The sequence below is a fragment of the Ambystoma mexicanum genome, chromosome 13 (assembly GCF_040938575.1).
Source record: "Ambystoma mexicanum isolate Mex_15411 chromosome 13, UKY_AmexF1_1, whole genome shotgun sequence".
NCBI lineage: Eukaryota > Metazoa > Chordata > Amphibia > Caudata > Ambystomatidae > Ambystoma > Ambystoma mexicanum.
Genome location: NC_090938.1, coordinates 185768631 through 186056988, shown reverse-complemented (window position 1 = coordinate 186056988; position 288358 = coordinate 185768631). Strand labels below are relative to the sequence as shown.

The 288358-nt window shown below is 46.2% G+C and overlaps 1 protein-coding gene across 2 annotated transcripts; it reads right to left on the bottom strand.

Annotated features, from left to right (window-relative positions):
• Positions 1-96692: 96692 nt before the first annotated feature.
• Positions 96693-280403, bottom strand: RNPEP (arginyl aminopeptidase). 2 transcript variants are annotated; one of them, XM_069633582.1, is made up of 11 exons: positions 279890-280403; positions 248806-248946; positions 245816-245967; positions 177647-177763; positions 177005-177240; positions 164484-164597; positions 163982-164094; positions 162440-162548; positions 134608-134832; positions 130258-130400; positions 96693-97141 (listed from the first exon to the last, which is right to left on the bottom strand). In XM_069633582.1, exons 1-11 carry the CDS (start codon positions 280265-280267, stop codon positions 96986-96988), a joined length of 1884 nt encoding a protein of 627 aa, XP_069489683.1. In that variant the 5' UTR covers positions 280268-280403; the 3' UTR covers positions 96693-96985. The 2 variants fall into 2 exon arrangements, with proteins under 2 accessions (XP_069489683.1, XP_069489684.1); XM_069633583.1 differs by lacking the exon at positions 248806-248946 and adding an exon at positions 248996-249136 and having other exon boundaries at positions 96843-97141; positions 279890-280365.
• Positions 280404-288358: the final 7955 nt, after the last annotated feature.

Sequence of the window (288358 nt, the reverse complement as noted above, 5' to 3'; positions counted from 1 at the left end):
GTAATTGGGGAAGCATCCGCATAGGTTCTCCAGATAATTTGGTGAAGCATTTGGGTACCTTAGCAACATCCTCCACCTTGAAAAAAGATTTGTCCACCACAGTTATGCTGGCCCCAGTGTCTCTAATGGCAGGGTTTCCTGACATTGACTAGGACACTGTCTTTATAATACTCTTTAGTATTAGGAGGGATAGAATTATACACATCTAAATTCTGTTGTTCCCACAACCCCAGAGATACTAAAGATGCAATAGCTGAGACTCCAATGGGATCTTCAGCTAGTAGTTGAAAGTTTCCACTGACCATAGGTACTTCCTCCTCTGGAGCGAAGGCTAAGGAGACAGTGTGGACCCCTGAAGGTTTACCCTTACACCTGGGATCCCCTTTCACATGATCAGTAGAGCGACGAACATAACATTTCCCAAATGTCTTTATGAATGGTGGCTTGTTCTGACCTCCTTCTGTCTGGGACGAGAAGGTACACTAGCCTGATTTGGTTTCCCTTGTGGCTTACCCTTAGAATTTTGTTTGGGGCCCTCTTTGGAATTGGAATTATTTGAATTCTCTTTGTTGTCCTTCTTTGGCGGCTTTCCCTCATCCTTTTTCTGAGTTACCCCTGAATCATTGTGAGTGGCCCTGTTGGCAACCCACAGGAAAGCAGCCTTAGCTAGTTTGTTTGATTCTAATTATTTTGAATCAGCCAAGTGCTGTCTTAGCTCAGGAGAGCAGGCATCATAGATAGACTCCATCATGACAAGATTTCTCATTCCTTCATAAGTGTTAACTCTATAACCCTTAATCCATCCCTCTAAGTTCTTCAAACACTCATTCACCCAACTAGCCCAAGGGGTACTATCATGCTTTTTGAGGGTCCTAAACCTCTTAAGGTACTGGGAAGGAGTCTTCCCAAATCTAGCTACCAAAGCTAGCTTTACACATTCATAATCCATCCTATCCACCTCCCCCAACTCCATTACCACATCAGATGCAACAGAGGGGAGCCTAGAGAACAACCAGGGGATCAACTGATTCCCTGTGATATCCTGGTGTCCTTGCTTATATTCAAACATAGCAAGCCAATCTAATACATCCAACTGAGGTTCATACATACCCACAATCTCTTTAGGCATCCGGGGTCTTTGTGGACAGGAAGATCTAGAAGATTCGGGAAAGAAGCATTTTCCAAAGAAAATTTCTTCATCTCAAGCTCATGGTTGAGCTCCATTTCTTTGAGCCTTAGTTCTTGATGTCTCTGTTCAGTTTGGGCACTAATTCTTTTGAATTCAAGTTCAAGTCTCATTTTTTCTAGTGAGATAAATTCAGGACTTAATGTGGGACCTGGTAAGGGTCCAGTAGCCACAGGCTGAGGCCTTTGAGCAGGCAGAGGACCAGAGGGGGTGACACTGTTATCCTCCTCTTCCTCATCTGTCTCAACAATAACATCTTCAACATTATCCTCATTACTGTTTGCTACATTTGCTTAGGAAGTGGGCTCTACAGCACCACTATCCAGACTTTGTTTCTCTAACAGTCTATCAATCATTTCTTGTTTCTTGCCTTTGACAGGAAGACCTTTCTGTCTACACAGATCCCTTAAATAAACAGCAGTATTACTAAGGAGGGTCTCCTGGCTGTAACTTCCATGATTTGTTTAAAATAAAGTGTTATGATAGTTAGCTAGTTATTTGAACCAAAGCACTAGCAGAACTCTAAAATGTAAATCCAATACTTGTATCCTTTTATCCTTTTATCCTCACCGGTGTACACCAGTGTTAGGCAGAATCCAGTGCAGTTCCCTTAGGGAGCACTACACCAGATTAGGACTACAGGTGAGAGCAATAAATCCCCTTTGGTATCCATCTGTACCACAAAGATTTATTTGGTAGCTGTGGCTGAGCAGTCAGACATATCTCAAGAGGGAGATGAGCAGTATTCAGGGTTTACACATTAGGCCCATTAGACTATGGAACAAGAAACCACTGACCAAAGTTTTGTAATTAAAAAGTATATATATATATTTATTTTATACACTTCTAATCAAACACATGTATCACAAGTATCAAGCAAGATAAATTAAGTCACGGAAAAATATACACACTCCCTATATGAATTGTAGACCAAGTGAACCAGAGTGAAAACTGAGCAAAACGGCACAGTGAAAACTACACACAAGGGGTCCTCTAACAATACCTCACAAGGGAGGGAAAGCACAAGTTATTGAGAAATAGGTTCTTACACACCCTAGCAACACTTCCCATCAGTTGTGAACCAGTTCAGCAAGACAGTGCATCAATATAAGCAATACTTAGAATGAAAACTGAGCAAATGGCATTTCACAATGATTATGCAGTGGGAAGAAAGAGTAGTTATAAGAAAGGGGTGCACCACACAATTCGAATGGAGAATCAATCTCGAGAAGGCAGATCTAACAAATGTGACCAGAGTCAGTAGGCCTGTGCCAGAGTTAGTGGTACAGGGCAAGGGCCTAGGAGCAAAATGTTCTCGTAGCTGCAGTCAAGTCTTTGGTTAACGATATTTGAAAGGGTGGTTGCAAAAGTTGAAAAGACAATGTTAAGAGAGAGGGGGCGGCCAACCCAACAGGTAGGTAAAGGATTTAAAACACCTTTAGCACTACCGCGAAGAAAGGGCGGCCTGGCGGAACAATGTACCTTAAATGAAGAAGTGGCTCCTATGATGGCGGTTGTTCCTGGTAGTTCCTGCAGTTCGGGTGATCCAGCAGAGGAAGAGATGCTCTGGTTGTGGAGGAAGGTTCGAGTTACTGCACTACCCAGGGATGAAACCAGCCGCGGTGCTGCCCGACGAATAAAAGGTACGCTCCTTTAAATCGCAGTCCGGGTGGACTGGTGCCTGGCTATCCAGCCTCCGAGTACAGGGTACGAGAGATTCGACCAAGGCAGGTCCGGTAAGGCGATTGGCAAATTGGTTTGCCTCACCAGCTCAAGGGAAGAAGGCTCTTGCAGGTGAAGATCTTCTCTCGTCGTGTGGAGAAAAGTGGTGAGACGCTGCAGCAGGGCTTCACCGGTGGTTCAGTCGTTGCAGATGTCTTTGGCTTCTCTCCTCTTCGGCTTCTTAGTTCCAGTGGCGATGTCTTGCTCTTCCGGTCCTCACGACCCTGCTTTTATGCAAAAAGATTCCCATTCATACAGCCTAGCTGTCACTCACACAGTGGAGTGGTCCTCTTGGCGGGAGACCCTGCAGCCTATCAGGATAGAGTGCGACATGGGTTGCGGAGGCAACCCTGTCCAGGGGTCCTACTCCCCCTCCCACACAATGGACCCACCCTAGACTCAGTGTCGCCGGAAGGAGGGCTTCTGGGCAGAAGCCCGCCAAACGGACAAACGAAGGATCCCCGACCTGGGTTAGGATTGTAGAGAAAGACACGAGAAAGAAGTTTTATTAAAGTTCTGACAATAAAAACCTACCGGAGCAAAGTTAATATTAAAATGCACTGGCGGTATGTTAGAGGCTGTCAGAAAATGTGGTAGCCTCGAACAATTGGAAAATCCCATGAGAAATATTTGCGGTCGAATATTTATGGTAGTAACCACTGCCACCAGCCAGAAACTTTTGAGAGAGGGACTTTAGGGTACCCTCTCGAAAATGAACATAGGGGGAAAACTATTAACCCCATCCAGTACCTCCATAGTAAGATGGGTTGTACTGGTTTAGTTCATAGGATTTGACTAGTAAAGTCAATGGGGACTTTACATGCCCTGGGAGACAGTAGTCAGTCCAGGGTATGGATTCTATGTTTGGGGGTCGCTACAACACCCCTGTGTCACTTCACTGAGGGTGCTGTGTAACACATGTGATTAAAGATGGTTCCTTTGGGGTTAAGAAAGATCCCATAGGCATTAAACACAAAAATAGCCTAGAAAACACATAGCAAAAATGCTTAAGAGTGGGAAAAAGAGTCTCACTCTTAGCAGGTAAAAAGAAACAAACCCTTCAAATCCAGCAAAGCTGCTGGGGGACTCTATAGGTAAGGGAAATTAGCCATAGAATGAGAATTCTCCCTAACACCGCCTGCAGTCTATTCACTACGTATTGCCAGCCTTCATGAATACTTAGTCTACTTGCGTTTCTGCATCTGTACAATTATAAAACGATTTTTCATTTTCTTCCATGCTCTTGACACGTGCAATCTTCATTCCACACACGTAAAGGGTCACTCGATTCTTTACTTCGTCATCAAATTCTATATGGTCTGTTCACTTTCGCTCTTGTCATCTCTTCTTGATGCGTCCCCTTTCTTCTTGTGACGTCACCAGTCTCTTCGACCAACAGTCTTTTCACGCTCTTCAGGGATCTTTCCCAAAAGACTATCAGCTTTTCGTGGATACATAAAGAATGGTTTTGTCAATGGATACTTTGCTTCAAAGGCTGCTCAGGTTATGGGAATCAGTACAGGTGTTGTGCTTGTCACTTTTTCCGGTTCCCACCATATCGGCAAGTTAAGGGTGGGACTTCCGGCAGAGGCCTTTGGCTCCTCCTCCACAATAGTGCTCCTTCTTTAATTTTTATGTGTACTGCCCCAGCCCCTTTTAGTATCCATTCATCATGGGGTCCTGTTGCCATAAGCTGTTTGGCACATTTCCAAACCTTCCTGAAAATATTTTGTATTCTTTTTTGTTATCTGAGTCATCTGGGAAACTGCCCTTTCTTTTATGTGTACTGGGCAAGGTATGCTCAATTCAAACACTACCTCTCCCTCTTCAGTGTCTTTTGTTGCCAACTACTCTGTGTCACTTGCTCCTTTTAATGTCAGTGTAGGCTCAATATGTAATATTGAACACCATTCCATGTTGTCTTCATCAGTGGCAAACAATATGATCATGTCCTTCCATACCACTACTTCCTCTAGGTCTAGGTACAGCAGTCTGTGTGTGTCTGAACTAACAGAGGAGGGACTCTGTGGCCTGAACAAAGATTTGTTTGGCCAGCCAAAACACCCTTCGTCCAATTCCTGGTATCCATCCCAACAGCACATGCACCCCATAAAACAACACCTTTGTGCGTCTGGGTATCCCTCTCATTGTGCTGTGTGCGAAGTATGCCTGAATCAATACTGCCACTCCAGACGGATAAATTCTGGGTGTGGAGCACACCATTGCTTTTTCTGAAAAATTAGATTGCGGCGTTCAATTTGTAAGTACCTTCCGAGAATGTTGATGAGAGTATCTTTTGAATACAATAATGGTGCTACAGTATTCTGTGTTCCTATTGTCAAGGGTAAAACCTTTGTCAGAGGAACTTTCAAAATCGTCCGCAAAAAAGCCTTGTGTGTCCAAACTTATGTTAGATAATGGAAATCCTTCTTCGTTTATGCATGATCTGGTTGCTCCAGTATCAATAAGAAAGGAAAATTCCCTCTGTCCTATCTGAAGTGCTACCTCCGGTTCCTCCTCTGGGTCCTCAGTTACGGCTAGAACAGGACACACTTGCACTCTCCGTGGGCACCCTTATTGGGAAAATGTATGAATGGATAATGTAAATGGATTACCGTCCACCACTGTCACTCCGGTGTATTGGGGCACAGCGTTCTGTCCCAGTAATGTTACCCCTTCTTGTACTTGTGTCTGTACTGGTGTCTGGAGAATGCCCACTGTGCCTGGGGTTCCTGCCATCTCCGCCACCCTGCACTTGTCCCTGGGTGGATGTACTTTGTGGTTGTGTGGGTTGTATCTGTAGTTGTTGCTGCTGTATCACCTATATTTGTTGAGGTGCATGCGCATAAGGTTGCTGTTGTTGCCCTGCTTGTGCGTTTAGTTGGCATGTCCATGCGAAGTGACTAAAATGTCCACATGTAAAACACTGTCCCCCAAACCATTGCTCCATGCCCCTGTACCACATTCTCCTTCTTCATGTGTAATATCCTCTCCCTGTCTGATACAAACCAATGTAACCGTTAACTCCACCTGTCTACACAACCCCTGGTTGTTGCTGCACATTTATAAATACAGGCTGTTGTTGCATCTGCACAGTTCCTCAGTACTGATTGGGTGGTACTTGAGTGTACCCTCCTGGTTGCATTACCAATTGCCACTGGGAGCCCCCTTGCTTAGCCTGTGTAGCGACTACTGGCCCTGTGAGCACTGCTCCTTCCATGTTGATTTAAGCCAGTTTTTGCTGAACTCATTTGTTTTCAGCTCTTGTTGCATTGTCAGCTGTCTCCTTATCCTTATCTTGCTTTCTTTTGCAATGATGTATGATTGTTGCCTGTATCTCAGGCCACCCTTTTGCCTCAATTCCCACTATCTTCTCTAGGGATGTCTGCACCTCTGTAGGGAGCCCCCTCACAAAAATGTGGAAAAACAAAGGTATTTTGTCATCCCAAGACTGTTTATTTTCCCAAGGTTCACATTTCTTGTATTGACCATATATATTCTGCAGGATCCTCATCAGGCTCATTTTACGAGCCAATATTGAACCCGTGTCTGATGTATCTGGATACAGCTCCATTAGAGCCTTCCAAACATGTGCTTGATAGTTAATAGAAGGTGTTCCACCATGTATATTCAAGCTTAATTACCCCCTGGCATATCTGGCCTGTTGCCATATTTTCTCACTTCTCTCCCCAACCAACACTCCCAATAAACTCTTTATATCTCCTACGTCCTATGGAATTCCTGCTGTCTCTTTCTCAAAAACATAAATCCATTTGCTCGCCCTCGCCATTAATGAAGGTAAACTGTAAACCAAATTGTCCCTATCTATTGTCTGCCATGGTATGTAGGCAACCTCACGCCTTGCTTTCTGTAAAAGGGGCATTTCTGTGTGAGCTCTGCATTTATTACCACGTTGTGTTCTTGTCACAACTGCTATTCTCGTTTTCCTACTCTGGATCCTATTTCCCCAATGACTCCTCTCTTTCCTCCTCTGCTCTCTCATTTTGTCTTCTTCCCCTGCTCATATCCGTCAAATTGCACGTGTCTAACTCGTCATCCAAATGATCAAATGTTGTCACCACTGTCCTCCCAATCTGATGCAGTGTGCACACCTTCTGTTGTGTCATCTTCCCTATTGACCAGGTCTTGTCCCCAGTTGTTGATTTTACATTTTATTCATCCTGCTGTCCACCCCTGTTCGTCAGCTGCCTTTCCTTGTGATTTTCTTTTTTTCTCGATCTGCTTTTCCATGGCTTTCTCGGCTTCCCAGAACACAGAGTTCAGTTGCTGCAGGGTGCTCTTTTTAATGTCTATTAACAGGTTAATTCATGGAATAAATGTGTGCTAGAATTTGTGGCGCAATCTGGCGCAAGCGTGAAACACGTGCGATTCATGCGTATTTTTCCCAGGATGTTCGCCAAATCTGCGCTTACCAGTCACTGCGACTTTCCAAAATGCGTGCGCGACAGGAACGGGGAAAGCGCACAACTTCTCGCGCACACACCTAAAAAGGGGGCGGAACACGGGGAATGGGGAACAACGCATGAAAATGTAGGCGCAACGTGGGAAGTACCACTGGGAAACACACGCAACACCCACACGCTAGTGAACAACACGTATTCATGGAATCGAAAAGGGAAATCCTGTGAATGTCAAAACACACCCCCCCGCACAAATACGTCCACCACACGAATGCAGGCAGAAGTGCCCCCGCGCAGCATAAAAGTGCATGCAAACAACAAACAAGCAGTGCCTGGAGGCACACACGAACCACAAGGTAGGCCTCCTGCCCCACCTTTGCTGCATTAATAGCCGTGCAGCCCACCAGCGCGAAATCTGAAATTTCATCCACGGACCCCTGCCATAATTCGTTTTATAGCGTGGCGCTCTAAAAAGGGTCTTTGTCTGCATTCGATCCGGCCTCCACAGCACTGGAGTGCAGCCAGTACCATTAGCGAACTCGAGGCCCTTAGCCTCTGCAAAATGGCCGCCCGCCATCTTCACACCGAGTCCTGTGTGTAAAAACACACCAGGACTACCATCCGCACCTGATTGGCCCATAGATCCGACATTTGGACCAATAGAGAGCCGGCAGGCTCAAGCCGGCCCACTTCCAAAGGCACACTGCACAAGGCGGTGCGTCCTGTCGTGAGCCTGTCTGGAGCCTTTCGAGCCTAGAGCCACGATTCTTGTCCCCTCCGCATCCGCCCCCCACATCGTCTGGTTTCTATAGCCAGGCCCCCACCGGCAGGAGGAAGCCGGCCCACCACCCGAGAAGGCCTTCACTGAAAAGGCCTGTTTATTTGCCTGTTTGGCGTCTGTGAGCGTTACATCTCCGACCGAACTGAATCGCTGTGCTGGAGCCCTCACACTCAGAAGAATCTCCGGCTACACCAGGGAGAAGCAGGAGCTCCTTCCACCTACCACAGAAGTAGCAGGCGATAGTACTGAGGCCTGTGTGCTATGCCAAATATAAGGTAGGCCAGATGTCTCTCCCAGCCGCACTCTAGATCTTTAGTAACATGATTGCTTTCACCACCATAGTCAATTGCACCTTAGCATTCCAACCTGCCAGCTCGTGCCTTTAGATCTGCGCCCTGGCACCCTGCTACCGTCCTCGCTCATGTCACTTTCAACTTTGCAGCCTAGGCACGACTTCGAACTTAGCAGTTGCTTTACGGCCCCATTGGCTCAAGGGTCCTACCCGAACCCAGGCGCTACCCAATCCAGCCTATGTTCTATTCTGGACTTATACCCTGCCACACTGTATTATGTGCTGCACCTAGGGTCGCCATCAGACCATTCTTGATTTGTGCCCTCTGATTTGTGTTGTGCCTTATGGTCGCCAATAGACCACACTTGATTTGTGTTATGCCTCTGATTTGTGTTGTGCCTTTGTGTTGTGCCTTATGGTCGCCATTAGACCACATCTGATCTGTGCTGTGCCTCATGGTCGTCAATAGACCACACTTGATTTGTGCTATGCCCCTGATTTGTGCTGTGCATTATGGTTGTCATTAGGTAAAACACCGCCCTAGTTACTTTATGCACCCCAATGTGTTTTTGGCTGCACTGTGACTCACGTACTTAGGTGATACAGTGCCCTAGTTAGCTCAGCTGTACCTGCCTAGTCTGCCACCATTTGCACTGGCCAGTTGCCTGCCTACCTAGGTCTCAGTCCATTTGTACTTGCCTAGATTACCCAACCACCATTATACAGTCTCTTAATAGATTGCCTAGACTTCCCTGTTACTGAAGTGCCATTAGCTACATAGTTACTTGCCTTCGCACGTAGCACTAGACTACACTTATAGCCCGAATTTGGACTTGCCTATCAGCAACTCCTCCCTGCCTACGACCATAATGAAATTCACCCAACACCAAACTTTACACCTTGCACTGAGCTTCCTCACTACCATGGCACTTGCATCCGTTGCCTCATACCCTCCTAAGGACAGAAACGTGAGACTGAGGGCAAGATTGTCCCGTCTTCATGAACCATCATCCCACCACAACTATAGAGGCTATATTGATCTAGCTAACAAACGCTCGCAATACCTCAAATCTGCCACTCTCCACCCTGCCCCCATAACTACTAACCAGTCACCTGCACAAAGAGTCACCCCTACTAAAAATAAACCACTTCCCTCGACTAAACCAACTAGCACCCTTTCTCTAACTGGATCTCTCATCAATGCCAGATCCATGGTAGCCCACGCTACAGAGATCTCGGACACTCTAACCAATGAGAATTTAGACCTACTAGTCATAACCGAAACATGGCTCGATGAGGCGGCTGGCCCTGCCATCATGCTAGCTATACCTGACGGCTACCAACTACTAAGAGTCGACAGACCCAACACCAAAGGAGGTGGCCTAGCTATCATCCATAAATCGTCCTTACCTATCAGATTAGCTACCACCTTGCTATTTCCATCATGTGAACTCCTTACTGCTAAACTTCACCTTTCTTGTAACCGCACCCTCACCATGTATGTCATCTACAGACCACCCAGACCACTAGGAACGTTTGAAGATGACCTAACAAGTATCCTAACTAATAATACTAAAGACCACGCTCAAATTCTATTACTAGGAGACTTCAACTTGGGCTTTAATTACTGTAATGACAAACACGCCCTATCCATTGCCTCACTTCTGAATGACTACGCTCTAACACAAAAAGTCTCCTCCCCTACTCATGCCAAAGGCAGAACCCTAGACTGAGTTGCTGATCGGAATTGCAACATTAGCATTACCAACATAGTGCCACAATCCTGGACTGACCATTATTTAATTATATTCAATGCCTCACTTGACCTTATCCGACCCAAACCTATACTTATGGCCCCGCCTCTCCCTACCAGAAGTAAAAAAAGCATCACAGCAGAACAACTCCTACCCCACCTCCTCCCTACTCTCGACAATCTAGATAACATCACAGACCCTACGTCGCTTGTGGAAGCCTATAACAGCACGATGATCACGGCACTTGACTTGATTGCCCCTACCAAAACACGCAAAAGCAAACAACTTTGTCTCCTAAACAACTGGATCACACCACACCTGAAAGACCTCAGAATTAAAAAAAGAAAGCTGCAGTCAATTTGGCAACACTCACCCACTGAGGAGAACAAAATTAAATTAGCCACTCTCGCCAAACAGTATAAAAAGGAAATCATAAGCACTAAAAGAAATACCTTTAATGATAGAATATCTAAGGCCAAATCAGATACCAAGGAGCTATTCTCCATCCTCCGCGAAATGGAATCACCCATACCCCCGACTGATAATATTCCTAAAAATAAGCTCTGGTGCACTAATATACAAAATGCCCTGGCGGGCAAAATTAGCTTGCTCCAAACCAAAATTGCCAACAAAAAAACTTCCCTGCTCCTGCCAACGGAGCCTACACCTCAGCCACAGCTCCTCCCACACCAGCCTAACACCCCTCACCCATTCAGCTTCAGACAAATATCTAAATTGGAGACAGAAAAAATCATACTATCTCTAAAGCCCTCCAACTGCAAAGGTGACAATTGCCCCGCCAAAATTATAAAAGATGCAGCTAGAGACCTAGCCCCCTTCATCTCTAAACTTATCAATGCATGCTTTAAGTCTAACCTAGTGCCCAATAACCTCAAGCAATCTTGGGTGCTTCCCTTGCTAAAAAAACAAACACTTGACCACGCAATACCGACAAATTACAGACCTATCACCACTGTCCCATTCCTGCTTAAAATTATTGACAGAGTAGCGTACCTGCAAATTCAGGACTACTTAGAAACTAACAATCTACTAGGCTCACGGCAATCCGGCTTCCGTCCCCTTCATGGTACTGAAACAGCCCTGATTGACCTCAAGACCCAAATTGACGAGTTGAAGGACAATGGCAAATCAGCTATGCTACTCCTCCTTGACCTATCCGCGGCCTTCGACTTGGTAGATCACGCAGTCTTATGCAATCACCTCAGCTCCGCCGCTCACTTTTCAAGTGATGCCATAACCTGGGTACAATCCTTCCTTGCAAACCGGACAATGAGAGTCTTCTCCCCCTTAGCAGCCGCTGATCCCACACAAGTTTCATGCGGTGTCCCTCAAGGATCATGTGTATCTCCGACGATGTATAACATCTTTACTAAGCCCTTGTTTGACAAGTTGGACAGATTGGGTATCATCTAAACTAATTACGCAGATGACACTCAAATCCTTATCCCCCTTTCAGGCACCTTCTTGGAAGACACGGCCTTAGTAAATAAGATATATCTCCTCATTCAGGCATGGATGGCATCTCACGGCCTCTGCTTGAATGACGACAAAACTGAGTTACTGATCCTCGGCTCAGAGCTGGCCATCAAAAAACTTGACCCAAATTATGCCTCATTCAACATCGACAATAATGTCATCAAAGTGATGCCTGCAGTAAAAACCTTCGGGGTCTATCTCGACTCAGCGCTCACCTTCAAGAAACAAACTAACTCACTAGCATCTTCCACTGCATATACTTGTAAATTGATCCGAGCATGCAGACCATTTCTAACTGAGACTAGTTGCATTACATAAACTAATGCACTCATCATATCCAAGTTGGATTACTGTAATGCCCTATATGCAGGATCTAACAAGTATATCCTTGATAAACTCCAAACTCTCCAAAACAACGCTATTAGAGTAGCTTTAAATATTCCTAATAGAGCACATATCTCCACCTCTGAGAAAAATATCCACTGGCTAAAAATCAAAGACAGGATTACCCTCAAAAAACTCTCCCTTACCTCCAAATGTCTTAACAATATAGCTCCCCCTTACCTGGTAAACAGAGTCAACAAGAGATCCTCTAACTGCCCTACTAGAATGACTAACGCCTATACGTTAGTGGTGCCTAGATATAAAAAGAGTACAGCTGGCGACTCCAGTTTTCCGGTCATAGCTGCGCAAACTTGGAACAAACTCCCTCTGGATCTTAGAATGGACCAACCTTACCATAGCTTCAGGCGGGAAGTCCTCACCTGGATACGTTCCAACGACACTTAGCTTACCGTTCCATTGCCACCTGCTCTAGAGACCCAGATGCCTGTAACTATATGATCTGATATCTGATTAACCAACCTGAACTGTTGTTTTTGCATTTTATTGTACATGCAACTTTGTTAGTAATATAAACTGTATAACTGTATTTTTCCTGTAACCAAGATCTCAAGTATATTTGTACTGTCTGCGCCCAGCTACCCCTTCGGGTTTGGTTTTGCGCTATACCAAATAAATAAACAAACAAACAAAAAAACAAACAAACAAACATATACAGCTACAATGAATGTCGCATTCCTCGCAGCAGTGATCGTGGGACACCGCAGGAGGAGAAGAATAGCCAGGCCCCGGACCAGCCTTTTTGGGATGCCTGATGACCAGGTCTATGGCAGGTATAGGTTTCCACCTCATATCATCCTAGACCTGGTCACTGAGTGGGAGGATGAACTCACATCACCCACCCTGTGCTCCCAAGCATTGAGCCCCTTGGAGAAGGTGCTCAATGTACTGCATTTTTTGGCCACTGGGTCATTTCAGCAGACAACTGCCATAGTGGGGGGTGTCTCACAGCCCACGCAGTCACGTTGCCTACACTAGGTGTTGGCAATCATCACTGCGCGCCCCTCCGTCCGTAGGCACATATACATGCCCAGAACACCTGCAGAAAGACAGGCCATGGTCCTGGTCTACAGGGTGGCACACTTCACCAAAGTGCTCGGTGCCATAGATTGCACCCATGTGGCCCTACGTCCGCCTAGGGCCACTGAAAACATCTACCACAACCACAAGCACTGGCATTCCATGAACGTGCAGGTTGTATGTGATGCCAAGGGAATCATCACCTCTGTCTATGCAAACTATCCAGGGTCCACCCATGACAGTTTCATATACAGAATGTCCGCCCTGAGCCAGGCCCTGGAAGCTAGGAAGCATGGCAACACATGTCTCATAGGCGAGTACAAATGCCTGTGCACATGCATGCATGTCACACACAGACAAATACACAGGCCCAACTAATGACAACCATTATCACCTTACCAGGGGACAGTGCCTACCCTCTGAGCACCTACATGATGACGCCAATACGGAACCCCACCACACCACCCCAGGTAAGATACAACACAGCCCATATTGCAACCAGGGCCATAGTGGAGCGCACATTCGGAGTGCTCAAGTCACGCTTCCGCTCCCTCGGCCGCTCTGGCGGACAGCTACTATATGCAACCCCAGTAGTGTGCAGGTTCATTGTGGCAGCATATGTCCTGCACAACGTTGCAACACAGCGGGGCATACCGGTGGACAAGGTGGTGCCCCCACATCCCCAACCACATGCACGGCCCCTTGCGCATGGGAGGGGAAAGGGCATGTGGCGAGGCAGCCCGTACCCAGCTTGTGGCCACATTTTTCACCGAAACTCCAACCCCTGCGGAGTGCACACAGGCCTGGCACATACCAGGTGACAATCGATGATGAGAAAGGGACAGTTAACTGTCACAACCTTACCACCCTGAGAATGTGTCCATGGAAGTGCCACATTGTGTGCATCCCTAGCTACTTAAACACAACCAATCCCATGTGACCAAAAGGAACACATGCAAGGTGCATATCCCACCCACCCCCCCGCAAAACAGGGCATGAAAGTACTGGTATGCCACCCAAACCCACCCAACCCCCATGAACCCCGTCTGCCACACCACACCATGGCATGCAATGGCAAAACATCAAACCATATGCACAACACATGACACAATAGTCATGAAGTGCCATGTGAGAAATGTAAATAGGTACCAGACAATTACACCTGACATGGAATCTGAAGAAATGACTGACCAAAACCTCACACCCTGAAAACTGTGGCACAAATGCATGTCACCAGTGGTGCAAGCAACAATAGTCAGAATACCTGTTGCCATGCACATTGGACAATAGCAAATTGGCATTAAAAACACTGTGTGCTGCGTGCGTGTCCCCTGCAACACACCGCTCACCGGACAGCACAGTGAGTGTGCATTGAGTTGGGGAAACCCCTTGAGCATCATGAAAAATAAGTACAATCAACAAAATAGTAGCCTGTGATGCATGTACACGATCAATTAATCGGAAGTGAACATGGATTGTAGGGACACAGCATGCCTGAGAAGGCAATCTGGGTGCACGTGTGTGCATGGTGTCCCCTAAGTGTATGTGTCAGTAGGGACATGCATCAAATACATGCATGTGAAATGAAGTGAGCCTCAGTGTCCTGTACACAGCACATGTGAACATTGCACTCAATGACCCCCGTGTGTGTTAAACCACAACAATCCACTGATACCTCAAAATCAAACCCAACATAGCCATTGACCAGCAGAACATATCATGTACAGAGTACCCCACATCGACAATACCAGACAGTGAGCAATCACTGATTCATTGAAAATCCTTATAGGACCTACACACAAAGTGCATCAAAGTGCCTCAAGGAGGGAGGGAACAAGGGAGAATAACAGTACCTTCCTACAAGTCCTTCAAACAGTCCAGAATGTGAAAATGAATAATCAAATCAAAGTACATAGTACAAGTGCTTGTAACAATAAGGGAGAGTCTAGGGAGGGGATGTGGGAAAACAAAACTAGCATCAACATTGTTATGCCTGATGGCAATAGTTGCAGTGCAGGAGTCACATAAGGAGGGGGGTGAGGGAAGAGGATGGAAGAGGTGAGGAGAGTAACAAAACAAGTGACAAACTATGCAAGGTCGATGAATAATCAAGATAGTGCTGGGGAGGGGGAGAAGAAACACAGAAGGGAAAGGGGGAACAGACGACCTGTAATCAGTGGTGGTGGGACTGATGATAAAAGTAAGTGCCAAAATAAAACTCAAAAAGGTGAAGGTGGGGGGTGGATGGACGGAGGCAGAGGGGGAAGTGTCTGCAAAGAACATGCGGCTACGTATCACCATGCCTGATGGCAATTGGGGTAGTGCCGGAAAAAGACAGACAGCGGACAACGAGGAGGGGAAAGGGTGGTGGAGAGGGAGAGGGAGAGAGAAGGGAGGAGGGGGCCAAGGTGTAAAGGCAGAAAGGGGAAGAGGGGGAAATAAAATACACACAGGGGGCAGAGGGAAATAAGACGGTGCAGAAGGGGAGGGGGTGTGATGGTGAAGGGGGAGAGACAGAGGGAGACTGGCAGAGGGCAGGTGGAGACTGGCAGGGGGCAAGGGAGACAGGGGGAGACTGGCAGGGGGCAGGTGGAGACAGGCGGGGGGCAGAGGAGACAGGGGGAGACTGGCAGGAGGCAGGTAGAGACAGGCAGGCGGCAGGGGAGACAGTGGGACAATCTAGGGACCCAGAAGGGTGGTGCACAGGGGTGGACAGGGGTAGACAGGGCCTCCATTGTGGACTTTTGGTACTGGTGGCAGGCTCCAGCCTCCTGGTTGGCCAGATTGTCACAAGGGCCAAGTGCAACCAATGGGAGGGGGGAGTAGGTCCAGGCCACAAACGTGACAGTCAAGTCAAAAGCAATGTGGCCATATTTCAAATGGCACAACAAAACACCAGGCAAGGCTGCAGGATGGCCAAAGCAGGGCAAGCAAGGAATTGGGGCATATCAAAATCACTATAGGCTAAGTGTCCCAATGCAACATTGTCAGCACACTGACCCCTCCCACCATCAGTGTGTGTTACACAGCCAAAGGGTGCATGGTACCGCCTACAGCAGGAAGTGCATGAATATAGACAGTCAATTCATAAAAGAATCATAATCAACATGATGAAATGCACAGTCAACAGAATGCTCACCAAAATGAAGTGCAGACATGTATTGGAGAAGCCATTTGGAATACCCACTAGGGTGTGCACACAAGTAGTTCTGCAGGCTGGCCACAGATATGACAGAAGCCCAATGCCCCTGTGTGAGATGCTGTCACACCGAGCCATCCTTGCGAGCCCATGGAAAGGGGAAGCAGGAGGATAATATGTGTCAGTACCCCAAGCAAAACACATACACGAGACACGCCTGAATGGGCCCTGCTGGAACTCACAGTGGATGCCTTCAAATGCCACAAAGCACCACACTGTCACATGAATGCACAATAGACAAAAAAAAATATCATTATTATTTGCAGGTAAAAGAAAATATATCAAATATGGCCACATATGACCCAAGGGGTCAGGGGGGCACCCAGGAGGGGGCAGGTACAGGGTGCACCTCAACATCCATATGTGTAGATGTTGAGATAAAAAAATAAAAAACCTCACTGGGCTCAGCGCCTGCACGGCCCGACCTATGTGGGAGATAGGTTGTCGTTGTCACCCTCTGGATGGAAATCAGAAGGTGGACGCAGCACAGTTGCCTCATCATGCCTATCTGCGCCTTGCCCCTCAGTAGCAGCAAGCATGTGGGTCTGGTAAGCCAGGTCATGCATGGCAATGACACGTAGGTCAGCATGCATGACCTCATGTATCACATGTGCTTCCTCCTGCAAGGACTCATGTGTAAGACGGAGTTCTGCCTGCATGGCCTCACACGACAAACGGTGCAACTACCGGCTTGCATGGAGTTCAGCTGAGATGGTTCTTTCAAGCTGCACCATCCTGTGTTCTGCCTGCCTACACTCGTTCCTCCAGAGCGCACCCAGAGTAGATTGGTGGGATTGGTGTTCCACCCTCAGGGCCTCACGGTGTGCCTCTGCTTGAGCATCAAGTGCTTTACGCAGTGCCACCATTTCAGCCCAGCGTGCCCTGTCAGACGCCGCCATGCCCAGCCTGAGTGAGTGGCATGAGGACCGCGTAGCCTGCTGCTGGAGCTGCACTTGCCTTTCAGGGGGGAGGATGGAACGGGCCACACTTTCCATACCTTGAGCCATCATCTCAACTGCTCCCCCCTGTTGCAGTGCTATGGCATACATGGCATGCTCCCACTCAGTTGACCCCGGTGGCGCATGGCCACCGCGTTGCTGGACACTACACCTGCCGGACCCAAGGAGCCGTGGTAATTGCTGGGTTGGTGCCACCTGCAGCTGCAGGACTGCATCCCTCCATCGACCATATGCACCAGGAGCATGGCCAACTGGTATGGAGTGTGACCCTGTACCTGTAACCACCATAGGCGGACATTCCAACCCGCCTGGCCCCCTACTGCAGGTGTCACAGACAGAAGATCATCCAACACAGGATCACTTACCGGCAACGACACGTCATGTTGCAGATCCGGCTCCATATAGTGGTTAGAGGATACATCAGAGCCCGACTCAGAGTCAGCTCTGGACACGATGGCCTGGAGCACCAGTGGGTTCTCGTGGGCTGCCACCCCACGACCTCCACTGGTGCCTAGTTGTTGATGTAAACTGACCACCGTGTCTGGGATGACATCTTCACCCTCTGCCTTCAGTGCGTCATCACCTGCAACATAAACAAAAGAAACATGAACACGCATGTCAGTAGCACATACGACACACATACAGATCACAACATTGACAGCCAACACATGAAGTAGCCATGTCACACGCAACTCAAACCCCAACATGCATCCAGTGGCATTGCAATGCAAGGGTATCCCAAAAGCAGAAAAGGATGTGTGCAAAATGTGAAGCCAACACATGTATTGCATGTTGCACATCACCTGCATCACACACAACCTCTAGCAGGCACATATCCAAAGCAGAAATGAGAGATGGCAGCAAAGAGATGGCACATAGCATAAGCATGGGGGAACACACAAATAGCCACAGCTGGTAATCAAACGAAACACATCATGACACATGTAACATGCATGTTCACATGCAGCACTCAACTACCATCGACTATGCAGAGTACATGTGTCACAGGAGGCACCTACGCTAGTGCGTTTCTATACAGTGAAAGAAGGGACATGGGTACATACATGGCAGGTCACTATCAAACAGCAGCATTGTGTTGGCATGTTGAAGGGCTGAACTTGGCACAGGAGTGGGTGTGTGCAGTGCAGTGCATGTGTAGCCCCTCAACTTCCAACATCAACATGTACGTAGTGATGTCAATCTCCAAACATGATGGCAGTGTAAGGGCAATTGCAGCCATGATGTGCAAATGGCATGCACTATGTCGCATGGATACCGTGAAACCCCCACCCTCTGGGGATTAGCAGGGAGGCACTGCATGGCAATGAAAGGTTCACCACACAACTGTGCATTGGCAGACAGTGTTGCCATGCGTCTATTGCATCTCGTAAGTCAAATGGCACTACAACCGATGAGAAGTGGACATGATGCAGGACAGATGAGGGATGTTCAGTAGTACACCCATGCATGCAGAAGACACAACACCAGTTTAACATAGGCAGGGGGCCTGTAACAGGGGGAGCCATGTGCACGTCACAGATGTGGAAACCCTGAAGTCGTGCGTGATGACACACAGACCCACAGTGAGCATGAAATGGCTGTCGAAATAACATGACACTTGGATCATCCTGGAGACGTGCTACAATGAGCAGGCTGTCAAAGACACCTAGGGGCATAAATGGAATGCACATGGAGCATGATTGTGCACACATGTGCATGGGGAGCGACTGCCATCAGCACAGTCAGAGTGAGACACACTGCACCAAGGACAAAGGATGTATATGACATGATATGACATCTCATCGAGATTGCCCTCGTACACAAGTGGCTCAGAGTGCAACCAAGCAAAGGGAGGGGAACAAGGGAGAAAAGAAAATGTAAAACAACAATCTTACTGGGCACAGTGACATTGAGAACACGCAAGTGCCTGGAGAAGGGAAAAAGGGGTAAAGTCCCTGTAGGGGCGAGAAAGGGAAAGTGCCGAACAGAGGAGAATAAACAATGAAAATGAAGTCTTATGATAGAATAGGAATTGAAAATGTGGTAGTGCAGCCAGCAAGTGGCAAGTGCAAGATCATTTGGATAGGGCAAATCTGATAAGTGCAGAAGAAGAGTGGGGGACTTTATGGGCACACGTACAGGACCCATTGCAATGGTATGCCTGGAGGCAGTGCAGCAGGGAGGCAGGGTGATCAGGAGCAGGGAGGCAGGGTGATCAGGTCCCTGGGCTCAAAGGACAGAGAGTGTCCAGGTGCACAGTGCCAAGAGAGAAAACAGTTCAGCTGGGGAGAATAGGGGCTAATGCAGGAGCAAATAGGAAGGTCTTGAGGTGCTTCCGGAAGCAGAGATGTTTATCCTCAAGTTTCAACGTGGCAGGTAGGCTGTTCTAAAGGGAGATCCCAGCCGTAGACACAGATCTGTCCCCAGATTTTTTCTTTGATAAACGACTGACCCGGAGGAAGTGTGAGGTAAAGGAGCAAAGGACTCGAGTGCGGAGGTATTGGCAGAGGGATAGTTGATGGTAATTTTGACCCAGGCCCCAGGAACCCTTGTGCACAATGCAGAGGGTCTAAATTTTAATCCTTGCATCCACTGGTAGCCAATGAAGGGATTTCAGAGCTGGAGAGATAGGATCCCAGGGTCTTGAGGCCAATGACAAGTCTTGCAGTCCTGTACTAGATTAGTGGTAGAGGGCAGAGTGGGGAGGCAGGTAGAATCTTGAAAGAGGCTTTCACAGTAGTCCAACCTTGAGACAACCAGAGCTTGAGAGACAGTGAGCTTGTAGGTGAACGAGAGGAAATGCACAGTACCCCTGAGGAGTTTAAGTAAGAACTTAATATATCTCAAGAGACGTCTGAAATGTGTGCAGGGAAGGAATGTGTGGAGTCAAAGGTGACCCCAAGGTTGTTGGCCTTGCAGGTGGGGGTAGGAGGAGGTCCAAGGGAGGCCGGCCAGAGAGTGAGGGGAAAGGATGGTGAAGGTGTACCGATGAGGAGGATGCCAGTCTTGCTGGCATTTAGACAGAGATTGTTGGCAGTACACCAATTTCAAATGGCAATTAGGCTATCAGAAATGAGGTAGGGAGAAGAGGTGGCCGAGGGCAGCCTGAAAATGAGTTGAGTGTCATCAGCATAGCACAGGAAGTTGTAGCAGAAAATGAAAATGCAGTAGGCGAGAGCTGCCAGGTGCTGTTTGGAAAGCCATGCCGAGAGTTAGGACCCCTGGTGAACACCACAGGTAGAGAGGGACATTCATGAAAGGAAGGACCCAAGTTGTAGCTGGGAGGGTCACACACGCCAAACACACATGTCATTGAGTAACACGCATCAATACTCACCGGACGATGCATCATCATCCATCCTCTCTCCCACTCCATGGATTTGTTCTTCCTAGATGAACTCTGCAGTGATCTCCTCATGCGAAGTGAGTTCATCCTCCGCTGGTGCTGGCCCACCACCAGTCACCTGAGAAATGGAATAATTGGAGGCACACTATTGTTTTGCACAGCGTCGGAGTTCATTCCAACGCTTGTAGCAGTCCGGAGCCGTGCGCACCGGGAATCCCAGGGCTGTCACACCATCCGAAACATGCTGCCAGTGGACCCAATGCTGGGGAGGCGTTGTATGGCACTGTGGGCCCATAAGCATATCGCGTTTGTGTGCTGACACGTAGTCCACAAGGAAGTCCAGTTCCTGCTTGCCAAAAGGCTTCTTCCTCGACGTGCCGGATGCTGGAGCCGTGTCTGGGGTCTCAGCCTCTTGCGCAGGAGCAGGCTTCCTCCTTTTGGGCAGTAGAACTGACCCTGATTGGTCAATGTGGCCCTGATCAGTGGAGGCAGTGGCGCTGGTGGACTAAACCAAGGGAGTGTGTGTTGGAATGAGGACAGAAGTTCTGGCTTGTGTCTGACTCACTGCCGGGGTGCTGTTGGCTGCATCTGCCCATGCAGTTACCACCACCCGGCTGCTTGGGGCAGCAGATGTCATAACTGCACCAGATATGTGTGCCCCGGTCACAGCTACACTGGAAACACGACCTGCACCTCCTGACAAGATGGAATTCATCCAGGGAGTCCACATCACACAATGCAACATGCACTGCCCGAGCCCGGGTGGTGGTCCCCACAGCTGCACCTGCAGTTACTACCACCGGTGTGCCCATGACAGCAGATGAAAGTAGCTGTTGGGTCATATGGGCGCCAGGTTGTGATGCAACAGCTGCATCTCCAGGAGCCACAGGGGTGGTGCCATGTCTGCACCAGCACGTGGCTGGGCATCCTGCCCCAGCGGGGCACCCCTGCCTCTTCCCCCTCTGTAGCCACCCTGGCCACCCTGGACTCTCTCTCACCCCTGGTCTCGGCACCCACATGCCCGACCACGCCCAGCACTGGGAGGACGCCCAGCTTTGCCGCCTTTACCCTTTGGTGGCCTCCCAACCATGGCACAGATGGTAAATAGCCGATGGGAGGTGCACTCAACAATTGTCCTGGGCAATTGGGTTGAAGGGGGCAGGGTACTGGATGGAATAGGTATCCCTGTGCTCCTGCAAGGCTGTCTGTGACCCCTGGGGAAAAATGACAGGTCACGCAATGTTCAGGCCCCCACCAAACAAATTGAAATAATTAATAACAATGAAAAATAAAATAAATAAACGACAAAAAAAGGAACAAAAAATAGTTACGTTTCAAAAGAAAAATGTGCACGTGACCCCGGTAGCCCACATGTGTGGATTTAACCTCCAGCAGTACGGTGTGGCAACCAGGGACACAAAAAACACATATGTGTGGAACACGCGGGCTACTACGACCTCGAAAACGGTACGCGCTGCACAGGGGGAACCACAGTGGGAAAAATAGTGTGCACGACTCACCGCCTGCCTTGCGTGGAAAAGAAAAAGAAAAACACACGCGCTTGTGCGCGTAGGCAACAACCCACCAAAAGAAGAGGTACGAACTTCAAACGCTGTGAAGTGATGCGTGTGAATCCAGAAGAGTAAACAGACGCATCGGTCTCCACGAACAGCACGTACAGTGGACTGCTTCCCCGCTGGACTTTTAACCTGTGCTGAAGGCAACGCCCACGCGCGTAACATCACTGGCGCGCTTACGCGCTAAGGCCCTTGCCTCGAATCACACGCGGACATGCTGATTTTGCACGTGTGGATTCACTATGCACCCGTACCGAGGGAAACGCCCGTGCACATCACGTCACTTACGCGCTTACATGCTAAGTCCCTTTCCTCGAATTAAACGCTGACGTGCTGTTTTTTCACATTCCAATTCACTCTGCATCAAGCTGCACACGCGACAACACACGGAAGACCATGCTCCTGCACAGAAGGCCATTTTCCTGCCCCCCCAGAGCCCTGGGGAGCCTCCTACGAGCCATCTGCTGCTGCCTGCCTGCCTGCCTACCTGCTGCCAACAGTGCCCTGCCATTTGATGCCAGCACATCAGCCATCTGCAGGGGTCCAGTTGCTGTGACAACCCCTGCTAGAACAGAAGACTCCCGACTGGTGTTCCATCGCTCCACAGCCCAGCCCCAGGACTCAGTTGCCCAACCACACCTGCCTCGGGGGTTGCCATGTCCGACGCAACACCATCCGGCACCAGTGGCAAACCCCCAGCAGAGAGGCAGAGGGCTGCCAGCTTCACTGCCAATGAAGTTGGCATCCTGGTGGAGCAAGCCCTGGTGCATTATGATGCCCTCTTCTCACCATTGCGCGCTGACAAGGAAGGACGGAAGAGGATCTGGACGGACATAGTGGGTGCCATCAACGCAGAGGGGGCGGCACCCCGCAACATCAAACACGTCCAGAAGCGCTGGGAGAACTACAAGTCTAGGACCCTCAAGAAGGCCCGGGGCCTCTTGGACGCAGCAGATGCAGTGGGACCACCTTACCACCAAGCTGATGAGGGTCCTGGAATGCATTCACCACCAGATCCTCAGGATGCAGGCCCGTGTGGAGTCAAGCGGTAAGTGCCCATGCATTCCCGTTTAAACAGTGCATGTTGCAGTGTGGTGGCAGTTAGTTACTTGGCTGTATGTGTGACATGGGTCATGTATGGATGTGTGTGTACAGGGACATGATGGTGCTGCATGTGAGTCCAGTTAGGCGTGACCCACATGGATGGTGTATGTGTTACAATGCATCATGTGGAGCAGCATGCAGAATGCACATATGTATGCATACCTGTGTCTGTACTTGGACATGTTTGAGGTGTGAGAGATGGGTGCTGCTGTCATGGACATACATGGTGTACATGTCCGTGTGTCTGAGTAGTGTGTGAGTGACTGGTAAACTCCATGGATGTATGACACATGTCTGTGACGATGTTTTGATTCACTGATACAGCCTAGTCATCCTTGTATCCACTGTGTCTGGGGGTATACAGGGCGATATGCATGACCCTCCGGTGTGCATGTGATCAGCATGTCCCATGATGCATGTGAGTTTCAGCCCACCATTGGATGTTTCTACGGAGCCTTGGACATGTATGCAAATGTTTGTTGCTTGTGCCATGCCTGTTACTGCATGTGTGTTGCCTGCGCTGACCCATGTGTTGTGGAGGGACATGATGGAAGTGACGTTTGACAGTTCCACTTAAGTGCTATTGCTTTGGGGACTATTGTACAGTACCCTGATGCTTGTGATCAATGTCTTCCTTTACACAGCGGCGAGTGAAGAAGAGGGCGGAGACGGCGCTGTGGAGGAAAGCAGCAGGGATGCCTCCACCGGCCAGCCACGCAAGGCCCAGTCACCCTCCCAGGTAATTCTATCATCCGGGAGCGAGGGGACTGGTGCCGCATCGACCACCACGGCTGCAGCGGAAGGGGCAGGTGAGCCCCCACAGGGGCTGGCGACGGCAGAAGACGGTGCAGAGCCATCCAGGTTGGTGGTGTGTATGGAGGAGGAGGAGGCCGCTTCAGAGCCGCACATGGGTCGGGTGGGGGTGGTTCCACTGGTGCAAGTGGTGCAGTCCAGGGGCAGGAGGTAGCACAGGTAGCACAGGTAACCACGCAGGGGCCTGTTCATGTCACTGTCCCTGACACTGTGACTGCATCACCATGCACCAGCAGGGATGCCCTGTCCCAGGCCCGTCTGCAAGTAGGGGGGAGGTCCACATCATCTGGCACTCCTCTACCTGTGGACGTGGGGACCCGTGACAGGATTGAGTCCATCCTGATTGGTGCCGCGTTACGCAAACGTGACATTCGTGATGACGTGCGTGCTTCCTGGAGCAACCATGCATGTCATCATGAACAGATGTGTGCCAACGTGGCCCAGCTGGGAGGGCTTTTGGTCGGGGGTTTCCTCCATGTGTCGCTCTGTCTTGTGGCCCTCTCCTCCTCTGTGCACACTATACGCCAGTCGTTCTCCATGCCGTCTTCCAGCCCAGATGCCACCAGGGCCCCCTGTGGACCTGCCCCAACCAACAAAGCCAGGCTGGTGGAGATCCCATCCCTGCCACAGTCGGGAGTCGGAGCTCCAGCACAGGTGGTCACCCCAGCAACTGGACCCCTGGCAACGGATGATGTGCAGGCACATACAAGCAGGGTACCTGCACGACAGCCCGGGTGTTGCCATCTACCCGGAGGCAGTCGTGGTAGTGGCGGCAAGCAGCAGAAAGACGCGGAGCGGCGGCGGGCGGAGAGGGCACTGCTCACAATGGTCAGGGCGGAGAACTCTATACACCGGGCTTTGAGGCGGGCTGAGTGCCTCGAGCCAACTTGCAGGGAGTTGGAGGAGTCCATGGCTGCATCCCTGCGAGACCTCAAGGCCAGTGAACAGGCCCGCCTCCGGAACATCGACATGGAGTTCAATTATGCCCTGGCCCGGGACATCAATAAGTGAGCCGTCGGACTAGCCCACCGCCTTTGTATATAGTTATTTAGGTTTAGGTTTCATTTGGTTTTTATTATGATTTGGAGTACACAGACTTTGCTCCACTTTTTGTATATAGTTGTATTTTAGATAGGGTTTTAGGTAGGTTTCCTTTTGTTTTGGGATAATGGACCCTTTCAGACTTTCATTTACAATTTTTCCGGACATGTACATACTTTCTTTTTCAGATGTTCACATGGATTAATGTTTTTTTATGCTTTTCAACTTATGATTTTTTTTCTATGGACTTTGGGTATGGACCACTTATATTTTTTCATGTTTTGGATTTGTTTTTTTTTGGATTTGACTTTCTCTTTCTTATTGCAATGATTATTTCTTCATTTGCATGTGTGGTTTTCATTGTGTCATTTGTTTTACTTTTTAATACATTTCATAATTCAACATTATTGGTGTGGTGTACTGTTATTTATTTTGTGCATGTCTCCATGAGCATTGGCTAAGTAATGTGTTGCCACTGTGTGGCTCTGTTGGACATTTGTTGATGTGCATGCTGGTTCTTTTCAGACTATCATGGAATGGGTAATTTACTAGGGAGTGGGTGCAGTGGATCGTTGGGTGTTTGTACTGGGGGGAGGGTGGTTGGGATTTGGGTTGGCATAAGGGCCATGGGTCTGTATAGTTACGACGTGGTGTTTGGGGGGACATGAGTCAGGGCCTGCTGGCAGGTGCCCGTCGATTGAGGGGGACATGAGTCGGGGCCTGCTGGCAGGTTCCTGTCAATTGTGGGGTGGGGTACATGAGTCAGGGCCTGCTGGCAGGTGCCTGTCAATGGGGGTGGGGGACATGAGTTGGGGCCTGCTGGCAGGTGCCTGTCCATTGGGGGGACATGAGTCGGGGCCTGCTGTCAGGTGCCTGTCAATTGGGGGGGAGATGAGTCAGGGCCTGTTGGCAGGTGCCCATCAAAGGGTGGGTGGTGGGGGGACATGAGCCGGGGCCTGCTGGAAGGTGCCCGTCAATGGGGGTGGGGTGGGTGGATATGAGTTGGGGCCTGCTGGCAGGTGCCCGTGAATGAGGGGGGCATGAGTCAGAGCTCCCAAGTGCATGGGGAGGGTGGATGGGCTGCCTGTGGGGCATGGTCAGGGTGAATGGGCTGCCTGCGGGGCATGGGGAGGGGTGATGGGCTGCCTGTGGGGCATGGTCAGGGTGGATGGGCTGCCTAAAGGGCATGGTCAGGCGTGATGGGCTGCCTGCGGGGAATGGTCAGGGTGGATGGGCTGCCTGCGGGGCATGCTCAGGGTGGATGGGCTGCCTGCGGGGCTTGAGGAGGGGTGATGGGCTGCCTGCGGGGCACGGTCAGGGGTGATGGGCTGCCTGCGGGGCATGGTCAGGGTGGATGGGCTGCCTGCGGGGCATGAGGAGGGGTGATGGGCTGCCTGCGGGGCATGGTCAGGGTGGATGGGCTGCCTGTGGGGCATGGGGAGGGGTGATGGGCTGCTTGCGGGCATGGGGAGTGGTGATGGACTGCCTGCGGGTAATGGGGATGGGTGATGGGCTGCCTGCGGGACATGAACAGGGGGGATGGGCTGCCTGCGGGGCATGGTCAGGGTGGATGGGCTGCCTGCAGGGCCTGGGGAGGTGTGATGGGCTGCCTGCGGGGCATGGTCAAGGGTGATGGGCTGCCTGCGGGGCATGGTCAGGGTGGATGGGCTGCCTGCAGGGCATGGTCAGGGTGGATGGGCTGCCTGCGGGGCATGGGGAGGGGTGTATGGTGGACCCCTGTGGCGTCGTCTGGCTGCAGGGGGTGCATGTGGCTCCTGAACACACTGCAGCATGAATCTGGGGGTACGGGAGTGAGAATTACACACGAGTTCACTGGCGCGAGCGAAGTACGCATATTCCAAGGGGTGCGCCGGGAGTTTTACACCGAATTGGGTTGTCGCGTGAAGGCTGAGTGGCATTTTAGCGTGTTTTTGTGGTTGGGGAGCTGTATGCTGGTCCACTGGCCTTTTCGCCATGTAGGATTTTTGCAATGTCTTTGGTGCACGGGGTGGGGCTGGGGAGTAACTGGTGCTGCTGCAGGGTCGCTGTGCCACGCTGCACCACTGCTGGTTATGGATGTTTAAATCCATGAATATGCGGTGCGTCAAAATGGGTTTTGGCGCACGCGGCTGGCGCAAGCTGAAGCACGCTCCCTCTCTGCGCCAGCAGCATGCGTTACTTCTGCGTGGGAATCTATGAATTACCCCCTTCATATTTCCGCCTCCCCTTCTCATCCTTACTAATGGCACTCGATTCACGCTCATCTTTCCTTTTATGTGTTCCTTCCTTATCTTGGGACACTCATTTAGGATTTGTATATCCTGCAGCTGGTTTTAGTAATGGGTATATATCGTATATGGAGGGGGTGGTGCACTACCCTGCTCCTCATCCTCTTTCCTCTTCCCCGTCTCTTTTTCTTTGTACAACTTCCAAAGTCCTAAAATGTCCTGCTACTTTTTAAGCTTTGCACCTTTGTAGGTAGCCGACAAATATGAATACATATTGTTGATGATATTTTTATCGAATGTTCCATCTGCAGGCCTTTCTTTATAGCATTTCCCCCCTGTGCCATGTACCCACTTTGTTATTTTGTCACGATATCGAGGCAGTTTCCTACACATGTGATTAAGTGGTGCATCCATCCAGTAGAACGTCACTATCCCACGTTAATCCTTATTGCCGCAATACTCTTCCCTCCTTTTTTCCTCTTTTATCTTTATAATTGAAACCTTTAAACTCTCAAAACATATTTGATCAATCTCACTCACTCACTTTTATACTTGCGACTTACTCGTTCACCCTATTTTCATTCACTCTGGCCCTCTCCACATGCCCCGCCCTTTCACACTGCGCACTCCACACTTACATACACTGGCCTTCTCCACAGGGACGTCTTGTCAGGTTGTATTGGTATGCAAATGGCCTTCTCCCCAGACCCACCACCTTAACAACAATGCCCTACATTAGTACGTTAAAAGACCAGTAAATCCTCCCTTCAATCGACTGCATCTTTAACTCGAGCTACGCAGCTCCGCAAATATTTACACGTTATTTCGGCTCTGGCCTTCTGTCATTTCCATTGCCACGTTTAACAAATACTACAACCACTTTCTACAACACTAAAAAATAAACTGCTAATACTCACAAAACACGTGCGCTTATGCCCTAAAAAAATTCTTCCCCCGGAATAAAAAAAAAAGACCAACTATACTACTAACTGCACTACGCGCAACTCTCGTCTAACAAGATCCACCACTTACTACGCAACCCTCTGCTCTAACGCAGATGTGCCACTGTCCACCTACTCCCCATCGGATCGGCAGAACTAAAATCTAAGACTACTATGGTCAATCGCACTCACCGCTCTCTGGGTGCATCGCTATACACCATAAAATAGTCCCTCCCACCCCTTGCGCTTTTAATGCACAAGTACACTCACGTATACTTTTAAGAGATTGTTCACTTCTCTCGACCGCGGAGTCTCCCTTTAAAGGTCTGTGCTTAATTCGGAGTGAAGGCAGCGCCGGACCAGGCGGACCTTTGAGAACTCAGTGTCCTCGGACCTCCTCGTTATTTGAGCTCTTAGTACTGACCAATGGACGCTGTCCTGCACTCCTCTTTGAGCACGACTGGAATCCCGACGCTCGGTCGGAAGGCTAAAATATCTCACTGAGGCATACAAAAATGTGCCGGGGAGTCGCCTCGGGACTCACCAATAAAAATGACAAAAGTGGTAAAAAAGGAGTGTACGCTGGCAAGAAGTAACTGAGGTTTATGCAGGGCCCAGATGTAGCTGGGACAGCTATATTCAAACAGATCGCAGAACAGAACTGTGTGAAAAGGCGCTGTCAAAGAAACACCCCCAAATATAAAACTTTTAGAACACTCAAGCTAATTAACATTAGTAACTTTGCAACATGAAAAAATCTCCCCAAACCAAGCTGATTGGTGCTCGCACATTATACCCTTATAGAAAAACATACATTATGTTCTGTAATTGGGTTCACAAACCTTCCCACACCGCCCTAAATTATGATATGTGACGTCACAATCCAACCCCCACTCACCACATTATAATGACAATTCATTGAAACATTTGAGATGACCAGCAGAACTTTATTAATATTAATCTGTCCCGGTCATCTCATTTAAGTACTCATGAGAAACACTCTCTACCATGGCACTGTTAGAGCATTGAACCACGGACATACTGCTTTACAAATGTTGCATATCAAAAAATCTTCTACCTTCTTCCTAGGCGAAACGTATTAAGGGACAATTTGAAACCACTGTGGTTCTCTCGACTCTATCTAATTGTGCTTTTCAAATCATTTTGAATTATAAAATGGTTATGCCCGCCTTGCCTGTCTGCGGGACCCATGGGTTTTAATCTGTGATCTCAAAAGATTAATAACTATTGTTTACTTCTTACCATACCAGTCTGGGATCGTAGGACCTGGGAAGTGTTACCAGCCACTGCGTCTCCATTGCATATTAATAAAAAGCTAACACACGTTTTCTGCAAAAGCACGCTGTAAGACCTATTTACCACGTTTCAGCCTACTCCCAAGTTTGGTTATACTTACCTGTGCCCTGCATTTCTTTTACAGGTGAGTTACTTTTATTTTGGGCTTGACTTGTATAATAATTAAAAGGAGCCCCCCTCCCCTTTTATAGTGCTACTCTCGCAATTGATAAGTGCACACCGTTTCACCACACAGAATTTGCATTTTTATGACAATATTGTGAACATTCACGTGTTTTGCCTGTAAGAAACAAAATCCCAAATTAGAGCGTGAGCGAATCCAGGATCACATGCTGTCATTCCTGAAACCATAAAACAGAGGAGGGGAATGGACAAGCCAAACTCATCAGGACTGGGCACCCTGAGTCCATACGCTAACATGCATTGTCAAAGCCAACAGGTTTGGCTTTTGTGAAGCCATGGAATAAGCATTTGCCAGGCACTGTCATTAGTACTACCTGGCCATAATTTGGGCAGCAGCTGGAAAATGGTGCTAGCACTTGGGCATATGATGGCAGTGCCTGACAAATACCTGCCTAATACCTATACACAAGCCACAACTGTTGGATTTGCCAAAACCTATTTTTTGTAGGGCTTCAGTGCAAGGAACAGATGTGAGGAAACAAACTGCTTATAAATAAATTGCCACTCCCATCAAGTCTTACACCACGCCCATCATGCAAGCCACGCCCCTAAATTAGCCCCCACCCCAGCTCTGGGTATGAGTGCCTCAGAGTTGACCACCTTGATGGTCTGCAGGGCCAGTTTAAGGCATAATCGAGCAGAGCCCCCGCACAGGGGCACACAAAATAAAGAGTGCATCGGGGCATGGCATACCGCATCACCCCTTAAGCCGGCCCTGCATGAGCACTTCGGTCCACTCTCTAAATGGATGCCAGTTTAACCTGACATTTAAAAAGCCTCTCTTTTGAAGATAAACAGAGAATAGCATGGCCGCCTGGGGCTCATGCCTCATTAGTGAAGGGAGGCGAAATGCAAAACGTGGCTGCATCGCCCTTTCCGTGTTGTGTTAGCGTTAATGTAGCACTCTTATATAAACCACCTGTACAAACAGCACACATGGTTGGCCAAACTTCAACTAGCCCAAAATAACGCTCTGAGTGATGCAACTGGCATCTCAAGAAGAGACCACATTTCAGAAGTCAGGAGGAAGGTCCACTGGCTGCCCGTCAAGTAACTTCTGCTGGGCCGCATTCCTGTAACCCTGAATCAAGCCTGCTTACGTCCTTCATAGCGCCTCAATGCCTTTGGGCTGTAGTGAGCTCTATAAATCCAAAAAAAATAAATAAATCATGGTATCTGCTTTGCAAGAGAAGTGGCGCAAGGCGAGATATCCAACATGCAAGAGACATTCTCAACGCTACAGCTCTCAAGTGGCATGGTCAATGCTGATGTCAAAAAGGTGTCGAATAAGTGCACTCTTCTCAATTGGATGACTTTGCAGCACTGGTATAATACCTAAACAGTGTTTGCCGCACAATGTCTTAAAGCACTACGAATAACCCACGTTACAATCCAAACTTCACATGACTCACTGTATTGGGTGGGCTTAAATGCCCATGCAATGATGTAACCTCTGATTTTAAGGCGACGCCCAGTTCATGGCAGGCGTTCACAGGCACTCCTGACGCCAGGGAGAGGGAGGGATTCGGGGGGGGTAGGTGGGTGGGGGGGCAAAGCAGGGGCCCTTCTCGTCCTGGCCTGGCTATTTTACAATGAAAACGCACATTAAAAGAGGGCAGGACTCAGGGACGGACTGGGCCAAAAAATTGTCTCGGGCAACAATGAAAAAGTGGCCCACCCATGTAAATGGCAATTCATTCCTTTTGTGACAATGTTTGAATCGTACTCAAGGGGGCTTTTTTTATAACATGTGATGCAAATTGTGCATTTTAAAGAATATTTATTCAGCAACACTGGACAAACCTATTAGCAGCAGAGTGAAGTAACTCATCAAACTGGCCCACATTGGCCAAAAAAGTGGCCCACTTTGATGAAAGAAACTGGTCCACAACAGCCTTTTGTGTTTTTGGTTCGGCCACAGGCTTATTGCCCTATAGGGCAGTCCGAGCCTGGCGGGACTTTCGTTCGCATGTGTGTTTGCATTCTGAATGAAGCTAGGGCGGGCAGAGAAGTGTCGCAATCTAAGCCATTGAAGTTTCAAAGCTCAGGCTGATATGCAAGGCCACACACAGCTCCCTGGACTGGCCTGTCCACAGCCTTTAAATTGCCCCTTTCTCTTATTACCATCAGACCCTTTATTTGTCACTGATGGGCTCACTACCTTAGCAAGGTGTTCACTTTAAAGGTTTGCCATGATGTCTGACATGTTAAAAAAAAAAGGGTTACTTCATATGGCTAGGCAAACGTTCTTTACATCTTGCACAACAGCCTGCTGGAGGTTTGTGACAAAAGTAACCTTTATCCAAGTAGTGGTCTAAAAAAAAAAGATCTTTTTTTCAGGCTTGAAATATTTTGTTTTGTGGGCCTTCTAGTTTTCCATTCAGGATGTGGAAAATAAAGCAACCACAATATGCTTTTGCTTTAACATGTGTCGCTAAGGCTCCATTTATTGAAATGTTGATATGATATGAGATATGTGTATTTTTTTAATTGATTTATGGTTTCAAATAAACCTTTATCAGACATTCATGCATTACATGCTATGGTCTGAAATAAACAGTAAAAATAAAAAACCAAACGGATTAGGTAATCGAGTCAAAAACATCTTTCAGAAACTGCAAGAGGGAAATGGTAGCCAACAAGCTCTCTCTTCTCAGAAAAAAAGATCTGCCTCTCATCCAACGTCCCATATTAATCAAAATGTGTTATCAAATGTGTATTTTATAAATAAACTATCTGAGCTCTGATGTTTCTCAGGGTCACGTGTCAGAATGCCATGAAGTTCCTGTTTTTGTTTTCCATTTGGATTCTGGGACCCATAGTTTTTTCTCCCATTTATAATGATGTGTTATTTATATAGCACCTTAATCCAAAGCGATTTACAGAGCATATATTTACATACAATATCACCCAACCGAAATTGGTACTTTGAAATTTAGGAAAACTTAAAGTCCTAGAATACCAAGGAAATCAGGACTGGATGGCATTCTCTGCATAGCCATGGGGAAGTCGAGAGCTTTGCTCTACATCCTTGTACGCCTTGAAATCCAATCTTTAAATATTTGTACCAAGTGGAGCTTGGAAGGTATGTGTTCAAGTGGTTAAGCTGTGCATGTTTAAATCCCAGCTTCACTGTTTAAACACAGTGTGTGATCCTGTGCATATAATGTAACCCCCTTTTAGTATAGAGGACTGGCCTCAGCAAAGCCATAATCCAGGTTAATGAACTGGAATCGAGTGGATAACTAACTAAATCTGCTACAATTTGTGACAGAAATAAGTAAAGCAGATACAACAAACAACAGAAGAGCAAATCAAATGAACATATAGCAATCAACTAAACATTGCTTGGATGAACATATAAAGTGATCGTCGACACAGGGTGTTTCGGCCAATAATGGGGGCTGTAAAATGTCACAAATTTTAGCAGATTTTGCTAGTTATCCACTCGAATCCAGTTCATTAACCTGGATTATACTTACCTGTATATTGTGTGTTTTTATTGTTCTCTGGGTTCTCTATCCCAATACTGTGTTATTACATATTTTGATATGCTAATTAAAATGTATTAAGCCAAGACATGAACAGCTTTTGACTTTCACTAGATTTCTAAGAAAAAAAGAAAAATTGGTTATGTTTTGGTGTGACCTCTCACCCTGAACATTTGTTCTGTTGATTTAAGTACGCACACCTGGGTTTTTCAGGGCCTAGCCAGGTGCCCTTTTTCACTTTTAATGAATTGTATTGTGCCCATTGTCACCTTTCTTTCAATTGTGGCATGGTATTTTATTCTGAGCCAACTATAGGCACGTGTATCAGAACAGTGTGGGTGGGGGGAGCACCCAAAAATCTCACACAGGGTGCTGGGAGACCTGGGGCCGGCACTGATGGTCTGGTGTATCCGCAGAGGTCATAGTGGGTGAGCCATGCCCCCTGCCTTAGTTCTGAGACCCAGTAGGGTTGGTCTGGTTAACCCTGTCTAACTCCTCCGGATCCCAGCATCCATTAGTTTGGGGGTGGCACTCGGCCCCTTTGACCACGCAACTTGGGTCACCAAGGTTAGGTAGAGAACAACTTCATCACAATGTATTCTAACCAATATCCACAATGCAACGGAAACAAAATGCAGCGTTAATTAAAATATGTTGCCCCTGAATCACATGTCAAAATAAGCTTGCCTATTTCTCCATGTACCTATTTCTTCAAAAATGCACATATTTTGTTCAATGTATACATGTACTGAGTTACGCACATATTTGTTCAATTTTCACAACGCACAGTAACAGTAATCTGCCCATGCAGACATATAGGCAGCACAAAATCATGCACACAGTTTAGTCTCTTCACACTGCAGCTTTGGGCACTTCATTCCTACATGTTGTGTTTTTGTGCGGTTACTGATGTAGAAAAGTATTAATAGCTTCACTTCGCATAAGCAACTTCCAAACACCTGTGTAGAGGACTACAGTATATCTGGTTTTTAAAGAAAGGTGACAATTCGAACCAGTTTCTGCAAGTGACTGTTTTTGTATTTCATGAAAAATACGAAAATGTAGTTAACTGCTGCAAGTAAACTGGGTGTTCTGCATTGCTTTTTTTTCCAAATGTCCTTTTTTATTCTAAACGATCATCTTAAATAATGACTATGGTCTGTCTTTAACTATGATTCGAAGATTGGACCCATCCGTAATTTGTCATTTCAGGCTACAAACATAGTTGCCTTGTAAAAAGTAGTAAGCCAGAGGCCTCTGTATGTCGGGCTGGGGGACTTTGTCTTTATTTTCTGCTATGTTGACCACCACCCTCCCCAATAAAGACTAATTTACACTCCTGTCTGTTTGTATTGGTATTCACTTCTAAGTAATCAAACGTGCATCAGCCTATCTAAAGGCTTTTGATGGTGGTACATGATTCATTTTTCTTTTTAACACTGGGAAACACCAAAACTGCACTTTCCCCCATATTGTGCACATTTAAGTGCCAGGTTTGTCCAGTGATTAGGAGTTGGGGCACTATTGTGTTGCTAATCATACATTGTCATACTATTTCCCCTATCCCCAAAGCCTTGTGAGCATGCTATGAACGCTGTAACAGCAGAAGTAACATGCAAATAACATTTCATTTTATAAACCATTACAAAAATAAAACAACATGCACACAGATGAACAAGCAGAGAGGGAGCTCGCTCTATGAACCAGCGAGGTAGGACATTACAAAGGAAAATGAGTACTGCCAGCACCTTCATTGCAGTGGGATTGCCTATGACATCATTTTTTACAAGGACTGCAGTTCGAATCTAGAAAGATGCATGAGTTTCAATTCACCTTGACAGTAAACATTTTTGTGGACCTATGAAACATCAACATGTTTTCATCATCCATTGATTCTGCTTTTTTTTATTGTAGAAGTGTCACTTAAAAAGTGTCTACACCATCCAAGCAGAGTCTTTGAATAACCCCCATTTTCACAATCGATTCAACAACGTCCCTTGCTTATAAATTACTAACAAAGAGTACACGTTTTCTGGAAGGGTTCTGTGGACAGACATGACAACATCAATTCTTGAAAAACAATTATCCTGTAGATCGCTGTTCTGCTTATTGCTTGATGTGCTCAGCACGCTGAAGTGAACTGCACTGAGAATGGGTGCGCGTGGCTGGCAGACATACCCCAGAGCAGACGTTGGGGGGGAGGCGAGAGTTGGTGTGCTGCTGCATACTGGGACCTTCTGTGCTCTCTTCTTTCCTCTCGCCACACAGTGGCGTGGTGCAGTTCGTTGCGGTGTGTTGCAGGACAAATATCTCAGAAACCGTTCATCCTAGGGCCTTGAAACGTAGGGAGTGCAAGTTTTGTTCCTCATGTCGAGACCAGTCCTTCTATGACCACATTGATGTTCTGACGATTTTAGGCAAACGTCTCATGTGTGAAGGTGCTGAAATCCTGGGAAAGGGGTGGGGTGTCCAAATGTTACGTAGCCATTCATTTCCAGAGGGTTCCAACAGGTAACAGCAAAAGTTGGTGCAGATTGTTGAAATGGTGTGGAAATGTATAAGGAGAAACGCTTTGCCACAAACCCAGCCACCCACAAATGTTCACTTTTTATAAATATGGATAATAATTAGCTGTATTTCTCATGCCATGATATGTGCTATAAAGTTCACTAGAGGGCGCTTCAACATCAATTTTTCCTTAAACCTCTCTCTTTCTACACTACACCCCATTTCGGGGCGGCTAGTTTAGCAGATATGTTTGGCCGCAGGACCCATTTTGTCACAGCCAATTCGGCGCATAGATCTTTTGGCGCCAGCATGTCTTTGTGGGACAATATCACTATTTAAAGTTAACAATTTATTGGTCACGAGCCCAGGCCTGCAGGACTGAGACACAGGAAAGTTAATCACAAGGCCATAGAGATCTTATCGTTTTTCGTCTGCACAAATAGACATATATTAACCCAAGTCATTCTGGATGCTTTGCTTTCCTTTTTCTGAAACTTGACCTGGGTTTATATATATATATATATCTTGTGCTTATGAACACAATACGATCTGTATGGCCTTGTCGCTATGTCTTTGGTCTTGCAGTCCAGCTGGCCCTAGCTCAAGACAGCAGCAATGCTTTATTTTTTACATTATTAACATAGAGAGGACGTCGCGCCCAACTGGTCATGCCAACCTGGGCCTGCCAAAATGGGTCTTGCGGCCAAACGTCGGCGCCAAATCGGTGCACGCCGAAATGGCTTGCTCCGCTCCCTGTTCTTTGTTTGCACCTGCAAATGTAGCATTACGCCATGTTTTGTGTGTATGTCATACGTGCATAAAAGAAGTTTGTTATCCATAGTTGTCCTTCAAGCTGCAGTCCACCTGCTTCTGAGGGCTTACGGAAGAGGAGGCCAGAGCAGAATTTCGTAGAGAGACAATAGCCCTCATGCGTGTTTGGCCTGGGGTAGGACATATTCTTGGAGGGAAAAAGGAAGTCCGTTCTGGAATTTGCTGAAGAGAGTGTAAATGCAAAACAGTGGTTAGACAGTTCTATCATGGTTGAGACTTAAGTACTGCGATGAATTCTGATCGCTGCCAGCATCGTTGTACCTCGAGACGTCTCTGCAACCCAGGTTAGCTGGCCTACAGGGCTAGAAGGCCAGAGTCACCTTCGTATATGGGTTACGCATCTCCACCAGGCCATCCATCACTAGGCTCGAGACAAAACCGGTAAGATAGGGTGGGGGTGGGGGAGCAAACGTGCCTTCTCTTGCTAGGCCCCTGTCTGCTGGAACACTATCTCGTTAGCAAAGCAGAACATGCAATGCTCGGGCAGCTCAGAAAGGAACTCAAGACATCACTCTTCAGACAGTGCCGAGCCAGTGAAAATCATCAGACTCACGTGACAAGTGTTAGGTAAGATTTCCACAGGGCTGGTAAATCTTCCTTGCCTGGTTCAACTCCAGAACTTTTTGCTTTTCTAGTGAGATATTTTCCATTAATACCACAGTGAGTGGGAACCTTTTTCCACACTCACCTGTCTTTAACTCTTTTTATGGGTGTCATTTTTAAGACTCTCCATAGTGTCTTTTTAAAGTTATCATGTCTAACAACTTATTGGCAATAAGTGCCTGTTGTTGCTGGATTGCCCTAGGGGCTCCCCATTTAACTTTCTTGTGCTAACCTTGAGTGAACTACAGTTCCCAAGGGTAGAAAGGATCTTTGGATCCCTTTTACATCTTATTCTGTGAAACCAGCACACCCCACCTTATGTGGAGTGCTGGGGAGATACAATGTATCCCCTTTCACATTTAAACTGTAACAATTCTGTTACAGTGACAAGCTTACCTTTAATGGCTGGTGGCAGTGATACCTTTTACTAATTTGGTGCACCTTTACCGCGTGCTGTAATCACAGCTGCAATAAAGGCACCTAAGGGTGCTCATTTTTACCAAAATGGCCCCTGTCTTCTTTTTCCGCCATTTTAGTGTTTCTTGTCGTTTCTTGTTCCTTCCCCTGACATCCAGGGCAGGAAAATCCTTTGTGTGAGTTTTGTCTTCGGCGGGAGTCCCCTGGACACCCCGCCCAGGCTCCAGTCAGTCTGTAAGCACAGGAAGTGGGGGAGGGGTCCCAAACTTCCCCCTCCTTTGTCTTAGGTCTTCCTTCAACTGGGCCAAATCCCAGTGGGGGGTTGGCTGTCCTGATTGGACAGCCAAACGCCCCTTTCTTGTAAAATGCGGGGAGAGAATGCAGAGGTTGTGTTGCAGCTCCTGATAAATACTGGAAACCTGGAAGCTGAAGTCATGTCGACCACTGGAACTGAAAACCGAAGAGGATGACGAAGGAAAAGCGGCGGGAATGATTTCCAGCGGCCAGAGAGCCTGCTTTGTAACCGGAGCCTGCTGCAGCCCTTCCTTCCGATCGACCTGGGGTCTCCGAAAACGACGACCCGAACCCAGAGCCTGGTGAGACCCACTAGACTCAAGACGACCTGCATTTTGAGCCATCCCACGGGTTCCTGCGACCTTGCGTTCTTGCAATACCCCAATACCCTGGGACCTCCTGCCACTGTGCGGTGCATGGTCTTCCGAATTCCGAATCTCGCTGAAACTTCGTGGGCATCTTGGTCTATCTCCAGAGACACGAATCGAGTCCAAAAAGTCCCCTCACAAGAGTGCTGGACCTTTTAAACGACAAGAATTCAACTGCGATTTTCTGTCTTCATCTGTGCTCCTTGAAAAGGCGCCAAACCCGCAGAACCGCATTTAGCCGTGAGAGAAATCTTGCCTAGAGCCTTCTTCATCGATCCCTGCTGCAAAGTCCCTTCTGAGGTCTTGTGTTCAGTCTCCAGGACAAGGAATCCAGTGACCGGGTATTTGGCTGCAGTCCCTGAAGTTCTCCTGCTGCAATCTCTTCTTCATTGCTGAGGTACTGTGTTGGCTTGGGTATATACTTACCTTAAGCCTGTTGGGATTTCTGTGTAGTCCTGCGGTGTTTTCTGTGATTGGGAGGTCCCTCGTCCAGTACACCCAGTCCCACTGCTAGAATCCTGCTGGGGTGTCTTCTGCGAAGCCCCTGGACCCTCTTCTAACCCTAGAAGTAAAGTACTCACTTGTTTGCCCAGTTTTCCTAAGGAAACTCTGGCTTTTGCTACTAAAGAACTTATTCTAACACTGCCTGTTGGTCACTAGTCCTAGTGACCCCCCTTCTGCCACTGAGAACACTCATGCTCTAAGGGAAAAGACTTTGAAGGGATTGGGACTTCTGCCTAGAAAAGAGATCAAGTGTTTTTACTTACTTGTAAAGAGTTGGTTGGTAACTGTAATTCTAAGAGTGAACAGTTACAAAAGTTCTTACTGATCTTGAATGTGTGTTGCACTGTTCTTAAAAGACTGGTTAACATCTTTTCTTCCTTAGCCACTGTTTTGCCAGTCTAAAAGAAAATAGATGTAAAGGTATTTTACTCTCCTGTGATTAGGTTGTGCCTCTTTACAAAAGTAATGTGTTGGTTTCACCAGATTATTCCAAAAGGGTAATTGTATGAGTGTCCTCCAACTGTTGGTATCACCAGGTTAGTCCTGTTAGGATAACTGTATGAGTGTCCCCCAACTGGGTCTTGCTTCCCCTGACTTGCTGCTAGCCTGTCTTTAATAAGTCTACATTAGGTTGATGCCTACCTTGAATATATATTCAGTAAAGTGTGACATTGGGTTTTACTTTCCCCCTTCATTGTGAAGTTAAAGTAAGTGGGTTTTACTTACCTTGTGTTAGCTGTGTGCCATCCAAAACAAGTTACAAGAGTTATTGCTTATCTCAATCTGGGGTTCCCTGATTTCCAAAGCATCTGTAATTGTATATTACATCCATTAGGTTTTGCTCACCTGGTATAACTGTGTGTTATGACAAAAGTAGTGATAGGTTTTTACTGCACCTAGAATAAGTGTTTCACTATTCATCAAAAGTATTGTGTCCAGTTGACTGTTTATGTGATTTGTTCCAAGAGTCACTGTACAACTGGAAGGGCCTACTGTCCTTGTATTACCAAAAGTAATCTAAAAGTAACCATTGGTCTTTTACTCCCAAGGAATAGGCTTGGCCTATACTAAATGTGTATAACAAGGTTTTGACTTCCCTAGAACTACTGTTAGGTGTTCCAAATAAGGTCTATACTTGGGTCTGTGTACTTTCAAGTATAGTGTTGTGTTTTATATTGTGATTTCATATAATGTTTCAGTATTTACTTAACCCCTAGATTTATCTGGGCCTACTTGTATTTAAATAAATCCTTTATTTTTATAATACATAGTGTTTCAGTGTTTCTTTGGATCATTTGTATTACAATTTTCACTTGTACTGTATCTACTGCCCTCTCTCCCTCCTAAGATAAGCCTGGCTGCTCTGTCTACGCTACCCCGAACTCAGGTGGTACAGCCTTGTTCTAAGAGTGGAGTCTTGTACTGCCTCAGTAGAATGGTTTTGCTAGGCCCTTAACTGGACTTCAGAAAAACTGTCCTAACACTGTTGGCATGCGCTGGGATCAAGGTGGATTGCATTACATTGATTATTGATATACTTTGTGTCCAAAGGAAACCATCCAGTAGGTTTGGTTTAGCCAAGGTAAAGAGTACTTATTGTATTTAACACAAGAACCAACACCATGGCCTGCTTTAGGCCTGAGGACTTCTCTTATGTTGCAATGGAAACTGTGGTCACAATGTGTATAGAGAAGGGCCTCAATTGTGAAGGAAGTAAGCTTGAATTATTACAAAGGTTATGGGACCATATGCATGGTTTCAGTGAACCTGTGTCCACTTCTTACAATATTGCTGGGAGTGAGGATGATGAGGGTTCAGACAGCTGTCCAAACTCCTCAGAGGAGGATGATGATGAGGGTTCTGATGAGGAGGATGTTAGTTCACCCCCCTCTCCTTCTCTTGCCTCTACCTTACTGCCTACCATGTGCTCTGAGATATCTAAGGAACTGAATATAAGAAAATTCCTGTGGGAAAACAATATGAAGATGTGGGACTATGAGAAAAAGTATAACAGGTCTGTAGAAGACCATTTTCTGCACCCCTCTTCTTTTTCCAGGTCTTCTGTGTCTGCAGCTTCCAGGTTCCCAGAATTGGTGAGTCAGTATGATATGAAGTGTGACATTGTTGTATGGCTGAACACTTTTGACCTCACTTGTAAAAAGTTTGGTCTGTGTGAGAGTGATAGAATACCCTGTGTTCTTTTTAGACTTCCCAAGAGGGACTACCATGTGCTCTTGGATTTACATGAAGTAGAAAGAGGTAACTGGGAAAGGGTAAAAACAGCTCTCATAGATAGATATAAGAAAACAACTTCTACCTATCTACACTCCTTAAGGGACTCTAAGAATAGAGGTAGGTCAACAAGTGCTGTCTCCTCATCCCTTAAGAGATCTGTCAATACTGAGTATAGCAGAAAAGCTGTGGTCTTAGACTCAGCTGAGCCCCCTTGTAAAAAGGCTGAGGCTCTTAACCTTGAAGTAAGAGAGGTCCCCTTAGGAGACCCCTCTTTAGAGATAAAAGGCATTAACTGCCACTCTGAAGGGCACTTGGGTGTAGCACCCATAACTTCAAATAGGGACAAAGCCCCTAGGCCCACAAAGCTAGAGGTCACTCCTGTGACCCCACCTTTAGCTGCTGCTAAGGTGATAGAGCCTCTTGAAAAACCACATGTAGTGGAAGTGGTTCAACTAGTTCCCAGAAACTTAAAAACTTCTGTCCTAGTACCCCTATGGTGTAATACCATTAACCAGGTCACTGCTGTGACCCCACCTTCAGTTAACACTGAGTTTATAGAACCTCTTGAAAACCCACCTAGAGTGGAAGTGGTTCAACCTGTGGATAGAAACTTATATATTCCTGTCCAATCTATAACACTGTGTAAAAACTTTGTTGAACCTGACAAGAACCTTAGTGTTCATGTCACACACCCTGTGTGGTGTATGTCCTTTAGAATAAAGGCCCCTTCAGTTAAACCTGTAGTGGCTGAAACATTTGAAAACCCACTTACAGTGGAAATGGTTCCTAAAACTCTAAACATGGATACGCCTGAAAACCCACTTACAGTGGAGGTGATCCAGATGGATGTACAAAGCTTAGGTGTTTTTAACAACCCTAAGAGGGCAAGGAGTTTCCTTGACCCCAAGGTAGGAATTGAGTTTTCTCCTTTAGTTCAGAGTGCCCAGAATGTAACTTCTAGGCCTGAAAAACTGAACACCAAAAAGAGTTATAAGAAACCTAAGAATAGCTTTCTTACTAGGCCTTCTAATAAAAAGCCTGTGACTCCAACTACTCCTACAGGAGAGATGGATAGGTGTTCTGACAAGGCTAGGGTCTCTGTTTCAAGAGACCACTCTAAACCAGTAGGATCCTCTATAGCGAATCTTACTGTAAGTCCTAATGTTAGCAGGGTAACCTCTAACAAAGGCAAATCAAAATCTAGACTATTAGGGAAATGGGAGCACAAACCATGCTCTACCATTTCAGTTCCAATTCTAAAGTCTTTGACCCACACTACTTCTGAGGAAGGGGTGGATAGACAAGATGGAAACCTAACTAGGCCTTTGAGGACTGGTAAACCTCAAAGCTGGTGGAAATCCAGGAAAGATATGTCTAAGGGTAAACCCCTTGACATTGTGGGCTCTTCTGCTGAAGACCCCCTTGTAAATCCTAGAGTTAGAAGGGAAAACCCTAACCAAGGTAAAAACAGATCTAAGAGGAAGTGGAAGGATGTACAATGCTTTGCCACAACCCCTCCAACTAGGATACCTGAGACCCAACCTGCTCATGTGAGAGAGGTGGTGAGGAATCATGGAGACCCCTCTAGGTCTAAGGGATTTCTTTATAAGAACCCTTTTAAAAAGCCTATTGTAGGTTCAGAGGTTGTCACAACTTCTGAGGGACTGTTTAAACAGATCCCCTATACCTTAGACAAGAGTAAAGTGCCCAACACTACTTGTAGGTCATATAGTTTGCAAATGATAACTAATATAAGAAAAAGTATCACAGCAAGGGTTACAAAAAGATTGCTAGTTGACTCAGCAACCAGTTTAACCGACTAGAAACAAGAGATCTATCCAGGTGAGGATTAGCTTCCCCTGTTCCTTAGTCTGGGGGGGACGAGTGTTAGGTAAGATTTCCACAGGGCTGGTAAATCTTCCTTGCCTGGTTCAACTCCAGAACTTTTTGCTTTTCTAGTGAGATATTTTCCATTAATACCTCAGTGAGTGGGAACCTTTTTCCACACTCACCTGTCTTTAACTCTTTTTATGGGTGTCATTTTTAAGACTCTCCATAGTGTCTTTTTAAAGTTATCATGTCTAACAACTTATTGGCAATAAGTGCCTGTTGTTGCTGGGTTGCCCTAGGGGCTCCCCATTTAACTTTCTTGTGCTAACCTTGAGTGAACTACAGTTCCCAAGGGTAGAAAGGATCTTTGGATCCCTTTTACATCTTATTCTGTGAAACCAGCACACCCCACCTTATGTGGAGTGCTGGGGAGATACAATGTATCCCCTTTCACATTTAAACTGTAACAATTCTGTTACAGTGACAAGCTTACCTTTAATGGCTGGTGGCAGTGATACCTTTTACTAATTTGGTGCACCTTTACCGCGTGCTGTAATCACAGCTGCAGTAAAGGCACCTAAGGGTGCTCATTTTTACCAAAATGGCCCCTGTCTTCTTTTTCCGCCATTTTAGTGTTTCTTGTCGTTTCTTGTTCCTTCCCCTGACATCCAGGGCAGGAAAATCCTTTGTGTGAGTTTTGTCTTTGGCGGGAGTCCCCTGGACACCCCGCCCAGGCTCCAGTCAGTCTGTAAGCACAGGAAGTGGGGGAGGGGTCCCAAACTTCCCCCTCCTTTGTCTTAGGTCTTCCTTCAACTGGGCCAAATCCCAGTGGGGGGTTGGCTGTCCTGATTGGACAGCCAAACGCCCCTTTCTTGTAAAATGCGGGGAGAGAATGCAGAGGTTGTGTTGCAGCTCCTGATAAATACTGGAAACCTGGAAGCTGAAGTCATGTCGACCACTGGAACTGAAAACCGAAGAGGATGACGAAGGAAAAGCGGCGGGAATGATTTCCAGCGGCCAGAGAGCCTGCTTTGTAACCGGAGCCTGCTGCAGCCCTTCCTTCCGATCGACCTGGGGTCTCCGAAAACGACGACCCGAACCCAGAGCCTGGTGAGACCCACTAGACTCAAGACGACCTGCATTTTGAGCCATCCCACGGGTTCCTGCGACCTTGCGTTCTTGCAATACCCCAATACCCTGGGACCTCCTGCCACTGTGCGGTGCATGGTCTTCCGAATTCCGAATCTCGCTGAAACTTCGTGGGCATCTTGGTCCATCTCCAGAGACACGAATCGAGTCCAAAAAGTCCCCTCACAAGAGTGCTGGACCTTTTAAACGACAAGAATTCAACTGCGATTTTCTGTCTTCATCTGTGCTCCTTGAAAAGGCGCCAAACCCGCAGAACCGCATTCAGCCGTGAGAGAAATCTTGCCTAGAGCCTTCTTCATCGATCCCTGCTGCAAAGTCCCTTCTGAGGTCTTGTGTTCAGTCTCCAGGACAAGGAATCCAGTGACCGGGTATTTGGCTGCAGTCCCTGAAGTTCTCCTGCTGCAATCTCTTCTTCATTGCTGAGGTACTGTGTTGGCTTGGGTATATACTTACCTTAAGCCTGTTGGGATTTCTATGTAGTCCTGCGGTGTTTTCTGTGATTGGGAGGTCCCTCGTCCAGTACACCCAGTCCCACTGCTAGAATCCTGCTGGGGTGTCTTCTGCGAAGCTCCTGGACCCTCTTCTAACCCTAGAAGTAAAGTACTCACTTGTTTGCCCAGTTTTCCTAAGGAAACTCTGGCTTTTGCTACTAAAGAACTTATTCTAACACTGCCTGTTGGTCACTAGTCCTAGTGACCCCCCTTCTGCCACTGAGAACACTCATGCTCTAAGGGAAAAGACTTTGAAGGGATTGGGACTTCTGCCTAGAAAAGAGATCAAGTGTTTTTACTTACTTGTAAAGAGTTGGTTGGTAACTGTAATTCTAAGAGTGAACAGTTACAAAAGTTCTTACTGATCTTGAATGTGTGTTGCACTGTTCTTAAAAGACTGGTTAACATCTTTTCTTCCTTAGCCACTGTTTTGCCAGTCTAAAAGAAAATAGATGTGAAGGTATTTTACTCTCCTGTGATTAGGTTGTGCCTCTTTACAAAAGTAATGTGTTGGTTTCACCAGATTATTCCAAAAGGGTAATTGTATGAGTGTCCTCCAACTGTTGGTATCACCAGGTTAGTCCTGTTAGGATAACTGTATGAGTGTCCCCCAACTGGGTCTTGCTTCCCCTGACTTGCTGCTAGCCTGTCTTTAATAAGTCTACATTAGGTTGTTGCCTACCTTGAATATATATTCAGTAAAGTGTGACATTGGGTTTTACTTTCCCCCTTCATTGTGAAGTTAAAGTAAGTGGGTTTTACTTACCTTGTGTTAGCTGTGTGCCATCCAAAACAAGTTACAAGAGTTATTGCTTATCTCAATCTGGGGTTCCCTGATTTCCAAAGCATCTGTAATTGTATATTACATCCATTAGGTTTTGCTCACCTGGTATAACTGTGTGTTATGACAAAAGTAGTGATAGGTTTTTACTGCACCTAGAATAAGTGTTTCACTATTCATCAAAAGTATTGTGTCCAGTTGACTGTTTATGTGATTTGTTCCAAGAGTCACTGTACAACTGGAAGGGCCTACTGTCCTTGTATTACCAAAAGTAATCTAAAAGTAACCATTGGTCTTTTACTCCCAAGGAATAGGCTTGGCCTATACTAAATGTGTATAACAAGGTTTTGACTTCCCTAGAACTACTGTTAGGTGTTCCAAATAAGGTCTATACTTGGGTCTGTGTACTTTCAAGTATAGTGTTGTGTTTTATATTGTGATTTCATATAATGTTTCAGTATTTACTTAACCCCTAGATTTATCTGGGCCTACTTGTATTTAAATAAATCCTTTATTTTTATAATACATAGTGTTTCAGTGTTTCTTTGGATCATTTGTATTACAATTTTCACTTGTACTGTATCTACTGCCCTCTCTCCCTCCTAAGATAAGCCTGGCTGCTCTGTCTACGCTACCCCGAACTCAGGTGGTACAGCCTTGTTCTAAGAGTGGAGTCTTGTACTGCCTCAGTAGAATGGTTTTGCTAGGCCCTTAACTGGACTTCAGAAAAACTGTCCTAACAACAAGTGAGCTCAGATCTCCGGCAGCAAGACTTGCAATGAGACAGAAGAATAATGCGCATAGTGTGTCCGCATAAGAGCTTCATTTTCTTTGATATTAATATCGCCTAAACATAATGCAATCCTAATAGTGTAATCCCAGCTTCTCTCCCCAGGGCTGACATATAGATTTTGCAAAGAGTTGCAGCAGTAAAGTCCATATGCCTCATTCTGACCCTGGCGGAATGGGTTTAACGGCGCTGGCAAAGGTGCCGGCGCCGTTAAACCCATTCCGCCTTATTACGAGGTTCCCTTGAGGGACCCGCTCTAGACCAGACGTCCTTTGCGGGTCCCGTGAGGTTGACCAGGATGCTAACAACGGGCCTGTTATTAACAGGCCCGTTGTTAGCTCCCTCCCCATTCCCATTGAGCCCTATGGGGGCTCGAATGGGAATGGGGATGTACCGGGGCCGGGTTCCTCGAATGAGGAATTACCGTGTCCTCCAAGGTTGGAATGGCCCGGTATTTCCCCATTCAGGGAACCATTCAGAGGCCCCATGTGTACAAGGCACAAGAGAACAGCATCAGCTCATGAAACAGTTGCACTGTGCAAATCACGGCCCGCTTCTATTGCATCTTGTGAAATCCATGTTCATGAAATCGAAGCTGGGGGCCAATTTCAATGGCAACAGGTGAGCAATGGCAGTGATTTCTTCTGGCTGCCCGCTGAGCTCCATCATGAGGCAGGGTGTGCGATGGCCTGCTCATGGGAGCTCAGCAATGAACCTTCATGAATGGGCCCTGTTGGTGCTATTGCGAGATAGGGCCCCTGCCAGGGCTATACCAACCTTTGGGCTACCACCAACCGTAGTCGTACCCAAGAGAGGACACATGGGTAGTAGAGCACATCTTGTAACTTTTTTTTTTTAACTGTGGCCAGAAAAGTTAACCCAGTGTTAAAGGTAACGTGCAGAATTCTGCCCTTTTTTTGAAGTAGTACCCGTAGAGGCGCCCATTTTAGTGAGTGAGCCAAACAGTGGCATGCTGGAACTCTCAAAAACACTTGGCAAGGTCTCTGCTTTTGATGTGTTGGGTTGAAGTTGAGTAACTTCAATCATTGGCTAATGGATGACACCGTCTGAGATCTGATTGCATTAAATCTGGCTGTTCTATGTTCATTTTTCGACAGTCATTTTTTCAATGGTTTTTTTGCCGATTTTGATTTCTTTGAGAGAAAAAACATCGAACATGTTTTTTTTTTGGGAGTACCCCCCAAACACCCCCTCCCATATTAATTGAACTCTATTTCAGATCCCCACCCCCGTATGTAGCCTTCCCCACAACCCCTAATGTTTTTCGATGGAATTTAGGAAATCAGCAAATAACCCATTGATTCAATGACTTGCACCAATCTGGCAATTCTGAAATACGGATGTAAAGACGAGTGATATCAGCATACATGTTGCCGCTACTATTATATGCAGCAAGAATATGTGAGTGGTGTTGTGTAGAAATTAAATAATATCAAAGGTAGGGGGAAACCCGAGGCAATCTGCAGCAAACCTCACTGGTTGCACGAGGAAAGGGCTCAGTATTTACCCATTAAAGTGTGTTTTTTTTACTGAACTGGGCAGTCCGTCGGGCATCCTGATAGCGCTAAGTTGCTAAGGAGCAGGAGTGTCTACTGTACTGTCAGCCAAAGGCAGGCATTGGAGGCTCAGAATGCAGGCATAGCCCTGCTCCCTCAGGCTAAGCTATTTCTCACTGGTGCACTGGCGGCCATTTTGATTTGCAATCTGATTCAAAGGCATATTTGGGGGCCGCTCTAGAAGGCCGTTTGTTTGAGTTGGGAAGAAAGGTGTGTGGCCATGCTGTGGAAATCAAACATTGCCCGACACTTTGTAAGTATTCCCTTGTCTGGTTTGAGCGTTTTTAAGAATCGGGTGATTACTTCATGTTTCAACTAATGCAGCACATCTCCAGGGTTGATAGAAAGCAATAGTGCATTTTTTGATAGGTGAACAAATAACTAGCGAGAAGGATTTGCTCACTCTTGTGTTACACACATGGAGAGATGGAGACAAGAGTTTCAGACTGTTGATGATTTTTCTTGACAGCTACCAGAACTGGTGTGAAGACCCAGACGGGTGGAGCACTGGTGGGCTTTTCTTTTCCAAGGTGATCAATTAATAGAGGAGCTTCTTTGTCACGGAAACAGGACAAAGGTTCATCATGTAGCTATTGGGAGTGACTCCTCCTCCTAGCTCCTATGTGGTTCAAAGAGTGCTTTACATCTTAACTAAAATGGTGTTTCCCTGGCACCATCTTGGAATGGTAGGACACCCAGGGCAAGGTTATTTTTCTTGCGCGTGTTAGTGTCAGCTATGTGAGAATTGTTCGATTCAGGAAGCCTTTTCCTTGTTTGTGACAACTTTCAGGTGCAGCATGTAATGATGCTTTATACTTAATGAATCACTGTTATATGTAATAGGATAACATTATTGCTGTGTGTGTCCTTAACATTTGGCTGTATATGTAAAAGAGCCTTATAGTGAATGGATAACTGCACTATATCAAAGGAGAAAGTGTTTTCTGTTGTTGCGAAATAGTGTCATTTCATGTGCGCAAAATATGACTTTGTGCCGATTGCTGCCAATACAGGTATGATATATGGGCCTTCAGGTCACTGGAGTTTCATAATGTAGTGTGGCCCGCTTTTGGTTATTTTATAACTAACATTTAGAGGGCTAACAATGCAAGGGGGAATTAATACAGGTTGATGCAGCTTCATACTCCACATGTCTGTGTACCTACAAGGAGTAACAAAACCATCAACTCAAATGATAAAGTTACACCACTATGCAGTACTCGATGGTACCAAAACACACAATCACAGTGCATACATGGGTATTTGAGGGGCGTAAACCACTTCTCGACATACACACATTATTCAGGGAAATTAGAAATGACTTTTGATGTTGTTGTTATGGAACTCCATAACACAAAGTGCAATGTAATCCATTCCCAGTTCATAAAACCTCCTGAAAATAGAAATAATCACTTATAGAGATAGTTGAATTGGTAGAACAGTACTCCTCAGATGTCGTCACTCATTTTGACAAGAAGTTATTTGTTATTGAATTCAAAGCACAGTATGACAGGTGCTACAATAAGATGGTGTCCGTGGATAGGTTATTAAAGGTAGCAAGTCTTATCCAGTGTTCCTGGGCAAGCCGTATTCAGAGCATTTGTACATATGGGGAGGAAAAGGGCTCAATCAGCACTTGGAGGAGGAGTGATTTATCCCAGTGCAGGCTTTTTATCCTGGGCAAACAACAGAGAAACTTAGCTGTTGTGTTTCATGATGAGGAAAGGAGCATAAAAAGCAGTGAGGTGGAGAGAGAACCTTTGCAGTGTATTTGTGTGATGTATTTCAAGGAGTCTATTGTAAGCTCTCATGGTCGATGGAAAGGATAGAAAAGCAATGAGCAAATGGAAGGGCTCAACGGTGAAGCCATCTGATCTTGGACAAGCAATAAGCACTGTTCGGGGATTTGTCACAGGTCAACTCTGTGTTCTTGGGAAACAGGGCAGCCAGAGGTCTTGCAAAGATGTCCCCTGGCCCACACACTCTTAACTTGTTCATTGAGGATTTGAAAAGAGACCAAGAGGAACAATCAACCTTTCCTCCGAAGATGAACGGATCGGCTGTCGGCTGGCTGCTATATGCAGACGATTCTGCCCTTTTGGAACTAACCATGATCAGCTTGCAAAGAAAACTGAAACTCTTAGAGAAATTTGTGGATAAAAATGGTTTGAAAAAAAATGCTGCCAAATCGGAAATAATGGTATTTGGCGAAGGGAAAAGAAATAAGAAGAAACAAGAAAGTTGGACAATACAGGGGAAACGCATAAGATCATCTGATGAAGTGAAATATCTTGGACCATGCTAGGTGTAGCTAAAGGAGACAACGCCTGTTCTGTCTGCCTGAAGAAGAAAGTCAAATATTTGACAGCACAGGGTATGGCCCTTCATAGAAAGTACCGAATATTTTCACTACAACCAATAATAACTTTCTATAATGTGTCACCAGTACTAATGTATAGTGCAGAGGCTTGTCTTGGACTGAGATGGGATCTGTGGGACTATCTTGAAGGTTTCCTTTGGAAACGCATATTACATCTACCAAAAGCTGTACCCATTGCAGTCCTTCATCATGAATTGGGGCTCTCCTCGCTATACGTAAAAGTGCCAGGGAATGCGTTGGCCTTGTTTAGGAAGGTTAATTTGGAAAATCCACGGCCGCAAAAAGTATTAAAGAACTCAAATGTAGACTCGCAGGATTGGACGTTAAATCCGTGAAAGACTCATTGTATCAGGATGCTTGACAATCTAGGAATAACAATTGAAAGCTTGTGTAAAAGACCTAGATTGGCAGATTGAAGAATTATATGGGCAGGACTGGAGAGAAACTGAAGAAAGGAGAGCTCTCTCTGCTACACGCACTCTATCAAAGGTAAATTATGGACATCTAAATGTCATTCCGGGATACTTATTTTTTTTCTCCAAATAACAAAAAACGGTATATGCTCTTAAGATTCAGACTAAACGTTCTGCATAACAGAACCACTTTGAAGAGATATGACAAGTAAGAAGCAAATGGCCAATGGTGGCTTTGCCGGCTAAAGAAGGAAACCCTAAAACATCTGGTTCTTTTCTGCCCAGAGTTAAAGGACTTAAGAACAATTCTCCTTTATGACCAACTAAGTGAAAGAGTGGGAGTGACGCAGAGCAATGGTGGGAGCTTCTGTATGGGGCAAAAACCAGAAAATTAACTTTGCATTGGTATAATTCCTGGAAGTAATTTTTAAAAAGCTACAGGAAAAGGGAACTGGTTGATTTTATGGACAAGATGTAATGTAATAGGGGATGAAAAGGATCTGGGAATGTATTGATTGTAGTGAAAAGGTATGTAATAAACTAAACACAGGAAAATAAATTTGCAACAAAGGGGAGGAATGGAAGAAATCTTCACTGAAAGATTAATATCTTGTTGCAGAACAGCCTTGTGCTAATGGCCAAACCGTATATACTGAGCTCTTAAATTCCCTTATGAATCATGAGGCACAACATTGCGCAAGAGTCTTTCTTCCTATATGGTGGTTCCTCCTCGACTTCACCCACAAATTCGACCAAGCCGTCCTGTAAAAAGTGAAAAGCTTCTCCTGCCATCTCCTGGATCACAACAGAGTTATTGGCTGTGCGCAGGCCGAGACCGCAGTGGCTTGAAAGGAGGCAGGTTGCAATCTCTTGATCTGCCCCCTGTGTCTCCTGAGTCTCTAACTTAAAATGCCCAAAATGGCCTCTCACAAAAGACTTAAACATGTCTCCGGGCAGAAAACTGGCAAAAGCTAAATTCAGAATTTGACGGTATCTACTTGCCAGCAGTAAATTCACTGCTTCAGGTTACTGTCAATTGCATTAATTTCTGTTGATCAAATTCATCAAGTACTCTTCTGTAACCTACATTAAGTGATGTTTTTCGCTATGTTTCTATGAAATATTAAAGACATGTCTGACTATGTTGCATTTTCATAACATGCAATAGTAATCTAAATGTTAAACTAGAGCAGGTCACATCAACCTTTGGCTCTCCAGGGGTTTTGGACTACAACTCCTATTAACTATAACCAGCATAGCGAATGCTGAGGGTTCATGGGAGTTGTAGCCCAAAACATCTGGCGAGCCACAGGATGCAGTCCCTTGCAGTAGAGCAAAGAAGATATTAACTCACAAGGTCTCTTTCTTTCTTTTTTTTTCTTTTTAAAAAAAAACCTTTCCAGTGCCTGCTTGACTTTTTCATCATTAGCTTGCAGAGAAATCAGTCCAGCTACAAAAAACCACTTGTGCATCCCGGTTGGCATTGCATAGTATAATCATGTTTATTCTCAGAACACTGTCCATCCACTCACTTTGTCCCACTCAGGGGTTAAAAGGTCGCAAATGAGACCCAGCGGATTCCTGGAGCACATACCGCAGGTTTTGGCCAGATATAAGGCTGCAGAGTAAACAGGGGGCAGCGCAGTGTGGCAGACATTATGAAGTGGAAGAATGGGGAATTCTCTTCAATATCAAATCCAGAAAAATACGCACTGTCGATTCCAAGAGACGTGCTTTGCAAAACGTAGAGGGTGACTTATTTGGTCCAGTGGAGGGATGGCCAGAAAGGTCATTTGCAGTGCTAACCCTATTTTATGTTTATTTTATTGTATTGTTTGAATCACGGACCTAACTCGAGAGCAGTGGAGTGCTGTACAGAGTGTGGGTAGCCGGCATTTGGGCTGGCATCTTTTAACAGTTACGCAGTACTGTGAGGTCCGTGGATCGTTACGTGCATAGTCCTGTTTTGAGAACTTTGCGAAATTGGAGAATTGTGGGGGAATTCGGAGCCAACACCGGGATTCAGTTTCAGAGGGTGGGTGCATGGCAAGAGAAGGATTGTTTGCGGGTCCTCTCTTTGCAGGCGAGTTTTGATTAAAGCGGGTTGGTCGATTTGCTGCGCTAGTAGCGGGTGGCACCCAATTGGCATAGCCTGTAATTGCGACCTTGTGTGCTGTTCCCTAGGAGAAGCAGGTCCTGGAAGACTGCTGTACATGTTTCTGTGTGGGCCAGTAGGTGGGTGTTATGGTTATCAGCCAAGCACGCTTAGAAATGGATATCCCAGTAAGAATCACACCGATAATTTACAACCGCAGATATGCAGGCACGTTCCTTTTCACAGGAGCTGATAAATTAAGGATTGATGGAAGAGCAGCGCCAACTGCTGGAATGTTTAGATTTTTATAGACCAGCCAATTCATATGAAAGGTCTACAAGTAGGTGCTCATCTCAGCATGATCACACTCCCCAAGTAAGTCACACAAATGTACAGCTCGGAAGGAGCAACATTACTTTGCTTAAATGCATTGTACAGAGTGCATTTTTTTTAGAAAGTTACATAGCTTCTCACTCCATTAAAAATGCTGTTTGAGTCACAAATATGAGAGCCCCGCTGAAGGACCCCAGAAGCTCTATGGTGGGTTGGACAGTGCGACATGGCTCGCAGGTTAGATATAAACATCCTGATTAAAGTGAAGCAGCCTTCAATGTTTCTGTCTTTCAGCAGGAGGCCCATTAATCTGACAGGCTACCTTCAGTCTGCATATTCTAGCGCTTGGCATTGAATGCTGGTGAAATGCCATGCAGCGCTGGATGCACATGGTGATCGACCGCTGACACCCTTACATTTACGCGCATTAGACTGAGTCAACGTGTTCCCCTAAATAGAACCTATTTAAGATTGAACCCCCTTCAATTCATGAGCATGTAAGCTACAGTTAGGGTGAATTAGGAACACCCAAAACACAGTGCAATGACTAATCCTTAATGCTACGTTTCAAAGCTAAGCACTTCTTCCTCTTCAGATAGTAGGCAGCCTACCACATGCCCTGGCCTAAGCACTATATCAGTCCATACCAACAGCATATATCGACCTACATTCACCATTACAATGCACATTACGGTCTCATACACCAGAGGTGCAGTGCAATGCTAAGCATTTAGCACTAACAAGCTACATTCTTTCAAGCCTCTTCAGACTGTGTAGGCAAAATGCTGCACGTTTGTCAAGAAAGTTGGGTGCATGCGATATTCAGTATATTGATAAAGTTTACTTTTATCCAGAGACCTCTTATTCCCAATGGGGAAAACACTATTTGCCAACACAGAAAAGTGGTCTATTTTTCTTGTGTGGTAACAGCATTTCTGCCCGCCTCTCCCTCACTCTAAACTGACCACGAAACAGGCCCTGATGAGTTGTAAACAGTACGGTGTACCAGGTGGTTTGCAGGCCAAAAGATATGCCCCAGACTCACATATAAGGGGACCTGCAGTCACTCATTGGTAGCTGCAGCGCTGGTCTGGTGCATACTCGGGAGGATGGCTCATAATGTTGATGCATCTAATCTGATGAGCACAATGTGCTCCCAGACGGCACCTTCACTATCTAATTCTGTCATAGGAAATCCTCACACCCAAATGTGGCCAACGGTTGTTGACCCTCTGTTGCGTCATTTCAAGGACACAGTCTAATTGATGCGCCACATGTATTGTCCAACCACAGGTTACCAAATGTTGGTATACCTATTCTGCCACATGGTGTACTTAACTGGCCTCATAATTCGCCATCTGGTGATTCCCCCATTGTGTCCCATAGACTAATTGCTGCTCCCTATGATTTGTTTAGCTCAATGCTACTAAATGTTGACCTGCCTGTGCCGAACACTGTGAATGTGGATCTGCCTTTCCCTAATACTGCAAATGTTCACCAGTCTGTGCCAAACATTGTGATTTCTGATCTGCCTGGGCCCAATACTAATATCTCTGTACCAAGTCTCACAAATAGGAATTTACCAAATGTTCCTCTTAATCGCGCCCTTATTAATGCCCGTTCTCTCCCTGCCCATGCATTGGACGTTCATAAGTTCATCACTAGTTATGAAATTGTCCTCTTGAATATTAGCGACCCCTAGCTTACTGTAGCATCCGGCCCAGCCCTGGCCCTTGCCATTCCTAAGGCTATGCTATTTTTAGGCAAGATCGTTCTCTTCAGAAAGATGGAGGGGTAGCTCTTATTGCTAAATAGACCATCCCTATCAGAAGGGTGGAAGGGGATGCCCCGGGGCCCATAATTATAGGCCCGAGCGAAGAAAGGGCCTTAACAAAGGCCCCGGGGCATTACCTGAGTCGGTAATGCCCCCGCTGTGAGGGGCATATTGCTATTAGTACCCTGGCCCTCAATATCTGCGTGACCGGGGCACTAAAAACATTTATTTCTGTCCCGAAACGCTGCAGCGTTTCGGGACAGAAAAAAAAAGAAACAACCAAGAAAATGGCCACCGGGAAAGGGAAAACGGAGTCCGTTTTCCCTTTCCATGGCGGCCCTTGGGAGCGGACGCGCTGGGAACAGAAGTGTTCCCAGCGCATCCGCTCCCGAAAAAAAGGAGCAGAAGGTAAGTGGGGTTGGGGGGCGGGAGGATAAGAAAAAAAGTTTTTTTTAAAAGTACATGCGTCCCCGGCGGGGGACGATGGAAGCCTCCAGCCACGTGGGTGTGCGGAGTGGGGATGGCCCCGCTCTGAGTCTCCACACAGCTGGAGGCTGCATGGTCCCCCACCGGGGACGAAGGAGCAAGAATCTAAGTGGGATGGGGTGGGGAAGGCTGGGAGGAGGGAGGAAGGAGGAAAGGGAAAAAAATTAAAAAATTAAAAGCCTTACCCGAGTACCCGGCGGGGGACGAAGGCAGCCTCTCAGCTGTGGGGAGGCTCGGAGCGGGGATGGCCGCGCTTCGAGCCTCCTCATTGGCTGAGGGGCTGCCATGCCTCCCGCCGAGGACAAGGAGGCTGGAATCCTGGCCGAGAATCAAAGGATTCTCGGCCAGGTAACGACCTGGTGAGACCCAATCAGAATGCGTGTTGAATTCTGCTTGACTCTCGCCGAGTACTTATAGTGATTATCTTCCTCTTAAAGTCAACCTCTCCCCCAACTGCACTATTGCCCAACATATTGTTTATCGTACAACCAGGGCCAGTCTCAGACTTCCAAGATGACCTGATTCACTCTTTGTCGGACAATCTGAAGAAAACCTCCCAATCAATTCTCCTGGGAGATCTTAACCTAGGCCTTAATAAAGCAATATGCCCCAAGCGGCGGGGGCATTACCGACTCAGGTAAAGCCCCAGGGCCCATAGTTATAGGCCGGAGCGAAGCGAGGGCCTTAACGAAGGCCCCGGTTCATTACCTGAGTCAGTACTGCCCCCGCCGCAAGGGGCATATTGCTATTAGTAACCCGGCCCGCAATATCTGCGTGACCGTGGCACTAAAGGCTATTTTTTCTGTCCTGAAATGCTGCAGCGTTTCGGGACAGAAAAAAAAAACGACCACGAAAATGGCAGCCGGGAAAGGGAAAACGGAGTTCGTTTTTCCTTTCCATGGTGGCCATCGGGAGCGGACGCGCTGGGAACAGAAGTATTCCCAGCGCATCCGCTCCTGAAAAAAAAGGAGCAAAAGGTAAGTGGGGTTGGGCTGCGCCAGGAGGGGAAGAAAAAAAGTAAAAAAATAAAATAACAAAATAAAAAAACGTACCTGCGTCCCCGGCGGGGGACGATGGAAGCCTCCAGCCGTGTGGAGCCGCGGAGCGGGGATGGCCCCGCTCCAAGTCTCCACACGGCTGGAGGATGCCATCATACCCCACCGGGGACGAAGGAGCAAGAAGGTAAGTGGGGTGGGGAGGGCAGAGGGGCGGGAGGAAATGGAAAAGAACAAAAATAAAAAGGCCTTAGCCGAGTCCCCTGCGGGGGGCGCAGGCAGCCTCTCAGCCATGGGGAGGCTTGGAGCGGGGATGGCCCCACTTCAAGCCTCCTCATTGGCTCAGGGGCTGCCACGCTCCCCACCGAGGACAAGGCGGCTGGAATACCAGCCGAGAATCGAAGGATTCTCGGCTGGGTAATGACCCAGCGAGAGCCAATCAGAATGCGTGTTGCATTCTGCTTGACTCTCGCCGGGTACTAATGATCCGAAGGACTCCTAAACTGCCTCCCTTAACAAAGCCCTATCCACCTTGTGGTTTGTCCAGGCTTTCACAGAGCCTACTCACACTAAAGGCCGTGCCCTTGACTGGGTTGCCCACCACAACTGTTCCATTATGGTTATGGACATCTCCCCTATTCCTTGGTCTGACCATCATGCCATTCGATTTGAACTCAATACTACTAAGGGCTCCTGTCAGCAACAGACTCTCCTCCCCCCCGGCACTCTCCATAGGTTTTCGTCAGTGCACTAAGGAAAAACTCACATCTTACCTCTTAGTGCCTGCCCTTCAGGCCCTCTTCTGTAGTGACCCAGAAACTTTTGCCAATGCCTTCAAATTTGTCATAACTCTAGCAGTTGACTCCATCGCCCCACTAACCCAAAGGAAAGCTAAGTGTATTAAGCATTCCAAAGCCTGGTTTCCCCAAGAGCTTCTTGATTTACATGCCAGGAAAAGGACAGCGCTCTTCCATTGGAAAGCTAACCCTAATGACGCCTCCAAGTTGGCTTTTAAGATCGTCTCTAAAGAATATAAAGTTGCCATAATTAAAGCAAAAGTCTCATCGTTTAACAGAAGGATACCAAATGCTAAATCTGGGTCCAAACAAATATTTGCTATCTTCAGGGAGTTAGAAACACCCACTCGCCCCCACGGCCTACCCTCTGCAAAGATGAAAACAGGTGTAATAATATCCAATCTGCTATGCTCAACGAACTTAACACTCTACAAAATAAAATCCTTGCCCATCAACAGGCACTCAGCCACCAAATTTCTAAATCACAAAGTAGCACTGCTGGTGACTCCCCCTCCATTCGCTTTCAAGGAAATGAGCTAAACAGAAGTCATCATCCTCCTTAAATCTATCAAATCCTCCTTTTGCAAAGGGGACGCATGTCTGGCTAAATTTATTAAAGATTGCGCCTTTACCCTTGCCCCATTCCTTACAGCCTTCATTAATGCCTCTTTCCAGTCAGGCCATGTCCCTACTGGTCTCAAGGAAGCATGAGTACGCCTTCTCCTCAAGAAACCAGCACTTGACCCAACTGTCCGAGGGAATTATAGACCCATTACTACAGTCCCATTCCTATTATAAATTCTTGACAAGGCAGCTTATCTGCAAGTCCAAAAATTCCTTGAGTCAAACAACCTGCACGGCCTCCAGCAGTCGGGATTCTGTCCAGGACATGGAACCGAAACGGCACTGTTGGACATACAAAATCAAATGGACGATTTCAGAGATGTGGGCAAACCCACTCTCCTTCTGCTCCTAGATTTGTCTGCAGCTTTTAACTTGGTGGACCATAATACCCTTTGTCACCATCTCTCTTCCGCTGCCAATGTCTCCCCTAAGGCCATTGCCTGGATCACCTAGTTTCTCCAAGAAAGGGTTATGAAAGTCTTTTCTGGCTCAGCCTGTGCCCACCCAAGCAACATAAAATGTGGAGTCCCACATGCAGGAGCATCTCACCTACCATCTATAACCTGTTTACAAGGCCACTGTTACACATTTTGGACGCCTTGGTCATCACATACACCAACATACTGATGACACGCATGTACTCATCCCCTTGACTGGTGACTATGAGGCTGACATGGCAATCGTTAAGTCCATACACCATCCAAACCTGGATGGTAGAAAACCGGCTATGCCTTAACAGTGAAAAAACCGAACTTCTGCTAATTGGATCACCTATCGCCCTCAGGAAACTGGCCAAACAATACACGATTGCGAGAGCAATTATTGGATCTCGGGTGGATTATTGCAATGCCCTCTTTGTAGGAACGTCCGCAAATAATATCACCAAACTCCAAACTGTCCAGAATAATGCTCTTGGGGCTGCCACTGGCATCTCCAAGTGGGAGCACACCTCCTAAACCAGGAAGCAAGTTCACTGGCTCCAAAGCAATAAAAACTATGCGGTTTGTGTAAATAGTATTTGGTTCTATGCCCCATGCAGACTGCACAGTTCTCTCTATTTATGATGTAACTCTCATTGTAATTGTATGGCAAACCAAAACTGTAACCACCATTGTATGTGCTCCTCTATTTAACATCTTTATTTCTACTTCACGCTCACTGTAACCATGAGCTAAGTAACCCTCCTGTAACTAAGACAAATTCATGCAACAGCGCCTCGATGCCCTTGGGCTGCTAGTGCGCTTTACAAATATAAATAAATAAATCTGGAGACTCAGGAAGATAGCTCAGGGGCAATGTGCTCTCCTCAAAAGCAAGACGTCACAGAGCACCACAGGTTCAATCCCTGGGTCCGCACTTTGAAACCTCTGGTATTAAGTGTTTTATAAATAACCTATCCTATCATGCAACAGGACATCCTGCATAGGCTCACCTGTAAACGAGCATGTGCCCTAGGGCAGGAAATAGGACACATCTGACGTATGTTACTGCATTGTTTTCTGCATAGAGTTGGTGGGGCTCTCAGAGCAGTAGGAGAAGGCGGCCATGTTGGAGAGGCAATCTCTAGCGGATCCAAGGAATATCATTTAAAAATAAGGTCTTGTGATGCAGGAAACATTCCCCATGGTATATACACAAGTTCTGTGCTTAAACTGCAATTATCTGCACACCCCACCCGGATGGAACATTTATTTCACCAAGAAGATCCTATATGTTTGGTAGGTGACCCCCAGACTGCCCCAGAAAATCCTGTTTTATAAACAAAGATTCTAACAAAATTACACTTTTGATGGCTAAAACTACTTCCAGTGCTCTTTATAGATGACTCTTAGTTATTCCTTCCCTTCCTCCGTCCCAGACCTGGCTCTTCCTACCTGCGTCCTGACTGACCGAATTCACCCCCGGACAGGTAGGCGAGGCCATCAATGATTCACCAGAGGAGACTCTAAGAAAGTACCGACCACGCACAGCAATGATTCGCATAGACCTGAATGACATGACCTGCAGTCCGCCAACAAAACAAGTGCTCAGCCATGACTCACGGTACGTATTGCACTCCAGCTCAATGGAATATAGCCTTCCAAGGCACGGCCGCACACATCTGCATTCATCTGCTACTTGATCCCATATCGCACATCACCTCTGCCATTAGAATGCAGCTAAGTCCCACAGTAAAAGTTAGGTCATATAATCAATCGCCTTGACTCACATACTCTCCAAACAACTTTCACAGCACCCATCCACAAGCCACTTCCACATGGGTCGCTAGCAGGGACTTAGCAACCTCTACTTACCTTTACACTGGCTAAAATCTCTCACACCCAGGACTTCGGTCCTCCAAGGGTGGTCACCTACAGCGCTTTGAGGCCCTGCCAATGGCACTAGGAGCTATACACATGGTTTGTGAGATAGGTGAGGGGCACTAGAATTAGCTGGTCACTGGGCTTGATCTTTAATTATAAGAGAAGTACCCTGCTGCTGGCAATGGGTTCTAATGAGAAAGTGCCCTTCTTTCTCTTTGTAGTATGCTTGCAAAAGAGAGAGTTTAGGCCCTGTTCACCTGAGCACTGGGTTGCTGATTAGGTCAGGTGTAGATATTTATGAAATGGATTCAATCCAATTTGTTAGTGCTATGTTTATTGATAGTTGTCAGCTGACACGTATTTCGAACCTCAGGGGTCTTTCTCAAGGTGTGTCGATTATAGAAGCAGTCATTGCTAGCATGTGGTTGATTCAGGTCCAGGATAGTGCAAGTGTTCTTACCCCCGGTGTAGTTTGAGATGCCCAATGTATCCTGCTTCAGAGGGCTGGACCATTGGTCCAAGTAGAAGCCTGAGTAGGCCTAATAGTCCATGGTTGTCTGTTTAGCCTGTAAGTCCCGATGGGCTTGAAGTGTTCCTATTGCGGTCACAGCGGTCTTTCTTTTGCAAGCTGTACAAATTGCATATTACATTACATTTTTTCAACATTTTGTCTTCAATTATTAAAACTTTCCGTAGTTAGTGCTTCTTTTCCTCGATCTTTAAAAATAGGTTATGTAGCCCCTCTTTTGAAGAAGCCTAATCTTCATGCAGATTGCTCCTCCAATTTTTTGTTACAAGTAGAGTCTGATCAATTCAATAGATGGACTACTGATCAATGACTATTTGCGGCCTTTCGATCTGGATTTCATAAGGGTTGTAGCATAGAGCCAGCCACTTTACATATTATTGACAAAGTTCCTAGGATCTTAGATGACGGAGGCGGTCTACTGGTATTACTCAATTTATCCACAGCATTCAATAAAATCGAATAAGGGGTGCTCACTAGTACTTTATCAAAGTGTATGGACATTTGGGTCTGATTCTGTATTGGGGCTGTTTTTGTCCAACCAGTGGAAATTGGTTGTTTCCAGAATGTCCCGCACCGCCCCACATGCCATCAGGGGTACCCCAGTTATACTTTTATAATCTGTACTTGGAACCATTAGGGACAAAGGGGCAAACCATGCAGACAATATCCATCAACGTGCTGACGATACTCGGCTATGCATTAAAGGCTATGCATTAAAATCTGTCCTGAAGGTGACTTGTATCATCTACGTTATTAGTTTGTGGATGTTGAAGCTTGGATGGCGTCCCACTTCATGAAATTAAATACATCTAAGCCAGAGTTACATGACCTGATCCACACCTTCCTATTTTGGATCTCGGATGCACATTTTTAGGTACCTCATTTGTACTTGCTTCTACAGCTAAGCCATTAGGATTCATATGTTATATGACTTGGACTTGTACCACAAACCGCCGCCATTTTTCATGGTCTCCAGGCACTCAGGCAGATCTGAAAAGGAAGGTGGTTGGGAAGGTTAGTGGGATTAAGAGGGGAAAAGCACAAGAGTAGCTTCAGTTCGGAAAAGCCAGCCGCTGTGTGTTTGCATGATTTGGTAGATTGCATTTGTGTGTTGTATGTGAGTATTCCTGTGTGTGTGTGTGTTCGGTGTTGTGGAGAGATGGAAGAGTGTTTGTAGTTTTGGCGTTTCGTGTCTGACGTTTGTGTCAAGTCGGTTACATATTGAGGTGAATATGCTGAAGAGGGTTAGATATGTATTAGTTGGGTTGGTTGGGGCTGTTTGGGTTTGTTCTGATGGGCTGGCACTTCACTTAGTTGTGTTCCTGGTATGTTCGTGGTTGGCATTTGAGAGGTCCAGTCTCATGGAGGTCTCTTGTGTTGTGGTAGGTGGATTCATCGTCAGCTCAGAATGTTCAATAATTTACGGAAAGTGGTGATCCTCTTTTCTTTGTATTTCCTTCGGGAGCAAGTTTCCCTGCGATAGAGGAATATTCCGATCCCTCAAATTTTTTTGGAGTATTGCTTGTGTTCAAGGCAGATGTCGTTACTGGATCTTAGTGTTCATGTTGGTCTGTAGACTGTTATTTTCTCATGTATGCATGCCGCTCCCTGGCTGTGGATTGCTCTGTGTTATGCAGAGCATTGTGACGAAGATTTGCTTTTTAACTGGCAGCCAATGCAACATTCTCAGTGCTGGTGTGATGTGTTCTATTCTTCTGATCATGAGTTTTAGCAGTAGTCTTGCAGCTGTGTTCCATATTCGTTTAAGCTTCCTTAACAGGGATTCTGGCATTTCAATGTAGTTGCTGTTGGCGTAGTCTATGCTTGAAATGACGAGATGATGGCGAGCATTCTGTGTGTGAAGGAGAAGAAGGGAAGTATTTTCTTTATTGTGTGTAGGTGGAAGAAGCCTTTCTAACTACTGTGTTTATATGTGGTTCTAGTGTTAGCTTGTTGTCCATTAGGATTCCAAGATTTTAGACCACCTTGGATGGTTCTGGCATGTTGCCTAGTTCAGCGGGCTATGGAATGTGCTGGTTGTTTGCCAGGTCATTGGGTGTAATCATGTATTCGGTTTTCAGGGGGAAGGAGGAGGCGACAGTCTTAGGCTGTTGGTGCTCATCATTCATTTAGTTCAATGAGGCTGTTGGTTAGTGTTGGGTTTTGCTCTTCATTGGCATTGGTTTTATGGATGATTTGGGTGTCGTCTGCGTAGATGTAGCAGGTCAAGCCAGGTTTTTTGATGAGGTTGGTCAGTGGAATCATATAGGTGTTAAAGTGTAACGGTGAAAGCAATGAGCCCTGTAGAACTCCACATGTTTTCTGAGGTGTTGATTTGACTCTAGTGAGATTGTTTCTGTTCTTTCTGTCAGGAAGGAGTTTAACCAGATGAGAGCAGTATTGCCGATCCCAATATTTTGTAGTCTTTCGAGGAGTGTTGTGGTTGACCGTGTTGAAGGCTGCTGAGAGATCGAGTAGGAGCTTGACCCATCAAAGAAACACTAGCTACAGTGCCAGTCTGCGCAACACCTCAAACAGGAAAGGCCACTCCACAGAGTCAAAGGACTTCTCTCCATCAAGAGAGGCCACAATAATCGGGATCTCCCATCGACATTATGCATCATAGAGAACAGGGGCCGTAAGTTATTCTGGGTCAATCTACAGGGATACACACATATGCGGCAACAGCCTGTCCACAAGCATTTGAGCCAATATAGTATTGTCTGTGTTTATTAAAACCCCATAAGGACACTATAAGAAGCACATTTTTTATTATCCTTCAGCAAAACCATTACCAGGGCAGTTCCGGGGGACTCCGACGCGAAGCCAGTGAAGTGTCATACATATTTCTTAAGTGAAGTATGAGCAGGTCTGTATATTCCTTGTACATCTCAGCCATAATGCCATCCATCACTGGTGCTTTGCCAATAGGGAGGGATGAACTCACACTCTGTAATTCTTCCTGCGAGGGTGGCTCATTTAGAATAGCTGCCCATTCAGAATCAAGCCACCCAAGATCCACCCTATCCAGAAAGTCCCCAATCTCCCGATGATCAGCTAGTGATTGAGTGGAGCAGAGTCTAAAATAATAGTCTTGAAAGATGGTATTGATCCCCAGAAAGTTTCTAACTATCATCCCTGCTGCATCTTCAACCTCGAGAATAGATACCGGCTGCTAGTCACGCTGAATAGCCCATGCAAAAGCCCATCTCTCTTCCAATATGCCACAGACGCCAGCGGATCACCCCAAAACCGTTCCCGCCTTTCTGCTATATCAACAAATTCTTCCCCTTGTTTTCGGTAGCTTAGCCTCAACACCGGGGTCAGCTCAATGCACATATTGTTGTTCCACGCACTTAATTTCACCCTCCAGAGGTGTGAAGGACCCCCCCCTGATTGCCTTCTGAACCACCCCCTTATGTAGCGATACAAGACCCTCTTATATAAACCTTAAAGGTTTCCGACAAAGTGCTCAAGTCAGCTACCAATCTGGAATTTGTGTGAAAAAAATGTCTGTCAATCTCAACGTCATCTCTAAATGGTTGTATACGAATTGTTCGTTTTACAACTGTTCGAATTACAATTGACCTTTTCACAATTGACCGAATTGTGAAGGTCAATTGTAACATATATGTGGGGGGAAACCCCCCACAACCCCCCACCTAATGCCAAACCCCCCAAAACCCCTATATATATATATATATAAATAAATATATATTACCAAACAGATATATATATATATATATATTTATACGGTCAATTGTGAAAAGGTCAATTGTGACCCTTTAAATTCGAACAATTGTAAACGAACAATTTGGGTAATACCCTCTAAATGCAGCATTTTACAAAGCCCGACCTCTAAATCTCCATCTATGTAACCTGGGAGCTTGTGCGGGTCTCAAAAAGGTGATCACAACAGGCAAGTGATCAGACATTGTTTGAGGAAGTATTCTGGTGTCTGTTAAGGACCTGGCTTTATCCGTTGATACCATCAAATAGTCTATGCTAGATGCACTGCTATGCACTCTGGAATAGAAGGTATATTCCCTCCCATCAGATTTGTAGGAAGCTCCAGGCATCCTCGAGCCCATGATATTCTGCAATATTACCCCATGTGGTGACAGAATTTGGTAGTGTATGCTGTACTGTTGTTGACCTATCTAATTCCAGTGACAGGAAAACGTTAAAATCACCAGCCCATATAATCTCATATCCAGAGAATTTATGGATAAAGTTTGTGCATGACTGGAAAAAATCAGGAAAATAAATATTCAGGGCATAGATATTTATTAGAAAAATCCACCACCCCGAGTAATCACCCACAAGAATGTCATGATGCCCATTTGCATCAGTAATTTGTTTGTGAAATCTGGTCCAGGAAGTTTACCATCTCTGCTTGGATGCGTCGCCTGAAAGAACAGGAGTTGCACCTTGTGTCTTTTTGCCTGGTTTATTATTAAGGTAAACTTTTTATTATTGGTGAGTCCATGAATATTCCATGAATATTCCATATCATCACCATTATTAGTTTACCTGATAATGCACATAACAAAAGGCATGCCTGTATACAACCCAGAGAAGTTCTCGCCTATACCCCAACCAAAAGTTCCAACTCATCACCATCTATTCCATATAATCTAGGGTGACATAGGAAGACTACAATTGTTATATGTGCTATTATTAGTACTGTGCTTAACCAAATCCAAACCACCCCTGAAACCCCCACCACGCCAGAAACACAAACATACTGGCTATCTCCCCTTCCCATCTCCCTTAACAACTAACAAACACTCCAACAGCCACAGTAACTGCAAAGTTGGGTGTAAAGACTGGGGGGCGGGGGGGTACCTGTACTCCTGCCCTCTATATGGCAGAGTAGAAGCACAGAGCACCCCAGCCAATATTCTCTATAGGGTAACGTTGGATGAGCAATCAAGGCTTAAGCTCTCAGGAGGTGATGCGGGCTGCTTCTTAAGTAGAGTGTAGTCCACAAGCCCCCAACAAAGGAATCTCCACACACAAGGTTAGTGGTAACAGAGTTCTTTAAATAAATATGGTTCAAAATATACACACAATCAATAACATACTTTGTGCTTTGGCAATACTAAAATGATCAATGTACAATGTCTATGTGGTACAGCATTTAACTCTTGATTCCATTAAAATGCACCAACTGCTGACAGTATCAATGGCATACAAATCAACTAGTATAGTGAATCAACAATAGACATAGGCAGAAGACAAGATGGGTTAAACAATTGGCAGACTACTGAGTCCCTACGAGTAGACAGTTCTATATGAGGATCCCCCCACCTGGGCATCCTGTAAATAAAGTGTATCAACAATCAACAAGCCCAGTCCATATATTGTTTAAAATAGTCTCGTTTCCATATGAAAAGGTTCTACTACCCCAATGGACCTGGTTTAGCAGAGTTCTTCGACGGGTCATCGACGGATCCCTCTTGAGTGAATTCCCTTTAAGGCAGGAGCCACGGGTCATCAAGATTCCTCAAAGAAATGGTAAACAATGACATCGAGGCAGCAGCTTCAGTCTTGCCGGTCTTCATCGACCATCGGTCGTGGACGTCCTGCAAAGAAGAGGCATGCGGTGCACCTCGATGATGATAGTTCTTTGCCGCAAATCAGAGTCAATTAAGAACGTAGGCCCAGCAAGGGCATTGGGTCGTCGGCACTCAACCACGGCTGGCTTTTGGATCTTCATCGGCATCTTTGAGGACTTCGGGTGGTGGTAAAACCCACCGGCGGATTCTCCTCGGTTCGTCAGCGACCTTCGCTTTCTCCGGCGGGACAAAGCAGTCGGCAGTGATGAGCAAGGGAGTCCTTGATTTCAAAGTGTCTTAGGCAATGGAGCGTTGCTGCTCCGGTCGATGAGGTTACAGAGGTCCTCCGAACCTTGGTCGATGGTGATGGTCATCCATGGCCTCAATGTCCTGGCGCTTTACTTCAGATTCCTCTGTGGTCCCAGTCTCCGGTCAGCAGCCTTTCAAGGACTGACTTCCAGGGAGCCTTGGTGAAGATAAAATGGTGCATGATGGTCCCTCGTAGCCCGGGAAGTGGTCTCCTAGCCATGTCCTCTCTTGGATCAGTTCTTGGAGACATGACAGCTTTCAGATTGCGTTGAAGGAAAGCAGCAGCAAAACCTTCTTCTAGCTGGGCTTCAAGGTTAAGCATCAAGTTTAGACTTCAGCTTCTAAAAGATTCTATTCAGTGAGAGGTCCCCAGATATACTGTTCTGTCTCTCTTACACACTGCTGAGCCAGGCTCAGACAGCCAATCATTCAGAAGGGCATTCATGGAAGCAGACAGCCAATCAGGCTCACAGTGCATTCAGGCCATTCACTTCCACCCAGACACTCACAACAAGGAATGTGGATTGGGCCAAGCACCCAGCCTTTTAGCACACCACACTGCATTCATACCAGTTTCGGGCAGAGCTATCTCATTGTGTCACACACTAGAAATCAGACGTCCATAACATGAAATATATATTGGTCACACACTCCATTAACCCAGGACTCACCCCAAGGGTGTACCCACAACATACATTCATTGGGAATGCTCTAGCCAGTCTGGCCTGGACTTCCCCCATAACACCATATATGGAACTTCCACCCAACAGCCAGTCAGGGAAGGGGCAGAGCCATGGCTTCCTAGGACTTTGGGAAAACAAGGTAACGGGTAATAGAAAGCAAGAGGCCACAGGGGACATCTTGTCCCCTATTAGGAATCAACTGATTCCAATGGTAGGGCCCGGGTATCCCAAATTGGAGGATACTCAGAGCACCTGTCAAATTCAGCATGGAGCTTCCACCAGCCAATACCCTGCTCTGTGGGCCACACACAAGTGCCCAAAAACATACACTAGGTGAATATGGTTGTACTCCTGCCCATGGGTGCCATAAGGGTATCCCAAGGGTCTGTTCACCACAACCAAAAAGAGGAAGAGCTGCATGGCCATGAGTCCCACATGGACTCCTGTGCAGAAAAGAACACAGAACACACATGAAAAAGGAGTACAGGACAAGGACATGAAGGCCCTGTCCCTCCAATGCATTTCCAGCATCACAGTGGGGACCTACCAACAGCATCTATAGCTCCCCATGACAGATGACCCCTCTGCAGTATTCGCTCTTCATAGAACTGTGTCCCCGTCAGTTACTGTGCAGCACAGAGCCCAGCGCTGCAAGCATAAAATAGACAGAATAAATGATTAGACCATTCAGGTTAGCACTGTGATCTGTGGTGAACCTCTTATATTGGGCAGGCTTTTTGCAAATTTTTCAGCTTTTTCTTCGTGAAATTATGGCTAGGATTTGTATTCTATTTACATCTGAAATGGATTGTGTTTCAAAGCATTCCCCAACGCATATGTATTCAGTCCTGCTTAACCGCATGGTTGTAAAGTACACCTGCTAATGGACTTGCTTACATTGAGCGACTTCCGCTGGGTAGAAGCAGCAGCTGCGCGTCCCCCTGGATTAGAGGCACTCAACGTATTTCATCACAATATTTCTCCTACTAATAGTTTCGAATCGCTGGACCTACATTTCAGAAATCAGCTACTGTCTCCAGCAGCACCAACACATTACAATCCCTTTCCGTAAGCAGAATCCTAGTGTAGACTTATATGATCTTTCACAGGTGTGAACAAGGTTCATACTGTTAAACCTTTACGGTGGAGTTATTCAGTGCAGTCGGATCCTTTTAAAATTAAAAAATACTGGATTGAAACTCTAGCACTGTTTAATATTGAACTAAATGAATGTAAATGAAAGCATCAAGAGGGTGAGGGATCTAGGCACATGGTGGCTTTATTTCTAATATGCTTGTTCCATCCCAAGATTACAATTTCTTTACATTTTATTTTTAAAAGAAGGACATTAGGTATGCAGTCTGGAGAACGCAGCCACGGTAGCCCAGGGCACACAAGGCTGTGCACAAAAGCTCAGCGTACTGTTCCCCAGGCTACTAGGGCCACACTATCAAGAGCACACAAGGAGCAGGGAAGCAGGCAGCCGGAGCCCTGAGCCTGCAGCAGGTAAGTGGGGGAGGTGGTGGGGACTTGTTAGGGAGAATTCTCTGTTTAGACTGAATTCCCTAACTTAGTAAGTCCCCCAGCAGCTTTGCTGGATTTCTGGAGTTTGTTTTTTTCCATCCTGCCAAGAGTGAGACTCTTTTTCTCCCACTCTTGGACATGAATGTGTGTAATTCCTTTTAATGTCCATGTGTTCTATGGGCTATGGGGTCTTTTACTCCATAGGGTCTCATATGTTTTTCTATATGTGTTACACCGCACCCTATGTGCCGTAACACTGGGGCGTCCTAGCGGACCTCCATCATAGACTCCATACCCAGGGACTGACTACTGTCTCCCTGGGCATGTAAAGTCACCATTGGCTTTACTAGACCTAAATTTACTAACAGAACTAGTACACACCATCTTATTGTGGACGTGCTAGTAGGGGTAATTCGATTACTCCTAGGTTTGTTATTCGAGGGGACACTGTCCCATCCCCAGTCGTCGAGTTTTGGCTGGCGGCAGTGGAAACTACTTGTTATGTTCGACCCCGAACATAACCCTAATGGATTCTTCCCATTGTTGGAGATTGATACTTTTCCTCGTTAATCTCTAACATACCACCGGTTTACTTATCTTAAATAAGTTTATCGGATGGTATTTTCTGCCAGAACTCGGTTTTTAAAATGGCGTCTGTGTTCGTCGCTGTGACTCCTAAACCAAAGGTTGAGCCCTTTGTTCCACTTTTGGCGGGCTTCTGTACAGAGACCCTCCAAAGTGGTGCCATTCTGTCTGGGTTACCACAGGGGTGTGGGAGGGGGTTTAGGCACCCTGGACCGAGTTGCCTTGCCAACTCCGGTCGCACTCTGGTGTGATTGGCCCAAGTGGTGAGCCTCCCCGCTCACCACTTAGCGTGTGTTGATTGACAGCTAGGCTGAATGAATGGGGGTTTTCTGCATAAAAGCAGGGCTTTTGGGACTGGATCTTCAGAGGTCGCCACAGGACCTAAGAATCCGACGAGGGTAACGCTGAGCCGACCTGCAGCGACGACACCTCCTTTGGAGCCCTGCGGAACCGACTCACCACTTCCCGACGACAGAGGAGATCTCCCTGCCGGAGAGTCTCTTCCCCTCACTGGTGGGAACAACCAGTCACCTTTGCTTTTTCTTCGCTCCATGACGCAGTGGTCGAATTGCCCGTGCAGAGCACCTCGGCAACCGGATAGCCACTACCCCTGTACCGCGACCAAAAGGTGGTGCCTTCTGACGGAGCACTCCGCGGCTGGTCTCTTCCCTGGTGGTGCAACGATCTTCACTTTTCTTCGACGACGAGATCATCTCTACTCTTGGCAAAGACCCGACGTGCATCCACCACCAGGAACAACTGCCCCCGCCGGCGCTGTCTCCCCACAAACAAGGTACCGTGTCCGCCTGGCTTCCCTTTCTGCTGGATCGAGTGAGGTGTCTTAATCCTTGCCTTTCCATTGGGTCACCTCCAAGCTTTCTTTAACGTGTTGTTCTGAACTGGTCCAAACTTTCCATAACAATTTTGCGATAAAGACTCGAAGCGCATTTCCACTGAGACACTTTTGGGACATATCGCCTTGCCTCTCTCCGAGTGGGCCTGGCCTCTGAACTTTGTGATCTACAGTAGACCCTGCCTTACTTGCCTTGCATTTGTCCGTAAAGTATTGGTACCGAGTTGATTTCATAACCTGCCTTATTTTTTCTCTCCCGACCTAATGAATACTAGAGTGCCATCTAGGTTAAAGCATACACCTCTGTCTGCAAATAAGTGATGCCGGTAAACCTAGACTTGTCAAACTATTGTTAGGGGGATTGATCTTTTTCTTCGTATAGTATTGTGATTGAAGTTGTTGCCGTATTAGTGCCAGAGTGTTTTCCATAGATGTGTTGTTATAAATAAATACCTTTATATCTTTACACCAAAGCCTTGTTCCGTGTTTGCTTGTTCTACTGTGTAGATTGCCCTATTTTGTATACTCCACATACTGCCTAACTCTTCTTGAGGGAAGTCTGACTGCTCCACCACAGCTACCAAGTGAATCTGTGTGGTACAGACTGCTACCAAGTGGGTTTACTGCCAAACAGCTGTAGTCCTAAATCTTTTGCAGTGGTCCCAGAGGGAACTGCACAGGTTTCCGCCTAACACTGGTGTACAGCGGTGGGATTTGTATCGAGTATACAGTTTAGAGTGCTTTTCGACACTTTAGGACAACTAACCACAAAGCTTAGCACTAAAAAGCAACTTTCAAAAACATGTCTACTATGGAAGCTTACAGTCAAGAATCCTTGTCAGGTGAAAATACTGAGAGTCTACGAGCTCTCTGTAGGCAAGAGAATCTTTCTGTAAGAGGCAAGAAGTTAGAACTGATAGCGAGATTGCTGGAAAACCAAAGTCTGGGTACTGGTTCAGAGGAACCAACTTCTCCAGCAGATGTAGATAACAGTGATGGTGTTGATCTAAATGGTAATTCTGACGATAATGATGAAGAGGCTGACGAGGAAGGAGAGGCTAACGAAACTGTCTCCCCTGCTCCTCTACCTGCCTTACCAGCTGTACCTACGGGGCTCATACCAGGTCCCACGTGTAACCCTGCTTATTTTGAACTTGAGAAAATGAAGCTCGAATTAGAATACAAACGGTTCTTGGCTCAATCTGAACGAAACCAAGAGCTCGAGTTCAGATGGATGAATGCCCAGGCTGAGCAGAAGCAAGCTGAGTTAAGACTCAGGGAAATAGAACTTAATCACGAGTTAGAGATGAAAAAGTTGTCTGTGGAAAATGCTTCTCTCTCCTCTGGTTCCTCTAGGAGCTCCAGTCCCAAAAGACCACGGATGCCGAAGGAATTAGTGGGTATGTATGAACCGAGATTGGATGTGTTGGATTGGTTAAAACTGTTTGAGTACAATCATGGGCTCCAGGACATCACCCGGAATGATTTACTTCCCTGGCTGTTCTCTAGGCTCCCCCCTGTTGCGACTGATGTGGTAATGGAGTTGGGGGAGGCGGATAAGACGGATTACGAAAGTGTGAAACTAGCTTTGATAGCTAGATTTGGGAAGACCCCTTCCCAGTATCTTAAGAGGTTTAGAACCCTCAAAAAGCATGATGGTACCCCTTGGGCTACCTGGGTGAGTGAAGGGTTGAAAAACTTAGAGGGATGGATTAAGGGTTACAAAGTGAACACTTATGAGGGTATGAAGAATCTTTTTATGTTGGAGTCGATTTATGATGCCTGCTCTCCTGAGCTCAGACAGCACTTGGCTGATTCGAAGGAATTGGCTTCCCGGAAGCTAGCTAAGGCTGCTGACTTATGGGTTGCCAACAGGGCTACTCATAAGGATTCTGGAGCAACTCAGAAGAAGGATGAGGGAAAACAGCCTAAAAAAGACTCAAAAGAGAATTTGAATAACCCAAATTCCAAAGAGGGCCTCAAACAAAACCAGAAGGGTAAGCCACAAGGAAAACCGCAGCAGAATAGTGTGTCTTCTGGTGTCAAACCGGAAGGAGGCCAGTACAAGCCACCATTCCAGAAAGCATTCGGTAAATGCTTTGTTTGTGGCTCGACTTACCACGTGAAAGGAGATCCCAGATGTAAGGGTAAACCTTCAGGGGTCCAGCTTGTCTCCTTAGCCTTAGCTCCAGAGGAGGAAGTCCAAATGGCAAGTGGAAACTTTCTACTGCTAGCTGACGAACCCATTGGAGTCTCAGCCAGCGTTTCTTTAGTATCTCTGGGGTTGTGGGAACAACAGAATTTAGATGTCTATACTTCTATCCCCGATAATACTAAAGAGTATTATAAGGACAGTGTCCAGGTGAATGGTCAGGAGACTCCCGCCATTAGGGACACTGGGGCCAGCATAACTGTGGTGGAAAAATCATTTTTTCAGGCTGAGGATGTTGCTAAGGCACCCAAACGCCTCACCAAGTTAGCTGGAGGGCCTGTGCAGATGCTTCCCCAATTACCAGTTCTCATCCAGTGTAATGACATGACTGTGAAGATACCTGTCAGCATACAGAGTGAGGTACCAGGACGCGTACTGTTGGGTAACGATTTGAAAACTCGCATACTCCCAGGGCCTCCTAGTAAACGGTTACAGGAGCTAACCAGACCAGCAAGAGAGAGGACCATGCGCGGTACTCTCGAGGAGATGATGAAGAAAGAGATCACTCCTGCTCCACTGGAATTGTCGGCAGCTGTCTCGAAGAAATCAGAAGCGAAAGGGAAACCTAAGACTTCTACCCCGAAACCGGCAGCCAGCATTTCAGTGCAGCCAACAAGGACTTCCCCGCGGTTGTCCAAAGTTACACCCGTAACTCCACCTCCAGCTGAGGCTGAGAGGGAGGTACAACCCCGTGTGGTAGAATTAGACTCTGAGGAAGAGCTAATGGAAGGCCAGGAACTCATTGGAGATCTGGATCCTGTTGACCATCCTGAGCGGCAGTCTTTACTGGCAGAAGGTGGACCCAGCAGGGCAGACTTCAGTAAGGGACAGAGAGAATGTCCAACTCTGGAAGGTCTTCGCCACCAGGCAGAAGCTCAGGCTGAAGGGCAAGAGCCTGGGAAATACAGGTTGCACTGGGAAGATGGCCTCTTCTACAGTGAACCGACCGAGTCTGCACCTGGAGACTACAAGCGGCTTGTAGTACCCCCAAGAGAACAGACCACAGTTCTTGCAGTTAGTCCACGAGATTCCTTTGGCTGGTCACTTGAGTTTCAAGAAGACTAAGGAAAGGCTCTCTCTCTACTTCTATTGGCCAAAGATGGGGGCCGAAGTAGAAAAACACTGCAGGAGCTGGCACACCTGCCAGACCTCGGGTAAAGGTTAGCTCCAAGAATGTGGCACCTTTAGGGCCTCTCCCAGTTGTGGGAGTCCTGTTTGAGAGAGTAGGGATTGACATTGTTGGTCCCCTTGATACTCCAACCTCCTCAGGCAACAGGTTTATACTTGTTGTAGTAGACCATGCTACTAGGTATCCTGAGGCAATTCCTTTGAGGACTGTTACAGCTCCGGCTGTGGCTAAGGCCCTCCTTGGTATTTTTACTAGGGTCGGGTTTCCTAAGGAAGTAATCTCTGACAGGGGGTCAAACTTTATGTCCCACTACATGAAAGCCATGTGGAAAACCTGTGGAGTTACTTACAAGTTCTCAACAATTTACCACCCACAAACCAATGGGTTGGTAGAAGGGTTCAACCGAACCATGAAGAGCATGATAGGTGCTTTAGAGGAACCCCTTAAGCGTAAGTGGGACCTTCTACTGCCATGCCTTCTCTTTGCTTATAGAGAAGTCCCTCAGGAGGGAGTAGGTTATTCTCCCTTCGAACTTCTCTATGGTCATCCCGTCAGAGGTCCATTGGCCCTGATTAAGGAGGGGTTGGAGAGTGCTCCTTCTCCCAAGCCAGTCAGAGTGACTGACTACGTGTTAGGTCTCCGGAGGAGAATGTCGCACATGATGACAGAAGCAAGCGATAACTTGAAAGCTGGACAAGCATTGGTCAAGCACTGGCACAATCAAAAGGCTAACATGGTTGAGTTCGCTCAAGACCAGCTCGTTCTCGTTATGATCCCAACAAGGCAGAGGGCCTTGCAAGACAAATGGATGGGACCCTTCAGAGTTGTGGGTAAACTCAAAGAGGTTAACTATCTGGTGGACTTGGGCAATCCCAAGGAGGCTCCGACAGTCTTCCACACCAACTGACTCAAAGCGTATGTCTCACGACCTAATGTAGGAGCGTTGCCTCTAGCATCATCCGAGGAAGAAGAAGAGAGTGAAGCTCTTCCAGATCTCCTCAGAGGCTTACCTTTAGACGACCAAATTGAAGGAGTAAATCTCTCCTCCAATCTGACACCCGAGGAACAAGAAGAGTGCAAATCCATGTTGAATCAGTTTGCCTCTCTGTTCTCGCTTTCACCAGGCTTGACCCCTTGGGGCCAGCATGACATACTCACTGGTGACTGTCTGCCAGTCAAAAGCAGAGGATACCGAATGTCAGAACACGTACAAACCCACATCAAAGGTGAGGTCAGCAAGATGCTTGATCTGTGGGTAATAGAGCCCTCTACTAGTCCATGGTCTAGCCCAGTTGTGTTAGTACGAAAGGCCGGATCTAAAGAGCTTAGATTCTGCGTGGATTATAGAGCTCTTAATGCAGTCACCAAGACTGATGCCCACCCTTTGCCAAGAACAGATGAGTTGGTGGATAAACTTGGCGCCGCCAAGTTCCACAGCACATTTGACTTGACATCAGGCTATTGGCAAATAGCCCTGACAGACCATGCCAAGGAGAAAACTGCATTTTCTACCCCCGTTGGCTTATACCAGTTTAAGGTAATGCCTTTCGGATTGAAGAATGCATCTGCTACTTTTCAATGGATGGTAAACCAGGTTCTGAATGGGATGGAGGACTTCTGCATGGCATACTTGGATGACATCGCGGTGTTCAGCAATTCCTGGGAAGAACATGTAACCCACCTGAGAGATGTTTTGCAGGCTCTTGGACGAGCCAATCTGACCATAAAGGCGAGTAAATGCCAAATTGGACAGATTAAGGTAGTCTATCTTGGACATGAGGTAGGAGGTGGAGAAATAAGGCCTTTGCTCAGTAAGATTGAAGCTGTGCAAAATTGGACAACACCTACTACTCAAACCCAAGTGAGAGCCTTCCTAGGCCTCACTGGGTATTACAGGAATTTCATAGAGAACTATGGGACCATAGCTTCTCCACTGAATGTCATCTCCTCGCCCAAATTTCCTAAAAAGGTTAGATGGAACGAGGAGTGCAATCAGGCTTTTGAAAACCTGAAAAAGGCTCTTTGCCAAGCCCCAGTACTCGGAGCTCCTGATTACCGCCAACACTTCATTGTGCAGACAGATGCTTCAAATGTAGGGATAGGTGCCGTACTCAGTCAACTGGATGGGAAAGGTAGGGAGCACCCCGTTTGCTTCATCAGCCGCAAGCTGAAGGATCCTGAAACAAGGTGGGCAGCAATCAAAAGAGAGTGCTTTGCTATCGTGTGGGCTCTGAAGAAGTTTAGGCCGTACTTGTATGGTTCTACTTTTGTCATTCAGACTGACCACCAACCCTTGAGATGGCTAATGCAAATGAAAGGGGAAAACCCAAAACTATTGAGATGGTCGATCTGCCTGCAAGGGTTTGATTTCACCATTGAGCACAGGTCAGGGTGTCACCACCAAAATGCTGATGGTCTCTCTAGGATGTATGTCCTCGACTCGAGGTATGAGATTCATCCAGGAGTGGATTAAATCCTCCTGTCCCTTAGTCTGGGGGGGGGCGAGAATTTCCTAACCTAGTGAGTCCCCCAGCAGCTTTGCTGGATTTCTGGAGTTTGTTTTTTTCCATCCTGCCAAGAGTGAGACTCTTTTTCTCCCACTCTTGGACATGAATGTGTGTAATTCCTTTGAATGTCCATGTGTTCTATGGGCTATGGGGTCTTTTACTCCATAGGGTCTCATATGTTTTTCTATGTGTGTTACACCGCACCCTACGTGCCGTAACACTGGGGCGTCCTAGCGGACCTCCATCATAGACTCCATACCCGGGGACTGACTACTGTCTCCCCGGGCATGTAAAGTCACCATTGGCTTTACTAGACCTAAATTTACTAACAGAACTAGTACACACCATCTTATTGTGGACGTGCTAGTAGGGGTAATTCGATTACTCCTAGGTCTGTTATTCGAGGGGACACTGTCCCGTCCCCCCTCGTTGAGTTTTGGCTGGTGGCAGTGGAAACTACTTGTTTTGTTCGACCCCGAACATAACCCTATGGGATTCTTCCCATTGTTGGAGATTGATACTTTTCCTCGTTAATCTCTAACATACCACCGGTTTACTTATCTTAAATAAGTTTATCGGATGGTATTTTCTGCCAGAACTTGGTTTTTAAAATGGCGTCTGTGTTCGTCGCTGTGACTCCTAAACCAAAGGTTGAGCCCTTTGTTCCACTTTTGGCGGGCTTCTGTACAGAGACCCTCCAAAGTGGTGCCATTCTGTCTGGGTTACCACAGGGGTGTGGGAGGGGGTTTAGGCACCCTGGACCGAGTTGCCTTGCCAACTCCGGTCGCACTCTAGTGTGATTGGCCCAAGTGGTGAGCCTCCCCGCTCACCACTTAGCGTGTGTTGATTGACAGCTAGGCTGAATGAATGGGAGTTTTCTGCATAAAAGCAGGGCTTTTGGGACTGGATCTTCAGAAGTCGCCACAGGACCTAAGAATCCGACGAGGGTAACGCTGAGCCGACCTGCAACGACGACACCTCCTTTGGAGCCCTGCGGAACCGACTCACCACTTCCCGACGACAGAGGAGATCTCCCTGCCGGAGAGTCTCTTCCCCTCACTGGTGGGAACAACCAGTCACCTTTGCTTTTTCTTCGCTCCATGACGCAGTGGTGGAATCGCCCGTGCAGAGCACCTCGGCAACCGGATAGCCACTACCCCTGTACCGCGACCAAAAGGTGGTGCCTTGTGACGGAGCACTCCGCGGCTGGTCTCTTCCCTGGTGGTGCAACGATCTTCACTTTTCTTCGACGACGAGATCATCTCTACTCTTGGCAAAGACCCGACGTGCATCCACCACCAGGAACAACTGCCCCCGCCGGAGCTGTCTCCCCACAAACAAGGTACCGTGTCCGCCTGGCTTCCCTTTCTGCCGGATCGAGTGAGGTGTCTTAATCCTTGCCTTTCCATTGGGTCGCCTCCAAGCGTTCTTTAACGTGTTGTTCTGAACTGGTCCAAACTTTCCATAACAATTTTGCGATAAAGACTCGAAGCGCATTTCCACTGAGACACTTTTTTGGACATATCGCCTTGCCTCTCTCCGAGTGGGCCTGGCCTCTGAAATTTGTGATCTACAGTAGACCCTGCCTTACTTGCCTTGCATTTGTCCGTAAAGTATTGGTACCGAGTTGATTTCATAACCTGCCTTATTTTTTCTCTCCCGACCCAACGAATACTAGAGTGCCATCTAGGTTAAAGCATACACCTCTGTCTGCAAATAAGTGATGCCGGTAAACCTAGACTTGTCAAACTATTGTTAGGGGCATTGCTCTTTTTCTTCGTATAGTATTGTGATTGAAGTTGTTTGCCGTATTAGTGCCAGAGTATTTTCCATAGATGTGTTGTTATAAATAAATACCTTTATATCTTTACACCGAAGCCTTGTTCCGTGTTTGCTTGTTCTACTGTGCAGATTGCCCTATTTTGTATACTCCACATACTGCCTAACTCTTCTTGAGGGAAGTCTGACTGCTCCGCCACAGCTACCAAGTGAATCTGTGTGGTACAGACTGCTACCAAGTGGGTTTACTGCCAAACACCTGTAGTCCTAAATCTTTTGCAGTGGTCCCAGAGGGAACTGCACAGGTTTCCGCCTAACAGGACTCACCCCCCCAACAGGGACCAGTAGAGGGCGGAGCACAAAAGGTGACACCTGCCGAATGCAGTCTTTTGTGTTGGAATCCGCAGGTGTGACCTTTTGTTTGTGGACCGTAGACATAAATCCGAAAAAATGTAGCTACTGAGTATCATTTAAACAAAACTAAAACTGAACTAGGCTCCATCTCTGGACTTATTTTATCAGGTGGGCTCTCTCAATGGTTTATTGGGTGTTCTGGCGTGGCTTTCACCTTTGCGCCACTTGATCGTCATGCACAATAGTGGGGCTGGCACCAGTCCTTGAGAGGACCAGCTAATCTCTACCCTTATCCACCATCTAGGGAGCGCCCACCTTTTTGCAAGCGGCCACTTTAAAGGCTCTGCGCCAGAGTGCCAAGTCCTTCCGCCTTTCTAAATTGATCACACCTTAGAATTAAGATTGTGAAATATTACATCAATATTATATGTAATTATTCTACAGGATCATCCGCTGAGATTCCCTATGATCCCTTCATATCAGAAGAATTATATCCATCCACTGCAAGGTAACTGAACTACCATATTGCTTGCTCCCTCCACTCCACTAAGGTGCAGAGTTATAATCCGTTATGCATGTTAATATTGCAGATAGCATACAGAAGTCTCGACCATGTATCCAGACTTCTCCTCCTGCGTGCATGATACTTCGTTGCACGGTAAGTGTCCAATTGGGGGGTAACAAAAGAACTTAAGAAGCATATATGCTTATTTTAAATACTATCCGGATAACACCCCATTAATACTCAATCTATATGGTCTTTATTTGTTAGACTCTGACCACAGGCCACCTCATTGAATGCGATACTGAAATCAGCTTCTGTCCTGATGAAGGCCGTTGAAACGAGAGCGTCCCTCAACCGCTCAAGAGTCTGAAACCAGTTGTGTCAACATCTCCAGGAAATTTCAGGGTTCACTTATAACTCTGTTTAATTGACTAACCAATGTGTCGGCTATATTCACACGACCCAAAGAAATTAGTAAGGGGTTGTTTCACATTTATATGAGTTTTACATGTGCCTTTTTGATATATGTGTTTTGATAATTGTTTTGTATACGACATGCACTATGATTGTTGTCCTTTGCAACATTTAGTAATGTATCATACGCAGTATTGTATTATATGTTTCGGCAATTTCACATACTAACTAGTTCTTTGTATACATGTGATATATACAATAAACAAGAGTGGGCCACTCTTAATTCTTAGAAGACAACTCGGGCCCTTGCAAGAAGGCTACACAAAATCACTCATGTACCAAAAACAGGGCCTTAAATGGGGCAAATGCAGGTAAGCGTCTACGGAGCGTTCAGCATGGAGCTGGTGTATTGGTTAAACAGGCACGCAAACCTGTCAGGTGCCCCGCCAACCCTTATTCACCTGGATAGGGCAAGTACCGCCTCTTGGCAAATTTCACCACTGTATAGGCTCAGCCATAAATAGAGACATGCGAAATGAGAATGCCTGGGGGGGAATGTCCATAGAGTCAGCAATAGCCCCAAAGTGTATTATGATTAGCCATGTTGAAAGCCATTGTTCACTTCATGAATGCTGGCTTAATGGGAGATGAATTCTCCACAGTATCTTTGAACACTAGTATATATTTGCAAGAAATATAGTGTTTTTACCAATGGAAAATTTAGGATGTGAAAGTGGTTGATGGGCTTAAACTGATGCAATATTAAGTTAGTATCCAATCTATTGTGCCCTTTCTGTTTGGCAATGACCATGTAATTTGCAAAAAGAATAGGTTTACCTAGTTGAAATTAAATGACAAAATGAAAACAGGCTAATAGTGTGAACAAGCCTCATTTGTATCATCAGTTATTGTTGTATTGTGAACGCACAGAAATGTCCCTTTGCGACACAATGTCAACAACAAAGAGGCTCTACTTGACATTGGGGGGCTGGTTGGGGGGAGGTTCGAAAAAAGGTGCAATTCATTTCTACTTTTCGTCCATTACTGGAGAAATGATCTGCCTTTGTATAATAGATACACCTTTAGCTGGGAATTTCAAGTAACTTGGTTTTCTTCTAAACCGAATATAATTTAAAAAATATATTACAGAAAAGGCACGAGTCTCTGAAAAGTGTATTCAGCTTTAGGATTTAAATTCACTCTTCCCCACTCAAGCCTTAAAAACGTGTAGAGGTTCTCTAGTTGAGAATGATTTGGCCTAGGCTAGCTTATTAGATACACAAACTTTTAAGACTTAATTGTGTACATCAAGGAGATTCAAAATAAAAAAAACATGCCTTTTCAATTGAGGGACTTCCAATTTTTTAACACCTCGTTTTTTTAACACTCTTGTGGGCTGTTAAAAGTTTGTTGACATTATGTGCAGAGTACGTTTTCCAAAAAACCATGTTATCCTATGCGAATCTCGAGGTGAGGGCATCTGATCAAATCTAGTGATTAACAAAGGTGCCCAGAAGTCAGGATAGGGTGACGAGGATAAGAGAAAACCACCACTACTCCGGATTGGCTTCCGTTTAAAGGTATGGCTATATTTGATAAGACTAGCTACACAGGACACATGGGCAGCTGGAGGAATGGCCCTAAACAAGCAAGACAACCAGAGCTGGATAGCCCAGCTGATTCACAAAGCTAGACTGCTTGGGAAAGAGAAATCAAGCAGATACTTTAATGTATGGTCCATGACAGTAGGTCTGTCTATGGATCTAGCATTGGTACTTTGCCAATTTTTCCACATTTTTATTTTTAGGCTTGCAACTATATTTTGATGCACAACTAAATTACACATCTGAACTGCTTTGTTAAAAGAAGCAAACTGCTTTGGAATGCCTTATCCATGAGTCAATACATCTACTCAGGGTCCTAAAGCTTGGCATTGTTAGACGTTTTGACATATTTTTGACTGTTTCGATATTTTGAGGCTGACATTAAGCCATTTTGTCCATTTACATGTTTGCAACATATTTTCTTTTTATTGTCTTCCTTTAGGAAACACACCATCACGGTGTCTTTTCATTAGGTAGCCTATCAACCCTTCCTGGCACACTGAGTTTATTGAGATACTGGGTTTCGGCACAGTGCATAATACCAGCCTGTACTGACAATTCTTTGGCCAAGGTAAGAGGATCCATCAAGACAGAGGAGAGGAATCCTTCGAAGGAGGATTTAAAATGTCACTCGATATATTTTTTAACACATGGCTTTAGATTACTTTTAGATTGTTTTTCGTCCTGTGTCCCTGGAAGCAATGGATGTTTGACAGTTTGTATCCCTTTCGGGTTAAAAGAGTTTTAAATGAATTGGCATGTATACACTCGTCTGTCCCTTTGCTCGACAATAGTGACCACACTCCTAGGAGTATGATTTGAAATTTCACTGTGCAGCAATGGCTCCAAACACATTGTTTCTTAGTTGTAGGTTGCTTTAACATTTTAGCAGTTAACAGGGGAGGATGCTTGGACTCTTTACCAATACTGAATTAATTGCTAATATTGGGTAATTTGCATTGTTTGACTACTATTTTAATGTTCCTATATTATTGTATCTCTATAAAAGAATACATAAATGCTAAACAAAAGTAAGGACACTTTTAATGTGTTTCTATTTATGAGTTTAAAAGACCTATATTGCAAGTGTGAATACTTGTGCTTTACTGAAACAACTGTGTAGAGAAGGCATTGGTAACTAATAATATGTATCATGCACACAAGTGTAGTAATAATGTGTTAGTTAATACATTAGAAGAAGACTAGTTAATACTTTAGAAGAAGACCGTTGACAATGTTGATGTGGAATAGTGAGCCTGCCAGGTGCTGAGGGGAGTGATTTGGCTAGCACTAAGCACAGAGAGAACATTTATCAGAGCCTTGAATCAGGTTTAGAACTATTCCCTGCTCCAAAATCTGCCACAGAACCAGTGGGGCATTTACATTGCTTTTGCAGTAAAGTGTAGGAGGGGCGGGCAGGCGAGGAAGTAAATCATGACAAGGCAAATTGTTATTTTCCTAAAAACCCTTCTTGAAGCATATCACACTAACACAGTTCATCAAATAGCTTCACTATTTTTCTATATCCATTCATACCCTTTATTACAATAAAATGAAAAATAGTAGATAATGACATTTAGCGGACACTGATTTTGGCAATAAACAGAATATGTGAAGCATACATGAGCATTACATGACTCTAAATGGCATTGTCGTTGTCTTCTGCTTTGCATAAGATGCATACAAATGTATTTTAAACATAACTGAGCTAACTGGTTATTTGAACACTTTGCATGTGTCATTGGTAACTGACTAACACTTCTTTTTTAACAACGTCAAATGCAACTGAAATGATTTAATAATGAGGTGTGTGTTAGCTGTGCTTGAAAGTAAATAGGTTTGAACTCGCATATGGACATGCATCGCTCTATGCATTTGCTAAACCTTGTCAAAGTAAACAGGTATGAACATTGTAGGTGTACACCTTGGCTAGGATTGTAGTCTGTTCGTAATAGGGTACATTTACACATTATGTGACCCCCTCCAACCTCTGGCATGAACCGTGAAAAACTAAGGAAAGGCAAATAGACAGAAACGTTTAAAGGAAAACATCCAATGCTTTGTAGCAATGTCACTTGGAGAGGTTGCATCAGCTAAAACAGAAACACATTAAGGTGTCTCTCTTAAGCCAGAAGGAAGATGTTTCTCTTTCAGATATTTGGTAGGAATGTCTCTCCTTGTCATCCATCATAAGCAGTATCTCTGTTCAATATCTTTGCACAGGAAGATGAACACACTTCCGGCTTTCAAGATGGTGGTGGATAGGCTCATGATTTGACCACAGCATCAGTCTCATTTCTACAGGATCCAGATTATTCCCTCGCCTCAGAATCTTCAGACAGTCAGAATAGCAAGTGATCTTGTTCTCCACGACAGTGCTGGTCCATGTACAAAATCATGTATGGTTCCAGGCACAGTCCGACCTGTAGAAATGTGGCTAGAAATATAAATTCATACCCATGGAACCAACTGATGAGGAGGTAGGGCTCGACATTTCTGGGAGTTATTTAGCTGCTACCTCTAGCCTTGGAGAGCCTGGGTAGCTTGAAAGCAAGAGCTACCAGGGGCTACTTTTGGATCCTCAGGCCAAATGGTGTCTTCAAACAAAAATGTATGACATTAACATTTTGTATTTGAGAATGATAATTAAGATTAAGTAGGACACATTTAGTACTCATTTAAACATAATGGATCATACAGAATGGGGAAAAAGGTTAAAGTGTGCACCTCATGTGGAAGTTAGATGTGCTGTGTAGTGTGTACTCACTCCTGGTTCCCCAGTGTTCGCTTCTGCCTACTGGTGATGCTGGATGACTAGTAGCTTGTTTTAGCTCCTGCTCATTCAATCAAGTTTGAACGCGGTGGACGACTGCGATGGTTCATCTTTAGTAATGCTGCATGTGAGCACGATGGACTGGTGCCATTTCCATGTAGAGATCTTCTTCCCCATTCTGTGCACCGACTTGTGCAAAAGTTCTTTGCAGCAGTTCAGGCCCCTGCAATCAGCAGCAAACACTATAGAAGTTGCATTCTACACAAGGCACAGAGGACAAACTGAAGACGTTGTGTAGGTGCAACAGATAAGTTGCCCTTGTGCCACCAGAGCCTCTTCCTACTCCGATTACCAATTGCTAATTTTTTTTAAAATGAGCTGGAAATAAGGAACAGGGAGTCAGTGGTCAATGTAGCTTAGAGTTGTGAATATACCAGAAAGGGGTTTTCCAGAGCCTTTAAGGATGTAGCGCAAGTTGTAGCAGAATTGCACTTTTGCTTGTCAGTTCTGTTTGCCTATGTGGATTGCAGTAGTCATGCTTTCAGTTGCTTTCCACTTCAGAAGACCAAGGACAATGCTAGCTGTAAACATGTAAAACAATGGTAACACAGTAATATCAAGTCTTGGCACACATTGAAGGATGTCTGCCTCTGAATTCCTCTGAATTCAAGACTGTGTGTTTGTGACCCAGTTGGTGGATGTTGATAGAACTCAAGTGACTACAGAGATGGGAAAGGTTTCAGAATTGTACACACATCATATTACCCAGTTCGACTGCCCTCCATTATGGTTTGGGCAGGTACTTTGCATGATCTGTGGTTTCTTTGAATGTCTCAGTGGTACTGACAATGGTTATCTTGAAACTTTTCAGGTGTGCAAATTTCATTTATAGCAGTGGAGTTTGACTTCAGGCTTTTGACTATGCATTGGTCTAGCATGTAGTGGCAGTTGGAGAATTATTCTACAGCAATTGAACACATGGGAATTGCCAGCATGATGCTGGCAAATCCCACAGACATGACATAAATAATGTTGCATTGCACCTGACAATTTAGGAACCATTTGGTATCAAGTAAGATCTGCTCACAAATGCTTCAACTATTACAGCCCACGTACTCGGAGGTTTAAACCATCGGCGGCATTCTCATGTCCGAAGAAATTGATTCATTCCTGCACCACTGGACCTTCTATAGCGTGTCCTTTTTACCTGCTTTTTGTAGTGGGTGATCACATGCCTGATCTCTGGAGATGTGCATTTAGGTCCAAGCTCTTAAGAAGTAGGTCAACAACGTATACTAAATGTCCACATTTGCCAGAATACGTCCGTGCCTTTTGCAAAAAGATCTTACATCCTCCCTAATCATTGATATAACTAAAAGCTGTACCATCCCAGACACATTGGCACCCCAGAAAGTTGAAAAGAAATGGCTGGATTCCTTGTCCTGAAAGGCACACAACAGTGCCATTTGGACATATCTAGTGTGGTAAAGACTTTTTACCCATTTTATCTGGTCAACGAAAGGTAAAGGCCTACTTTAATCAGGAACCCTCTTGTTGAACTCCCTCAGATCAGCACAGTCTCCACGGATCATTGGGTTTCAGCACCTCCAATACAGGGGTATTTCAGGTGCTGTGTAGGGGTCCGATGAGCCCCCCCACCTCCTGATTGAAGATTGTTAAAAAGCTAACAGGAGCCGCTATAGACTGTCAAAAACTGGCATTACCTCAATCCACAGGCAACTAGGAAAATGATCATGCCCCTACCTACCCAGCTGCACAGACAGCAAGCTCAGGGGTAGGGCTAAGGGACTAAAAAGAATCATTGGGAGCTGCAGGAAAGGGAGAGTGGAGGAGAGGTGGTGGAGCAGGAAATGTAGGAGAGACAAGGAGTGGAGTTAAGCAGGGGAGACCAGTTGGGGAAATAGCAGGAGGCGTGGAGTGGTCTCAAGTGGAACAAAGGAATAGGAGGAAAGGGAGGAGGGAGAAAATAACACCTGGACTAGATTGGTGAGCTGTGATATCAGAGGGATGGAAGGTGGATGAAAAAATCAGGTGGAGTTAGTTCCGAGGAGGATGGAACAGAGCTACACAAGGTTAGTTGAGGTGTCATTGAGAAGGTTGAGCAGATAACACTGGTGGAAGTTAGGAAGAGGTTACTAGAGGTGGGTGGATGTTCCACTGAAGAGGAGATAAGATTGGAGGTGGTTGAGGAGAAATCAACATTTAAGAGGCTGAACAGGCAAAAGGATAAAATGAGGATGGAACGAGGTCCAGAAGGAGATGCTAAGGAAGCAGAGTTAAAGAGATGATAAAAAGGAAGATCGGTGGAGAGGTAGCTGCGAGGTTAGCATGTCAGGATAAAAACAAGGTGATTAAACCTCAGGAACCATTAGCACTGGACGACTTTAATGGGGGAAGATGTGACGAAACTTGGCTAGAGGAGAGGAAGCCTGGCTAGAAAAATTCCAAAGATATCATAAGAAGCTCCAGGCTTAAAATGACAAGCCCTCACAAGCTCATCATCTCCCTCTACACGCCGATGACGTTGCACTGTTCATTCGAGACCCTGAAGACAATCTGAATCCAGTCATGAGGGAAGGCATCAAATTTGGAGCAGCTTCAGGATTAAAAATCAACCAGTCAAAATCCATTGTATTCCCACTGACCCCAGCCACCAAACAGTTTTCAGACGACTTCCAACTCACATGGAAATCCTCCAAGGTCTGGTACCTTGGGATACAACTATCTCTGAATTGTCAGGAGGTGTTTCTAGATAATTACGAAGAGGTGGTCAAATCTCTCCAAGACAAGGTTTCTCGATGGAAGTCTCTTCCGCTAACCCTCTGGGGAAGGGTCTCATTGGTGAAGATGGTGATCTTGCCAAAACTATTATACCTATTCAACAATATTCCTCTGCTGCTGCAACAACCCTTCTTGAAAAAACTGAAAAGCCTGGTCCTCGAGCTACTTGGGCGGGCAAGCCAGCCAGAGTGGCGCACACTACGCTGACACTCCCGGTTACCAGTGGGGGGCTGGCCCTGCCAGACCTAGAGAGATACTTTTGGGCAGCTCAAGCACATTTCCTCAGCCATTGGTATGCCTCTCGAGCAATCCAACCTCATGTACAAGTGGAGCGAGCCCTGGCAACACCTAACTTTCTAACCGCGGTCGTCTTTAGTCAGACGCCTGTACCCAGTTCCACGATGAATGTGATGCTCACGACGTACAAAGTCTGGAAGACTCTAGCCCAGAAGCTCGGGGTTCATTCACAGTACTCCTCACTCCTACCCGTCAAGTTTATCCCCGGAGTCCCACTGACCTCAGAGAAAGTGTTCCACCAATGGGTCGACAAACTGAACATACAAACCCTAGGGGATCTCTTCACAGAAGAGGGCTTTCTAACTCCAGAATAAGTAAAAATTAAAGGGGGCAACACTGCTCTGGATGTATTCCTCTACTTCAGGACTCGCTACACCATACAGGCCCTGCTGCCAGACTTCCCACGTCAACCACCAACTTGGCAATTGCTGCATAATGTCATTCAGGCACAAGGTGAAGGTAGGCTGGTGTCGCAGATCTATAAATCCCTCATTCCCACCACGACCCCCGCCATCACTGGTGTAAAAGCTAGATGGGAAAAGTCATTGCATGTTAACATATCAGACAAGGACTGGACCTATATCCTGAAACAGACTCAAAAAGTGGCGCTTAACTCATGCCTAAAACTTATCCACTTCAACTTTCTCCATCAAACATATTACATACCAGCAAAAGCCAACAAACACCACCCCGATGTAGAAGCGAAATGCAACAGATGCGGGACTATCTCAGCAAACTTTGTTCACCTAGCTTGGGAGTGCCCTGAGTTAACTCCTTTCTGGAAACAAGTCCTGGAGACGACAACTGCAATTGTGGGAGAACCGATACAGCCGAGCCAAACAGCAGCCCTGTTGGGCATGACCAGGCTGCTTTCAGCTCCAATAAGGAAACTGGCCGGGGTTCTGTTGGCTCTGGCTCGTAGGAGAGTTGCCATGGCATGAGGCCGAGGCCCCCCCCCCCCATCAGTCGTCGCCTGGCGCAGAGACATGCTTTACCACCAAGACGTTGAAACAGACTTCATTAAACTCCTTCCTTTGCACTCCCGTCCACCAGACATCTGGGGACCTCTGACACTGTTCCTGATGGGCGAAGCGGAGGAACACGCATCTGACACCTCAGACTCAGAGGATACCCCCCGGTGAGGGCTAATCCATGGTATTACCCCATCCTTGGAGTGAGGGTCAGGAGAGACACATATCCAGCTAAAGAGGACACTGTATCTGGGAGACGGTAATGAGGCAGGGGTGGGGGGGGGGGGGGACACAGGGTGGGTCCTGGGTTGCGGCGCAAAGTTGAAAGTCCACCCTAATGTGGGTGTGAAGTTGTATTGTGGTTTAAATACCTAAAAATAAAGTTTAAAAAAATAAAATCGCAAGCCCCAACAAGCTAAGAAGCTAGAGAAGGAGCTAAAAAAGGAAATAGTGGCATCTTGGGAAGTAAGTGTCCATAAAGGTGTACAAAAACCAGAGCAGCAAAGCAGGTACGAAGAGGAAATCAAAGAGGGCAGAAGAACATACTTGCACAATACAAGGAGAAATAAAGGGGCCCATTGGGGAAAAGACATAAGGAGACAGGGCCAAGACAGGCAAATAGGGCTATCAGGCAGAGACTAGGGACTATCTTCCAATCTCCACCAGCCCTGTCTTGACTGGCCAGGGTCCAGAGAAGAAACCGGAGAACCTAAGAGCTATTTGGGTCAGTGGTATAACATAATAGGTATATTTGTAGAGCGCACGTTCACCACAGAGAGGCATCTTGGCGCTATTGACAGATAATAGATGTTTATTGTTATCCAACGTAATGGCACTCATTTTATCGACCTCTGAAAGATGAAGGGCTGAATGGACCTACCGGGATTCAACCTGTGACCATGAGGTCCAACACAGGCCCCTGTAGCGGATGCATTAGTCTACTTGGCCACAGACCCGGTGGGTGGAACACTTGGGCCAAGTGGAATTTCAGCAGAAAGTGGGCAGCAGGATACCCAAAACCAGACACTGTTACCCCTGGAAGACCATACAGTGTTTGCTGGGGTAGGAACAAGTTACTTACCTGTAACTGTTGTTCTCCAGCATGGGTCTGGCATGGATTCACATGCTCATGAATATTCCCCGTCGTCAGGCTGGGAATCCTCAGTAAAGAAAAAACAGTTTCAGTTTCGTGTCTTTCTACTAGTAATCAATCACTGGTCTCTGGGTCATACTGCCCCCAGCCAATGACTGCCCTCTTCCTAAGCCCCTCCTCTGGCAGCCATCTTCAGATTTGGTAGCACGTAAAGTAGCAGTAGGTCCAAGTAAAGAGCTGCAGAGAGGTAGGACGGAGGGTTCACATGTGAATCCATACTAGACCCATGCTGGAGAACAACAGTTACAGGTAAGTAATTTGTTCCTTCTCCAGCATGGGGTCTGGCATGGATTCACATGCTCATGAATAAAGAATACATAGCAGTACACACATGCACAACCACAGGAGGTGGCAAGGCTCAACATTAAGCATTTCATCAACTCAACATTAAGCAACTCTTACCTCCTCACCAGGCCCACCTTCAGGTGTACAGGTTGCGCAGCACTGCCTGGCCGACCCTTGACTCCTCCCTGGAATCCCGGTCGACGCAGTAGAATCTCGTGAAGGTGTGCGTCGGCCTCCACGTAGCAGCCCTGCAGATCTCCAGCAGGGGTACGCCAGACAAGAACGCCGTGGTAGCAGCGATCGCTCTGGTCGAGTGGGCTCTTGGATGGCCGGGCAACGGTCGGTTTGCCAACAGGTGACAGTGCATGATGCAGCCAGAGAGCCATCTGGAAATGGAAGCCTTCGAGAGGGCCTTCCCTTGGTTCACAGGTCCAAAGTTCACAAACAGTTGTGAGGTCTTCCGAAAGCTCTTCGTGCGGTCCACGTAGAACTTCAGCGTTCTAGCTACATCCAGCGAGTGCAAAGTCCTCTCAGCCGGCGACAAAGGTGATGGGAAGAAAACAGGTAACACCAAGGGCTGTTTAAATGGAAGTCCGACGGCACCTTGGGCATGAAAGAGGGGTGCGTCCTCAGCACCACCCTCATCTTGTGGAAAGGTATGGAGGTTTACAGGAGAGGGCCTGGATCTCTCCCACTCATCGTGCGGAGGTGATGGCCACAAGAAACGCTGTCTTCCACGAGAGGAACTTCAACGGCGCTGAATGCAGCGGCACGAATGGCGGCCCCATGAGACTGCTCAGCACCATGTTGAGCTCCCACGCCGGGGCTGGAGCCTTCACCGGAGGGAATGATCGGAACAATCCTTTCATAAACTCCTTCACCAGGCGATGGGACCACAGAGATGATCTCCCCGGAGTTCTGGTGTAGCAGGAGATCGCCGCTAGATGTATCTTGATGGAGGCGTGTGCTAGCCCCGCCTTGGCCAGCGACAGTAGGTACGGCAGCACCTGGGGGGGCCGTAATCCGCAGAGGGTTAATCTTCTGTGCACGCCACCAGACAGAGAACCTCTTCCACTTATGTCCATAGCACTTGAGAGTCGAGGACGCCCTGGCCTTTGCAAGCACCTCCTTGCAGTCCGCCGGGATATCGTACCCTCCAAACTCTAGTGCTGCAGGAGCCAGGCCTGCAAGTTCAGCGACCCCGGGCCGTGGTACAGGATGGCACCTCCTTCTCTGGCAAGGCGATCCGTGTCCGTCGGCAGTTTGACGGGGGGGGGGTGGACGCTGACATGTCCAGAAGGTCCGGGAACCAGATCTGCCACAGCCACGCCGGTGCGACGAGGATCATCCTGCACCGGGACAGTCTGAGTTGGCTGATGAGTCGCAGTAGCAACGGCAATGCATACAGGAACAGGCCTTCCCAGGGGAATGAGAAGGCATCGCCCATGCTCCCCGGCTGGGGAAACCTGCTGGCGAACCTCTGACACTTGGTGTTTGTTGCCGTCGCAAATAGATCGATCTGAGGGTTGCCCCATTGTTGGAATAGCAGATACACTTGATCCTGTCGCAGTTCCCACTCGTGGCACGAGCGCAGCCCCCTGCTGAGTGAGTCGGCGATGGTGTTCTTTATTCCTGCCAGGTGGAAGGGTACTAGAAACATCTCTTGGGTGACGGCCCAGTGCCACAGATCCTGCGCTTCCTTGGATAGGGCTGGGGATCTGGTACCTCCCTGCTTCCGGATGTAGAACATCGTGGTGGTGTTGTCGGTGAAGATCCTCACCACCTTGCCCTTGAGGGACGAAAGGAACGTCATGAGGACCCAGAACACGGCCCAGAGCTCCAGTACGTTGATGAAGAGTGACCTCTCCTCCGGGAGCCAAAGGCCTCTTGCGTGGAGATCTCCGGTGTGCGCTCCCCATCCCTCAAGGGAGGCGTCCGTCGTCACTGTCTCCTGATGTGCCGGGGTCTGGAAGTCCATACGCCCCACCAGATGCGCGCGGGTGCCCCACCACCGGATCGCTTGGCAGAAGGTCTCATTGAGCAAGATCCTGTCTTCGAAGCTGCCCGACGCTTGCATCCAACTGGCGTCAAGGAACTCTTGCAGTGGCCGCATCCACAGTCTGTACAGGTGCACTAGGAAGATGCACAAGGACATCATGCCAAGAAGTGACTTGATGGAACTCACCCTGGCCATGTCCACGGTCAACAGCTGCTGCACCTTTCCCATGATGGCCTTCGTCCTTTCCTCCGATGGTGAGGCCAGTCGCGAAACTGTGTCGAGCTTGGCTCCCAGAAAGAGTGCGACCTGCGACTGAACCATTTGGTGAAGTTGATGGAGAATCCCAGATCCGTGAGCAGTTGGACGGTCTTTGCTGTGTGCCCGACGGTGAGTTCTCTTGTCTTAGCTCGGATGAGCCAATCGTTCAGGTAGGGGTAGACGTGGATCCCGTGCAGGCGCAGCCGCGCCGCCACCGGTGCTAGGCACTTGGTGAATACCCTGGGCGCCGACTTCAATCCGAAAGGAAGGGCCTTGAATTGGTAGTGCAGTCTTAGGACTATGAATCTGAGAAACTTTCGATGTCCTTTTAGAATGGGGATTTGAAAGTAGGCATCCTCCAAGTTCTGCGACGATAGGAAGTCGCCTTCCTCCAGCTTCCCCAGCACGTGCTGGAGGTTGACCATCCAGAGCTTCTGGGCCTAGATGTACTTGTTCAAATGACAAAGGTCCAGGATGGGTCGTCAACCTCCGGTCTTCTTTCTTACGAGGAAGTATCAAGAGTACACTTCAGAGACTCTTTGGGACGAGTTCGATGTCTCCTTTCTTTAGCATCGCCCTTACTTCTAGCAGCAGTTGAGGGACGTGGTTTTCCTTCCTGGCCACGGGTGGAATGCGGGGGCACTTATTTAAAAACTCGATAGTGTGCCCACAGGCCAGGGCATCCAGCACCCATCGGTTGGTGGAGATGGACTCCCACACGCTGATGAACTTCGCCAGCTGGCCTCGCACTGGGGTGCTCAGGTGGGGGCCCGACCATACAGCTGGTTCAGTCCTGCTTGGCGGCCTTGGCCTCCTTGCCGACGAGATCCTCCTGACTTGCCGCATCCTCTGTAGGCCTCCTGTGACGAGGAGCGGGCCGCCTGACGGTACGTCGAGGAGCCGCCGCTGAATCCTTTGGAGGCACCTTGATTGCCTCCGGAGTTCCGAAAGGGCAGCCATCTTTGCTGAAAAACCCCCAAGGCACAGGCCGTCTCCGTGTCAGCCTTGATGGCCTGCAGTGATTCATCCACTGTTTTGCCAAATAGGTTATTCCCGTCGAAGGGCATGTCCAAAACTCTGGTTTGCACGTCCTGGCGGAAATCGGTCGCCTTGAGCCAACCACGCCATCGAAGACAAACAATGTTGTCCAACTGGCAGAAACCGGTGTCAGCAATGTCCGTGGCCACCGTTATGGCGTGGTCCGACGCCACCTCACCTTCCTGCAGGATCTCCAGGGCCTCCGCCCTCTTGTCGTCCGGGAGGAAGTCCAGCAGAGGAGCTATCTTAAACCAAAGCTCCCTGTCTTAGCGGGCCACAATTGCTAGGGCGTTGGGCACTTTAATCGTCATCACCGCAGATGAGATGACCTGTCGCCCTATCGGGTCCAGTTTCTTCCCCTCGCTGTCCAGGGGGGGAGGTTGAAGCCACCTTCTTTTGGCTGCTGCCAAGACAACCGAATCTGGGGTCGGCTGCGCCCTAAGGCACAGAGGGGCGGAATCTGGGACCCGGTATTTCTTCTCATACCGGTCTCTCTTGGCAGGGGTCGTGGACGGGTTCTTCAGGAGCAACGACCCCTCGTCTTAGATGTCGTCAAGTAACGGGACCAAGAAGACCGTCGTCCTCTTGGCCTCACGCTGTTGATGGAGGAAACCTTCCTTCTTCTGTTCTTCGGGGCAGAGCTCGAAGAGATTGGGTGCCCTGGCAATCATGGCGTGAAAGGAGCCAATTTCGTCGGGCGGGGAGGCCTGAGGGGGTGGTGATGGAAGACCCATTCCGTCGTCTGCACCGTCGTCATCCGTCCCCGTCGTGGCCATCTCTGTTCCCGTGTCCTCCCTAGGATCGGGGGAAGGGGATGAAGGCTGTGAGGGCCGCGAAGGCTGGAAGGGCGGGGGGGATGAACTCTCCTCCGCTTGCTTGGAGGGCTCCCCAACGGGCCAGGCTCTGCTGGATCGTCCGTTGGGGGTAAGGGCAACCTTGTCCTTATCTCCGTACATAAGGCCTGGATTGCCATCAAGATGGCTGCCGAGTTGTCCCGTGGCTCGGGTACCGGTTGCGACGGGCGTGAAGGTTGGGAAGTGGAATCCTCTGCCTCCACGGGAACCTTGTCAGCACCGCCGTCGCTCTCTTCGTCCGCCTCGTCGGGATCCCTCCTTTGGGACCAGACCTCCTCGAACTTCTTGTTGAGGATCTTCAAAACTCGAGCCAGCTCCTCTTCAGAGGCTGTATCCGTGTCCGTGATGGCCACCGCCCCCCCCTCTTTTTCCACCTGGGTTCTCATGGGGGTCTTATCGATGGGCTGAAAAGAGGATTCCTTCCGTAGTGGCAGGGAAACTCTGGGCCCTGAGGTCGCCTCCACTGGGGAAGCCTCCACAGGCTTCACCAGGGCCACCACGACTCCCTCGATAGAGGACTTAGCCGGGTGAATCAAGGCCTTCACGACTTTAGGCACGCCTGAGGCCTTCACCTTGGGGGGAGGGTCACCGCCTGGCTCCCCCTCGGCTGCTTCCGTCGGGATCGACCGGGGCTTCTCCAGAAGCTTACCCGGGTTCTCTGATTTTTTTCTTCCCCGAGCCAGAGCGTTGGCTCGTGTTTGATGGCGTCAGTGAAAGCGCACCCTGCCTGGCAGCCGAGGAGCCCGACTGTTCGGCGCTCCCGGTGCCCGCAGACTCGCGGTGCTTAGCCTTTTGTTGGGCCCCCGTCGCCAGATCGCCCTCAAAGGACTTAGAAGACTGCTTGGACCTCTTCTTCTCACCTACTGCTGGGCTCTTCCCCTCCAGCCAGTTGGTGAGGTGGATCCGCCCATCCTTCATGGTCCGCTCCGACATGTTCTTGCAAAACGCACAGTCCTTCTCCACGTGCGTTTTGTCTTCATGAAGGCAGTAGAGGCATCTAGAATGCTTGTCCTCCTTGAACACATTCTGCAAACCGCATCCAGGGCAGTTCCTGAACAGCTTGGATCCAGGTGTCGAGCCTGGGCCATGTCCACGGGGTAGGCCTCAAGGTCTTCTGGAATCCTCCCAGAAGCGTAACTTTGCCCTTAAGGGGCGTAGAAAATTCTGAAACGGGTCCCCGTTGATCGGAAGTAGAAACGGTGGAGCTTGAGGCTCGATTGACTGAAACAAATGAGATAAAACTCTTTGGAGAAAAAAAAAAAAAAAAAAAAAAATCGCAAAACGCAGTAAAAGCTCGAGAGCTATAGCACGAGGACTCCCAACACTTGTGATGGCTGCCAGAGGAGGGGTTTAGGTAAAGCACAGTCATTGGCTGGGGGCAGTACGACCCAGAGACTAGTAATTGGTTATAAGTAGAAAGTTCAGAAACGAAACTGAAACAGTTTTTCTTTACCGAGGATTCCCAGCCTAATGACGGGGAATATTTATGAGCATGTGAATCCATGCCAGACCCCATGCTGGAGAACTGACTTACACTGAAGTGCCTCATTCCACGCAGTCAATATGTGTGAAATTGACATTGTTTTTGCTGAAATTAATGCATACAACAAAAGTGCTGCTTAGGGGACTGAGGGTAACATTGTGTCATTGCAGGATATGTATCACTGCCTAATCTCATATTACATGACACCCTTTATACTCAATGAAGGAATTATGCCAGCATTCCTCTCTTCTTTGGGCGATAAAATATAAATAAATCATAATTTCAATAAGAATATTCTACTATCAAAAGGGAATGACACTGTTCTGGTGTTTTTCCTCCCTGTAAAATAATTCACCCGAAAAAAGTACAGTTTAATAATAAGTAGAAAGAAGTACAGCTTTTAAGATACTCTATAATAGCATGAAACATTGGTTGCCTTTGTTTTAATACAGGACCGCTGCCTTGAAGAAAGTGCACGCCATCCTTTTGTAGACCCTTTTCCCCACTCCCACCTTTCCAGAGCAGCCTCCCCTTCATTTGAACGATGAGACCCATTTATAGTGCAATGCTTCGTCACCATTGCTGCAATATTTCTTCACCATAGCTTGCCATCCTGTAAAGGGGAAGATGTCTAGCCTCCGCTCTGTGAGGCGCATTCGCTCCAGTGGGCTGTGCGCCCACACACCCCTTAGTAGTCGTTGCGGTTAAGCAGCACATGAATAGATCACACCTTTGTGTATTGTGCACGCCTGCATGCACACTGATGCACTTTTCAAATGTTGCAGCATTTTCTTAGTCTCTTTAAATCATTCTGCCCTACATGGCAGCTACCTCCGCAATGAAATTAACGAAATGGATTGCAATGGACAAAATGAATAAAGAGAAGAGGATGGAAAGATGAATACAGGAGACTGATAAGTACACAGACACAGGGCAGGAAATGTATGAGTGCATAGCATAAATGGAACGTACAGAATAGACGATTCAAGTACATGAGACGGATGCAGTGCATGAAACAGAGAGCACGGAACGGATCCAGTGCGTATGGCAAGTGACATGGCCTGAACCGATAAAGCATGATGAATGCATTGAGCAGATGAGTGTGTAGAGCGGACGGGTGTGTGTAGAGCGGACAGGTGTGTGTAGAGCGGACAGGTGTGTGCATAGAGCGGACGGGTGTGCATAGAGCGGACGGGTGTGCATAGAGCGGACGGGTGTGCATAGAGCGGACGAGTGTATAGAGCGGACGAGTGTATAGAGCGGACGAGTGTATAGAGCGGACGAGTGTATAGAGCGGATGAGTGTATAGAGCGGATGAGTGTATAGAGCGGATGAGTGTATAGAGCGGATGAGTGTATAGAGCGGATGAGTGTATAGAGAGCGGATGAGTGTACAGAGCGGATGAGTGTACAGAGCGGATGAGTGTACAGAGCGGATGAGTGTACAGAGCGGATGAGTGTACAGAGCGGATGAGTGCGTGGAAAGAACAAATGCATGGAGCGGACTGGAGTGCGTGGAATGGATTGGAGTGCATGGAACAGATTGGAACGCAGAGAATTGCGTGACATAGATGGAACGGTTTGGAGAGCATGGAACGTTTGAAAGAGCATGTAAACCATCATATCACATCAGCACGCTTACTCTCTTCTTTACACCACCATTCAACTAGAACACAGAGATACTATGACACCATTCGGTATAGCTGTTCTCATACAAACATCTGCCTCATACTACCCATCACTCTAACTAAACACTGCTGGTTACACAACCTCCAGCCAGGCGTTCTCCTTAGGCCTAACGCAGCCAGAATCGGTCTGGATAAAACTTGCCAGAACTAACACATACTCTTGATCTCTCAGCCACCACACCTACCGCTAATAAGCAGCTATTACACAAATGTCACACCAGCTGCACACATATCCAGTGCTCACACGCACCTTTGACCCCCTCTACTCTCTCTACTGACTTGAACTTCGGTTCCCGAGGGCGTTCAACCTACTAGCACCTTGAGACCATACCAATGGCACATAAGGCGCTATATAAATGCAAAGTAACCTTACCTAACCTAAATAAGTAATGTGAGTTCCCTAACTCTCATGTACTTTCCCATTCAAGTTAGTGTTGTGTGTTCATTATTAATGCACCTACAACTACAATAGTTAGCATGCTATGCAACATGTAGGACAAGGCTACAGGATCATTTTTCTGAACAGTCACAGAACCTCAAGAGGGAGTATTACTAGATAGCTAAAACATACAGTTCATGGGCTCTATTAAGTAACCATTATTTTTAACTACAGTCTAAAGGACAATTTTCTTTTAACTTACAGAGTACCAAAGAAAAGCAATAATATTAATACATTATTTTACTGGTCAATATTAATTCAAGCAGTTTATTGATAGTGCTTATATCAAATCTCAAACAGTGCAATGAAGCAAGTCATACAGACTTATTATTGTTAAGAAAAATTAAATGTCTATAAAAGCATCCATTTACATCATATTTAAACATGAATAAAATTGATATATAAATTCACTGGCTTTAGAGATCAATTTTCTTCTAGTTGGCAGTGAAAACCCTTCTTGCATGTCTCCAAGACCATACCACAACACCTTCCCCACAAATGGCAGACATATCCCCACTACTCCTGGTAAACATTGGCAGTCGCTGATCAGGTTTCCGATGCCAGTATCTTCTTTACATAGTTCTGTACATTTTCATGTAACTGAGAAGAAGTAGCCAAGAAGGTTTCTGTAGCAAGGGCTCTTGCTGCTTCTGATCCATTCGTCATGGCACGATAGATTGGCAGAGTGTACTTCTGTTTACCCTGCAATTATTGAAGCACATGTCTATACTGATGAACATATACAGACATCCAATCAAGATTCAAATGCTCAGAGTGTAAACAGAATTTCCTCCCAGGAATGTAACTGTTCATTTAATAGAATATACAAGCAATCCCACAACGTACATTTTGGAACAAAAAATTGATACAAATGTAATTGAAGATAGGATCAATGGGTACAGGTTACAGTCTTCAGCATTGTGGGCTTTGACCCTAGAAACACGTCACAAACAGTCCACCAAATTCAACAGGAACCTCTAGGTGTGGTGGGTTAGGCTTTTGGGTCTTAAGGTCGAGAATACTGTTGGAACAGGATTACATGGAGCAGATAATTATCGAATTAAAATTATGCACAGAAACACCATTAACCTTTTTCTAAGCTCTAATGGTCTGTGAGATGGCTTAAAATTAAATAGATCTTCACAAATGAAAACGTGTCATTCTTCGAATAGCTACCTTGAGGATGAGTAGCAAAGCCCTATTTTGCAGTTCAATAGAGAGCCCTTTCACATTTTAGTCAAACATATAACAATTGGAAAATGTTTGTTATAACAGAATCAGACAAGACCCACAGAGAAGGCCAGTAAGAAGATCAAAGTTAGGGATCCCTTCACCAAAGCCAGAATCATCATGCTAGACTACACCGCAACCAGCGCCATCTTTGCCAGGAAGCATGCTGGCAAGCAAATATATACTAAAGGGTTCCTCATTGGGGCCTGGAGCAGTGATTTCAATCAGAGGTAGGAATGCTGAGGTTTGGGCAGCCTTGTTTATCTCAGTCATACTTTCGAGCACTTGGCATCATGTAATCTAGACTGGGATTAGTGTTCTTAGTTTGGGGTGGGGTTTCCCCCTTTTGTTAGTGGTTTAGTTGCACGTGTGCAATAACTAAATTCTGCAGTGCTAAGCCCACAATTCAAGATGGTCATGGTCTGAAGGAGGAGCAGAGCAATATTAGCTTCTGCAGGAAACCCAGTATAGGTCTGACTGAGTAGAGTGTCTTTCAAGAGAAGTCCTGGGAGCTGTAGGATTCAAACACTGAAACTGGTAGGTCTACTCCCGAATCTAAAGACTGAGCAGAAACTTCAGCAAACACCCACAGCATAGAGCTTCAAACAAAAGAGGAAGCACAATGAGTGGCTTTTTTAGTGAAGCAGTGTTGTCTCAAGATATGCGGTTTAGTTATATGGATAGTTATGTATTATTAGAAGCTGCTGGTGTGGTATGGTAACATATTTATAGAGTGCACAATCACCTTGAAAAAGGCACCTGGGCGCTAGATGGAAAACCACCAGGTTACCGTAATAGGGGATGTTAAAGTGGAAACAGAAAAGCTTTACATTTCTTTCTAAAGTCAAGAAGATGGTCTAAAAGACAACAATCAATAGGCAGTGCGTTCTAAAGTTTTACAGGCCCAAAAGAAAATGCACAAAGCCCCAACCCCGCCTTCTAGCTTAGTGCACAAGAGAATTAGGTTGTAGGAGAGTGGTTTTTAAATCAAAGAATTATGAAGATGGACATAGGCAGCCATGCAAGCTTAAGAACTGTACTGTGTCTCATCTTTGCCTTTGCGTGTATAGTGACAAGGGGTCAAAAATTCAAATGAACAACTCCACAGATCACTAACACATGCATCACATGAAAAGAACATAGTTTGGTGTCGAGAATAAAAAAGGTCCCTCTCCTGTGTTGCCATTTTACTGAATTCCTGCATATCAGAAAAAGTAGCTGCTTCATTCACTAGTTCCAAGTTTCCTATTTTTCCATGATAGTGCCGATAACCTGGAAACATTCTTGGTGTGTTGGCAGGACTTGGTTAGGAGCAATACCTCCTTTGTCCTGAGACAATTGCAGGCAACCGAGGTCCGGCTTGAGTCAAGTACCGTAAAAAACCATCTCCGCTACAAATCTTTAAAAGCCCACAACCCAGAAGGTTGACAGAATGAGCTCAGAAAGATTGCCTAGCCCATGTTGAATGCTGGAAACACCTGGGTCAAAACAGGAGTGCAAGTAAGGAAACAGGATGTCCCCCCTTCAAATTCCTCCCCCCCCCCCCCCGTCCACCCCAGTCTGATAAATACATTATGACTTACTGTGCAAAGATGGCTGCAAAACCAGGAAGATTTTATGGTTGAAGGAATGAGGGAGATCATTGCCAGGTTACAAAGGTACAATACCTGTAAGCAAGATGTTGTCTAACTTCGATCTGTACTATGCCCCTGGTTGGAAATATACCACCTGGCAGTGAGTAATGAATGAATAAAGAGGATGGAGGAAAGGGGTCTATGGATTAAGAGTACCAGTGTCATTACGGTGAGTAACATGTTCATACTCTTTCGTCCAGTCCCCTTTCCTCCATGTTCTTGGGAGATTCTGAAGCACCCTACAAGGAATTGAGGGTGGCTGAATCTTAAGTAGGAAAAGGATTTATTAAAAGAGCATGTCCAAAATCTGCATCGTCCCTCAAGCTGTAGTCAAGGAAGCAGTGCTTTTAGAAAGAGTGCAGAATGTCCCAATTGGACGTCTTGCAGATAGCCTGCATGAAAGGATTCTCTGAAAAGTGACAGATGCGGGCTTTCCCCTTAGATGTTCATGGAGCCCCTTAGGGGGACATTTGCCTTGTAGCATGTATGCCTCCTGTATAGTGGCAGTAGGGGAGGAAGGATAGCTTAGAGGCAACACGTTTATCTTGCTAGCAAGGCAGCGTGGCACAACAGGTTTGAATCCTGACTGCACGCTCATAAACCACTCACTGGTATTATGCATGTTATAAATGAATACAATAAATACATCCACCTTGCTAGCAAGGACTTGACCATCGCACAACTGCTGCAGTTCCCCCAAAGGTCACAAACAGCTGTGTTCTTTTTCTCATGTCCTTCATTTGTTGCTGGTAAAATTTGAATGCTCTCGCTTCGTGTAGTGTGTGGACTCTTTTTCCATCTCTGTGCTATGGGATAGTAAGAAAACAGGCAGCAATATGTCTTTATTGATATGAAAACTGCGTACAACCTTAGGCAAAAAGCCTGGGTTGGTGTAAGCCCATCTTTTTCCTTGTGATAAATTAAAGAATGGTCTCCCATGCATAAATCCTGCAGTTCCGTGACCCCGCGAGCAGAAGCGACTGATGCTAGAAAATATTTTTTAGCATTACCATCAGCTGAGGGCCGGAAATACAATGCTGAGATCCCAGGCATATCGGGGCATATGACATGCCTTTTCATTATGAGGTTTGCTAATGACACCCCTGGATTTGCTTATAAGCTCTTATCGCCACAAATTAACTACAGACAACCCTAATTCTGCCAAATCTCTTATTAAAGACAGTACATCATCTTAATTTTCTTGCTGTAGGTCCCAGTCTTTCCCCAGGGATAGAAAGAGGAGCCTTAAATTGCATATTGAGATATAGGGCTCCCCTTTCTGTCCGCCTTAATGATCCCCTTGTTCCTTTCCGACTACCGTAGGTGGTTCTCAGATACTGGGCTGCCAAGGAGAGCAAATAAGGGCTTAGCAATAGAGCCAATCCCTGCTGCTGTTGCAGAATGCTCGGACAACTGTAGGGGACAGGTGGGGTGATTTGAGGTTTTGGAGCTTTGAAAAACAGAATCCTTTGAGCCAGAAGACTGCTACCAGAATCATGTGACTACTGGTTGTTTGCTACAATACTTGGAACACCCTCGGGATAAGGAGGAAGGGGTGGGAATGATTGGAGTAGGACATTTCAGAGGAATAAAAGTATCCCCAAGTAAGTCTGCACCCTTCCATGATGCATAAAGCGCACATTTCTTGATCTCGCGAATGCCAAATAGATTAAAAATTGGCATATCAAAAGGTATAGAATATCAGTAATAAAGCTGGTCAATTCAGTTCCCAAGCTTTGCATCTGGCCTGATGTTTGCCTCACCTACCAACTGGGAAGCTGTGGTCCAGCCACCAACTCCTAATCTCCATAGCCAGAAGACATGGTTAGGTTAGGGGGAGGGGGCCGAGGGTACTTTGTTTCTCTTTGATTGTTCAGACAGAACAGAGCAATAATAATGTTGGCATAGACCCACACCCGGAGTCCAGCCTGTATTGGAAGACATGCTTTCATGGATAGGAAGATGGCTTTCAATTCCCAATAAATGTATGTGTTGAATGCATTACTCCAGCTTCCAAAAGTCGTGCATTACCCAGCACACAAGGGATGAGTCCGTGAATAATTCTGTGGACAAAGAGGAAGGTGACGAGTGCACACCCATTCCCTGGTACCATTGAAATGACAGGTGAAGTTGTAAAAAAAAAAGTCAAGGGCAATCTAAGAAGGGTACCAACAGAATGCAGGACAACATTAGAGCCAGGGGGGATTGAAATTGTACTGCCAGCAAAGAAACACTCCTCAAGAACTGCTGGCAAATAACTTTCAAATGCAGCTATCCTTCTGCAGTGGCGAAACGCTCCCATACTGTTTCACCATATTGAAGTCTCTGGGTTGGTGCAAGTATCGATTTCTCCATATTTATCGTTAGGCCCCGCATAAAAGCCTGTTGCACAATAAGTGAAAGCCCCTGAAACCGCACACTTTCGTGCTCTTAAGCCTCTCCTCAGGCCATTCCATTAGCACATGCCCCTTGCGGCTGTTTACACATGCCCTGCGGATGCTTCTAAAATGTCATGAGCGACAATCCTCCTATCCAAGGTTTCAGTTATAAATATTTAAAAATTGATGTTCCAGCTATGAGGGACAGAAATATCAGACTTGTATCTCAGAAGTGCCACTGCTCCCAATTGACTTTGGCAATCCTGGCTCCCTGCAGACTCTTCCATCCCATTGACTTTGATATTTCTGTCCCTCACAGGTGGTAACTTGTTTTAGACTGTTACTGCTGGGACAGTGTTTTCCAGACTTGAGTGGAAGGTTTTAGTATACTCATATGTTCTGCGAACCTTTCCTTTCTGCAGCCACAGAATGTGCAAAGTGCAACCAGTGGCATATATAAATGCCATTACTGTCCTTGCGATTGAAGTCACCCCAGGGTGTAGGAATTGTGTATGAAGCATATCTACAGAGCAACTCCTATCTTGTGCTGATCCTGAAAAGTATTTTAAAGTATATTTGATTGCTCCATAAATTGCCCTTTTAAAGAATGCTCATTTAAAAACTGATGTAAAATAAATAACTATTTATAACAGTAACCTTGAGTGTAAGTTTTACTTGGCTACTTGTAAATATGAATTACATATTTACCCCTCGAGATAGGTCTTGCTGTTTAGTCACACTACCAACTTGTGTAGTACACAACCTAGACCAAAAAAGTGGCTTACCTAATACCAAGCAGAATTATTGTGTAGTCTCACACAGTGTGACTGCACCAATTCTTACCTTACACTGGTAGATTGGTTACATTGACTATTTGTTATACTTGTGCCCAACTAAACCAGCCACAAGGCAAAGCTCCACAAAAAGTTAAGCAATGGTAACATGCTAAATATGGATAACTTTAATGAGGCAGCCCTAATTGTCCTGACAGACCCCTGGATTAAAAATGCCTTTCAGTTGTTCCACTGACTCTGAAAGGAAAAAAACGTAAATTGATTGTAAGGTTGTTAAATCACCAAAGCTTGGGAAGGAGGCCTGTAACCCCTACTCACCCAAATAATGTGGAAGATAATGATGATGATGAGGCTTGTTGAGAGTCAAACTCCAATCTGCAAGAGGAGTCAGAGGATGGAGGAGTCTCCACAAGGGAGCCACCCTCTTCCACAGCCTGCCCCAGTCACTTCCCATTGGGATCCCACAAGGTCCACATCTAAACACAAAATATATTTCTATTGAGAGACTAAGATTAAAGTTAGAGATCAAGAAACTAAATGTCCAAGCTGAAACTAAACACCAAGAAGTGAAACTAAGAGAAAGAGATGCAGGATTGAATGGAGAGGAGGAAAATGTCATTTGATTTGACTTCCCTTTTAGGGTCTTCTAGGTCTGCTAGACCCAAGAGGCCTTTCATGCCCAAAGAAGCAGCACGTATGAATGAACCTAAACTTCATGTATTAGATTGTCTGGGTACGTTTTAATACACCTATGGTCTTCAAGGAATATGTGGAAATGATTTAATTCAATGGCTCATGTCTAGGCTCCCCCTGAATGGCTGTGATGGAGTTGGGTGCCAGTGAGAGAAAGGATAATGAATCAGTTAAACTGGCATCAATAGCCAGATTTGGGAAAACTCCTTCCCAGTACATACATTGAGAGGTTTAGGTCCCTCAAAAAGACTGATGGTACCCCTTGGGCTACCTGGGAATGTGAATTTTTGAAAAACTTAAGACGGTTGGGTTAAGGGGTACAGAGTACACATCTTTGCAGGAATGATGAATCTTTTTTTGCTAGAATCTATTTTTGATGCCAATTCTCCTGAGCTGAGACAGCACTTGGCTGACTCCAAAGAAATGGATCCTAAATAGATAGCACAGGGTGCTGACTTGTGCGTAGCCAACAGGGCCACTTACAAGGACAAGCCACTCACAAGAAGGAAGAAGGGAAAGAGAATTCTAATTTCAACCATCCAAAAAGAGGGCCACAAACTTCGCAAGAGCAAATTCCATGGGAAACCTGGTAGGACTAGTGAACCCTCTGGTGCCAAGCCAGGAGGGAGTTCAATAGAAACCCCCATTCCAGAGAACATTTGGGAAATATTTTGTATGTGGGTCTGTAGATCATTTCAAAGGGGATCCCAGATGTGAGGCTAAACCGTCAGGGGTCCACACTGCCTCCATAGCCTGAGGGAGAAGCACAAATGGCAAGTGCACACTTTCAATTACTGGCTGAAGACCCCATTGGAGTTCAAGCCAGTGTATCTTTAGTGTCTCTGGGTCTGTGGGAACAACAGAATGTGGATGTGTACATCTCCATACCAGATAACACAAAAGAATATTATAAGGACAGTGTTCTTGTAAATGGTCAAGAAACCCCTGCCATCAGAGACACTGGGGCAAGCATTACAGTGATAGATGAAAGCGTTTTCCAATTTTAGGCTAAGGCACCCAAAGGTCCCACTAAACTTGCAGGAGGCCCCATCTAAATAGTCCCCATTCTGACAGCTCTCATCCAGTGCAATATTATGACTGTTAGATTTCCTGTTAGTGTACAGAATGAAGTGCATAGGAGAGTCCTGTTGGGAAATAATGTGAACGTACTCAGAGTTATATCTAGTACCCTGAGGCCTCGAAGCAAAAAGAAGCCGGAGCAAACAATATTGTCCTGAGAGGCAACCTTTAGAGACTCAGTTTGAGGTTGGGGATATTTCCAATACCTCTAGTCCACAGGAAGGTCACCCTTCAATTTCCAGGAAAAAGAAACAGACAAAGGAGAAATCCAAGATCTCTGGAAGAAAGAAAAGTCTCAAACTTAAACCTGTACACATGACAAGGACATCCCTGAGAGGACTGACCCAGGTCATCCCAGTGGCCCCTTCCCCTGCTGAGGCCGAGCGGAGGACCAACCCAACTCTGAAAACAGCTACTGGCGACACATAGCTGGAAGAAAACCTTCTCTGTGTTGGAGATCTGGATCCTAGAGGCCATCCTGAACTGCAGACTTTACTTGCAGAAGGTGGGCACTCTAGGGCAGACTTCAACAGAGGACAAAGAGTGTCCCTCTCTAGAAGGTCTGCACCAGCAGACAGCTTCACAGCTGGAAGGGCAAGAGCCAGGGAAGCATAGGTGTTACTGGGAGGGTGGCCTTCTCTACAGTGAACCTACTGAGTCTACCCCAGGGGACTACAGGAGACTGGTAGTGCCCCAGGAGGGGAGACAGAAGTTCCTACAGTTAGCACATGAGATTCTTCTGGCTGGCCACTTGGATTTCAAGAGGACCGAAGAGTGGCTATCTCTGTACTTGTACTCGCCCAAGATGGGGGCTAATGTAGATAAATTCTGTAGGCGCTGCCGCACTTTTCAGACTTCTGGCAAGAGGGTCCAAGCATGTGGCACCTTTAGTGCCCCTCCCTGTGGTGAGAGTCCCTTTTGAGAGGGTGGGGATTGACATTATTGGTCCCCTAGACCCTCAAACATCCTCAAACAACTGATTTATATTGGTTGTGGTAGAACATGCTATCAGGTATCCTGAGGCCATACCTATGAGAACAGTTACTGCTCAGGCAGTGACTAAGACCCTCCTTGGTAACCAGGGTAGGTTTTCCTAGGGAAGTCATCTCTGACAGGGGATCGAATTTTATGTCCCACTACATGCAGACAATGTGGAAGAACTGTGGTGTGCCTTACAAGTTCTCAACACCCTACCATCCCCAAACCAATGGGTTGGTTGAGAGGTTCAACCGTACTACGAAGAACATGATAGGTGCTTTAGAGGAACCCCTTAGAAGAAAGTGGGACTTTCTACTTCCAGGTCTTCTCTATGCTTACATAAAAGTCCCTCAAGCAGGGCATGGCTTCAGCCCCTTTGAACCTCTTTCTGGTCATACAGTCAGTTGCCCTTTGGCCCTGATCAAGGAAGGACTGGAGTGAAAGTCACTGACTATGCGGTAGGCCTCAGGAAGAGGATTGCACTGATGATGACAGAAGCTTCGGCCAGACAACCTGAAAACAGGTCAGGCTCTGGTCAAACATCGGCATGACCAGAAGGCCAACATGGTGGAGTTCACTGCCAACCAGCTGGTATTGGTGATGGTACCTACAAGGCAGAGAGAGGGCCTAAGAGGATATATGGATTGGGCCCTTCAAGATTGTGGGTAAGCTTGGAGAGGTCAATTATCTAGTGGCCTTGAGCAACCACAAGGAGGCCCCTAGGGTCTATCACACTAACAATCTGAAGGCTTATGTTTCCAGACCTGACTAGGAGCTTTGCTCTTAGCCTCTGATCAAGAGGAGGAGGAGAGAGAGCCTCTCCCTGATCTCCTCAGGGGACAACCCTCAGATGAGACATTTGAAGCAGTGAAACTCTTTTCAGATTGGACTCTGCAACAGCACGAGGAGTGCAAGGCTCTGTTGAATCAGTTTGCCTCCCTGTTTTCACTGACACCAGGTTTGATATTCTGCCCTGGGGCCAGCATGTTATTCTCAATGGTGACAATTTCCCTGTTAAAGGCAGGGGTTAAGAATGTCAGATGATGTCAGTACCCACATAAAGGAGGAGGTCAAGAAGATGCTTGACCTTGGGGTTACTGGGCCATCTACCAGTCCATGGGCTAGTCCAGTTGTACGAATGCCCAAAGCAGAAACCAGAGTTGAGATTCTGTGTGGACTATATAGCTCTTAATGCAGTCACCACGACTGATGCCCATCCTTTACACAGGACAGATGAGTTGGTGGGCAAACTTGGTTCAGTCAAGTTCCTCAGTACATTTGACCTGACCTCAGGCTATTGACAAATAGCTCTGACAGACCATGCCAAGGAGAAAACTGTATTTTCACACCAGGAGGCTTATATCAGTTTAAGGTTATGCCCTTTGGACTCAGAAATGCACTTGCTACATTTCAGAGGATGGTGAATCAAATTCTGAATGGGTTGGAGGACTTCTGCATGGCATACTTGGATGGCATTGCAGGGTTCAGCCCCACTTAGGAAGAGCATCTTCACCACCTAGGATATGTTAGCAGGCTCTGGAACAAGCCCATCGGACCATAAAGGCTAGTAAATGTCAAAATTGGTCAGAGTAAAGTGGTCTACCTTGGACATGAGGTAGGAGGAGGTGAAATAAGGCCATTGCCTAGCAAAGTACAATCTGTACAAGACTGGGCACCCCCTACTACTCAGACTCAAGTGAGAGACTACCTAGGTATTACAGGAACGTCATGTAGAACTATTGGACCATAGCTTCTCCCATAAATGTGATCTCCTCATCCAAATTCCACAAGAAGGCCAGGTGGAATGAGGAGTGCACTAAGGCTTTTGAAGGACTGAAGAAAGCCCTTAGTCAAGCTCCAGTCTTGAGAGCTCACGACTACAACCAATCCTTCATTGTACAGATGCTTCTAACACAGATAGATGCAGTTTTGAGCCAACTGAATGAGAAAGGCAGGGAACACCCTATCTGCTTCATCAGTAGGAAACTGAAGGACCTTGAGACAAGGTGGGCAACTATAGAAGGTGAATGTTTTGCCTCTGAAGAAGTTTAAGCCATACTTGAATGGTTCTACTTTCATTATTAAGACGGACCACCAACCCTTGAGATGGTTAATGTAGATGAAGGGGGAGAATCAAAAATTGTTAAGGTGGTCAATCAGCCTCTAAGGTTTTAACTTTACCATAGAACACCACCAAAATGCTGATGGTCTCTCCAGAAAGTATGAGAAACTGGAATAATAGATTCATCCAGGAGTGGATTAAACCCCACTGTCCCTTAGTCTGAGGGATACAAGTGTTAAGAGAGAATTCTCATTTCTGTGCTGATTCTCCTTAGAGATCCCCAGCTCTTTTGCTGGAATTTAGGATTTTTTTTTATTTTAACCGTGAAATGAGCGAGACCTTTTTCTCACTCGAATTTGCTTTGACCCGATTTGGATTATGTGTTTCCCCTGTTTTTGGAGTCTGACAAACTCCATAGCAATCTACTTTTTGTATGATAACACACAGCACCCTCAGTGCAGTGTCATATATACATTCTTTAGATTTCTCATAAGGTTTGAATACCTTTTCTTGTGTGAACTACTGTTCCCAAGAATAGTAAAGTGAAATTGACTTTACTTACCTTTTCTCTTTGTAGGTTCAGCACAACCCACCTAATGTGAAGTGCTAGGGGTTACTTAGTAGGCCCTTATCCTACATTCTCATGTAACATTTTTTATGTTACCCTCACCACTTTAAATGACTGGTGGCAGTGGATTTATTTTCCTACCATTGTGCTTTCCTACCGCAGGAAGAATCCTTATCTGCAGTATAGCACCCATGGGTCACCATTTATGTCAAAATGGCCCGTTCTTTTTTTGCCATTTTCTGTTTGTGAGGTCTTTTTTGGGTTTTACTCTGTGCGTCGAGGCAGATTTGAGCCCTTGGTTCGTTTTGCCTTTGGCAGGGTTCAGCCCTGAAGCCCGCCTCTGGCTCCAGTGTGTCTGGAAAGGCAGGATGTGAGGGAGGTTCCCAAAACTCCCCTTACCTTTGTCTCTAGGAATGCCTGAATGCAACCAGTCCGGACTGTCTGGCTGGCTGGCCTTTCAGGACAGCCACCCTGCTGTGTGATTGACAGCCTAGGCTGTGCATGAATGGGAGAACTGCTTAAAAGGCAAGAGTTTTGGGACTAGAGAACAGTGACCGCTGGGAGAAACACCAGACAAAGAAACTGTGAACGGAGCTTGCTGCAACCTCCTGGACCTTTGAATTGCCCAGTATAGCCCTGCTGCTGTGCAGAAACTCCTTTTTCTAATCGACAAGTTAAGCTCCGGAAGGGACGACTTCTTCCCTTGGGGTAGTGGGACCAACTAACCCCGAGACAAACTCCACTAGACCATCTTCCCTGATTAGCTGTACTTCTTCGCTGCTGCAAGAACAGAGTGCCAGGGGTCGAGAAATCCATAGTCGAGTGCAACATCTGGAATCCGGCCAGAAGCTCCAGCAGTCTCCCAGGGGCCCTCCAGAAGCAGGATGACCAGAGCCCGAGTCCCCTTACCAGAGTGGAGGACCAAAGGAGTGAAGCAAGCCCAACTGGAATCAGAGATCCACAGTGGTGCTGTTTACCACAAGCTGAAACCATGAAGTAATGCTGAACCAAAGAGCCCATAGCAGCCGGCGACCTCCAAATTGCTGGCACGCAGGAGCCCTCCAGACGACTACCCTCTTGTCCCCACGACTGAGGCTCAGGAACACTGGGTCTGCATCGCTGCACCAGGACAAACACCAGCTGGACCATTCTTCTTCTAACCATAGGTACTCTTTAGACTTGGGATACTTACGTCATTGCCTTTTTAGCTGTGCTCTTCTCAGTTGAGACTTGCATTGGCTTAACTGTAGAGTTGATTCCAACTCTGCTTTCCACAGGCTTAACAGCTTGTGATCCTACAAGCGATTTCTACAAACTCTAACTTTGTGCAAGACTTTTATCTAAGAAGTGCCTCAGCACCTAAACTGCTCCAAACTGACTTTGGCTGACCTGGCTCCCTGCAGACTCTTCTAGCCCACTGACTTTGATATTTCTGTCCCTCATAGGTGGTAACTTGTTTTGGACTGTTGCTGCTTGGAAGGCTTGTCTAGACTTCATTGGAATAAGTTAGTATACTCACATGTACTGAGAACCTGTTTAATATTTTTCCTTCCTTAACCTTTCCTTTCTGCAACCTCAGAATCTGCAAAGTGTAACCAGTGGGATATATAAATGCCATTACTGTCCCTGTGATTGAAGTCACCCCATGGTGTATGAATTGTGTATGAAGCACATCTAAAGACTATCCCCTAACTTGAGCTGATCCTGAAAAGTAATTTAAAGTATATTTGATAGCTACTTAAATTGTGGGACTGCACCAATTCTTACCCAACAGAGTACCTCAGTTTGGACTCTTGTTTCCACTGATGGCACATCAAGAATGAGGAGCTGTAGGAATTCAACTATGTCCAGCATCCTGTTATGAAACATCTTTACAAAAGAGTGTCTCTTCCTGCTGATCCCAGTCATCATCTGTGTACTGCCCCAGGTCTGTCAGGGCCATTGTCTGGGGAATGTACTAGGCTGATTCCGGGTCTAAACCCTGCAAACGAAAGACAGAATTTCTGAAGAACGCTCCCTGCAAGGTTAGGCTTTTGCTGGCCATTTCACCCACTAGATCCCCAGGTCCTCTCAAAGTCTTACAGCTTCCCCACATTCTGCACCCCTTGAAAAAGGAGGAGGTGGTGGTGGTGGAGATGTAAATCTATTGATAAAGTGAGGTTTTACATTTTGTATATAAAGGGAAGGAGGTGTGTTGTGCCCCGTCTTTCTGACAATGCATTATATATCTCTGTCAAGAGAGTTTTCCTAAAGTCCACCAACAGGTGAGACTCTATAACTATCCCTTGGTATACAGGCCCCAACTCTTACTATATGTCTGTACTGCCCAAAGGTTTGGTAGTATGGCTGAGCAGCCAGGCTTATCTTAGGAGGAGGATATGAGCTATAGATAAGTACAATGAACTCAGTAAATACATAGGCCCAAGGAAACTTACACAAATATAGGTTATTGTAAAATTGACATTTATGTTATATACACACAAGGCACATTTATTTTCAGGTTAGTACTATTTAAACTAATCAGCACAATAGAAAACATCAGGAATTCTATGTCAAGACCAGAGGCTCACATTATGCTTCTCTTTCTTTATCCAAACTCGTAAAGAAAGCTCAGCAGCAAGATATTTTTTGGGTACCTGAGCGCAGCAGGTAATATGCATAAAGAAGGTACACTTAAAAATATATAATAAAACACAATACATAATGAAAAACATAAACACATTAGACCATGCCTATTAGTCTCTGGGGAAAAAACAAGAACTCCATTTCCCAGGGGACTTCACTTAAAGTTCATTCAGAGGTCACTAACATGTGACATTAGTCCTCCAATAGGTATGCAGGTCTCCTCATAAACAGTACTGAATACGATGTAACTTCCTCTTTCTTTGCTGCTCAAAGCAAGTGATAAGTACATTCATATTCAGCACTGTTTATGAAGTGTTTGGATTATTATTTATATTATTATAATTTAATGTCATCGATATTATTGTGGAATTGACATTATTGACATGTTGCTAATATTTTATCCGTTCTGTTGTCGGCCCCTTCCGCTCTGTGATTAATTTCTTTGTTTTCCTTCAACACCAGCTGCTTCCTGCTGGCATCGAAGAGTGCGCATATTTGAACGCTCGCGTTCATGAATATTTTTCCTTTCAGTGTTGTAGCTGATTAGGGATCCGCTTGAGCGCAGCCCTCCTGGAGCTTGCGCTCACTTCCTCAGCCCAGGGACTTCCCCACAGGGCTCGGGGAAGCCGAAGCAGCTGAGGCGCACACGCGGCGCCGCCCGCGTTCCACCAGGGGGAGCTCCTGCTCTCCCTGGTCCTTTTTTCTATTTCCCAGCATTCGCAAACACATTTCCGTTGCAGATTAGAACGGATTTGCGATTGCGAACGCCGGAGGCTCTTTTACTGCAGGTGTCCTGTGAGCCCTGAAAAGAAGAGAACATTTATTTTATATAAAGAAGGTGAAAAAGGTGCTTATAATTGACAATGGCAGCACAGTACTCCCCTCAATCAGATCAGGCTTGGTCTGAGTGTGAGGAAGTACTTGCTATATTGACGAAGTGGCAATGGCAAATAGCCTGCAAAAAGTGCTGGGACCAGCATTAAAAAGGCAGTAACTGACATTCTCCTTCCTATCCAGCAGCGTCTGGATACTATGGAGGAGCACATGCGAGAAGCCTCTCCACCAGGGAGGAAAAAGACCCAAAAAAGGAAGCACCTTACAGAAGGGGGATGCAATGGGGCTTGCAAGAGCAGAAGCTCTGCAACTCCTCCCCCCCCCCCCTCTTCGAGCCAGCCAGAACCTGCCACTGCTGCCATATCGGACGACTTCTCCAGGCTAAAGAAAGCCTTTATGAATAGGAAGGTAACCCCTAGCATGATGGACCCTGTTACCCCAAGGAGGACAACAGGGGTACTAGACCCTCAAGCCTGGAGGGAGAAAGAAAGGGCATGGAAGACAACCAGAACAGAAGCGTATATGACGCTCATCACTCTTACACTTCCTCTGATGAGGACATTCAGATCCTGGGTTCGAAGCCCTCAGGCTAAGGGATTGTGGCAGCCCCCATACCCAAGAAAACAACCAGGAATCAATCCCCTTCAAAGGAAATATTCGCGCCCGAGGACCTAATACATCCCAGATCCACTGACTGGGAGCCGTCTTCTAGGACAACAAAATACATCTTTACCAGGCTATGCAAGCCCCTCCATAAAGAAGTCAGAGCCAGACTCCGGGCTGAATGCCCCCATCCAGAAATTCCAGACAAAGTGGCTCTAACCCCAGAGCTAAACTCTAAAAGGATTACATTTTTGGGCAAAAATGTGAAGGACCCTAGAAAAGGCATAGACCGTGCCTGGAAATCCGGTCAGGACAAGGTGCTGGACGTTACTGGTCCACTGGCGAAGATCTTAGACCTGGCTAAAGCAGCCATCGACACAGCAGACCCCATTGACCCAGTGATTCTCTCGGGTTGGGCTCAGTGGGCCATCTGCCTACTGGGAAATGCCAGTTGTGCTATATCAACTAAGGAAGCTAGCGGACACAGATTCGGGTGCCGCTGCTCAAGGCCTGCTTTTTGGGGATCCTTTCATGAAGGAGATGTCGGAATTTGTCGGTATCTTCGCCGTATTGAAAAAAGTTCAGGCCTGAATCAAGAGTCTTCGCTTCCAAAGTTTTCTCCAAGGCCGGACGAGGTCGAGGTCGCTCCTACAGCCGTTATTTTGCCGACAAAAGACCTCAACACAGAGACCAGCATAACACCTGGCAAGAGCGCACCAACACCTGCTTTCCTTCAAGAGCACGTGGAAGAGAGCGTGCCTGGAGAAGAGCAGCTAAATATCCAGCCCAGCAACAATCCTCAGGTCAGTGTACTCATAACAGCGCCTGCGTCCCAAACCCCCATAGGGGGGAGGCTAGCTATCTTTTCGAAAGCTTGGGATACCTTATCAGGAGATGCCTGGGTCAGGGACACAGCTCGCGGTCTGCGCTTAGAGTTTTTCACACAGCCCATCAAACTCTGTAGCCCTGCCCCTATAGTGATGTCTGAAATAGATCAAATAGTGTTAAACAACAAGATGCACAGCTTTTACCAAAAGCAAGCGATTCACCCCTGCTCAAGTCAAGGAGGTTTCTTCAGCCCCATACTTCTGGTACGCAGAAAACAGAAGGTGCAGCCAGTGATAAACGTAAGGGCTCTCAACGAGTTTGTTTGCCGCCATTTCAAGATGGAAGGAACAGATATGCTCAGGGAGATCCTAAGACCCAAACGATTGGCTCATGCGCCTAGACCTGAAGGATGCTTACCTCGCAGTGGCCATTCACCAGGCACACGTAGGTTACCTGAGATTTTCATGGAGACAAAAAGACTGGGAGTTCACAAGCCTACCTTTCGGGCTCTCTTCAGCACCTTGGGGTTTTACCAAGCTTCTAAGGCCAGTAATAGCTCATCTAAGAGAACAAGGTGTCCGACTTATAATTTATTTGGACAACATCATCTTCATTGCTCAGTCACAAGAGTTAGTTCAGCGACAGACCAGGCTAGCCATAGATTTACTACACAGCCTCGGCTTTCTCATAAACTGGGAAAAGTCTATTCTTCACCCATCCAGGAACCTGGAATTTCTAGGTTTGTGGCAGATACTCCGAACCCTCAACTCTGCCTCCCAGCAGCCAAGATTCACTCCACCAGACGGGAGATTTGCAGACTCCTGCAGAGGAGTCGCTTTTCTCTTCGGGAGCTAGCAAGAGTGATAGGTTTGCTATCCTCCTCCATCCAGGCGATATTTGCCGGCCCCCTTCACTACCGAGAATTACAGAGGCTGAAGGGGCAACACTTAAGGCGCAGCCTTTCTTACTCCCAATGCCCGACACTATCACCTCAGGCAAGAACAGAGCTCAACTGGTGGCTCAGACACATGGAAGCCTGGAATGGGAGAGCCATCTTCGAATCCACCCCAGATATCGTCATCGAGTCAGACGACAGTCGCTCAGGTTGGTGAGCGAGATGCTGCTCTGTCGCCACGGGAGGAACTTGGTCTCCTCAGGAGCTGGATATGCATATCAACTGCTTGGAGCTCCTCGCGGGCTCTTTTGCAATTCGCTCTTTTGCCAGAGGCAGAGCGAGTTGTATCTCGCTGAAAATGGACAACATTTCTGCGGTAAGATACATCAATCATCTAGGTGGCACCAAATAGAGGCCTCCAGCAGAATTAGCCAAAGATTTCTGGCATTTCTGTTTAGAACATAGGATTTCAGTCACAGCGGAGTATCTCCCTGGCCTCACAAATGTGGTAGCGGACTGGTACTCCCGTCACTCCACAGATTACAGCAACTGGAGGCTCAACAGAGAAGTCTTTCTCCGCCTCCAAAGAGTTTGGGGCCCTATATCCATAAACGCCTTTGCTTCCAGACTCAACACCCAACTACTGGTGTTTTACAGCTGGAGACCGGACCCAGCGACAGCTGCGACAGACGCATTCCTGCAACAGTGGACCCAGGGAATCCATTACGCCTTTCACCCATTCACCATGATAGCGAGGAACCTGCCGAAGGCCAGTCAGGAGTGCATGGATCTGGTCCTCATAGCGCCGGTCTGGACCTCTCAGACCTGGTATCCAGTTCTTCTGGAACTTTCTTTGGATTTTCCAATCCTTCTACTCCAGTAGATCTCCTACTGGATCCATCAGGGCAACATCATTCCCGTCTCCTCAGCGGATCTCTGATCCCAGCAGCCTGGAGGATTTCAGGTCAAGATGGAGAGTACCCGGCATGTCACGCATGGCGGTCAGCCTTATCGAGGAAAGCTGGGCCCCTGCTACCCTTAAGCGGTATTCCAACTCTTGGAGCGCCTGGAGTATCTGGTGCCGAAGGAAAGAATTACATCCAGTTTTAGCACCTATAGAGGAAATCTTGAATTTCCTAGCATCTTTGGTTGAAAGAGGTCTTGCTTACAGGACAGTCAACACCTATCGTTCAGCCATTTCTGCTGCACACAACCTCGTTAAAGGGGTTCCAGAAGGAGAGCATGACATTGTTTGCAGATTACTCAAGGGCATCAGACTTACAGTCCCGCCTCCGTCCCACTACGACAAGCTATGGGACGTTAACAAAGTGTTAAATCTTTTTCTGGTCTCTTGCAGAAGAGTCTCTGACGTCAGAGCTCTCAATCTAGCAGCAGGCAGGACCTTTTCTCTTGATGGTATCCTGTTCCATATACACAGAAGGACGAAAAGCAACTCTATGGTGATTTCTTACCCCGCGTTTAGAGACCAACTCAAGCTTTGCTTGGTTAAATGCTTGAAGGTTTACGAAGAAATGACAGCCCCGCTTAGGACCTCTCCTAATGGGCAGCTATTGATAGCTCTACGTAGACCGCACAAGGCAGTTTCTGCTCCAACTTTAGCATGCTAGGTGCGTTGGACTAACTCATGCAGGAATAGATACCCTGCACTTCAGGGCCCACTCCTTGAGGAGCCATGGCTTCCAAAGCCTTTAAAGCTGGAGTCCGCCTAGAGGACATCATGAGGATGGCGGACTGGTCAAGCGAATCAGTATTTAAGCAATGCTACCTGAAACCGGTAGAGCAGCCAGCATCTATCGTGGTAGGTAAGTAAGCTTTAAACAAGCATAATGTGAGCCTCCGGTCTTGACATAGAATAAAGATTTTCCATAATATCTTACTAGAAAGTCTTAATTCTATTAAAGACACGGCAGCAAGCATTATTCCACCCGGCAAGAGAAAGAGATAGCAGCGCATGACACGCTTGACAGAAATCATGTACTTTGCTGTGAATTATGGGTGATTTGGAATTTGCATATGTTTTTTGGATAACTCAATGATTTGCTCTCCCACCCTACAAAGGGAACTATGGTTGTCATACGCATGAAGTAATTTTTGTTTTTTATCTATTTCGTGACAGCGCCTGTAGACAAGTCCACCTAACATACAGCTCAACCTTGTTTGTTTCTATGAGATGGCTACAGTTACTCTACTTACCAATCTATGGACAGCCAAGTTTGCAGCCTCGAAAGAGGAAGTTACATCATATTCAGTACTGTTAATGAGGAGACTTTCATACCTATTGAAGCACTAATATCACATGTTAGTAACCTCTGAATGAATTTTAAGTGAAGTCCCCTGGGAAATGGAGTTCTCGTTTTTCCCCCAGAGACTAATAGGCATGGTATAATGTCTTTATTATGTTTTTCATTATGTATTGTTTTATTATACATTTTTAAGTGTACCTTCTTTATGTATATTACCTGCTGCGCTCAGGTACCCAAAAAATATCTTGCTGCTGAGCTTTCTTTATGAGTTTGAATAAAGAAAGACGCATAATGCTTGCCTCTGTGTCTTTAATAGAATTAAGACTTTCTACTAAGATATTATGGAAAATCTTTATTCTTCAGGTGAGTCAACCAATAGCAATGAAATGTACAGGTTATAAGCACAGTCCAATGGGGAGTAAATTCAGTTGTTAGTCACTCAAAAAATGTTCTGTTGTAGAAATAAAAAAAGTTATCCAGCGCCAGCAATAGCAGTTCAATACGTTCTTAGGCTTATAATACTTTACAATGGCGACAGTTGGAGCAGTCCATCCCCAACTAGTTGTGAGTTCTTAAAAAGTCAGTTTGGAGGAATGCAGGTAAGACACAGCAGCAGACAAGGTAAAGTTACAAACAATACAGTGATTATAAGTAGAATGCTATTGTTGGTCAGAAAGTAATCGGGGACCTTGGAAAGGGCTCCCTAAAGGCCCCCAAAAGATTTATGCATGGACGAACGGTATGGGTGAACACCCAAACACCAGATTCAGTGACAAATTGGCTTGAGGCAAGTACTACCCAGAGTCCCACAGTACCTGAGGAGTGATGAAGATAGTTTAGTTTATTATTTTGGTTACATACAATGGATGCATTACATGTTCTTGCAATATTTACAGTACAAATATGCAAGCTGTCAATGCCTCACATCACACAGGGGGAATCAAGATAGTCAATAAAAACAGATTTCAGGATAGTACAGGTTTCAGGATATTTACATGCAGAAATCCAGAGTCTAAAGCAAGGGGACGGTTAGGGGGTGTCATTAGTCCAGAGCCAACTTTTCACTTTACTTCTGAAACTAGAGTAGGGCTGATCATCTCTTAATGCAGTCGGGAGTGCATTCCAGGCACGATCAGCTCTAATAGGGAAACTAGCACCGCCCTATTTTGTGAGTCTGAATCTGGGAGTTTTGAGTAGAAGATGGTTAGAGGCTCAAGTGTGGTGCCTGGGGGATTTTCTAATTAATCTAGCCGAGATATATGGTGGTGCTGTGTTGTTCAGTACTTTGTAACTGATAGATAGTGCATTGAGAAGAATTTTGTCACTAATTTTTAACCAGTGGTGGTCTTTGCTGATATTGGAAATGTGCTCTCTTCGGGGTATATCTAAGGCTGCTCTAAGAGCATTGTTCTGCAGTATGTGCATTTTGTTTATGACAGTTTTATTGACACCTGCATATAAGGCGTTATAGTAATTTAGTTTAGACATTATTAATGCGTTGGCTAGTGTGATACAGTTAGTTTTGGAGAGGTAGGGTCTACAGGCCCCTATTAATTTGCAGGTATAGGCTGTAGATGAACAAGGAGTTGACTTGTTTTTTGAGAGATAGTGTGGAATCAAGGTAGAAACCTAGTGTTTTAACCTCAGTTACCACCTTGATTACATTACCATCTATATTAAAGGCCGTGTAGCTGGGGCTGAGTTTTTTGAGGTTAGAGTCGGAACCCAAGATCAGTATCTCTGTTTTATCGTCATTCAGGCAGAGGCCGTGAGAGGCCATCCAAGCCTGATTGAGGAGGTAAATCTTATTTACTAGAGCTGAGTCTGCGACAAAGTTGCCAGATAGAGGTATGAGGATCTGCGTGTCGTCCACGTAATTAGTATAAGTTAACCCCAGTCTGTCAAGTTTGTCGAAGAGTGGCTTAGTAAAGATGTTATACATTGTAGGGGAGACACATGAACCTTGTGGGACACCACAGGTGATTTGAATTGGGTCTGCTGAAGCTAGGGGGGGAGAACACATCGTGCGGTTGGCTAGGAAGGATTGTACCGAGGCTATGGCTTCACTTGAGAAATGGGTGGCAGACGCTAGATGCTTGCATAAAACTGCATGGTCAACCAGGTCGAACGCCGCCGATGAGTCAAGGAGGAGGAGCATAGTTGTTTTACCTTTATCCTTCAACTCGTCGCTTTGTGTCTTGAGGTCAATTAAGGCCGTTTCAGTACCGTGTTGTGGTCTGAATACAGATTGGCGTGATCCTAGTAGTTGGTTCGTCTCCAGGTAGTTTTGGATCTGGAGGTAGGCTACTCTGTCAATGATTTTAAGGAGGAATGGGACCGTGGTAATGGGCCTATAATTGGTAGGGATAGCTGGGTCAAGGGTATGTTTTTTGAGGAGAGCCGGTACCCATGATTCTTTAAGGTTAGTGGGCACAGTACTTGATCTAAAGGAGTCATTAATTAGCTTAGAGATGGAGGGTGCTGCGTCCTTGATTACTTGTGCCGGGCAACTGTCACCCTGGCAGTTTGATGGTTTTAGAGATGAGATAACCTTTTCGGTTTCCAGTACGGAGATGTTGGTAAACCTGAAAGGTTTGCAGCTACTTGGTACATCTGTACTTGGGGTATCTGTCAGAGGGGTGGTGCGAGTTCCTGTGGAACTCAAGGTGGCTTTCTTTGCAATTTTGGATTGTAAGGTTATTATTTTATTTGCTAATGCATTTTGGATGCTAGTGCACCATTGTTTGTCCTTGGGGACATTGTCCGTGGGAGCAATAGGGTTTTCCATTTCCCGGAGGATGGAAAAGAGTTCTATAGAATTGGAGTTTGCTTTACTGATTCATTGAATGTATTTTTTTGGTTTGGATGATTTCTTTCTTGTATTTGTTCGCAAAGTTGGCAAGTTTTTATTCTCAGCTGAAGGTCAATGCCTCCAGATTGCGTTTTTGGATTCGTAGTTCTTTGAGGTGGGGGTGCAGCTCGATTCTTTCTCGGTGCAAAAGCGGTGGACCCGGTATTGTGTTCCTTGGGCGTGGTGGCAAAAGGAGGGACTCGGGAAGGGATGTTGCAGCAACAGTCGAGAGAAAGCATTCTCAGCACGGAAATCTTCATACTCCCACGTCGGTCTGCAGTTTTTGGGCCTTTGTACAGGGACCCCGGATGAACGTTTACTGCCTCCACTCTTCAGTCCTGCACTCTGGTGAGGTGACTTTGAGGAGGGGGATCTTGTTTCTGGAGGTCCAACTGGAGATCACCAAAGTTCTGGGATGATTAGTTCACAGGAAGACGATGCACTCAATCTTTCCATCTCCAACACTCTCGACACTCTTGCCCCTCATGAGGGTCCGACTGAAGCTGAAACCTTTCAAAAAGTGCAACTCTTGGTATGACTCCGATCTAGCCGTCCTTAAACGCAAACAGAGGGAAGTTGAGCGGAAATGGAATTTGTCAGGCGAACTACCAGACAAACAGGCCTGCCGCCTCCTTCAATGGCAATACCGATTCTGCATTAGCTCCAAAAATAAATAAATAAATAAAATAAATATTCTAGCCTGCATCTCCGCGGCATCAAGCCACATGACCAAACTATTCTAAGTCTGTAAGGAACTGGCCATTCCTACAGCAGCCTCTTCTTCTATCACACCCACCCAGGACCTTTGCTCGGCCCTGGCTGCACATTTCACCACAAAAACCCAAGACATCCTTTCCTCCCTCTCTTCCACACCACAGCACACACCAACACCAAAGCCGCCCTTGGCCCCTCCTCCACTTTCCCTCACTTCTCTCTCACATGTCACACCTGATGAGGTCTCTAGACAAGTCTGGTCTATGAAGGCTTCATCCCATTTCACCACAAAAACCCAAGACATCCTTTCCTCCCTCTCTTCCACACCACAGCACACACCAACACCAAAGCCGCCCTTGGCCCCTCCTCCACTCTCCCTCACTTCTCTCTCACATGTCACACCTGATGAGGTCTCTAGACAAGTCTGGTCTATGAAGGCTTCATCCAAACAGGTGGACCCCTGCCCCTCCAAAACCATTAAGGACAATATTGACTGCCTCGCCCCAGCCTTGGCGGATCTCTGCAATCTCCAATTGTCCACTGGAATTTTCCCCAACTGCTCTTAAACACTCCTTTGTGCACCCTCTGCTCAAGAAATCCTCCGCCGACCCCTCCTCTCGGCAAACTACCGCCCTATCTATATCACTCCTTTCCTGGGCAAACTCCTGGAGGAGTTGGCGATCTCTCAGCTGACCCTCCACACTAAATCTATTGGTTGCTTCCACGACCATCAGTCTGGCTTTAGAGCATCCAGAGGCACAGAAACTGCTCTCCTGAGCACCCGTGAAGACCTGCTCTCAAACAACACCCCATCTGTCCTCATTCTCCTTGACCTCTCCTCTGCCTTTGATACAGTCAACCACAATATCCTGATTGCACGTCTCTGACACCCTAGGAATCACAGGTCAGGCTCTGGCGTGGTTAACCTCCTTTCTCACCGACCGCCCATCCCAGGTGGAACTCTGAGCTTTTCAAATGACTATCGCTCTCTCAACCTGTGGCGTTCTCCAGGGATCTAACCTATCCCCCTGATTCTTCAACGTCTATATGGCTGCCTTGGCATGTGGAATTGCCACTTTCACCTCTAACTTCCAGTACTATGCGGACGACACACTATCTTTCAAGGCTACCCTCAACAGTCTCCTCCTCCATGCTCATATCCGACTGTCGGTCCGCTATTCAGTCATGGTGTGCTGCAAACGACCTCTGCCTCAACGCCAGTAAGACAGATTGTTCACATTGGGACCCCTGCTCCCACTTTCACTCTGGCTGGCCTCCCTTGCCTGTGCGCCCACACCCAACTGCGAGGCTAAACATCTTGGGGTCATTGTATTGTATTGTATTGTATTGTTTATTCATTTATAGAGCGCACCAAGCCCATAGACATCTGGGCGCATTACATGTTTCATAGTTACAGATGACAAGGACATAAATTACATATACATACAAATAAAACTTGTAACAGAAATGTACATATTTACATTAATTACATTTCTTACTTTGACATGATGTGCAAGATTTGGTGCAAGGACTCATGTGGTCACAGGTCTTGGGAATGCAACCACCTCTTAATGTTAATCATAAAAGAGAGGAAGGGAGATGTAGCTCTTAAGGAATCAGGGATAGGGTTCCATAATTGCGCTGCCAAGACTGGAAAGCTAGAGCCTCCTGTTTTTGTTTGAGTCTGAAATTGGGTATTCTAATGCTGTTGTATTGCGCCTTTCTGATAGATTTACAAAACATACTTCAGAACGACCTATCAATGAGGTAAAGGGGAGCCTTGTTGGAGAGACATTTGTGCGTAAGGTTAAGAGATTTGAGCTTGATTCAGTCGTTTATAGAGAGCCAGTTGGTGGAGCGGCTCACGTGGGAGATACGCTGAGTTTTGGGGATGCCTAGAGCGGATTTCAAGGCGTTGTTTTGGAGTGTCTGGAGTTTGTTGGTATTGTATTTACTGGTGCCCAAATATAGGGCATTGCAGTAGTCCAACTTGGAGAGGATTAGAGCCCTCGCAATTGTAATGCAGCTTTCCGTAGACAGGAAAGGTGTGCATGCATGGATCACTTTACACATATAGCTAGTAGCAGAGGCTGTGGTGTTCATTTGTAGGAACCTAAGGTCTTTACTTCCTTCGAGACATTGATCTCATTTCCATCAATGATGATGGTGTTAGATCGGAGAGAGAGTTTGGTCAGTCTGTTAGGAGACCCAACGATTAAGAGCTCAGTCTTTTCATCATTGAAGCATAAACCGTGGGTGGCCATCCACGTTTGTATAATTAAGTAGAGTTCATTAATCATGGCCACATCTTTGTCATAGTCTACTTGGATGGGGATGAGAATCTGGGTGTCATCGGTATAGTTGGTATATGAGACACCCAAATTGTCAAGCATGTCGAACAGGGGCTTGGTAAATATATTATACAGGGTTGGAGAGATACAAGAACCCTGTGGTACTCTGCATGTAATCGGTACTGGGTCAGCTGCAGAGGAAGGTGAGCCGACTCCATGTGGTGGCTTCCTTGGATAAGTGGGCGGCTGTTTTAAGGTGGTCGCACAAGACATTGTGGTCGACCAGGTCAAACGCGGTGCATAAGTACAGAAGGAGAAGAATGGAGGCTTCTCCTTTGTCTTTCCGGTCGTCTAGTTGATTCTTCAGGTCGATAAGGGCAGTCTCTGTCCCATGTCTAGGTCTGAAGCCTGATTGGCAAGTGCCTAATAGGTTGTTAATCTCCAGGTAAGCTTAAATCTGGAGATGGGCAGCTTTATCGAAGATTTTAAGAAGAAAAAGTACGGTTGTGATTGGCCTGGAAGAGCCTCCCTGCCGCCCTCCGTCTTGAGCCTGATATTCTTAAATTCCGGAAACTCCTCAAGACCTTCCTCTTCTCCTCTTCCTTCTCTCTCTCGCTGTACTCTGCTAACCTAGCCCTCTGCTCTTTCCCAGTCTTTTTCCTCTTCCTTACAGCTTGCTGACTGGCCGCTTGGGGTACCTCAGTCTCACAGGTCCCGGGAACCCCCGCCAGTCCTCTCTCGCACTTGCCTCAGGGCCCTACACGGCACCCACCTTCATTGCACTTAAGAAATAACCTAAGAGAGTGGCTCTCTGTGTACCTACCCCAGTCTCCACGGACCGGGTGCACTTGGACCTCGCCCTCTCTGTGACCATCTGTGCACTTGCACGATCCGAATGCATTGTGCCTGAAGATGGTCTGTTGTCCCTGGTCTTCATCCCTCAATTGCACTGGTAAAACTGCAGAATCGCTGTCAGGCCTATTTTCTGTGTCTCAACTTTATATGTATTATACGCACTTACTCTACCTGTGCAACCTATTATCGCCTCAGAATGTCAAGCAAAGGCTCTGAGCAACTCTTTTTACAACTGTTCCCACCCTCCTTGAGCACTTTGAAACACTTGCCTGTATATAGGCAGTTTATAAACAAACCATACCATACCATACCATACCTACCATACCACTGGAATTGGGTCAGGAGACCCCTGGCATTGGCGGTTTGCGTCCTAGGAAGGACACAGCACGTTGGGTGATGGCTTGTTCTGCAGGTCATCCTATGGCTTGTTGATCCTAACAGCCAAAAAGAAGGAGTCGTCATCTTCGAAGATCCTCTGTCGATTCAAAAACGGAGTTAGGACCGGGGTGGTCTCTTTGCAGTTACTGGAAGGGGCTACATGTGTCCCTGGTCATTGTCTTCTTCGGATCTTCTGTTCCAGGGGTCGACTTGCCTTCTGCTGCAGGAACCTCACCTTTTATTTAGCATTTCACACTAATCCTCTGCAAATTCAGGGCGGGTGGCTATCAAATTAGGACAGCCAGCCCCACCCCCAGTGGGAATTGGTTGTTTTCAGACACACCAGAAGACAAAGGATCGATGAGTTCCGGGATCCTCACATGCTGCAGACACACTGTAGCCTCAGCAGGATACACAAAGGGTTCCCGCTAAAGAAAAACTCCAAATCGGGGCCTTTCCCTTACAGGATGGTAGAAGAAGAACCAAGAAAGAATAACCACACAAGAAATGGTGAAAATAGAAAGAAGCCACCATGTTGAAATCAAGGTGTCTCTTCTGTGAATAACCAAAGCTGTGAAGACAGCCGGCGAGCAAAAATAGCACAAAAGTCGGCAGAACACGTCGACTGCCACCGGCCAGAACTATAGGGTTGTTACTGTAAGAGAAATGTTACAGAGGCTGCGAGAAAGGGGATACTAGGTAACCCCTCAGCATTTCACATAGAGTGGGATGTGCCTGTCTCTCAAAAGGAAAAGCTAAGAAGGACAAAAAAGTATCCTAACCTTGAATATAAAAAGGAGATCCCAAAGGGCTCCCAGCAACACTGAGACAAAGTGATGTTTGCTGCAAAAAATGAAACACAGATGCCTTTAAAGTATGGAGGAAAGCATGACTCCATAAAGTAAAGTAAAATACAATGAACAGGGTTTCCCATGATCGGAAAAAGAAATAATGAATTAATGAGAGGGGGGGCTCCCCCTATTTTGAGAACAAGAAACCGGTCCAGAAGTCCAGCAGAAAGTGCTGGGGGTCTCACTTGGAGATGGGATTAGGCATAGCACTGATAACTCTCCCTAACACTCCTGCTGGGCATTACTATTGTTTATTTATTTATTTTATTGTTCGCTTGTTAGGGGCTTATACAGGAAGTAAATGCTGTTTCAAAGCACCCACAAGGGATGAGAAACAATTAAGATACATAAAAAATATTAAATACGGTGGGGGAATGGGGAAATATTCAGAGTGTGGGTGAGTGACAGCTCAAGGAACTTTTAGATGAATCATAACATGTTGTTCTTACAAGTGTCAGTTGAGACCAGAGCTGAGATACCCGAGGATGGCCAGTGGGTGTGCCCTGGCTATCAACTTACAAGAGTAGCTGGAACATTGTGATAAACCAGGAATGAAACTCGTATACAAGTTAGCCATGCTTTTGGTTAAAGACTTATTGAAAATAAAAGGGTTGGGAAAGGCCTCTCTCACCCTACCTAAAACCAGAACTAAGGTTTGGTGTGTGTCAGGATGTCAAAACCAAAACGGTCCTTGTGTCCAAAGTTCTATTATGATATATTAAACTACAAGGTGAAAAGGCAAATTAACTGGTATACTCTCCTGCCTGGGCTTCTTGTATTCACATGATGTTTCTCTTCACTTCCACAGTTGCACTTTCCCTATGTTGTTTAATATATCCTCTTGATATATTACCTGATACAGGTTTTGCATTTCATTTTCATTCCTTACATTCACATACTGATGGGGTCTTGTTTGCAATCCACTTTCTCGCTTCACAATTAGTCTCTTTGCTTTCTCTCCTTCTTCCGTTCCGTTTACTATTATTCTTGTTTGGCATGCTTGCCGGTATGCCCTGGGAACCCCACTCTACATGGGTTGACTCATCAGCTCTTTCTGGTGTTTTCATGCTGGTTCGCGGGAAAAATGCAAAGGTGCACGCCTGCTTTCTTCTCATGACTGCTTTCTCTTCGTTCCGGTGTGTCATGGCTTCCCTTCAGAACACCCGCTTCATTTCAGGCTCCGGTAGGTAAGGTACTGCTTTCCGTGGTCAGGGAACGCCCAGACATCTTCCCCTAATGGGAAACGTAAATGGTTAATATTTTGTTTAATACTAAAGGTGGTTTCATGTGGGGCTATTTCATGACTTCTCTCCGGAGGTCGTCTCCTCCCATGTGATCCTTCCTCAAATAACCGACAACAAGGATCAGGTAGCGGCTGCCGTCCCCTGGCCACATGGGAGGAGGTCACTGGTGGGAGAACAGTGAGGACTCCATTGGATTCATCACAAACCTGCAACTAATGAAATAAAGCAATGTACCCTTTCCCATGGAGTCAGGAGTCATCTGTCCTGATGCGTCTTTATTGGAGAAGTTTGTTTTACAACACTGGTGACGAGCTGGGCAAGAGGGCCAAAAGGAATAACCCTAAGCATGCTGTGGAGGCGCACAGTAATGATTGTACAGCCACTGCTCCCCAAAGTAGAAGAACCATTTTCAGCTAAGGAGAAAAAGAGGAAGCTGGACTGTGTTAGGACTGATTTTGTATACTCTAGCCTGGTGGACAGATGTATAGAAAGCCAACCTATATTGTGACAGGGACAACTCTGGGGAGCTGTAGCCAAACCAGTTCAAGGTAGCAAGGAGAGTGGTCTAGCCCAAGTCTCAATAGGTGGTGAGCGTGTAAGGGGTACACAATGAGAAGGGAACACACTTGGACAAACAGGTATAAAAATACTTATGGCCAAATAACACAGTGAAAAACGACTACTAACAGGTAATATTACCACACAATACTACAAATTAGATGCATTTACAATTATGGGTGTAGGATATCAAATCCCTGAAAAGAAAGGTACAGATTAGTATTGGTACTAAAGGTCCACAGAGAATCAACCCTAATTTAGGGACTCTGAGCTGACGTCGACAATGGATGATCCCTCCACACCAAGGGTCGCAGTTCCTTCGCAGGACTGCTGGAAATCTTCCACAAGACAGGGATCTACCTGGGCAGCACCAGAAGTTGGTTGCCAAGCCTTCTTCCAACAGGTCCACAGTCTGCTAGCAAGTCTGGCTACTTTAGTTTCTTCCGGGATCTCTCTAAAGTGGCTGCTGGGGTTGTCTTCTCATCCTAAAAGCCAGGTAAGAGCAGCTGCTCCCACTAGCCAATGACAGGTCTGGCCTACATACACACCCCAGCAGTTGTCCAATCAGGTCCACTGACTGCAAAACTCATTTATTCCAAACAAACTGGCACCAGTACTATAACCCCAAATATGCAAAAACACCCCTGAATATGCAAAAACATTTGAGCTCTGAAAGTTGCTCCCCAGCTGTGATGCTGGAAATGCATTGGAGGGGCAGGGCCCCCATGTCCTTGTCCTGTAGTCCTTTTATCATGTGTGTTCTGTGTTATTTCCTCCACAGGAGTCCATGTGGGACTCCTGGCAGTGCAGCTCTTCCTGATTTTTGGTTTGGTGAACAGACCCTTGGGATACCCATATGGCACCCATGGGTGGGGGTACAACCCTGTACTCCTAGTGCATGTTTTTGGGCACCTGTGTGTGGCCCACAGAGCAGGGTACTAGCTGGTGGCAGCTCCATGCTAACTTTGACAGGTGCTCCGAGTATCCTCCATTTTGGGATGCCCAGGCCCTGCCATTGGAATCAGTCGATTCCTGATAAAAGGCAAGATGGCCCCTGTGACCTCTTGCTTTCTATTGCCTCTTACCTTGTTTTCCAAGTCCCGGGAAGACCTGACTCTGTCCCTTCCCCAGACTGGCTGTTGGGTGGAAGTTCCATATATGGTATTGTGGGGATGTCCAGGCCAGAATGGCTGGAGTCTTCCCAATTGCTGCATGTTGTGGGTATGCCTGTGGGGTGGGACCTGGGTGAATGGAGTGTGTGACCAATATGTACTTCTTGTTTTGGGTGTCTGGTTTCTGGTATGTGAAACAAATACTGAGACAGCCCTGCCCAAAACTGGTATGAATGCAGCGTGGAGTGCTGAATGGCAGAGTGCTTGTCCCAATCCACATTCCTTGTTGTGCGTGTCTGGATGGAGAAGAATGGCCTGAATGTACTGTGAGCCTGATTGGCTGCCTGCCTGCCTGTATGAATGCCCTTCTGAATGATTGGTTGCCTAAGTGTGACCCAGCAGAGTGAATGAAAGACCAACAGTATATCTGGGGACCTCTCACTGATGGAAATTGTTCAGAAGCTGAAGTCGAAACTTGATGCTTACCCTCAAAGTCAAGCCGGAAGAAGGTTAACTTCTGTTTCCCTGCGATGCAATCTGAAAGCTGCTGTCCCTTCAAGAAACTGATCCAAGAGAGGACCTGGCTAGGAGACCTCTTCCCGAGCTACGAGGGACCATCGTGCACCAGCTAACCTTCACCAAGGCTCCCTGGAAGTCAGCCTTCGAAAGACTGTCGACCAGAGACAGGGACCGCCGAGGAAACTGAAGAGAAGTGCCTGGACATTCCATCCACTGTCATAGACCAGGGTTCGGAGGATCGAGGTAACCGCTGGAGGCCCATCGAAACTGTTGCCCAGAAGCGGGGACTGCTTGACGCTGTGCTGCTGCCGACCGCAGCCATAACACTCCATTACCTAAGAACACTTTGAATCAAGGACTCCCTTGCTCATCACCGGCAACCTGACGTACCGAGGAGAATCTGCCGGTGGGTTTCCCGCCAACCGAAGACCACAAAGACGCCGACGACCCGACGCCCTTGCTGGGCCGAAGTTCTTCATTGACTCTTTGCGGCAACAAACTATCGTTGTTGAGGAGCACCGCATGCCTCATCTTCGCAGGACATCCACAACCGATCGTCGACAAGCACCACCAGGACCGAAGCTGCTGCCTCGACGCCTTTGTTCACCTTTTCTTAGAGGTATCTCGACTATCCGTGGCTCCTCCCTTAACGGAAGTTCACTCAAGAAGAATCCGTCAACGACCTAACATCGAACTCTGCTAAACCACGTACATTGGGGTGGTAGAACTTTATAGAAGGAAATAAGACGCTGCTAAATCAATATATGGACTGGGCTTGTTTATTATCTTCCTTACAGGTTTCCCAGGTGGGGGGAATCCTCACACAGAATTGTGTCTAGTTGGTAGGGGATCAGTATTCTGCCAATTGTTTAACCAAATTGTTTACCTCCTCAAGTCTATTGTTGGTTCACTTTATTAATTGATTTGTATGCCATTTTAAAACTGCCTACAGCTGATAAATGTTTATGGAATCTAAAACGTAATTGTGGTACCACATAGGGACTGTATATATTTAAAATTTTAGAATTGCCCGAGCACAAAGTGTGTTATTGTAGGTGTACCTTATCAAAGCCTTATTTATATAAAGAAGTGTGTTTTCACTAACACTGTGTGGACATTCCTTTGTGGGTGCATGGGGACTACATTGGCACCAATTTTTAAAAATAACCTCTATACATAAAAAAATACATAAAAAATACAGGAGTTTTACCATAAAAGGAGTCAGCAGACAATGAATCAAGGTGCAAATGCCCAATATATAAGCTGTAGCCAAATTAAAGGCTAGTCTTGGACACACAAATACTAAACAAATAAAAATTAGTACTAATGGTGTGAACACTATTGGTTTAGAGACGGATTAAGAACCAGCCTGCATCACCTCCTGAGAGCTTAAGCCTTGATTGCTCGTCCAACGTTACCAAATAGAGAATCTTGGCTGGGGTGCTCTGTGCTTCTACTCTGCCATATAGAGAGCAGGAGTATAGATACCCCCTCCAGGTTTTACACCAGCTTCCCCACCCACCCACAACCTCCCAATTTCACATGGTGCACCCTTTCCTCCTTCCTGCAATGCCATTGCATCATTTTTCCACCAAAAATATTTTTTTCCAATAACCCCGAATATTTCAAAAAAATTCACAAATAGCTCTTGCATCGAACAAAAAAAACCCTCTGCTGCAAAGCATCAATATAGCTCTTAAAATCAATAAAGCACCCCCTTCTCTGTCAAATATTTACCTATTGGATGGAAGAACCCCAGACTGCTCACATAAATCGATTCGTGCTCAAGTTGTTTTGTACCTGGTCAAATTCCGTCCAACGGTTTTTGCTGTACGCTGGTCAGAAAGGTGTATTATTTCTGTATGGGGAAATAGCGTTTCTTTTTGGTGCTTTCTTAACAACTTTGCTTTATCGTTTAACAAATCTTTCTCAAAATATCCAGTGTGGGGATGGCAAATCTTTGGTTTGCAAAATAAATATCAGCTAAATCCGTCATGAGAGTCAAAGGTTATTGGCAATTCAATTTTCGGATTTCCGATACAACTTGATTCTCAAACATGTATTCTCGCAAAAAAAAGCTACTACATAGTTTTAAATTGGGGAGGGATATTGCAGGCGAAGTGAGGTAATGGAGGTTGCGATCTTAGGCAGGTAGTGCAAAAGCATCTTTTCTAAAGCGTTTTACCTTGGCAACCGCTATCCAGGAGGGGAATGGAACTGCTTCTCGAGGTAATGAGAAGTTTTATTGCCTCCAAGCTAAACAGGAGGTTTGCAGGTGCATATATGACCAAAAGGAAGTTGGGGCATAGTAGTGAACTGGAAAAAGTAACAGATCATTTCTCCTTATGACTTGGAGTGCCCAATTAAAATGAAGGTATTTGCGTTTATTATTAATTTCACCAGGTCCTCTTTTTTCCTTAAAGCTAAGGCTTGGATGCAGGGTCTCTGTGGGGGAGGGATACTTGTGCGGCCAGCAGAACCTATGTAACCTAGCAACTACAGATACCCAAGGGGGGAGGAGGTAAGATTAGAGAGGAGAGAGCACGGGCATGAGAGAGAGATTTGGGACTTAGGGCCACGGTCCCTAGACTGAAAATTTATAAAAATGCGTTGCACGTGTTTTGTTGGTTGTGAAACATCACACTATTAAGTAGACTTATTCATGTCGAGTTATCCTTACTCCAACCCTTCCTGTGTAATCTAATTAATAAACATAATTTGTTACACCCGGTTACAAGTCTTAAGTCTTCTATTGTTCTCACTGCGTCACACTGGTGCGCTAGATACTATGAGTGTGTTGCACTCAAATGCACAAAATGTAGACACAAAGAAAAGATTTTTATTTCAGTAGTGGTCATCTAGTTCAGCAATGAGAGAGGCTGAACAAGTTTGTTATGCCATTCTGTTGATATTTCCCCATGCTTCATCAGCATTCTTTTTAACATTTCTTGCCAGTGTGTACAAAAGGCTTCCACAAACCTGGCTGTGCAGAAAGTCCTTCACTTTGCTGAAATGCGGCTCATGGTTATTTTTCAGAACGAGTTGACACCACCGGAGACGAAGCTCTGCATTTTTTGCTTTTGAGATACTTGGGTACGCTTCACCCATTGCCACAATGTTTCCTTAAAATAGAAGCATGAAATAAAGTTGCATTAAAAACCTTGATTATCATTATATATAAATCTGAACGTATGTACATACTACGTACGTATGTATGTATGTATGTATGTATGTATGTATGTATTTGGTCCGGCCATACATATCCACACCGGTGAACCCATGTCTACCATATTTTGCATGGATACCTCATTTGTTGGGGCAAGATCGTAGTCTAGGTTTGGATAGAAAAAAAAATTACAAAAAATAAACAAAAATCACTCCATAGACACTAATTCATTACAGTAGGTACTACAAGGAGGCAAAATTTGGAAGTGTCTGAGGCAAAATGTTCGATGTGTTGGTTATTCCTTTGAAATGTATCACTACTGTACATGGTTCAAAAGTGTTTATTAAATCATTTTTAAAGGGAATTTTAAAAAGTAAACAATAATTTTGCTCGCCACTCCAAATTTGGGAAATGGCAATGTTACAGTTTACTTGTTGTTGTGAATGTTTATTCGAATACAAATATTTACCAAACATATACATATATAAAAATCAGAGCTAAAACATATTCCATTGGTGCATATTTAAGAGGAACAATCAATGTGATACTTTGAATAAATTCCAAAGAAAAATTAACAATAAACCAAAGAATTCACTAGAAAAAGTAACAACTTATCCTCTTACAAATCCCCTTCTATAAAATATGGCAGCCTTCAAAAACAACAAGAAGGCCCACGCCGTAAGTTTCGTCTGTGCCATTAATAAAAAACACAGTGCTGGCCCATATTGTCGCAAATCCGTACCTTTTAGGGCTTGCAAAATGGTCCTTTTTCTAATATTCACATAACTAGGGTAAAACAGAATAAAGTGGCTCAGATTTTCATTTGTAGCACCACACACAGGATATCTTGAATAATCGGGGTAACCCGTCCACTTCACTGTGTTACCTCTTAATCTTATACTGTCGAATCGTGCCCTTGTAATGAGCCAGCTTTGATGTTTTTTGCTGGCCCAGAAAAGATACGACTGCACAGTTAATGTCCCACTTATGGATTGATGCAATATGTCCAGTTGTGACACCGATGCTGCATTAATACGTTTAATCACAGTTTGCCCGATTACTGCTTCTTTGTAGGACCTTACTTCCTGCGTTAGTAGCATCATAGAAAAAGGTGGCACAATCGGCACATTCGCCTTGCACATAAGCTCTTTTACAGATCTTAACAAGTGTATTTTGTGCCACCAATCCTTATTAAGTGTAGCTTTTATTATAGAGTGACACAATGTGGCATTTTTGTTCCCCCATATTCTTAGCCATAGAATACTTGGGGCAGCTGCCCAAACGTCCTCCAAGAACGGCATCCCCAATTCTCTGTGTGCTGAGGCACAGGACGAAGAGCCAGGAAGTCCCAGCAACCAAGTAATGATTTTCCCTGGCCTGCATATCACTGGGCTTACAATACCCCCAAAGAGCTGCTCCATATTGTGTGGCTGCCTTTACCTGCATAGTGTATACCTTAAGGGACAATTCCATGTGCTGGCCCTTACAGTTAGCAGAGAAACGAGAGAGAACCCCCCCCTCCCACCCCACAAGTATGGGCACATTTTCAGGGATGTTCCGTACCTGTAAGGCTCTCTGAAAACCTAACCCCCAAGTAATCATAGTCAGCCATCCTTGGAATTAATTCCCCCTTGCAGATTATGGGACGCATCTTACTAAGCCTTCTGCCGCCGCTACAACCCATCACCGCTGATTTGGTGGGGTTTCTTTTAATACCTAGGCTGGTCATAAAGGAGGCATAGGCATCCGCCAATGCCTGCAGGGACCTGGGGGTTCTGGCCATAAGCACAGTGTCATTGGAATAAGCCAAGACTGGAAAAGGCCTACCTCCCACTTTCAGGAAATCCACACTGGTGATTAGCAAAACCTGCAGTAGCCCATTAATATACAGGGTAAAAAGTATAGGGGCCAGGACGCACCCCTGGCTGACACCCAATACAATGACAAACCACTCAGTGCACCTGCCCCCAGTGCCAAACCGAAAATTAGGCTTATTGCCAGAATAATTCTGCAACACTCCCAAACTTTCCGCCAGGCAACCCATAGACTAAAAGCACGGCCCACAACTTGGCACGATCTACCTTGTCGAAGGCTGTGTGCTTAAGTCCATGAATGCAAGGTATACTGTCTCGACCTTGCAGAAAACAAAATTCTATATCAGGAGGTACAAACTTAGTGTTTGCTCCAAAGTGCCCATACCGGGGAGAAAGCCAAACTGAATATCAGTCAGGATCTCCTCCTCTGTAAGCCAATGCTCAATATGTACTAACAGAACCCGTTCAAAAATCTTAAAAACCGTGTCCAAAAGAGAAATTGGACGGTACTTGGAACGTTTGGTTATGTTCCCCCTTTTTTAAAAATGGGTAAATAGTTGCTGTCTTCCACGAGGATGCGTAGTGCCCTCAACTCAGGCAGGCATTAAAGGCCAAAGTCAGCACCAAAGCCCATAAGTCTGTGACTCATAAAAAGATCCGCTGGTATTGCATCCGGGCCGGGAGCTCGATTACGCACTTGTGCCCCTATTGCTTTGGCCACCTCCTCCAAAGAGAAGCATAAAGATACGCCCCTGGACGGTTCTTCCATTTGTACACGACCATCATCGCACCGTCCCAAAATATGAGACCCAGTCGGATGCCCCACATGAGCCCCCTGTGGGTCTTGACTTCCCTTGTTGGAGGATCCTCTTGATACACATTCCCAGAATCCCTTTGCATGATTCACCCTGATGACCTCTAAGAATTCCTCCTAGGACATGACTTCCAGCTCCAATTTCCTTTGCTCGATTGTCCTGTGATAGATTGTACGTGCTTGGGCAATGCTGCGTCTGTCCGTCGCAGGGCACTTTAGAGTATCTACAAGGGCCGACTTTGCCAGCCTACACTTCTGATCGAACCAACCCGGCTTTCCGACACGGAAAAACCCCCAGTGAGGGCCTCCAAAATATCCATAAAGAGACCCACCACTTCCCTTTGACTTTTAGATGAGTCTATTATCCCTATTAAGGCACTTTATTGTGTGGCTAATATTTGCAAATGCAACCCAGAATCCAAAATGTTCCCCCACTTAATTCTCCTAATTGATGCTGTATCACTGTCCACTTGGCATAGTGGACTAGACATACCCACCGCCCCCTCGACAAGACCTTTAACAATTAATACCAAGGGATAGTGGTCGCTATTCCCCACTCTTGACACTTCGGAACTCAGAATTAGTTTCCATAAATCCAGCGTTAAGTGAAAGTAGTCAATAATGGATGATCCTAGATGTTACTAAAAGTACATTTACCAGTGATGTCCAAGTTGATGCGCCATTTCCCCCCCATAAAAATTTCAATTTAAAAAAAAAAAAAATGTGAAACCTTTTTTCCTCGACACTTTTGTGTCAGAACTATTGGCATTCGCAACTATGACTGTCGAAACAGTCACTATAAAAACCTTTGGGACCATGTGTATGTTACAGGTTCTTTGTACTTTCCTACAGCCCTCTGCACCTCCTAATATCAGCCTGCCTGTTCTGTCTACGTTACCAAATACTCGGGTGGTACAGCCTTATACTATGAGTAGAGTTTTGCAATGTCTCAGTTATATGGTTTTGCTAAGCCCTTAATTGGACTTCAGAAAAACTGTTCTAGCAATACCCAGCACATCAAAGTTGAGACAACCTTAAAGCTGTTCTTTTTTAGGTCTGAATTGTAAATAAAAAGGTGTACATATCTTGCTGGGCAGATTTTTAGTAGACTTTGGCACCCAGTGAGAGACCAATAATTATAGCGTTCTGCACTACTGAAAACTTCGCATCTCAGGTACATTTCCAAGACCTGTAAAGGTATTTAGATAGCCATACACTGATTCATAAATATTCAGGACAAACAGATCCACCGAGATACCTCTGCTAAGACAATTCATTAACCTTTTGGAATTATTGGCTTTGTGAAAATGAATTGGAATAAATGACTTGTTTGCCTAAATTTACTGATGCTGGGAATTAAGACCCTGGTGCATTGGTGTTGGTGAGAATAGGTCTTATTCCGATTGATCACTGCAGCTACAGATAAGCATCGACATCAGGCAAATCAGAGAATGGGGCACAGATGGAAGAGGGTCTTCAAAAAGAGAGCAAGTGGTCATCATACACTAACTCAAGTTAGAGCTCACTTAAATTACCTTCAGGGAGTGGTGACTTCTCCAATACTCTGTCCAGGAAGTAGATGAGTTGATAAGTCTTCCAAGAAGAGATGTCCACGGATTTAATTGCATCCATGTTTAGATTTGGGGCTGCCCAGAGTCCTGCCAGCTCCTCTGCTGGCTTCATGAGAGACTTTCCAGGAGAAAGGTCTGGAAGGAAAGGTGGCCACCCAGGTGTATTCAACCATCTGTCAAACTCAAAGCCTAAACAAAAAAATTACTTGTTAGCGCAACAATATCACAAACGCAGTCTAAACACAAGCACCAAGCAAATAAAACACCACAGTGCTAAAAGATCATTCAGAAACCCTATAATTTGCTGTTGAATGTAGATTTACCCATCAATCCCTACCTAGGTAGATATTTGTGGGGTTCTTAGTTCACTGCTTAAGCATAAGTCAATCAATTTCAACTATGGGCACATTTGTTAAGCAGTTAACTAATTACCTAAAGCAGGGTTGTAGTATGCAATGAGAGCAGAAAGGCTGAACCACAGAACAAGCATTATCCAGAACACAGAGGACCTGTTTAGACAAAGGGGATTTTCTTTTTAGTTCTCCCACACGCCAAATCAGAGGAACAGGATAGTCCTCTTGGACAGGACTGTGAATGTACAGAACGTAAAAGGGCGCAGGCATCGGAATCTGCTTTCAAATGAACATACAGAACTTCTCACAAAGTTATATCGCCCAAAAGCACAGGACGAATTGCTGCTTACGCCTATACAGCATGCAAAAAGGTAAAGGTTGGGGGTAAACAAAGGGCATATCTCTGTTCACAACAGAAACTAACCAGGCTTCCTAAGTTGACCATGCGATACCCTAGAAATCCATTATTCTGATAGAGAGCACACTGAAGGTTGGGGCAGGAAGGGGACAGTAGGGGATTCCTTGGTGGACGTGGGCCACAAGAACTTTAATGATCTCACTGGCTGGTATTCCTAAAGCTAGTCAAGATTTTAAGTTCAAATTTTAATTGTGTGGAATTATGCACTTGGGAATCTGGTTTACTCATCAAACAAAACAAAATCCTTCAACTTTACCATCCTAAACCAGAACCAATCAACCATGCTTTATACCTTCACAGACGCTTCTTACTCTGTGATAACAGATGCGAAAGGCTCCATGCTTTTGAATTTTAAAATTGCATCCAAAACATTTTTTGGAGTAAAAAGAGATGTATAGTTTACCATTGAATACACTGCACATTAAACATTAATAACCACATAGGTGTGGAACGTAAATGTTAGTTTCAAATGTCATTACAATACCAAGTACAGTGCAAGTGCATGGAGCTGCTGTAGTAAGATCAGAAGATCAGAGGCAGGCTGGCGAACAGGTGAAAACAAGTCCAAATGGAACCTGAGTTTTAAAGGCAAAATGTGTTTGGGAACGGGGCGGTGTGGTTAGTAGAGCAGGATGCAAATGGCCACGAGATGGTGCGAGTTGCAAAGAGAAGGGATCAGGGTTATTGAGATCCGAGGATGGGAAAGACTGGTGGTTAGTGGGCAGAAGAAGGCAAACAAGGAGGTGGCGGAGGCCCGTAACTATTAAGCGTTCAAAGACAAGAACAAGAAAGGTGGGATGTAGGTAAGACATACGTTTCAGTGTGCATGGATGTTCATTTTTAGAGGGGAATTGCTTTGATTTTTCAGCTACTTTAACTTACACTGCAAACAAGAGCAGTTAAAACTCAATGTTTCTCACAATGATTTCGATTCAACAAAAAATTAACATTTATTTCAGCCACATGAATGCAAACTTAAACATGTCATCCAGATGAGTTAGTTCGCGCTGATCAACTGCAAAGAAGGGTATATATTTTTGATGCCATCCCATTCACAAAAGGATTTTTATATGACTTCCAAGGCCATGCACCATGCACACACACACACACACACACACAACAAAATCAATACACATCAGTTGTTTTAGGAGCTCATGTGGAAACACCCAAGGTAAACCTGGATGTTCCACTACATGAAATGCCTACAAGTGAATAGACACCTATGTAAATGTTTGGAGAAAAGAATGCTAGGTACTGGAAAAATTGTTTGGTGCACGTGAAGCCTAGCATCATTTAATATTTTGAAATACCTCTGGGCTTGGTCATCAAACCTATGACCTGGGTGTACTTGCACTAATATTTGCAGAATTAAGTTTCACCTGTCAGACCCTGTGACCGTAAATTGTGTTTGAGAATCAACAATCCTGATCTCATGACACACTTGGACGTGTAGCTATTAACAGACATGAAGCACATCCAAGATCCTAGAGACCCGGTTTGATACATTGGCCAAGCTCAGGGCTTGTACCATGCAGGAGGTAAGGGGCGAAATAATTCAGGGGTGCAATCCAAGATGGTACTAGATAATAAATCAAGGCAAAAACAACATTTTAATGATATATTTTCCTTTTATGGCATGTACCAAAATAAAGCAGTTTTTTATTTGATATAAGCTTTATAAAACTATAAAATATGGTAGCCTTAGAATAACGGCTAATCTAGTCTTACATTAAGGTCAAAAGATGAAAAACATCATATTGAAAAAAACAGCTCAACTCCTCTTAAAACTGTTATTGGGTCAAGACTTCGCAGCCACAACCCACTCCCGACTAAATTGAATGTGTGAGCAATAGGCACAAAACAGGGCCTATCATTTCAATTACACTTCATCAATGTTACAGAGAATGCACATCGATTTCTTTCCAAACTAGTCTCCATTGCAACACACTTTGCGAGAACCAAAAAGATGGAGGCACTAAGGCAGGGTGGTGTGAAGGCCTCATGAAGCAAGACACAGACAACAGATTCAAAGTTCAAACATAAATGATTTATTAAATCAAATGTCAAAATGGTAGAAGGCCTAACTTGCCCAATGCTAAGGTGGGATTTCCCGACCTGACTGAAACTAAGGAAAGTCTGAGTTCAACTTAAAGGTCTGCCTGTATCCAAAACCTATCCTTGCCCTCACAACTAAAGCTAAACAATGTGTAGGGATGTCAATAATAAAAGAAATGGTGATTAACACAAAGTTCTGAGCTTCTTCCAGCTCCCAGATTCCTTTACAGCTTCCTTTCCCCCCCAAGTTCACGAAAGTGCCACAAAAGTCTCAAGATTACCTTTCTGAAGTTCCAAGCAATACAGTTCAACACAATCTTATGGGTTCCCTTCCCCAAGTTCATGGCAACAGTTCAAAAGAATATAATCTTGAGGCTTCGTCCTCAAGACAGCGTCTGCAGCTCATCAAGTCTCAGGGTTCTCTTCCCCAAGACTTCAATGTAGCAACTTGTACTTGTTTACGTTTTTCAAAGTTAAACACAACTCCAGGTCAACTTGACCCCCTTTCTGGATTGCATCAAAAGTTCACTTTCAGTGCTCCTTCTTGGTGTTTTCCACAATGTCTCTGGTTTTCACAATTTAGAGCTACCTGGACTAGGCGCAGTTGTCAGACCACACGGTCCACTCATCACAGGTCGCGCAACCAGGAACCCTAGGCTCTTCAACCCACCCAGGTTCTTCTGCATTTTCCCTGTGTCTCAATTCACATTCACTTAGATTCTCTTTGTTTGCCTCTTGGCTTTATGTGTAACTTCACACTCACCTGGCTTCTCCTAGTCAGCCTCTTGGCTTTGCCATAATGTGTTGCACATCTTATGCTAATCGTTTGGCCTTGCCACACAGTCTCCATTCATAAAGTTCGCTCTGTAGTGATTTTATTAATTTCCCACTTTTCTGTCGCACACTTTCACACTTGTACTCTTTTTTGTAGGTTGTTTTCAAATGGGCACTTTCACTTTTGACTTTCATTCAGCGAACAGCTCTGCTCATAAAGTTTCATTCAACTCGGTATTCAATGTGCGCGACTGTGCTTTGTTTTCATTTAGATCGGTATTCAATATGCTTAAATTAACATTTCTTCATGTTTCGTTCAGTTCAGTATTCAAATTTTGCTTCATGCAGCACTTTGTTTCTCATGCGTAGCCCCTAGGAGCAACCCGTCTTAGAGTACCATTCCCCTGCACTCATCGGTCCTCGGCATTCCTCTCCAGCAGCTCCACTGCTTCTTCTCTGCTTTGCAGGCTCACGGCCTGGTCTCTCCGAGCACCGCTCACACTCCGGGTGCTGCCCAGCACACGCCAGCAGCTCGCTGCACGGCCTCGGATGGCGTCATTTCTTTTTTTCTTCCTTTTTCCAGCTCCAACAGCTTTCACCCGTTCAGGAGGCTCCCAGCAGTCTAACGCCCCCTCACTCTGGGCTCCACAGGTCTTCTGGCTTCCTCTCATGTCCCACCACAGCGGTCTCCTCACGGAAAGGGTCCCATGCTGGTCTCTCCAACACAGGCCTCCCTGTTGCTCCCTTTGGTGGTCCTTTGGTCTCCTTTTATACAACTGCAACCACTTGACAGGTTGCAGGTGTAAGCTTCCATTTGGACTTGCCGGACCGGATTTAAAAGTGACATGCCTAACCTTCACAGTACTTTGCAGGCATCTTCTTCATCCCAGTACTATAGTGGTGAAAGGAGTTTGCAGATGGGGGGCCAAATCCGCCCCTCATGCCCCCCACACAACTCCCAACACCAAGGTAGAGAAACAGATGTGCCACACTTTTAAGCCCATCACCGCAATCATCAATGTATCACATGTTTGAGCTGCGAAAGTCACTCAGACAGCTGTTCAGACCATACCCAATCGATGACTTGGACCACATGGAAATTACATCGATCGAGCAAGTTGACTGACTGCTAAGTCAGAAACCAATGACGTCATCAATGACACCATGACGTAGCCTCATTATAGATGAAGTACATATTCATCCATTCATGAAGTTGCACAAACATGCACTTGTTTCTTGCATATAGGCACTAGCACAAACTAATGACCCACGTAGGTAGAGGACGGACACACGTACATATCTCTTTACATCGATAAGGTTTTCCAAAACTGAAACCGCTTGATGCAAAGAGGTAATACATTTGGCTTGCACATGCTTGACTGCGGCTAGCATGGAGAAGCCATAGGAAATGATTTAGAAGCCATAGGTCTCTGAAATGGAGAGCAAGGGAGAGGCAGGGTTAAAGTACATGGAAAAGCTGACCCTATCGCCGTAGCCAGAGGCGTATAAAGACAAAGCACTGAGCCAAGGACAAGTGGAGACAGAGTTCCAGTTACCAAGACAATGAGCCACCTGCAGAAAATCAGGATAAAATCCTCATAATTACAAGCAGGACAGCTTATTTTCATGTCTCCACACACCTGACCTAGCCGAACAGGACAATACTCATTCAACCAAGGTAGACAAAGAGGACTGTTCCCAACTAACCAGAGGGGAAAAAGCTACAAGTGTTGCCCAGGAGCTGCTAACTAAATGCACTCTCCCAGGGTAAGGTGGATCAGAGTTGGCAACATTAGGGAAAACTTTCCAGCTCCATGCTAAGTCCCATTGCCTTGATAAGGTACACTCAGTCTGGTAACTGTCCAGGGTCCCAAGGATGGAAGGTCACATGCTGACTAATCTAGATTCACCTTTCGTTTTTTCGCTGGTTTTTTTGCTGCTAATTATTTCCCGAAAAAAAACCACTGAATTTTTTAGGGGGGTTAGTAAATTATATATATAGGGTGTGAGTGTTTGGGAATAAATACAAATTAAAGAAAATAGGGGGACTAAAGGGGGAACCCCCCCCGGCCAACAATAATTTAAAAAAAAAAATGATTTTTTTTTCATAAAAAAATATTGCGGTAAAAAAACCTGCAAAGAAACATCCTGTGATGAAATGACATGGAACCAATACATGATAGGTTTCAGGGATGGAACCTGGATTTGTGACGTCACATCGGGATAAAACCGGGTGACCTGCTTAGAAAACAAGAAATCCGGAGGATACTTGATTTTCTAGTGTGATCACTGTCATTTTGTTTTTTCTAAATAAAAGACAGTAACTTTGCCACATGGCTGAGTCTTCCGTTCTTGTGGCGGGGAGTCTTTGATGGGCCTGAGTGTGCTATGCTGATATTTGGGGTGACTGCTAGAGTGCCCCATACACGTTACTAGTGTTCATTACTCCTAGTCGCCTCTTCCTCGTCCCAGTACTGTCATAGGTAAATTGTGGGAAAGTGAGGGGAGATGTTGTACAATAGCATATAGAGGCTGTGGGAGGGTTAGGTTGGTGTTCAATAGGGAAAGGGGAATACCAGGTCTCACCCTTGACCCTTCTCTTCTACATCCTCTTTCTTGTGCTTCTAGAGTGGTAATATCTCTGGTTATTTTCTGGTTAGTGGAACAGGGATAGCAATACCCCATAACTGCCTCTGAGATAGAGGGTTCTTCCTGAAAGGGAAATGTGGAATACCGCATCTCGGAAGAGGGCATCTTATTCCCAATCCTCTATGCCCCTTCACCCAGGTGATCCTCCCTCGCTTCTCCACCCCCAGGATCAGGATCCAAAAGTGATGGCCTTTCCCTGGCCACCTGCGAAGAGTACCCAAGGGGAGTAAATGGGAGGACGCCCTCAGGTTTCTCACAGTGGTCAATGTACACCTTTGATCGGACAAGGTTAGGTGCTGCAAGACCACTGCGGTAGTGTTGGTGTAGTATTTATTTATTAATTTGTACATTTATAACAGCGCAGATAGCCCATGGGCATCTAGGCGCTAGTTTCAGCGTAATAGCAGTGGTACAATGGGAAAGGGGAGGAGAGAAAGTCAGTTGAATAGATAAGTCTTGAGCAGCTTTCTGAAGGCGTTGTAGGAGGGTTTGTCTCTCAAGTGGGAGGGTAGCTTGTTCCAGAGTGGCGGTGCGCAGACCAAGAAGCTAGAGCCACCTGATTTGGACCGCTTGAACCTAGGTGTAACTAGGCAATGTTTATATTCAGACCTTGAAGGCCTTGCTGAGGCGTGCTTTTTGAATTTGTCCGCTAGATGGCATGGTGCATTGCTCGACAGACAGCGGTGTGTGAGGGACAGAATCTTAAAGGGAGTTGCAGTATAGTCTGGACCCTACGAGTGCCCGGGCCACTTCAAGTAGGTTTGCAGTGGAGAGGAAAGGTTTGCTGGCATTGATGAGCTTGATAGCATAATGTAGTTGACCTGGTGGCACACGGTCAGCGAGGAGTCGAGGTAGACTCAGAGGGTCTTGATGGAGGACGCAACAGCAATGCTTTGGCTGTCAATGATGAAGGATTTGTTCACCTGCGGTAGTCTGGTCAGACGAGCAGAGGCCCGATGAGAAGTTCTGTTTTTTCATCATTGAGGCAGAGGGCCTTGGTGAGGCCATCCAGGATTGTATAGCTTCGTAGATAGCATGGATTTGGAGGGTGTCCTTAAGATCTTTGCTAGCGAGGGCGGTAGGGGGTGAGGATTTGGGTGTCATCTGCTTATTTGTGTAGGCGATCCCAAGGTCATCGAGGTGGTCCAACAAGGGCGTTGTGTACACATTGTACATGGTAGGGGAGACACATGAGCCTTGGGGTACTCCACAGGATGTAGGCGGAGATGTGGCAGAAGTCTCTCCTGCAAATACTAGCGTGTATATGTCAAAGAGGAATGAAGCGACCCATTTAGTGGCTTCAGTGGAAAAGTAGACAGAGGAGATGAGGGCTTGACAAAGGATCTTGTGGTCAACGAGATCAAATGCCGCTGAGAGGTTGAGAAGTAAGAGCAAGGAAAGGGTGCCCTGGTCATTGGCATAATCAAGCAGTTTTATTTTTCAATCTATGAGAGCTGTTTCCGTCCCTGCGTTGGGCAGAAACCTGGCTGATGGATCCTCAAGATGTGGTGGGGTTCTAGGAAAGACTGGATTTGAATATAGGCAACTCGTCCATGATTTTTAAGAGCAAGGGCACTGTTGTGATGGTTCGCTAGTTGGTAGGGCTGCTAGGTCGAAGGTGGGATTTTTGAGGAGCGGTGAAATCCAGGATTCTTTCAAGGCCAGTGGAACGATACTGGAGGTCGAAGGAGGAGTTAATGATGGTGGCAATGAGTGGGGGTAGGGTTCATCGATATTCCTTAACCAGGAAGGCAGGACATGCCCCCCACTTGCAGCAGGATGGTTTGAGCCCAGCAATAGTGTTGGCGAGGATGGCTGGTCTGATCGGTTGGAACTTGAACAGAGGGATGTCGCTAAGGGCTGGATATGGTGGGTGACAGGCAGTTGGTGTAGAAGATAGTTTAGCTTTTATTTTTGCTCGTTACCGAGTGATTTTGCCTGTGGTGTCTTGGATCTTGTTGCACCAGGCGTTGTTTTTCGGGATAGAGGAGGATGGGGAGATGGGGGTTTCTAGCTCCTGGAAAATCGTGAAAAGTTAACGAGAGCTGGAGGAAGCGTTGGACATTGTTTTGTTGAAGGTAGATGCTTTCAAACTAAGGATAAGATGTTTGTATTGGAGAGACATCTTTGAAAAGTGAGTTTTGTTAGCCAGGGTAGGGTTTTGGTGCTAGGTAACTTCAGCTGTTCTTTTAGCAGCTTGAGTGGCGCAAATATCCAGGGTAAACCAGGAGTTGTGATGGGTTGGTTTTTGGATTTCCTGTCTTTATGGGGCACCAGCTGGTCGATGGTCTTGCGGAGAAGGGCGTTTTAGCGATCCAGCAGGGATGTGGGATCCTATGTGGAGGGGAGCGGTAGGTTGATCAAGGGAATTATTTTGCTACTAGTTAGGCTGCGTGAGCTGCGGGTCAAGGTGCTGGTAGGGACTGGCTCTGTCTTAGTGCATTTGCTGGTGCAGCGAATGGTGAAGGAAATGGTGTGGTGGTCTACCCAAGGGCATGTTCGGTAAGAGGATGGAGAAGCTGCTTTTGAGGTTTAGCAGCCAGTCGAGGAATGATCATGGGAGTGAGTCGGTTCTGTGACGAGTTTGCTGCAGCCAAGAGCGGCCAATGAGGCAGATATGTCAGTGGCGTCTGTGTCGGGAGGTTCATCGAACCCCAGGTTGAGGCCACCTAGTACTAAGAGTTGTGTGGATGGCTTGAGGTTGGTCGAGATTAGCCGAGTGGCTGCGTGAGGTAATCCTCAAAGGTATCAATGGGGCCAGGTGGGCCGGTATATGAGGTGGATAGCGAGTGTGGCGTTTTGCGAACATTTTAGCTTAGCTGATAGTGATTCGCAGTTGGGGAGTGTGGTAGAACTGGGAGGCATGCAGCGTAAGGGAGTCCTTGTAAATATAGGCCACTCTGCCACCTTTTCTTTCTGCTATATAGCATAGCCAAAGGGGACAGCAATGGATAGGGCTGGCCCAGCCGTGGGGGTAAACCAGAGTTCAGTCAGAGCTAGGATGTCCAAGTCATTTGCTGTGATGAGGTCCAGAATTTCGTATGGTGGGAAGTGATTGACTTGGTCTTGAGAAGGGCACATTGTAGTTTAGAGAGAGGAATAGTAGAGGTTGGGTGCAAGGTGAAGCCCTAGGTGGTGACGTGGCATCTGTTCTTTGGCTTATTGCATGTGGCACAGCCCTACATCCTGGGTAGGTATGGTGGGGGCATGTAGCACAGAGAGGTGCAGCGTTGCAGATTGCCATTCCGGAAACTAGTCTCTGGGGGCTGTGCGATCAGGACCAGTGTGGTGGGTCATGCAGCCTGCTGTAGCTTGTATTCTAGCAGTGAGTCAGGGCATGATTTTTGATGGCACTATGGTGGTTGTATGGTGGTTGTATGGGCTGGGACAAAGGGTGCCTAGAAAGGCATGGTGGCGGATGTTTTGTGAGTTTTTTGGTCCAGTGTTGGGACTCGTGTCTCTCAGGGGGCAGCTGTGGGTTGGCATGGTGGGCGTAGGTGGCCATCTGGTTTAGGTGGGTTAGGGGGGTGTATATGAGCACCAAGCTCGTTTGATGGCATATTGCATTGAGGCCTAGTCAGTAAGCTTAATGAACAAGGTGGCGGCCTGGGCCTGTGGTGTGGATGCTGAGCTGAGGTTAATCGTGTGCCAGGCATTGACTTGTAGGTAGGTATTGTATGCTCAGTCGGATGTTGAAAGGAGCTGGGAGGGTCATGCTAAGGCAGTTCAGTGTGCAATGTCTGCACCGGAGGAGGATACGGACTGTGACAGATCTGCAGTCTGAAAACGCAGCTCTGACAAAATGGGGAGGAAGAGGCTTGGTGACAGGGACACGCCGGCCAAGGTGTTAAATTCTGCAAATGTATGTAGCAATGGGTACGCGTCCCATGCCGGCATGGTAACAAAGTCTGTAGCAGATAGCTCAGCTCATGCCAAAGTGGGCGTGCCAGTCATATGGTAAGGTTCAAGAGGGTATTGACCTTGCCATGGAAGTAGCGGGGGCAGGAATAGGGCGGGTTGTGGCAATAAAGTATGTGACACATAAGAATATGTTACAAGTAAACAAGCCCACCCTGAGCATGTGCTGTGCTGGGCGCAATAGGCTTACATGTGGAGGTGGGTTGTACAGTGAGGAGCTCTTTCTCTGAAAGATGGTGAAAGCAATCTGGCGCACTGCCGCATCATTGACTGCAGGCCTCAACTGTGGGCTGGCTGCGCATCCCGGCCTGGAGGCAGGGCTCTAGGTGTTGGGAGCTTCATCCAATCACAGGGCACACACGGTAGGGCAGGCTGGGAGCCAAGTGTGGTCAGCATATCAGTGGCGGCCATCTTTACCAGTTGCTGGGGTTCTGAGTCAATAGTTTAAGTTGTGCACAGATCGAACCTAGCAGGCATGCATGCCTATGCCAGTCCCTAGATGTTGAATGGGACCAGACGAGACACCATCCAGCGGCCTTGCCTGCAGGCCTTCACTGTGGGCTGGCTGCACCTCCCAGCTTGGGCCAGGGCTTGTGAGGCAGGCATGGTATCAAGAGAGACACAGGCTCAAGTATGCTCATTTCCAAACCTTTATTTACTAAGGTTCCTGGGTTGGTGTAATGCCGAACGGTCCCAACTCTAAAAGGGATAGTTCCCTCAACTGGTGTGTCTACAGGGAGCCGATGTCAAATAGTCCAAAGTAAAAGTCTGTCTGTGTCTAAACCTATGCTTGCCCTCACTCTTTTTATAAAAATGTGATAGGAAGTTTTCAAAAGGGAAAAATAGTGGTTCAACAGAAAATAGGAAACCAAGGTTGGTTTCAGGAGGTCTTCTCACCAGGTGTAGTTTGGTCAATGTCACAAAAATGAGTTCAATCAAAAGGGGCTGTTCGTAAGGCCTTGTTCACAGAGCCCATGCAATATTCTCAAATACTTTAAGTGTCTTTGGTTTCTTGGGATTCCCTTCCCCAAGCTTCAATCCCTTCAACACCACAAAACAACAAGACAACAAGACTCCAACTTTGCTTAGTCCTCTCAGGGTTCCCTTCCCCAAGTTCAGGCTCCTTTCAGTTTCCAACACAAATTCAGTTTTGCCAGGATGTACTTTTTTCCTCCTTCAATATCATAAAATAGGTACTCCAGTTTCTTAGGCCTCTAGGGGTTCCCTTCCCCAAGCTTAGGTCCCCTCTTTGTTCCAAACACAAGTTCAGCTTGTCAGGATGTGATATAGATATATGGGATACATTACTCAACGTAATCGTATTTTTGATGCTTGTATCTGCTTAGATTCACATGCTGCACATAGGCTGATATCTAGTGGAAGCTGCAGAGTATTACAGTTGTTGTTTTTGAAATACAAAAAGGGATGTCGACAGGGCATGCCAGTAATACTGTACCCATGGTCCTTCACGCATCGAGGTCCCTCAGACTGTTTTGTTTCTAACATGAGGTAGCATGAAGTGTAGCGTGAGTACAGGTGTATCCAAGCAGATTTATATCAGACAAGCTATTAAAGCATCCATGAACCTCCTCTCCAAGGGGAGGAAGAGTGGGTAGCATGTGAATTTAAGCAGATACAAGCTTCAGAAAAACGATTGCTCACTGTAATGTATCCCTTCTAAGGTTTGTGGAATCTGCTTAGATCACATGATGTGCATAGATTAGCGAGCAGTGTTAGAAGGTGGTGGGTTGTGAGAAGGTAAATTTGCAAACAGATGTTTTAGAACCGCTTGTCCCACCTGTGCATCTGTCTTGGAATGTGTGTCAGTGCAGTAGTGCTACGTGAAGGTGTGAACTGAGCTCCATGTAGCTGCTTTGCAAATGCGGTCTAGGGGGACATTTGCAATGAAAGCCAGAGTGGCTCCTGTGCTTCTTGTGGAGTGAGCTCTTGGCGTGAAAGGCAGTGTCTTGTTTGATATAGAATAGCACAGTTGTATACATCTGACTATCCATCAGGAGATTGCATTCTTGGAAATGCTGTCTCCTTCTCTGCCTGGTTCTACAGAGACAAACAGTTGATCTGTTTTCCTCAGCGGTCTGGTCTTGTTTACATAGTAAAAGACCGCCCTCCTTACATCTAAGTGTGTGGAGTTTAACCTCAGCTGAGCTGGTGGGGTTTGGGAGAAGGCCGGTAGCTTGATGGCCTGGTTTACATGAAATTTAGAGATGAACTTCAGGGAAAACCTAGGATGAGTGCATAAAACCAGTTTGTCCTTGTGTATGGTAAAGAAAGGATCCTGGACTGACAATGCTTGTAATTCACCAACTCTTCTTTTGGAAGTAATGGCCACTAAGAAGGCAGTCTTGTAGGTCAGGTGGTTAAGACATGACTTATGCATCGGCTCGAAGGGTTCCCCCATGAGCTTAGCGAGTACCTCATTGAGATCCCATCCTTGTGGTGGGTTAAAAATGGGAGGGTGGAGTCATTTTACTCCCTCCATGAATGCTTTAATGACCGGTACCAAAGACCACAATACTTTATTGTGGGATGTGGTGTAAGCCGTTAAACCCGCCAGGTGGACCTTTTCAGAGTTGAAGACTAACCCTGAATCTAGCGAGTGGAGCATATAATTTAGAATGTGAAATGGAGTACATTCTATGGGGTTTATTTGTTTAGACTGGCACAAAACTACAAATCGCCTCCACGTGTCGAAATAACAGTGCCTAGTGTTAGGTTTTCTTGATTCCTTTAGGATGTCCATACACCTCTGTGGCAGGTTAAGATGTCTGAACTCTTTGACCTCAGGAGCCACTCTGCCAAGTTCATAGACTGAGGTTGAGGGTGCACTATTGTTCCCCCGTGCTAAGTGAGCGAGTATGTATGTCTGGCACAGGAGTGTTAGGGGAACGCACATCGCCAGTTTGCGCAGATGTGGATACCATGGCTGTCTCACCCAGATGGGAGCAACTAGGGTGAGCGTCACTTGTTCCCTGTGAATCTTGTTCACCACATTGTTCATGAGAGGATTGGGAGGAAAAGTGTAGGCAAACCTCCCTGACCAGTTCATCCAGGGGCGTTCCCCTTGGAGCCTGGTTGTGGGAACCTGGACAATGAGGTAGCATGAAGTGTAGCACAAGTACAGACATAATAAAGCATATAAGAGTAGATAAGCCAGAAAATATCTATGCACCTTCGACTCCACACGACAGGAATGGAGGGTGCATGTGATTCTAAGCAGATACATTTCACTATCCATCTGGAGATGGCGTTTTTTGAAACGTGGTCACCTTCACTCCCAGGTGCCATGGAGACAAACAGTTGGTCTGTTTTTCGTAGCGGTCTTGTCTACCTAGTAAAGGACCGCCCTCCTTACATCTAGTGTATGGAGTTTCTTCTCAGCTGAGCTTGAAGGGCTTTGAAAGGAAGCTGGTAGTTCAATGGACTGGTTGACATGGAACTTAAGGGTTTCGTACCAACTTGTCTTTGTGGATAACAAAGAAAGGGTCCTGCACTGACAAAGCTTGTAGTTCACCAACTCTTCTTATGGAAGTGATAGCCACCAGAAAAGCCGTCTTGTGTGTAAGGTGTTTAAGGCTGGATTTATGCATAGGCTCAAAGGGGGGCCCCATGACTTTGCAAGTACCATATTTAGGTCCCACCCTGGCGGGTTTGAAATGGGAGGGTAGAGTCTTTTCACTCCTTCCATGAATGCCTTAATGACCAGGACACCGTGCTTTAAGAAGTGGTGCACACAGATAGAGCTGCCAGGCGAACCTTGATGGAGTCAAATACTAGGCCGGAGTCTAGTAAGCGGAGCATGTAATGAAGAATGTGTGATGGGGTACATTCGATTGGGCTTACTTTCTTTGACTGGCACGATATTACAAATCTTTTCCATTTGTTAAAATAACTGTCTGGTGTTTGGTTTACGTGCCTCCTTGAGGATTTCCATACACCTTCGAGTGAGTTTTAAAATGGCCATATTCTATGACTTCATGAGCCAAGCTGCAAAGTTCAGAGATTGAGGTTGTGGGTGGAACGCTGTACCCCCACGCTGTGAAAGCATGTTGTAGGGGCACAGGAGTTTGATTGGAACGCATATCGCCAGTTTGCAAAGATGTGGAAACCAAGGTTGTCTCTCCCACATAGGAGCAACTAGGATTTGGGCTGCTTGTTGCTGGTGCATTTTGTTCACTAACCTGCTAAGGAGCAGTGTTGGGGGGGAAAAGCGTAGGCAAATTTCCCGACCAGTTCATCCACAGGGCGTTCCCCTTGGACCTGTGCTTGGGAAACGTGGATGCAAAGTCTGGGCATTGAGGGTTTTGGCTTGTGGGGAACAAGTCTAAGGGGGGGATCACCCCATAGGGAGAAGATCTCGTTTAAGATGTTTCTGTTGAGCTGCCACTCGTGATCTTCGGGGGAGAGGATCTTTGTTTAATGAGTTTGCCAGAGAATTGAGTTCCCCATAACATGTTGCAATGTTAGGAACATGCCCCGCTTGAGTGCCTACTTCCAAATTTTCTGTGTTCGCCTGGGCAGACTTGGAGAGTGTGTGCCCCCCTGCTTGTTTATGTAAAACATGGCAGTGATGCTGTCGGTAAGGACTTGTACCATCTATTCTGACAGGTGCACTTGGAAAGCTTGTAGGGCCTTGAGCACTGCTAGCAGTTTCAAAAGGTTTATGTGATTTTGGGTTGTGATCTGTGTCCACAGGCCGTGCGCTGTGTGGTGAGGGTAATGGGTTCCCCAACTAGTGAGTGATGAGTCTGGTGTGACAACCGCTTGCACTGTAGGGTTGTGAAAAGGTTTTCCCTTTAACAGGTTCTCCTTTGTCCACCAGTGTAGCATTTTAACTAGGGTTAGTGAAACAACCCTCTCCCTCTCTATCCCCGTCATCACTCCTCTCTCCTGGAGTGATCACTTTCTCCTTTCCTCCGATCTCTCCCCCACAGGCCAAGCCAACTCCAGCACAGCCACCTACCTTCTCGGTCATCCGACCCATGAAGCGTGTATCAGTTGAGGCTTTTGCCGCCATTTTCTCTCCCCCTCCTCCTCTGCCTGACTCACATCCTGACACAGCCCTTTCCATGCTCTACTCTTCTATCTTTGATACTCTTGACGTTCTTGCCCCTGTCATGAGGCTCCGCTTGAAGCCCAAAGCCAAGTGCAACTCATGGTATGACTCTAACCTAGTCGCCCTTAAATGCAAGTGCAGGGTGGCTGAGAGGAAATGGCTAGCTTCTTGTGCATCCTCTGACAAACTGGCCTGCCGCCTGCTCCAAAGGCAATACCGGCTCTCCATCCGCACTAAGAAGAGCCCAAATTCAAGTCCACGTCTCTGTGGCATCTAACAACTCAACCAAACTCTTTAAAATCTGCAAGGAGCTGGCCAATCCTGCTGCAGTCTCTACCTCTCCTGCCCCCTACAACGCCCTCTGCACGGTCCTGGCTTCTCATTTCATCTCTAAAACCCAGGACATTGTGTTAACCCTGTCGTCCTCTACTCCTCCTCCACCCCCTCCACTCTCTCCTGTACCTCTGGCGCCCCTGTGGCCACCTCTACTCCATCTTTCTCTTCCTTTCCTCTGTTCTCCTCTGCCAAGGTTTCTAGACAAGTCCGATCAATGAAAGTCTCATCAAAACAGGTTCTTCCTTGTTCTTCCAAAACCATCAAGGACCACATTGACCCCCTCGCTCCTGCCCTGGATGACTTCCGCATCAACTCCTTCGCCACTGGAGCCTTCCGTTCCCCCCCTGAAGCACTCTCTTGTGCACCCTCTTCTCAAGAAAACCTCCGCCGACCCCTCCTGCCCGGCTAACTATCGCCCAATCTCCATCACTCGTTTCCTGGGAAAACCTGACCTCTTCCAACAGGATGCGCTCTTCTTCCTGTAAAGCCTGCCTTTGTATTGGCAGGTGATTGGCTGATGTTTGAATCAGCTCTATGCAATACCCCCCACCATGTTGGAATGTACCCACTTGTCAGACATGATCCCCCTCCCATACGTGGGCAAATTGTGAAATACAACCTCCTACTGGAGTGGCAAGGGAGGGAACCTGTAGCAGGTGGCCATTGCTTAGGAGGGGTTGAGCCCCCTCTTGAGGAGGAGGATCTGCCCCTACTTCTAGATCTTCTTTGTCCTCTTTGAAACCCCTGTTGGCAGGACTGCCCTTGTGAAGAACCCCAGGATGAACTTTGCCCACCCTGGTTCTAATTAGAGGACCTCTAGGTGTTCTGACCTCTAAACCACCATGAGTTTGCGCCTCCCCTTTGCCTAAAGGGTTTGTTAGTGAGCTGTACCAGGGATTTGAGGGTATCATATTCCTCCTATGAGCTTTTAAGTGCATCCTCAACTGTTTTGCCAAATAAAGCATTGGGCTCAGTGAGCACGTTCAGGACGGTAGCCTGGCTGTCCAGTTTGAAGATCGATTGACGGAGCCATGCGTGGACTTCTGCCACGATTCTCCCTGCATGGTTTGCTCCATCCAGGTTATTTTTAAGGATACAGCTTGCTACCCATTTCCCCTCAGCGAAGGTGAGAGCTGCGTTTTAAGGGGCTCTGGGCCCAAGTCTATTTGCTGTGCGATTGTTAGGGAGAATTTTAATTTCTGTGCTAATTCCCTTCAACCTTAGAGACCTCCAGCTCTTTTGCTGGACTTAGGACCTTTTATTTTTAACTCCTGAATGAGTGGGACCTTTTTCTCCCTCTCTCATGTGTTTTTACCCAATTTTTATTTTGTCTTTTCACAGTTTTTTGGAGTCTGACAAACTCCATAGGCATCTGCTTTTTGTATGGTGACACCACACAGCACCTTCAGTGCAGTGTCACTGAAAAATCATTTGGATTTCTCATAAGGTTTAAATACCTTTTCTTGTGTAAACTACAGTTCCCAAGAATAGTAAAGTAAAATTGACTTTACTTTCCTTTTCTCTTTGTCGGTTCAGCACACACCAGTTTATGTGGAGTGCTGGAGGGGGGGGTAACGTTGTAGCCCTTATCCTACTTTCCCATGTAACATTTGTAAATGGCTGGTGGCAGTACAGCAACCTTGTCTGTCTCCTCCCACCTCCCCTTACTTGTTTTTTTCCTCCCTCCTCCCCCCCGACACTATCTGAAATGTTGTCAGGCGTAGTACGATAGTCGCTTTTGTTCCTCCCCTCCCTTTATGCACCCCTCTCCCCCACCTTTTGTTTCTCTCCGGCTCTGCCAGAAATGTTGTCAGGCCTAGTACGGTAGTCGGCTGTCTGTATCCACTTCCTTCCCGCTCTCCCCCTCCCTTCCTTATCTATGTCTTAGCTCTTGCACTATCTGAAATGTCGTCAAGCCGAGTACGATAGTTAATTTCACATCCTTACTGTAATGGGCTGTAAGAATGTCATTGTATTTTCCCTTGTTCCCTCCCTTGCCTTGAAGTGCTTTGAAACACATTGTGCATAGGCGCTATATAAATAAACTATCATATCATATCATGGGTGACCATTTTATCAAAATGGACCCTCCGTCTTCTTTTTTTGCCATTTTCTGTTTGTGAGGTCTTTTTTGGCTTTTACTCTGTGCGTTGAGACAGGTTTGAGCCCTTTGTTCGTCTTGTCTTTGGTGGGCTTCAGCCCTGAAGGACGCCCCTGGCTCCAGTGTGTCTGGAAGGACAGGATGTGAGGGAGGGTCCCCGAAACTCACGTCCTTTGTCTCTAGGAATGCCTGCATGAAACTAGTCCTGATTGGACGGCTGGCTGTCCTGAAAGGACAGTCACCCTGCTGTGTGACTGACATAGGCTGTGCATGAATGGGAAATCTTGGTCAAAGGGCGAGGTTCTTGTGACTACAGACTGAGTCGACCACTGGAAGAAAAATCCAAAGAAGAAACCGTGAAGAGAAGCCTGTTGCAACCTCCTGGACATTCAATTGCCCGGTCAAGACCTGCTGCTGTGCTGATCTCCTTTTTCACCTCGACAGATAAGGTCTGATGGAACGACTTCTCCCCTTGATTTAGTGGGACCAACTAACCCCGAGACACTCTCCACATGGCACCATATCCGACTTGATGTGCCTATCCATTGCTGCAGAAGCCCAATGCCAGGGATAGAGTGTCCATAACCAAGTGCAAGGTCTGCCGCAGAACGAATCCAGCCTAAAGCTCCAGGAACTTCCTAAAGACACTCCAGAAGCAGGAAATCCTGATCCAGAGTCCCCCCCCTCACCAGAGTGCAGGAAGGAGGGAGCAAGGAAAGTCCAACCGGTGTCCAGCAATTTGCATCAGTGTTGTTTGCGAAGCGCTGAAACCGCAAAGTGCAGCTGAAACAAAGAAAACCTGTAGCTGCCGACGACCTTCCCGAGTACTGCCGCAGGAGCCCTCCAGACGTCCTCCCTCTTGTCCCCAGACTGAGGCCGAGGAACCCAGATCTTCTTGGCTGTAGCAAGACGGAATCCAGCTGGAATCCTTCCTTTTAACCAAAGGTACTTTTTTTGGGTTTGAGGGTACTTACCTTCTTTCCTCGAGTCATGCCGTTTCACTTGAGATTTGCACCTGCTTACTTTCTGAATTAATTGCAACTCTCTCTACAAAGGCTTTACAGCTTGTGTCCCTACAAGGGATTTGTCTGAACTCTCTAAACTTTGTGTAAGACGTTTATCCAAGAAGTGCATCAGAACTGTAGACTGTGTCCAAATGACTGGCTTTCCTGGCTCTCTAAAGGCACTCTTATAAATCCATTGACTTTGGTATTGCTTCTCCCCTAAAAGTTGCGGCTTGTTAAACACTGTTACTGCTGGAAAAGGCATATCTAGACTTCATTGGAGGATTCAGTTGTCCTCCATTTTCTGAGAAGCTGTTCTAACCTTTTCACTTCTCTTAACCTTTCCTTTCTGCAACTCAGAATCTACAAAGTATATTAGTGTAATATATAAATGCAAATAGTATCCTTCTGATTGAAGTCACCTCCAGGTGTAGGAGAAATGTATTAAGCATTTCCAAAGATTAGTCACTGGCTTTATTGATTCTAAAAAGTAAGTTCAAGTTTATTCGTATTGTTACAAACTTTTGCCTTTTTAAAGAATGCTTATTTAAAACTGAAGTTAAATAACTATTTATAACTGAAACCTTTAGTGTAAGTGTTACTTGGCTACTTGTATTTACGAATTTCAATTGAACACCTCTACAGCTCACATTTGCCCCTCTTGAGACAGGCCTGGGTGCTCCGTCACACTACCAAATTGTGTAGCACAGACTTTTATCAAAAGGTGGGATACCTTATACCAAGCATATAAGTCTTGTGTAGTCTCGCACAGTGCGACTGCATTAATTCTTACCTAACAGCCATCTGGTCCCACTTGTGGCAATTGTAGCTTGATAATAGTGTGGTATTATTAGCTATCCTTGTTTAATAGGCAGGCGAGGAAGCTACTTTCCTGCACAGGGTGTACATTTTCTTACTCTCCTTGTCAGAAGGGGCTTCGGCAGAAGCCAGAGGGGTTCCCGCTTTTTTCTAGTGGTGGTGACTACTAGAGAGTAAGGCTTTAGCTGCCCCCTAATGTATAATGGGTCTGAGGGGGCTGGTCTGAACATCTTTTTGATGCAAGGGTTGACTGCCCGTGTCAGATTGGGGGTAAGCAGAGAAGGGTGAAGAAGCCTCTGAGCCGATTGAAGAAAGGGGATTAACTGTGCTGCAGAATTTCTGCCCCCAATGATGTCCTCCACAAAGTCTTTATCGACCTGTGCATCTATTTTGAAGTGCTCTGCAGCCTTTAGGAGCAGATCATTATATTGCAGTTGGTTGTCTACCAGGTAGTCAGCCACCAGTGGGTTGGTGTGGTCTGGGGATTGGGTGATTTATATGTCATCATAGTCATCATCATCATCATCATCGTAATAATATTGGTCTAGGTCTCCCGTGTCCCGTTGGTCTTCAGGGTCTGTGTACGAGCCAGGGTCTTGTGAGCCTTGTGTGTTATATAATATGTGTCCTGACTTAAGTCAGGACACATGAGCGAGGAGGTGGTAGCCTGTGTGGTATCCAGGTGAGCTTTTTTGGCTGCGGGCTGAGCCTTCCTGCCTCGCCCTGAGGGGGCGCCTGGAGGTTGTTGAGTTGTTCGGGTTGTTCGTCAAAGAAGTTTATAAAACTGGACATTCACCATATGACCCTATAACATAGTTCTGGTCTGGGGTCCATTGGGATGAGCTTAGCAACAGAGAGGGAGCAGGAGTAGGTGGAGCAGGTGAAGGCTCTGGGACAGGGGTATTTGTATGACGCATGGCCCATGTAAGGGTGCCCTCAGGGGTAGTGTCGCCGGAACTCAAGGGCTTCCCAGATTTAGACATGGTTTCGGAAACTGACATTACCGTCTGTTTCGGGGGCCAGTAATGTGGTGATCGCAGCTACAATGGACAGAGGACAGGGAAGGTTCGGACCTTCCCCTCGACACCATGTGCGGCTTATCGGTCGACGACATGGTCGATTTGCGGCCATGGGGGATGTGCTTGGTGTGGTGGGACTTAGTAGTGCATGAGCCACTGGGTGTTGTCCCTGTAGCAGAACCGCTGGCCTGCCTGGTGGGGCGGGGGCTCGCACGCGGGAATCCGATGGATCAAGATAACCCTCAACGTCACTTAGGACGCCGATGCTGCCATTGCTTGAAGCTCCCTCGACATCCATGACGGCGTCGGCCTGCATGGTGTGGTGGGCCCAGCGTTTAGTCTTGCAGTCCTTTAAAGTTTTTGACCTAAACAGTTTGCAAGAATTGCACTGTTTTTTCGGCGTGGTCCCTGGGGAGGCAAAGGTTACACACTCATTGCAAATCCTTCCAGGGAAACTGTTACAGGAAGGACAGAATTTAAAAGGAGTGTTTTCCATCATTAATGAGGATGGCCGCCTGGCGAAATAAATGGGAGTAAAGGGGAATATGCATTCTCTAGTGAGAGTGGAATATGAACCCCCCCCCCCCCCCGCTCTCCCTACTGTGCAGGGGCGAGGCCCGTTGGCAAAAGGTCAATGTCGACAGATGGTCTTGTCCTGGTAGCCATTGCCAGAGATCTTGAGGTAAACTGATTGTCAAAGGGACAGAAAGAAATACTAGGATTAAACTTTTACTAAGTAATGGCATCAGCCAAGAAGGAACTCTGTGATATGCATCTGATTAAGATGGCCCTCGATGCGTGAAGGACCATGGGTACAGCGGACGTCACACTATTTATTTATTTTGATTTATAAAGTGCCCAGCGGCCCGTAGGCATTGTGGCGCTGTTACAGAATATTCACTTAATGCATGTTTTGACATTTGTTGCAAAAGTAATTATCGACATTCAATGGTGCTTAACTTCTTTTAGTAACCATTTTCTTATTCAACGATATGATGCCGGGTAACATTTTTACATACTTCATTCGCTAGGGATATAGTATTACTGGAACACCCTGTCAACATCCCTTTTCGAAAACCAAAAATGTAACACTCCACGGCTACCACTAGATGTCAGCCTATGCATAGCATGTGATCCAAGTAGATCCACAAGCCTATATATATATTAGTTCTCTCACACACGTCACTTGTGGGATACAATCAGACTTTCGAAACCGCCTGTTCTATGCTCCTCCTATGCGTGGCGGAACCGATGTCTTTATTCCTTGCTCCTCGGTCTAAACCCTTCACCTTCACTCTGTCTAAACTCCCCTGCACCCAATCTTGTTCTTCTTTACTTCTTCCTTGTGCACACTTGCACCTACCTTTGGCTTCTTATTGTGCCTCTTGCGCACTTTACATACTTTCATTCCCCTTAACGTACACCATTGCACCTGTTAGGACAGTTTTTCTGAAGTCCAACTAAGGGCTTAGTAAAACCATTCAACTGAGACAGTACAAGACTCCACTCTTAGTATAAGGCTGTAACACCCGAGTTCATGGTAGAGTAGACAGAGCAGCCATGCTCAATTTAAGAGGTAAAGAGGGCTGTAGAATCAGTACAAATAAATTGTATTATACATATAGTCCAAAGAAACACTGACAGACTATGTATTGTAAAAATGAAGGCTTTATAAAAGCAGACCAAGAGATTCTTGGTGAAGTACCAACATAAAGCATATAAACACATTATAAAAACACAACACTGTTTTAAATAAACAGATCAAAGCACATACCTTATTTAGAACACCCAACAGTATTTATAGGAGGTAGGACCATAGGTTACTTTCTGATTACTTTCAGTAATACAAGGGTAGTAGACCCCGTCAGTTATGCAGTGACACTCAATGAAATCACCTAGTCAACCAACTTGTAAATATACTTTTCTGAATAGTGGAACACAGATTCAAGGAACAGTATATACCTCTACTACTTTTGTGATAACACACAGTTATACTAGGTGAGTAAGACCTTTTTGGTGTAATATACAATTGCAGTTACTTTTCAGCACAGTGGAACACAGTTTAAGATAAGCAAGAACTCTTTACACTAATTTTGGATGCTCCTGGCAACTCAAGCTCAGCTACACCGAAAGGAACACTTTTCAGGAATGCCACACAGCTATTCTAGGCAGGTAAAACCTAATGTTGTTATCTACTATTACAGTTGCTTTTCAGATCAGTGCAACACAGATTGAGGTAAGCAATAAGGATGGTACACAGCTAACACAAGGTACGTAAAACCTATATGCTTTTTAAAGGGGCTATCAGCAACTTAAAAGGTAAGTAAAAGCTTAGGCAGACTTATTCTGGACAGGCTAACAGCAAGTCAAGGGAAGCAAGACCCAATTGGAGACATTCCTAGATCTATCCTAACAGGAATAGTAAAGTGAAGCCAACAGCATTACTTTTGGAGAAGAGGCACAACCAATTCACAGGTGAGTAACTTAAGCTTATATATGCTTTTCAGAATAGTGTAACACACATTCAAGGTAAGTAAGAACATTCATATCTGTGCACACTCAGAGTTACAGTTACCAACCAACTTATTTTACAAGCAAGTAACTTGTGCACACTTCTTATACACTTTAAGGCAGAATCCTTTTCTTATCCAGTCCTTCCCTTATTCTGTTGCATGAGTTCACTCGGAGGCAGCAGAGGGCTGTGGGTCCCTCAACTGTAGGCAGGGTGAGATAGGGTTCAGTTGCAGGTGTTCCAGAGGAAGACTGTTCAAGCAAGTAAGTATTTCACTTTAATGTTAATTGAGGGTCCAGGGACTTCAGAGAAGATACCTTAGGAGGATTCCGCACTGGGCCTGGGTGAACTGGACGAGTGGCCTCCCAATCACAGAAAACACCCCAAAGCTATACAGAAATCACAAAGGCTTAAGGTGTATAAAATACCCGAGCCAAGACAGTACCTCAGCACAGAAGAAGAGTTGCAGCAGGAAGACTTCATGGTCTGCAGCTTAAAACCTGGTAGATGGATTCCTTTGTCAAGATGCTGGAAGCAAAAACAGAGGTGATGGCTGGAAGGTTTAGAATTAATCTTAACCACTGCATTGCTCTGGGCAACCCCCCAGACCATCGTTCTTCGACTGCCAAGCCATTACAGAAGGTGTAAGACCATATGCAAATCAGACTTGGCCCCACCCCAAAAGGGGCAGTTCAGCCCGAACTGCTAGGTCACATCCCTTCTGCACAAGACCACAAGCATCCCCAAACATGTTTCGGCCTTGTTGGGCCTCATCAGTGAGGAGTAGCTTGGGTCTCTAGGCCCAGCAGGCACGGTACCCACGTCTGGGCATACCCGTCCCACTCGGGGTGACAAAGCAAAAACAAAGAGGTGATGGCTGGAAGGTTTAGAATGAATCTTAACCACTGGCATTGCTCTGGACAACCGTCCAGACCATCCAAGATGATGGAAGACAGGACTTTGGAAGGCTCCAGGCAAGAGTTTCCTCGCGGCTGAATGAGGCTCTGTGGATTTGGTGCCTTTTCAGGAGCACAGAAGACGACAGAATATTGCTGGTCGGATGCTCATAGTTTGCAAGGTCTAGCACTCTGGTGAGGGGACTTTTCGGACATGAATTGTGCCTCTGGAGATCCAGCAGGAATCCCACAAAGTTTCAGCAAGATCAAGATTCAGAATTCAGAAGACCATGCACCGCCAGATGGCTCGAAGTCCCAGGGTATTGGGGTATTGCAGCCCAACAAGGTCGCAGCACGGCGTGGGATGGCTTAAAACGCAGGTTGTCTTGAGTCTAGTGGGTCTCCCTAGGCTCTGGGTCACGGTCATCCTTTTTGGAGTCCCCAGATCGATTTGAAGGAAGGGCTAAAGCAGGCTCTGGTTATGCAGCAGGCTATCCGGTCGATGGAAATTGTCTCAGCAGCGGTTTCTTCCTCTTCAGCGTTGGTTCCAGTAGTAGACTACCTCTCCAGCTTCTAGGATCAGACTTTTATGCAGAAACCCAGCCAATCAAACAGCCAATCTACTTTCAAACTTGGGGGAGGTTGGCAGTCCTTTCAAGACAGCCAGTCTTGCAGTTTGAACTGGATTCTCGCAGTCGGGCTGGAAGACAAAGGGCTGAAGAGTGTTGGACTCCTCCCTCGCTTCCTGCCTTTAGAGACACTCTGGAGCCTTAGCAGGGAATCCACTGGATTCCGTCGAAGATAAAGTTAACACACAGGAATTTCCCACCCTGGATGTCAGGGAAGGAACTTAAAAAGGACAAGAAATGCTAAAATGGCGAAAATAAAAAAGACCTGGCCCATTTTGGTAAAATGAGCACCCATGGGTGTCCCGAGGCTGTGAAAACAGCACACTATAAAGGTGCACCAAATTAATACAAAGTTCACTGCCACCAGCCATTAAAAGTAAGTTTGTTCTTGTAACATAGATGTTACATTTAAAATGAGAAAGGGGATACTCAATATCTCCCAAGCACTCCACATAAGGTGGGGGGTGCTGTCTCACCTAATTAAATGTAAAAGGGATCCAAAATACCCTTTCTAACTTTGGGAACAGGCGTTCTCAAGGTTTGCCAGAGAGAAAGTTAAAATGGGAGCCCGTAGGGCAATCCAGCAACAATTGACACTTATTACCAAAAAGTTTGTCAAAGCGGATAACTTTTAAAGAACACTATGGAAAGTCTAAAAAATGACACCCACAACAAGAGTAAAAGATTCTGTCAGTGTGGAAAAAAGTTCCCACTACGAGGTATAAGGAAAAATAATCTACCAGTAAAAGCAAAAAGATCTGTGGTTAACCCACGGTCAGCAAGGTGTATCGTAACTTAAAAAATCGTACCCAACACCTGTCGTTTCTTTCTCGTGCCTCCTGCACACTTAACACACTTGTCCACTCTGCTGTGCATGCTTTGCATTCTGTAACAGTCTTCCTTTCACTTGACTTTTCTTCCGAGCAACTAGCGCAACTTCCTCCTTTTCTGTTCGTTATTCTGCTTACTTCTTACGCTTTTCTGTCCGTTGTACACCTTCTCATCTTCCGTGCTGTGTCTGTCTGATTAACTGTATCTTCATCCTGCTCCGATTCAGTCAAACGCACGCTCCAGAGTTTCTCACTTTCACTCACCGGGCAGCGTCGCATTGACAAGCAGGTCCACGGATACACAGGTTTGAGGTCAGGACTTTCACCACCTGCCCCTCAGACATCCTTGGGACCAGCATATGCCCCAAGGGAACACGCATTGCACCAATAGCCACCAGCAGGAGACAGACTGCCTTACTGCACCAGCACATATTTTATAGTTGAAAAAAAAGTCAAGTGGAGTCTTGTGTGAGTTTATTATTAAATGCTTAAATGCCTGACCCTGCATGACTATAATGGAACAACTGGAGTTCTTTCTATAGTAGGCGTCCCTTACTTTCCCCATGTTATTTCTATGGACAATCTTCACTGCTCCTGGTTGTCTCTTCCTTGTCCCAGTATAGGTTAGAAACGGGGAGGGGGTGATGGAAGGGATTTGGAGGATAGATCAATTCCCTGCTACTCTATCAGAGAATTGACAATGGACATGGGGAAATCTTTTAGCCTGGTTTTCCCTGAAGGGGATGGTTGCCCCCTCCCACATTCCTGATGGTTGAATATATGCACATGAGTCTTGATGGTATTCCCTGTGATATAAATTGGTAGAGGATGAATGGATATTCATATCAGACTTCTGTCTTCTTAGTTGGATTTTCTTCCTTCCCCACATTGGGTAATTGACTCTTTCCTTTGTCGCCCTTGGGTCATGGATGACGGGATTTGGATTAGGGAAAAGGAAACCTGGATTAGGGTAATGCGCATCAATGTATCGAATGAAGGCATCCGGGACCTCATCACCCCATTAGAATACCGCGTCTCGCTTGGGGTATTCCCACAAAGGCAACCCGGATTCCCCTGCCCAGGTGATCCTCCCTCGGTCGTCCATCCCCAGGAAGAGTGATGGCCCTCCCCTGGCCACCTGAACAGAGGAGTCTCAGGGTCTTAATGGGAGAATACCTCTAGATTTCTCACAAGCTACAGGTGTTGGGAGCTTCATCCAATCGCAGGGCACACACGGTAGGGCAGGCTGGGAGCCAAGTGGGTTCAGCATATCGTTGGCAGCCATCTTTACCAGCTGGTGCGGATCTGAGGAAATAGTTGACGCTGTGGAAAGATCGAATCTAGCAGGCATACATATGCCAGTCCCTGGATGTTGAATTGGACCGGCAGAGACACCATCCAATGGCCTTGACTGGAAGGCCTTCACTGGGGGCTGGCTGCGCCTCGCGGTTTGGAGGCAGGGCTCCAGGTGTTGGGCGCTTCATCCAATCGAAGGGCACACGCGGTATGGCAGGCTGGGAGCCAAGTGGGGCTCAGCAAATTGGCGGCAGCCATGTTTACAAGTTGCTGGGGTTCAGAGGCAATAGTTGAAGTTGTGCAAACATCGATTCTAGCGGGCAGGCATATGCCAGTCCCTGGATGTTGAATGGTACCAGCTGAAACACCATCCAACGTCCTTGACTGCAGGCCTTCACTGTGTCCAACTATAAACACTGAATAACCTAACATATACTAGAATGCGAGGACTATGACAACAGGGTTCGAAATTGAGGGGAGTTGGGAGATATTTAGCTCCTGCTTGGAGCCTAGAAGAGCCTGGCTAACTTGTCACCAACATCTACCAGAAGCTACTTTTGGCTCTGCTTGCCAACTGATGCTGAACAAACATATCTATCTGAAATTGACCCTGTGTGTTTGGGACAATATCTAAATATGCATTAGGACACATCTTTATGACACTCAAAGCATTAGCGGTCATACATAATGGCAAAATGTTATGTATGCATCTTATGTGGAAGTACGATTTGCGGAATGCTATGAGCAAGCTCTTCGTTCCACAGTGGTAGCTCCTACTCAGTTGGTAATGCTAAATACCCAGAAGCCGATTTTAGCTCCTGCTTGTCCAATCTGAATTTCGATCCCTGGACGACCACAACGCATTTTTCAGGCTCAGATAAAATGGATAGATGGGTGTTAAGGGTCAAAATCTACACTTCATTGTTTTTTTTAAATAATAATGGTGGGCAAGGGCACTCATATACGTAGACAAAGTGTCCCAAAAACGGAATTAAAAAAAAGTTCTAGCAAGATCAAGGAATACTGGCCTTTAGTTCATAAAAGAAATTCGGTGCAAGTTTCTGATTAACATCAGTGAACCTGTAGTACCAATGGTAACAACAGCAAGCCTACCTGGAAGCGTTCCAACATTTTTTGCCTTTAACTCTGGAAAATATTCCAAGTAGAATTCTAAAGCATCATCTGCCATGATACTTTGAAACTTGAATTCGTTCACGTAAGCCTGCAAGAGAAGAAATGATTCAGTTAACAGCTGTAAATTGTTCTTGTAGATGAGTACACTGTAAAAATAAACTGACAACAATATAGAAAAAGTAAAACAATATAAAGTGTTGTTCAACATCAATTCCATTAATAATGTAAGTGTATAGTAGTAGTATATTGACCACCAAAGTCGTTGAGCCATCCATTTTCGACGTGGTAATCAGCAGACGACACGCTGGGATCGGAAAGAAAGGTGTAGACCGCTGCAGTCTTAGTAGAGACTTTTGTAAGAAGATGTTGAAGTTGCATGGAAGGGGTTTGTTGTGAGAGACTTGGCAATGAAAGTAATAGCTTTAACAACCTCTTTATTTGCAGTAAAATCTGAAACATCCAGGTTGAAAAGATAAACTAGAGTCTGGATAAAATAAATGTACGTATATCACTCATAGTTTTAGCTATAATTTACTTTTTAAAACCTCAGCCATGCAAAAACATGCATCTGACGCTACACAATTTAGGTACAATTGTTTTAAATGTTAAACTACCTCAAAAAGATCCAACTACTAGCTTAACACGTGAAAGAGAGATCATTAATGGTAGCTGGCATGGCATATACTGTCATTTTTTATTTTTAAGAACCCAACTGCTTTCTTATAATACGTCTTTTTCTAACAAAGAAAATTATGAGTGATACAACTGGGCTACAAATCGAGAGATTAACACAACTATTCCACGGTCTGCAATTTGTGACACTTTACTGCTGTGCTCACTATACTTCACTTAGCATCATCAGCGAATGGAAACATCACAGAGGTAGAATGAAACTCAGACGGAAGGTTAATGACCGCAAAGAAAACAGCAGAGCAGATCTTTTCAGTAAACCAAATGTGTAGAGCCTTTGAGGAGTGGCGCTACAAAATCATTGGGGTCTCTTGCATAAATGGATTTGAAAATAAAAAGCTGTAAAGCAGAGGTGCAGGTTTGAGGAGAAACTGGTTTATATAAACACACAATAGATATAGGTGGGAGTTCATGAAGACAAAAAACCTCTCTGGGATATTTGGAGTTTCTTACTTTTACATGTAATACCTTAATTAAAATGAGACATTGGAAGGACTTTAATTTGAGTCAATAAAGATAAAAAGATGCATGCACCGTTTTGTAAGTTAAACTGATGTCCTTAACCAACTTGCAATGCTTGTGACCGTTTCTATAAATCCTAAAATTGATATAACACTGCAAGCAATGTTATTCCCTTGCCATGATCACCTAGATGGCGGGTACTCAATGTTTCCACCAGCTTCCCCTTTGTATTTTTACCCCAAGTTGTAAAAAAAAAAAAAAGAAAAAAAAAAAAAAAGAAAATCATTGTTAAACTTGCCTTGAATTTCTGATTGGAGGTCTATTTAAACAAAAATGAAAATTAAATAAAAAGTGTAAAAAAATAAATACCTGCAAGAAACCATCAAATTTGCTCTGGTCTCCCACCAGGTGGGCAAGGTAGGAAACAAAGCAATATCCCTTCTCATATGGTGTTTCATTGTAAGTGTCATCTGGATCAACTCCTGGTGCGGGGAAGAAAAAAGGAAACAATGACAAGTAATTTATCTGAAGAATGTAGACCACTGAGAAGGTGAAATCACAGTTTCTTTTTGAATAGTTCTGTTCCATGGGCCTGAGCTGCCTCTTTATAACAATCAATCAGCTTTGCTATTCAGGATTCAGTCATGGTGCATTATTTATTGAAATATACCAACTCGGTTAGGTTTGAAACAGATACTACAAGTCTTACTCAGACTATCCCAAAACCACAGGCTTCTAGGCCGCATTCCAAATAAGTAGCTGTTGGTGTCAATTTGTAAAGTTCTATTGTCGCACACAGCTTTATCACTAGAATAGATTAACACTTTAAGTCTGCATGTGTGTTAAACAGTAAAGCTGGGAATGCAGTAACCTGGTTCGATCTTTACTCTCAGCTTGTTCAAAGGATGATCTTCGCCAGATGTGTCCATGTGTTGGCGGAGTAGAGCCCTCCCTGCAGCAGCTTCAAGGCAGGTGTAAGCAGAACCTGTCAGTGATACACAGAATAAACAATTAGAGGAGTGTCACAACACTGACAAAGTTCTGGAAACCAGGGTTCCCCTCATGGTTGTTCTGTTAAGTACCTGAGGTGCCTTTGAGTATGGTGGCAATAGATATTGTTCATTTATTTGCATTTGCTGGGTGCTTTGAATTTCTCTGGCTCCAGAGAAAGTCATGTTGTTTTAGTGATGATCTGCTTTCCAAGCGGCCTGAAGTGGGGGTTGTCAAGGATGTCACCTCTCAAAACCTGATTAAATTTCTGGAGAATGTATTCTGGAGAGAGGGATTTCTGTCACTGCTGGTGAGTGACAATGGTCTGCAGTTTGTGTCTAGGGAGTTTCGGGTGTGACTCAAGGAGAAAGGGGTGGAAAACACAAGAGAAATGCCTTGCACCACACCCCCAGAGTAATGGATGCGTGGAAAGGTTCAACTGTGCGGTCATGGACGGCATCAGGTTGATGGTTCTTAACAATAGGAATTGGCAGAGAGATTTGCTTTTGAGAGTATTTCCGTACAGGGGGACGCCTCACCCTACCACTGGTTTTACTCTATTTGAATTGATGAAGGGTCGCAAAGCCCAACACGATGGACAGCTGGGTGGCTGAATTGCTCCAAGATTGTTGTCTCTGATGTCAAACGTGAAGGAGATGGGAGAAGAGAGTGTGGTGAGACAAGTAAATCGAGGTAGGATGTCAAGTATGGGTGCAAGTGTAGAGAGTTGCTTGCTGGGGGGGGGGGGGGGGAGTGGATCAGATTATAATTGAAGTATTCGGTTGAATACTGTCATGGGCCATTGTCCTGTTGAGAGTGAGGTACATGTGGCCCAGATTCTGTTTTGATTGACTGTTGAAAAAGGAACTGGTTTATTAACAATGTATTTAACAGATTATTATTTACAGTGTATTTTGAACTGCTTTTGACAAAGTATTCAGTGTAGAGATGTTTAAGTGTGATATAACGTGAAATGGAGTGAGAGGAGGTCAGGCGTGGAAGTGGGTGCACACTGTGGCTTGAATTTCCGTGAAATTAAACGTTATTAACAAGATGTAAGGTTAACATTCAAGTGGAGTACTCGAAATACCAGCACTGAAAGTGTTAACTTCCCTCAAGAGTGCTTTAGTCTTCATCACTGGAAAAAATGGCTAAAATAGTACATTCGATCCCTAGAGTGTACTCTACCTCATGGAAACAAATCTCCATCATTACGTTGAACACCATCTTTCAAATTGCTTGGTGAAGTTAGGGTGAATCTGACGAAACGACTAGTGCTCTGAAGCAGTACAAGTATGAGTAGTGGCTGAAAGGCCTACTTAGCCAGCTCACCCCTACAAACCAACAGAGACCCAACCATAACGGAAAAATAGGCACAGCAAAGAGATATTCCCTGTTAGGGAGAATTCTAATTTCTGTGCTAATTCCCTCTACCTTAGAGACCCCCACCTCTTTTGCTGGACTTTATATCCTGCAGTGAGTGAGACCTTTTTTCTCACTCTCTCAAGTATTTGTATCAGATTTGTACTCTGCGTTTCTTTTGGTTTTGGAGTCTGACAAACTACATAGGCATAATCCTTTTGTATTGTGACACGCAGCACATTCAGTGCAGTGTCACAGAGAAGTCCTTTGGATTTCTCTTAAGGTTTAAATACCTTCTCTTGGATAAACTACTGTTTCCAAAAGTAGTAACGTGAAATTGACTTTACTTTCCTTTTTCTCTAGAGCCAGCACACACCATCTTATGTGGAGTGCTGGGGGGGGGGGGTTACTTCGTATCCCCTTTGTCTACTTTCTCATGTAACATTTGTATGTTCCTCTCTCTACAATTAATGGCTGGTGGCAGTGGTTTAATTTTCTTACCATTGTGCATTTTTACCGCAGGTTGAAACCTCAGCTACAGTATTGCACCCATGGGTGCCCATTTTGTCAAAATTGACCCGGTCTTGGTTTTTCACGATTTCTTGTTGGTGAAGTCCTCCTTGGGTTTTACTCTGTGCGCCAAACCAGTTTTGGTCCCTTTGTTCGTTTGGTCTTTGGCGAGATTCACGGGTGAAGCCTGCCTCTGGCTCCAGATTGTCTGGCAGGGCAGGAAGCAAGGGAGGTTCCCGAAACTCCCTGTGCTTAGTCTCCTTGGTTACAGGAAAGCACCAAAAGGTTATTGGCTGGCTGGCTGCCCTTGGAGGACAGCCCCCCTGCTGTGTGAGTGACAGCTAGGCTGCAAATGAATGGGAGAAACCTGAGGCAAGTTCTTTTGCAAGGAAGGCAGAGTAGACCACTGGACGAAGGAACCGACGAAGAAACTGGAAGAGAAGCTTGCTGCACCATCCTGGACTGTTGGTTTGCCCGGTGAAGCCCTGCCGCAGTGCTGAAGCTCCAATTTACGTTTCAACTAGAGAAGCCCGGAATGGATGACTTCTTCCCTTGGGTTGGTGGGACCAACTGACCCCAAAACGAACTTGACTAGAACCCCTCTCCCTGCTGGCTGTACTACTTTGCTGATAATGATGGAACTGAGTGCCAGGGGACAGGAAAACCAGAAACGAGTGTATCGTCTTTAAGCCGGACCTGAGCTCCAGGAAGATCCTGAGGACCCTCCCGAAGCAGGGAGACCCAAGCCTGAGCCACCTCAACAGAGTGTTGGACCCCAGAAGCAAGGGGAGCCCACAAGGTGTCCAAGAAACGCATTGGTGCTATTTGCCGTAAGCCCATTCCAGCCGCTGACCTTCAGACCGCAGTGCAGGTGCCCCAGACGTCCACCTTCTTGTCCCCCCACGACTGAGGCCCAGGAACACAGGATCTGTAAGACTGCAACAGCTGGACCCTTTTCTTCAGACCGAAGGTACTGTCTAACTAGGGGTACTTACCTCTTGTGTGTAGCTTGCTTGCTCTCACTGGAAACTTGCATTTGCTGCCCTTTGCAGAGTTGCTTGCATCTTTGCTTTTCACAAGCCTCCCAGCTTGTGGCCCTACAGTGATTCTTTTCTACAAACTCTCTATATAACATTGTGCAAAACTTCTGTGCCATCTTCAAGAAGTGCCTAAGCTCCCCTATACTTTGTTCAATTGACATGACTCTTCTTAACCTCCGACTTTGTGTTTATCTGTCCATCAAAAAGTCATACATAAGTTACTTGTAAAGCTAGGAAAGGGTTCACCTATACTTCATTGGGGGGGTGGGGACGGTGTGGGTGTGGGTGTGTGTGTGTGTGTGTCCTCCCCCCCCCAAAGGATAAGACTGAAGAGGATTGCAAGGAGGAAAATACCCTTAACCTTTTCACAGACTAACTGCATCTTTCATGACCCTTCAAAGAAAGAAAACGTAAGACCTGAAATTAAAGCTAAAGAAACCTGCATTGGTGTCAGAGGTACCCGGGCTCTCCCACTTCGACAGTCAAGTCGAGCAGAAGCACTTGCCACCATAGTACTGTCCTTGGCTCCTACAACAAAGCAGCACCAGTGAAGTCAGCACAGCCGCTCAGTTGGGGAGACTGATACCAGACCGGCCTGTGTGGAAACCAAGGTTGCAAGCAGCAACATTGTATGAAGAAGATTATTGAGACAGCAGATGATTGAATGAGCTTGAAGCTAAAATACGATACTGTAGACCGAGTGGTCCAGCATCACGTGGGTGCTCATTCGAAAGTCTCTGTCAGGTATCCAACCCGAAAGGGTGTGAACGTTAAGAGAAAGAGTTGTGAAATTGAAGTGGTCCTGCAATGGGTCAAGCCAAACCCTGTGCACATTTGAAAGTCTCTGATATGTGATGTAAAATTGACATTCGTCTGAACCCGGCTGATGCAGACTAATTGTGTTGAATGGATATGAGCCCGGCTGATTCGGGGTGAACCGCGAGTCACCCAAAAAAGAATAACCGACGAACACTGTGATATAGTGAACGTTGAAAGTCAGGCTCGAGCCCGGCAGAACTTTACGCTAAAAAGGATCCAAGCCTGGCTGAGGGGGCTCCGCAATGAAGAGTGACTCACCCGATGTGAATACTCATGAAAATCTGAAGATGAAAAGGAACTTGTTGATTATTTGGTTGCATCAGGCCCTTTGAGTAAAGAGACTTTTGAGAAGCAAGGAGACTTACGCTCCGGAGGCCCTGATGCTGATGAGTGAACTGCAACCTTGTGCTAACGAAGCCAGAGGTTGTGCTATGCTCGAGTGACCCACCTTATCCCATGCTAAAAACGTGGGGAAGGCAGGCCAATGGCCTGAAAACCAGTCATATCATTTTGAACACTTTTTCATAACATTATTTCCCACACTATTTGCATTTAGAGGTAATGATTGGCAACTTGTTTTTTAGTATAGCCCCTTTTATTTTGACAAGACACCACTAGGACAGCGTTATTATTTGATGCTCGTATCTTGCTCCCATCTGTATATTTAGGGTTAGATAGGTGTTCATGATACCCTTTTTGAAGTTCAATAAACACCTTTAAACTATGGTCACTTGTTGGGTCTGTCTTACTGTTGATGCCATGCCTTTCTTACAGTAGTATGTTGATTTATACCACGAACTGCTAAGGCACAGCGGCAGTCTCCTGGTGTTCACGTGGCTCTGGAACAGGGCGGTGGGGAGGATAGTGGGCTAGGATGAGAGGATAGGTTCAGAACCAGGAGGAACTGGCATCTGTGAGTGTTGTTTTGCATGTGGGGTGCGGAAGGTGTGTGCTAGTGATTGTGTTGGTGTTAGTCTGTTGTTGGGGTGGGTTGTGGTTGTACACTCCGGTTAGATAGTGTCCATGAGGGATCCAGAGTCGCGGGTGGACGTAGCTGTAAGACTATCTGGTGTCTTGGTGTGTTCTTGCGTGTTGACTGTTTTATAGACTGTGTGGGGTGGTTCACTCTAGGTGTGCTTCTAGCATCTCAGAGTTGGTGGGTGTGAATATAGAATTCATTCTTGGTTTGTTTATGTGTAGTGTGGCCAGCCCAAGGTCTGGCGTAGTGGAGTTGACTATGTCAACAGAACAGGACGGGGAAGTGAGTTTGTAATTCTGTAGGTGTGTTGGAGCTTCTGGTGGAACTCTTTGGTTGCCACCTGATGATATCTACCCAGGTTCATCAGCCTATCTCACCTCCTCTCTAGTTGTTTATCTGTGTTGTGATTGCTGCTGGTGTCCCTTTACAGCTGCAGCCTGGCTTTGAGTCGTTTCCTGAAGGTGATGTGGTATTCTGAGGTTCTGATTTCTTTAGGCATGGTGTTCCAGAGGTTAGCAGACCTGAGAATGCTGTTCCGCTGACTTTCCTTTTTTCATAATGTTTTGCCTCCATTTGTAGGTCGTTGCTGGAGCTTAGGTCCCTTCTTGGGCGGTACCGGCTAATCTGGTCTTAATACAGCTCCTTGTCAGCTGCAGCACTGCATCCCTATCCCTATAATTTAGAAATCTTGCAATGACTGTGCGCGGTGGCGCCCCAGGGATGATTTTGCCGGATGGGATGCAGTGGGCCCGCTCATTGGAGAAGAATCGGGAGAAAAATTGTGCATCATACATGTCCACCAGCCATTCCTCAAGGAATAATTCCATACAATCTCCCTCTGCCTTCTCGGGAAGGCCAAGTATTCGAATGTTGTTTCGTCTGGATCTGCCTTCTCTGTCATTCACTCTTGTTTCCAGGAGTTTAATGCGTGCTAACATGCCAGACATATTGCGGTTTATCCCCCGTAAATTGTCTTCGGTTTCCGAGATTTCCGAGATCCGTGCCTCCGCCTCCCCAGTGCGTGAGGTCAACTTTTGCAGGTCATGCCTTAGTAGGGACACGTCCGTGCCGATACGGTCCATCTTCTTCTCCATTGAAGTTCTGGAGCTGGCAATGGCACTCATATCTCTAAGGGAGATTTCTTCCTCCATGCAGTCAGTCCCAGATAACGGCAACCGCTCCGGGGAGCGGGACGATGGTGTGGTAGCATACTGCTCAATTCTGACCTGCGTGGAGGTTTTCCTGGGCTCATCTTTCCCCATTTCCAGGTAAGCGGTATGCTGTCACTGAGGATTCGTCCCCTGTAACCAGGGAGAAGGCAGTGAGTGACGGGGTGGGCAGGCAGGTGGGTCCGCTGGGACGAGGATGGTTCCGCTGGTTCTTGGTGCTGTGCGGCTGATGCTCACGTGGATCTGCGTCAGTTGTGTTGGTAATGTTCCAGTGATGCTATATGTCTTGGGTGATCACAGGTCGCAGGGATCCTTCCGGAGTTGGACTGGCTACGGGGTTGCACGTGTGTGTGCTCAGTTAGTAATGTTCATCTCACGCTATTCAGCGGTGCTTTGCAGTTCTCACTGTAGGTATGTGCTTTGCTTGCTAGCTGTGCATTGTATCAAGGGTTACAGCAGTCCGCAATGTGCCTCGAGTTCCGCCTCGTGCCTCATCCCCGGACGGGGGGGGTTGGGGCTGACTGGAAGCCCCGCTTTTGCTGCCGAGGTGTGTCACCGCTATATGCCTCAATCCTCCACTGGAGACAGCAGCGTGCCGGTGCGGGCCTACGCCGCGGTACCTCGGTCCGGTATCGGTAGCACAGAGGCCCGTCCGGGTGGCTGTAGCCGTCCCCAATAGGCCCACACAGAGCGGGAGTATGCAGTGCTACAGCGTGTTACTTTGGTGGCCTGGGATCAAAGCCACGGTTGTTCACTCTCTCCCTCTCTAGACTTGAGTGTCCCTCGTAGGGCCTGGGGAGGGTCTGCCTCTTGCCTCCCACCACCAACGGTGAGTGCAGTTCACTCTTGTATAGGTCCGCCCTCCTGCTGCCCAGCCTGTCTCCCTCAGCGCCTAGAACAGCTTGTTGTGTGTGAGCACCCGGGGGGGGGGGGCTAGACGGGCAGTGTCCTGTCTTCTTATCCTCTGCCGCCCTCTTCGCACCACCCCCACCTCCTTACCGCTTTAACTCTCCTCCGGTAGTGGGGGCACAGTATCACTGGGCCGGTGGTGATGCGGCCACAGCAGGCGCTCTACGCGTAGTGGAGCGCCTGCGATCCCACCGCAGTTCCCGGTGGATTGGTGGCCACTGCACTGCACCCCAACAGCTCCACAGAGGCGGTCACGGCAGATTCCCTGCCTCGCTCGACACAGAAGCAGGGGCCGCGGTGGGGAGCCCCCAGTGTCACAACAGTCACAATGTCCAGTACACCATGATGTCCCCTGATTCTCAAGGATCAACAGTGGAGCGCGCGAGACCAAGCGCTTCCACTAATGTAATGCGCGTTTTCCAGCAGGCAGCAGGTTGGATGGGGAGGAAATCCGCATGGTAGCCTCCGATCCGTCGGGCGGAACACACCGCCAGAGCCGGTCCGGTTCACACTGGCCTAGCTTCTCTCGGGGCCGCAGCACCGATGCGTGCTACGCCCCCCCCCCCCCGTGTGTCTCCTGCGCTGTGCTGCCACCGGGGGCAGGCCCCACTGGGTATCCGGGCCAGTAGACACCGCCTCATTCGCACCGCAGTGTGTCAGGAGGCCCCCGCTCCGTGTTATCGATGGAGCGACACGATGCGGGCAGGCCAGGCTTTGCCTCCCACCCAGTCTTCACCCAGCTCAGGGTGTAGCGGTGCCTGTGCCTCCAAGCAGGGTCATGGCGTCCCGCTCCACGATGAGGCCGCAAAAGTTCGTTCTTCTCTGCGCTGTCTTCATTCAGCGGCACCTTTCTTTCTTCCGGTCTCAGTGTTGCTCGGCCAGGCGCGAACAACTCGCCGGCCTCTATGGCGCTTCAGTTCTCCGGCGCCTTCCCTCTCTGCCTCTCCACTGCGGCAGCCATTTTGAGCAGCCGTTGACGTCACGAGCTGTTGCTGCGATTATCTCCTAGCCTGCACTCCGATTCAGCCTCTCGATGCAACGCACCGCTGCGGCACCGTTCCCCAGCCCGTGGGTGTCGTTTTCTGGCTAAGAAGTGCCCGTTTTCACAGGATGAAATCAGGATACAGCTGGTGGCCCCGGGAGCTCTGAGGGACCACGTCCTCATCGCGCTCTCACTGGCTACGCCCCCCTTAATACAGCTCCTTGTCTGTGCAAGTCTTTGTGGGCGATGCAGAGTGTTTTCAATTTGATGTGTTTTTTTTTTTACTGATAACCAGTGTAGGCTTTTTAGTGCTGGTGTGATGTGGTCTCATTGGTTTAGTCTTAATAGGATCCTGGCTGCTGTATTTAGCACCCTTAGGAGCTTCTTGGTGAGTTTTTTCGGCATTCTTAGGTAGAGGATTTTTGCATAGTCAATTCTTGGGCGTATGAGGGATTAGGATTGTGAGGGTTCTGTGAGGAAAGGAGAGGGAGAGGAGTAATCCTCTCAGTAGTCTTAGGAGGTAGAACCATTTTTTGACAATTGCATTGACTTGCGGTTCCACGGATAGTCCGTTGTTCATTAGTATTCCTAGGTTATTCACTACATTGATAGTCTGCGATTGCGTTCCCATGCTGGCCGGCCAGTCCAGGTGTGGGTTCCCTCAGTGAAATCCTGTGGGTGAGAGCATGATTTCAATTTTTGCCGGGTTCAGTTTACGGTTGTTCGTTGTCATCCAATTGCAGATGTGTGTGAGGCAGTTGTTGAAGCAGTTATTTTGCTCCTGGGTTCTGTTTGTTTTCAGAATCAGTTGTGCGTCGTCTGCGTAGGTGTAGGCGGTACATCCGTGGGTTCGAATGATTTTCATCAGTGGGCACATGTAGATGTTGAAGAGCAGAAGGGAGAGGCTGTATCCCTCAGGGACTCTGCTGGATATATTCTTTTTGTTTGAGATGAACAGTGGTAGGTAGGTTATTTCAATTAGGTTTGCTAGGAATGAGGTAAGCCACTTTAATGCAGATTCCTGTATGCCACATTCCATCAATCTTTTTATTAGTGTTGAGTGGCTAATTGTGTCAAATGCTGCTGATATGTAAATTAGTATGAGGGCTGATTGGGCGTCTTCGTTTATTTTCAGATCGTGCCATATTGATAGGGGTGCTGATTCTGTTCTTCTCATTGGTCTGAAGCCAACTTGTGACCGGTTTGAGTATTCAATTTGTTTTGACGTATTATGTATGAAGCTTGAGAGTCCCAGCTAACACTGGGAATATTTTTTTCCTTCGCAGCCCCCTCAAAAAAGAACCTAAAATCAGGTGGCTTGGGTCTCATAAAGGAAGATCTGTTGTCAACCCACCAACTGATTGTTAAGACGGATTTCTGAACTCTGTCCTGGTGGCGCAGAAGTTCAGAAGGCCAACCTAATTACTTGGAACAGGGTAACCTCTGGACGAGCCAGACCAATCAAGGTAGCGATCGCGGCGGTCAAGACTAGGTCTCAAGAGGGGTGAGGGTGACTGAAAGCCCGCAATGAGCACACAAAGCAAGAGCGCTTACAAACTACTCCAAACAGTTGTTATATCAAAAATATATACACATTTATTTTAAGGCCTTTAAAATAATGACCGTAGCGAGAAAATCACAATATCACAATATTAAGCCAACACATACCATATCAACACAATATATATACAAATACGACAATCGCAAGCGTTATATGCACGAAATGTGTAGTCCACCTGCAAGGGAAAGAAAACAGGCAGTGCGATAATGCTTTAGACTCAGTTCGCCTTCAGAGGCACCTAACTAGATGGAAGTCCGAGCCCTGCGAAGAGTGGAGCCTTGTGCTCAAAGTACCTGCACACGCTGGTGCCAACGGGCAAAAGGAGAAGCTCTTCGGAGGAAGTCAGGCAGTTCGGGTTAGTGCACAACAGAAGAAGAACAGGTTCCGCGACTCAAGCGCAGCCTCCACAGTTAGCCGAAACAGAGCGCGAGTACGGACAAAAGGGTGCTGTTTTTACACAGCGGGGAAAAGCAATGGGCTACTGCAGGAGGGCGACCAGATCCTAGCTATACTACTCACCGGTCCCCGATGCAAGCAGACCCAGGCTTCTCCACGTTAGTTTCAGCAGCTGGCAGGTTCAGAAGAGCCGGGAATGCCTCGTCGTCGTGTAGAGAAAAAAGACGTCCCAATCGAAGAAACCTGCACAGTTTTGTCACCACAGCAGGGCAACGGAGCGGCCGTGTGTATCTGAGCCAAATGTACACTACTCACTTCAGACTTGGGAACGCCAAGTGTACTAAGCGTGTGAGAGTGACAAGGACTCGAAATACAACACAACCTGGCGGCGGTTACAGAGCAAGGCTCCCTTGTAAGCTGGTCAGTCAACTGGATGGCCCAGAGACGCTTCCGAAGGCTTACTGGCAGGAGATGATGAAGTCGCCGAGAATAGCTGTTCCTGCTATTCCAAAGGTCGAAGCACCAGTACAGGCCTTCTGGTTCGATCAAAGGAGGAAAGGGTTTCACAGGACGACAGCAGTGCAAAGGAGGAGTCCTTCAGCGGGTCACCAGCGATTCCTCGGTCCAGCCTCTTGGTTGCAGGATACTTGGCTCCTGTATTCCTTCGTTCGTGAGAACTCAGGAGATCGACATGGTAGTGGTGTTTCCAGCCCCCTCTTATCCATGGTTCCCTTCGCGCCAAAACGGAGGGGACCCAATGGGAGATCCGCTCATCAACACACACACACCATTCGTGGACCAATCACGGACCACAGTGGTCCCAGGCATTCACACCACCCTAGACTCTCTGGCACCCAGGATGTGTATTGGGACCAGACATCCCAGCCCACACCCTGGAGGCACACAAAAGACATGTAGAAGCCCGCGAAAGCATCCGTGTTTCGCGGGAAAGTACATGCCCAAATAAGGAAGGGCCCGGGTCGGCTCGACCTGGGGAAGGTGAAGGGAGCAAGACGGTCAGCGGACAGGACAAAGGAGCCTCGTGGTCTGGCCATTTTGGGAGCCAGGCCACCATTTTGGGTTCAGCGCCGAAAACGTGCTTAGAACGCCAAAAGGAGCTCAAAATATAAAGAAACGATCGCTGCCACCATTCCCGTCCCTGAATCACTTGCACCGATCAAATACAATCCTAAACGAGTATCTAGGGCCTGTAGAAGGCTAGAGACCCAAGAGAGCTGTAACTTAGCTTACAGTGCCCTCTTGTGTCATGTTGCACTAAAGTCGCAACATGATAAAAGAAACTACGGGAAACAGCGTTCCCCGGTACTGACTGTCTTAAGGGCATGTCAGTTTCCCCATAAGAAAAGGAGCGAAAGCCCAGAGGGGTGCGGCAGAAGGCTGCACTTCTCTGGCAAAGTCAAGAACAAGGTGAAAAACAAAAGCAAAAAGTTTAGGGGTTGCCACATGGAAGGAAAATTACCTACAATTACGAAATCTTTCCTAACACTGATGTATGCACACCTCATTTTAATGTGAATGGGTAAGGGGCTTCTAAGCGGAACTCACAACATACTCCTGAAAGCCTTTACAGCATTGAGTTGTGATTAAGGCAAGCAATTAAGATACAACAGTCAGGGCCTTTGATCTAGAGGAGGCAAGACATTGCATATACTGAGAACTCGGAGGCAACAATGAGGACTTCTACCACTTTGGATATTGAAGTATACCACACATCTGCCATTCAGTAACTCGTAAGAACAACCCACCCATTTAGAAGGAAGACAACCCAGATGGGTCTTTGTCCAATAGAACCATAAGAAGAGACTTGAAATATGCTAACCCCCCCCTGATTAGCTGGATGCAAGGCTGATTCCGGTTGTGGGCTTGTTGGAGATCAAAAGATTCAAAGCCTCACCCCAAAGGAGTGAAGAAAGGGAAAAACCCAACAAGAAGAAATATGCTAACAAGTGTACCGGGGGAGTGCAAAGGAAACTTGCTGTAAGAGCAAAATGGACACCATGAGCTCCACAAGGAGGCAGTGCACCTGGAGGTGCCCAATAGTTCAGCTGGCGAGGCTCCAGCAGAAGACAGCTCCGGTTTGTAAGGTTTGAGAGGTTCTTGAATCTACCTTTGTCTGTTCAACCAATATGCTATGAACATAAGACAAGTTGTGGCACAGCCATAAGATAGCTCAGAGGATTACGTACTCACCACTGTGATTGGTGTGGGAGCTGCAGGTCTCCGGTTTGTATCCCGGATTGGTCCACTCAGCCTTTCATCCTTATGAGGCCGATAAATGAGTTCCAACTTCAGTTGGGTGATATTGAATGTAAATATGGTGAATGTAAAGCGCTTTGGTGAAAGAGTTATATAAATAGCACATCATTACCATTACATGCTTGTGCACAGTGCTTAGAAGCCTTTGCTATTACCTTGTATGTTGTTTGGCCATCAGCATTGATATTCTTTTTTTGAAGAATTTAGTTGCAGTCACAATAAGAAAGTGGAGAGAAAAAAAGCTAAAAGCAAAAGAAAGACTACTATTCTACAGCTCATTTTATGTTTCCTTTTACACCATTGTGCTTCAATGAAACAGGTTTGTTCCAGGTCTCAGAAAAACACTGCAATAAAAATAAAAAAAATGTGCATACCCACCAGTTAATATGCAAACTCACCATACAAAGCAGTGGTGATCCTCCGCTGGGCATACATGGTGAATCCTTCATTTAACCAAAATTCCCCCCAGTTTGCGTTGGTGACCAGGTTCCCAAACCAGCTATGGGAAATCTCATGTATGATGACATCAGCCAAGGAGCGGTCACCAGCCAATAGGCACGGAGTAACGAATGTGATGCAGGGATTCTCCATTCCCCCAAATGGGAATGAGGGAGGCATGAAGAGTACATCGTACCTTGGAAACAAACACATTTTTTAAGAATTAGACACATTTCCTTGGATAATATTCCAATAGTATGGTGTGCCCCAATCTGCAACACATAGTCTTCACAGTACAAAAATGTGTTGGCATCTTTTCCTAGACAAAGAAAATACTCGAAGGCTAAAAAGGTCCTAGAGTTTCCACCAAACTGTTCCCCACAGGTGATATGAAGCCTCTCCCAAAACCACTTATACCAAGAAGACTTTTAGTGTGAACCACAGTCTGATACCAGAGTAAAGCAAGTAGTTCATTTTACCAAACCATATACAAATGTCAAGCATGCCCAATGAAAATATACCATTTGTGAATTTGCGTCTAGATTGGCCAATCACCAATGGCAATTGAAGAGACAGAATGTTGCAGGAAACGACAATCCTACCTTCCCCAAACATAGGGACCAAAGAGCTTCTCCCCAGCACTGAGGAATTCCTCAATCACACCATCATACTCCTGCTTGGCAGCCTGAATAAGGCAGGGTTCCGCCCACACCCTACTCCTGTAAAAAACAAACAATTGCAAGGTGTTTTCAAACAGTGATAGCAGGAACCTCAGCAAGCTTGCAGGAGAACGTATATGCCTCACAGTGTACAATTGTCTTTTGTTTCAAAGGTTTACATGTTAGTTATTCACATAAATGGTGACTAACAATGTTCCACTCTTTCAGAGCACGTTAGTTCACATTGAAAGATGGTAGTAGGATTTTGGTATTTTTTTAAAACATATGTTTTAAAAGCACCTCCTGTATTTGCTGAAATACCCAATTCAAACTCCTGTTTCTTACACAGAAGTTTATTCTCATGGTACACCAAAGAAACAAAATGTACAATTTTATGATACTGCCTCGAGTACTGAAATCCTTATATCTTTGAATCTCTTTACTGATGAGAACATCTACGCAACAATCAGAATGCATTTACAGCAAATTGTTCTTTGCACTGGAAACAAACAAAAAATTAGTGCAGTAGTAATATGTTCAAAGGAGCAAAACGAGTTGCAAGCATAACTGGCCATTTAAAATGGGCACAATGCCTTAGTGAGGAATTGAAAGACAACTGTGCTAACCATCTGGAACATACTTGGAGGGTCTCTGAGTGGTACCGGAGAGAGGGAGGAGTAAACTGGCTGAGAATTGTGGGATACTTTTATGGAATCATTTTGGATTGGAGTGGGAAGAGAGGGGAAATGAAGGAAGCGCATAAAAAATGAATGGGCTGCAGAGGTAACAAGGGGGATAGAAAGCAGAGCTGGAGATTTTGGTAGTTTGCATGCATATAGCAGCAGTGAAGCGTGATCAAGGCATACCTCAGGAAAAGGGTGAATGCAAAATGCTACCAAAAAATAAAAAACGATAACCTCGGAGAGCAGCTTCTAGTACTTTCATGTAGAGCTGAAGTTTGTTAATAAATGGTTGCGTGATGGGCTTGAGTACTGATCCTACATTTCCTTCTTCTATGGTGAATTGTTTGTTAAGTGTTACTGTAACCTGTCTGATTGCAGACAGCTACAACTGGGATTGCCCAGCAAAAAGTCAAAAGTTACAGAACTCAGAGTGGACTATGTTCAAGGTGAACCTGGTGTCCATAAGAAGGGAAGACCCCCAGTGTGTGGACCGTCCCTCAGAGTACCGTACATACATGGGGACAAGCTAGGGTCTGGGTACGATTGGGATGGGGTGCAGAAATGCACTGCAAGATAAAGGTTTAGAATAAAGAAGCAGAATCCCATCGAAATGGTCAAAATTCTGTTGGCAAAGTTTTGAAGATAGTTCCAAAAGCTATGAAATAACAATTGGTTTGGCAGTGTGGGCACCTTTTGATTGCCTAGTCTTTTTGAAAGAATGTTAAAAAGGCTCATGAACATGGGAGCAACTTGAACCATGCGTCATAGTGCTCAGTTTGATTTGGCATCAGTAAAATTACGTCACTCATTGAGGTTTGTACTTCGGTTAGCATGTAAAACTCTTCTATCCATCCTCCCTCACATGCATAGCTGATTGAAGGAACCTTGCACCTCTGCACCAGACTTGAGGTTTACATGGTTTGTGTTTTCAAACTCAGCGACAACTGCCCTATAAGAATGCAGTTTGTCCAAACTGTTTGAAGGAGACTGATATTATTTTACAGATCAGTTTGCCACACTGTTAATTATATGAATTTAGAACTTTCCTCACTCCTATTCATTCTCCCACTCCCTCACGTACCACACCCCCAGACTCTCACCCATACTCTCCCTCACTCCCTTTCCCCAGCACATTTCCTCTGACACACCCTCTTCCCCCATTCCCCTCTTCCGCTATAGCTCCTTCTCCTTAACTGATCCAGTGCCAAACTCCCGCTTTCACTCACTCCCCCTCTCCACTTTATCACATTTCCACACCCACACTCCCTCATACTCCCCATCCTGTACTCTACCACTGCACCTTTGCTTCCTCCATGGCCCCAATTCCCACTTTCACCATGCCCGCACTCCATAAACACCTTACCCATCCCCTCTCTCCCTCCCCATCTCTCACTCACACACCCATTACCCCTCCTCCTTGACCCAAACTCCTTCACCCCCCCCCCACAAACACTCTGTTGCACCGTCCTTCTCCATCCCTTTCATTGCTACATTACACATTGTATGCAATAATGATGTGCATTGAGGGTAGGGGGCAGTATAGAGATTGAACTCAGTACCATAAGTGAGGTACCATGGGTTCTGGGAGGCATGAACATTTGGTTCAGAAATAGTGAGCTGAGTAACAGAGGTTTGAGATGGGGATGAAGGCCTTGACGGGTCGTGGGATTGTATTGTTTATTTAGCAATAAAGTAGGATGAGCACTTCAGTTGGCAACCAGCAGATAGGAAAGTGTTTCACTCTTTCATACACCAAAGGTGCCATCTGCTATTTCAGCCATCAATTCAGTGGCTGCACCCATGGAAGCCTATAGAGCCAAAGCCCTCCCAGCCGCCCACCAAAGAACAGAGCAGTGGGGTCCAGCTGTGATAGATTCCTTGGCTACCCAGGAGAACAAAGTGTTTACATCTTTGTTTAAATGGCCTCAGTCTACTCCAACAAATACTTTGTGAATGGAGCTGTGAGCCCACATAATCAGAGACCTGTCTAAAATCAGCAATTTACTTTCTTCACACGTGGTCCTATCTGTATACCAAAAAATTAAGAAATGACATGCATATAAAACTCACGTTTCATCCATGCCTGGAACTGATCTGGTGTAAATACATTAGACGACGTGAGTCATGGATGTTTGCGAAAGTCTCCAGGCCTTGCTTCTAATATTTCTGTAGCCTACCTATTCACTATGCATGTTTTGATGTGCACAGCTCATGTAAAAGAATAAGGGGACTGTGTGAAGTGAACTGCATTCAGATAAATTCTCTGCCCCTCAGATGTTTCCAAAAGGAAGACGCCCAAATACATTTTTATTGCAGAGCACAAATGAATAACGGCACAACAAGATTCCTCTTATAGGTACAACTGTCATTACTCTTCAGATGAAAGTATTGGCTTTTCGGTCTACATTTTTCTTTGCAAAGATCTGCTTGGATTAAACAGTGTGGCGAGGTGGAGCGAGGAGTTGGACAGAAGTTTCATTTCATAAACAACATTTAATTAACAAGTCTTCCTCTATCTGTGGGGAGCTATCCATGCCCAAGGTAAATACAACTCGGATGCTTGTCTTCAGGATGGTTGACTAAAGGAAGAGCCTCCATCCTCTTTCCAAAACCTACTCTAACCCTACCACCAAGTTACAAAATAGTTCAGCATTTATAGAAAACAAAATACTAGGAGCATGTCTCCCTTCTGGTAAACTGGTTCAGTCTTTTCCGACGTTTTGCTTCCTTTTCTGATTTAACAAAGGGTTCCGGGGCAGGGGAATGACTCCCTTCTCCTGACCCACCTAATAGTCCTCAAAAGTCTCTTTAAATCTTCCAACATAGTTTCACAGACTTGTTCCACAATTCCAACAGTCCTTCCTGAACTTTTCTCACCCTGAAAGTTCTCTCTAAAGAGCTCTGGTTGTTTGTTCTTCTCTACACTGCTGTTAATATAATAACTGATGAGGGAAAGTACTCTTGAGGCACTCTTGACTTATTTCACTGTCACCACTGTGACAAGGAAGATCACACTTGTTGTACTCTTGACTTTGTCCACTTTATCAACTACTGGTGTAGTAAAAGGGACTACTCCTATATGCTTGTTCTCTGTGGCTTCACTTGGTGTTGTAAGGAAGGCATGGTATCAAACAGTAAGACAGACACGTGACCACAGTTTAAAGATGTTTATTGAACTTCAATTGGGTTTGAAAAATGTCTATCTAATCCTAAATCTAAAGATGGCAACAAGCTAGGACCATCAAATATTAACGCAGTCCTAGTGGTGTCTTGTCAAAATAAAAGGGCCTATACTAATAAACCTATTGCCAATCCTTAGTTCTAAATACAAATAGTGTGGGAAACAATGTTATGCAAAAGAAAAGTGTTTAAGAAATGATATGTCAGGATATTCAAGCCGTTGTATTCCCTTCCCCACGTTTTCAGCACGGGACAACGTGGCATACTCTAGCTTAGCACAGTCTCTGGCTTCTCTAGCACGAGGATGCAGTTCAAATCTCAGTATCAGGGCAATCTGTACAAAAGTCTCTTTGCCATTCAAAGTCTCTTAATTCAGAAGGCCCGACACGACAAACATTCAAAAGTTCCTTTCTCCTGAGGATTCAAATTTACAACTTCTTGGGTGATTTTCGATTCACCCCGGGTGCCCCTTCACCGGTCTCAGACCCACTTTAATACAAAACCTTCTTGGGTGATTCACTGTTCACCCTGGATCCCTCTCTGCCAGGCTCAGACCCACGTTAACACAAAATCTTCAATTAATTAGTCTTCCTCTGCCGGGCTCAGACCAGATTTGTGTATTTTCCCAAACTTTCTCTATTCCATCAAAATCAAAGATTTTGCTTGGCCAGTCACAGGACCACTCCAATTCACATTTATTTGTTCACTTTCAAATGATCTCCCTCCACCAGGCTCAGATCAAATGTATCTATTTTTGTTACTCCTCAGCTGGATACCATACAGAGACCTTTGATTGAGCACCCACGCGGTGCCGGACACTCTGTCAAAGGTATTGTAGCTTCCTTTAAGTTCAATCACTCATCAGCTATTTAACTTCACTCGCATCTCTTATTACATGCGTTTTAACAATGTTCGTTCCAGCGCTCGCCATACAATGTTGCTGTTTGCAACCTTGGCTTCAACACAGACGAGTTGTGTATCTGTTTCACCAACTCACCGGCTGTGTTGTTTTCACTGAAGCGACTTCTTTTTGGAGCCAAGGACAGAACCACAGTGGCTGGTCATTCTCCCTGCCTTGATTCTTGATGCCGGAGGGCCCCGGGTATCTCCGACACACAATGCAGGATTCTTCAGACGGTTTTCCTGGTCTAAGGTTTTCCAATATCGAGGACTCATGAAAGCAACGGTTCCTTGTCGAAAAAGTCAAGGGTACTTCCCTCCTTGTGATCCCTTTCTGTTTTGCCTTTTTTCTCCTCTCGTTAAACTGCCATATTGGAACTGCTGTTTCCTCGTGTGCTTTGCCTCGCTCAGTGTGTGCTCTCGCGCTGCACCTTTTATCCATGTGGGGGAAGTGTAATGGAAACCAGGTGTGAGTGATTGTCAGTAATTGCCTGACCTTCCCTGACCATTGTACTGGGACCTTGTCCAGTCAATTGGTCGAAAATAAAGGATCGAATGACCATTTGATCGACAGTCAAATGGTCGAAAAAAAAAGGTCGAATTTTTTTATTTATTTATATATATATTTTAGTTTGGGTTGGTAGAAAAATGTTTTTAATAAAGAAAAAGGGAGGTTTAAGGGGGAACCCCCATCATAAAAAAAAAGAAAAAAAGAAAACAACCATTTTTTTCGATCATTTTAGTGTCGATCAAAAGGCATTCGATCCTTTTGTTTTCGGCCATATGACCTACAACCTACTGGGACATGTCAGGTATACAGCTCGGGTGTTATTCTGTTTTCCCTTAGAGCGGGCTGTCAGTGAGAAAAGTGTGTGTTGTAAAATGGGGATAAGCGGGGGGGGCAGTAGAGTGCCTAAATATCCTTCCAGGTAGAATGGGGTAAAGGTGTTACAAGGAAGGGGATACTGCGTCTCACCATCTTCCCACTCCCAGAAGACCCCCCCTCACCAAGGTGATCCTCCCGTACTGGTCCACCCCCAGGAACTGGATCCAAAAGCGATGGCCGTGTCCTGGCCACCTGCATGACAGATCCCCGGAGACTAGTAGGTGAGACACCTTCTGGTTTCTCACAGTGTTGCCACTATACCGGGGGAGATTACTCCCAGGTGTTTCTTCTCTTTGACTTCCCTCAGTGTTACTACTGTGATGAGGGCGATTACTTACGAGTGTCTCTTCCATTTGCCTTCTGTTAGTGTTACTAATGTGACGAAAGTGATTACTCCTGCGTATTATTTCGTTTTTGGCTTCTCTTTGGGTTACCATTGAAATGAGGGAGATCATTCCGGTGTTTCTCTTGAGTTTCAAAGGGTTTACGACCGTGACGAGGATGTGCACCTTTGATGTGGTTATATTTTGGCCCCCTCTATGCCGGTTAACTTCAGTATTCAGGCGAGCGCCACTGGTTCTTCCTGTGGGGTCCAGGCTGCTTCTCTCCACCATGGGGCATCTGTGGCTCGGTCTGCGTCTTCTTCCTAGTAATTTGCCTCTTCCTCTGCCACCTTAGCAGTATCGGCATTGTTAATGGACTAGCCGGTCCACCCTGCTTGGTCACGCCACTGCCTGGAGGAGCGTTACTTCCTCAGTCCGGGCTGGCAGCTTGCCTCAGTTAATCTTAAAAGTATGGATGGGCAACTCTCCGTTCTGACCATCGTTCTCCTAGCTCTTACTTCTAGCTTCACTACTGCTCCACATTTAAATCTCCCGGCCTCCTTCTACATTAAAGGTTAGTCCTTTCTCTTTTTTTCCAAGCGCCAATAGTCCCTCCCCAGAGTGAATGCAGAGTCTTGTTTGTTTTGTAGATTTATCTCTACTCCCCTTTCCATCTTCTTAGTCCCAGTATGGTTGGCTGCCAACCAACAAGCACTCTATGTAAAGTTTTCATTCTTCCTCTTCTCAGTACCATTAGAAAGTGTAGGTGTGAATGGGTCAGCATCAAAGTAACAAACAGAGACTTGACACGGCTGGGAAATCAACACAAGACCAGAGGCAAAGTAAAAGTTCAGAAGTATTTTTGATTTTATTTACAACAGAGTTAAGCATTTTTGGATGGCGACATGAAGACTGTGTGTTGGTCTTCTCAGACTCTACTACCAAGTACCCCAACCTGATACCCTCAAGTCTTCCAGTGAGGGTCAGAATCCAAGCAAAGTACTCCAGAATGGACCAGATGGACTTTCTACAACTCTTGTCACTCTGCCATGCTTTACTCTGAATCTGCAACTCCACACAGACTCAAATGCTGTGTCCCACTTATAAAAAGGGCTGTAGGAATGGGGCCGGGCAATTGTGTGACTGGGGCAAAGCGTGTGGACGGTGCAAGTGTCTCCGATTGTCAGTACCTAGGCTACATATAAATACTTTATGTGATGGAATGGGGAGAGGACCACTCTGCATTTCCATGCTTTAAAAGTGTGCGTTTGTCATTTTTGAAAATATTACGGCAGTTGCCCTCACTCAGAAGATTCTTGCCTAATGTACATTCTCTCTAGGTAGGTTTTGAATTTTCTCCAAAGCTATTTTGACCCCAGAAACTGGTAAAAGTGCAACCAGTGGTGTTCAGCTCATGCAAGGTTTTGCAAATGCTCTCTGTCAGAAAACCACAATACTTTATCTGTAAAAGAGAGCGTCTGGAGGTTTGGACAGTTTTTCTGAAGTCCAACTAAGGGCTTAGTAAAACCATACAACTTAGACATTATAAAACTTAGTTCTTTGTATAAGGCTGCACACCCCTGAGTATTTGGCAGCGAGGCTTATCTTAGGCAGGATATAGGGCTGAAGGTTGGTACAAAGAAATTGTAGCATACATATGGTCCTAAGAAACACTGAAACGCTATGCATGGAAAAAAATAAATGGTTTAAATAAAGTATGCCAAGATGAGTGTTGGTTAAATAAGTACTATCAAATTATATATAAAAACAATTATAAAAGGCAACTCAATGCTTAAGGAATACAACCCAAAGTATTACCTTGATAAGAATGGCAGTCGGCAGTTCAAGGTTAGGTAAACCTATAACACATACAGAATGAAATCAGCTATTCTTGGGGAGTAAACCCAGGTTACATATACCTTTATACAGTCAGTAATTCAAGGGTAGCAGACCCAGTCAGTCATGAAGTGATACTCAGTTAAGAAATCACTTAGTAAACCAACCCTGTTACCAGGATACATTTCTGAAGAGTGGAACACAAATTCATGGAACAGTATGAACATATAACTACATTCAGTATAATCCTCAGTTATACTAGGTGAGTAAGACCTAATGTAATAAACTATTACAGTTGCTTTTCAGATTGAGGTAAGCAATAACTCTTTACACTATTTTAGGATTGCACCAGGCAGACCAAGGTCAGCTAAACCACAGTGCAGTTATTCAGAATGGCACACAGCCTATATACTTTTTTAAGTCGCTACCAGCAACTTAATGGTATGTATAAACCTTAGACTGTTAAAATCTGCATAAAGCAGATCAGGGAAAGCAAACCCCAATGTTACACTTTGAGAATGACAATGTTATTCAAGGTAAATAAAAGCCAATGTAGACTTATTCTAGGCAATCTATACAGCGGGTCGGGGGAAGCAAGACCCAGCTGGTAAACTTCTATATTCTGAAAGAAATAGTTCGGTGAAGCCAACAGCATTAATTTTGGGAAGTGGGGGAACCAATTCAAAGGTGAGTAAAATAACCTTATGTATACTTTTAAGAAGGGGACAACACATTCAAAGTAAGTAAGAACCTTTGTAACTGCTCATTTCAGAGGGGCAGTTACCACACCGACTCTGTTAAAAGTAACTTTTAAACACTTATTATATTTTTCAAGGCAGAATCCTTATTCAGCCCTTCCCTAGTCTAATCTCAAGAGGGACCCTAGTGGTCTAGCTGCCAGCTGTAGGCAAGATGAGATAGGTTTCAATTGCAGAGAAAGTCAGAGTTCCTGTGGAAGTCTCTTCAAAACAAGTAAGTAGTTCACTTTAGAGTAAGTTAGGAACTTCAAAGAAAACACCATAGGAAGATTCCAGCAGTGAACCTGGGTGAACTGGATGAGAGGAGTCCCAATCACAGGAAACAGCCCAAAGCTACACAGCAATCACAAAAGACTTAAGGTGAGTAATACACCCAAGCCAAAACAGTGCCTTAGCACAGTAGAACAGTTTGCAGCAGGGCGTCTTCAGGATCTGCAGCCAAAAACCTGGTTGATGAATTCCTTGTTGTAAAAACTAAAGACCGGACACTAGAAGGGAATTTGCAGCAGGGATCAACAGAAAAGACTCCAGGCAAGGATTTCTTCACAGCCAAATGCAGTTCTGCGGTTTTCGTGCCCTTTTCAGCAGCCAGATGAAGAGCGAATATCGCTGGTCGGATTCTCATCAATCTCTCAGTCCTGCAGTCTGTTAAGTAATTCAAATTGTGTTTCTGGAAAGCCAGGAGGAGGACACCAAAGTTTCTTCCCCACGTGGGTCCCGTGCGTGCTTGGCCTAGAAACCCAAGCTACTCCTCACTGACGAGGCCAACAAAGACCAAACATGTCTGGGGATGCTTGTGGTCTCATGCAAAGGAATGTGACCGTTCAGTGCGGGCTGGACTGCCCCTTTTGGGGTGGGCCCAAGCCCGATTTGCATATAGTCTTTCCCCTTCTGTAATTACTTGCCAGGCAAAGAACGATGGTCTGGAGGGTTGCCCAGAGCAATGCCAGAGGTTAAGATTCATTCTATACCTTCCAGCCATCATTTCTTTGCATTTGCGGAAAAGCTCTTTTGTGCATTATCGAGGCTGAATTAACAGCCTGCAGGTAACAAAGACTAAAAGTCATAAAGGTAATACCACTGCGACTAGCCATTCATGTAAAACTGGCAATTGTAACAAAATGTTACCAAATAAGTAAGAAAGGGGATACATTGTATCCCGCCAGCATTCCACATAAGGTGGGGTGTGCTGGCTAACTCATACAAAATGTAAAGGGGGTGAAAATCCCTGTTTAGTACTTGAAAACTGTAGTATAGGAAAAGAGAAATGAACAGGGGAGCCCAAAAGGACAACCCAGCCTAAGCCCAAAAGTAAGAAAATATAACTTCAACCATACACTATGGCGAGACATAAAAAGCTTGCCAATAAAAAGAGTAAAAGACTAGGTGACGGGGGAAAAAAAAAATTCCCCTTCACATCGGGACAAGGTAAAATAGTTACCAAGACCAGGCAAAACGTTCTGGGGTTGACACAGGTCTGGAAGCTTTATCAAGACTTACACCGTCAGGCCGCAGGTAGCACAAGGCCGAAAGAGACTTCTTCTGGGCTACCGATGACATCCTAGCCCATGAACCAAACGCACGTGCAAAAAACACGAAGAAACACAAGGTGATCCCAACAGCTTGGAGACGGTTGAAGTCTGAAGGGAAGCCGTGGGGCGGGAATATTTATACCAGACGTCCTATTGGTGGGGCCTAAAGCACCCAAAAAGAACATCGATAGGACACTAAAGTGTCAAAGTTTTCCATAGGAAAACGCTAAGTTAAAGTTACCAAGGTTTCCCAGCCTGACGACAGGGAAATGTTCACAGGTGAATCCATAAAAGATCCAATGCTGGAGAATGTTGATGCCCCCCGGGCCCCCGGTCACCTCATTCCCATTTCATACCCTGAATCATGGCTGTGTAGAGGTGCAGACGTGTACATCACTGATAGACTCCATCCCTGCAACTCATCATACTGGATGAACAACAAGAAGACACCGTGCATGACAACAGGCATTATCCCAATACTGCATCAAGTCTATGAGAGACGTTATGCACTCTATCGAATGTACCCTCATACTGAGGTGATAGCAGGAGGCTTGCAGGCACCACTGAATATCAAGGAGTTGTAAAGAAGATCCGACAGGTGCAAAATGTGTCATAAGGAGAAGATAAAAAGGAACACTGAAACGATAAGAATACTTAAAAAAAAAAAAAGATGTAACTGTAGAAACAAAAGTAAACATATACGAGTGAGAAGAAACCATATATACGAAGAGTAACCAGATGAGTAGTGAATGTAAATACGCTGAAACGCAAGATAGATGAGTCATATAGAAGCTTGCTGCAGTTGAAAAGATAACACGGATGAAGCGGTCATGTTGAAAAGATGGACGCCGGCTCTCAATGATAGTAAGCGAAGAGCCCGAAGGAGAGAGACCAGAGCTGCAGAGCTGACTGAGGCTGGAAATGCAAATTCATGCATAAACAAAGAATAACTGTTGGCCAGAAATCAAGGATGCCACAGGAAGAAGCTACGAAAGGGTACACAGGTAGTTAACGGGGATAAGCAACATATGCAGGACATATTTCTCTTAGATTAAGTAAATGAGCAAACATATGAGTGCCAAGTATTGACAATAAAAGATGCAGAAAAGTCTATGAGAGACAGAGAAACCAAGTCTCCAGAGCCCAAGAGGAGTAATGGCACCCAGCTTAAATGAATTGTGGTCTCCTCACACACGATTTATAACTCGAAAACAAGGCCTATTCATTAAGCTCCAGACAAAGATAGTGGTGTACCTACCATCCCTTAAAAGTCCCAGAGAAGAGAACAGTCTGCAAGGTCAACTACAAAGAAGAGGCCTTGACTGAAGGCTTGGCTGATGAGATAGTGGACTAATTGGCCAGGCTGGTAGTAGTCTGAGGTTGTTCTCTGCACCAGAGTTTTGTTTTGCTTACGTGCTGCTAGTGAGCTGAACCCATAAGCCCTTTTAATGAGGCAACAGTTTATTGATGGATGTAGATGCAGAATTTACTCTGACACCAATAATAAGACTGACTCAGGAAGTTGGCAAAACATAGCTGTTTTAGTATCAATTGTCTACAACAGGGAGTACAACAGACATCAACGGACGTCTCAAAGCATATTTCTCAAAGTTTTCCATGGAAAAATACACTTATAGCAAAAACTCGTCATCACTGAAGTCATACTACGTGGCAAACAAAGAAAACTTATCTAGGATTGTGGTTGGTCTACGGGGAACATCTAGATATACTTTCTGTGGGGGAATAGGATTATGATTGGGTCTCTATAGTCAGGTGGACAACTATGCCCACCCCTAGTGCATGTCATCTTCACTGTCATTAAATACACGTTTCATTGGCTCTCAAACTATAGGGCTCTTTGTTACATGGCCCACTATAATTAGTTGGCATGCTTGTACCCTTCTGGAATATTTCACTCGCTACCAGCACGCAAGCTGGTACCCCCAGGTGCTTGTGGGTGGACTTGACCATGCCTTCCCACCCAATTAGCCCATCATCCATCATCACTTCTGCTGTCTGCCATTCAAATTGTCTTTGAACTCGGCCTTGCAAAGTATCACTGCACCTGAGAATAGAAGGGAGTGTGAGCACGTTCTTATCTTCAGTCTCGATGTAGCTTGCCCAAAGTCTATTTCCATCTACCACATGTGACAGAAGACTGTGTTTTAGCTCCTTTGCATTTAATACTATTAAATTAATAAAACTTGGCACTCAAGTGTTTTTCCATTGCACCTCAACAGGAGCTTTCCTCGCTTCTCAAATTCATTGTATCTTCTCGAATACATAACCAGTTTCTTGCCTGCTTCAACCCTCGACGCTGGGCCAGACAAGCCTTCTCAATTCTTCCTCCATCTTCAGCTGCTTTTCTCTGCTTTGCCACGCTTTCAGTCCTTTTGCTACTGAGGTCCTAGTTTGCTAAAAAGTGATAAAGAATCTGGAAATTCCATATATATATATTGGTGGCACCACCTGCAATCTATTCACTACGTATAGCGAGCCTTCATGGTTAGTCTTCTTGTGTTGCAGCATCTGTAAAGTTATAAAGGAACTTATCTTTTCTTCAGTGTTCTATGCACGTGGAATCTTAATTCTGCACACAAAATGTTGCTCAACTCTATTTCGTCATCAGATTCAATAAGGTCTATTCATCGTCTCTCTTGGCATCTCCTTTTGGCACTTCGTCTTTGCTTCATGCGACGTCGCCAATCTACTCTTTCATTCATCTATAGACTTCTTCAGGAACCTCCTTTAAGAGACTGTCATCCCTCTGCGGGTACATCATATGGGGCTTTCTCAACGGATACCTTGTTTTGAGGATTCTTCGTGGGATAGGTACCATTATCGGATTTATGCATGTCGCAATTTTTGGCTTCCAACATATAGGAAAAATAGGGGCGGGCTTTCCGGCAGAGGCATTTGGATCCTGCTCTACACTACCCCCCCCCCACTCTGGTTGATTCATCAAACACTCTTTCACCCGTTTCCCCATTTAGACATCCTCTCCTGAAAAAGTGCTTCTTTGGAGTCCATACATTCAATATTCCTTTCAGAGATCCTGCCAATTTTACACTCCAGGTCATGTGGCTTCATTGTCCATTTGGCCTGCAATAGATTCATCGTCCCACATACTTCTTGGGGTTCCTTGGATACAGGAACTTCGTTCCCTCAGGTGCTAGGATGCTTCCTTCTATATATTTTCTGATTTCTCCATTTGTCAGCTCCTTGGGTCCAAACCCAGACTCAACATCGATCATGATCTTCATTCCTACTGCTTTCTTTGCTGTCTACTTGCACTGTGTGATGATTATTCTGATCACACAGAATCCAAACATGATCATTACCATCAGTGCTCTAATGAACTTGCAAATATTCGCCATCCATTGTGGAACCCATGAGAAGATTCATGCAAACCAGCTGTCATCTGCAATATCTTCTGTCTCATCTTCCATCTTGATGTGCAAGTTCGTTAGCAATGTTATGGCCTCTGTCAAGGTCCCTTTCTCGTCATCGTGAAAAGGTATGAATGTGCAACATGATTCCCCAATTTTGGCACAAACACCTCCATCCATGGCTGTAATCATGTCCAGGACATATCTGTTCTAGAGGGCCATCAATCCTATGGCACTCAATTCTTCCTTGATATCGTTGAATCCCTTTATGGTAGTGTTGATCATCTGCAGGAGATCCCAGTGAGTATTTGCAACCACTTTGCATTTGCGATCGTCTGGATCCCTGGCATAAAGATAGTCGTGAATACTGCAGCAGTCTGGCTGAACAACCTGTGTTCATATGGAATAGAATCAAAGACTTCTATGGACTTCGCTGAAAATTAATTCCCCTTTTTGTTCGATTGAGAAATCCAACTGATCTCCTCTTCATCATGTGAGCATCTGCTTTTGGAAATTCTCCAATGTTCAGGTCACTCCTTGGAATCACCAACGCTTGAATGTGAATGAGAGCTATGGAACACAGCCCCCTTCAGTCTTTGGGCAACTTCATATACGCGCTGGATCCACAGGCCCAGTAGTGATCCATCATCACTACAGTTCCATCCTTCATGCCTGGTACATCAAAAATTTGGCCGCACTGATGATTCATTCCAACCTTTCTTGTGCCATTGTTTCTGAAGCACAGCTCTGCACTTGCTAAAAGGTACTATCTTTAAAGGTCCTCCTTTATTATCGAGCCAAGTCAGCAATTTCACAATATTTGACCAATGATGCTTGCATTCATTCTATACAGTATCTATGACTGGTTCATAGTATCCTGTTAGTGCTAATGCGGTACATGCAAAAATGCCTTCCGCCCATCCTTCTGGAGTCAGCACTGTTCCCTTGATTTGCAGCAGAGCTCTCTCCTTATATCATCGTATTTATTTTTGGTTCTTCCATTGACAATTGAACATTTTGTTTTCTTTTCTTCCAATTCCTGCTCCATTTATTCCAGGCTGTTCATATCTTATCACCTGATTTCTTGTTTGATTACCCTTTTGTCTTTAAATCTTTACATAGTCATCTTCTCTTGGAGCCGTCTTCTCAGTTACCCATACCAAGGATGCTGTTCGACCCTAGAACTGAACTCTCGTATGGCACAGTGCAAAGTGTGTCAGGCAATGAGCTTTTTGTACTGCTACTTCTACAGCTATCACTATCTTAGAATTCCCCATATCATAAGGTATGAGAGCACAAACGCAGCAACTCTCCTTGGACGCTCTCTCCCACTTGTTTCATGTGCTGATACCACATGGTATTAGCCAAGTGCACCATGCTGTCCAATTATTTAATTCATAATCATCTTCCCTTATGCTTCTCTTGTGTGTCCCTCTCGCAAAGTGAGTGCTTGCATAACACTCAAGAAGTATATCAGTAATGGTCCTTCCTACAGGGGAGATCATTGGTACATTTGTGTTAGCAATAGGCAACCTCACACGAGCTACTGGTGTGGGGAAAAAAAAAATCACAAATGGTCTTGGTTTTCCAGTAATGGCCAATTCTGTGAGTCACTGGATTGGGAAGAATCAAAAAGGGATGTCTACCTTGCTTGGACCAATGAAATAAACAGTATGGATTAAAAGAATCTGGAAAACAATGATAAATGCTGAACATGCATATATTATGCACCAATACATTAATCCCCACCATTTACGATTCTCCACACGTCATTGAGTTTGCTCACTTTGCAAAACTGTACCATATTCAATGTTCCTCATCGTGCCTGTATACTGCTTTAAGGAAAGAAAACACGTTTTAATCAGGCAACTCTGTTATATGATCAGGTAACTGTAGGATCTGTTCAACTATCGCCACAAGCAGCCTCCTGATTGCAGAGCCATTGTTAGGATCATGCATAAAAGTGCATATATTAACACTGGGCCCAACAAGAGCAGGATAACCTCGAAGAATAAAAACAAAAACAGTGTGAAGGAGCCTATGGGCATTGGCATCTGTCAGGACCATTTGAATTAACCAAACAGAAACTCAGTGAGGAACGAGTCTGGAAACTGCTCACGTTTCCAGTCATCAAATTCGAACTCTAGGTTAGGCATACCGATAGTACGTTAACACTTTTTAAAGTCCAATTCAAAAGCTTCCTGTGACTCAAGAACCAAGTTTGCACTCCCGCTATAATATCTATAAAGAGTGTCCAGGGTGAGCCATAGTCCAAATGCACACTTGCATTTATTTAATCAGCAACCTTAGCGTCCTTCCTCGTCACCGATCGGGTCTGCACATGCTGAACTTCTCCTCGTCTTGCTTCTGAATCGATAGCCGGGGTGTGTCGGTCTCACCAGCATATGATTTTATGTCACTCAAATGAATCCAAGCGCGTCTCCCTTGGACTTGACTGCTGAGAGGGTAATGTTTTCCTCCAAGTAGGGACCACTAAAGCGTGGCTCGTGCCATTTCCTGGTGAAATTCCTTATTAGGACTTGATCTCCAATAAAAATTCTATGTACAGGTAGCAATTCCACAGCTTTGGTTTCTGAATGGTCTTCATCTGTGTCCTGAGACCAACCCCCCTTGGCGTTTGACTTGATCTGAAATGAGATACATGTCAATTAAGCACCAACTCATTTCCTAACATTTCTGCAGTCTTCTGAGAATCACTTCTGCTCCTCGATGGAGGATACAAAGTCATTCTTACTCACCTCCCTGTCACTAGCTTGAGGGGTGCGAGGTGGAGGTCTGACCCAGGCTGATTCCTTAATACATATAATGCAAGGGGCAGGCAATACAGCCATCCCTTCTTCAGTGTCAATTTGAGTTTTGCAATTCTCTCTTTAAGGAGACAGTCTAGTCCCTCACATATCCCGTTCACTTTCAGGTGATAAGCAGAAGAAAACTTGTGTTTTATACTTAATAGGCTAATCTGTCCATTGTCGGCTCTCAGCACCTCACACACTCGCCATCTGGGAAAGACTTCTCGGACTAGAAGCTTCGCAAGTGGCATCAGGGTGTGTACAAGGACCTGCTTCGATCCACCTGGAAAAGGGACACCCCACCACTATCATATATCTGTATCCACTACATACTTGCAGCAGGTGAACATAATCGATATGTAAATGCTGAAAAGGACTGTTTGGTCAAAGAATCACTCCTCTGATCGTTCGCAGTATATGCCCAGTGGTAAACTTTTGACATACAATGCAATTTAGTACATAAAGTGCAACGTGTTCTAACAGGTTCGGTACAAACCAGTCCTCTGCAATAGCTGCTGCAAGGCTTTCCCTAGTTACATGTGCAGGGCAGTGAAGCTGTTCAAGTGCTACCCTTAACAATGCTACTGGCATCCCCAGCTTTCCAGTGCTGTTTTGTCACCATAAAGCTTCAAAGGGGGATAGGGAAAACCCCCTTCATTTCCATAGCTCTTGCTCTTCCTGCGGTCCACTGCCTTGAACTTCCATCACTGATCTCGATAAGTGAATACACCCTCATGTACTATCATGATTGGGACTACCTTCTCCTCTGGAGTATCAAAACTTGAAATATCTGGCCAATATGCAACCCTTTTGGCCTCTATGTCTACGGCTTTGTTCCCACGAGGGAGAAAGTCAGTTTGCTTAGTATGTGCTGTGCATTTAAATATTGCAATGGCTACTGGGAGTTGTAGAGCCTTAATAAGCCTGTCCAATAATGCTGCATGTTGCACTGGAGTGCGATCCGCTCGGAGGTAGCCCCTACTTTTCCAACGTGCTAGCCCTACGTGCACGGTTGACGTCACATAGGTGGAGTCACTGTACACTGTCACTACCCTGCATGTTTCTCAAGCGTGATAATAAGTGCCACCAATTCAGCTGTTTGCGCTGAAAAGTTAGACAGTAGTCTTGCACTTGCTACAACCTCAAATTCACCACTTGCTCTGTGTCTCACCACCGCTGAGCCAGAATGCTTTGCCCCACTAGTTTGATCGATTTTCGAAGGACCATCAATAAAGAGAATCTTCCCCTCCTGCTAACGCATTTTCCTTTATGCGCGGGATGTCAGAATTCTTTGTAGTTTGCGCAATCATGCACATGCTCACCTTCTGCCACAAGCTCAGCTACAAAGGCTTTACACCCGACTATTTTGATTGCTGGATTCGATATAACCACCTCATATGCAGAAGCTCTTTGAGATGTCAATGTACCCTTAGGTTTTTCCAAAATGGCAAACAAAGCATGCTCCACAAAGAGCATCATAGAACACCCCATCACAATGCTGGTAAACTTCTCAGTTATGAACGCGGCTGCTGCCAGCGACTGTTCGCAAGGAAAGTGCCCTTTCATAACTGGGTCCAGAATCCCACTATAATATGTCAGAGGTTTATACCCCAAAAAGCACTGCTGTCATGACTGTACCATTCATGTGCGAAAATAAAAAGAACTCTATATCATAATTGGGAATTCCTAAAACTGGAGCTGTACAAATCGCTTTCTTCAACTCTTCAAACCCTTCCTCCATTTCCTCAGTCCATTCTGTTTTTTCCTTATTCCCTTATGCTTTCTTTAGAGCCTGCAAAAGGGTTCATGTCTATGAACTATAATCAAACACCCACGCTCCAACGTAGTTGAATAATCCCCAAAACTTTTGCATGTGTTATACCATGTGCGGTTTTGCTTTTTTCATGATCATCTCAGCTCTCTCAGGTGTGACCCTGTTTCCCTCATGTGAGATCAACTGGCCTATATACAACACTTCTTGACACTATTGCAGCTTCTCTTTGTCTACCTTATATCCCTTGTCTGCCAGGTAATCATTAACTGAATTGAGTATTGTCTGCACTCATCTTCTGTCGTACTACAAACAAAATATCATCTACGTACTGTATCACAACGCTTTTCAAATCAATACTGCTTAGGTCCATCTGGAGAACCCCGTTAAAGATCGATGGGGCAAACGAGTGCTTTTAAGTCTAGTTTGGTGAAAAGTAAATGACGTAAGGTCTTGGGAGTACTTATGCATCCGGATTCAGAAAAATACATTTTTCAAGTCAATCACCGTAAAATATTGTGCTTCTGCTGGGATACTGCATAATATTGTCGCCGAATTAGGAACTAAAGGGAACTCTGCCGCTACAATCTGGTTAATCGGTCTCATGTCTTGTATGAATCTCCACGACCCCCCTTTTGATTTCTTAATGGGATACACCACGGTTTACATGGTGACTTCGATGTCACTAAAATACCTTGTTCCATCAGGGCTGAAATAGTCTTAAAAATACCCTCATCCGCCTTGAGACATTGGGTACTGTCTTGCTCGAGGTAAAATTGCTCCTGGCTTCAACTTTACCTTGACCGCCTCTACCCCTTCAATAGGCCTATGTCATAGGGGCCTGTAGTCCATAAAGAGTTTGGTACTTTTCTCAAATCTTCATTAAAAAACATGCTGGACGCTGCCTCTATTACCATTCGCTGTAGGATCTCGCATTTCTCTATTCTGATCCAATATGTAATACTCATCTTGGATATTACTTCATCATCTGATGGATCATCTCCAAACATGTCTACATCAGTGCCGTCAGTCAGTCTATACCCTTCCCCAATGGCAATCACTGTTCGCCCACGTCATCTGTTCCTTCGAGCATGGCCATTTCCCCTCGTACTATGGCTGCATTTAACTCTAGGGTAATAGTCTGCCTCCCACCTTCGTCCATAGGTATCTGTGGCCTGAACAAGAATTCATCAGGTATTCTCATAATCTTTCCCACTAAGCCGGGTAGCCATGTCAACAAAATGCGTACCCAAAAAAAAAAAAAAAAAAAAAAAAAAAAAAGACTTCTGGCTCCAGTGGCATCCCTTGCAGAGCCATTTGCCCTGTAAACGCCAATATAAATTCACCCACATTCATACAATGGATCCCTGGAGTAGAGCACACTATGCCTTTATCAGTAAAATAAAGCTTCATCAATAAATCTTGGCCTAGAATGGTAACTGGTGTCTGCCGCGAATACAATAATGGAAGAGACATGTCACATTCTCCTATCGAGACTGGTAATTCACCAGTGAAATGAACTCGACTTGTAGCTCCAGAGAATCCTTGAGCATTAATGGCATTTCCCGACATTGGGTATTTTCCCTCTCGTATGCATGAACAAGAAGCCCCAGGGTCTACTAAAAAAAGCAAAAGATTTGCCTCCTATCATCACATCAAGCCTTGGTTCCTCTTGGGGGTCTCGTGTCACTGATCGTACTGAACATCAAGTCGCCCTGTGTGCTGTCCTACTGTGGATACATGCATATCCCTCTACCTGTAAAAGGACCTTCCTCCCACCACAGTAACACCCCCTACTCTAGGTGTTAATAACTGTCCTGTGTTTGCATTCTGCTGTATCTGCATAGGTGTGTGCTGTGACTGCCCTTGTGGGGGATTCAATGGTGCCTGCTGTGGTTGCAATGCCTGTTGCATTTGCAGCGCTTGTGCTGGGTACATTGGTTGATCTTGGTTGAACCTGTCCCTAGCTTGTGAGCTATATACTGGAGGATAAGCTGCCCCCCCTCTTAAGAAATGCCCATTCTGTACATACCCTTGGCTTCCACGCATGCACGTAATGTGCACTGTCACCCCACATGTCCAACACACAAGATGCACTCTTCTGATTTGTCCCCCTTTGTTAAATCCTCCTTGCATATTCCGATTATCATTCTGTATCTTCTGAAAACCGCCTTGGTTGTTCCGAAAACCACCCCTCCCTCTGTAGCCCATTCCTCTGCCTCATGGTACAAACTAATTTTCCTCCTTGATCCATTTTGCGTTGATTATTCGCCTGCGATGTACCCACTGCTTGCTGTATTCCCAATCCTTCTCCGCTTGTCAATACCACCCCTTCTATGATGTACTTTGACAATTTCTGCTGAACTAACCTGGCTTATGCAAGTTTTCTAGCATCTTCCTTCTTCCTATTTTTCTCCTGTAACTGCCGACAGTGATGCCCTATGGTCAACTGTATTTCTGCCCATGGCTTCGCTTCTATTCCCACTAATCTCTTAAGCTGTCTCTGTACTTGTTCTGGCAATCCGATCATAAAATGTGGTAAAATACTGCCACTGTTTTTCCCCATGGCTCCTGAGTTTCAAGAGTCCACCGTTCTTGAATACTTAGAATGTAAGCAAGCAGATCTTTGTCATCTTTAATCTTACGTGCCATGATTGAACCCATGTCTGACGCATCAGGATACTGCACCCTAAGCGCTCTCCAGACATCTGCTGTTAAATGGCACTCCATTGTGTGCTGTGTTCTGTGCTGTGACACTTGAATAGCATGCTCTTGTCCAAATATCAGCCCTTTCCCCAAGAATGGCTCCTAGGAAACCCTTAATGTCCCCTATTGCTAAACTATTTCCCCCTGTCATTTTCTCTAGCTCATGCATCAATTTTCCCACACCCGCCGTTAAACACCTTAGTTTACACCTTAAATTATAATTATCCATTTGTGGCCAGGGAATATACTGTGGTCTGGCTCCTGCGTGAATTCCAACCCGCAATCGGCTCCCATCGTCTGCCTATCCATAGTGGGGACAATGGGTCCTGATCGCCTTCTACCTGGCAATGACCTCAGCCTGCTCACATATGGCGGTGACTCCTTTATCTCTATGCGATCGTCCTTTAGGACGCTCTGGATATGCCATGGGATCTGGCGTCCTATCTTTAAGCTGCTCTAGATCAGACCATCTCACTTCCTGTCGGTCTGCAGACATCCCTCGAGACGGCATGGACCTTCTCCCTCTTCCCCACGGAAGGTTTCACTCTCTTCGTCCAATACATCTAGCCCCCAACTAGTATGGTGCTCATCCCCTTCATCCTTATCTAAAGTCAGCCTGTCTAAGGACAAGGCTCTATGCTCAAGACTAAACGGGTCTCTTTCTTCACTTCGTGATTGGAAGACCAGGGACTGATCTCTGTCATGATGCCTGCCCCCGGAGCACCAGGCCAGGCCCAGCACCCCCGGAAGCAGGCATCATGCCCTCGGGTAAAAGCCCAGCGGCCCCTTATAGGGGCTCTTTGGACTCAGTCCTGGTGCCTTTGGCGCCAGGCTCATGTTGGACATCAGTCCTGGCGCCATAGGCACCAGGCTGATAAAGGGAGGTGTTTGGTGCACTTACCTGATGCAGACCATGCTGCACGCTTCAGGCCTCCCTGAGACCTGAAAGGGACTATTTTTTCATAGGGACTATTTTTTCACTCGGGCGTGGCCAGGGAAGGATACATACCTAGTTGGGGAAGGATACATACCTGGGACTTCTTTGGAGGCTATTTAAGCCACGCCCAGACAGCAGCTCATGCTTCGCGTTGTTCTGCATTCCAGCAGCTGAACGCTCACAGTGTCTGCTCCTGGACTCCAGCCACGCCCGCCTCGAACCTGGAACTCCGGTTAGGAAAGAAGAGAAGAGAAAGGTGAAAACCACAAACTATTTCAAACTTCTTACCTGCATCCGGAATCTTCACTCCAGCATCCCTGAAGAAGGACTTCCATTTAAAAGCATTGCGTTGCTCGCTGCAGCGCGCTCTTCACTCACCTGTCCTCGAGACATCTCCCGGCTCCATCGCGGCTGTCAGCACATGTCGCCACATCTCTGTGCCTAGGGGAGAGAAGAAGAGACAAAAGGTGAACAAAGGGAACACCGGAGGAAAGCCTAATTTACAGCCATAATACTTACCAGCTTTTCTTGGTAAGCTTTTCTTGCCGCTCCGTTGGCAGGTACCGCACCCCGGCCCCTATGGGGAAAGGACAAAAGACATTATTGGGAAATGATAGACATTTAGAGGAATCGCCCTCACTAACTCACCTGAGTTTACCATCGGAAATTAACCCCTTCAACGCATCGTCTTCATTCTGCATCTGAAATAAAGGACAGATCACAAGTTAGGAAGACAACATAAAAGGGGGCTCACTCTTGAACTTTTGAATCTTCATACTTATGGCGTTTCGCTCAGAAAAGTCAAGAGGATTTTGCCAGCGCCATTCTGAAAACCAGTGAAGTAACTGGACTAACAAGCGCCCCTGTACCAGACGCAGGATGGAGAGTTCATCCTTCCAAACCATAAGGTGAGTTTAAACCGGGGGTTTGGAGGAGGAAGTTAGAGGAGAACGAAGGGGAACAAGGGGGGAATCAAGCACACTATTCTGCAGAGGTTAATTCCCTTTTTCATCTGCAGAAGGATATTCCTACGGGCCAGTCAAGCAAGATTTGGGGAACCAGTTCAATCGGTGTTCCGGGCTCTGCGCATCACGCTTCAAGAGGCCACAGCAATCCAGACTAGACCTGCGCCTCCGCGGGAACCAGGTGAGCGTTACAGAACGTGAAGCCTCCCTACAAATTCCCACCCAGGCGCTATGGAAACTTCAGCGACTGACCAACTGGCCCAACTACTGGGGGAATTACGGGCCGAGGTACACGCCGCTCGTCTAGAGACTAATGCCCTCAGGGGAGAAGTGATTGTAACAAGGGAAAGAACTGATGACCTGGCTAGACAGCTTTTGCAAGGTCAAGCTGGACAAACTCCTTTACCCGGTTCCGGGAGGAACCCCACTCCTTCGGTTTCCAGTAACCCTGTACAGATTAATCTACCTGGAAACATGCCGCACGCCCCACCCGAACGCTTTGCAGGGGACCCCAAACGATTTGCCGTATTCATGAATCAGTGTCGTTTGCACTTCCTATGCAGACCTGGGGCCTTCCCTAATGACCAGACTAAGGTAGCCTTTGTATTGTCATATCTCAGCGGCTGTGCTGCCGATTGGTCAGTTCCACTGGTTACTCAAGATGACCCGATTCTCCGTGACTTTCAAGGATTTCAAGCAAGCATGGAAAGGTTATTTGCTCGACACTCTCAGGGGCAGGCTCCGGATGATGAACTTCTATCCCTGCGACAGGACAATCAGGACCTCCTATCCTACATTGCAACCTTTAATAGACTAATTGTGGAAACTGGGTGGCCAGAGGATAAGAGAATCACGTTATTTTATCGAGGTTTACGCGGAGAACTTAAAGATGTCCTGGCCCAAGTTGTGAATCCGCCCCAAGAATGCACAGAATATATAGACTTAGTGATCCAATTGGATCACAGACTTCAAAACAGAAAAGCAGATCGGTCCAAGTTTGAAACCCGGCCCTTGGTCAAGACCCACGTGAATCCCAAGGGTGCCGATATCTCCGAGCCTATGCAAATTGGAGAGGTTAAAGGACCTTTAACCCAAAAGGAACGTGAAAGGAGGCGGCAGTTAAAATTATGTCTTTATTGTGGGAACTCTGGACACTTTCTACGAGATTGCCCGGCAAAACCGCCCAAGAAGGTGGTAAGAGCCGCTGATAAAAACCATGAAGAGACTGTTTCGGGAAACGACCCCGCCCGACAAGCGTAGGGGTCCGCTTACCGAGCTTGAAAACTAACTCTCAGACCTTGCATTTCATTGTGCCAATGGTTCTCGTAGATCCGGAACAGCCTAAGCGGTTGCATGCAATAAAGGCATACATCGATAGTGGGGCTATAGGAAACTATGTGGATCGTGAATTGGTCTCTAGGATTAACCTCCCTCTGCGTCCTAAAACCAGCAAAGATGTCATCACCACAGTCGATGGAACTGAAATTGCCTCTGGACCGGTAACACATTCCACTACTGAGGTGACTCTTATTGGTCCAAACGGCCATCGGGAGGCAGTTGTGTTTGACGTAATCCAGGCTCCACAGTTTCAGGTTATTCTTGGAATTCCTTGGTTAGAGACACATAACCCTCGAATTGATTGGTGAGCGAAGAGAATAACCTTCCCGGATTGTGCACAAACCTGCTACCCAGAAAATCTGAAAATTAGTCTAGCATCAGTAACCTCTGACTCCATGCAACTACCTCCAGAATACCAAGACTTTCAGGACGTCTTCCAAAAGGAACAGGCCAACACGTTACCTCCCCACCGATCGTACGATTGCCAAATCGATCTGGTGCCCGGTGCACAACCCCCTTGTAGCAGGATTTACACCCTTACAGAACCGGAAAATCTGCATTTGAGACAATATTTAGATCAATACCTAGCCAATGGTTTCATTCGCCCGTCAAAGTCTCCGTCATCCTCGGCTTTGTTCTTCGTGCCTAAAAAAGAAGGCGACCTTAGAACTTGTATCGATTACCGCGCATTGAACCAGATAACTGTTAAAAATCGTTACCCTCTGCCTCTGATCCCTGAACTCCTTGACCAGGTGAAGGACGCTTGCATATACACCAAGTTAGATCTCCGGGGGCTTATCTGGTACGAGTAAAAGAAGGCGACGAATGGAAAACGGCCTTCCGTACAAAATATGGTCTATTCGAATACCAGGTGATGCCTTTCGGGTTGTGCAACGCGCCTGCTGCCTTCCAATTCTTCATGAACGATGTCCTTCGGGAACTCATCGATGTCTGTGTTGTCGTGTATATCGATGACATTCTTGTGTACTCCTCTTCGGAATCTGATCACAGAAAGTATGTCAGGGCCGTTCTAGAGAAATTGTGCCTGCACAAACTGTTTGCAAAGCTGGAAAAATGCGTTTTCCATACCACCGAGGTTGAGTTTCTTGGATTCATCTTGACACCTAAAGGGGTCCGAATGGACTCACGGAAAGTGGATGCCATCCTCAAATGGCCATCACCTAGTTCGGTGAAAGGCGTCCAAAGCATGCTTGGTTTTGCCAATTTTTATCGCAGGTTTATCCCGGAATTTTCATGTGTGGTGCAACCCATCACTGCACTCTTGCGGAAAAATAAACGTTTTGAATGGACCAAGGAAGCCGAACAGGCCTTTCAGGAATTGAAAGCTAAATTTACATCCGCACCTATTTTGAAGCACCCACGTCCCGATCTCCCATATATAGTTGAAACCGATGGCTCCAGTTTAGCCATGGGAGCTGTCCTGTCTCAGAGAGACCCTGAAACTAACCAACTGCACCCCGTAGCATTTTGGTCCAGGAAGTTCTCGCCACCTGAGGTAAATTATGCAATCACTGATAAGGAATTATTAGCCATTAAGTCCGCCTTTAAGGCTTGGCGGCATTACCTTCTTGGCGCCCGGCATACCATTACCTTGATCACTGATCACCGAAATTTGCAATATTTAAAAACTGCCAAGGCTCAATCGTCTCGACAGCTCCGATGGGCTTTATTCTTTGCGGAGTTCGATTTTGTAATCACCTACCGCCCCGGCTGTAAGAATGGCAAGGCGGACGCTCTATCTCGAATTGGAATGGGGGAAATAGACACAAACTCAGAGCCTGTGCCGATAATTCCCGAACAAAGAATTTTGGGGATTTTACAATCCCTTGAAGAGAAATTGTGCCTGCACAAACTGTTTGCAAAGCTGGAAAAATGCGTTTTCCATACCACCGAGGTTGAGTTTCTTGGATTCATCTTGACACCTAAAGGGGTCCGAATGGACTCACGGAAAGTGGATGCCATCGAATTGGAATGGGGGAAATAGACACAAACTCAGAGCCTGTGCCGATAATTCCCGAACAAAGAATTTTGGGGATTTTACAATCCCTTGAAGACATTCAAGCACGAGTAAAACAATTCCTGGACTCTTCAGCCTTGCAGGATTGGATCAAAAGGGGGTCTTACTTTTCAGTAACCGATGGCTTACCTTACTTCCAAGGACGCTTATTTCTGCCAGAAAAGGAATTGCAAGAACTGGTTATTTCCCGTCACCATGATACCCTGATGGAAGGACATCCTGGCATTGCCAAAACAGAGGAAAAGATTAAACGACAATTCTGGTGGCCTTCCTGGCGAAAGGATATTAAATCTTTCGTGATGTCCTGTGGAGTTTGCGCCCAAAACAAAGGTCAGAAAACAAAACCTGCTGGTTTTCTTCAGCCCTTAGACATTCCACCAGCACCTTGGCACACCTTGTCACTAGATTTTATCACGGACCTGCCCTCCTGTAATGAATACAATACTATTCTGGTCGTGGTGGATTTATTTTCCAAAATGGCCCATTTTATTCCATTGAAAGGATTACCTACAGCTTTTGTTCTTGCCAAGGAATTCCTCGAAAATATCATCCGATTGCATGGATTCCCGTCCATACTAGTCTCAGATCGGGGAAGCCAGTTTATTTCTCATTTTTGGAAAAAGTGTTGTCAACTGGCACAAATCGACGTAAGACTCTCAACCAGCCACCACCCACAGACCGATGGTCAGACGCAGAGAACAAACCAGACCCTTGAACAATATCTACGATGTATATTGCACCAATCGGAGGGTAATTGGAAGGACATTTTATGGGTGGCTGAATATGCATACAATAACTCGATACACTCTGGAACTGGTCAGAGCCCCTTTTATATCCTATATGGACATCACCCTCGTACTTCAGACTTGGACTCACCTCTGAGCCTTGAAATGCCCGCAGTGGACCATTTGCATTCTACGATTACTCAAGCCTTCAAGAATGCAACTGCATATTTGCAACATGCAAAAGGGAAATACAAAAAGAATGCGGATCTGCATCGAAGAGAGGTGCCTCCATACCAAATAGGGGATCAAGTATGGTTGGCTACCAAACACCTATCACTCAAGGGGCCTCGAACTTTTAATCCAAGGTATTTAGGCCCTTACTTGATCAAAGCTATAATCAACCCAGTGGCAGTCAAGCTCGATCTACCAGCCAACATGCGGATTCACCCCGTTTTCCATGTGTCACTTTTGAAACCAGTGCACCCAGGAACCAGATTAACAAAGCCACCAGAACCGATTCAGATAGATGGGGAGCCTGAATTCGAGGTTAAGAACATTTTGGTTTCTAAGATCTCAAAATCAAAACTTTTCTATCTAATTGATTGGAAAGGGTACGGGCCCCAGGAAAGGTCTTGGGAACCCAGTGACCACATACATGCACCTCGGCTGGTAAAAAGGTTCCATCGGAATTTCCCAAACAAACCGAAACCTCCAGAAGGAACGACCTTGGGAGGGGCCTGGGGGGGGGGGGGGGTGCTGTCATGATGCCTGCCCCCGGAGCAGCAGGCCAGGCCCAGCACCCCCGGAAGCAGGCATCATGCCCTCGGGTAAAAGCCCAGCGGCCCCTTATAGGGGCTCTTTGGACTCAGTCCTGGCGCCTTTGGCGCCAGGCTCATAAAGGGAGGTGTTTGGTGCACTTACCTGATGTAGACCATGCTGCACGCTTCAGGCCTCCCTGAGACCTGAAAGGGACTATTTTTTCATAGGGACTATTTTTTCACTCGGGCGTGGCCAGGGAAGGATACATACCTAGTTGGGGAAGGATACATACCTGGGACTTCTTTGGAGGCCACGCCCAGACAGCAGCTCATGCTTCGCGTTGTTCTGCATTCCAGCAGCTGAACGCTCACCGTGTCTGCTCCTGCTCCTGGACTCCAGCCACGCCTGCCTCGAACCTGGAACTCCGGTTAGGAAAGAAGAGAAGAGAAAGGTGAAAACCACAAACTATTTCAAACTTCTTACCTGCATCCGGAATCTTCACTCCAGCATCCCTGAAGAAGGACTTCCATTTAAAAGCATCGCGTTGCTCGCTGCAGCGCGCTCTTCACTCACCTGTCCTCGAGACATCTCCCGGCTCCATTGCGGCTGTCAGCACATGTCGCCACATCTCTGTGCCTAGGGGAGAGAAGAAGAGACAAAAGGTGAACAAAGGGAACACCGGAGGAAAGCCTAATTTACAGCCATAATACTTACCAGCTTTTCTTGGTGTCATCCCATATTTCGGGTCGGCGCCGCTCCGTTGGCAGGTACCGCACCCCGGCCCCTATGGGGAAAGGACAAAAGACATTATTGGGAAATGATAAAGACATTTAGAGGAATCCCCCTCACTAACTCACCTGAGTTTACCATCGGCAATTAACCCCTTCAACACATCGTCTTCATTCTGCATCTGAAATAAAGGACAGATCACAAGTTAGGAAGACAACATAAAAGGGGGCTCACTCTTGAACTTTTGAATCTTCATACTTACGGCGTTTTGCTCAGAAAAGTCAAGAGGATTTTGCCAGCGCCATTCTGAAAACCAGTGAAGTAACTGGACTAACAAGCGCCCCTGTACCAGACGCAGGATGGAGAGTTCATCCTTCCAAACCATAAGGTGAGCTTAAACCGGGGGTTTGGAGGAGGAAGTTAGAGGAGAACGAAGGGGAACAAGGGGGGGAATCAAGCACACTATTCTGCAGACGGTTAATTCCCTTTCTCATCTGCAGAAGGATATTCCTACGGGCCAGTCAAGCAAGATTTGGGGAACCAGTTCAATCGGTGTTCCGGGCTCTGCGCATCACGCTTGAAGAGGCCACAGCAATCCAGACTAGACCTGCGCCTCCGCGGGAACCAGGTGAGCGTTACAATCTCCCTTCCCTCAGCTACCCGATTCCTTACCTTCTTTCAATTTTTTGGTAGGCTTTATCAATCGTATCTCTGATGCTCCCTACGTCAAAATTATCTTCTGAGCTGCCCTAGACGGCCCTGACTTTGCCCCCTGTAACAGGAGGAATCCCTCTACATTGCCCCATATCATCACTGGACTTGAACTCCTTCTAAATGTGATCAATATCGTGTTCCCGCTTTATCCTTTTTTGCTCCATTTCTTCGTCTAACTCTCTTCGCTTTCTCGCTTCCCATCTAACTCTTTCTTCTTCTTGTCTTTTTTCCTCTTTCATTCACTCCATTTTCTTCTTCCCTTCGTCTTTGCATCCCTTTATTTCTGCACTTCCTCCCCTTCTCTTCCTTTCTAGCCTATCTCGTTCTTCGATTGCTCTCTACCTGTTGTCGTATTTCCTTTGCTCCTCCACAATTACTTCTTTCTTTTTCTGTTCTTCCTGATACACCTGTTCCCACCTCTGCCTACTCTTCCTCTTATGTTCATCCTCTTTCAGTCTCTTTTCTCGTTCCCTGACGTTTCTGTCCTGCTCGTCTTGATGTTCTCTTTGCCTAACTTCCTCAATACTTTTCCAATCAAGCTTGAGCAATATTTGTCCACCTAGCCTATCGTTCTGTACGAGCGTTACCTCGTCAGCTTTATCCTTTTCTCCTTTCCATCTGTTAATCTCTCGGTCTATTTCTGTGGTTACATCCGATTGTTTGCTTTTCTCCTCCTTGTTCTGTAAGATCTTAAAGATCTCCTCCTTTCTTCTAGTCTCTTCTGGACTATCGTCACTGCTAGAAGCAGCCGGTTCATATATCTGATTACTATACCAGGTCACCTCTTTTAGTTCCTTTAACTGATACAAGCCTACGTCTTCTATACTATTGCGGTTTACTTCCGGCGAGGTAAGGGGAGCAGAAGGCTCAACACCTTCCTCTTGACGCTGGCTAAGCATCCATTCCTCAGGTGCCGGGTCCGCTCACTCCTCCCGATACATTTTCCAGCGCTCTAAAATAGCTAACCTTTTCTCCAATTTCTTCCCTGTGTACGCAGCGTGTAAGTATGGGGGTCATGTGCTGCAATACTGCCTCGACAGCGATGCCACCTTGTGGCCATGACATGAAAATTTTATCTGCTCTGCCCTTTTACCCATTCTGCACTATACTGTTTGAGCTTAGGCATGTGTTTTGGCAGCATTTTGCACAGACGCATCAGTGGAGTAATATCTCCCATTGTGACAAGTCTCAATTGACTGTCAATACGTACCGTCGTTTACACAGATACGTTTCAGAAAAACAACAAATATGAGCGGGTACCAACCTTCGCCGCTCAAAGCCTCCATTTCTCAATTATTCCAACCTACTTTTCCGTCAGCGCTGACAATGACCTAAAATAGGCAATAACTTTATCTCTACTTCAACTTTAAAGATTATTCTTGTCGCTCTTGAACACCTTTTCTTTTCAATTCACAACACACAGACAGACTAGTGGACTCTTTTTTACATATATACCATAGTACTCCATTTCACCTAGCCCCTAAAATACTCTGATTGGAGTTTGAGTCATTCCCTTTCATAAACCTGTTTACGTGCAGCCTATTTATACCCAGATTGTGGTTTGAAATGAATCCTTCTAGACCTGCCTTGAGGTAGAAAACTGGGCTCTTTAAACGTTCTTCACAGTATGTCGCCATTCAATGCCTTGTAACTTTTTTGTTACATGAGATATCTTGGCCAAATTTGGCCCCTTTTTTCCCCCAAATGTAGGCATTCGTAACGCCACCCATGAATCCTAGGTTGCTGTAGGGGGGTGAGAGAAAATAACCAAAAAGGGTGAAAAAAAAAACGTTTCTTCAAAAAATGCCAATAAAATGATGTACAAAGAAGCCTGTGGTTTTTTTCCTTATAAGAGCTAGGAACAAAATGGTTTGCTGTGCTGAATTCCCCGATTTCCCGACTTTCATGAACAGGTTGAGTGGAAACAAAATTTTTTATTTGATGTGGTTATCAACCGTTTTGCGAGAGGTAGGCGATATTGGACATTTTTGACAACTGGACATGCATGGACGGAATGGAAGAAAAGGGAAAGGAAAGCCGAATTGGAGGACAGAAAGGCATACATTTCTGAAAAGCAGACAAAATTCCAAGTTTGGGAAGGGGTAATTTGCGCAGGTCAGGCATCAACTAGGTAGGGAAAAATTCCATACTTTGGGGAAAAAGCGTGAAAATGTCAGAAAAATGGACATGGTTGGCCTGGTACGGCAATGGCTTCTATGAATTTTGACAAAAACAATGCTCCGCTACATTCCCCCGACACTTGCAGTTAGGAAATCACAATTTTTTAGTATTTCACAAGACAAGCAATACAACAAGCCAAAAACTGATCCATGGTACACAGGAGTTTTATGCTTACGGCCTGAAAAGATGTACTTAGCATGTGTAAATCAGGAAAACCAATGTGGTGAGGAAAGGCAAGGATACATTTTTTGAAAGAGCACAGGCAGACCTTTTCAAGGGTAGGTGACTTGTGCAGGTTGCAAAAGTGTATTGTGCCTAAAGCAGCGACTAAATGTAGGGCACATTTGGGAAATGAAAGGGTTTTGTGACAAAGGGCACCAGCAAATGGGTCGAAAGGTTATGAAAACCACGCAAACACAACAAATGTCATACCTTCCCACAGGTATCCCAACGAAAACAGTGCCTCACGTGTGTGGGTGCAGCTACCTGGGCACCAAGGGGAAAGCCGAAACCACGGCTAACCAAGTCTTTTCGGACAGCAGAATTTGTGGAATTCTGTTCAAGCGCACACCATACAGATATGGGTCTAGGGTGTTCAAGCCACCAAGGAAAACAGAGAAACCCATGCATTTCCGAAAAGAGGACACACGTGGGAATCCGCAGAGGTCTGACTTGCGCAAATCGGGCCAGAATTTATTACCCAGAAACCCCGGCAAAGTCTAAAATGTGGCGAAAAGAAAACACAATTTCTACACATTTCACTCGTCTCACCCACCAAAACACGCCGCCAACACATGGCCAACCTTCCCGCGTTCCCACAGGTGTCCCGACGAAAACGGTACCCCACATATGTGGGTGCACCTACCTGGGCACAAAAGGCAGAAGCCGAAAACACGGGTAACCCCAAGTCTTTTTGCACAGCAGAATTGCAGGATTTTGACTCATGTGCACAGCATACAGATTTGGGCCTAGGATGTCCAAGCCACCAAGGAAAACTAGGAACCCAATGCATTTCTAAAAAGAGGACACCTGTGGGAATGCACAAAGGTCTGACTTGCGCGAAGCGGCCCAGAATTTATTACCCAGAACCCCTGGCAAAGTGAAAATTGTGTTTTTTCCCCACCAAATATCACACTTTGTCGGGGATTGTCGGCAATAAAAACAGGGGCAATTTGCACAAGGCAGACCTCTACGGATTCTCACAGGTGTCCTTTTTTCGGAAATGTACGGAGTTCCCCGTTTTCCTTGGTTGCTTGGACACCCAAGGCCCAAATCTGTAGGTTGTCTCTGCAAACCTTTTGGGGGTTACAAGTGGTTCAGCCTTTTTCCTTTTTGGTCCAGGTAGGTGCACCCACACATGTGAGGTACCTTTTTCATCGAGACACCTGTGGGAACGCGGCAAGGTAGGACATGTTAATGTTAAAGGACATTTGTACCGTGCACTATCACCACCAGAGTGCTCCCTTGGCGCTCTGGCGACTCTGAAAGAGGGAAGGAGGGCGAGTTAGTGGGAGGAGGCTGGAAAAGTGCAAGAGTGATGTGCTGTTGGCGGCCTCAGCCTGGTGGGTCCGTTGGCTGGGCCTTGGTTGTTTGCGGCCGGTAGTTTCGTGTACATGTGTCGTTGGCGGTGTGTTTTGGTGGGTGGCCAGAGTGAAATGTCTGTAAATTGTGTTTTTTCAACAAAGTTTGGACTTTGCCGGGGATTGTGGGTAATACATTCTGGTGCGATTCTCACAAGGCAGACCTCTGGATTCCCATGGGTGTCCTCTTTTGGGAAATGCATGGTGTTCCCCGTTTTCCTTGCTGGCTTCGACACCCTAGGCCCAAATCTGTAGGTTGCCCACATGAACAAAATGTGCTGTGCAGAAAGGCTTGGAGTTACCAGGGGGTTAGCCTTTTCCTTTTGTGCCCAGGTAGGTGCACCCACACATGTGAGATACCGTTTTCGTCGGAACACCTGTGGGAATGCGGGAATGAATGACATTGGTTATTGGCGCGGTGTTTCGGTGAGTGGACAGAGGGAAATGTCTCTGAAATTGGCTGGAAATAAACACAATTCTCAGACATTTCGCTCTGGTCACCCACCGAAACACGCTGCCAACAAAACATGGCCTACCTTCCCGCATCCCCTCGGGTGTCCCGATGAAAATGGTACCTCACGTGTGGGTGCACCTATCTGGGTGCAAAGGGGAAAGCCTAAAACACGGCTAACCCCAAGTCTTTTCGCACAGCTGAATTTCAGTAATTTTTCTGAAGCGCACACCATACAGATTTGGGCCTAGGGTGTCTAGGGTGTCGAAGCCACAAAGGAAAACAGGGAACCCCATGCATTTCTGAAAAGACACCAGTGGGACTCCAAAGATGTCTGACTTGCACAAAACTCCCCAGAATGTATTAGCCACACGCCCTGCCAAAGACCCACATGAAAGAAGGGTGCCCAAGGACAGGGACATTACCGCCGACTTTGCTGGAGCTCTGGCTGGCCTGTGTTACAGCTTTTCCCCACCAGGGAGTCCTGGCAGTGTGCCAATACCTCCCCGAAGGGAAAGGCTGTAATGCATCCCAGCCACAACTCCAGGACAGTTGGAGGTAATGTCCCAGCCTTGGACATCCATGTACCATGTTGGTGTACCGCTCCCTAAGCACAGCAGCAGCTCCAGGGAGCCCTGGCAGGATCCCCATTCCTCCCCAGAGGTGACATCTGTACCGTAGCACAGCCAGAGGTGCAGCCTGGGCTTGCATATGGACAACCCATATGGGAGACATCTGCTCCGAGGGAAACACTATGTTCTGCTGGCGGGGGGGGGGGGCAATTTGTGGCCTGCAATTGTGTGCCTAGCCACCACAATATCTGCCCAGACGGCCCATTCCCACCCTCAATCCAGCCCCAGTCTCACCCACCCCGCTGACAGTGGGCCTTAACCATAGAATAATAAACAGTACTCGCATAACGTTGCAGCTGCTCGCATAGAAAACAAAACACATGTGTTACCTACGGTCACCTCAGCAAAAACAAATCTGCACTCATACTTTCCAATCATGCCCCCCCCCCCTTGCAAGCCATCCCTGGTGGTCTACTGAACCTCACCCCCCCCCCCCCCCCCAGTGAAAACACATTTGCCCCTTCCTAGGGGCAGAAATCTGCCCCCAGGGAGGGCTGCATGAGGTGCCCCCCCACACTCCATTTGGGGTGGGGGGAGAGGCCCATCCCAAAATGTCAGACAGGCCCCCCTTATGGATGGGGCAGTAGGGTTTGGGCACCCTGGGGCAGAATGGCACACTATTGTGCCCATTTGTGCCAAGAGGAGTTGGGTAAACAAAGGAAAACATTGAAAATGTCAGGCTGCACTTTAGGGGGGCTGAGGAGCACCGTAAACCGCCAGGGAATTTTGTTATGTAAAGGGGTGCACCCCTCCACCCCCACCCCCCCAAATGGAGGGGTGGGGCCTCTCTTGTTGCCCTCCCTGGGGCAGATAAGTGGGGGGGCTGCCTGTCATGCACTCCTCCCTGGGGTCAGGTGTCCCTTCCTAGGAGCAGATATCTGCCTCCAGGGAGGGCCGCATGACATGGCCCCCACTCCATTGTGGGCGGGGGGCCACCACCCCTTCCCATTAGAAAATTCCCCTGCGGTTTGGGGTGCCCCACAGCCCCCCCTAAAATGCTGTCTACCATTTTCACTTTTTTCCTTTGTTTACCCAACTCCCCTTGGCACAGATGGGCACAATAGTGTGCCATTCTGCACCCAGGGAGCCCAAAACCTACTGCCCCACCCATTGGGGGGCCAGTCCAACATTTTGTGGTGGCCCACTCCCCCCCCCCGCACCCCAAATGGGTGGGGGCACCTCATGCAGGCCTCCCTGGACCTCCTAGGAACGGCTGCGTGAGGTACACCCCCTTCCATTTGGGGTGGGGGGGGTGAGAGGGCCACCACAAAATGTTGGACAGGCCCCCCAATGGGCCAAGGGGAGTTGGGTAAACAAAGAAAAAAATTGAAAATGGCAGGCTGCACTTTAGGGGGGGGCTGAGGGGCACCCTAAACCTCCAGGGAATTTTCCAATGTAAAGGGGGGGGGAGGCCCTCTCCCCCCCACACCAAATGCAAGGGTGGCCATCTCAATCAGCCCTCCTTGGGGGCGGATAAGAGGGGGGCATCTCATGCAGCCCTCCCTGGGGTCAGATGCCCCTTCCTAGGAGCAGATATCTGCCCCCAGGGAGTGCTGCATAACATGGCCCCCAGTCCATTTTGGGTGGGGGGGAAAGGACATCCCCTTTCCCTAAAAACAATTCCCTGGTGGTCAAGTGGGGGGGCCCTCCCACCAAAACCATCCATGCAGTTTTCCGTTTTTTTTTTTTAACCCTTGGCCCCATTCCCTAGGAGCAGATGGGGGCACCCATCTGCCCCAGGGGGGCCCTAACCTGCAGGCCCCATCCTGGGGGGGGGGGGGGACTGCCCACAATTTCCTGGTGGCCCTCACTCCCCCAATTGGATGAGGGGCCACCTCAATGACTCCTCCCTGGGGGCAGAAATATGCCCCTAGAGAGGACTACAAGGGGTGCCCCCCCTTTCCACTTGGGGTGGGAGAGAGAGGGCCACCACCATTTTTTTTTCATCCCCTGGGGCAGATGATCACCCATCTGCCCCCAGGGGTCTCCGTATCTGTGGCCCCATGCTTTGGAGCTTCGAGGGGCAGGGGGCCACTTACCTAGTAAGCACTCTGCGCCCGAACTGTGACCAGCAATGCGGTCACACATGGTGTCGTTGGAAAGGGGAGAATCTGCCATTTCCAACGACACCTGCTTCGATCTCTGGCTTGAAATACAGCCGGAGATCAAGGCAGAGCAAGGTGGACACTCGCCTTGCGTTTTGCCCGCGGCTGCCGCAGTGAAAATACTTTCACTTTCATGTCGGCATGCATTACGCACGCCGACATGAAACTGAAGGTAATCCAGCCCCCAGGCAGTGAGGAGGGACCTCCCCCTCACATAACCCAGGGGTTGGAGTACAGTTTTGTGCAATCCCTTCTTTTGCACAAAAAAAACAAAAAAAACAACAACAAAAAAAAAAAAAAGGCGAGGTATCTCGTCCTTGGCAACAGGGAGGTAATACCAAGGACGAGATACCTCGCCCTTGGCACTTAAGCGGTTAAACACTCTTCGTTATACTTTAAACAACCGCCCCGTTACTTTTCTACGTTACCCTTTGCCATTCCCCTGAGTCTACTCACCATTCGCTCTTCAGCTCATGGCCTTCGTTATTGTATCCCCCTCCTCCAATCAGCCACTTTCACCCTCTGCCGCAAAGCGCCTGTGGGAACCAGGAGGGATTTCATCAAAGAGGGGCCCATCCCACCTAGATCGATTTTTCTTGCAAGAAATCAGCCGCTCTCCAAAGGAAAACTTGCGATCTTCCGGCTAGATGGCGAAGGGTGTCTGGTCGTCCGAAATACTGTTAACATACTGGTCGGTCGGTCTAACCATCCTATCTCAGCACCCACGTGAACCCGTAGGCCCTTTTAATGAGGTAACACTTTATTGAATGGATGGGGATGCAGAATTTACTCTTACAACAATAATAAGACTGACTCAGGAAGTTGGCAAAACATAGCTGTTTTAATATCCATTGTCTAAAACAGGGTGTACAACGGAGATCAACGGACGTCTGAAAGCATATCTCTCAAGGTTTTAAATGAAAAAATACACTTTATACCAAAGACTCATCATCATTGACGTCATACTACGTGGCAAACTAAGAAAACTTATCTAGGATTGTGGTTGGTCTACGGGAAACATCTAGATATACTTTCTATGGGGATAGGATTATGATTGGTCTCTATAGGCAGGTGGACAACTATGCCCACCCCTAGTGCAAGTCATCCTCTTTGCCACATGCCCCTCTATAATTGGTTGGCACGCTTGTACTCTTCTGGAATATTCCACTCGCTAGTAGCACACAAGCTGGTACGCCAGGTGCCTGTGGGTGGACTTGACCATGCCGCCCCACCCAATTAGCCCCTCATCCATCATCACTCCGGCTGTCTGCCATTCAAATTGTCTTTGAACTCGGCCTTGCAAAGTGTCACTGCGACCGAGTACAGAAGGGAGTGTGATCACGTTCTTATCTTCAATCCCGATGTAACTTGCTCATCTACCCCATGTGACAGGAGACCATGTTATCTCCTTCGCATTTAATACCATTAAATGCATAAACTTGGTACTCAGTGTGTTTCCATTGCGCCTCAACAGGAGCTTGCCTCACTTCTCACGTTCATTATATCTTCTCGAATAGATAACCAGTTTCTTGGCTGCCTCAACCCTCGACGCTGGGTCAGACAAGGCTTCTCGATTCTTCCTCCATTTTCAGCTGCTTTTCTCTGCTGCGCCACACTTTCAGTCCTAGGTCCTAGTTTGCAAAAATGCGACGTTGAACATCCAGATTCTATAAATATATATATATATATATATATATATATATATATATATATATATATATATATATATATATATATATATATATATATATATATATATATATATATATTGGCAGCACGGCCTGCAATCTATTCACTACATATGACCAGCCTTCATGGTTACTTAGTTTACTTGGCTTGCAGAGCATCTGTACAGTTATAAAGCGACTTATATTTTCTTGAGTGTTCTACACACGTTCAATCTTCATTCCGCACAGGAAATGTTACATGACATTATTTCGTCATCAGATTCTATAAGGTCTATTCATCTTCTCTCTTGGCATCTCCTCTTGGTGCATCGCCTTTGCTTCATGTGACGTCACCAATCTCCTCTTTCATTCATCTTTAGAGTTCTTCAGGAACCTACTTTAAGAGACTGTCATTCCTCCGCGGGTACATTATATAGGGCTTTCTCAATGAATACCTTGTTTTGAGGATTCTTCATGGGCTAAGCATCATTCTCTGCGTTGTACATGTGGCAATTTCGGGCTTCCAACATATAGGCAACATAGGGGCGGGATCTCCGGTAGAGGCATTTGGCTCCTCCTCAACAGAGCCGAGTGTCCAAGGTTGGGAGAGGATGCCAACCTATCATGAGGACCTATGCAATGATGAGCACACTGTTGCATGAGCCAATCCGCTACTGTCATAATCTGTATTATAAGTAGTTAGAAGGAAGTTTGAAGCTTGACTTCCAGAATGGAGCAGCCAATAAAGTAACTTACACGTATAGACTCTATAAGTAGATATGTTCCCCTAACCAATTCCTGAACCCAATAAGTTTTATTATTTGCCAAGTAGGATGACGGCATAACTGACGCACTTTGAGGTATAAAGCCTTTGTGTAACTAATCTGCATTGCGAGTGTGTGGACTACGAACCAATTGTTCGCTAGATTGCCTTACTTTATTGAATTGATTATAAAGTAGTATTTTGCCATATTCTTTGAGTCTGTCCGGATATTTGGGTCCAAGATGATTTGTTATGGTAATACCATTCTGCGCAAAGAGACGCCCAAAAGGTGCTACTGCGCAACTGCGTCTCGAGGGATGAGTCCAGATAGTGACAGTGTGCATAACATAGGCCAGCCACTGAGACGATTAGTGGAATACATTGGTATCAAACTGTTTAGCAGGTACACAAAAGTAAATATTGGCAGCTGGTCACTGCCCCTGGTAAAGATGTCAGAGCAGAGAACATGAAGTGTGCATTCAAGGGACTGTCATTCAAATGGAGCAGAATGGATGTGGCACCTGCCAGTATTTATATACAGTTGCATCAGCTGGACCATCAGCCTCACCTCCAGGGCCGTCTGCACTATGCTTCTCTGGGAATTTTGTACATTCTTATTCTAATTCAGCTACACCTTGAAGAACCAGTAAAAGAATCAATCGTGAAGCCTTATCTTTGGCTATGACATTTGTTAACTTTGAAACTTTTTTACCCAAGTGTCCAAAGTTTCATGAGATTAAAGTGTAATGTGGAATCTAATGATTCCAATAAAGCAGATTACAATAAGGCCGAGTCAGGTTAATTGTTGCTTTATCAGAATATCATGGTAACGTCTTCCAGCGTCCAAGAGTCTAAAGGTCTATAATCTGCAATACTTACCCACAGGTTAATAAGCGCCTAGGGAGAAGACGGTGAGGTTAATTCCCTAAAAGCAATACTGGGGGTTAATTATTGGGTTCTGTGAATTTATTAACTTGGGATGAACTTCGTCCTAGGTTTACTGAATGAACTTAGTGGCAAAAATACTTCATTCTGCAAGCTAGCATACCATACAAAGACAATCATCACCTTCATTCTATAGATACACGCAGCACATCATTTCTTACTCACCAAGAGTCAATTGGCACCAGGCATTGGCTAGTAGAGTGCAAGTTTGGGCTGTTTGTGCTCCAGTGGTCAACAGCTAGTAGATAAATCACTTTCATTTGAGAATAATGTCACTGCCTTGGAAAATGACCACCCACCACCAGAGTGCTACTCTGCAACAGGTTGATGCCTACAAAATGGTAAACCAGAGCTTGATCTATCACTGATTGAAGAGAGAATCATCAGAACATTGATCATCTGTTACCTGCAAGTGAAAGCCTGATCAAAGAAATTCATAAAAAAGAAACAATGGTTCACTTATTAAAATGGCTAATCTGCAGATGCTCAAATTGCAAGCTTGGGCACATGTTTGCCCAAGTTTAGAAACGCAAAAACGAACAAACAGCCAGTCACTAGAGGCTTCCAGTAATTTTCTGGACCCTTCACACAAAGCTAGCCAATACAAAAGTGGGCAGTATTTGAATGCTAGAGCATATCAGTCACAAGTAACTGGTCACGATAACCGATCATCCTATTCTGAAGATCAGTCCCCTACACCACAAAGCCGTTGTTTAACCTTCAATGACTGTAGGGTGCTGGCCTAATATTAAAGAGCAGCACTTGGCTACACTAAACTGCAATTCCAACACAAGATGCAATCAGAAATTTGAAACCGTACGTTAAAAAAATAAAAAAAAGTAAAAAGACAATTAAGCTTAGATAGCAAGCCTTTTTTATTCTCCTTGGATACATACGTGAGAGAAAGAGGTTTCACCGTGGCCAAGCCACAATGGCGAGACTACTCCTAAAACCGGAGACTGGCTAAACACCATCTCTTCTAGACAAAGGCATTCAAATGGGTAAACATACCAGAAGCTCCTGAGAACAAATGTCAGAGGCAGCCTACTCTGCAAGGAACAAGAAGCATGTGCCAGTCTAGTCTTTCCAGGATAACCCGAAGGAAGCAACGGGATGCAAGCACATGTTCTCCTTGAATTCCACTGTTGAATCAGAGCAGTACCTCTCTGCTCTGTAGATATTTGGCCAGAACCCACTTACACACAAGTCTTTCGTTCAAAATGGAGTCATAAAATACAGTGAAAAGGTAGAGCAAGTTTAAGCAGTGTTCAGATTAAGGTAAGAAGTATAAACGTGCAGGATACGTGCAGGTGTGTAATTCTCACCACCGAGCAATAAACACCTATATCTAACAGCCGAAAATGTCAATAAAAAGCAATACGTGTGTTACGTAAGAATTGATGCAATCACACTGTGTGAGACGACACAAAACATATATGCTTGGTATTAGGTAACCCACCTTTTGGTATAGGTCTGTACTACACAAGTTGGTAGTGTGACTGAGCAGCCAGGCCTATCTCAAGAGGGGAAACGTGAGCTATAGAGCTGCACAATGGAAATTCGTAAATACACATAACCAAGTAACAATTACACTCAAGGGTTCAATTATAAATATTTATTTAAGATCAGTTTTAAATAAGCATTCTTTAAAAAGGCAATTTCTTGTAACAATTCAAATATACTTTTTAATTACTTTTCAGAATCAAAACAAGTTAGTGGGGAGGGAGGGGCACTGTGGTGCACCGATGAAAATGTCGCCCGATTGCCGAGCTCTGCATGACATCCTGGTGAAAACTCCTGAGAACAAACGGACCAAAGAAGCAACAATATTTTGGCCGCTGGACATCGGAATAACACGGCCAGCTGTGGGTTAAATCCCGAGGGGATACCGGCTCGCAAAGCGAAGATCAGGCGGAGCGGTTGTCTCTCCCCAACCGGTCAGTGCTCCGTTGCGCCCCAAAAGCAGAAAAGCCGATCCCAGCGGAGTGCTCCATGGACCCGGACGCCAGCTGAGGAGTGACAACTAGAGTGAAGCCCTGGTGGAATTCGTGACCATGCTGTGAACCCCTGGGGAGCGGAAGAAGCACGGCGTGCAGCATTTTCAACACAGCAACATCTGTATACGGCCGGCCGGAGGTCAAGAATATCGGCGAGCAGCCTGCGGGGAAACAAGGTATGTGTGTGCGCGCCCCTGCTGAGACCCCTCTACTGGTCATAGAGCGTGCCCTGTTCCAGGATCCAGGCAGTTGGTGCTGCACAACCAGCAAGGAGGAGGAAGAGAGACCGCTATCCTTCACACGCTTGGTAGCACACAGCATAAACACATAAGGCCCAGGCTGTGAGAACACTGTTAAAGGCTAACATTAAGAACTGCCACCAACAGGAGGTGTGAAGGAAATCCAATTAAGAAAACCCCTACAATACATTAGAGACTTTGCGTCATAGACCCCAGGGCTGAATGAATAAATTAAATATTTTTAAAACTAGCCTTCTCGGCAGCCGGGGGCAAGAATCCTTGATATTCAGGCTTCACCCCGGTAGGCGGAAAAGGAGGCAAAAAAGTGCCCATGGATATGTATGCCAATAAGCCACGACCGCCTATGTTCCACATACGGAGACACAGACCCAACCTGATACAGAGATGGACCCCCTAACATGGGAGCACTGCAGGCTGTGTTTGCTGCAGTAAACACCAAGCTGGATGACATGGGGGCCAACATAGCCTCCCCAAGAGCGGATCTGAAGGAGATCAAAGGGGGGGAAAACAGTGTTGGGGAGCTAGAAGACGTAGTAACCGCATACGGGAAAGATAATAAGACATCAAGAAGGATTTGAAGGCAGTCCGGGTGAAGTGTGAGGACTTGGAATCCCTGTACCGACGCAACAATATTAGGGTGGTGGGCATTGCTGAGAAAACCCTCAACGTCCCCATGGAAACATTGTTGGAGGTGGTGTTGTGTTCAATATTCCCAGAGGCGCAATTTTCACCCTAATTCTTGGTGGAAAGAGCACACAGGACCTCAGCCCCTCCACCTAAGCCAGGAGCCCCACCGCAGACAATCATAGCCCGTCTGTTAAACTATCGGGACAGAGACCTGATTCTCTGAAAAAGGTACCCTACAATTTGTCTCCGCCAGAATCCACATATACCCAGACTTCTTCACAGGAGTACAGGTGGCCAGGTAAAATTTTGATCAGGTTAAGGTGGTCATCAGGGAATGAAAAACTCCATATGCCATGTTGTTTCAAGAAAATCTGCGAGTCCAAAGCCCACTTCTTTGACTCCCCTGCTATCATCTACGTTGAAAAGAACACCCCGATCCCACTAGGCAAAAGCAGCTACGTCCCGGAATAAATCCCCAAGTCCTTGGCAGACTGACTATGCTTACAATGCTCGCTGAATGGTCCTGCACGTTTGACTGAGCCAAAGAGTGCGGCTCATCCCTATTACATGGTTGCTTCCGATGGTTGGGGTAGCGCGTTGCATCCTACTGTTGCAGAACGGTTTGGTTATAAAGGGGTATACACTTTTGTGTTGGGGAGACGGTGAGGGAGGTGTTGTAGGGGGGAGGACGTTGGGGAAAATGTAAAAAGGAAAATGTGACAGTCAATCGTGGAAGAGAGGTACTTATTTGGCTTGCACAAGGTCTTGCACTATGATGCATGTCTCACCTGGATTATGCCCGGATCAGGTTTTGTGATCAAACTGCTCAAATGGAACATTAGGGGTCTTAGTAACCCCATCAAGGCACCGAAGATACTTGCCTATGCAAAAAAACACAACATCCGGATCTTGATACTACAGGAAACGCACACACAACAGAAAACGACTCATTTGCCCGTAGCTGGGGTCCACTGCTACTTGGCACAAGCTACTTGACACAGTCAAGAGGTTTAATGACCCTTATACACCATACCCTAGACTTTCGTGTGACGAAATCCAAAATTGACATAATGGGAAGATATGTGATTGTGTGGGGGGCTATACAGGGACAACCCACTGTCCTGATTAAAACATACAAGCCGAACATTGAAGACCCAGACTTCTGTCTACAAATAATAGAATTATTATCCCCCCTGGATTCCACCAAAGTGCTGTGGGGTGGGGACTTCAATACTATACTTGACCTATTGATGGACAGGACCTCTAGGGTACCCTGCACACTCATGAAGACAGCGCACACTATCCTTCAAAGCATGGAATACCTGCACCTGACAGATGCATGGAGGAGACACCTCCAAGGAAGGGAATTTACTTTTCACTCCTCGGTCCACGACTCTGGATCACGTATAGACTATTGGCTATACTCACCAGAATATGTTGCACACACTAGAAGCTGCGCTATATTACCACGCACCATATCAGACCATTCCCCTGTACTGCTGGAGATTACACTACCCCAACATGACAGCGGCCCGAAGTTATGGAGGATGCCCCCAGCCCTTCTGCATCATACTACAATAATGGCCCCACTAAGGGTCGACCTAACGGAATACTCTACCCGCAATGAGGGGACGGTAGATTATGGGGGCTACAATATGGTAATCCTTCGAGGTCTGGCTACGTGGGCATATAATATCCCTAACACATGGATCACTACGCTCTAAGAGCAGACATTCAAAGGGCTGAAACCCAGCTGCGATCACACGAAAACGTGCATTTGTTAACACCCGGGGAGGCAACACTAGCACCAATTCAGGCACAACTAGCGGAATATCATAGACTGGCAGATAGAGAGATCCTGTACATTGCTGCCCTAGCTAGGGCCAGGAGATAAGGCGAGGTGACAAAGCGGGTAAGCTACTGGCGAGACTGGTAAAAACTGAATGCCACAAACAGCCAATCAGCAGTGTACACGCTAGGGACGGAGAAATATGCACGGACGAGAGGGCAATTAATGGGGTCTTTTTGTAATGTTACTCTTCTCTATATGATAATGCAGACACAGCAACATATAGCGAGCTCACACAGTATTTCAAAGAGATCCCTCTCCATGCACTCTCCCCGAAGCCAGGGAGGCAGAAGAGCTCTCTCTGACCATTGAAGAAATAGGACAGGAGATAAGAGACCTAGCAGCATGGAAAGCCCACAGCCCCGACAGGCTCCCGATTGACCTCTATAAGTGTTACTTACTTGAGCTTGCCCCCAAACTACTAGCGGTATGGGAAGAAGTTATAGGCACCAGAACACTCCACCCGTCACTGAGGGAAGCAATCTTGTCAGTTCTGTTAGAACCAAGCAAACCTCCACAGAAGGCATCATCATATCGCCCTCTTTCGTGAATCAAAACGCAGACAACAAAGTCTTTGCCAAGGGGACTGTGAATAGGCTCATCCCGCACATGGCCCAATTGGTACATCCCGACCAATCTGGATTTATATCGTCCAGATACACCTCCTTAAATCTATGCAGGCTATTCGCATTAATCTCCAAATTAGACCCTAAATCCAAGGTGATTGCAATCTCCCTCGACGCTGAGAAGGCGTTTGATTCTGTATCATGGAAATGCATGTTTGCTGTTCTCAATAGATTTGGTTTTGGGCCTCAGTTTATAGGTCGCATTCAGTTCCTGTACACGCACCTGTGTGGCATGGTCAGATTAATCATACCCTATCACCCAGGTTCCCGCTGCATAGGAGTACATGGCAAGGCTGCCCTTTGTCCCCCCTCATATTTGCGCTCACCATTGAATGCATGGCGACAATGATACGGCATAACAACTCACACGCGGCGTTAAGATAAGAGGGCCGCCACAGCTCATCTCACTTTACGCAGACGACATGTTCCTATACATCAGAGACCCAGAAGTCAATTTGGCCCCCATTATGCAAGACGTACACAAATTCTCCAGACATTCGGGATATAGAATAAACACCACCAAATTGGCGATAATTCCACTTGAATGCGCGGAAACTATTGGGGGCCCATTGCAGGCTTTCACTCGGCCCCCTGTTCGGCACGATACCTGGGGGTGATTGTGGCCACGGATCACCAAACCTTATACGCAACTAATTCTGAGACATATATGGCTCAACTGGAAATCAAACTCAAATGTTGGAATAATTTACCGGTATCCACCTACGGCCGTATAGCACTATTAAAAATGGTGGTGGTGCCTAAATTACTCTACCTTTTTAGCAACATTCTGCTATGGCCTGGGAAAGCCTTCTTTGCCAGACTCCGCTCAACGGCATCCACGTTCGTCTGAGGTGGAAGTGCGCACAGAATGAGCTGGACGAAATTGACTGAGATATGATACGGTGGCCTCGCAGCCCCTGATTTTGAGCTCCATTATTCCGTGGCCCAAGCTCAATTTGAAAAGTATTGGCTGACCACTACGGAGAACCATGCACACCAAGTTGAAAAGAATGTAGCCTCCCCCACCGACATACGTTCAGCACTATTCACAAGGTCACTCAAGAACTATACAGCATTAGACCCCAGTGGGCAATACGATAAATGCCTGGACTAGAATATTCAAAAGGGTGGGCATCTCGATTCCTTATTACACTACGTCCCCGCTATGGCACTACCCAGGTATTTCACCATCATATGACAACATTGCAGAGGTCATGGGACCCCAAAAAACAACTGACTATTGAAGACATGTTGCCTAGCGGCACTTTCGTGTCACTGAGCGATTTCCGCGCCAAGATGGGGCGTGGCACCATCATGGCACTGCAATACCACTGGATGAGAGCGGCAATCCGTCACTTGTCAGCTTACGAAGACAGTACCCCTCAATGCGAACCTTATATTAATGCAATTTAAAAATGTTAACCACCTCCACTACACCCCCAAAGAATTGGCTAAATTTACCAAGGACAGCATGGCTAAGTGCCCAAAATGCCAAGCACCAGAGGAGGACTCATTAGATATGTATTGGGCGTGCCCACCCATACAGGAGTTTTGGGGAAAGGTAGCACACACCCTTAGTGAGATAGTGGACATCCCTATACCTCCCACCCCACTGAAATACCTGCTAGGCGACATTGGCATGGTAACCATTAAACTGCGAAGGCCATTTAACCTAGCGTGTGTAATAGCGAAAAGTAACAATTTGAGGAAATGGAAAACTAAAACTGCCCCCACTGTGCAGATGTGGCTGCGAGACCTAACCTTTGCTAATGAATGCGAGAAGGGCTTTGTTACGATGGTCTAACCTACAAGCAGGCCCAGGGATATATGGGACCCTTTCCGTGCATATCTACATAGGATGTATGAAACATCTCAAACATCTCAGGAATCCTCATAGCTATATGCTATAGAATTATGTTTGATAAGTGAAGGATATGCAACTGTGAAATGATTCAAAAGATAAATGTAATGCATGCTGCTCCATGATTGCAACCCTAAACTAAATAATATATATTTTTTTTAAATGTGTGGGTAATCTTTGGATATGCTTCTTACATAATTCCCACACCCTGAGGTGACTTCAATCACAAATACAGTAATAGCATTTATATATCACACTAGTATATGTTGTGGAATCTGAGTTTGCATAAAGGAAAAGTTAGGGAAATAAAAAAGGTTAGAACAATTTCTCCGCAATTGTGAGGGGAAACTGAATCCTCCAATGAATTCTAGATACGCCTTTCCCAGCCGTAACAGTGTACAACAAGCTACCACCTATGAGGGACAAACAGTATCAAAGTCAATGGATTAGAAGAGTGCCTTCAGGGAGCCAGGACAGCCAAAGTCATTTGGGACACAGTCTATGGATCTGATGCACTTCTTGAATAAAAGTCTTGCACAAAGTAAGAGAGTTTCAGAAAAGTCACTGTAGGGTCTGTGGAACGCCGGTGAGAAGGGAGCGGAAGTCAACTCGAAAAAAGGTAAGCCAATGCAATTCCCAAGTGAGAAAAGCGTGGCTACAGGCAATAATGTAAGGGCCCCCAAGCCTAAACAGTACCTCTGGTTAGAAAAGGAGTGGTCCAGCTGGATTCCTTCTTGCTACAGCGATGCAGACCCTGGTTCCTGAGCCTCAGTCATGGGCATAGGAGGGAGGACGTGTGGAGGGCTCCTGCGGCGGTACTTAGGAGGATGGCAACTGCAGGCTCTTTTCGGTTGAGCTGCACTTTGAGGTTTCAGCGCTTAGCAAACAGCACTGATGCGGATCACGGGCACCGGTTGGACTCTCTTCACTCCCTCGGTCCTGCACTCTGGTGAGGGTACTCTGGATCTAGAGGTCCTGCTTCTGTGAAGGTCCTTAGGTGGCTCATGGAGCTTTTAGCTGGATTCGACCCCTGACATTGGGCTCCCGCAGCAACGGAGAGGCACAGCAAGTCGGGGATGGTGATCCAGTGAAGTTCCTCTCTGGGTTAGTTGGTCCCACTAACCCAAGGGAAGAAGTTGTTCCGTCCAGAGCTTCTCCGTCGAGGTGAAAAAGGAGGTTAGCACAGCAGCAGGGCTTCACCGGGCAATTCAAAGGTCCAGGAGGTTGCAGCAATTTTAGTTCATGGTTTCGTCGTCGGGCGTTTCTCCCAGTGGTCGACTCCGCATGTAGTCCTAAAACCCTCACCTTTTAAGCAGGTTTCTCCCATTCATGCACAGCCTAGGCTGTCAATCACACAGCAGGGTGGCTGTCCTGAAAAGGACAGCCAGCCAATCAGGACTAGTTGCATTCAGGCATTCCTAGAGACAAAGGACAGGGGCGTTTTGGGACCCTCCCTCATGACCTGGCCTTCCAGACACACTGGAGGGTATTGGGTTTAATTATCCCCACCAATAATATCGATATATATATATATATATATATATATAGTGGTCGGGAACGGCCATAGGCAATATTATTAGTGGGGATAATTATTAGGGTAAATGGGAGCGGGGGCTGTGGGTGTGGGTGTGTGCCCCACTCCCTTTAAAATAATATGGGGATTGCGGGGGTGTCTCCCAGCAGGTTCAATATCGCCTCCGAAATACGGCGGCATTCTTGTATGGCGATATTTTTGTGGGGATATTAACACATGGAACACACTGGAGCGGGCTTCATGGCCGACGCCCGCTAAATGCGAGACAAACAAAGGGCTGAAACCTGTTTCAACGCACAGAGTAAAACCCAAGAAAGACCTCGCAAACAGAAAATGACAAAAAAAGAAGACGGGCCAAAATGGTCACCCATGGGTGCTGTACTGCAGCTGAGGGTTCGGCCTGTGGTGGAAAAGCACAATGGTAGGAAAGTTTAAACCACTGCCACCAGCCATTTAAAGTAGTGAAGTCAACATAAAAATGTTACATGGGAATGTAGGATAAGGGCCTACTAGGTAACCCCCTCAGCACTCCACATAAGATGGTGTGTGCTGGACCTTCAAAGAGAAAGGGTAAGTAAAGTCAATTTCACTTTACTATTCTTGGGAACTGTAGTTCACACAAGAAAAGGAATTTAAACCTTATGAGGAATCTAAAGGACTTCTCAGTGACACTGCACAGAAGGTGATGTGTGTCACCATACAAAAAGCAGAAGCCTATGGAGGTTGTCGGACTCCAAAAATAGTGAAAACACAAAAAACAGAATCAGGTAAAAACACATGAGAGATAGAAAAAGGTTTGTCTCACTCCAGGGTTAAAATCAAAGTCCCAAGTCCAGCAAAAGAGATGGGGGTCCCCAAGGTTGAAGGGAATTAGCACAGAAATGAAAATTCTCCCGAACAAGGTGGTAGATTAATTTGAAAAGGAAAGGAACTTCCTTGTGTAGCTTACTTTTCATTTCTGTGTGACTATAGTCGATGCCTACTTGCCTCGGAGTCAATGTATAGCTCTGGCAGGCTCCAAAATAGTTCTTAGAACAACAGAGTAAGAGAGGAGGAACAGCTGAAAGCTCAAACACCAAAAGATGAGTAGGCTGCAGTCATTTAAAACTATTTAGTGGCCGGGCATAGAAGTACTAAAAAGTAAAAGATGTCTGGCACAGAACTTGGTTTGGTCCTCATTAAGGAATGACGACAAGGCATATACCTACTCAACCTCTTAGTCAACCCCCTGATCATCAGTTTGGATTGGTAGAAGGACTTCTCAAAACTGCCTGTGGAGGCCCTACTTAAAGGCAGATGCTCAACATCTAAAGTCCCGAAGCAGGTGGCCCCAGTATAAAGGCCTCAGACCTTGAAATACTAGAAAGGTACAAGACTCCCAATGATAGTGGGAGATCTCATCTCTTGGATGGGGGGCGCTCAGGTCACCCTAGCAGAAAAGGTTAAGTCATCACAGGGATCGGGCAAATGAGATTCAACCTTTACATAAGAATTTTAGGGAAAAGGGATGGTTTGGGGGCTTGTCTAGCACACTACAAGGATAGAGGTTTACAGCCACCTGAATTGGGACGGGTGGGGGAATGGGATGGCAGGGTTGAGCAGGGAAAATCAATTCATAGGCAGCATACAGGGCTGGGGGCGGTCTTCCTTAATGCCAAAATGGAATTAATCTGGTAGCAAGAGCACAGGCCAGGACCCTTCTTTCACTTTGCTTTTTTTAGTAGCATGTTGTCTCTAGGAATATCATTGGCTCCTGAATGATGATTGGATTACTTTGTCATTGGCATCCCCTTCATTCTGCTCCTCCCACACTAGATGGGCGAATATAGCATCACATGAAATGTCACTTTCTTTGCTCCCTATGGCATCCATCTGCTCTTTACTTTATCGACCTGCTCCTCACCCAGATATGACACGTGTCTGCCGCCAACACCACACTGTTGCTGAAAACAACACCTTTGCTGCACGAGCTGTTGTGCTCTGGAGAATGTATTACCGGGATATACCCATGTTCTACTTTGCTACACTCCACAATTTGCTTCTAGAGGACTGCTTTAGACAGCTCCCTCCAAAATGGAAAACAACGCTCCTTCTGCCAAAACCCTGGAATGTTCATACATGTGGGACACCAGTATACTGGTCTCGTGTTATCATTCCTGTTAACTTATAGTGCCTTTCCCTTTTTTACTACCCTAAAGTGACTGATTGATTGATTAGAACTCATGATTAAGAGGAGGCGTCCCCGATAGTCCAGTGCGGACAGGACCAGGGGGCATGAAATGCATGTGCAGGGAGCTGCCTTACCATCAATACCTGTAACGCACAGGGCCAGCAGGTATACAAGAACTGCTGCGGCTTGCGGGAGTAGGTGGCTGAGTGCAGGTCTCCAGTAGGAGAACTGCACTCAGGGAATGAGATCCACTATGTAGGCCCACAGGAGGGGGACTTCTTTTCTACACCGTACCCCAAGGATTCCATCTTACATGGTTGCAACAGAAGAGCTATTAATTTAGCACTACGTTATGCCTAGGCACTTGAAAAATAGCAGGTTGTGTTATACAACTGGAATGATTTGAAGTTTTAAATAGTTTTTTATTTGACAGAATTCAGATGCAGCAGGTGTTAGGGTGAGGAGGCTCAGGACACTGAGCCATCTTCCTAGCCCGTCAGAACATTAAAAGGAGTCCATAAGTATTCAGAAGGTTTATGGTTAACTTCATCCTATTTTTCATGTTCACATGTTCATATACTCAGCCAGTCAGTCAAACATACTTTTATTCGGTTTAAAACCTTCACGTTCCATAAAACAAGTAATATATGTAAAAAGATGAAATCCAGCTCAGTAAATTATTATATGCATTATTCCTGTGAGAGGGAGTACATAGAGAATTACACGGGTTAATTAAATTACAAGTCAATCAATACAAATCAAACGTATTGCCTTAAAAGCTCTCAGTTAAAGGCGAAAGGTGAGCCTGAATATGCGAAAAATAGCTTGGCTGAAAGTTACCCAGCTTTGGGGATATAAAGTAATGTAACCGCCATAGAGCAATACTTCACAATGATACTATTTTTGGGCTACTGGGAAGTTGGCGTAGCAATGGCCAAGGAGGGCAAATGCTCACAGCCTCTGGCACTTAGACGTCATTAACCAGTAAACCAGAGCCATCTTTCAAAATCCTGTTTCTCAACAACCATGCCCTGAAAATGTAAAACACACTCCCAAATACGACATGAGGGAGCAAACATTCTCTTATTTATCTCGTGGCAATGTGTGTGTCGAATACCTGCGTTATTCAGGATAGGACACAGGTACATTCCCCTCAGGCTATGAGTTTTTTTGCAAATTAATTGAAAGTGCATAATGCTTTCTGGGTGGGAACCACACATTGGGCAGAGGTCAGAGAACCTCCCCTGCCATCTCTTGGCCATAAATGCCACTGGTAGGACTCCAAGCCTAAATCGAACATAGAGAGATTTCTCCCTTGGCGAGAGAATATTGTCCAGGTTAACACGTAAACCCTAATTTCCCTGTTGATTCTAGGTATTCCACTCCAAATTTCAGCTTTATGGCATCGACCATTAGCTCTTCGAGCATTAGTCTATTTGCCTTAATTTTCAAATTGTTCAGGTCCAATACATGGGGTACCTGTGGATTATTCCAGAGATCTGGCATATCCAGTTGAAAAGGTGTGCCTTCACGTGTACCAGCCATTTTAAGCATCCTCCTCCTTCCGAATTCATAACATGAGATAAGGCATTCATATATTTCTCCAGCCTCTCTCCACTCCAGACCCTGGGCGAGAACATTATGGGTTTGAATGCAATCCGCGCCGCGACCCTGGTATTGTCGAGTTCTAGATAGACCAAGGTCGATGGGGCTGACACAGGTAAAAGCAACAATTTCTTCAGGAATGTATTCTCACGTGTAGATAAAACAGCAGGGTTAGCATGTACCCAGAATTCCGAACCATGCGTAGAGGCCCATATGGTTTGTCTGTGGAGTAATTCCAAAGCGGGGGGAGATTGCACCTCTGCTGTGTTTAGCATGGAAAGACAGAATCCCTCCACAGTATTTTGTTAAGAGTTCCGATTTAGTAACCTGTGGCTTCCAGCTACCAGAGCCATTTTTAAATCTAGGAAGACCACATAGAGGTACATTTTTTTTAAAGATGGTATATTTAGCTATGATCAAAACAAAGATGAAAAAGTGATCTATTGTACCTCTATTTGGCCTCACGCCGAGATAATCAAAATCAGTGACGTGTTCAATGGGGGAAATCACGTACGGTCAATCTTAATTATCTCTTTTTGGCACGAGGTAGCCTAAAGACCATCACATTGCATTTTATGATGTTTAAGGATAACTGCAACTCAGCACATTTATTATCAAAAATTGTCAGAGCATGCTTCAGACCCTGCAGTGTAGTGGCCAGGAGGGCTGTGTCTTCCGAATAAAAAGTGCTAGATATTTGTCCGCGTCCATCCTGGAGCAGCCCTGGCACCCACATTTATCAACGCATCTTTGATTTCTTGAATGTAGATATTGAATAAAATGAGGGCTAAGGAACAACCCTGCCTTACTCCAACATTTACACCAAAATCTTGGGTTTGCTTGACCCCCTGCCCAAATCTAACAGTGGCTGTGTTGGCAGAATATAATGAGCGCATGATAGCCACCAGGTTGGGCGGGGCACAACATTTCAGCAGACAATTCCACAAGAGTTTTCATGAAACGGTATCAATAGCCATTTTTAAATCTAGGAAGACCACATAGAGGTACATTTATTTTAAAGATGGTATATTTAGCTATGATCAAAACAAAGATGAAAAAGTGATCTATTGTACCTCTATTTGGCCTAAAACCGGCCTGTGAATGACTAACCACATTTTCCCGATTTGCCGACTCCTGCCGAAATTTAAGTATGAATTTCCCAAGAGCTTACCGACACCATCCAAAAAGGAGATGGGGGTTATAATTGGCTGGGGAATCTTTACCACCCTTTCAGTAAAAAAGGAACAATTGTCGCTCTGCACCAGGAGACTGGTATCTCGCCATTACGGAATATGGCATTAAACAGCCTACACAGCACAGGGGCCCAAAATCACTACCTCATCTTTGAAGAGGTCTACTGGAATCAGATCAGGGCCTGTAGCCTTCGAATTCTTTAGAGAACTGCTGCCACAATCTCCCCAACAGAAAATTAGAAGATAGCTGGGGATAGTGGTCTGTAGACTTCCAAGCTAGGGGCATGTTGATTCTCATGTCTGTAGAGATTTATGAAGTGGGATCGCGATTCGGTTTCACCAATATTACATTGTAAATCTATATCCCCCCTTCAAATTATTGACAGTTACCAGCTTCCAGAAGGAGCAAGCATCCCTTGATTACAAGCCACCATGTAACCTACCCCATTTCGTCAGACACAAATTCATTTTTTCCTCCCAGTTAATTCTTTGAAGTGTAGTCTTAAAGCATGCAGGGCAACTTTGTTAATCAACTTTTAGCACTGTGGCAGGCCTAGTCATACCACCCTGCCTTAGAAAAAGCCCGTTTCTTTATTTCACATGCAGGTAATTACACAAAAGGAACTAGACTCCTTTGAAGTTGCTCAAATTCATTCAATACTGTACTATCAGTAGAAACTGAGTCACAAATTGCATTAATATTGCTAAAGAAAGCAGCATACATGGGCTGTTCCGAGCCCCGTTTCAGCACGTTCACCCATCTAACCTCTTTCCGCGCTGGACTAGTGCCTTCCTTCGGCTGGGCAACATAATGGGGCATAGTCCCATCCTTGCCCCTTCCATATCCCATGATTTCTGCTACTAGGGGGAAATGGTCACTCGCTGGTCTCTTGAGGATCGCAAAATCAACAATCCTGTACCAATCATGTCCTGTGATTCAAATGTAATTGATCATATACTATAATCGATATGCCAGTTTGCACTTCAAAATGAATAGCCAGAACTAGCAGCCACAGTGCTTACATTTTAATTCCCCAAAATCTCTGTGTGATTATATGTGACGCACTGCTTGTGTGGAAAGTCACTAACATTAAAAAGTCAACAAACAACTTCCTACAAGCAGAGTCTTGAAAACCTTTCAAAACATGGATTCATGCCACAAAAAAAGCCACATGTAGAATGCTGGCGGTAGGTGACACTGGCCATGACATTTCACATTTATTTTTTTTATTATTTTTTTTTTTTAACTTGGCTATCCCCTTGTCCAACTTACAACATCCCACATTCGTTCACCTTCTATCCCCATTCCATCTACCCCACTCTATGGCATGGAACAGTGAGCATGTTTACCACGGACATTCTAATACGAACATAAAGACCTGGAAAGCTCAGAATTGAAAATGTTAATTTTTCCACAGACATTGCAACCCCTAGACACTGAAATATGGAGCTGTTTTTAAGGTGTGCAGAAATGAATGTGGCCCAGCAAAAGTAATCTAACATGTTGCTGAAACCACTCCAAGAACATGTAAAACGAATAGGTTTTGGTTAAACCACAACAAAAAAAAGTTTAAAAATAAAAGGAAAGACTGGAAATTCTTACGAAGAATTGAACAGTTGGCAGTTTTTCCACTCTGCAAGGAAGCCACTACAGATCACCCTGCCCTTAACTGCTGCGTAGGCAAACTCAAAACACAATAGTGCTAAGTGAGCAATCTGCACATTACTAGCCATAAAGTCAGATTATTATGGCACACGATTAACCTTTGCTTCACTCGTATCACTAAAAGCAAGGTTATCTTTCAAATGTGCAGAAACCCAACTCCACCTCTGCTATGCGTGAAAAGGGAGCCAGTGAGCCATACAGATTAAAACAATGTTTCACTTCCATGACCATCAAATAATACACAATATTTAAAAGGTTCACATCAGATGGTAGAAACAAAGACTCTAAGGAAGACAGGAAGAGATGTGAATTCGTGGAAACTGGATGGAGTCCTGTTTTCTGGTTAAACCCCCAAAATAAAATAGGGACTGCTAGGGAGTTTCACACAGATTGCTATCTGAGACAGAACTTGGAAAAGCCCACCTTAGGTGACAGGTTTGTACCCTTTAGGTTTAGCCTGAACTACCCAAAAGGTTTGGTAGCAATGGCTGAGCAAACAGACGTATTCTAGGAGGGAGAAGAGTTGTAGTGAGGCACACAGTACAGAGTATACAAAATTAGTTCAAGGCAACACTGATACACTAGAAGTTATATAAAAATAGTGATGTATTTGATATACACCAAGGCTTCAGAACTAACTCAGGTAAGTACTATTCACACAATATCAAAGTAGAATTAAAAGTTAGCACACTTTACATCAATGTAAAGCAACACAAAGTGAGGGAAACTACTGACACCAATCAGCAAACTTTAGATCAACCCCTGTTTAACCAATCCAACCCTATACTAGGGAGGTCTCTCAGAGTCAAAGGGTGCACTGGGGTCCACTGACCAAGGGCTGTGCAAGAAAGAGGCAGGGAAGTAGCAGACAGAGCAGAGTCTATGAAGGTTTCTTCAGGTTTGCAGGTAAGTAATAGTTTGTTTTGGATATTTAGGGCCCAATGGGTTGTTCACCCCAATGGGACTCAGGATGCCCTGGAGTGGGGTGCAGGTAACAGCTTAACTGCTGCCCTCCAAGAACATCCGAGCAACCCAGCAAGACCACGGTGAGTACCTAGGCTTAAGACAGATCCTTTTCAGTGAAGAACCTTGTGCAACAGGTTGGTCCCCAAGGAGAGGCAACAGTTGTCACTGGTTTGGGTGTTTTAGCCTGGCTGCTGAAGAAGGAACTTTGGCGGGAGCAGATGGATGCACTCAAGCAGTGGGACGCCCAGCACAGGATCTTCGTGACACAGGTGCGTTGGAGCCCTTCACATGCTTCAGGTCAGCGACTGTTGACGGCCGGTAGACTTTGCTTTGTTTCCAGGTCCACGACTCAGCTGCGGAGATGGCTAGGAGTGGAAAAAAGTGTCACTGCATGCCCAGAATTATGCCCACAAGGTTTCAGCCGGATCCAGGTTTCACACAACATTGCACTGCAAAACGGCACAGGTCCCAGAGTTTTGGGAATTAGCAGCCAGTGAGGTTCGTGGGATGACGCAAAATGCAGGCGGTTTTGAGACTGGTTAGGCCCACCAGTCGAGCGGGAGGAACAAGAGATCTTCCCCGTCGCGCAGAATTCAGTGCTGGATCTTCAGCGGCCACTCAATGGCTCTGGCAGTCTGTTGAAAGTTGCTGGGACTTCCTTCTACTAATTCCTCTCCAGATCTACAGGCCATTGGTCGACTCTGAGGTACAGCTCCAAGACCCCTCAAGCTCTGACCCGTCAAGACCTCCCCCACCCATGAAGGTAGAAAGCAGCTCAAGTAAGAACAAGTCATCATGAAAAGTGCACCCACCATTTTGGGCAAATGGTGACCCCTGTGTCCCCTACCACAGTCGCAAAGACAGCCTGCTGTAGAAGTTCACAAAACAAAAAGTCATGCAAAAAGATACACTGCCACCAGTCTGTCAGATGAACTTGTAACAGTAACTAAAGTTGCTTCAACAGCGAGAAAAGGGAGACAATGTTTCCCCTCAGCAATCCACATAAGGTGGGGTGTGCTAATCTCGCAAAATAAAATACAGGAGGGTCACAAGGGTGTCCCCCTGCCCTGGTAGCATGTGAATAATAAATTAAACAGTATTCACCACACTTTGATGAAGCATCCCCCACTTCCCACAACTTATTCTTTTCTTGGGGCGCCACAAGTCATTTTGCAGCGAGAGTCTTACAAATCAATCTTGAGGAGAGCCCAGTGATACTTTGTGCACTTGCTCTAAAACAAGAGTTAAGGATAATCAACTGCTTCTTTGCAACGAAAGTCTGAAGCAGAGACAGCAGGGCCACTGCACATTTACATTGCAAAGCCAACACCCAAGCACAGTTCCAAGTTCTGAACAAACTGCACTTCAATCATTAGAACATTTAAGGAAAGCACATTTTCACAGTTACATACTGGAGGTCTAGTGGGTGGGCCTTGGACCACCACCCATTCCGTGATGTAGATCAGTCCTACCACTTGGAACTATGTAAAGCCACCTACGAAGTACAATTTTATTGCTGAAAACAAAAACAAGCTGTAATGGGAGCAGACCTGTCGTCGAGTGCACTAGGAAGCCACACAGTCAAATTGTAAATCCTGTTCGGCAGAGAGTCAGAACACTGCTCACAGGGATGTGTGGGCAAAATTGATCCATTTTGTTCCCCAGAAAAATTGGCAGATCTCTGGCAAAATTCGCCAATTTCGCCTGCTGAACAGGATGGCCAGTTTATAGCCTTTTCACAGTTTTTCAAAATACGACATTTTGGATATTTTCCCGCCAAATTTGTTTTTTGCATGTTTTGGGCCCCCGTCGCCCAAAAAAGAAGAGAAAAAGAAAATACTATTCGGGTAAAACAAAATTTCTGGAAAAAATTGCTAAATAAAAAACAAAAAGATGTTATGGAAAGGGTAGAAAATAGCCCAGGCAGCAGAACGGAATTGTTGGCAACGTTCGCCAATTCTATTTTCTCCCAGCAGCAATTTTGCCCACCCTTACTCACAGGTAGAACTGCAGATGCTGCTTACTTGCACTCAAGGGGGTCCCCCAAATATCACATCAATATTAAAATTACCTGCCAGAAATTCTTAATGTAAGAGCCAGCAGCTTACACAGAGTGCTGCATGAGTGAGACTTGCTTGAAAAACAGTTTCAAGATGGCAGAGGATTTACACTTTTCACGAAATGAGCATCGGGGGCATTCCAGTAGCCAACACACCTGGACTGGGGATTTCTGTAGTTCATGCAGGCTGTACCCAATCACACAACATGCTCACACGAACAGCTACTGGGCTTGGGGATGGTCAAACCACATGGGAGAGGTCCCATCCCCCCGTCCATCCTGGAGCGCTGGTTGGGCTGCGTTACAGAATTTCCATTGAGGGAGGGAAGGGGACCCTGCCGGTGCTCCCTGGAGCGGCCGCTGGGCTTGTGGACAGTACACACACATGGTAAACGGATGTCCAAAGTCGGGGACATCACCTCCACCCGTCCTGGAGTTCTGGCTGGGCTGCTTACAGCGTTTCCCTTCGGGGAGGTACTGGCACACTGCTGGGACTCCCAGGGAAAGTTTGGGAACCCTGCTGGGCCTCCCTGCACTCGCTGTTAGGCTTGGGGATGGCCAAACCACATGGGAGACAGCCGCCCAAGGCCAGGGACATCACCCCCAACTATCCTGGAGCTCTGGCTGGCCTGCGTTACAGCTTCTCCCTCTGGGAAAAGGACAGGGAGCCCACTGAGGCTCCCTGAAACTGCTGCTGGACTTGTGGACGGTCAACCCACATGAGGGACAACCGCCCAAGGTCAGCGACAGCACCCCTGACCATCCTGGAGCTCGGTCTAGGCAGCATTACAGAATTTCCCTTGGGGAAAGGTCGGGGACCCTGCAACCGCTGCTGCACTTGGTGATGGTTGCCCTATATGGGAGACAGCCCAACAAGGCCAGGGACATTATCCCCGACTATCCTGAAGCTCTAGCTGGTCTGCGTTGCAGCTTCTCCCTCCGGGAAAGGTTGCGTACCCTGCCGGGGCTCCCTGGGACTGCCGTAGAACTTGTTGACAGTTGACACTTTTTCTTTTCCAACCAGGTAGGTGCACCCACACATGTGAGGTCCCGTTTTTTGTAGGGACACCTGTGGGAACGCAGGAAGTTAGGACATGTGTTATTGACGGTGTGATTCGGTGGGTGGGCAGAGGGCAATGTCTAAAAATGTTGGGGGGGATGTTTCGCCCAATTTCAAACTTTGCCAGGGATTGTGAGTAATATATTCTGGGGGGATTCGCGCAAGTCAGACCTCTGGATTCCAACGGGTGTCTTTTCAGAAATTCATGGGGTGCCCCCATTTTCCTTGGTGGCTTTGATACCTTAGGCCCAAATATGTAGGTGGTCTCCCCAAACCCTTTCGGGGATACCAGTGGTTTAGCGTTTTTCCTTTGCACCCAGGTAGGTGCAGCCACACATGTGAGGTACCGTTTTCATCGGGACTCCTGTGGGAATACGGGACGGTAAGACATGTGGTGTTGGCAGCGTGTTTCGGTGGGTGGGCAGAGGGAAATTTCTGAAAATTGTGTTTCTTTCGCCAAATTTCAGACTTTGCCGGGGATTGTGGGCAATACATTCTGGGGCGATTCGCGCAAGTCAGACCTCTGGATTCTCACGGGCGTCTTCTTTTCAGAAATGCATGAGGTTCCCTGTTTTCCTTGCTGCCTTTGACACCCAAATCTGTAGGTTGTCCACAAGAGCAAATTCCCGCAAAATCTGCTCTGCCAAAACACTTGGTGTTACCAGTGGTTTAGCCTTTTCCCTTTACGCCCAGGTAGGTGCACCCACACATGTGAGATACCGTTTTGGTCGGGACACCTGTGGGAATGCGGGAAGGTAGGACATTTGTTGTGCGTGTGTGGTTTTTATAACATTTTGAACATTTGCTGCTGCACTTTGTCACACAACCCTTTCATTTCCCAAATGTGACCTACATTTAGTCGCTGCTTTAGGCACTATACATTTTTGTAACCTGCACAAGTAATCTACCCTTCAAAAGGTCTGTCTGTACGCTTTCAAAAAAATGTATGTGTGCACTTCCTCACCACATTTGTTTTCTTTACTTACACATGCTAAGTACGTCTGTTTAGGTCGCAAGCATAAAAAACCTGTGTACCATGGCTCGGTTTTTGGCTTGTGGTAGTGCTTGTTTTGTGAAACATTACGAAAAATGTGTGATTTCCTAACTGGAAGATTCGGGCAATGTAGCAGGGCATTGCTTTTCTCAAAATTCACAGAAGCCATTGCCTTACCGGGCCAACCATGTCCACCACTTACCTTTTTTTCTGTCATTTTCCCAATTTTTCCCAAACTATGGAATTTTTCCCTAAATAGTTGTTGTCCTGACCTGCGCAAATCACCCCTTCCTAAACTTGGGCTTTTGTCTACTTTTCAGAAATGTATGCCTTTCTGTCTTCCCATTCAGCTTTCCTACCCTCCTCTTCCATTCCGTCCACACATGTCCTATTGGAAAAAAGGGCAAAAATCGCCTACCTCTCACAAAATGCCTGGTAATCACATAAAAATAGGTTTTTTTGGTATCCACTCAAACTGTTCTTGAAAGCCTGGAAAATGGCGAATTCAGCACAGCAAACCATTTGTTCCTAGCTCTTACAGGGAAAAAGCCACAGGCTTCTATGAACATCATTTTATTGGCATTTTGTGAGAAAAAAAAAACGTTTCTCCTTTTTCGGTTATTTCCTCTCACCCCCCAACAGCAAACTAGGATTCCTTGGTGGCGTTATGACCGCCTACATGTGTGAAAAAAAGGAGCCAATATTTGGTCAAGATAGCTCATCTAACAAAAAAGTTACAAGGGATTGATTGGCGACATACCAAAAAAGGCCTTGGCACTGGGGGGGGGATGCAACCCTTGCAGTTAAGGGGTTAAAGCCTTGCTCTGCGAAGAAACTGCCTCTAGAACCTTAAGCTCTGCTAGTATTACACTAACCAACTGTTTTCCTTCCTAAAAATCACTAGCTTGTATGGTTTTGCTAACTTATTTCAATTAGCATATTACTTTGTGGGTGCGCGTTATTACCGATAATACGCTGGACCTGTCAAACTCTGTAATAATGTAACTGTTCAGAAACTACCAACTAAGCAGTGGCCTTTTGAAAAGATCTAAAAGCATGCCTATGGGTTTTGGATTATTGAGCCAAGTATTTAAAAGTGAATCTTGTGTAAAAATAATAAATCTATATTTTTAATATAAATGTATGTGTAAGTGTTTCTTTGATGTGCATTACTAACTAGGTTCAGTGTACTTCCCTACAGCTCACATCTTCCACTCACAATAAGCCTGAATGTTCTGCCACTCTACCAAGGTTCACGGGTACTACAAATTGATACTTAGAGTTGGGGATCTACAAACCTCTGGGATAGTTGTCTAGTGGGACTTTAAGACACTCCCCTAACAGAGACCATGGTCCTCAATGAAGGCCCGGCTGACTTCAGGAAATCCTATCACTTCGGCCAAATAAACAGCTAATTCACCATTTTGTATAATCCATATAACAAAAGGAAAAAGAGAATTTGTTCTTCTCTTTGACTTGTCCGTTGATCCTAGTCTTGATATCCTAATAGGCAAGCCCGTCTGAGAGAACCCTGAAGGAGGTGGGAAGAGGGAGATGGTCTCGCGATGCGCAGTGTTTAATTTGTAAAAAAAATAAAAAGTGCCAGGGTTCAAATATTTTCTAGCATGCCTGTGACACATCAGGACAGGCAGCTCCCCGCCCACCATTCCCACCACCCAGAGCTGCTTCACACATGGTCAACCTTTACAGTATTAAAGCTGCAACTCTCACAGACTCATTGGTGTCGATGGATGCACTATGTCAGATGTGTGATTTACCAATCAACATAACCTAAAATAACATACTAATTGGGGCTAATTTTGGAGCCGGTGTATGGAAATGCAACACGTAAAAGCATAAGAGGTGGAACGCAACTTGTGTTTACGGCGTTCCCTTCCTCTCCACCATACAGCATCCAGCATTTGCGTCGACATTCTTTTTCATGCCAGCGCCAATGCTGGGTATCCCTATGGACTCTGCCAGCTTTTAGCAAAAAGCAGACGGACTCCATAAGGGTCTATTGTAAACACTGCCGTGCGTACATGGCAGGCAGTGTTTCCTCAATTTGCACAGCAAAGTAAAAGGGGAGGGAATAAGGCAGTGTACGTGCTTGTATGCTGCCTTTTTCTCTCCCCTTTTTTGCGCCCCACTGTGCAAAGGACTAAACTTCAGTGGCTGGAACCCCTTACGTGGAAGTGCACATGTATCAGGTCCTACCGCCAAATTAGGCAACGCATGAAAATGAGTTCCCTTGTTTTGGTATAAGCCAAATGTTTAAGTGAGTCTTTAAACACAACCATTGTTAACATTTTCATCTGATTCTTTAGGTGGCAAGTGGAACATGTTGGCCGTCTATCCACAGAAAATAGAGCAAACATACTTTCCTCTTACGGTAAATTGATGGACAAGTGCAGGCAAAATCATTACTGAACCGTTAAACTTGCTGGTCAAACACTGCAGCAACACCTTCTAATGCAGGTTGACATTCTAAGACAGGCACACCACAGTAGTGGCTTTTCCCTGGCCTGGCCTGGCCTGGCCTGGCCTTGCCCCTTTGTTGGTGTTGCTTGCTGGTGACACTCGCGTTGCTGTCAACCATCCTGCCATGGAGTCCTGCCAGTTATTATAGTAGAGAGCTGAATCAATGTCAGGTAGGCTGACTGGTGCCCTCTGCGGATATGGCCAGCATTGTCACCTTGCAACCCATTTTTATTTATGAAAACAGATAACTAACATTGCTGTGCGAGCGTGGGTCATTCACTTCATGAATAACAATGAGCTAGTTGGCCTGGATGCAGACATGTGGCCAGTGAACACAGCTGCTGCTTGCTGTGTGACTGACCGTTAAAATAATGAAGTTGCCAAAACTCTGTATCATAATCAAACTAAGTATGGGACAATAAGTTCCAGGGCTCAGAAATAAGTGCCGGGGATGGGACCTGGGATGGGGATAGGACCTGTCAAACACCCCCACAAATTAAGCACTGTAGCGTGGGAAGGTGAGGGTGCAAGCGTAACAGGAAGGTCAAGCATTCATAGAAGTGAAAAGTGATATTTCTTAGAATGTGTCCGCTGGCTCAGTTGGGAACTATAAATGGACATGTTTATAAGTTTGCCCACTTGTGCCAAATGCAGTCTCAGGTAGGCTGGAGCATACCAATCGCGGGCCACAACATTGACTCATGAAAACAGCTTTGGCACAACCTACTCCAGCGGTATTCAAACTGTGGGTCGCGACCCCCCAGGGGTCCGTGGGTGCATCCCTGGGGGGCCCTGAGAGCTCAGCAAGAAATATTTTTTCTAAAAAAACTTTTTTTTTTTTTTTTTTTAGATTGGAAGAAATGGGCTGGGGTGGCTCACATGGTCGAGTTGAAACATGAAACTGTCTCAGGCAACAATGAAAAAGCGGCCCGCAGTTGTAAATGGATATTCATTCCTTTAGTCACAGACTGGGCCTCATTACAACTATGGCGGTACGGTAACAATGGTGCTGTTAAGCTACCGGCACCATTGCTACCGTACCGCCATAGTACGAGTTGTACTCGCGGGTGTCTGACAGCCCGCCAGGTCTGACCTGGCAGGCCGTGCGGTACCCGTGAGCACAGCTCGTCGGATGCACCGGCACCATTATTAATGGTGCCGGTGCATCCGAGCTCCCCATTCCCATTGAGCCCTATGGGGCTCTGATGGGAATGGGGTTCTACCGGTACCGGCACCCGCGAAAGGGCAATTATCAGGTCTGCCCAACTCGGCATGACCCGGTAATTGCCCATTCGCGGGTGGCGGACCCGGATACAACTCCAGCGGCAGCCGTGCCCGTTTTACCGGCACAGCTACCCCCAGGGTTGTAATGAGGCCCACTGTTTCAATAGTACCCAAGGGGGTGCTTTGTGTTAAAATGTAAGTACATTGTGATATATTCAGCAACAATGGTCAAAATTACTAACTGCATAGTTAAGTAACTCATAAACCTGGTCCACATTGGCCAAAATGGTGGCCCATTTTGACTGGCCCACACTAGCATTTTACATTTTTGGTACAGGCATTGCCCTATAGGCCAGTACGAGTCTGGCGGCTCATCCATAATGGCGAGGGGACGCGCACCCAGTGGCCCCTCACCCATTATGGAGGAGCTAAGGAGCCAGCCCAGTGAAACAGTGAGCACTCCCTCGCTGCTTTTTCCAGCTGATGGAGTGCTCCTGGGCTGGCTGAACTGTCAAAGGGAAACACTGTTTCCCTTTGACAGTTCAGTTTAGTTCTCCAGCCGCACATGCTCACTGAGCCATGCAAGTGCTGGGGTGTTTTGCTTCGCCAGCATTGCATAGCTCATTGGAAATGCTGGCTGGGGCACTGCACGTCTGTATGTCCGAGGGGGAGCTCGTGCGCCTCCTCGCACATACGGACAGAGCAGCCTGGAGCAGGGCGTTTCAGCACCCACACGCAGGCCAATGCAGAAGGTATGTTTATGTTCATTGTTTTTATTTAAACATGTGTATGGATGCGTGTATGCTTATGTTATGAGTGACTGTATGGTGATGGATGCTCGTGTGAATGATAGAGTGATTGCTGTATGAATGTGCAGCGCCTTGCATACACACATAATCATGTTGATTGTGTTAGGCCCAGTGGGGCCCAGGAGACAGGGATGGTAACTTTTTACTGGACATCTATCATAGATGTCCAGTAAAAAATGTCATGCCTGCCCTCTGGGCCCCCCAGCACCATTTGCAAACTGATTGGTTATTTACCCATTTTTTTGTTAAAAGTATGCTCTACAATGCAACATTTCAACCCATTATTTAACAAAAATTCACAGGGGGAACCCCCCCCCCGAACCTCCCTTTATTGGTTCGGGCTCCCTCACTATGCTCGGTCGCTATGGCATTTTTGGGGGAAATAGTTGTGCCCCTCCACTTAAAAAAAATCACCAGCCGCCACTGGCCCTCAGACTGTGTTGGGAACGGGATGGGGGGAACCCAGGGACTATGGTGGGAGCACAATGGGCGGGAACCATGGGATAGTGGTGGGAGCAGAGTGGGGAGAGCCCAGGATGTGTGATGGGGTGGGGAGAGACCAGGGACTGGGTAGGAGTGGGATGAGAGAGCCCAGCAACTGTGATGGGAGCAGGTGACGGCGCGCAATACATACTGTCCATTTGGAATTTCTGGGGGGTCCCACCTGCCCAAATTTTGCTCAGGGGGGCCCCGGCCAAAAAAGTTTGAAGACCACTGACCTACTCCTACACAACCTTTTTAAGCCAGTTGTGCCGGTCTGTATCCCCAAATTTAATTCTGGTGACCAAGCGGTTGCCTGTCCAATGAGGAAACTCTGGTCATATATTGTGCTGCCATCTTGGCTACTATGTGGGATCCTAGGCAAAAAAATACTATTTTTGCCTTGTGCCCGAGCTCCCATACATGCCAAGATGCAAAGCACTCAGTAATACATTAAATAGAGGTATGACATAATAAAAAGAAATACATTTGGTAAGAATTCCTGACATTCATCACAACAATTTTGCGAATACCACTGTACTTATCATTGCGGATAACTACTGAGATCATATACCAACTAATACAAGCGAGTAGTTCAACTTGACTGTAGAATCAAGTGAACTAAGGTTTTATCCCCAGATCACAAGAAAGATATATTTCTGTGAGCTTGGCCAAGTCACACATTTCCTTTGATGAGCGCCATTATTCAAAATCCCAGATCTGTAGAAGCATTTTGTACAGAAACCGGATAGATAAGTTCAAACACCGCATTGAAGAAGGATCTATCATTAATTGGATATTATGAATAGAGCTCAATTGTTTTAAGTGTAAAATGCATAAATAAACAAAGTTGCTTCGTATACACACACTTATTGGAATAAACGAAAGGCAGGCAATGGCAAGCATGAAGAGCAGTGGTGGTGAGGTGGCCAGACTTGTGCTGGATGTGAAGACTGTGTGGTGCTCAGTGAAGCTATGGGCATGTGGGCCTTGGCAATAATGGTCACTGAGCTTTGTGGGGAGGAGATGGGCCACAACTGTTCCGGCCCATTTATTTCCACAAATCCTCGCTTTTGAAACTGGAGTTAGGTTAGCAAGCACTGTGATGCTCCTAATGTGTCCGTTCTAGCATCGCTGACATTGGACACTATATAAGGGACGTTGGTTTGCTGACTTTTGCTGAATAAGTGGGCTTTGCTCTGCACTCTATACAATTCACAACTGTTCTCTATTCAGCGGAATAGAGAATCCTTTTGGTTCAAGATTTTAAAGCAGGTTCTGTGGTTCTGTGGTTACTGGACTTTTTGCCTCTGGGCCACACTGGCAAGGACCTTTTTACATAATATATGGGTCACATGAAAGGCATGACACAATATGTAAGAGATTTTAACCCAGTTGTGAATTCACTCAGTATGCGACGAATATGGCCTGTGCCTCTTCCTTACCTCATTTTTATTGTCTTGCACCCTTTTACCTCAACTCCTCTTCTGCTTTTCTCCCTTGATTCCTCTCTGTATCATCCTGCTTTTACCCTCCCTCATTCAAACTTTTGTCTCACTTATGCTCCTTCTCACACACGCTTCGCTATATAACCCCCTATCATTGGGACCCCCTTTCTCATGATTGCTCTGGTCACCCTCATCCTCCCTTTCTAGTTTCCTTGTCCTACCTCTTTCTCCAGTACTTCTCACTGTAATCGTGCTTTCTCATACCCTCCCTCCTGCCTCTTCGAACTCAGTACCAAACAAATGTTTTAACACCTGCTTCTCCCGTCTTTTTCACTTCCTCTTAAACACCTATTCTTGCCCTCTTTTGTTACCCACCCTTCATCGGCAGTATCGCTTGCTCAGCCTCTCATGCTCCTTTGCAATTTCTCTTCTTCTTTCACCTGCCTTCGCTGTCTCATCGATTCTTTTACCGCTTTGCTAAATTGATAGCATCTCTTCCCTCTCACCATCTAGTTACCTCCTTTTCACCCACTGTTCACATGAACATCCACTGTCTACCACCACCAGATCTCTTTGCTGGTTTACTTTGTAGGTCCTTTGTAGGTCCTCTGCTACTGTCCCCAATTCTTGAGGTCTCTGGAGGGATATCTCGCATCGTACGAAATAAGTTCACCCTCTGCTCCCAGATGCCCAGAGCTTCAGCTTCTTTTATCGCAGACCAGATGTTGGAGAATTCCAAGTTAGTACACAATGTATTGTCGGAGCCTTCAGGGCACCAGTGTGCGCTCAGGCAATCCTTGGCAGTTGGTGGCTAAGTTGCCCGGCTTCTCTATACATTGTACCCACGTTTAAACTCCATAATGTCAATTCTGTGACTGCGAGGTCTGATCCAAGAGTGGCACATTCAAGAAATGATTTTAAAGTCGAATATTGCTGGTAACCGAAAGGAGTGGTCGAACTGTTACTGTATTAAAATGTGTTCAGTATTATGTCATGTTTGCTTCTAGTTCATGGGAGACAGGATAGTGGCTTACTTCCAAGTACGATATGAAAGTATAGCAATAAGTAGTTATCTGCACTGAGAAAATATAGCAGGAGCTCCCCATGCAGAACGTGTTCATTAAATGTCGGCAAGGCGGAGTTGGATGAATAGACAAAGGGGGGGCGGGGGGGGTAGGGAGAGAAGGGCCAGAAGTCTATCCTTATGTTTGCAGTGACAGACTGGAACCCTTCCGTCATGCCACGCTGGGTTACTATGCTTTGTCTGGCACCAGAAGGCTATGACACACTTTGTACAGTGCTTTTATGCGAGGCCACCTCGCAGGATTGAGGAGCAGGGATGGATGCTTTCAAATTACAAGCCAACAAACACGAATACCAGTGCGCTGAAAGATGATCACTGAGGGGGCCCTCAGCGAACCAGCCATAATGGAGAGAATGGGCATACAACATAAGTGAATGCACTCCGAAACAGACTGACAAGCAGGTGAAATGCTAACCTGGCTAGTTTGCATACCTGTAAACCATTTTAACAACAATATTCAGGAGGGGTGGCAGGTTACTTCTTTATGTTACAGAGTTTGTATTCTACCCAAAGTCACCACCACTGCAATAGTCTGAGAGCAACAAGGCTGGTTATTTGATGCAAAATGTTTACATGAATTAACACTGTCTTTGGCTCGGCAGAACAGGCCTTTAATTGTTAGTAACTTGCACTACCAAAATATGAACACAGAGCAGGCACTACTATATACTTAGAAGGCATGGCAACATATACACTGGCTATTTGTTTTAAAAGTTAAACACTGCTGCAATATGCCAGCAACATTGGAGATGGTGCATTAATGACAGAAACAATAGTATGCATTTAGTGTGCTTTAAACCAGACAACTTCACTCACCGCGGGCCAACTTTTGCAGAAACGATATCCCCGACTGCCAGGGCCACAAGGTATGAGGGAATTGGTTGGTCCATTTTGAAAACAAATGTGTTATCTTTTTCTTGCTTTTCCCAGGTGGTTGCACTCATTACTGCAGTAAAGCCTTCAGGGACCTATAATGATGGGCAACACAACAAGGAGAAAAAGGTAAATAAATTTGAAAGGAAACCGAGGGATACACATCAAGAAAGCAAATTACTCTATTTGGCTTCCCCCACCCCTTTATATTGCAGTACTTATTTAACCGAGTTGGTAATACATATATCTACACACTGCCTCAAGATAACTTGGGATGCGATGCGCAGTTACCAACAAGGAAGACCTGCATGGTTTCTTGCCATTAGCATCTGGGGTCTTATTTTTGGTTAACCGGTCTGTGCAAGAAGTACAAACCTGTTTGGCAAAACCAAAAGTTCACAAGAACAGACAAGATGGCTGCTATGAGAATAAAAATAGGGTGCTCTAAAAAGTGGCCCAATTTTAATGTTAAGGTTGCACAATGCAAAGAATAGATGCAGTGGATACAGAAGATGGCAGGTGCCTCGTGTCCCTGGGGCAGTTTATAATTTCAGGAAACATTAGGTAGATACAGGGCAGGAAGAAGAGTGGAGTTCTGGAATTGAAGCCCTCATATTGCTCAGAGTGTGAGCTTGTACGGTGCGATACAGGCTCCCACACCAAACAATGGGATGGGCTTTAGCTCACCACTACATTGGTTCCAACATAGTTTCCTTTTATACAAATTAAACCAACTCAGCCATCACAAAACTTCACAGGCCTACAAAATCAAAATATGTTAAACAAATCAATATCAAGTTGGGTTTAACATTTGGTGCATGCCTGACAGTGAACAGGTCAATGTCTGGTTTTTGAATATTTCTTACCATCGTATAAAATACAGCTTTAAAAACGGTGTTTTTAGTTTGTATTCCAACTGAGAGTCTGCGGCAGAATTAACCAGACCCCCTTATTGCCCTAGCGCAGCCAGAAAACAGATGCAGGGTCTCCTTGCTTTTACCAAGTGTACTTTTCTAGGTTTCACATGAATCATTGGCACATAAACTGTACCAGCACTTTAGTTTCACTTGAACTGCGTGGGTGGCTCCTATCAGTACTTGATGTACTTCTCTGATGCACTGCAATCAAAGCAGAATGTGTAAGCATCGATTTTTGCGTTAGGCGGCTTACACAGCATTTTACTAGTCAAACAGCTTGAATACTAAGCCTGGCAAGGTCAATTACTTATCTAATATTCTGATAAGGCGTGGTGGAATGCTTAATGACTTGCAGAAAACTGGCATACAAGCAGGCCAAATAAATTCTCGCTGGTGGGACAGATATAGGGCCCGATTTATGGAACGTTTTCCTATGGCATTGCGCCATTATAAAACACGTTCATGAATCAGGCCCATAGAATCTAACGTGGCGTGGGATGCGCTTCACGTAAAAAACAGAATTAACCCATGTTCTACTCCTATGTTTGCATAAGTTATGTGACCAAGAGCACAGCTTTGTAAACTGCCAATAAAAGCTTCTCCGAACCATCAAGCATTCTTCAAGGGGTCACAGTAGGAAAAGGGGTTGACAGTTCATACGCATTCTTGGGCTGCATGACAAAGAAATCCATATGGCCACTACAGCGAAACATGGATCATCATTCAATCATGCTGAACAGGACAAAGAAATTCTGATGCAAGGAAGCAGATCGGACGACAATAGAAGATCCACACACACATGCATGCATGCATGCATGCACACCTAATGAATCACAACAGAACAGGTTGAGCAGTAGTGTTAGGATGAATTATGCCGACTGAAGGCAGTGGCAAGTCTACCAGAGGTCTTGGTGAAAAGCGCCTTCATGGTACATAGTGTGATCCATTCCGACAGGTCAAAGTATAGGCTTCAAGCAGACAGGTAGCTTTCATGCACTGCCGCCCAACAAGAACACAGATGCAGATTTCTGATAGAGCTGTAGATTAAAAGGCAATTTATTAGATCAAAATTGCTTAAAACTAACTACAACACAAATGACCAATGCTTTGGACTGGAACTTGTATACATTGAGCTTTACATATATACGTTGTTGCCGAAATGTGTCCCCAGTTGTACCTCTAATGATGCCTTCCTTCTTTGGATATTTTCAGTCAAATGTGTTTGGTCTAATTTATTTAAGTCTTATTTTCAATTACCTGAATAGTCACCTTCCCTCAGCCGATCTGGAGATGATGGGACAGTTGGCTGACGAAAGGTCATACTGTTTCAGCGACTTGGCAGATCCTTAATGAGGGTATGCTGCAGCCAGGAATACCCAACCTCTATGCTTTGCAGGTGCAGGCTTTACCATTGGCCTGGGTTTTAAAGGCAAAGCTTCACCAGGTCTATACTGCAAATGCCTCCAGAATGGCATAGCTGGGGATTTTCAAAATGTCATCCTAATGTAGTTCAGACATATTTAGATGGTAAACTGCGCATCCTCCATGGTTACCCGAAAAGGAGAGCTTTGATGCAATAAACCTTCTACCCATACCCTTGACCTTCATTCCAGAGCTTCTGACCCCTTCCACCACAGTTAGCAGAAGTATATTGCTAACATGAATACTGAGCCAAATGTTCATTAGCCTCTGCATAATCATCAGTATTATAGACAGCTTTTGAGAAGATGTCGCCTCAGTTGCTGGGGTAGGAAGCTCGATTGCTGCCATTTTCCGAGTGGAATGGGTTTTTAAAAGGGGCACAGCCATAGAGAATTCCAAATCAGTCAAACGGCGATCCCTCCTGCCATAACACAGCATCAAAGCACACAAGTAATAGATACAGGCATCAATTCTTTCCTTTTTGATTAAAGATCACTTTTGACTGCTAAAGAAAAGGGGAAGAAAGGCCTCTGCACTTGAATCTTTAACTTTGACAGCTAAATCAATTAGCATGCCGAGCCGATTGTTGCTTACCTTAATTGTAGCAGAATATGTGCTTTTAACAGCAGGGGTGTCAAAGCAGGGGAAAAAACATCTATTCAGAACTGCCTGGCCTTGTGTGTAAACAAAGGGCTTCTGCTTCCCTGCAGTTTGCTCTGGGTCCAGCCAACAAACCTGACGAAACAAAAAAAAACAAGACAATGAGCACAGGGCGGAGGTTTACCTGAACTCGAGCAGTGAAGGTGGTCTTTATCAGGGGTGTGTGTAACCCTGGGAAGAATGATCTGTTATGGACAGGAAAGCCACTGGTGTAAAGAAATGGCATGTCCTTCTGAGCAGTTTGACTGGGGTTCAACCACACCATCTATAAAGAAGCCAGGAGAAGAAACAAAGGGTGAAATATACAACATGGCATTGCAGGTATACTGAAGTGCAGTGTCTGCCCTATTCGGTTTAAAACAAACAACGATATTGCTGTACCTATGTGAGAATCATTTTCTCAAGGGTTACCACGTTACAACACCCTAATCGACTCATTGTTTCCTCTGCATCTATAAAACTACTCAGTGTATTAATCGTTTTCTATATGAAAAGCTAGCAGTCAGATTATTTAAACTGTGCAGCGTAAAAGGGGAAGGAAATCCACTATCGCCAGTTCAAGTAACCAACTTCAGGCATGTCACGAATTTTATTTTTTAAACTAGGTTTTTATTGGGAGTAGGCATAGTACATTCAAGTGGTCATATTACAACTTACTGCAGGAAACACAAACAGCGGTGTGATATGTTGCCATACTGCGGATTGGCCAGTAAAGTTAATTTACGTTTTTCATTGGAGAAACAAAGGAGGATTGGACCATATGTTAATGTTAAAGGACATTTGTACCGCGCACTATCACCACCGGAGTGGTCCCCTGGCGCTCTGGTGGCTCTGAAAGAGGGATGGAGGGAGAGGTGGGTTAGTGGGTGGAGGCTGGAAAAGTGCAAGATTGCAGTGATGTGCTGTTGGCAGCCTCAGCCCGGTGTTTCCGTCGGCTGGGCCTGGGGTGTATGCGGCCGGTAGTCGTCGTGTGCTGATGTGCGAGTCAATGTGTGGTTTTTGTTTTGTTGTTGCAGTCTAGTGACGTTTGTGCGGTTTGTTGTGCTGGAGGTTTTGGTTGTGTTTGGTTTGGAGTTTGAGAGGTGTATGCAGAGAAGGAAATTGTTAGTGGTATTGGTTAGTTGGTATCTCCATCCTGGATTGACCGGTTGGGCTCGTGTAATCTTACACGACGGGGTGCTTGTGCACCCTGTGCCTCAGGAGGTACGTGCCCGTTTTTGCATTGGAGGCCGTTTGAGCATTTAGCTGTCCCCTCCGTCCACTCCCTTAATAACTTTGCATGCTCCTCACCCCCACCCACATGACTAGCCGGGGTGATGTGGTCTCTTCTGGATAGTTTGAGGAGTAGTCTGGCTGCTGTGTTTTGGATCCGTTGTAGCTTCTTCAGTAGGTATTCCGGTATACCGAGGTAGAGGCTGTTTGCATAGTCGATACTTGACATGATGAGGCCAACGATAGTGAGTGTTTTGTGTGTGAAGGAGAGGAAAGGTAGTATTTTTCTTGCCGTGTGGAGGAGGAGGAAGAAGCATTTCTTGACTATTGTGTTTATTTGCGGTTCTAAAGTTAGGGTGTGGTCCATCAGGACTCCCAGATTTTTAATACCTTAGATGGTGATGGTGCAGATCCCATTTCCGTTGGCCACGGGATGGCGGTTTCCTTCACCGTACACGAAAGAAAGCAGGGAAGATGGAAAGCACTAGATTCAGGACAGTATAATGAACTCAACTTGGCACAAATAATTATAACAGCGTTACAGGGCAAAAAAGAATTATGGTTCGATAAAAATTTACTTGGGTCATCAGCATGGTTGGGGGGCAATTAAAGTGTCCCTGGCACCAAACACATATCTTTATACTTTCTGATATGCGTTATAGGCACTTGGCCCTTTCCTTTCCTGCCCCTTCTTTGGGCAGTTTATTTTTCTCTTCATAATAGGGATCCGGCCACTTTCTCCTGGCCTTCGCAAGGAGTCAAAGTTTCCAGATTTTGCACTACAGCTATACCCCGGGCTTACTTTCTATAACCCTCTCTTAGCTTTCTGCCCCCTTCTCCCCTTCCTCCTTCCACTTTCTCTCCCTCTCCTCGCTCTGCCCATTCCTTGGCCACAGCTTTACCTTCTCACACAGCCCCTTTCCGAACTTCTCACTCTCTCCATCCACAAATAGCTGCAGACCTTCCTCTATACCTTCTTAAAGCTCGTAATGTTGTCCTACCTAGGACTCCCTCCTCCACCATGTGTCATTTCCCACCCTCCCTTATCAGTCACCTTTTGTGGTCCTTCTCTACTCTTGTCCCCCATATTGTACTTTCCACTTCACCACCCTCCTGGTCTTCCAGTCCGTTCGTTATTCTGCCCTCGAGATCTTCCAGTATGCCTATTCCTCGTCACACCACTAGATCCCTCTTCTCATCCTTCTACGTTCCCCCACCCCTTCTTCCTTGTCCTAGCTGCCCCCTTCTCACTTCTCGGATGGCCTGCTCACTATTCTCCAACAGTCCTCCAGCTCGGCCATAATGCAACTTGCCAGCCCTGCCCTCCAAAAAATGATATCACTGTGGTCATAGATGAAAGCCCTCATCTAAGGCTTGCACTAATAGTCTTTCGGACTGGCTGGATGAACAACATGCACAGTCCCACGATTGCTTTCTACTTCTAACTCTTTGAAGGACGTCCACAAATATGCCACCCTCTACGTTGAATTGCTTCCAGATATGTTCTCCCCCTAGTGGATGGGCTGCTGCTCTCTGCCTCTCAGTTGCTGGAGAGCTTTCCCCTCTGGGGTTCAATTTGGTAGTTCTCTATTGGCAGCAGGTCAACGTGTGTGCTATGCATCCATTTCAAAAAGTTGTTTTGCTTGTAATGTGTAACCCCACCAACTCACATAATAGAAGTACTCTAAACGTACTGAAAAATAACCTATCTTCATATACCTTACAATTCCGTAAAAAGGGTCTCCATATTTTCTACACCCTGCAACTGATCTCCCAGCCAAAACTAACTCCCTCACCTCTTTACAAAAGGGGAATATTTTGCCATACGGCAAGAAAATATTAGAGTCCCTGCGGATGTTTCAACAGTTTCAATACAAAGCAGGGTTGGCAACAAAGGAGCTACTTAGGAGATCAAGACATTCTGAAGAACCTAGATTGCACCCATTATCTTTTTAGATGCTTTGAACTACTGCGCATCAAATCCTTATATTGATCCATGCACAGCGCAATATCAAGTTTGTCAATGTATATAGGAAAAGAAAACAGTTTGCTTCCAGTTTAGTTCACCATGCAGAGAGGTCCTCGAGGCCTATCTAGTCTTCTTTGTAGATCTACATCTGCTGTTAGCCCACCTCCAGGGAGATCATCATCTCAGGTAATAATAGCATGACCCTTGGTGGGTCAATCATTTCTTGACAGATTTCGGATTGTGCACCAATACATGGAAACCAAGCATAACCATATATTGAAGATCTGCACCCAATTAGCATTTGTGATACAACAATTGGAGAAAAGTATATTGCAATCAGCATCTTTCATAGATTTTTGTTCATGCAAGGTCCAAGAAGGTGCATATAAATAAAAGCCTGACAATATGGACTCGCCACTAGCCATTGGCGAGAGATCATTGACTTTTAGAGGATATGAAATGTGCTTCTGCGTGCTTGTGGAGCACCGAGGGAGTGAGCAACTTTTTTATACTTGGATTCACTTAAGATCAGCTTTCTCCTTCAGTCCAAAATAGCTTGCTTTCCATCTTTTGTAATTTCTTTGGATACACCGAAGAGGACTTTAAGCATTACTGCACGTTATTCTTATAAAATGTGCAGATGCACATGCATCGATTCTTCGACAGATTTTACAAACTGGCAACTTCAAAGCCCAAGGGGGATCTTGCCAATCTCTACTGCTACTTTCTTATTCATGTACCTAACTTTGGCCCAACCAGAGAACCACTGTGCAGAAGTCTAGATGTGGGTTGATCCTTCATTTGGGAACCAGCTCCCCTTACAAAGCCACAGAAAAAACGCCCCCTTACACTGTGAAAGTCATCTTATAGGATAAGCAGTTCCCGGCAAGTACAAGTATTGGCAAACAAGAGGTTAGCAAATGTATGTCTGCCTCTGCACTGTTATGCCACGAATATGCTGCTGGGGGCTTCCCATTCATTAGGGAGAAATCATAATCTCTACTATTGGAACTTAAACAGGTTGCAGTCCTTGAACACAGTATTTTCAGTTATAAATGAACAAGCACTTGTTTTTTTCTGATAAGAAAGTATTGAATCATTTTGTTGAGAATATTGGGTCTCTTATGCACCACCACATTCTTTCCACACCACCCTCCATCCAATATCATGCTGACTAGCTCACAGACCAGAGGGAGCTCCTTCGCCCACCCACCTCTCAGACCCTTTCCTCTGGAGAAACACACACCACCACCCCACCCTTTCCCAACCACCCACTTCCCCTCACACACACACACACACTGCAGGCTCCCAAGGACACTTGCAAACTGAGAATCTGCAACTCCCACACCATCTCATCTCTGCCTGCCTCTCCTTAGTTGCATCCTTCATTCCTATGTACATCGTTTAGCCACATGACTCCTTCACCTCCCCTCGCTCCCAATCAAGTAATGTCCCTCTTCAACAAAGTCCTAATAGTTACTCCCTGGAGCAACCCCAATATCCCTGGGGAACTCATCCACCAGACCTCACCCCACCCTTCTCCTTCCAATTCCTCTCTCCAACTACCTCTCTCAATGACCCACCCCCTCACAGCCTTGGACCCCCTCCAGAACACCCATCTGACACCTTCTCTCACACGCACCCCTTTCCCTACCACAACAGATGTTTGCCCAAAACCTCTTGCATCACGAACACTCTTTACACAAATCCCCCCCTCACACACACACACACACACACACACACACACACACACTCTCCAGCTTGGGACCCTGCGATACAAACTCCCACCACCGTGGCATCCCTAAGGAACAACTACCCCAGCTCCCTCCACCGCCCCAACTCTCCTGCATTCCCATCAACGCCAGATCTGTCGCCAAAAACAAACACAGCATCTTGAATTTCTTCACCACGGAAAACAGACCTCTGGTACATCACAAATACCTGGTTCTCCAACGACTTCAGACCAACAGTACACAAGGCCCTTCCCCCTAAATACAAACTCAGCACTCACAACAGAGCTAGAAGAGCAGGTGAAATAATCATTCTTTACAAACCTCACATATCCAGCTCTCTGAGGCACAGACATGCAACACAGACTGTGAATCTTTCCTAGTTAAATTCATCATCAACCCCTCAGTCCCCCCACAGCTTCCTTCTCATCTACAGGCCACCTGGCTATAACAGATACCGTGCTAACACCCTAAGTCCCTAGCAGCCATCCTGGTCTCCCACCCCTCCCTCACCCTACTAGAAGACCTCAACATATGATTAGATGCCTCTGACAACCCCATGACACAACCACTCTTGGACAACCTAGAATCCCTCAACCTGACTCAGCAGGTAACGGGTGCCATCCACACAGCAGGATATACCGTTGAAGCAATCTTCAGCTCCACCAATCAACTCTGTGCACCCCCTCCCCAAGACCACTCATATGGACAGATCACATAGCCATCATCTTTTCTCTGCTGTCACACACCCCATCTCCACAAATGACTAACAGTGGACCTTCCACCTTTGTACCGCTTTGGAATAAGGTCATAATAACCTCAGCCCTGGCCAACTCCTGCTCTCCTCCCTCTACTTCCTCCCTCCCCTCCGCTCCCCTCCCTTCCTCCATCCCTCGCTCCCCTCACCTCATCTCATCTCATCTCATCTCCTCTCCCTATCAGTTGAAGGAGGAGCACCCACCTCCCATCAAACTCTATGACTCATGACTCTCTAACGCTCTCCTACCTCTTACCCCCTCAAGATCTACCTGACCCAGACCAGGCCCCTTGCCCGGGTGTTTCACCCTCCACCCTCAAATCTTCAAATCTTCAAAAACACGCACCCAGTCCCTTGAATGTAAATGGCCGGCTGATCCAACCCCCCCCCCCCCAAAATAAAACAGCCCACGCGCATCAACATCAAATCTACAAAGCCGAAGTCCATAAGGTCAAAAAAAACTTTTACAAGTACAGAATTTCTAACGCCTGCAACAATAGCAAAGAGCTCCACATGATTGTCACAGAATTCATGACGTCTCCCTGCACTTCCCCCAACACACATCTCCCAATCCCTCTGCAACGCACTCTCCGACCACTTCTATGACACGGCATTAGCAAGAACCTGCACCATCAAGAAATAACTGGCAGCACCTCTACTTGCTCCTTCAAATGATCCCTTCAACCAGTATGCCTCCCCTCCCACCTTCTCTTCTTTCTCTCCCATCTCTAGATCCAATTTTCTTAAATTACTGACATACAGACTCCACTTCCTTGGCATTAGGGACATGACACTAACACCAATATAGATTCCCTCATTCTTTACCAACAAACACCAAATTGCCCACCTATTTACTTTCGCTTTGTACGCCCACCCCATTAAAAATGGAGTCCTCTAAGGTGCCTGCTTATCCCCTCTTCTTTACAACCTTTACATGAGCCCTCACCCCACACTTATCCGATCACACAACCTCACCTGCTACAACGATGCCAATGACACATGAATCCGCTTTAAAATCCCCAGGCCCGTCCACCCCTCCCCGCTCCGCTAGACCTTGCATCCTACCTCACTGGCGTTGATAGGTGGACAACGACCAACTACCTCCTGCTCAATCCTGAAAAACAGAGATCATGATCTGTGGAAAGACTGCCCTCTTCCCGCAACCCACACCCTGGCCTTCCTCCCTAGCCCCACAAAAGTAAAAAGCTAGGCTGCATGATGGACACGGAACAGACTATCACATAAGACTGACAAAAATCATGCTACTCGCGCGCATTTTCACTTACCTCTCCTAACCCCACAGAGTGACTGCAATCATGTCCATAATCCTCTTCCGACTAAACTACACCAACTCCCTCTATGTAGGCGGCCGCGCCTATCAACTCAGAAAGCTCCAGAGTCCAGAACTCTGCAGCTGGGCTCCTCCTTGCCCTCAGCCCCAGAGAGCACATCCCCCACTCGCTCTCCGTACCTTCCACTGGTTCCCAGTCGAACAAAGGGTCGCTTTCAAAGCCATTTGCATTACTCATCAAACCCTACACAAGACAGGCCCAAAATTCCTTCACAAAAAAAGATCACCCATTACCGCCCAAACAGAAATCTGAGCTCCGGTCACTGCTCTCCTATTGGTGACACCCCCACATTTTCAAATCAACCAGAATTCGAGGCGCCACCTGCTCCATCCAAGCCCTCTCCAAGATTTTAAATTGCTGGGAGCTGAGAGCTATTTAGCTCCTGTATCTATCCTAGGAGAGCCTGGTTACCTTGAGAACAATACTACCAGGAGCTACTTTTGGCTCTCCAGGCCAACTGGTGGCGTACAAACATGCGTAAGTGACAAACTTTTGAGTATTTGAAAATGATAATAAAGAAGAATTGGAGCACATCCAGTAACATTTAAACTTAACAGATCATACATAATGAGTTAAAGTTTACATATCCTAGTGGGGGATGCCTGATGCCAAGGAGCTGGTTTTAGCTACTCCTCATTGAACCTTCATTTCGAACCCTGCCCTCTATCTGGAATTCTATGCTGCTTAGCATCCGGCGCATAGAGGACCACCTGTCCTTCCGGAGAGTCCGCAAGACATAATTGTTCCAGCTTCTGAAATTGAGGGGGACTGGGAGCTATTTAGCTCCTGCTTATAGCCTAAAAGAGCCTGGTTAGCTTTACACCAATAGCAACCAGGATTCACTTTTGGTTCCCAACGCCAACTGATGCCAAACAAACACCTATATGAATTTAACTCTGTTTCTTTGGGACAAACCATAAATAAACATAAAGACACATTTATACAACATTTAAACCATGATGGGTCATAAATAAGACACAAAATTATAGGTTTGCATCGTATGCAGAAGTTAGATTTGCGGAACGCTATGCAACAGCTCCAGTGGTAGCTCATGGTCACTGGTTAATGTTGGATACCCAGGAGCTGGTTTTAGCTCCTGCATATCCAATCTCAATTTCGGTCCCTGCTGTTCCCCTTAGCCAAGTGACCAACACTATCCCCTCTGCACTTCAGATGAACTTAGAGGATTGCCAATGTATGACATTGCAACTTAATTTTCCGGAGTGACCAATGTAATGCACTTGTATTAACTCGATGGTAACCAAGATGTCACATCCTGACGAATCTCTCTCCGAGGCTAGCCAAAGTACTTAATCTAGCAGGAATTCATGATGATAACTCAATCGTACTGCCTATAGACTAACTTTTGAGGACTGCATTTTGGTTGGATTTCTGAGGCTAGTCAATGTATTTCTTGTTAGCCCCGTTTAGTAGTGCTCACAGTACTTTGATAAGCGTGAAGACGATGCGGGCTTTATTTGTATTTCACGGTGTTCGATTAGTCCTATCTCTATTTTCGGGTTGGCCCGAAGTATTTAAAAACAAAGGAAGGACTTAGCATGGGGCTCTTTGCAGTTCAAACGGGATGAAAGGTCGCGCCGTGTACAATTGCAGAGCAGGTATGCTTTACGATGGTGTATGGCACTACTCGCCGAGCGGTGTGCCGTTGTAATGGGTTCCACTCATGCACTGATGCTGGGCCTTTTCAAGTAGTTAGAACAGAGCTCGTATTAAAATTGACCAAGAGCCAAGATGCTATGAGCAAAACAATGATGTAGACGCTCGAGATTGCAAAAGAGCCAAGACGTTTCGAGTCATAATGACGTAGACAAGTGATGTTTTGCTTCTAACGATATACAGCATTTTCTGTTATATCAAACATTGGAGATATATGTGGTATACGGATCCACATGATCGTTCATATTTGCATACTTGCCAACCCTACAGATTTAGGGAGTAGGCTACTGCTTTTTAGGCAGTCCTACCGCCTACAGATTTGGGTGAGAGATCCTACTGCTTTTTACAGTGGCAGGTAGTTTATGTGACTCTAATGCAGGCTCCAGGACAAAGCATGCAACACATTAATTTGTCTGTATAGTGGGCTGGTAGGTGAATACTTTGATTGGGTTCAGACCAATCCACTGACCCGACAGCTACTTGACTCTGTCCTGTACTGTTGCCGGGACAACCATTAGGTGAATCACCAGTGAAGGCAATTGGCAGAGTGTAACACCACCACACAGCATCTGCCTAGCGACTGAGGGGGGTATCAGTCGGCATGACATTCAGTGTTCAACTTGCAATTAATATGTACTGCCTGGTCTGCTGCTATAGAGCAGTGGCAAACGTTTCCTACCAGCTGTGTGATTACTTTCTGTGAAGTTAGGTAATTGAATTTGGTGTTAAGTTACCATTCAGAATTATACATTTTTAACATTTGAACATCTTTGCATGTTATGCTGTTTGATGGGTTGTGTATTTTAGAATGCTTCAATGGTGCCAACAACGTATGCTTTGTATTTTCCTGTGATGTCATTGTTATGGGAATTATTTTTGAAACTTGAAAAATCCTACATCTTTTCGATCACAGAATGTTGGCAAGTATGTATTTGATACAGAAATGCTCGTAGACGCACATGATGCTTCATGTGTGACTAAGAAATGGACACACAAACCGCTATTCAAGCTAAATCTACACTAAAACGGATGATGTGTGAATTAGCATTGACGTTGCAGTTAATACTTTGGATGCTAGTCTGGTGGTACTATTTAAGTGTTTCTTGGTAATTGGACTGTACAAGGACACGCGTTAGTACACTAGATTTTCAATACAATATTGTTCTGTTATAGATATTGCTAGCCAATTGATGCACTGAACAGCTAAAGGCTTTCTGTTTTCTGGATGAAAGCACAATTTGAAACTGCTCATTGGAAAGACACGAGAGGTATACCAGTGTCGCACTCACAGTTGACTATAATGTTTGCCACTTTAGCACCAGGCTAGGAGATTGATTTTGACTCCCTCTTTTTTGTTTGGTTTGCTTGCAGAAATAATAAGCTGCTTTTACCCTAAATAAGGGTGGAGAGTGACCCGATTGGGCCCTCTACATATGAATGAACGGTATGTTTGCTCTTTATTTTTAAATAGGAGTTATTGACATATTTGGATAGTCTATGGACAGATTGTTTTGCAGTCAGTATAAATGACTATTACTCCTTTATAGTGGAACTCCAATTTCATTTTTTGCAGTACACATTTTGTATTGGATCCCTCACATGTTGTTGTTGTATAGGTTATGTTTAATCAAGTGGAAACAACGGTTCATTATGAATTGCTTGGACTGTTCGTTTTTATTATAATTGTGATGTTGATATAAGAATAAAATATGTGCATTTTTCAGAATTCCCAGTCCTGACTGTCTCTGTCTAAGGCCCTTTTTGAATTGAAGCTATTTTCCTTTTATACGTTTTGTCTGTGAAACACCATGCTTGTAGCTCTTTCTATGATTATTCCCCAGGTGTCTGCGATGTAGGGGTATACCCACACATAATCGTGAGAGCCATTTTATCACCACAAATAAATGATGGTTTAACGAATGTCTGTGAATCTAGATAACTTTCCAGCGTGTAGTTGATATATGGAATCTAGATACAAATTACACTGCATGCACTGTATCATACTGTAACGCTCACCTGATTCCCACGGAGGCACGGGCCTTGGCAGGAAGGTGTCTGTAACACGAAACGTGATGTGCAGGATCCGGTGGGCTTCTGGGGTCGAACCTCTCCGCACAGTGTGTCGAACTCGAAGGGTGAGGTTTCTTAGATAGGTGAATGCTGGGCTCTCCATCTGCGTCTAGTGCAGGGTGCCGTTGCCTTTTCCTTCACTGGTGAAACGTTGGCCTCTTGACTTCAGAGAATGGGTACCGTCGTTGTCTGCACGACCGGTAAGTTTCTGGACACCTTTAGTCTTTATAGGCTTTTTGTGCGTGGCAGTGATGCGCCTGGACTTGTGCAAGTATGGCAAGCGCTCTTACTGTCTCTTTCTTTGTCTTTGCAGGCGGCGATGCAGAATGAAGAAATCCGGAGTTCGCCGGGTGCCGGTAAGTGTAACACTGCTGTTGTCTTTGCAGGTGAAGATGCTGCGTGAAGAATCCGGAATGCACAGCGTGCCGGTAAGTAGAATAATGCTGTTTATCTTTGCAGGTGAAGATGCAGCGTGAGACACGGCAGCTGCGATGGATCAGGTAAGTAAGCGCTGCGTTTTAAAGTTCGTTCTGCTAACCTGTTGTTTCTGGTCTTTTGCAGGTGCTGATGTTGATCGGGTGCCGGAATGGTAAGTATAATTCTTGCAGGTTCAGGATCCAAGGAAGAAAGGCTGGAACAGACTCGGTGAGCGTTCTGCTGCAGATGCAGAATAAGGCGAAGCACGTTTCATCAATCGGGTGTGGTTTAAATAGCCTTGGAGTGATGAGGCGTCTCCTTCCATGGCCCCGCCTAGGTAAGAAAAGAGTTCCTGCTTCCAGAAGAGTTCAGTGCTGAATCCAGGGAGTGAAGCTGCCCCAACCAGGTAAGAAAGTAGTCCCAGTTCACCGAGGACTTCTAAGAGTCTGGTAAGTAAGCAGCATGGTCTGCCGCAGGTAAGTCCACCCAAGCACCTTTACACCAATGATGAGCCCGGCGCTTCCAGTGCCGGGACCGATGCTTCTGATGAGCCTGATGCCACCGGCGCCAGGACAAGGTCCAAAAGGTCCCTGTGGGGACCGGCTGGTGCCTAGGATCAGGGTTAGGGGCCTGCTTCCAAGGACGTTGGGCTGGTCCTGGCTCCTTGGAAGCAGTGATCATGACTCCTAAGTGTGTCTTTCCCGGGGGCTTTGGCTTGTCGGGGTGATTCAGATGGAATCTCTTGACCAGACGAGGTGCGTGGACATGTTCTGAGGGTTCCCAAGACCTTTCCTGGGGACCGTATCCTTTCCAATCAACCAGATAGTATAATTTAGACCTGGAAATTTTGTAGTCTAGGATGTTCTTTACTTCGAATTCGAGTTCTCCGTCTACCAAAACGGGTTCTGGGAGTTCAGTCAATCGGGTTTCTGGTTGTACTGGTTTTAATAAGGAGACATGGAATACTGGATGTATTTTCATATGCGTAGGTAATTCCAATTTGACAGCCACCAGATTAATTATGGCAGATATGAGGTAGGGCCCAACGTATCTCGGGATGAAAGTGCGGGGTCCTTTTAAAGGCAGGTGCTTAGTGGATAACCAGACTTGATCTCCTACAGCGTAGTGAGGGGCCTCTTTACGGTGCCGATCGGCTGCCTTTTTGAATTGGGCTTTAGCTCTTTGCAGATGGGCCGTGGCCTCCTTAAAAGCACAGGTGATTTCCGAATGCAAATGATCCACGGCAGGTGCTTCAATTTCTTGGGGAGGATCCAGGTTGGAGGTTCTAGGATGGTGTCCATATAATAGGAAAAAAGGAGTCTTCCCGGTCGCAGAATGAGTCGAATTGTTATAAGCGTATTCCGCGATCCAAAGAATGTCCTTCCAGGGATTTTCTGTTTGTTGGAGCATGCAGCGTAGATATTGTTCTAGTGTCTGGTTTGTCCGTCAGTTTGGGGATGGTGACTGGTCGAAAGTCTTACATCAACTTGGGCTAGACGACAGCAACTGCGCCAGAAGTGGGAGATGAATTGACTTCCCCTATCAGAGACTAAAACCGAAGGAAAACCGTGTAAGCGAACGATGTTTGCCAAGAATTCCCGGGCCAATACTGAGGCTGAAGGCAGACCCTTCAAGGGTATGAAGTGAGCCATTTTCGAGAATAGATCCACGACTACTAAGATGGTAGTATATCCCAAGCATGGAGGTAAGTCCGTGATAAAGTCCATGGACAAGGTATGCCATGGACAGGGAAGGATGTCAAGTGGCTGTAATAGGCCGGCTGGTCTTTGCTTTTGAATTTTATTCTGGGCACACACACCGCAGGAGATGACAAAGTCTCTAATATCCCTTTTCCACGAAGGCCACCAGAAATGTCTTTTAATCTTTTCCATGGTTTTGGTAATGCCAGGGTGCCCCTCCATTAGAGAATCATGATAACCGGAGATTACTTGTTTTTGTAGTTTCTCACAGGGCAAGTGTAATCGTCCTCGGAAATATGGTAGGTCTTGATCTACTGAGAATTCTTTTCCCTTTAATTGCCAGTCCTGCAAATCGGTTGGAGTTAGGAGTGATTTCACCGTGGTCTTGATGTCTTCAAAAGATTGAGTGCTGACCAAACCCAAAATCCTTTGTTCTGGGATTATGGGTATTGGATCTGGATTGATCAAATGTTCATCTACTCCCATCCTGGAGAGGGCATCCGCTTTTCCGTTTTTACTACCTGGTCGATAAGTAATTATAAAGTCAAATTCTGCTAGGAACGGAGCCCAGCGAAGCTGTCTGGAAGACTGAGCTTTGGCTGTCTTTAGATATTGTAAATTGCGATGGTCAGTCATTACGGTGACTGTGTGTCTGGCTCCTAGAAGATAATGCTGCCAGGCTTTAAAGGCCGATCTGATGGCCAAAAGTTCCTTGTCTGTAATTGAATAGTTGATCTCCGGAGGCGAAAACTTGCGGGACCAAAAGGCAACCGGATGTAGTTGGTTTGTGACCGAATCTCTTTGTGATAACACAGCTCCCATAGCAAGACTAGAAGCATCCGTTTCCATGATGTAAGGAAGTTCTGGGCGAGGATGTTTTAAAACAGGTGCAGAAATGAATTTAGCTTTTAAGTCTTGAAAAGCGTGTTCCGCTTCAGAAGACCACTCAAAACGTTTGTTCTTTTTCAACAGAGCGGTGATGGGCTGGACTATCCGACAAAATTCAGGAATGAACCTGCGGTAAAAGTTAGCGAATCCTAACATGCTTTGAACTCCCTTTACAGAGGTTGGTGATGGCCACTTGATAATTGCATCAACTTTCTTTGAATCCACATGGACTCCGTTAGGTGACAATATGAATCCCAGGAACTCGACTTCCGTTGTGTTGAAAACGCATTTCTCAAGTTTAGCAAAAAGGCTATGTTGACGCAATCTCTCGAGAACCTTCTTAACGTGTCTCTGATGTTCTTCGTTAGATGATGAATAGACGAGGATGTCGTCAATGTAGACAACTACACACACGTCAATGAGTTCTCTAAGGACATCGTTCATAAAATATTGGAAAGCAGCAGGAGCATTACACAGTCCAAAGGGCATCACTTGATATTCGAATAGCCCGTACTTGGTGCGGAAGGCCGTTTTCCATTCATCGCCCTCTTTTATCCGTACCAAGTGGTAGGCTCCTCTGAGATCCAGCTTTGTGTATATACATGCATCTTTGACTTGGTCCAGGAGTTCAGGGATCAAAGGTAACGGGTATCTGTTTTTAACAGTGATCTGATTCAGGGCGCGGTAATCTATGCAAGTCCTAAGGTCTCCTTCCTTTTTCGGAACGAAGAACAAAGCCGATGCAGCTGGAGATTTTGAAGGACGGATAAACCCGTTAGCTAGGTATTGGTCCAGGTACTGTCTGAGGTGAAGGTTCTCTGGCTCGGTGAGGGCATAGATCCTGCTGCAAGGAGGAGTTGTTCCAGGTATCAGATCTATTTGACAGTCGTAAGACCTATGAGGAGGTAGGGTGTTAGCTTGATCCTTCTGGAAGACGTCTTGGAACTCCTGGTATTCGGGGGGTAATTTGAGAATCTCCTCAGAAGAGATCGCCGCCAGTGAAACATCAGGTCGAGGATAACAAGTGGTAGAACACTCTGGAAACTGAACCGTCTTTGCTCGCCAATCAATCTGAGGATTGTGCTTCTCTAACCAAGGGATTCCCAGAATGATCTGGAACTGAGGGGCCTTGATTACATCGAACACAATTCTCTCCCGGTGTCCATTGTGACTCAACAGCGTCACTTCTTGGGTGGCATGCGTTACTGGTCCGGAGGCTATCTCCGTGCCATCCACAGTAGTGATGACGTCTTTTACTGCCTTAGGGACAAGGGGTAGATTCATCCTTGATACCATTTCACGGTCCACATAGTTACTGATTGCTCCGCTGTCAATGTAAGCTTCAATTGCATGCAAACGATCCGGACGTTCAGGACTAATGAGGACCATGGGTATCACGAAATGCGAGGTCACGGGACAGATCTTAACGCTCGGCAAGAGGACCTCTACTCTTGTCGGGCGAGGTCGTTTCCCTGCTCAGAATTTGTGGTACAGGTATCCGCGGCTCCTACAGTCTTCTTAGCTGGTTTCACGGGACAGTCCCGAAGAAAGTGTCCTGAATTACCGCAATAGAGGCATAATTGCAGCTGCCTTCTTCTTTCCCGCTCTTTCTGGGTTAAAGGTCCTCTCATGCCCCCTATTTGCATGGGTTCCACAGTGTCAGCTCCCTTATTCAAGGTCGGTGGTTTAGAAAACACTCGGGTATCAAATCTGGAACGATCTGCCTTCCTGTTCTGTAGTCTATGGTCCAGTTGGACAACTAAGTCAATATAGTCTGAACATTCTTGTGGAGGATTCACAACTTGCGCTAGCACATCCTTGAGCTCTCCACGCAGGCCTCTGTAGAAAAGCGTTACTCTCTTGTCCTCAGGCCATTGTGTTTCCACTATGAGTCTATTGAAAGAGGCTATATAAGTCAAAAGGTCTTGGTTGCCCTGTCGTAATGAGAGAAGTTCATTGTCCAAGGCCTGCCCTTGTGCATGTCTTGCGAACAGTTTCTCCATGCTGGACTGGAAGGCTTGAAAATCGTGTAAAACCGGATCATCCTGGGTGACTAAAGGGATCGACCAATCTGCAGCGCTGCCACTGAGATAAGAAAGCACGAAAGCCACCTTGGCCTGGTCTGTTGGGAATGCAGCTGGTCGACATAAGAAGTGCAGGCGGCACTGGTTGATGAACACTGCGAATTTCTTTGGATCACCAGCAAAGCGTTCGGGCGGAGCCAAGGGCACATTACCGGGCAGATTGATTTGCACTGGATTTGAAGCTGATGCAGAAGGATAACTCCCTCCTGGGACAGGCAAAGATGTCTGTCCTGCCTGCGTTTGCAACAACTGCCTAGCAAGGTCCTCTGTTCGCTCCTTAGAAATTATCAGTTCTCTTCTTAGAGAGCTCGTTTCCTGGCGAGCTGCATGTACTTCTGCTCTTAATTCCCCAGGCAACTGGGCTAGCTGATCAGTATCTGAGGTTTCCATTGTGCCTTGGTAGGAGTTTTGTGGTCGGCTTCGCGTTCTGTAACGCTCACCTGATTCCCACGGACGCACGGGTCTTGGCAGGAAGGTGTCTAACACGAAACGTGATGTGCAGGATCCGGTGGGCTTCTGGGGTCGAACCTCTCCGCACAGTGTGTCGAACTCGAAGGGTGAGGTTTCTTAGATAGGTGAATGCTGGGCTCTCCATCTGCGTCTAGTGCAGGGTGCCGTTGCCAGTTCCTTCACTGGTGAAACGTTGGCCTCTTGACTTCAGAGGATGGGTACTGTCGTTGTCTGCACGACCGGTAAGTTTCTGGACACCTTTAGTCTTTATAGGCTTTTTGTGCGTGGCAGTGATGCGCCTGGACTTGTGTAAGTATGGCAAGCGCTCTTACTGTCTCTTTCTTTGTCTTTGCAGGCGGCGATGCAGAATGAAGAAATCCGGAGTTCGCCGCGTGCCAGTAAGTGTAACACTGCTGTTGTCTTTGCAGGTGAAGATGCTGCGTGAAGAATCCGGAATGCACAGCGTGCCGGTAAGTAGAATAATGCTGTTTATCTTTGCAGGTGAAGATGCAGCGTGAGACACGGCAGCTGCCGATGGATCAGGTAAGTAAGCGCTGCGTTTTAAAGTTCGTTCTGCTAACCTGTTGTTTCTGGTCTTTTGCAGGTGCTGATGTTGATCGGGTGCCGGAATGGTAAGTATAATTCTTGCAGGTTCAGGATCCAAGGAAGAAAGGCTGGAACAGACTCGGTGAGCGTTCTGCTGCAGATGCAGAATAACGCGAAGCACGTTTCATCAATCGGGTGTGGTTTAAATAGCCTTGGAGTGATGAGGCATCTCCTTCCACGGCCCCGCCTAGGTAAGAAAAGAGTTCCTGCTTCCAGAAGAGTTCAGTGCTGAATCCAGGGAGTGAAGCTGCCCCACCCAGGTAAGAAAGTAGTCCCAGTACACCGAGGACTTCTAAGAGTCTGGTAAGTAAGCAGCATGGTCTGCCGCAGGTAAGTCCATCCAAGCACCTTTACACCAATGATGAGCCCGGCGCTTCCAGTGCCGGGACCGATGCTTCCGATGAGCCTGATGCCACCGGCGCCAGGACAAGGTCCAAAAGGTCCCTGTGGGGACCGGCTGGTGCCTAGGATCAGGGTTAGGGGCCTGCTTCCAAGGACGTTGGGCTGGTCCTGGCTCCTTGGAAGCAGTGATCATGACACATACTAGGTGCTATATAGAGCGAATGGATAGAATTCAGCTGCACATGGAATTTCACCCCTTCTAAACTCAGCTGCATCTGCGCCACCAAGAAACCTGCCAGGACATGCAGGTATGTATCAAGCTCCACGTTTATCAAAACTAACCAACTACCTGTCAGAACCCACACACTACATGCATCACTCTAAGACACATTGCACAACAACCCTGTCATAAGAATGCAGCTATCCCCCACAGTAAAATTTGGTCTAGCTGCACACATATATCTTCCTACTGCTCATGCACACTCTCAGCTCCCACCCACTACATACACCACACTAAGACATATTGCACAACACCTCTGCCTTTAGTATACAACTATCCACCCATGAACAAGTTTCGTCTAGCTGCACACATAATATCTCTCCTGCTCTCACATGTTCACGAACTACCTCTCACCACTCATCCACATCCCAGCTCGACATGGCTGGTTATGATGGACTTGGCCACCACTACCAGCATTCGTATTGGCTAAAAAGCATACACACATTCTAAACCTCTCTGACGACTTTCCCATACCTGGACTTCAGTACACAGAGGGTGTTCAACCTACAGTGTGTTGAGACCATACCAATGGTGCAAGGCGCTATACAAATGACAATTAGCTTACAGGTTGCAGAAGAAACGCTTGCCTTACCCTGTAGAGATGGTAAGGGCAATGCCTGAGCCCATCAACCCTTGACTCCAAGGTGAGAACAGTCAAAACCTGACACGTGGCAGGAGAGTGTCAAAACATTTGCTGCCTGGCAAAGGCCCTGTTGAGGGCTGTCGAAAAACATGTATCTGCTGGGATTTGTAGCGATTGCTGGTTAAGTCATTGTGCAGGAGGGATCTGTTGTAAATACTGAGAAAGCCATTGTCCAGAAGTACCAGTCATGAATCTTGAGAAAACCAAGGTCCAGGATGAACTGGTTTTGTATTGTTAGAAAGCAAAGTCCAAGGACAGTCCTGTTGTGTGACAAGGTCAGGTGTGTGCAAAAGACCAGTTTTGAAAACCCAAAAGGTGAAAAAAGCTTCACCCGCGAGGGGACTTGCAAATTAAGGTGAAAACAAAAATGCCTGTAAAAGGACACCAGACGGTGTAACTGCTACAAGTGCCTTCCCAAATGAATATATTTACTTTGTTTTATTAGAAAGATGATGGACTTTAAAAGACTAGGGTGTGAGCCTTGTTTTAAGCTACATTTTGGAACAGGTGTTTTATTAGGTTGGAGGGAAAGAATAGATGTTGAAACTTTTGGTTGGCCTTCCTTTGAGAATTTGTGTTGTAGAATATGGTTCCTCCAGGAGGAGACGGGGCTTGCTATTATAGGTTAATAATCATATGATGTTCATTAAATCATTGAAGGAGTTAGACATTGCTGGGGACAACACCCTTTATATTGAACTATCACGTGCAGTTTGTTTTAGGAGAAGACCTATTAGTTGTAACTCAACTCCTAGCATACCACAAGTGGTGTAATGAGACCTTCATACGGGGTATGCGTGCACTGTACAGTGGTCCACAAAAATTAAGGGGAACATATTAATTTAATCGGCTTGTTTTCTTTTGTGTGCATCCGCGACCAGGTCAAGCATTCGCTTTTATGAGCAATTTTCATTGCATTGAAAATAACATGTTATAGACTGTTTGAGGATGAAAGACAGAAAGGACCCTGGCTCCACAAAGATTTCGAGATATCTACATATAAGGGAAAGGGGCCCAATGCAATTAGACCTCTAAACTAGCTCCTTTTTCTGGTTGTATCGCTGTTTTCTTACTTCTTTGTACAGCGCTATGTTGTTTTCTTGCTGGTTTTACACTATATACGTCTCACACATTAATAGGTAAATATTTTCTCTTCTGTGGCACAACAACCTACATGCAAAATAACTGCAGAGTGTAAGAATTATTAGCTTAGGTAATGCAATCCCAATACATCATCCACATGATAAAGCAGCTATGGCTACGTATTACGTGACTATCATTGCAGCAGCCAGGAGTCCTTTTCACAGCAGTAAAACACTGCCCTAACGCCACACGAGCCCCAGAGATAACAGAATCCCTGCAGAAGTGTGTAAGACCATCCGAAAGATCCTTCTCAACAAGATCATGCTCCACAAAAAGGCCTCCAAATGCTTTGACCCCCATTAAATTCCCGTAGAAGGCATTGAACCCAGCAGAGAACATCTCGAAACGGCTTGGTATTCAATCCCTCTAGTATGCAAGATCAAGCCGTTCCTCCTGCCCCAAGATTTTCAGTGGTGATGAGAGCCTAGTGATCTTCCCTATTGACTGGAGGCTCACCTGGACCTTTCCAAAGCAACCCACCCCACTTTGGCTCTCCTCATCATCATCATCTCTAGGAAATCTGACCAGGTCACCCTCAGCTTGTGCAATTTTCCCTGGTTCCCCATCCGGGCAAGGATCTGGTTAAACACTGCATGTCTCAACTACAGGGCAAACCACCACAGGTTTGCTAGTTTAACTTACGCAAAACTAAACATTGAGCAACACACGGTGATCCTGCAATAAGCCCATCTCCAGACTGGGAACTAGACTAGCTTGCAAGGAGAAAACTAGGAATGTGTCCTTCACATGCAACGCTCCATTCTCCTGGAATGGTGGCAATCCGGTTTGCTCCATATCTCCTTCAATTTAGGAAATAATCTGGCTTTTCCACCACTACCTTGGAGTAGCTTACATTCCGGCTATCGTGTGCACTCCCATTTCTGTATATTATACTTTGATAATTACTATTCTAATGTTTATCCGATTCATTAAATTCTCGTATGTACTGCTCCGCTGCCTCCCAGCTACATTCAAGATTGCATATTATTATGATGAAAATAAATGCTGACTACAACTGCAAAGTGCTTGCTCCAAGTTTTGTATTCTTTGTACATTTAATTTTGCATTCCTGTACATTTTATAAATAAAGACCTACAAGTGCTAGAACAGAATAGAATGTTGGTCTAAAAGCCAAGACTGGATGGTTAGTTCACACTTCTCATTGGGCAACTTGATATCAAATCCACAGGTCTGCACGGCTTTCAAGACTCAAACTCTATTAAGACTGCTACGAGTGTCTCTTGCATGTAATTTATTTTGGAGTATAGGCAAATTATTAACCTGAATGCACCTTCAGCTTTCAGCAACAAGCCATAGCAAAGCTGAGTAGTTGCCAGAAAGGAAGTTCTGGCACTGGGACAAGGAGGGTGGGCCGTTGCTCTCATTCCACACCCTGTCTACGCCACTTATTTGGATTTATTTTATTGTTTAAAGCACAGGTCTAGTTTCAGAGCACTGAAGCGCTGTACACAGTTTGGATAGTCAGCGTTTAGGCTGCCATCTTTTAATAGTAGTGCAGTAAAGTGAGCCGAGTGTTGTGCGTCCACTGGGATTAGTCCAGCGTCAGGTGCTGTTTAAATTAAAAGAACACCTTTTGAGAGATTTGCGAAATTGGGGAATTGTGGGGGTATTCGAGGGTGGGTGCGTGACAAGAGAAGGATTGTTTGTGTGTCCTCTCTTTGCGGACACGTATTGAGATTAGAGAAACCCCCAAACTCTGTAGCTACTAACCTATGGGTTAGAGTTTTGTTTTAGCTCTTCCTCTTGGGAAGCAGAAGTATTTTCATGAAAACGCATCATGTGATTACACCCCCCCCCTTTAAAAACCATAGGCAAGTATGCATATGTTTGATGTCCACAGTACCTACAAGGATGACATTTCCTTTCTGAGATGTGTGAGACATATTTGGATCTCATTTTATTAAGCAATCACCAGATAAAGCCTAGCCAGCAAAACTGAAACATCATGTTGCAATCTCAGGAGCTGGGAGTCAAAAGCGAACAATTCAGTGTACAGAGAGAGGATGTGGAAATAGGAGGAAACAATGATTCACTGGTACAAGCCACCCACAACCGGGTAAAAGTGGGGAAAGAAAACATTTTTAACTTAAAATGTACCAAGACCATTCTAACGAACAAATTCGGAGAAACTGCACTAGTGCACAAAAACAATTGTGTTCACGTTATCCAATACAAGCCAAAACGGCGAGAGCCTGTAAATGAATGCACAAGTAATTATCAAACAATGCAAAGGTAATTTAAAATCAACGTTCAGACACTCACAACACAAGAAAAGGATTGTAATCTATAAACTATTAAGTGCGGCACCTGCCTTCACACCCTGGCGGTACCCACGCTGCCAGAACACCACGTTTCCCCAGGGCTGGGGACAGTCGTCTGCACATTGAATAGCAGCAAAACTGTTCCCGACACATACATTAGAATGTAGATAGTACACAGATAGAGAAAAAAAATTATCGGAAGACAGAGAAAATTGGCAACCCGAACTCGAAACATGCCCATCGCATTAACAAATTTGTAATACCAGAAAAAGTGGTTGCCATGTAAGAAGCGGTTATTTGACATAATGCATTATCATCCTACGTTTACCCCAATTAAGATGTGTATACATCTTATATAGACCTTAATGGTAAATCCTGATTACCGCACAGAACGCGTGTTGTACCGACTACCTTGAAAGTCGGCTACTTAATTATATTTACTACCATCCCTGTGTTTATAATCAGGTGTGTTTTTTTGAGCCACACAAGCACATACTTCATACGCAGTCAATGTTGCAGGCTGGACAATCTAGTAGAACAAGCCCAGTGAATCAAGAAAATGGTGGACTGTCTTCGGTAGTACCGTTAAACAGAGCTACACTAGCACTGGGGGGGGGGGGGGGGGTCTGCAACCTTTGCCGCTCCAGATGTTTTGGACTACAACTCCCATTGAATATAGTCACAATAGTCAATGGCGATATGTCATGGGAGTTGTAGTCCAAAACAGCCAGTGACCCAAATTTGCAGACCCTGGCTTAGGATTTATTAATGGTTAGTAGTGCTGCAGACAGATACCAGAGTAGGTTACCCTTCCCTTAATTACAGAGCAGATTTGTACCTCGTTAAAAGTTCTGGAATCCAGGCACCACCTCTACATCCCTCTTCCTCATCCCAGTACTTACCTTTGGGTCATAGCAAAGCAGATACAGGAAGGACGCCCATGTGCACCACAAAAGACACAGACACCAAGATCAATGCAAAACCAACCCAACACCACTGTATTCAAGGACGAAGGCAGGAAGACTCAGACCTCTGCCAACACCTCAACCTGAAACAGCTCCCAGAACACCCACACCAAAGGAAATGGAACGGGCCCCTCCACGTTGAGCTGGTAATGATGAATGAAGGTGCTAGGAGTAGCCCAGATGGCATCACAGTAAATGTCCAGCAAGAGCACCCCCCGCAAGGAGGCCGTCACCACCCTAGTGGACTGACCTTGAACCACCCCCCACCCCACCCGCCAGCCATAGGGCCGTGGACTCATATGCCAGGAGAATCAAGGACTTAATCCACTGGCTGATAGCAGGAGTGGAAGCCCTGCGGCCACAGCCTCCTGCCCCAAAGGTGGCCAAGAGATGGTCAGAGAGACGAAAGGACTCAGTTCTGTTAAGATAGTGCAAGGCCGCCTGCTTCACATCCAAGCAATGCCTAGCCTCCTCCTCAGAAGAGGACAAACAGGGAAGAAGGCAGGAAGGACCACATCCTGAGACTTATGTAACCGAGAGAAGACCTTAGGCACAAAGGAAGGGTCACACCGCAGGACCAAGGCCGCCTCCCTGACCACCAGAAATGGAGGTCTAAACATGAGGGCCCCAATTCCCCCAGACGAGCCGCAGTAACCACAATCAAAAAGGTAGTCTTCAGCATCAACCACTTTTGCTCAACATCTGCCAGTGGTTCAAAGGAAGGCTTCTGTAACATAGCCAGGACCAAGTCCCAAGGAGGATCCACCACTGGGCCCAAAGGACGAGAGCCTGCCACCCCTTTCAAAAGTCTTGAAACCAGAACCCCCACCCTCCCCCGGCCCCCAGCTCCTAGAGGGGACAAGAAACCTGAAACCCCTGCCGAATGAGAATAGAGAGTGGAAACAGCCAACTCCTTCAAGGAGAAACAGCAAGGCAGCCCACAGGCCCAATGGCGGTCATAAAATATAAGCATAGAGGACTGACACGCCCTCTGGACCGTCCCAGCAACAGCATTCAAAAGGCCCAACACCTGCAGACCCTCCTCTCAGTTTCCAGACCGCCCCCCAACGGATGACAGAAGAGAAGAGGGTGTCCCTCAGCCAGCTGAGCAACACCCACGGAGGAGCCAACTGCATCTCCAGAAACCAAGGGCACCACCAGTATAAATACCCCTGTGAGACACCCTGATCTTGCCGATGACTCTAGGAACCAGAAGAACAGGAGGAAAAGCATAAAGAAAGCCCAGGGGCTAAGGCCAAGGAAAGAGCGTCCACTACCCAGGCTTCCGGGGACAGAGTCTGGGTGCAAAACTGGGGAAGCTGAGCGTTGCAGGTGGCGAGAGGGCCAAGGAAGTAAGTTCCTTCCTTCCTTCCAAAGGGCAGGAGAGACCAGAACCAAGGAGTCGTACAGAAGGGATGCCGGTTTCCAATGTGACAGCAGGTGGTGCACCAAAGGTCTCATATCTAGCCAGGCCTGACGGACCACAAAGAAACCGGAAGCCATAGGACCCTGGAGACACATGCAGAACTGGGCCCAATCAATTGAAGAGTCTGCAAGGGAGACAAGTGCGACTTCGGAAGATTGAGTAGAAACCCTCCACTGGACCAGAGTACGACAGACAAGACGAAGATGGACCACCACCCAATGCCGGGAGCTGATCCAGATCAACCAATCATGCAAGTGGGGGGTGGGAGGGGACAGACATGAATCCCGGCCATGTGTAAAGACACCACCAGGGGAGCCAATAGCTTTGTGAAGACTCAAGGTGCTGACTTGAGACCGAAGGGCAGAACATGGAACTGAAAATGATCCTGCCCCTTGGCAAACCTCAGGAACCATTGAGGACTCTGGTAGATTGGGACATGGTAGTAGACGTCCTGTAGGTCGAGGGAAACCATCCAATCCCCACTCGACACTGCCAAAATGACAAACTGAAGAGACTCCATCTTGAAGTACCGAAACCGAACCAAGGCATTCGGTTTCTGAAGGTTGATTATGAGCCCCCCTGGCTTGGGGACCAGAAACACATGGGAATAGAAGCCGTTCCCCCTTCTGACCGAGCGGCAATGGGACCACAGCCCTATCGTAAAACAGGTCTGACATAAACTCAGTCTGGCACTAGTTTAGAAGGAGGTGGTCCTATCCCACCCCCTAGCCACCACCAAAGAGAAGAAACGTCATTGCAGCCATGCGGGGACATGCCCCCTCCACCTGGGTAAGGGTAAGACTCCTATAACATAGCAAAGTAGGCTAATGCCACCCACGCCTCAGCATTAGGACTCCTATTTGTATTAGGCCTAAACTCCATCTTTTTACTAGGCCCGAAATCTACCAATCTGTGAGGCTGCGGCATTTGCACCGCCAGCCTCTCTCACAAAAGGGACCAAGCCATCCACACATCACACCAGCTCTGCACGAGCCTTGTTCCCACAGACGTTCATCCTTTCAGTGTTCTTTCAATGTTGCAATTACCGAGTATTGTGTCTCAATGTTGCACTTACCGAATATTGTGTCTCAAAGAATGCGCTCTGCGGAGAACGTGGGACTGACACAGGCTCCAGCGCAAATGCCCATCCATCTCCACTAAACTGCCTGTGCCCTACACCCTCCATTCCACCAAAACAGGGCCCACTGGTCCTGATCCCCCCCCCACAATTCCTTTCATGTTGATAAAACACCTAACCCCCTTGCCGTGGCCATTCCAGAACACCCACCATAGACCTAATCCCAAGCAGCAATATATTCTCTCCAAAGTAACACATATCTGTTCAAAAGTAACACACGTCTGTTCGTATTGTGAGGCACCAGGGAAGGTAGGCGGTAGATCAAGCCTCCAGAAGAGAAACTTGGGTGAGGGGACTGCAGTATCAATGAAGCCCTGAATGTGGAGGTCGGCATGTCAATATATTATCCCCTCTGTTCAAAAGACCCCCCTTGAATTTGATGTTCAGGTATCTGCCATCATGATTTGTCTGTTCCTGTTGTGTAGCTTAGATAGTTAGAAATGTAACACCCGCTGACCTGACTTTCACTACGGAGATGAGCCCAGCTGACCCACGTGCACCATGATCAACTGGTAAACAGCCAAAATGGAGCCAGGCATCCCATATAGAGCTGGCCATTCGATAGGCCCCCCCACCAACCAGCAATGCAATATCTGTCTTAGTTCAAATCGTCACCAGTGATGCGTTTAGCCTTTTTGATGTGCTGCCTGTGTAATTTTTGCCAGAGAACTCTCGGACAGCATAGTTCTTTGCTCTTGTTTTATATATTATATATAAAACTTTGTTATCCTTGCAAAACTATATCTTGGTCCCATTCCCTGACGGGGTGTGTGCTATTATTCCTTTATTATTGGGACATGGTATTGGGAGTGTGCCTTCACGGTGCATGTCAGACAGGAGCTGGGAACAGTCAGTGCCATCAACCAAGGCCTGCCGCAGACCACGATAGCCAGCCAGCACCGTACCCGTGGCACAGGACCCATAGGTGCAGGCCTGCAAAGCCATATGGGACCCCATGTTGGATTTCTTGAGGGGAGAATGCACTTTCTGGTCCACCAGGTCGCTGACCGCAGCCTTCTCGGGCAGACATGGACGAATGGCCCACAAGGCTGGCCAGAATGTCATCAACCTCCACCACAGGAGGCAGTCGGGGCTCCTCACCCCGGAGGGGGTACTGCTTAGCCATGAAACGGGACATGGAGATTTGTTCCAATCCGGCCCACTCACGAAGGAGCTTGTCCCGAATGTTAGAGATCAATGAAAGACCCAGCTTGGGTGAATGTTTATATTGGCGAATAGAGGGCTCTGCCAGGTCCACAACAGCAGCATCCTGAAACCCCATAGAAACGTAAATATGGTCCATTACCACCTGGACCTCAACCCGGTCCAAATATTGGTCAGAGGCATCCTCATTAGTCAATGAAAGGGAGGACTCAGCAGTGTCTGAGGAATATGAAGAAGAACTAGACGAGGTGGAATCAAGGGCAGGCGCAGAAACCCCAGAAGCAGCACAGAATGCCATTAAGTCATCAATCAGGGCTTTAGGGTCCTTGTGAGGAAACCCCAGGAGCAAAGGCAGCCACCCTCCTCTTTTTAGGTAGTCTGGAGGAAGAAGAAGTAGGTACTGCATGTTTCCTTTTTTTCTGTGTGCTTTCCACATCTCTGAATAGCCCCACGACAACGCAGCATACACCTGTGACCAGTGCTGCAATATGTCGAAGAAAAGCCTGGGGAAACCCTGAGATGTGTTTGTGTTGCCTCAGCAACCGAAGGAAGTACCAACAAGCCCCACCCCTTCAAGGGGAAGAGCCGGAATAGTGCCCTGCAACAAACAGAGGCAACCTGCACCATCCACAGCGTCAGGAGAGGCAGGAGCCCGCGGCTCAGCAACAGAAGGTCAGCGGCCTGCATCACCCGCTCAATACCAGAAGCCAAAGCAGCAGCAGTCCGTGGCCCGCCCACTTCCGGCCTCTGAAACAGAAAAGCGGAGCGGGAGTCCGTGGCCCACGCACTATAGGCAAGTGGCCCGCTCTCTGCAACCAGAGCATCCCGCCACAAACGACGGCCCAGGAGGCAGCACAGGCATGGAGCAGCGGGAGCCTAGCAGGTCAGCGGGCCGCTCACAGCAACCGGAGCAGCCTGCCACAAACTACCACCAGGAAGCAGGGCTGGGTGCCCTGCCCCACATCCGCCCCCCAAACCTCCAGCACACTCGCCTGACACACCGGGCTGGGCATGGAACACCTCCCCCACCCTCCTTATCTCGCTGATTACAAATTGTTTTTAACAGTAATCTTGGGCCATTTAAAAGAACGGGTCAGGGATTCGAAGAGGTCATCAATTCTCCAAACGGACTTTAGAAAGGGCCATTCAACATCCTTGAATGCAGTTGTTCTAAGAATCCTCCAGCAATCTGCTTGGGCATCAAAGGAAGGGTCGATTGTAGCCTCCATAGACCCATCTAATCAGTTTGACAGGGTTGGCCGTAAGATACTTGGAGAAAGTTGAATGACTGGGGGCTGCCTGGTGATTTATTGAAGATACTGATGAGACTACATTGCAACTCCGCTATTAGAATAAGAACAAAGATGTGGTTCTATCCAGGAGTGTTGAAGTAAAAAAGGGCATACATCAGGGGTGCATTCTAGCTGCGTGCATCTGCACCTGGGAATACCTAGAGAAGTATGGTTTTGTGTCACCAAAAATAGGCAAAGTGGGAATTCCAGGGTTATCTTACGCGGATTACTTCCTGCTTTTTGACGTTATTAAAAAGGGTCTGCAACTACTGCTGAATGGTTTTATGAAGTATGCTGAGGGAAATGGGTTAAAAATCAATCCAGCAAAGAAGATTTTGCACTTCTCCAGAGGAAAGAAAGGAGAGAATACGTCATGGTTCCTATAGGAGTGCAAACTCTGATGCTCTGAGCATACGGCATATCTGGGCTTTGAAATGTGTGCACGCCCTTCTAAGGGAAATATCTGGGCAGGGTTGAAAGCCGAGGCAAAGGCACTGGCCATCCAATTAATAAAATTGGATGGAAGATTCAGTAGATTTCCGATCAAAACAGCCGTCCAGTTCTATGAGGGGAAAATTGTACCTAAGTTATTGTATTGGGCGGGGAAGGGTTCGGGGCAACTCTTACGGAAAAGGTTGGAGTCCCTAGAAGCGTTAATCTGGAGTCGGTGCTTGGAACTTCCTAATTCAATTCCAATGCCAGCAATATGGTTTGAATAAGGGCTTTTATCACTCAAGGCACGAATCAACTGGAAAAAACTGTCTTTGCTGACAAAAATGGTTGACCCTATGGAAGATACACTCTATGAACAACAACAACAAAAAATCTAGCAATAATGAAGTCTCTAGGCAAGAAGGAAGACCTATGTGCCCTAGAAAATTAGTGCGAGAATGTCATGGAGGAGTTGGGGTTGGACATGGGCTTGCTGTTAAAAAATCCCTCTTTGATAAAGACTAGTGTAACACATTGTAAAGATTCCATGCGTACCCCTCCGTGAGGCACCTGTGAACAGAACACAAACACAGGGGAACCAGGTCATTAATTATGTTCCAATTTACGAATAAAATTATGTGTAATCAAATCCTCAGATTAAGGGAGAACATACTATACTCCAAGGAAATCCTTGTGAAGCATAGAAATTTAAGTTAGAATAATAGTGAATGTAGGTTCTGTGGTCTTGAGGGTAGTGTTGGAAAAAAGTAGACACATAATCGTAGATTGCTTGCTTTTAGCAGAAGCAAGACACATTGCAGTAACTGGAGGGTCTTGCAAGCAGATCAAGTATTGCAACGATGTGTCTGCATTAATAGCACAAAAAATGGCCTGGAGATCACTGCTTTTCTGAAATCCTTGGAGTTTAAAGACAAAACCTGTCCGAAATATGATAGGTTGAGGGGTTTTAAGGTAAACAGAGAAGGTGAATGAAAAACCTAAGAACATTAAGTGAAATTGTAATGATTTTTTCTTTTAATGTGTATAGGAATTTATAGCCATTTCTTGTTTCCTGATGTTCTTTTATTGTTTTTCTTCATTTAAGAACAATGTATTGTGGTTTCTTTACAGCTTTTGATTTGTATGTAATTGTAAAGGTTTACTTTAAACCAAGACAATACAAAAAAAAAAACTTGGGAGGCCAGTGAGGTGAGTGGCAATGTCATGCACGCAAGTTAGACAATATGTCACGCTTGAGAGGGACGTCATGCTGCCCAGACCCATCCGACGCATGACGTTCTCCTGGTGCAAGTTACACAAGGAGACTTGCAATGTTTATAGGTGGCTGGGAGGGTACTGAGCGACCAGCTAAGGACTGGTAATCTTATCAATTTTGTTATGATACCTCCGAGTGTTGCCGTTCCTTCCTCAGCTGCCCGCTTCCTAAGGGAGATCACACTGATATGCATTTTGAGGTTTCCTTGGCTTTTCTCCGGTAGGCTTTAGTGGGTTTCACTTGTTGGTGAACTACGTCCTGCCACAGGGAGTGAGAGAAATCACTCTAGTGTCAACTGTCAAAAAAAATGATTACTTATTTGCAATGTGGGTGTTTAGCATGGTTCTCCTTAGTGAAAAGGTTGGAGCTGTGCTCTTCGCAAGTTGCCCGCTTCTAAAAACTGCGCTTTAAAGTCATCATTGTGTGTTTAACTGTGATGTTAAAACCATACCAATAATGCAATGTTTCAATACAAATAAGGTGTTCAGCACTACTAGCTGCTATCGCTCTTTTATGCTTCCCCTTAACAAGAATTGATTGTGTTTTATTTCAGTTAAAAAAATCGATACTAGATTAGTGTTATGTGAACACATGACTTTAGATTAGATTGTACCCTAGTTCTGTCGTCACTTGATAAATAGCGCTGAATGGGGGCACAAAAAGTGTGTTGCTTAGACGTGAGCTTTCCCATACCTACACAAAAGCCCAAACTGTTGGCATTGCCAGTGCTTGTTTTGAAATGCATTGTAATTTGCTTTCTATGAATAATTGTGTCCAAGCAATCAACTCACACTATTTCTATCGCTTGCTTCAATGAATGTTAGCATTCAGTTTAGAGAACGTGGTCTCGTTCAGCTTCAGGACACTTTTTGGGGTGGATTCTCTCCTGTGCTCTGAATTGTCTCCTTGCCTTTTGTGCGAGAGGTTTACTTACATGAAGACCATTCAGAACACACGAGAGATTGCATGCCAATTGTTTGCAGCACCTACAATGAGAAAGGGGGAGAATCGGGGATGAAGTGCTGTACATAAAAAATGTGATATGTCTAACTGCATAGTGGAAAATCTATGGCACAGTAGCATCAACAGGTGGAGCATTTTGAAATGAAAATAACAGTCCACAGAAACATGAGACAAAAAAGTCAACGATAGAAAAGAAGCCCTGGGTTTGAATCATCCACTCGGTTTGTGTTAAGTAGACCAACGCTGCTCTCCAGCTGTACATTTACTAAAATAGCACTTTAGAGACAGACAAAACTCGCAAAGTGAGGAAGGCTTCGGGAGGAGAACATGCTGAAATGTCATCCTATCGCTCAAATTAACTGCACTGTGCAGATTTCAACTGACTATATAGTGTGGAAGAAATTAACTGAGCCCATGCTTGCTGTGCCAGTTCAGAACCGAGCTTTCGGCTTCTCCCTGCCGCATGGAATTTTTTTTCTGATGCAACAGCTTCTTACTCAAAGGGTACAGTTGGTTTATTTTCACCAGCCATTTAGTTTCACACTTAAGCTGTTGAATACATATAACTCCAGGAATATCAGGGGCTGTGGAGAGCCAGGCATTATGAAATGGGAACCAGTGAAAAACTCCCCGCCCCTAGCCTCTTCGAGGCACAATCACCTAACTAATGTTTCCCTTTTTCCTAAATTGCCAATCCCTTCCCTTTTCTTCTTATCCATGGGCGCTCACACACATATATCGACATCAATCAAATCCTTACCCCGGGGCCCTGTCCAGCTGTGTACTCAATTTCCAGAAGCAGCTCCTCTCCGCCGCGGCAGGGCTCGGCCAGGGTGACATCCAGTTGCTCTCCATACCGAGTAAAGGGCCGCACGCTGTGCACCAGGGTCAGCGGCTCCTGGCCAGCTTGACGCAGGGCCCGCACAGACTTCACGCGTAGGCTCCGGTGCACGTCGAGGATCAGGCGTGCTTCACCCTCCCGCAGGCAGTGCAGCTCCAGCCGGGCAGATCCGCGCAGTTCCCGAAGCTCAAAATCTACCTCCAGCGCCAGCTGCAAATGCTTTTGCTCAAAGGCCCGGAAGCTGGACGCCGAGGCCACATCTGTGGCCCGCGCCGAGTGCAGGGACCGAGGGGACATGACGGTGGAGAAAGAGGGCCCAGGGACAGCTGTCAGGACACAGGCGTCAACCAGGAAGCGAAAATACAAGTGAGAGGTGCAGCGTAAGCCTGGAAAGAAAGCAGCGGCACGCGTCTCCCAGGCAACCGTGTCGTCACTTAAAGCGACACAGCAGGAAAGCGTCCCTTACTTGTGGCGTCGGCCCTTTTACATTTTAGTGATGACTAAAACAGCTTTTAGACAGTATATTAGGCGCAGAATGGAGCATGATTTCAGACATTGCCTCTGTTGTTATGTTCAAAAGGGAAGAGCCAACATACATATTCATTTTGAAGTGTATTTCTAAAACTGCGTCAGTAAAGAGGGTTGTTATGCACTTTTTTCAATTTATCGGCTGGTCAAAACTTTGTGGGGCAACATTTAAACAGTGGCACATATTACATTCCAGACAGTCTCTACAAACAAGCTGGGCAGCAGGTCAAATGTGCGACATGCTTCTGGGCAAAGGATCAAATTTACATTGCTCTCAACTCACACGCTTTTGGCGGGTGTCACCCGCCTTGTAAAAGGCTGACTTACCCGCCAAGCCTCCTCCACGACCATTCATTCCAATGGGCGTCTCACCCGCCAAAAACAAAATCGGGTGATTTCACCCGCCATTGCAACACAAATGGTTGAGAGCTATGAATTTACGGTGCAGTCGCCACCGTTGCTGGGGTGCCCCTCAGCCTGGATGTCCTGGCCCGGTGATCCGGATACTGCTGAGTGAGCTTGGCAGCGTGCACCCTGCAAGGACATAGTGTTCCCCCGCATTTAAGCATAGCTCTCAACTCACACGCTTTTGGCGGGTGTCACCCGCCTCGTAAAGGGCTGACTCACCGGCCAAGCCTCCTGCACGCCCATTCATTCCAATGCGCGTCTCACCCTCCAAAAACAAAATCGGGTGATATCACCTGCCTTTGCAACACAAATGGTTGAGAGCTATGATTTAAGGGTGCTCCCGACACCATCCGTGGTCCGCCCCGGAGACCGGAGGCGGACCACTAACATTGGCGATGAGGAGGTCTCGCTTCCCCACGCACGTCGGTGTGCGGGCCCTACGAGGTGTTTTAGCTACTTTGCAAGGGGGCGAGGCGAGGAGCCCACGTGTTGGGTGTTTGCCGCGTGGCGGGTGGCCCAGGGACCTGGCGCTGTCGTAGCCCTGAAGAAAGGGCGGTGGGCGTGGCCCACGCAGACCCGGGCCTGGCGGTGAAAGAACTGTACGGCAGGGCAAAACCGTCCATAAGAATCCCCAGGTGGCGGGGATAGCAGAGGTCGTCCTGAAAAAGGGGCATGCCCCAGCAAGCCCCAGAACAAAGGAAGCAGGGCAGAGCCATCTCTCCGCCTCGCCTGCTGGGAAGGGATGAAATGCTCCCACACCCGGTCCGCAGTGGTGAAGAGCCTGCCGGGGTCCACAGTGAAGGGGGGGCCCATCAACACCCGGGGCCTGTAAAAAAAAAAAAAATAGTTTTTCTTCTCCAGTGCACAGCGAAGCCCAGCAGCGGGCCAACAGAGAAAAGGGGTGTGACCCCAGTGAGCCCAGCGGCAGGCCAACAAAGAAAGGGGGGCCATCACTCCGCCTCACCCGCAGAGAACGGGAGGAGGAGTCCAACACCTGGGTCGCTGCGGTGAATAGCCTGGGCAAGCTCAGGGGCACAAAGAAGGAAGGCCCATTAATACTCTGGCCCAGAAAAAGAAAAAGAAGAAGAAAGAAATCATTTTTCTTCTCGGCCTTTCAAAAGTGGATCTCGAGGCTGGCCAGGCGGCCCAGAACAGGGTCAAGGAATAGCCCCAGAATAACAGACATCCTTTGAAAAGGGGAAAAGAGGGGTGTCGTCCAACCCCCTGAGTTCTCTACCTGCCCAGGCCCTAGAGGTAGCGGCTCCACCTGGAGTGCTTGTGCGCCCTCTGGGATCTCGTTAGAGGAGGACCAAAGAGCAGTGTGTGCGTCATCCACACCAACCAATTACAACATCCCAAGGGTAGCGGCTCCAGGGTATCCATAACGAATCGCTGATTCACATTGGAACAGTAATCCCACAGAAGTTAATAAATCTAGAATCATCCTAGCTACACTAAATTATAAGGAAGCTATACTCCAGGTAAAAAAAGACACCTACAACAAATGCATTGAGCAAGCTAAATCTAATACTAAAGAACTCTTCAGAATCTTGAAAGAACTGGAAACCCCTGTCACTGCATCTGACACCTCCATCAAAGATAGCACCTGGTACACTAATAGCCAAAACGCTCTCCTTGGTAAAATAGCCACTCTCCAAGACAAAATTAACGACAAACAATCTAATCTACAATCCAACCTGCAACCTAACTCTCTCCCAACTCTATCCCAGATTCGCTGACTCCGTTCAGCTTCTCACCCCTATCTACCACTGAAGTGGAAAATATTATTAGCCTCAAACCTTCTAACTGCCAAGGGGACCTCTGCCCAGTGCCCATCATAAAGGAAGCGGGCCACGAGCTAGCTCCATTCATCACCACTCTCATCAATTCCTCCTTCACCACAGGGATTGTACCGGACAATTTGAAGGATGCCTGGGTTATCCCGCTCCTAAAAAAACAACCTTGGATGCCAATATACCTTCGAACTATAGGCCCATCACCACAGTGCCGTTCTTACTAAAAATCCTTGACCAAGCTGCATACCTACAGATTCAAGACTATCTCGAATCCAATAAACTCTTGGGTCTAAGTCAATCTGGGTTTCGGCCCCGATACAGAACCGAAACTGCCCTTATCGACCTCAAAACACAGATCGAAGATTTAAGAGACAAGGGTAAACTTGCTCTACTACTTCTTCTCGATCTCTCTGCGGCTTTTGATCTCGTCAATCATCAAATTCTGTGTCGACACCTTAAACTAGCCGCTCATTTTTCTGATAAAGCCACAGTCTGGATCAGTTCATTCCTGGACAACAGATCGATGCGTGTCTTCTCTCCCCTAGCAGCAGCATCACCCGCACCCATCAGCTGTGGGGTACCTCAAGGTTCTTGTGTCTCCCCCACGTTGTACAATGTGTTCACCAAACCTCTATTTGATATTTGGGACTATCTGGGTGTCACATATACTAATTATGCTGACGACACCCAGATACTCATTCCAATTTCAGGAGACTACACTTCCGACTCTCTCTCTCTCTGTGAATGCCATCTACCAAGTCATCCAAGCCTGGATGGCGCAACACAGACTCTGTCTGAATGACAAGAAGACAGAGCTCCTAATTTTCGGCTCTCCTCAAAAACTATCCAAACTGGCCCCTGAATTCAACTCCTTCATCATTGATGATAACACTATCAAGGCCCCTAAGGACAATAAAACGTTAGGGATTTACATTGACTCTACTTTATCCCTGGCCAGACAAACAAATGCAGTATCCTCTGCAGCGGCATATACCTGTAAGCTCATTACAGCTAGCCGCCCCTTCCTATCACCAGCCAACTGTATCACACTTGCCAGGACTCTCGTGCTGTCAAAAATTGACTATTGTAATGCCCTCTACTTGGGCACTAACAGATGTAACCTAAACAAGTTACAAATCATCCAAAACAATGCTATTAGAGCAGCTCTCAACATCCCTAGGAACCAACACATCTCAGACACTAGACGCAATTTACGCTGGCTCTCCGTCCCTCAACGAATTTCACTGAAAACACTTGCCCTCACTCACAAATGCTTACCCAACCAAGCACCCTCCTACCTAGCCCTCAGATTCACCCTCCACAACACCAACAGACCCCGCAGAACTGCCCAGTCTAACTGCCTCTCTATACCACGTTTCAACCTTCAAAGATCTGGCAGAGCCAGCTTCCCGGTAATGGCAGCGAAACTCTGGAATTCGCTCCCCAACTTGCTAAGATCTGAACCCTCCTTCCACAGATTCAAAAACATGGCCAAAGTCTGGCTAACCGCCCAGGACCCATCATCTACAAGCCAACCACCCCCATGCGCTAGCCACCCGACTCACCTCTTGTACATAGGTCATGACTTTCTGCTCACCCCTAACTGCATTATGTATATATCTCTATAACTGTAATTTTAAACTGTAATTTAAACTATAATTGTAATGCTCCGTATGCCTTATTATGTTGTAACTAAAATACGCGCCAGGATGCCCTCAGGCCTGGTGCACTCTATAAATAAAATAAATACAAATAAAAGGATAGACACCCTAAAACCTACCTCCTGTTGCCACGTAGTGTGCCCGCCCAGCAGTCACCATGACGGAGGACGACAATCAGGTCATATGTCGAGGACAGCTCGTGCCACTGCACCACTTTGACACAATGGACTTGCCTGCTAGGTTGGGACCCAGGTGGACATCCTGGGTAGAAAACCTAGAGCTATACTTTGAGGCGATGGAGATCAAAGATGCAGCCAAACGCCCAACACTCCTATACTCCGCCGGACTGGCGGTTCAGAGGCTATTCAAGACATTAAGGCCCAGAGATCAGTCATACAGTGCAGCCATCGCAGCCCTGAACGAGTACTTCCGGCCCATGATCAACAGGGACTATGAACGGTTCAGGATGAGGTATGCAAGGCAGGAGGAGGGGGAGAGCCTTGATGCGTTCCATGGGAAGCTGCATGGCATTGCACTGTCCTGCGACGTGGGAAACTTCGAGGGGGTTGAGATCAGAGCACAGATCATTTACGGTTGCAGCTCCTCGAAGCTATGCAAACAAGTCCTGAGGGACCCGACGCTTACCCTCGATCGAATACTAGAACTCGGCTGGGCCCAGGAACTGGCGGAGGTGCGGGCCTCAGTCATGGACTCATCCCGACACCACCTCAAGTTGGAGGCCCCCATGCAGCGAGTAAAGCTCAAGGAGGTGGCAGCTGTCGGCAAGTGGCAAGGAGGAAAGCCGATGAGGAGGGGAGACTGGCCAAGGAGAGACCCCAATGCCACTGTATGCCATTAGTGTGGGTGGGATCTCCCACACCCACAGGACTGCCCTGCGAAAGGACACATCTGTGGGAGGTGCGGGAAAGTAGATCACTTCGCACGGGTGTGCCTCTCCCCCACTCCAGCCAGCATGGCGGGGACATCGGGAGGGAGTGAGTCGAAGTTGAGAAAGACCCCCAGAGTGGCGGCGGTCCAGGTGACGGAGGGTCCCAGAGGAATACATTATGATGTTGGAGAGGGGGAAGACCCAATACTCATAGCCAAAGTTGAATCTGCCTACTTTTTGCACCTAGACATCAGTTCCACTTAAGCTACCTATAGCTGTCTATAGTACCTTACTACAATTGGGAGTCACACCGTGCTATCCCCTCGCCCAGCCAACATCTTGGGCTACCTGCAAGCTTATTGTGCTGTGTCTTATGGTCGATAACGGACCACTTTGACTGTGTTGTGCCTTATGGTCGATAACGGACTACTTTGATTGTGTTATGTCTTATGGTCGCTAACGGACCACTTTGATTGTGTTGTGCCCTACTGTCATTAACAGACCATGCATTCTAGCTCATATTGTGTTTCTTGAATATCATGCCCTATATCACTAGGTGCATCCCTGGCTTCAACTAGCCACCCACATTCTACATTACGCCACCCTAGCCAGACATTTTAGCGAAGTAAGGAAGTAAATTGTACCAGTTAACCACACCAACTACCATGTGCAGAAACCTGACCTCCCTGACCCTCCTAGCTACAATCATGGCCTTTGCTACCTACAGCACTCGTCCCCCCACAGACAGAAACCTCAGACTCAGGGCAAGACTACCTTGCATATACAAACCCAAAAGAAACAGTACAAACAATAATGCTAGATCCCCATCTATACAGACACACATGGTTAAGCAAACCCAAGCTACGACACCTTTAACTCCAACCACAACTCCTACTCACCTTCACAAAAAGAAACGCCGGAGTCAAAATAAGCACAAAGATAAATTTGCAAGCCATCCTATTCCTAAGAATACCCTATCACTTACTGGATCCCTTATCAATGCCAGATCCATGGTAGCCCATGCAACTGAAATTGCTGACATACTAAACAAAAGTAGCATTGACTTCCTTGCCGTAACAGAAACCTGGCTTCATGAGGCAGCAGGACCTGCACTGATGTTAGCCGTACCTGACAATTACCAGATCCATAGAGTAGACAGACCCAATGCTAAAGGTGGTGGCCTAGCAATTATCGCGAAAACCACCTTGCCTATTAGACTCACCACCTCACCTCCCTGTTCTTCCTGCAACGTCCTCTCAGCAAAATTGCAACTTTCCAATAACCGCACGCTAACCATTCACCTGATCTACAGGCCCCCAGGTCTCTTGGGAACCTTTGAAGATGACCTTACCACCCTCATAACGAACAATACCCAAAACCATTCGCAAACGCTGTTGCTGGGCGACTTTAACATCGGCTTTAATGAGCCAGACAACAAAAATGCCCTCTCTATAACAGCTATCCTAAATGACCAAGGCCTTACCCAAAAAGTCCTCTCCCCCACACATGCTAAAGGCAGAACCCTTGACTGGGTATCTGAACTTAACTGCAACATAATCATTACTGACATCACCCCTCAACCATGGACTGACCACTACCTAATAAATTTCACTGCCACACTTGACCTCCCCAGCCCTAAAATTATCAAAATGATACCACCACTCCCCACCAGAAGTAAAAAAGACATTACTTCAGAAAAACTCATCCCCCTCCTCCTGCCTACTATCAATGGCCTGAAGGACAACACTGACCCAGACATACTAGTAGACACCTTTAATAAAGCTATGTCTCATGCACTAGATACTATTGCACCTACAAAACTACGCAAAGCTAAGCAAGAAGCCCACCTCAATGCCTGGTTCACCTCCCAGCTTAAGGACCTTAGAAAGCAGAAACGAAAACTCCAATCTGGCGCAATTCGCCTACCGACGACAACAAAGCTAAGCTCACCCAACTTACCAAACATTACAAGTCAGAAATTATCAACACAAAAAAAACTTATTCAATGATAGAATTACCAATGCCAAATCTAATACCAAGGAACTTTTTGCCATTCTCCGGGAAATGGAATCCCCTATCCAACCAACTGACACGGTCCCCAAGGACAAGACATGGTGCACTAATATACAGAATGCCCTATCGAACAAAATCTCCACCCTCCAACTTAAAATAATTAATAAAAAAGACACCCTCTCTCCTACCGATCAACAAGCGCCTCTAGTGACTGAACCCAATACTATCCCCCCTTTTAGCTTTAAACATATCTCCATCATCGACACTGAAAAGGCTATCCTCTCACTGAAGCCCTCCAACTGTAAGGGCGACAGCTGCCCAGCTCAAATAATAAAGGACGCTTCCAGGGATTTAGCCCCATTCATCTCGAAGCTCATTAACTCATCCTTCAAATCCAACACAGTGCCAGTTGACCTAAAAGAATCCTGGGTCCTCCCCCTTCTTAAAAAACAAACCCTCGATCCATCCATCCCGACCAACTATAGGCCTATCACCATGGTACCCTTCCTATTAAAAATTATCGATAGAGTAGCCTATCTCCAAATTCAAGATTATTTAGAAGCCAATCATCTACTAGGCTCGCGCCAATCGGGCTTCCGCCCTCTCCATGGCACTGAAACAGCCCTGATAGACCTTAAAACTAAAATGGAGGAATTCAAGGATAATGGGAAAACAGCGCTGCTACTTTTACTGGACTTGTCAGCAGCTTTTGATCTGGTGGATTATGCAGTCTTATGCAACCACCTCAAGCTCGCTGCCAATTTCACAGGAGAAGCTTTAGCATGGGTCCAATCCTTTCTAGCCAACCAGACCATGAGAGTGTTTTCCACCTCCAACTGTGCCGATCCCATCCAAATTACATGTGGAGTCCCACAGGGCTCCTGTGTCTCACCCACCATGTACAACATTTTCACCAAGCCATTGTTCGACAAGTTGGACAGACTGGGCGTCACCTACACTAATTACGCAGATGACACCCAGATCCTCATACCCCTTTCGGGCAACTATGGAGTGGACCTGGCTCTGGTGAATAAAATCTACATCCTAATTCAGGCATGGATGGCCACCCATGGCCTCTGCCTGAATGACGATA

Coding starts and splice junctions, on each gene's coding strand:
- RNPEP (XM_069633582.1), bottom strand. CDS start 280,267: ATGTCCCCTCGGTCCCTGCACTCGGCGCGGGCCACAGATGTGGCCTCG. Junction 245,968..248,805: donor CATATTCTGCTACAATTAAG/GTAAGCAACAAT, acceptor CCATCATTATAG/GTCCCTGAAGGCTTTACTGC. Junction 134,833..162,439: donor AAATGTTGGAACGCTTCCAG/GTAGGCTTGCTG, acceptor TTTTTTGTTTAG/GCTTTGAGTTTGACAGATGG.